This window comes from Pseudorasbora parva, chromosome 17, assembly GCF_024679245.1.
Source record: "Pseudorasbora parva isolate DD20220531a chromosome 17, ASM2467924v1, whole genome shotgun sequence".
In the NCBI taxonomy this organism is placed as follows: Eukaryota; Metazoa; Chordata; class Actinopteri; order Cypriniformes; family Gobionidae; genus Pseudorasbora; species Pseudorasbora parva.
This window is the reverse complement of record NC_090188.1, coordinates 24,076,930-24,294,644: the sequence shown is the minus strand read 5'-3', so window position 1 is coordinate 24,294,644 and position 217,715 is coordinate 24,076,930. Positions and strand designations below refer to the sequence as shown.

General features: G+C 38.9%; 7 protein-coding genes across 18 annotated transcripts; 5 read left to right on the top strand and 2 right to left on the bottom strand.

Annotated features, from left to right (window-relative positions):
- Positions 1 to 5,005: 5,005 nt before the first annotated feature.
- On the bottom strand, positions 5,006 to 53,706 carry sobpa (sine oculis binding protein homolog (Drosophila) a). Of its 6 annotated transcripts, XM_067420789.1 has the most exons (9): positions 52,672 to 53,705; positions 42,285 to 42,356; positions 40,897 to 41,032; positions 37,875 to 38,069; positions 27,743 to 27,894; positions 26,768 to 26,791; positions 17,435 to 17,518; positions 10,799 to 12,865; positions 5,006 to 9,544 (listed from the first exon to the last, which is right to left on the bottom strand). In XM_067420789.1, exons 1-8 carry the CDS (start codon positions 52,765 to 52,767, stop codon positions 10,811 to 10,813), a joined length of 2,814 nt encoding a protein of 937 aa, XP_067276890.1. In that variant the 5' UTR covers positions 52,768 to 53,705; the 3' UTR covers positions 5,006 to 9,544; positions 10,799 to 10,810. The 6 variants fall into 6 exon arrangements, with proteins under 6 accessions (XP_067276890.1, XP_067276892.1, XP_067276891.1 ...); XM_067420791.1 differs by lacking the exon at positions 42,285 to 42,356 and having other exon boundaries at positions 52,672 to 53,706; XM_067420790.1 differs by lacking the exon at positions 26,768 to 26,791.
- Positions 53,707 to 66,024: 12,318 nt separating this feature from the next.
- Positions 66,025 to 113,966, top strand: pdss2 (prenyl (decaprenyl) diphosphate synthase, subunit 2). The gene is made up of 8 exons (XM_067420981.1): positions 66,025 to 66,585; positions 84,362 to 84,496; positions 94,928 to 95,126; positions 105,487 to 105,561; positions 108,011 to 108,172; positions 108,319 to 108,447; positions 109,645 to 109,680; positions 113,548 to 113,966. Exons 1-8 carry the CDS (start codon positions 66,359 to 66,361, stop codon positions 113,701 to 113,703), a joined length of 1,119 nt encoding a protein of 372 aa, XP_067277082.1. The 5' UTR covers positions 66,025 to 66,358; the 3' UTR covers positions 113,704 to 113,966.
- Positions 113,967 to 120,266: 6,300 nt separating this feature from the next.
- bend3 (BEN domain containing 3) lies at positions 120,267 to 127,117 on the top strand. Of its 2 annotated transcripts, XM_067420803.1 has the most exons (4): positions 121,173 to 121,309; positions 122,061 to 122,115; positions 123,563 to 123,714; positions 124,486 to 127,116. In XM_067420803.1, the coding sequence occupies exons 2-4, from the start codon at positions 122,064 to 122,066 to the stop codon at positions 126,736 to 126,738; spliced, it is 2,457 nt and encodes an 818-aa protein (XP_067276904.1). In that variant the 5' UTR covers positions 121,173 to 121,309; positions 122,061 to 122,063; the 3' UTR covers positions 126,739 to 127,116. The 2 variants fall into 2 exon arrangements, with proteins under 2 accessions (XP_067276905.1, XP_067276904.1); XM_067420804.1 differs by lacking the exon at positions 122,061 to 122,115 and having other exon boundaries at positions 120,267 to 121,309; positions 124,486 to 127,117.
- Positions 127,118 to 127,214: 97 nt separating this feature from the next.
- Positions 127,215 to 130,955, bottom strand: mtres1 (mitochondrial transcription rescue factor 1). The gene is made up of 4 exons (XM_067420806.1): positions 130,863 to 130,955; positions 129,364 to 129,803; positions 129,061 to 129,133; positions 127,215 to 128,841 (listed from the first exon to the last, which is right to left on the bottom strand). The coding sequence occupies exons 2-4, from the start codon at positions 129,792 to 129,794 to the stop codon at positions 128,659 to 128,661; spliced, it is 687 nt and encodes a 228-aa protein (XP_067276907.1). The 5' UTR covers positions 129,795 to 129,803; positions 130,863 to 130,955; the 3' UTR covers positions 127,215 to 128,658.
- A 258-nt stretch (positions 130,956 to 131,213) lies between these two features.
- Positions 131,214 to 136,713, top strand: matn3b (matrilin 3b). Of its 4 annotated transcripts, XM_067421649.1 has the most exons (7): positions 131,214 to 131,257; positions 131,392 to 131,515; positions 132,843 to 133,217; positions 134,679 to 135,254; positions 135,506 to 135,637; positions 135,889 to 135,990; positions 136,189 to 136,713. In XM_067421649.1, exons 2-7 carry the CDS (start codon positions 131,482 to 131,484, stop codon positions 136,236 to 136,238), a joined length of 1,269 nt encoding a protein of 422 aa, XP_067277750.1. In that variant the 5' UTR covers positions 131,214 to 131,257; positions 131,392 to 131,481; the 3' UTR covers positions 136,239 to 136,713. The 4 variants fall into 4 exon arrangements, with proteins under 4 accessions (XP_067277750.1, XP_067277748.1, XP_067277751.1 ...); XM_067421647.1 differs by lacking the exon at positions 131,214 to 131,257 and having other exon boundaries at positions 131,300 to 131,515; XM_067421650.1 differs by lacking the exons at positions 131,214 to 131,257; positions 132,843 to 133,217 and having other exon boundaries at positions 131,300 to 131,515.
- A 458-nt stretch (positions 136,714 to 137,171) lies between these two features.
- wdr35 (WD repeat domain 35) lies at positions 137,172 to 166,581 on the top strand. Of its 2 annotated transcripts, XM_067421644.1 has the most exons (29): positions 137,172 to 137,412; positions 137,594 to 137,711; positions 137,852 to 137,923; positions 138,269 to 138,361; positions 138,652 to 138,780; positions 139,009 to 139,142; positions 140,284 to 140,449; positions 140,574 to 140,722; positions 142,746 to 142,871; positions 142,959 to 143,144; positions 143,281 to 143,313; positions 143,661 to 143,717; positions 143,824 to 143,884; positions 144,712 to 144,856; positions 146,791 to 146,860; positions 147,184 to 147,237; positions 147,319 to 147,428; positions 147,582 to 147,798; positions 148,580 to 148,660; positions 148,773 to 148,909; positions 150,779 to 150,982; positions 154,151 to 154,297; positions 155,617 to 155,749; positions 155,872 to 155,982; positions 156,997 to 157,161; positions 159,964 to 160,104; positions 160,390 to 160,546; positions 163,849 to 164,089; positions 165,962 to 166,581. In XM_067421644.1, the coding sequence occupies exons 1-29, from the start codon at positions 137,389 to 137,391 to the stop codon at positions 166,110 to 166,112; spliced, it is 3,612 nt and encodes a 1,203-aa protein (XP_067277745.1). In that variant the 5' UTR covers positions 137,172 to 137,388; the 3' UTR covers positions 166,113 to 166,581. The 2 variants fall into 2 exon arrangements, with proteins under 2 accessions (XP_067277745.1, XP_067277746.1); XM_067421645.1 differs by lacking the exon at positions 143,661 to 143,717.
- Positions 166,582 to 167,284: 703 nt separating this feature from the next.
- Positions 167,285 to 173,501, top strand: kcns3a (potassium voltage-gated channel, delayed-rectifier, subfamily S, member 3a). 2 transcript variants are annotated; one of them, XR_010898637.1, is made up of 4 exons: positions 167,285 to 167,699; positions 171,371 to 171,407; positions 172,994 to 173,105; positions 173,207 to 173,501. XR_010898637.1 is itself a non-coding variant. In XM_067421056.1 (2 exons), exon 2 carries the CDS (start codon positions 168,954 to 168,956, stop codon positions 170,484 to 170,486), a length of 1,533 nt encoding a protein of 510 aa, XP_067277157.1. In that variant the 5' UTR covers positions 167,285 to 167,699; positions 168,864 to 168,953; the 3' UTR covers positions 170,487 to 171,112. The 2 variants fall into 2 exon arrangements, 1 of the variants encoding a protein (XP_067277157.1); XM_067421056.1 differs by lacking the exons at positions 171,371 to 171,407; positions 172,994 to 173,105; positions 173,207 to 173,501 and adding an exon at positions 168,864 to 171,112.
- The last annotated feature ends 44,214 nt before the right edge of the window (positions 173,502 to 217,715 follow it).

Sequence of the window (217,715 nt, the reverse complement as noted above, 5' to 3'; positions counted from 1 at the left end):
AGAGAGAGAGAGAGAGAGAGAGAGAGAGAGAGAGAGAGAGAGAGAGAGAGAGAGAGAGAGAGAGATTTAATGTTTTTTCAACATTTTTGATGTGTGTCTGTCATTCATTCTGTAGCTGAATCCCAGATTCAATTTCTGTAGTCTAATCTTTTGCTTTTGACTACGGGTGAATCTATAGTTGTCACTGACGATTGTCATTTGAACCTTTCTGGATTACAATCCGCCATCAAAATGATACATTTAATCAACTTAAAGATGCTGTGAGAATAAAGGCTATAAAAGATCTGCCACCTGCAGCTCACATGCAATATAATTAACCTACTAGGACTCATATGCAGACGAGCAATGTGATATAAAAAGACATGCTCAAATTTCCCGCAGAAATCCACTCAAATTAGCCTATAACACATTATTACAAGCTTACCGTTGTGAAGAATCGGGCTAAGGTACGGAGATAGTTTTGAACACATCTGTTGTACTTGCTCAAAAATTCAATTATGGACTGCAGCTTTACATTTATCTAGCTACTCACTTTATTTTCTTAGGTTAAGAAGTGCACGTAGCATTTCTGTAATTTTTGTTACAGTTGTCTTTTTGGTGTTAGTGTTTTAGCTACACTGTGTGATATTTTCCCCCTTCTAACAGTGAAAAGGTATATGACCATCCAGTGAATTATTGTTTGTGTTCCTCTCAATTCTGATTTCGTTTTAACTCCTACGGTGGCCGATTTAGTCCAAGATTAACATGGCAATCCCCCTCTTCACATTCGACACGGTGCCATCGAGTGTTAAAACACGAAAGGCGAAGCTTGAATTACTTTGGCTAATGTACTTTCAAGATGGAGGGGCAACATGGCGACCGGCATTTGAACCCCTCACCCGTATGCATTTTCAATGGCATATTATAAACTTACGAGAATACTTTATTACTTGAAAGAAGTAAATATACATTAATGAGCACATATTTTTGAAAGAACTAAGTGTTTTTAGCTAAGAATAAACAAAACAAAAAGTTACACAGTGTAGCTTTTAAGAAAATATTTCTTGACATAAACCTCCTAAATACTTACTCATGTACATACGCATGCATAACCAATGAGAACGTTTGTCGCTAACCCAAATATTACTTCTCCCCCCAGCCCCCCACCCACCAGGTAAAGTATGTCAATTTTTTTACAAATTAAAACATGCGTTCATTACACTGCTGTGAACATCATAAACATAAAACAATATGCAAACTAATCTTTCCACATAAAGTCTCTGTGATGCACTAGTCAAACAACAACAAGAAAAAACAAATCTGTGTATTTCTGATTTATAATCTGTATTATGACTGGTAGTGCAAGCCTTTCTTATCATGCGCCCACAACAATTTGTCTTGGGCTACACTATGTTGTGGAGTATGAGGCACAACAGCAGTAGGGTCTAAGGAAGGAACAGATGTTCCCTGATTCGCCTCAGGTAATTACTCACTTGGAACCGAGGGCAGGTCACCATCCTCACCATCTGTTGTGCAGTCGGGTAGATCTTGTTGAGTTGCAGTACTCATTGGAATGGCTTGGAGATGTTTGCAATTCCTGCAAAGTTCTCCATGGTCAGATGACAGTGACACATATGACCTCAGCTGTTCAGCGTGACGACTTGCAATCCCTTTTGTCTTACACTTTTTTTTTTACCTTCTAACTCTAGGAGCATGGAGTCCCCAGGACGTAGCAGTGTTAAGTATAGCATCATGTCATCGACTGTAGAAGTATGTGAGATTCCTTCGCTCTGTGTTCCTTAGCTTTCGCTCTTCATTCAAGCCAGGTCAGTGGTCCCGAGGTGCCTACCCATGAGAAGTTGTGAAGGACTGCACCCTGGTAGCTGCTATTGAGTTTCCCTATATGCAAGAAGGGCCAAGAAAGGGTCGTCCTGCTTCATTTAATCTTCTTTGCTGGAATTGTGGGAAGGAAAAAAAAGCTACTGTTCTGCAAATATCGTGAACTTAACTGATGAGCATTAGGCAGAGCACTGCCTTCCAGGGATCCCAAAACGTGCAAACATACTCTTTAATTTGCCAATCACTCTCCTGCTTGTCATGTCTACCAAGTGTGCTATTTCAATAAATCTCAATAGTCCACTACCACATTGCAGAGATCTACCCCGAGGTGTCTCATTGGGACTTGGGGGTAACTTTGTCACCAGCAGTAGAGTGGTGCAGTTATGACGTCACTTTGTAGGCCAACCGCAGTTAGCATCACACTCTGGTTCCCTCAATTAAAAACCCAATAGGATTTTCCCATAGGCTTTTGGATTATCGCCGTGATCAACAATGCTTACAAGTTCTGTTCATCAATATAATTATCACAGATTATTAATTTTGAAGCATTAATGCAGCACCAGAAATAAAAAGCTAAAAGTAGCCTAAAAATGGACTACACCCAGCTCCACGACTTCGTCACATCAACTCTTTCTCAGAATATTTCAGTTAGGATATTACTTCATAAGGGCATAGTTATGAGCATAATGAGGCAGTAAAAGCGCACTGAGCTTACCTTTTTGGCACGATGGTGTTTATGTCCGCAAAATTGCCTCTGTAGTCCCATTTAGCCACTTGCAACTACTTTTTTCAAGACGCATAAAAGCTTGAAAATCATGAGTGGGGTAACACTGATGTATTTTATGTTGTAGAATAAAACGTGAAAAGTTTTGAGCTTGTGTTCACCACAAACCTTAAACCGCACCTTACACCACTCTGTTTCCTTGCGGTGAGTTGGCCTATCAATCCGATGCTAACTACATGCACTGATTCACTTCACATTTTAGATCAGTGCTGATGCCCAGCCAATATACCGATAGGCGAGCTGTTCGCGACACTTGCTAAGTCCTTGGTGGATTTTGTGAATAAGTACTTTATTTCTCATCTTAATTGGGATCACAATTCTCGGCCCGTGCGAGAAAAAAACTGCCGACTCGATCAAAAAACGCTGTTGGCTAAAGTAGACTTGAAAATGGACAGGCAGTGCTTTTACATGTTAAGGTCACCCTTGTTGGACATAATTAAGCACACGCTTTGCAGTTCCTTATCTGCTTTCGTAGAATCAGCTATCTTCTGTAGCTTCTGAAATGAAGCCGGCAAGTGCTCCTCAACTCCAACTATGTAGCCCTTGACTTCCTCTTCGAGGTCTGACTGTTGAGTTCGCCAAGGGGTGACTAGACAACGTGTCCGCTCGCAGAGATTTCCCAAATACTATTTATCACATTTCTGGTACATTTCTCACATATCAGTTCATGTTTGTGTTATTGGATCAGAATGAATGGGACACTGTATTTGATTTCAGTCTGCTCACCGGTGTTTTGAGATGCTGTTGTTGCCATCAATAAGTCAAGCATTTAGAAAGTTAGAAAGTCAACATTGTTTGAGAATAACCCAACAAATGAATGAAAAAAGTATTCAGATTACAAATGAAGAGCATTCTTGGAGAAATGAGAATTGGAGTGTGCCTCTATTTATTTGTTTTTAATAAGCAATTCACTGGGTTAAACAAATACTGTTACAACACAAAAATGATACATTTTAAAGCAACAAGTTTTATAACAACTTCATAATCAAAAGACAAGTTTATCTTTTATCTTTTCTTTTGCCATTTCCTTCCTTAATTTAAAAAAAGAAACAAACAAACAAACAGAATCAAACAGACATACTTTTCATTGAGCAGCTTTGCTGCCTCTTGCTACCCTGTTCAAAGAACCATCTCTCTTGCTTTTTAGTATTTGCAAATGCAAAGGCTTGCCAGTAATAAATAATACTATAAAATGTTCTGCAAGTACACAAAAAAAGATTGAGAAACAACAACAAGGGTAAATGTACAAGGTTTCAGGGTGATGGGGTGGGACTGGTGAGGGTGGGCAAATTTAGCAAAATCTCAGATTCATACAGGACAGACAAAGCCTCTATACATCCATACTAGCCAGTTAACAAAGTTGATTTTATTATTCATGTGTGTGTGTGTGTGTGTGTGTGTGTGTGTGTGTGTGTGAGTGTGTTTACAAAGATTGTTTTTTTCTTCTTCTTTTAAACAAGCAGGCGTTGTTAATTACAGAGCACAAAGAATTAAGGCAGCTCAAATGTTCGCCTCAAAAAAGTTTAAACATTAGATCCTTAGAAACTGCAGTTTGCTCTTGTTATTTTACACAGACATAGTGCCTCTCACATAGAGTGCAGAAATAAGAATTTGTTGTTGCATAATTCTGGCTGTTGATAAAGCCATCCTCTTAATACCACCAACAGGAATGATGGGAAACAGCTTTTTTGTATATATATGGCTACAGGAGTTGTGATATTACTGACCCCATTGTCATATACGGTATAAGATGAAAACTCACATCTAAGCTGCCTCTCGGTTTTTCCAGTTTTCTTGATTTTTACCGACATTGCTGTGATTGTTGTTTTGTTTGAGTTGTTTAACACTGCTTGATGAGGGATGCACTGATTGATTGGTTTTGCTGGTATTTGATTTGGGGTGCATGAGTTTCTGTGTCTCCATCTTGTTTCTGTGCATGTGGCTGATCTTTCACCACAGCAGTGCTCATGTTCCCGTCTGATTAAACAGAAGCCCTTCAAACATTTCAAACGGACTAATTTTGGTGAATGAAAAAGCCAAATGCTCTTTCTGTACCCAGCCTCAGGGCTGAAAGACAGTTTGGCCACTAAAACAGGCGCCTCTATAGTAAATCCTTTGAAACGCTCTTGGATTACAGTATTGAACTTGAGCTCTATGGTTTGTTATTTCAGTTCATTTTAACTCATTGGGTCTCTCATCTGTCCCGCTTTTGCGCTTGTTGAAAGAGCACACACTTCACTTCCCTCTAGTGGACCAATGTTGCCATGTCCTTTTTTTTTTTTTTTTTAAGTCACTTACAACTATAGCAAATTTGTTGGGTTCATTTCCCGAATAAAGTCTCATATTTATTTTGATGAATGTGTGACCTGACCACTAGTAGCAGTTAAATATCTCCATCAGCTTTTCCTCCCATGTTTCGGTATAAAAACTGCTCATTTTTATACTTGCACCACCATTTAAAAGTTATTAACATTTTCATTCAGCAAGGATTAAATTAATAGCAAAGTGTCAATTAAGATGTGTATAATGTTACAAAATAATAAAAAAAATCCTGAAAAATGTAGCATGCAAATATTAAGCCACACAACATTTTCAACATTGATGATAATAAGAAATGTTTCTTAAGCAAATAGCATATTATATTGTGATGTTCCTTTACATCACAGGAACAAATTACATTTTAAACTCATCCCAAACTTTTGAACCGTAGTGTATTTTGGTGATATGTTGCTTATTTTAGGCTTGTTTTATCAGACCAGGTTAAGTTACTATCTGGCAACCCTGTAACTGACACACTGGATATTTCTCACTCTGGAAACTCAGAATCACCATCATGCCATTTAGAAAGCGCAGGACAGCAAATCAAAACAACTGTTTTGTGGCCATTTATAATAGTTGACACAGTTTTACAGTATTTACCATAAGTGCAGTGACTATCTCTTCCATACAATGTACACATACACACACAGTGTCTCCATGCTGTTGTCAAGGACAGCTTCATCTGCTATGTCTCACACACATACACACACGCACGTTTTTGCTGGTGTCATTGTCTTGTCTGCGTGGGACCGCAGACACTACAACAGTGTTGGGTTTCAGGGCTATATCTGTCCCAGCCCAGTCTGTGCTGCTCTGGTTTCAATAGCAAGGTCACACACACACACACACAGGAAAGTGATAAAAAAAATCATATTTCATGTCTGTGAGAAGCAGTAATGTGTGTTTGGGTGGTGTGTGCAGCTATAAGAGCGATTTCTTTAGGATATGACCTCAAATTGTCCTTCATACATCAATCAACATCTGTTCCGCTTCTTTTCAGAGCTTATCAATACAGAAGTAAGTTTGAAAAGGGGAAGTGAATCAGAGTGAATCATTTAATCAGCTTTATTTTTCAGGACATTTGGATATCAGAGTAAAAAAATAAGAAGGTAAATGTGACTTTCTGTCATTTTAAATCTCACAATGTGACTATATATCTTGCTAAATTGCTACTGTGTATCTTACAGCAGAGACTGTATGTCTTGCAATTGCGACACGACAACGATGTATCTACTAAAAACGGAAACGTTTTTCAAAACATTTCCCGTTGACAGATCCGTGAAAATGACTAAAAACGCTGTATTATACTGCCAGGCCAGTAGTGGGCGATGTCACTTTGTAAAGAAAAACAATAGACTGAACACGATACGCATGCGCATGACGTTTTCGCCAATTCACGTTTTCAGGCCTCCAAAACGCTGTTGTCGTGTAAAACGATTGGCCAAAATGCCAAAAAAGTTCTTTTTTTGTTGTTGTTTAAAATAGTGTTGTGTAAACGGCCCCTCAATCCTGCAATTGTGACAATTTCTCATAGTTGCGACTTTATATCTCACTTAAACAAGATTAAGCTCATTTAACTCAGTTTAATGTACTTTAAGTTGAAATTACTTAAACATTCAAGTTGACTGGACTTAAAAATTTAAGGCAGCAACTTTTTTTTTTTTTTTTTACAGTGCACTATGGAATATTTGAAATACTAGCATATTAAATAATTACTTAGAGAAGCAAAATAAATAAAATAAGAAGGGAGAAGTAAAAGGGCCGAGTTTGAAAGAGGAGAAGGAGAGAGAGGGGGAAAAAGCGAGGTAATTTGAGTCAATAATGAGAGCGACATATGATTCTGTTGCTGGCTCCTCACGACCAATCCAGACATGTAAAGTACGTTTGGTTTCACCGCACACACAGTATCAAAACTCTCAGATCAACACTGAGATTCACTGTTTCTCCCTTTCACTCACATAAACACAACAAACACAGTGACTGACCGTGCACTTTGGGCGTATGTGTTTGCGCTTTGCTGACATTTTGCGCTTTTTATCAATCTGTTCTCTGTAACACCTCAATCCAGACGGAGGGTCAGCCAGCCGTATCAGGACTGACAAAATAAATCTGACACAGGAATGTGTGTGTGTTTAAATCTGACACTGGAATGAGACTCCGCCACATACAAACCCCAGAGAGAAATCAAGTCCTTACTCTAACCAGTCACAATTAGACCTCTGAGCCTACTCTTAAAAAAAAAATACCACTGTGAAACTGAATCCTGCAGCAAAAAGTACAGAGGGATAGGGTAGGATCGCAATACTCTTTGTACATCGTCCAAGAGCAGAGAGGAAAAAAGAGGGGGAAAGAGGGAGAGAGAAGTGGTAAAGGTTGAAGGCAAGAGAGGGGAGATTTGGGTCAGTGTTGCCCAGTGGAAATAAAAAACAAACACAAAGAAAGACAAAAGACACACAAAATCAGCTTTGTCAAATGACCAGAGAGTGTATGTTTGTTTTTGCTCCTCATTGTGATTTCTATGAGCTTGCATGACAAGTTTTTGACTTAAATTTTCAACCTTCTCCCGAAATAAATTGGCAAAATTGTATGTTTTGTCAAACTAAACTCAAACTGTTTTGGCCAGAAACTTGATTCACCTTCTCTCGCTCTCACACACAAACACACACGGTTTACGGGGACTCTCCATAGGTGCAATGGTTTCCATACTGTATATTCTATCCCCTTGCTATAACACTACCCATCAAAACACTTTTGGCATTTTTTGAATTTCAAAAAAACTCAGTTTAGTATGTTTTTTAGCCATTTGGTTTACGTTTTGTGTCCTCATAAACCACACACACACAGACACACACTTGGCTTTACCTTTCACTCCTCAACTTAAGTAAAAACCTGTTCACTCAGGTGCTAACCCTGCTTTCAGATCTTATAGTACTCAATGTAACTAAAATGATTTTGGCTCTATGTCCACCTAGCCAACTCATTCTACCTTTAAGCAAAATGTTCTTGGCATCTGGTGTAAGTGAACTCTACACTGAGGCACATTGGAACTAACTGAAACTGTTCCTGTAACCATAGCTGGAAAGGAAGTGATGAACATAATTTAGCACTGATTGGGATTTGGCAAAAAATAAAGCATAAAAAACACACAAATGAACCTCAGGAATGCACCCTTGACACCAGCTCAATGCTGCCCAAAACACTTACTGACCTCTCCACTGGTTTTGATTGTACTCTGATAGGAAACCCAAAGGGGATTTTTCTTAAATAAAAGCACCGCAATATGATGAAAAATTATATAAATAATGAGAAATCCAACCCAAATGCCCCGTGGACACTGATTTCAATCCAGCCATCTGATACATCAGGACAGTGTACACAACCCACCAGCAGTGTTAGACAGACTCTTGGTTGAGCCATGCGGCATGGCAATGAGCATGTGTGATGGAACAGACTGGGTGGGACAGTCTCCAAGCCAATGGCCACAAAGCCAGCAGCCATTTTAACAGTTCGCCAAAATGCTTGGTGATGTCTGTACCCTGTAATCCTCAAGTCAAATCAGTGAGTAAATGAATTTTCATTGCACAATAAACCAGCAAACAATCCGCAAACACGTTTCTTCAGTAGTGCGGACTACTTATCTTCTAGGTTTCTTCTCCAACGATGGTTTCCACCATCTTCCTAGGGATAAAATGAAAGTTCACTTCATCCTTCTGTTTTTGTGCTCCCGCTGTGATTTTTGTACTCCCTCCAGGTTGTGTACATTTCTCTCTTCCTGTCTTTTTTTTGGTGTCCAGTTCCAGAACACCTCTCCCTCAGAAAGGACAGAAAGGAAAAAGGTTAAGAAAGACTACAGAGTGTTTTGCTGGTGTTGCAGATACTGATACACATAGTCAGAGGAAGTGAGGGGGAGAGCGAGAGAAGGATTTGAGTGGAGAGACTATTCAGAGAGTTTTCTGTCCATTTTTTAAAGCGGCTCTGCATCTGTATTAGCGCCTCTTTCCAACTGATCAGACCACAAACGTACGGATAGATTAAACTGAGCTTCTTTGAATGCACATACAAAGCAGAAAACTGGTCCATCCATCTGTGGCAGGATTTGATTGGCCATGTTCCAATTTCAGTTATTCATGAGCTTGTTTGATTGGCAGTCTGGCAGACCTATTGTGTTTGTCTTAAGCTCCGCCCTCTTGGAGATCTGGATATGTACACCATAGACTTGCACTGCAATACCGCCTCCAACCAGTAGGGGGACGTCCTCTTAACAGCAAGCCATGAATGGAGGGGTCGAGTGAAGAGGATAGGAAATATCTCTTTCATCAACCAGTAGACTGAGAACAGACTATGCTTGAAGACATTGCAAGTTAGGTAAAACATCACAGCCGATCTTCTTAGATTAACACACTGTGTCAGTCTTAGTTTAGCCGAAAGGGGTGAAGACGGTGCTGACTTCTGCCCAATCCGGATGATCTGTGAGTATATTAAATCAGAACGTGTATGTGAGGATTTGGAAAGGTGGAGGAAACAAGGCTGACATCTTGATTGGCTGAATTGTGGAGTCTGTGGACAGCTGATGGTCTCCGCTGTAGTGCAGTCCTCTTTATCCCTTTGGTGAGATGTTCATATCTATGAAAGAGAGGTGGGGGGTGAATTAAAAAGATAAGAAGAGGAAGTGATGGGTAAATTATTGCATTAAGCCTGGTTGGTCTTTTTGGATCAGTTTGAATGGCTCATGGGGCTAAAGGAATAAATCAGAGATACATTTAAGAGTTAGAGTATAGAGGGATAGAGGATTGAACAATGAATGAGTTAATCTGGTTAAAAAAGCAGATTAAATACCTAATGAACCACATGAGGGTGAGTAATTAATGACTGAATTTTCTTTTTTGTCCCGGTTAACTATCCCTTTAAAATAAATGCTCTTCTTTTGGACCTTCTATTCATCAAAAAAAAAAATTATATATATATATATATATATATATATATATATATATATATATATATATATAATTTTTTTTTTTGATGAATATATATATATATGTATATATTTAATTATATATAATTAAATAAAACTTTTCAACATCTGTGTACTGTATAAATTCAATTTTAGAATACATTAAAACAGAAAATGGTTATTTTAAATTGTAATAATATTTTACAATATTAGCTACTGGTGGGCTGCGTCCAAAATCTTATACTCTCTTTAGTAGGTACTTATTTTGAATAAGTACCAGTAATTACTTTGCACCCATCAAAAAAAAGTATATTCTATATGAATGTAATCTGTATGTATATTCGCTATGTCACCCTTATCACGTGACTATCAGCATCAGTTGCATCAGTGTCACTGTCATTCATAAATTCTCTCCAGTGGCCTCATGGGATAGTAAAGTGTTCATCATATGTGCACTTCACAATCTCTGGATAATCTGGATACTTTTTGCATACTCTTGCGTACCGTAAATTCTACTTGTGACATGCTGTCTTTCGCCTTCTATATAGTCAAGAAGTATGCGATTTTGGATGCAGTCATGAACTCTTTTGTGATGCTATTATGGTACTTATGCTTCCTGTTTGCATCCATTTGAAAGCTCCAGTTCCCTGTTTAATTGCATGGAATAAGTGATAAACTACATTATTCAAATTCATGCTTTTGTCTTTCACAGAAGAAAGTCATACAGTTTTGGTGCAACATGGGTGATGTATAAATTAAAATATTTTTTATTTTTGTATTAACTATTCCTTTAATGCAAATTTGTAACCTAGCACAGAAATATTTGACAGCATTTGTAGTTGTAAAGTAATTGTAAAGTATTGTAAAGTAATCATAGTGTGAAAATCTTATGACTAATAACAAAGTTGACAAAATCTGATTCTCACCTGTCCTCTATTTCACTTGTTCTGATTGCGGATACGCAGACACCTTCTCTTCAGGGGAGGCTCCATTTCCATTGGAACAGTTCCCGTTAATGGGGCTGTCAAGCCACAGGGCAAGATGGCAGCAGTTTTGTCAGCAGGTTTGGGCACGGGCTGAATGACACAGCCAGGTTTGGGCATTAGGGGCAGGGCGTAAGCGTGGTCCTCTCCAGATGGGGCATCTTCAGGGCTCTGAGGTTTTTCCTCCCCTGTACCTGCTGTAATGACAGACTGGTCATTTGAGCTTCTCTTACCTGCCAAGTCTCTTTCTGTTGCCAAACAGCTGTTCTCTTTCAGGTCCTCTCCTTCTAGATCTGCCCCTGCAGGCTTGTCGCACACAGCGGCAGCCCTGCGGCAGGGGTCCACCAGAGGGCGTTGCTCTAAAGGAGGCGTTCTGATCGAACTCTCTGCTGGAGGCACATTACAGCTCCCGTTAACGATCACATTGCAGGGAGTAGCAGAGCCGGGCTCGGTTTTAGCTGTGGTGGTGTTACTAGAAACGGTGGAGGTGCTGCACGTGATTGGCTGAGAAAGTGGCGGCGTGCCGCTGCAGTAGGACGGGTCAGCACAAGGCAGAGCCACAGTAGCCAATGGGCTTTCAGCACTTCTGTCTCTGTTTTTATCTTCCATCATACCTATGCTAGTATCCGCTGACCCATCCATCTCAGTTTCACTTAAAAGTGCAGGTGGTGGGCTCAACCCGGGCTCTGCTTTTACCTGCACACAGGATACAGCTCTCTGGATCACTAGCTGTTGCCGGGAACGACGGCTAGTCGTTAGATCAATAACTCCATCTGCTGGTGTGTCTTTATGAGAGTGCCCAGAGCTTTTGTTACCAGAGTTTTCTGTTTTAACCAACAGATCCGCCATGTTTGTCCTGCCCTGGTCCATCTGTTTGAAAAATCCCGGTGAGAGTGTATCTGAGGTGGGAGGGTCATGGTGAAAGTCCCTCTCTTCCCCTCTGGAGGAGCCAGGAGAAAATGACGGCGGTGGTTTTGAATTGCTCCGCTCGCTCGCAGCTTTCGGAAGTGTTCCGTCATTTCCCGTTCGGTCACCTGATGCCTGTGGACTGAAAGGTATGGGCACCGGAATGGGTATTGGGACTGGTAATGGCACAATCACTGGATAGGGCACTAATAATGTTGGTGGTGGCACTAAGGGGGCCAAAGAAGGCATGCCAATGTTCATAATGGGTGGCATTGGCATGGGTCCAGCTGGCATCATATTAATTGGGGGGAAAGGCAAGGCTGGCATGTGGCCGCCGGGGTGAGGGGGCATCATACCCGGAGGGTTCCCAGAAAGGGTTGGGGCGGAGGATGGGTGCATGTGGGGGGAAAGGAGTGGGCGGTGCATAGGGCTTGATGGAGGACCCAAAGTCCGAGGAGGTGGTGGTGGCCCAATGCCAGGAATCATGGGATTGGAATGAGGGCTGTTGGGGCCTGGGGGACGTAGGAATGGAGGCCGAATCTGCTGCATCATCTGGTGCTCCATAAAAAGAGGGAGAGGGACCGGGCCACGGGGTGTCATGACCATTGGCGGGCTGCCAGGCGGCATACCCAGACCTGGATGTAAACCTGCTATAGGTGGTGGAGGATGTGGCGGTAACGCAGGGCTTTCATGTGGCCGTGGTGTGGGGATTTTCGTAGATGATGATGTGGAGGATGACGAGGACGAGGAAGAACACACAGTTCCGGTTTCAGATGGTGACCCTGATGTTGATCCAGAAGGTCCAGCTACAGAGGTGGCACACCCTGGTGAAGGTACCTTGCGACTGCGGAGCTCATTTAGCGGTGCACTCCAGGACTCAGGTGTAAGAAGCTGTACACCTGCTCCACTCTCTGATTTCATTTCACTGGTGGGGTGAGGAGGGTTACACAGACCCCCAGGCAGTGCGGCCTGAGTCTCTTTATAGAATATGTCCATCTTATATTGGTTCAGACACTTTGCACTGCAGAATTGAAGCCGCCTCTCACCCGCTCCAAAATCCAGGTATTCCTTAGTGTGGCGGATGTGTTTGCACCAATCACAGACCTGTAACATGAACAATGTAAAATAAAGCTTAATTCTTCACAATGTCTATTTTAAAGTATACAAATTCTAATACAAACACACTCCATGGACTAACACATCTTTAAAAGAGTATGGCTGTCTTTCTTTATGACTTATAACACACAGTATGTGAAGAGAGTATGTGTGTGTGTATGTTTTGTAAAGTGTCAGATCTATAAGATTATAGGTTTTCGGGGATGAAAGAGTTAGCATTAATTATAACAACTTAAGTGTAAAAGAGAAATGTTATTTATGTCATGAAATATTAAACTCAAGCTTTTAGATGATCATCTTTTACAGATTACAAAAGTCATATTTTATAATTAAAATACAATAATTAAAATGAAAATAAATGAATATAAATCATAATCATATTGAAATTACTAATATTGCAATTAAATATTGAATTAAAAAGTATGAAAAATGCTAAAAGGAGTATGTAAAATTATTTCTTCTATTTTTCTCTATATTATCACTGTATTTTTAACACATGCATCCTCACACACACACATAGACACTCATTACAAGATGTCAGGAGTCAGCTGCCCAAGGCAAGCTGCAGGGTCAAACTGACAGCCACGACTAAAAGGTTTTCCCTTCAAGGGACAATTATGCTCGTAGATTCTGAGTGTGTGTATGTGTGAGTGAGTGAGTCGGTGAGTGTGTATCTGTGACACAGCAGGTGACACTAACTGAGAAAGACAGTAACAACAGCCTAAGATAGACAGGAACAAGGGTCTTAAACCTGGTTTACGTGCGCATGTATGAGTGCGAAAGAATAGAAAGCGAGAGGGATCTCTGGGTAATTAATGGATATGATGTGTTCTGCTAAGACAAAGAATAGAGTCATTTAACATGGGGATAGACAGACCAAAACATAGAAAGATGAACAAAGCCATGAATATCCTATAAGAAATAAATACTCCTAAATTATTAAATACTTTTTCTATCTCTCTTTATAGGATAGTTTTTTCTGTCTAACCACTCAACAAAAGTGTCTTGGAGTCGATAAGGCTGTCAATCTCCAGAGAGGAGGTCAGTTAAAGTAGTTGAGTGCAGATAGAGAAAAATCTGCCTCAGGCCTGGCGAGTAGAGAACATAGAAAGAGATTTGCAAACATTGGCTTGTCAAAAAGACAGACAAGTAGACTCAGACAGACCTGGCAACACAACTAACTGCAGACACAAGAGGGAATTCACAGAGAATGAATTATGTCGTTTATTTGCAGGCACTTTTTAAGTTGTTTTAGCTCCCGATTCACTGCAAATTAAGTAATGGCGCAAACACACCCAAATACTTCATGTTCTCTCTTCTGCTGCTAGATTGTGGCATCTATGATAAGTATTTTTATAGCTATACATTATAAGCCTAATTATTAAAGAAAAAAAGATGTTGGCCACTGCATGCTAAAGTGCTGCAGTGGCCAATCTGCCTCAAAATCAGGTAGAAACTAAATTACACTAACTACACACACGCTGAACACAATGTACATTGAATAGCTGCCTGCTTATTTGTTGTCCAAAAGTTTGTCCTGTTTACTAATGAATTGGCAACCTTAAACTTTTGATTTTAAAACTAGCAGTGCTTTTTTGAATCTGAATAAGATTTGCCTCAGGCCTGCCTGAGCGGACTGCATAGACAGAGCTTTCTCTTAAGACTAGTGAATTGACTGCAGAAGCCAGAGTTCCACTGAAGATAATGAAGGCATTTATCATATGCCACTACTGTCAATGATGGACATTCATCACACGGACAAAGAGAGCGTGAGCGAGGAAGGAAGGAGGGAGGGAGGAAGGAAGGAAGGAAGGAAGGAAGGAAGGAAGGAAGGAAGGAAGGAAGGAAGGAAGGGAGGAAGGGAGGAAGGGAGGGAGGGAGGAAGGGAGGAAGGGAGGGAGGGAGGAAGGGAGGAAGGGAGGGAGGGAGGAAGGGAGGGAGGGAGGGAGGGAGGGAGGGAGGGAGGGAGGAAGGAAGGAAGGAAGGAAGGAAGGAAGGAAGGAGGGAGGGAAGGAAGGAAGGAAGGAAGGAAGGAAGGAAGGAAGGAAGGAAGGAAGGAAGGAAGGAAGGAAGGAAGGAAGGAAGGAAGGAAGGAAGGAAGGAAGGAAGGAAGGAAGGAAGGAAGGAAGGAGAAAGCTGGATCATGTGAAATCATATTCTCACATATTTACACAGCTACAAACACAGGCACATATTCATACATTCAAACACAGGTCTACATCCATTTCCTACATTATTTTCGTGAGAGTCCTTAAAAACTTACTTCAAAATAAGTTGGGTCACTTCAAGATATTTTCTCTGAAATGTCTTATTATATTACTTTGCTTCATGACAACATTTATGTCATAATGTTTGTATCTTAATGTAAAATACAGATAATAAAATGTGTTAATTGTGACCCTGTACCACAAAACGAGTCAAGTCGAATGTGTATATTTGTCGCCATAGCCAACAATACACTGTATGGGTCAAAATTGTAGATTTTTCTTTTATGCCAAAAATCATTAGGATATAAAGTAAAGATCATGGTCCATGAAGATATTTAGTAAATGTCCTACAGTAAATATATAAAAAAGTATAAATAGTAGTAATATGCATTGCTAAGGACTTAATTTGGACAACTTTAAAGGCAATTTTCTTAATACTTAATGCTGTCAAATATTCCACTATCGTGGAGAAATATTGTAATATCCTAACATATTGTCCTAATCATACATTAATGGAAAGCTTATTTATTCAGCTGTCAAATTATGTATACATCTCAATAAAAAATAAATAAAAAAACTTATAACTGGTTTTGTGGTCCAGGCTCCAGGGTCATTTTTTAGAATAAGAATCCATTTAGAACAAATACATTTTGACACGATGTACAGCAACGGAGGAGATCAAATCTATATGATAGACAATCTACATAAAAATGTAGATCTGGTTTAAATCAGTAATCCAATCTTACTTGAATTAGCTCGATATGAAAGAAGCTTTCTGCCGCAGGGTGATGTGGATGGAAATATGGCTGACAGATGCCACTCATTCAGGAATCTACGTAATGAAGTTTTAAGTTTTAAATATGGAAGCTCTAACAATGCCAGTTAACAAGCACAAACCAGCTTGAGGCGAGCCTGGATATTCTCAATTATAAATGATTTTCATATTTCCTGAGTTTAAAAAGCGAGACAGATGGAGACCACTTAACGAGTCACGGCTCTCTAAGAGAAATTTTACTGCACATTACCCTAATGGACTTCTTTTCTCTCTCTCTCTTTCTCCCAATCCACTCTCTCTCCCTTTCTCTTAATCTTTCACTCACTCTTATTTTGCTTTTCTCTCTCTCTCTCTAACATGGTTGAGAGGTAATTACTGTCATTTACTTCTGCTGTAGCTGTAAAGCCGATGTCCGTGACCATGCTGCGAGTAGCTGTGCGCTCTTTTACTGTAATTACCTGCTAACGTACGGCTGCCAACTCAGTGTTAGAAAGGAAGTTTCTGTGCTAATGCTTTTCTTTCCCCATCACACACACCCTCTGTCCCCAGAATGCGTCTTTTCTCAACCAGCCATATGCTGATTTTATACACACACACATGCATATATCCCACTTGTCCATTCATGTGTCAAACAGTAACATTCAATGCAGATTGACAATGTTTAAATAAAAACATGAAAAAATGAAATGTCAGAGATGTATAACAAACTGTTTTACAGCTAATAAAATAGATAAGCAGAACACCTCATGATCTAGTCTTGAGTTAGTGATTTGACCAGTCGTGTGTCTTAATCAACAGAAGTTAAACTTTTGCAATGCTGTTTTCACACTATAAAATAATAGCAAGAAATATCTGGGTCGTATTTCCCTACAAAATAAAATTAAAAAAACACAGTAAAAAGTTATTTTAAAGGTATCATGTTTTTAATTGTGACATTATTCTTATTACTGTAATGCAAAACTTTTTTTTTTATTAATACTGATAATTGGCATAAAAGTTAAGGATATATGGGTATGATATATACCAATATTGACTAACAAATGATACCATACCTATAGTACCTATTATTATAGGTATTGCTATTAAAGTTAATATTTATTATATTATTATAGGTATAGATATTAAAGATTATCTTTTAAAAAAACACTGCTGGGTGTTAAGTAAGTTTTAAGAATACTGTATATTATATATTTCTTTGTAATATCATCTGTAGCAATTAAAATGAAATTTTAGTTTTTATTGCTTTAAAAAATATATATATTTATGGAATTGTAATATCGACCAAATTAGCATAAAATTATTTATTGGTTTATTAGTATCAGCTAGGATTTTAATATTACTGCATACCTAATAAAATAATGTCACAATACAAAAAAAGTGCTTCCAAAACATTTTTTGGAAACATCACAAGAAAACACTTTTTCTTGTTCTCTCACAGCATTTCAGAATTAAGATTTAAGACTTTCAGACATGGTCACAATCACACCATTTTTCTAAAATCTAAATCATTTAATCAATATGCATATGTTGTTTCTACATCTCTAATTTTGGGGTGTTAAATGGTTTATATCTTACAAGCACATCGCTGTTTGTCTTGAGGACAAGTCTGGGCGTGTCTTTGGACAAGCTGTGGTGCGGAACGCCCTCCTCCTCTCTGGCCTAAAGGAAAAACATAATGTCCCTTTTTATGCATGGCCAAAACAAAAATAAACACATACATAACAGATGTAGAAAAGAAAGAAAGAATGATGTGAATGAGGGAATTGAGTGAGAGAATAAAAACAACATGTGCTGACCTGAATAGACATATAGAGACAAAAGAGACATTCTGTGTGTGAGTGTGTGCCTGACTGTGTATGTTCAGAATTTGTCTGTACTACAAGGTTATACTTTATAATAGTAAGGTAGATTGAAACAAGAAATGTATACTTGAAAACCTTGAAATATCTCAAAAGCAGAACAAAATTAATTAATAAATACTCTAGAAAATTGGGGGGAAGTAGTGCTAAAACACTCACATATAATAAAAAAGAATACAAAAATTAAATTAAAACAAATCATAAAATAAAACTGAAAAACTGATCTTAAAAGAAAACAATGTGGTTTACTGTGTATCCTTCATATTCACAAAGATTTATTATCTCTGAGCTGATAGCTAAGCATCTCAATGCCACTGCCGACAAACCCCTTACACACAAATATACTGAGGAGCATCAGTCTGCGGATACACACACTTGTGCCATCTTCAGTCTTTATTTTGTGTAGTGTCTGTGACCCCTCTGGACTTGAGCCAACTCATTTACATATAGCACTAATGAGGCTGCATAAACACACAGTCACACACACACACATGCACAAAAGTCATTTCCGCAGTCTTAATGACTTGAGGCATGATGGTGCTCCAAGAAATAACCACACACATCAAGACTCTTTCATACACACCATCACACAGATAAAGCCACATGCAGACACACAAAACTCGATGTACCTGACGGCTTATTAAGTAACCAAAAACTGCAGAGATGCTGAGACGGATAGTATATGAAGACAACTCTGTTCCTCCACATTGTAAATCATGCCCCAGTTTGTGCATGTTACCTGGGCTTTAGCATTTCAACCACATCTCTGCCAGCCACCATCTGGGCATCACACAACCCAGCCCAGGTGTGTGTGAGTGTGAGTGAGTGTGAGTGTGTGTGTGTGAGAGAGAGAGAGAGAGAGAGAGAGAGAGAGAGAGAGAGAGAGAGAGAGAGAGAGAGAGAGAGAGAGAGAGAGAGAGACACAGAGAGAGAGACATTGTTAATTGAGAGACATTTCACATTGCCAGGTACAATGTACTTCTCCAAGGACATCGTCTGTCTATCATTTTCTGCCTGTCTATATCATCGTCTGTCTGTGTGTCCATCTGCTTGGCTGTTTAAAAAGGGTTGTTTTGTCTGTCTGTCTGTCTGTCTGTCTGTCTGTCTATCATCGTCTGTCTGTCTGTCATCGTCTGTGTCATCATATGTCTTTTTGTCTATCATTGTCTGTCTGTCTGTCTATCATCGTATGTCTGTCTGTCTGTCTGTCTGTCTGTCTGTCTATTGTTCTCTCTATCTGTCTGTCTATCATCGTCTGTCTGCCTATCAATCTGTCTGTCTGTCTATCATCGTCTGTTTGTCTATATCATCTGTCTGTCTATCATTCATCATCTGTCTTTCTATCGTGTGTCTGCCTATCAATCTGTCTATTGATTTGTCTGTCCGTATATCTGTCTGTCTGTCTGTACGTCTATATCATATGTCTGTCTGTCTATCGTTCTATCTATCTGTCTGTCTATCATCGTCTGTCTGTCTGTCTGTCATCGTCTGTCATCATATGTCTTTCTGTCTATCATTGTCTGTCTGTCTGTCTATCATCGTATGTCTGTCTGTCTGTCTGTCTGTCTGTCTGTCTGTCTATTGTTCTCTCTGTCTGCCTATCAATCTGTCTGTCTGTCTATCATCGTCTGTTTGTCTATATCATCATCTGTCTGTCTATCATTCATCATCTGTCTTTCTATCATCGTCTGTCTGCCTATCAATCTGTCTATTGATTTGTCTGTCCGTCTATCTGTCTGTCTGTCTGTACGTCTATATCATATGTCTGTCTGTCTATCGTTCTATCTATCTGTCTGTCTATCATCGTCTGTCTGTCTGTCCGTTTATCGTTCTATCTATCTGTCTGTCTATCATCGTCTGTCTGTCTGTCTATCGTTCTATCTATCTGTCTGTTTATCATAGTCTGTCTGCCTATCAATCTGTCTGTCTGTCTGTCTGTCTGTCTATCTATCACGATAATACAATATTGCCAAAGCGAGAAATATATGAACATAAATAATAATACATATGAACATAAATAATAATAATGGTAATAATAAAGATAATCGAAGAAAATATTACAACATAACATAAACTTAAATAAACTGTGTAAGAAATTAGAACATTTGATACCACAGTGTTTTAACATGTCTGTCTATCATCATCTGTCTGTCTGTCTGTCATTGTCTGTCTATCATTTTCTGCCTGTCTATATCATAGTCTGTCTGTGTGACCATCTGCTTGGCTGTTTAAAAAGGGTTGTTTTGTCTGTCTGTCTGTCTGTCTATCATCCTGTCTGTCTGTCATCATCTGTGTCATCATCTGTCTGTCTGTCATCGTTTGTCTGTCTGTCATCGTCAGTCTGTCATCATCTGTCTGTCTGTCTATCATCGTCTGTCTGTCTGTCTAACATTGTCTGTCTATCATTCCCTGTCTGTCTGTGTGTATCATCATCGTCTGTCTATCATTGTCGTCCTGTCTATATCATCGTCTGTCTGTCCGTCATCATCTGTCTTTCTATCATCGTCTATCTGTCTGTGTGTCTATCTATCAATCAATCTATCTATCTATCTATCTATCTATCTATCTATCTATCTATCTATCTATCTATCTATCTATCTATCTATCTATCTATCTATCTATCTATCTATCTATCTATCTATCTATCTATCGATTTGTCTGTCTGTCTATCAATGTCTGTCTATCATCGTCTTTCTGTCTATCGTTCTATCTGTCTGTCTATCATCGTCTGTCTGCCTATCAATCTGTCTGTCTGTCTATCATCGTCTGTCTATCATTGTCTGTTTATCTATATCATCATCTGTCTGTCTATCATCGTCTGTCTATATGTCTGTCTGTCTGTCTATCGTTCTATCTATTATCTGTCTGTCTATCATCGGCTGTCATTCTGTCTGTCTGTCTGTCTATCATTCTATCTATCTGTCTGTTTGTCTGTCTATCATCATAATCTTCTGTCTATCATTGTTTGCCTTTAATATCATCATCTGTCTGTCTGTCATTATCTGTCTTTCTATCATTGTCTGTCTGTCTGTCTATCGTTCTATCTATCTGTTTCTTTGTCTGTCTATCGTTCTATCTATCTGTCTTTCTCTCATCGTCTGTCTCAATTAATCTGTCTGTCTGTCTATCATCGTCTGTCTATCATTGTCTGTTTGTCTGTATCATCATCAGTCTGTCATCATCTGTCTGTCTATCATCATTTGCATATCTGTCTGTCTGTCTATCGTTCTATCTATCCGTTTGTCTGTCTGTCTATCATTGGCTGTCATTCTGTCTGTCTATCATTCTATCTATCTGTCTGTTTGTCTGTCTATCATCATAATCGTCTGTCTATAATTGTCTGCCTTCAATATCATCATTTGTCTGTCTGTCATCATCTGTCTTTCTATCATTGTCTGTCTATCTATCTATCTGGTCACCATGAGTTTGGCAAGTAAGAAGTGTTCCAGGATCAACATCTTTTGTTGATCCTGGAACAACATTCCTGTCCAAAAATATAGTCCTAACTCTATCCCTATACCTCTAACCGTACTTATGCCTTTTACTATGTTATATTGGTAAAGAAATGCATTTGACAGTTGACATTAACTCCTTAACTCTATATAAGCATTTCTCCAATGCTCTGACTAGTTGCCCAGGGTGCGTCCACTAATATGTGTAAGTCTATATGTGTAAGAGTGATTTCAGAGTGTGTATGATTGTTCTCTTGGCTAGCAGCTATGAAATAATCACCCTGCACCATGAGTCACAACACCATGGCAACAAGACCTCAGGAAGCAAAGGCCCAATACCTTCCAACACACACACACACACACACACACACACACACACACACACACACACACACACACACACACACACACACACACACACACACACACACACAAATTGTAAAAGAGTTTTGTTTCAGAGACTGAGAAATTGTACTCCAACTTTCAAAATAGTTTAACATTTGTGAGTCCTGCAGTATCTAAGTTACTGGTTATAGGTCTATGTATGCATGTTCGCATTTGTTGAGTGTATTAATGAGGTGTGTGTATATAAATCAACATCACCGTTTACGCTCCGTCAGATTTTAAACACTGTAATCAAATTTAACATTTAAAAAAGTTACAATTTCTCCAACACTTGACACACTCACAAGGCTCACACCGCAGGATAATTAAAAAAAAAAATCTAAACAAAAAACAGGCAAAATGAAGCATGAATGGATCAGATGATAAACAAAATGAGAAACTCAAGAAAGGAATGTTATGCATTTAGAAAAGAACTGGTTCAAATTCAGCACACAAACACAATGAATTGTTTTTATACTGACCTAATGATATTTTCTGTCCCATAAATAAAAGACCTAAACCTCACACAAAATTTTGCCACACTTCGCTGAAGTAGTGTGAAGAAAACACACACAGCATATGGCCATTCAATCCAAATCTTTTCTCTTGGTCTTATTGGCAGAGCTGCGTTTAATTCTGTTTTATGGCATGAAACACAGACTTGGTGTGCCTGTCTGTCTGTCTGTCTGTCTGTCTGTGTCCATCTGCTTGGCTGTTTAAAATGGGTTGTTTTGGCCAGATGTTTGAGTTCATTGTGTACATGTTTTCTTTAAAGACTCTTTCACACTAACATTTTATTATTATTATTATAATTATTATTATTATTATTATTATTATTCGACAGTTTTAAAGACATTATGTATTTTGAAACCATGGTACTCAGTGATTCCCATTATCATTTACTTAAGCATTAAGCAACTCAAGGCCATGCATTAAAGTGATTGCAGGGTTAAATTGTTCCTAAATGGGAAAGTCACTGTAATGCAGCATGTTTTTATAAAATGGTGCCAACAGCTTTATGATAAAATACACCAATGTTCAATAAATTGTTTATTAATATAAACTATACTATACTATACTATTACTAAAATTGTCTATTTAATACAATGCTGTTTTTTAATACTTTCTATTTATCAAAGAATCCTGTATTACGATTTCCATAAAATAAAATTCTGCAGCACTTTCCTCAAAAGCGTTTTCAAAAAGTTTTAACATTCTCTAAACTGTAAGTGCAACTGTTCTATGGGACATTACAACTATTGCATAGTCTGCAAAATGTAGTAACTGTGTCTTAATTAAACTAAGGCCTAATATAGGCTTAATCTAAACCCTGTCTGTGAAATCAGGCCTTAATCGGACTGAGTAAACCCAGCCCGATCTGCCGGCGATTTGATTTCTTGATTTTAGAAACCTCTAAATATTTCTATCCTGCTTATGTAACAAATTTGTGGGGACCAATTACAAACCGGCTTATCCTCCTTGCACGCTATTGGTGGGTTTAACACATTGAGGAATAGAGAAGTGATGGATCATTGGTCTGATTGGTTGAAGGACTATCCAATTGAGTCATTTGAACTATGCCCATTACGCCTCTTGTGCAGTAGAAATACAGAGCAGAGTCCCCAGACCAGCTTGGTCTGGTGATAGCCATACAAAATAAAAATTTGGCACTCAATGTCATTGTGTGAGCCAAACAGTACTCACTAAGGCAATTAGTCCTTGAAATACTATAACTTTGAAAAACTTAGTCAAACGGCCATGAATCAGTGAATCGATCAATGATTCCAATCGCCAATGTCACGTGATTTCAGCAGTTTGGATCACTCATGAACGGAGGTCTTACGGGTGTGGAACGACATTAGGGTGAGTCATTAATGACATCAATTTAATTTTTGGGTGAACTAACCCTTTAAGGCCACCTAATATAAATTGAGTCCCTGAATTTATTGTTTTGAAGACTGGAGTAATGATGCTGAAAGTTCATCTTTTCAAATTCCATCCAATTCATGAATTCTGTTTACTTCCACCAAATTAATCAATTAAATTTCAAAATGCATTAAAATAATAAATAAATTGTAATCATATTTAATAACATTACTGTTTGTTTGGTCAAATAAGTGCAGCCTTGGTGAGACATCTTTCAAAAACATTTAAAAATATACATTTATTTTTAAACATATACAGCATGGCCTTGCTTTTACAAAAAGGCTCCACCAATAAAATATAAAGGACATTCAAATGTAATGTTGATAAGTAAATTTGTAAAATCTGACCTATCTGTTTTATAAACAGTATTTTACTTTGTACTACAAGGTCCTCTACTGACAAATTCTATGTCCAGAAGTGTATATATCTGAAAAACATCATGAAACTTATTTCTGCTCCTTTGATAATGATGGCTAACATCGAGACTTTCCGACATCGTCTGATATATTCTGACTATAATAGTTTTCCTATGCCTGTTGCCACTCAAGACTCACAATAAACTCTCACTGTACCCGAGTTAAAGCGACCAAAGGTCTTTCTACTTATTCAGCCTTATTCATCCCAAACACACATTTCAGTCCAGAACAGATCACCATATATGGACACACGTCTCTGTATTCAAAATATTCAGTTACTCTAAGGTTTCATGAGGCTAAAAATATCTTGTCAAAATTTATTAGCTCAGCACCTTCACACACACACACACACATAATACACGCAAATCTGAGGATTTGGACACTGTAAAATGAGCACACCGCCTGACACAATAAACACAATACAGTAACAATACTGTTTTTGTGTATGTCTGACAGAGGTTTACCACATTTCCTCTGAGGAAGACACTCCTTATTCACACACAAAACAAACACACACAAACACCTTTGATGGGGAGGAATTCTAATCACCTGAAGCAGCTGGTGTGAGGATGTTTCACTTCCTAAGGTGGGCTGGTGCTTGAAACTAAAGATACGTATACACGTGTTGCTTTCTCTCTTTGCGTTTTGAGTGTTGCAGATGTAGCAGCTGCAGGTATTTACCGCAGTAACATCAGACCAACCGCCCCTCCCAGTGTCTTATTTCACACATACTCAACACTGCTTATCTTTGCAGCTGACCTTGTGGTGTACATTACAAAATAGAAAGAACATTTTTTTAATAATAATCTTAGAGCGTACTAATGTTCCCCGTCCTAATTAATTATAGAAATAAAGGTGGAGTAGCAGTGGCGGCAGAACGCCAGGAGAATCGTCAAAGGAGCGACGTAAACAGCTCTATGATTGGTGGGATGAAATGAACATGCTCCTGCCAGACGTTCGTTTGGCATTCCACAGACGTGTCTCTTCAGAGAACCAGATACAGCATCCAAACATCTACAGACGTGCCAAAAACGACCTCACAGTTTACACTTTAATAATCACAGACTACACTGACCCTACCCCATATCAGATGATGTCATTCAGCATGCACTGTTCTCTTCATTATTTACACAAATGAGGACTCTAATGACATTTAATAACTGGACTTTATGAAATCTACTACATTTTGTATGATAAAAAAACAAAAACAGGCAGAAGACACACATCAACCCGTTGTGCTCTGCTGTGATTAATGTTCAGGTGAATATCACAAAAACATATCCAAGCCACCGATGACTTCATCTACAGAAGCTGAAACAGTTTGCACAAACTAACGTTGCACAAAATGACTTACAAATGTATAAAAGGGTGAATATATGTCCGGGTCACATTATCAAAAACAAAATAAATAAACAAAAAGTCATACTGATATTTTTTTTCATTGCATGTTAGCACATTTCCCCCACACATTTTTTTTTTTTTTTTTTTAAATGTTATTAGATCATCATTATTGTAGTGCAATGAGCTTTTTTTAATCAGCAAATTCAGACAGATATAATAAATACTACCATGACATAAATATTTTACAATTTCAATGCACCATTTTTTTCTTTTCAGTACAGTAATGAGAATTCAATTTTTTTCACAATTGTAATAATCAAAATTTGAATATGTAATTAATGCGTAATTAAAACGGTTAAGATGCGAAATTAATGGTTAATTAAAATAGGCTTCATTTTTAGGACAATTCATACAAAAAAAAAATGTTTTATTTAGAGTTGAAATATAACCTAAGACTATTAAAATGGCTTGATAGTTGTGAATTTATGAATTAAATATCCGTCTGAGTTTGTGTACATTTGTCTGCACATTTAAATCTGTCTATCTCTCTGTCATTTGACTGATTCTTTTTTTTTTTTTTTAAAGAAAGGTGGTGGTTTCAGTGACATAACATCACTGTACATATGTTCCTGGACCAACATCTTTTATTGATCCTGGAATAATAATCCTGTCCAAAAATGTAGTCCTAATCATATGCTTAACCCTACCCATAAGTTTTCCCTAAAAAAGGGGAATGATAGGGGAATAACACTGATGTTGAAGGTACTCCCTCAAATCTGATTGGTGGATTAGGATGTAGTTCCAGGATCATCATGTACAACATGTACTTGGTGAAATCACATTTACCAGTTTTACAGACATATAGATGTACATTTATATTCCGTCACTGAAAACCATCACCTTTCTTTAAAAAATAAAAAATAAATGAATCAGTCACAAAGAACATGTAAATTTGAATTCAGCTATGTGAATTTTTTTTTAGAAATCTTCTAATGTCAAGAAAAATAAAATATGTTCTCTTTGAGTCTCTATGTCCCTGGGCTTCTACACTGCTCAACAATTCATGAAATGTAGACACTTGTTTTTGTCTTTTTTTGTGTATCCACATGTTTGTGTGAGACAGGGCCAGTACTGTATACATTTTGGTTTGTGTGTAGTGGCGTCAGTGAAGCTCTGGTCATGTTTGCATGTTTGTTGGTCTCTTCATGCCGTCCAATCTATCCTCAAACACACCACACACTAAGCGAGGGGTGGCTGTGAACAAACATGCATGCATGTGGGAGTGTGTACGCATGCATGCGAGACTCTTGTGTGTGTACGTATGCATGTTATAGTTTATTTGTGTGCTTTTGTATACATGTGCACAAGCCTGTGCTTTTGTATGCATGTGTATCTGCATAATATATGTATATCTGGGAGTGTTTTTGCATGCGTCCATGATATTATGATTTCCAACAGTGTGTGATTAAGTGTACAAGAGAGTCTCTAACACACACGAGGAGAGGAGAAATCCAAACACAGTATACTTACACTGCAATTCCTCACATATCCAAGCTTAGATAGAAAAGAAAACACACAATCAATATCCGTCTCACTCCGATGGCATGAGGTCTAAATCTAAATGAGGTTCATTGCTGTTATGCTGTACTTTGCTATACTATAAAATATATTTAAAAAAATATTCCTGTGTTGTACTTTAAGGAAATATTTTAAGTAAATCAGACTTATACTCTGTAGCCACATACACATTAGTAAGTCATAAATTAATTGCTATCATAATTGCAACAAAATTCACAGGATGAAAAAAAAATATAGCAATTGCTCTGTGAGGGATTGAGAGTTATCTTATAATTTCTTTAAATGTTTTAAACAGGGTGAAATGAGACAAACCAGCTAATACCACAAAACATCACATATATGCTAATAATCATTGTTGCTTTTGGTGTTTTCCCACTACAATTAAAGCACTTTCTTAGTTAAAAGTAACATATTCTATAAATAATGTAAATAATAGTAAAAAGTATTATGTAAAGTGATTTATAACCAATATGATAAATTATACAGTTATGTTTGATGGGAACATTAAAATGTACCACAAAGACCCATGCCATCAGCTTGTCTTTGTGAACCAACCATGTTCAAAAGTATCAGTATAGTACAAATAGACCTACCAACAAATTAAAATGAAACTTATACCTAACTCTAGACATTAGGGCTCTAGACATAGACTAATGGTTGTGTAAAAATGACTGGAACTGTTATGAGTGAATCACTATATGTGATAACTGCTTACTCTTCTCTGTCTGATTACTAAAGATATGTGCTTAAAGGCTACAGAAAAAAAGCAATGCTTATGTCTCTTTTAACAGAGTAAGAGTTATTTAAAGTTGAGCCAAAGAATTTAGTAACACTGAACAAAGTTAAGGCAGAACAGAAAAAGTGACATCAGACAGAAGGAGCCTGATTGGCTGAGAGGACAGGAAGAGGTGGAGACTGGGCATTTACCTTGTTGCGTTTGAAGTAGGCACGTCGACAAGCAGCAAAGCATTTCTCACTACAGAAACTCTTCAGTTCAGAGCCCATGCTGAGAGAATACCTCTTCACTCCCACCTTCTGACACCACGCACACATTATCTGAACATTAGAGGTGTCCTCCTCTAGAGAGAGAAAAAGAAATAAAGGATATTAAGGACCTATTCAGTCAAGTACTTGAAACACTGTCAAATTTTAGATAGCCTACATACATCGATGTTGACTGAAACACAGAATTTGTTTTTATGCAACTAAATACCATGAATTTGAGTACATCAATGTATGTGAAATACATTTTGAACCCCTTTTATGAATCCAATTCATGATAAAACAAAGCCAACGCATTATGTTATATATAGAGAGGCCTACACATGATTAATATCAGCAACAATAATAATGTAAATACTTATATTAGTAGTAGGGATGTCATAAGTACCGGTACTAATGCACCAAGTCGGTACTGAAATGTAATAAAAATGTTTAGAACGATACCATCATTTCTGTAGTTACCGGTAGGCTACGACTTCCGAGTAGTACGTTAGGCCTATTCGGTATCCGCAGCTGTCGCTTTCCGTGTTTATCTACGCGCAGGGCTCCAGACTTTAGCCGAATATACACTAGTGTCTATGAATATTAAAATGCAAAATACAATATTATTTACTTCTGCATGATCTGTGAGACTCCATGTCTCTGTGTGAATGATGCGCGGTTTCGGTTACAGCTCACGCGCGCGCGCGCACGACACTCGCTGTCTTTCTTTTTTAGCCTCTTCTGTGTCACTTTATGATTAGGGTATGAATACATAAACCGCCACTTCATGAGAATTTACATTTTCATTTGAGAAAACATAATAATGTCATTTCATGAACACAGACACAAGGTCTACACGGCAACCCGTCAAAATAAAAGTTCGGTTTAATTTAAATAAATTGACAGAAATATATTAATTCTGTTGGAGAGTACATTTAGCTATGTCTCTGTACTGATAATACAAATAATTATGCCTAGCTTATTTTTCACTAGATTTTTTAATGAAAAATGTTTACTTTTAAACAGCATGTATAGCCTTTAAATTCTTATGTATTATTTACTTATAATGATTATCATTATAAATCTTTTTTTTTTTCAATAGTAAAAAAACAACAAAAAACATTTAGCTGTGGTACCGAGATTGGTACAGAGAACTGTACATTTTTTTATGGTATCGGTACCAACTACTGGAATTTTGGTACTGTGACATCCTTAATTAAATATTAGTGATATAATTATTTTCTTTTATTATTATTATTATTATTATTATTATTGATAGAATTATTTCCTATATTATTATTAATATTATAGCAAGAAGTGCGATAGACAGTAGTGCCTTTGCAATTCATACTCATATACCAGTTAATCCCCTCAAGAAGAATTAAATTCTTTCACCCAGACACATTTAGACTGATTCATCCACAGTTTCTCAAAACCTTTTATTTTTTATTTTTTATTACATATTACATAAAGGCATGATATACTGCAGATGCACATATATATTCAGTAGGGCTTTTCACATTGTGCTAAACCCCAGGTTATCGTCGTTCTAAACCACGCTTTTAACCCCGGGTAAAGTATGTTTAATGACCAAAGGGAATCTTTCCCTCACCAATCCACAAGGGTTTAAGAGAAACCTGTCATCAAGCATCACCCCACACACATCAAGAATATATACACATGTTTCTTGGTGTGTGTGTGTGTGTGTGTCAGTCAATCTGCCTACATCACATGCCACAAGATATTAGATCTTTCCCATTGTGCTCCACTTACAACCAGAGGCTTGCGGGCACGAATGTTCTGGTTTGAATGTTTGAAGTGTGTTGCTTGCGTGTGTGTGTGTGTTTGGGACTAGGGATGAGCCAGCTTCTAGGGACCACAAAGATACACACGCACACAAATTGATTCAAATATAACTGACATTGCCACAACAGAAAACTGTTCATTTTTTTGTCGTTTTCAATCTTCTGAGATGTGACTCCCGACCTCAGATTCAGTATGTGTTCATTTTAATGCATCTGCCCATGTCAAATGATTTCTCCTCAGAGCCCTCACCCTCCAGCAGCTGCTTAATGATCAGATAAATCTAAGTGTGTGGAGAGAAAATGTCTGCCCATTAGACTTAACCTTTTTTTTCACCTCTCTCTCTTTTTCTCCTCTGTCTTTTGTAATGAGTGTGTAGAGCAAATTCTATTTTAAGATAGATATCAATTCAGAATTATGTTAAACATTTCTCCAAAGGCTAAACTCTGAACATAAAGTGTACGTCAGTAATCAGATTTACTTCTGACCAAACAAATCAAACTCTGAGAAAGGGGAGGAGAGAAGAGTCAGACCACAAATGCAAATCAAGTACATTTTTCTTAGTAATTTCTGCATCCCTAGTGGCAAAACAAATTATTGCAATCTGTTTAAGCATCCCAGGTTAAAAGTACAACATTCGCTCAACCAATGGCTTGAGCTATACTGGAGACAGGGATACTGGACTAAATTACTGTTTTAAACAAGAAATCCATGATTTAAAAGGATAACCAGGGCCTTAAACTAAGTTTTTGACAGACCTGCCAATGGCCGTAAATACCGGCCATAAATATTTTTTTTACCTGAAAGTGTTTTTGAAAAAAAAACAGGCAGTAATAACGCCAACATTATAGAAACCAGTGAAAATTCACAATTTTCAAGTAAAGAAATATAATAAAGTAATCAAATGTAAAATTACACTGGCTGCTCACTGTATGAATTAAACAGATGAATCCTTATTAAAGTTAAAAAGACGAGCAGTAAGTGATTTTCTCTTTGTCTATTCATGTTTGATTAACATTAACACCACAGACAGAAACAGGATTATTAGGCTGCTGTCACTTTAAGACCTGCACTGATCCAACATACTCTATAATAATAATCTGCACATGCGTAAGACATAACATCTATGTTTACTAGGCTACTTTGTGTAACTTCGTCATTTCAAGCGCAAGATTATGTGAAAGAGAGCTCAATTCAGTATTCGAGTACTGTCTGAAATGTGGCTTTCTGCTTTCTGGACACACGCTTTGGATGTTTGCGCGTAGAAAACTTCCTCTATTGCGCGAGTTATTAATTAAGTTCTCCTTCGCATCTTCTTGCACTTGAATATTTAAACTTGCAAGGCTTAAACTTTCGTGACAATGCACTGGTCCATTAATTTAAGGCCCTGGATAGAACACTCAAAAATGAAAATTCGGTAATCCTTTACCTACCCTTGTGTCATTCCAAACTAATTGTTATTCTTCTATGGAATACAAAAGGAGATGTTTTGCAATGTGGAAGAAATTCTCTGAATTCACTCACTGTTATAGTGCATTTTTGGCATGTTTAGAGCATCTAAAGTTCACACAAAAACGAAAAGTGTCATAATTGACTCACCCTCAAGCTGTATGAATTTCTTTCTTCTACTGAACACAAAATAAGATATTTTAAAGAATGTCTGTAACTAAACAGCCCCATTGACCTACATAGCATTTGTACCCGTACTATGGAAGTTGGGCCCATAAACTGTTTGGTTACTCATATTTTTCAAAATATCTTCTTTTGTGTGCAGCAGATGAAAGGAATTCATACAGATTTGGAATAACATGAGGGAGGGTGGGCATACGTCCGGATTTTGGCCGGACAGTCCGGATTTTAAGACCCCTGTCCAACGTACGGGCACAGCCTCAAGCCGGACGCATTTGTCCTCCTTTTTGGGGTGACGCAGCAGAATAGTGTCTAATGCCGTGATCTCTAGTCAATCAAATGATTGGCTGAAAGCCGTGTCAAATAAATATCTGATATATCACTGGTTAAAAACGTAAACAAGCACGACGTGCTGGCTAATATCATAAAGTAACATGCCAAAATGTCAGACCTCATTTAATCTGGAATGGACAAAAGAGCACGAATTTATATCAAAAAGCACACTGTGTCATTGTGAAGTGGACGTTAGTAGTCAAGAGAAAGCTGCTACTGACCGACATGCCAGCATGGAAAAACATAAAAGTAACCGAGGAGTTGCAGGTACGTCCCTCTGGTCAAGTTCGTAGAATAAGGAAGTAGACAGGTTCGGCGTGACTGGGACTGGTGTTTATTCAGAACTGTCGTTGTACAAACAATATAAGGTCACTCAACAACTCAGTTCAATATAACTTGTTCACAGCAATCTTTCTCCAACTCCGTTTTCGTGCAGACCTCGTTAAACCACGCCCCCTCCACCCCAGTCATGTTTTACTGCACTGACTGCAGAGCTTTGTAAATTCATGCAGTCAAGCTGCAGCATCACCAGCCATGCTGTATAACAGAAATATATAAACAAATAATGAAAGCGAAAAATAAATAAATACACATTTCAGTTCTTAACAAAGAGCTGCCTGAGCAGCTGCAGAAGGTGTAGCCTCTTTGTTAAAGGTAGTTCACCCAAAAATGAAAATTCTGTCATCATTTACTCATCCCTAAGCTGTTCCAAACCTGTATGAATTTCTTTCTTCTGCTGAACACAAAAGAAGATATTTTGAAGAATGTTTGTAACAAAGCAGACTTCACTAGTATTGATTTCACTAGTTTTTCCAGAAGTCCAAAAATGTTAGGTCTGTTTTCAGGCACTGTGCACTTTGCAAGACAGGTTCATCTCAGGGGTCAGCTTTTGAAACAGACATCGCAATGTCTTAAAATTAAAAACAAATGGCCTCTTACACATAGGTCTACACCAAGGTATTGTAGATACCTTTGTGGCATCGAATAGAGTAGGCTGTTTCAGAATCACTGTGTAATGATATCATTGATATGATGGACAAAATTAGCCTAGAAATCTAGACGCACCCTACCGGCAGCAAATCTAATCTGCCGCGCGTGTCGTCTATTAACTCTCAATACACTTCTGAGCTGTAAAAACCAAACTCTGGTCAGGCCAATCATATTGTGTATAGAGTCGGTGGGCGGGGCTTAACATAATGACGGCCGAGTTGCGCTTGCGTGCTACTAGTAAACACAGAAGATGTATAATAGCGGTCTTTCGAATCAGCTTTGACCGCGACTCTGGAAGACTTTGAGTCAAGCTTTTCTCTGAGAACAAAGAACGGCACTGAAGTCCTTCTTAAGAAGGGAAGATGTGTTTAGAGTTTTGCCGACCGGATATGGTGAAAGCTTAATCTACTAGCTCTGCTTCACGTTGCTCTGGTTGGTTGTAGTGCTTTTTGCGTGCAGAGGGAGTTTGGATTGAGCTCGGATTGAGCCCTGTTAATGGGGAGTTTCCAGACCAAACATCTTAATGTGGGTCTGGCTTGTCAGGCTAGGACAAAATTGTATTGTAGTTATGAGTAACCTACACCATGTCCTATGCAATTATTCTTGCCTTACTAAAGGCCGCAAAGTTTCCTCCTTTTTGGTGTTATGGAAATGGCCACCATTTCCATATTTCCAGAGTAAATCATGACAGAATTTAATTTTTGGGGTGAACTATTCCTTTAATGATCTTCCCCACCTCATTTAGAATAGCTGCAGATCCACAAGGGAACGTTCTGCACACACACAAAAAAATATCACCTTTTTGTTCCACAGGAAAAAAAAGAAACTAATTATAAATGATAAAACAGACAAAATATATTTTTTGCAAGAACTATTCCTGTATGATTTTGTAAGACTGAAAAAACTAGTAGATGCCGAAATGTCTGAATGAGGAACAAGGACTCTGAGAAAATAAAGGAAATTAACATCTGAACTGTCCCTCACATACCACTGGAGGTGGTGCTGAGATCACTGAAAATACACCCAGAATCTCTATATTGCAATGTCAATCCACACAATACAATATTATATGTGTTTGATATCATTTGAAATGTCTCAGTGCGACTGGTACAAAAATCTCATCCCCACAGAAGTTAACCAAAAGATAATCAATGTTTTAAGAGTTTAGAGATATCTTGTCTTAGTTTGGTGGGTGTGGATTTCAGCCATTTGGCCTTTGATTCAATACAAGTCTTGATTAAAGGTGCACTATGCAGCTTTTGTCCACTGGAGGGCGCCTATGCAAAACAAATGCGTAGTTTGATGACGCAAAGTGTGAGCGCAGCATCTTGGGAGATGTGGTCTTCTCATCACAGCCGGTGAAAAATAGGACTCGGGCAGAAATCCCGTTCATGCATGCGGTTATTAACGTTACTGTAGTCTAAAGCAGAGCAGGACCGAGTGTTATGGACCTGAGCAAAGCTGCTGGAGCGATTGTTAAACAAATACCCGCCTTGCGAATACCGGGACTTTTATTATGACGGGACGGGACTCGTTTGCCGGGCGCCTGCACAGATCCGCTCTTCCGGTTATGATTTTGAGGTAATGGAGCTCTGTTTATCATATTAGATACATTTAAGTGTGTTCAAAACGATGTTATGACGTTACTCCGTGCGTTCAGTTGTTCACACTGCTAAGAATAAAGCGCTCCTGCCAAATAAAAGCCGAAACCGAGGGTAACGCAGATATGACGCAATTGACAGGCGACTCTCTCAAATGCAATGCTGCAACGTCCCTGTCCTTAGTTAAAATAGCAATTTTCTCACAATTTACAAATAGTTGGAAACATCTGGGATATTGTAGGTACTCAACTGAACAAAATATATAACACTGGCCTAGTGGTTTTTGGATATTTTACTGCAAAAATACTACATAGTTCACCTTTAAGGCAAATTCTCATTGTGAACTCGTGTTTACACTTGAAAGAGTTTGTGCATTTGTTTCTGGGTATTTAAAGGAATGTTGCAAAGAGAACACTTTAAACAGGTCAGCCCGTAATGCTGGATGTCTCAAGATAGCCAGCATCATGTAATTTTCACAAGTCAGGTATATATTTTATTCTTTACTTCAGAGTATTTGATGTTATATGGATTACCTTTGAATTGACTATGTAATTGGCTTTATACATTCACCTAACTGTTAATAAATTGTTAGACTTTGATTGATTCTGACTTGCTCTGGAATTATTCAGGTTGGGTGTAATTTCAACAAAGGGTTAAACGTATTAATTAAATGCGTAGTTAAACTATTAAATATAAATGACTAAATAACCAATTGGCATCCTAACCTAAATTCTAAATTATGATTAAATGGAGTCAGATAAAGAGAAATTTGAATAAAATCCCTTTGCCCCGCTGAAAAGACCGAACGCGCAGCGACCTTCACCCGCCGATCGTTCACCTACATTGGGACGATTTGGGCGGCCTTACAATTTCAAAACTTGGATTATGCTGTAAAATATACAACCTTAAAAAAACTTTACAAATATTACTGAAGATTTATTAATCTTCTCTACACCTATACAAATTCTTATGTCTTAAAGCTATATTTTTATTACTTTAAAGAAAAGGCAATAGAAGCTTTGATTCAGCAGGCTGGAAAAAGTATATAAAGTTAGAAAGAGCTCACCTAATGAACAGCATCATACAGAGCAACAAAGACTCAGAGTGTTCCTCTACAACCCTCAAAATACAAACATCCTAATATAAAACGGTTGTCATGGCACTTCTGTTTGTTTTTCCTCGGCACAGCCTCATTGCTCCATCTGAATCCTGAATTTAAGAGAGATTGTACAAATGTGTGTGTGTTTGTGGAACATCCAGTGGTAGAGCAGCACATACCTGCACTTCAAAAGCCCTCTGTCACTATGCGCATGCTCATGAATTATTCAAGAGGGCCACAGGCAAGGGGTGGGGATGGGGAGGGGGGAGTTGGCTTCTGTTGCCGTGGTAGTTAGCGAGTCTACACCATCTGTTTCTCACCACATCACACACATTAACGCACACATTAAATACAAGCGCACATACATAGGCGCACACACTAGACACCATGACTTTGGTTTGCTGTGCTACTACACGAAATCGAAACACACGAAACACACACTCACACACACACACACACTTAGCAAACAGTGAAAGTGGACTTTCAGTGTCAAAATGCCACCCCACTGCTTTATATTTACTTTTATGCTGAAGGACATTTTTAAATAAACAATACTAAAAATAGTAAATAATAAAAACTCTGACTGAAAATGTTGAAAGAGCAACCCGGCAGTAATTACATACATTCATCATTCACAAACCTCATATGCACAAAACATGCTTCATTTCGAGACAAACATCACTGAAAATACATCACTGATATAACTTGCGGTTGAGTGAGTCAGAGTTCAGCTCCAAGTCCAGTTAAGCACACCTGATCCAGCTAACCAAGCATACTAGAAACATCCAGGCAGGTGTTGGAGCTAAACTCTACTGGACAGCGGCCCTCCAGGACTGAGCTTGGACGCTCCTGTACATATGCTGTCTTCACATGCTATCGGAATTATCGTAAATGGGAGTTTACTAGGTAAACATTGGACATGAACGTCATCTCAAGTCGCATTTACCACTGGGAAGCTCAGGGATATTTTTGATACCCATGGTGGGCGTGCCGAACACTTGAATGAATGATTGCTGCTGTGACTGGTATTCTTAGTTTTTTTCCACAACAGCTACATCTTGTCTTGTGGTTAAAGTAGTGCATATTTACATATATGAATAATTAATTGTACGATATTGTATGTTTTAAACACAGCGAAAATAGCATATACTTGACCGAAATTCCAGAATTGTCAGCAAGCTGACTATCGCAGTGAATGGTTTTCAATGAATGGGAGCACAAGGAAACAAAAGAGGAGAATATGGATGCGGTCATATAGGGAATAGAGGCCAACTTGGCATGCCAATTTTGTAGAATGTAGATTTTCTGAAGAAAATGTCAGTGGTGCTTGCTGTAGCAAAACTCAGGACCCGGTTGCTACTGTGATGCAAAAAGGCCAAGCAACATGTCTGTACAATGTTGTGGAGCGGAGATATGGCTTCTTTATGTTCTAAATGGTAGGGTGCTAGGGTGTGGCTATACAGTTTAAAGGGTGATATTTAAAGACTATTTGCCAGTTTGAGTCAAAAGAGCCCAACTCTGTATTTGTACAATGCTCTGGTGCTGAGATATGGCTTGTTAATGTTGATATACTGTTGCTAGGGTGCTGTAACTGGTTGCTAGGGCGTGGCTATGAAGTTGATGTCACTACTTATTGTCTGCTTGATAGGTTGAGTCAAAAGAGCCCAGCCTCAAGTCTGTATGACCTTCTGATCCGAATATATGATCTCACAGATTTTTGCCAATGTTAAGTCTATGGGACATTTTTCGGACATTTTCCCTACACTGTCAGAAAATTATCACAGGCTATTGTTGGTCGCAAGACCATGACAACGGCCATCTTTGAAACTCTCTCTTACTGTACAACATAGGAGAAATAGACCACAGAAATCCTCACGATTGGTCATCTTTCAACTGGGACAGCCCAAAATCGCACAGTGTGTACCGGGCATTAAGAAGTGGGAAGTGAAGCAAGCATTACTAGGTCCTCTGAATAGGTACTTTTTGCCTATACTGTTTTTATTTATGTTATTCATTCGGACATACTGCTTTTTCACATACAGTTTTTCATCTTCTTTACAATAGAGAAGTGTTTATATTATAATGTAGAACAAGTCTTTTTGAACTATTTATTAAAAGACTCATAAAAGTCACCTGTTTATGAATCATAATGCATTGGTTCCATTGTTTGTTTTTGATTCACTAAAAAAGAACCAGTTCATTAGCGTCATTTGTTTCTGAAACAAACTACACTGTCTGAGCTGTATAGGTTTGTTTTTGTGTTCAGCCAGTGGACAAATCAATACATGTTTTCTTGCCATTGATTCAATTGGGATTCAATTCGGACTGCAAACTCACATTCACTGCTCGGGTAGAGGCTGCGTAGATGCAAGGGGTATTATAAAATCAAAGTTGTTAGCCTCATAAATATGCAATTAAGAATGTAACACACAGTTCACAAATGTACAGTGTGAATTCTTGACACCTGACAGATAAAGTATTATCCAAGGATTACATTTACCCAGCATTAAAAAGAAAGTATGAAATGCCAATATGCCATAAACATGTTTTGTACAGTTGTATGTGTGTGTATTATTTCGATACTCAACTCACATACTGTCTGTGCATTTGTGTTTCTTACCTGCTGGTGCTTTGATCAGAGGGGGCGGGATTAAGGGCACTATGATTGGCAGGCCTCCGTGCTCTTTAGAGGAGGAGGGGTTTACAGACGCTTCGCCTGTCACTCCATTCCGTGATGTCGGAGTAGAGCTAGAGCTGTTGGCGTGTGGAGGTGAACTGCTGTTCTCCACTGTGGATGCTTTTGGCAAAGAGTTCTCTACAGAGGAGAGAGTGGTAATGGCGAGTCATTTATCTCTCACAAACCAGTCACAGTGCGAAATACACGAGGTTAGAGGAATCTATGCTATTTGCTGTGTGAAATGTCATTGTTAGGGTTGACTGTCATCAAATTCAAATGGCCATGATCGTTTCATTGTAAGAAATCATAATGGATTCTATTTACATTCTAAAAAATATCCTGAGAACAAACCATGGTCGATGTTTTTCCAAATTTTTCAAAAAGATGTGGCTTAATCAAGATCAAATAACTTGCTCTTCCTCTAAAATTGCTTTTCTTTTCCGCTGACATTAGTTAGTGTGTGTGTGTGTGTGTGTGTGTGTGTGTGTGTGTGTGTGTGTGTGTGTGTGTGTGTGTGTGTGTGTGTGTGTGTGTTTGTGTATGCGTGTGCTGTGTACATATACATACACATATATATGTATATATGTATACACACACACATACATGAATATATATATATATATATATATATATATATATATATACATATATATATATATATATATATATATATATATATATATATATATATATATATATATATATATATATATATATATATGTATATGTATATATATATATATATATATATATATATATATATATATATATATATATATATACACACACATATGATGTAAACTTTTATGCTGATTAACTGATTTGACAGCACAATTTTTCTTCTTCTGTTGAATATGCTGTTTTACTGGGAAGTAAAGCAAAACAGAAGTAAAACAAAAAATATTTAAACCGTTATATACAGACTAAAGGCGTGGCATGTACAGTATGTTCAATTTACTGTGTATGAAGATGTTAAAACACAACTAACTTTCTTCATCATTAGCGTTTCATTTTTAAATTCACATGCCATTCACAACTCTGGAGCCTGAGACAAGCCATATCTCAAACGCACACCTCATATTACTGTTTTGACCTGTTACATTACAGAAAAATGATTGAATAGCTCTTGCGTCCCGAGAAGAAATCCCCATACTACACCTGAAGCAAATAAGGCAAGATTCAACAAGAGCACCCAAACAGATTACTGCTAGATAGCAGAAAAGCTCATTTGTTACTCTAACGGCTCGTTTAGAGACGATCACAGCTAAACGAGTTAATTAAGTCTGATTGTCCTTCACCTAATCTCTCCACTTCCAGCAACGTCAACTAACAATAGTGAAATATCGTAATCTGTGGCTGCGGATTTGTCTGACTGAAGGAAAGTAATTACGCCGAGCGTCACATGGCAGGCATGGTAGGTTGGAGAAATGTGGCGGAGTGCACGCTAGCTGGGAACCGTCTCACGCCTAAATCACCATTTTCCTTAATGGAAGCTGGAGTATGGACTTAGCAAGGAATTAGCCAGCTCATTGTTTCCGCATCTCTTTCTCTGTCCCCACAGGGCCGCAGAAAAAAAATGGCTGACAGTTTAAGACTCTCTAATGCTCTGGCACGGAGGCCAGCCAGGAGACAGCATGGACGGTGCAAAGATAAAGCTGTGGGTTAATCGGAGTGCTCTCAGGGGAACGACAGAGGAAGTTCAGGAATTTAACAGTGCATTCTCTATTTAACAACATTTAAAATCTGACAGTCCTTGTTTTGGGTCCTGTCCTTGTCAGGATTTTGTGTCTTATTACATCCCAGAATTCCCTCTAGGCTCTTTCCGGTGGCAAACAGGTTTGTGAAATTAACCTGCTACAAAGAACCTATGGGGAATTAAGGGATGATAATAAGATAAAGAAAAATCTGCATATTAGTGTCAAGTGTTCAGAGGGTCTAGAAGTTATAGTTAGATACTGAAATTTTCTCTGAATGTATAAGTTTGTAGAGTACTCGGTTGCAGAGCAAGAAAAGGAATTGTCTAGACAACTAATCAAAATGACACTACCATTCAGAAGTTTAGTTTTTTTGTAAGAATCTTGTGCTCACCCAGGCTCACAATGCAGTACATATATTAATACTCTAAAGTACAATTACAATTTAAAGCTACACTGTGTGATATTTTCCCCCATCTAGCGGTGAAAAGGTATATGACCATCCAGTGAATAATAGTTTGTGTTCCTCTCAATTCTGATTTCGTTTTAACTTCTAGGGTGGCCGATTTAGTCCAAGATTAACATGGCAATCCCCCTCTTCACATTCAACACGGTGCCATCGAGTGTTAAAACGCGAAAGGCGAAGCTTGAATTTACGGGTATGTCGCTCTTTGGCTAATGTACTTTCAAGATGGAGGGGCAACATGGCGACCGGCATTTGAACCCCTGACCCGTATGTATTTTCAATGGCATATTATAAACTTACGAGAATACTTTATTACTTGAAAGAAGTAAATATACATTAATGAGCACATATATTTTTGAATATATGAATAAACTAAAAAAGTTGCACAGTGTAGCTTTAAAATTACTTTTCTATTTGAATGTATTTTAAAATTAATTTTAAATTAAAATGTATACTATTTAAATATAAAATGTAAAATTCCTGTGATAGCAAAGCTGAAATGAAAACAGATATTTGTGGAAACTGTGATACATTTCTGTCAGGATTCTTTGACTAATTGATAATAGAAATCATTTGCAGCAGTACGAAAATCTTTACTGTGACTTTGGACTATGACTTTGGATCGATTTAATGCGTCTTTGCTGAATAAAAGTATTAGTTTCTTTCCAGAAAAAAATCTTACTGACCCTAACTTGTGAATGTGTACTTTGTGGTTTTTCATCCATGTGTGCTAGCATTCGATTTCATCTATTTGCTATGTGTAAATCTCATTTTGCCTGCTTGGTCTATCTGTGTCAGATCTCACCTTTCAGGACAGAGATGTGTTGCCGCATTTCTCCGTCAGGGTAGTTGCGGATCTCTATGTCGTCTGAGTCTCGTAACTCCACTTTGTCATATCCGTACCATCCAAGCAACTCATTCATGGTGTTTTCAGCAAAACTCTGCAGAGAGTAAGAGAACAATTTTCAACATTTTTAATTTATCTATTATTTATCTGTAAGGATTCAACTAATTTATGACATTCCAGATACTGCTTATGTATCATAGGTTAAATCTACTAAAATAAAATGATATTAGAGAATTATTGATTTGATAATCTATTCTTACAGAACATGCCTACACACACACACACACAGAGAGAGAGAGGGGCAATCTGAAAGAGTAAATAATTGCAGTCTGTTTGGGAGGTGCACTGCACTGAGACAATCGATGTAAAAAAGACAAAACTCTGAGTGGCAGATTTTGCAATGCGGATAAACAAAAATCTCCACAGGGAATCTTATGTTTGCATGGCTACTGTGAACCAGCCAAAAGTAGTTCCATCCAAGAAATCCTCTACAGTAGCTCAACGACAAAATCTGACTGAAAATAGCTTCAAATGTTTCAGCTCCATATCCCTTTAAGAACTAATTCTGGAGAGCCTATAGACTGACCAGGGCATCAAACAAACATATTGCAGACAACACTTAAGCCAAACAACCAGAGATAAGCATTATTAACAAATCAGAGCTGACTGGAGCAGAGCACAATGTAGCATCAACATACTAGACAAAAAACATGGGTCATACTTTGAGTTCAGATTTTAATACCCAGTCGCCCTATTCAAATCTTCAAAATTGACTAATTTTAAGGCATCACCTCCAAAAAAGTAGCTATACATGCCAAATATGTAAATGTTTGCTTATAGAGAGCACATGGTGTTAGTTTTTCAGTGTAAATCAAAGGTTACACCTTATTTCGATGGTCCACATTCTACTAACTACAGGTAACTTTGTAACATGTCAATTGACTCTCATTAGAGTATTACTAGAGTGTTAGTAGACTGTTAAGTTAGGAGGTGTTAGGTTCAGGTCAGTAGATTCATTTACATGTTGTTGTAGTTACTACAGTTAGAATGTCTGTTAGGGGACCATCAAAATAAAGTGTTAGATATTAACCAGACAGTCTACTAATACTCTAATGACTGGTAGTTAAGACACATTAAAAATATAAAATCACATTAAATATATGCTATATTCAATTAGTATAATTTTATTTTTTTACCATCTGTTTTAAAATCTCAATTTCTAAGACACACAGCATGAGCATTTAAACATTCAAATTCATATATTTATTTATTTCCATATATGTATTATTTATTTTTAATATATTATTTAATTTTTCTGTTTTAGTCAATCTAAGGGAGGCTCTCACCATCAAGTAGGGCGAGTTGCCATGGAGATTGCCTGCCTGCCCCGCCCCTGGGTGGGGCCGATTGGACGGGACCTGATGAGACACGAGTCAACAACTGTCAATCAAACATAGAAACTGTCAATCAATCGCATTCACTTTCAAGCAGCATACTATTGTTTTGTGGTATATATATACATACATAGTTAATGTGGTTTGGATGGGACTTAACATTTATTATAGTAAATAACATAGTATAATAACAAATTTACTCTCCAGCGTAAACTACAGCGCTATAGCCTAATAAACATACACAGACATAGCTATAATCTAAAAGAAAGCAGGCCAAATGAGGGATTAATACTTATTGAGGCATAACAAACAAACAAATAATGTTTTATAACTTTGGAATCGTTATACAGCATATTTAAAAATGAGCACATGTTTGTTTCGAGGACAAACTGTTGAACAGCCCTTCTCCACTCCTTCCCTGCACTTCCTCTGAATGGCCACCAGGTGTCTGTCCTGCCCCTGCCTCTGGTCTGTAAGGTGAGGCTTCTGTTTTAGGATCGAGTTCACAAGGTCAGTCACAATGCAGTAATCACACCCTGTCCACAGGAAAACCTACTAGACTGTATCAGCACAGCACGGATCAATCTAGAATCACCTGAGCTCTGCTCTGAAGTTTTTAGGCACTTCAGGAGTCCTGATTGTCTGGGAACACCAGCTGAGCTGAGTTTAGAGGTGCCCAGAATTTCCTTAAGAGGGCTGACCAGAGTGACAGTGTGTACACACACACACACGTCTGGTCCACTATCTTTGTGGGGACTCTCCATAAACGTAATGGATTTTACACTTTTACACCGTACAAACTGTACATTACATCCCCCTACACTGCCTCTGCCCCTAAACCTACCCAATACAGGAAACATTCTGCATTTTTACTTTCTCGAATAAACTCATCCTGTATTATTTATAAGCCTTTTGAAAAGTGGGGACCCACTGGTTCTCACCATACGGTTCTCACAATGTAGGTGATCTCAGGTTTTACTATCCTTATGGGGACATTTGGTCCCCAAAATGTAATATAAGCAAGGGCACACAAACACGTTAAAAATGTATAAAATTTTGATTTATTAGAAAGGGAGTTGAAGGGATAGTTCACTCAAAATTGAAAATTCTGTCTTTAATTACTCACCCTCATGTCGTTCAGAACCCGTGAGATCTTTGTTCATTGTCGGAACACATATGAAGATAATATTGATTAAATCTGAGTTTTCCCCATAGACAGCTACACAACTGACGCTTCAAAAAGTCAATAAAGATACCATAAAACTATAAATTGATTGGTTTAGTCCAAGTTTTCCGAAGAGACTTGATCGTTTTATATGATAAACCGTTTGAATTTAGGCTTTTATTTACATTTAAACATTGATCTGCGAGCATAAACAGAAGCTCAACCGAACCTGGGGGGTATTCCAGAAAGCAGATTATGTGACATACCCGGGTATGTTTAAGAGTAAATTAGCGGATAATCTCAACTTTCGGTTCCAAAAACGGAGGTAACTTTAAGGGTATGTAGTAACCATGGCTCTTCATGCTCTGGAGCAGGTTATGTGCCAGGATTAGTTTGCTTAAGAGGTATTTAGATGTGTTTTATATTATTAGTTATTAATATAACCAAACCAATGTTATATATTAAAGGTCCCGTTCTTCGCGTGTTTTCGGAGCTTTGATTATGTTTACAGTGTGTAATATAACATGAGTTCATGTTTCGCGTGTAAAAAAACAGTATTTTTCACACAATTGACTTATCTGTACACCACTGTTTTCTCTGTCCTAAAAACGGCCTGATGATTTCCTTGTTCTATGAAGTCCCTCCTTCAGAATTACGTAACGAGTTCTGATTGGGCCAGCGCTTCCCGTGTTGTGATTGGACAGAAGCTTAGCGCACTTTGCCCGGAAAAGTCCCGCTGTCATGACAAATCCTGTCCCCCTGTGAAATCGTGTCCGCTGGTAGCGGTTTTAAATGCCTGATCAAAAGTTGTTATACATGGTTCTGGACAATTAATTGTTTGAAAATAACTAAATAATAAACTAATAAACTATGAATTCATTGCCATAATAAGTACACACGTAAAATATTTATTTAAAATATTTAATTGATTGCTATAATGGGAGCAAAAACATGTTCTGAATTATATACTTATATAAGCAGTTATAGCTTCAGTTATATACTACTAATACATGAAACATATGCTTTGTAAGACATTAAAGACTATTTTAACACAATTTAAACAGCAAAAATCAAAACGCGATTGTGTAAGAATTGTAATCAGGCTCTGAACAGATTACCTATTAAAATTTCTTTCAGCCAATAGAATCGCTCTTGGGGTCCTTGCGGACACGATTTCACAGGGGGACAGGATTTTTCATGACACCGCCTCTTACCATAATGGGGAGATGCAAGCTGAATGGGCGCTCTTCTCCACATGGGAGAGCAACAAGACCACGCCCCTATTTTGCGGGACGTCATTCCTGAAGGAAGTGCAGGGCTGTAGTCCAAACCGGCCGTTCGCTGTAGGCTTTGAAAGGGAACTTCTGTTAAATAAAATATCTCGCTTGGCATTGAACTTTGAGCTTTATAATTTTACAGGTATTATTTATGTATAATTTAACTAAATTTTGAAAGATGGAATCGCCAAGAACGGAACCTTTAATTCTAAAGAATTATAATAAAAAAGAAATAAAAATAAGTTTAAATGTAAATGCAATTCAAATATATTTATTTTACTGTCATCTCACCCATAGATCTGAATTTAATTAATTAGCATCAAACAAACAATATAACCCTTATTCTCAGTGAATAAAGATGACTTATTAAATGAAGACATTGAAAAAAATGATTGCATAACCACCAAATTGGTGGCTCTGTGCACTAAATAGGTTATGTAAATCATCATTTAAACAAAAGAAGAAGAAGGAAGTAGAATGGAGCACTCTTTCTTAGGCCCTGTCCCAAATAGCACACTTCATGTGCACTTTCGGTCTTGTGGACTTACAATGGCTATTGCGTGCTCATGTCCGTTAAGTCCACAAAACCGTAGGTCAGGGCTGTCCAAACTCGGTCCTGGAGGGCCGCTGTCCTGCAGAGTTTAGCTCCAACTTGCCGCAAAACACACCTGTTAGAAGTATGCCTAGAAAGACCATGATTAGCTGTTTCAGGTGTGTTTAATTGGGGTTGGAGCTAAACTCTGCAGGACAGTGGCCGTCCAAGAGCAGGATTGGACATCCCTGCCGGAGGGTGTCCCATTCTTCCTTTAAGTTTAAAGAAGTGTGCTTGTGAGTGCCTCCTTTGCGGCTGCTATGCGCCCTCGATGCGCACTTCAGCTGAGCCCGCAAGTTTGCGAGCTACGCAGAGGACCAGCAGTCAAAGCAGCATTACGTTGTGAAAGTGCGGACTCAGAGAAAGACCATGAGGGTTTAGGGTACCATTTAGGACAGGGCCTTAGCATCTGTTTCCATGGTGAATCATCGATTTGTCGCTCTGTTGAGAATGTCTTGTAAGTTTACCAGGAACATAATCTGAGTTGCCTGAACTTCCTTCCGGACGCATTTTTGGAACCAGCATACCTCAAGTAAGCAAGGTTTGGGTTAATCAACCGAGAGTTCAAGGTGTACTTGACGGTAAGTTAACCTTGCTTTCTGGAATACACCCCTGCTTGGCATGGAGAACACACCTCCGTAACATGAGAATTAACTTCACTGGTTCTTGAGGAAGCTCAAACATGCGTGCAGCGTAACACATGAGAATGAACCTCATTGGTTCTTGCACGTCAAGCGAACATGCTTGAGCTCACGTTTGAGGTAAGTTGAATAAAAGCCTAAATTAAATCTGTCCATCAAATAAAGCGACCGTGTCTCTTCAGAAAATGTTTGACAAAATCGCTCAACTTAGATTAGTTCAGGACTGCAACAACTAATCAATGAAATCGATAAAAATCATCGACAATTATTCTCATTTTTGGTTAGTCGGGTCTGCCCTCTGTGCAAGGAAAACTTCCACCAGTCACGTCAAATTACAGCACTGAATAACGCGTTTCTATGGACAAAATGTGCATCTTAAAATAGTGGAGTGAAAACCGAGTGAGCTGCTGCTGGAAAGGTACATGATCCAAGCGCCCAAAACATGACAATTCTTTATTTTAAACTTCAAGCTAAAACATTAAATGCAATGTGCTTTGACTTATCTGTAAATGTAATTCACACAAGTATTTGCATTTTGCATGATAGCGTGTCCTGAAGCTTCAAACTTCACTTAAAGAGTCAAACAGATAGAAAGCCGTAGAGAGGCAGACAATTAATATTCAGCGCAAAAACACATTTAGCTGAAATATCTGCTGTTGAATGCCAAATTTAGTTTTAAAAGTCAAAATGTAATTCAAGAGTATAGTACTGTAAAGTGATACCAGCCTGTAATTGAATACAAATGAAAGACATTCCTTATAGCATATTTACAGGATAAGGAAATTACAGTAACAGGTTACTGTGTGTGTGTGTGTGTGTGTGTGTGTGTGTGTGTGTGTGTGTGTGTGTGTGTGTGTGTGTGTGTGTGTGTGTGTGTGTGTGTGTGTGTGTGTGTGTGTGTGTTGTGGTGTGTTGTTTTTATTTAATATCATTTGTATGTAGGGATTTAAACTCTCCTTTTGCTTAGTAACTTTTTGGCACATATAGCACAGATATATACCCTATGGCCTATACCCTTACGAAAATTAACCATGGTTTTATTATAGTAAAACTATGGTTAATTTTTGGATACATTCACTATGTATATTTTCATTGCATTTGGCTGACATGTTTGTCTGAAGGGCAGTATAAGGCAGGATGTGGAATAGTGTGTTTTGTCAAAAAAAAGTTTTAATCCGATTAATCTGAAAAATAATCGGGCCAACTAATCGATTATCAAAATAATCTTTATCTATAGCCCCACATCAAAGTGTCAGTGGAGGAACAGAACTCTCTCAGATTTAATCAAAAAGATCTTCATTTGTGTTCTGAAGATGAACGGGTCTTATGGGTTTGACGGTGAAATTTAATTTTTGGGTGAACTATCCTTTTAAAAGAATAGAGAGAGAGAGAGAGAGAGAGAGAGAAATACATTTCTAGACAAACCAAACATTTAAACACTCTTAAAAATTGAGAAAAAGCTATTAAAGTGACACAATAAAAAGGTTAATGCTAAGCTATTCTATCCTTTGAATCTGGAATGTGTTTTCAATCATCCAATCCAATTGCATAGACAAATCTATGCGTGCACATGTGACCAATACAAAACGAATGTTTCGAAAATGTTGTTACAAAGCACAGAGGAAAACTGACAGTTTAAAACGTCCTTATGTGCAGCATTGCTGTGTGTTTGTCTTTTTTTGTAAAGTGCTGCAGATCAGCATGAATTCTGTCAAATGTTCTGGGTTCTGCACTAAACGTCACTCATACACATAATTGCAATCTGAAATCCCCTGCGCTCCTCCCCTCTGAAGGCCGCCCAGTAATTACACACGCTCTGATAAAACCAAAAAATCTCTATGAAAAAGAAAAAAGAGATAAGAGAGAGAAAAACAGACCACTGTATTTGCTCCCCTATTGAGACAAAATCAAATCGGACATGTTTGGAGAGAACTCTTTTCACGGCAGACTGAAACATCAGCGAGAAAAGTTACAAGATACGAAGCAGCAAATCTCATTCCCTCTCTGCCGCCTTCCCTCTCTGTTTGCCGTGATTGTGACGGCGGGGGGAATCGGACACCCTGCGCGCAGTAACGAGAGTAGGTCACTGTACACCATGATAAAATTCCCTCCTCCCTTCACCAACTTTCCTTCTGACCAACCTCTCTTTCCCAGTCTTACTCTCTCTCTCTCTCCTCTCCTCCCAACCCACACTTTTCCATTCCCTTCTTGCTTTTTTCTCTTGTCCCTCTCTCATACTGAATATCACTTTCTTTCTCTCCCTCTCTCTCTCTCTCTCTCTCTCTCTCTCTCTCTCTCTCTCTCTCTCTCTCTCTCTCTCTCTCTCTCTCTCTCTCTCTCTCTCTCTCTCTCTCTCTCTCTCTCTCTCTCTCTCTCTCTCTCTCTCTCTCTCTCTCTCTCTCTCTCTCTCTCTCTCGTTCTCCCCCACCACTATGCTCTGCTTTCATTTCCATCTACCTTCCTTGATATTCGATCCGGCCTGTATTCTCAGCTTTCAGTTTTTACAGCTTAGGCTGCCTATTGCTGTGTACATTCCTTTCTCTTCTCCCTCTCTCTCTCTCTCTCTCTCTCTCTTTCTCTCATCCCCCTCTCCATCGGGGCAATCACCAGCACGGGGCTTATTTTACCATGCTGCACATGAAAGCAGACGGAGATGAAGGCAACCCTGTCAGACGCCTCTTCTCTGTATCTCTCTCGGAGGTATAATCCTCCACAAGGCCACAGTCTTCCGTATCTCTCTTGTTCTTTCCGTTTGCCATTTTTCTTTTGTCTCATTTCTTGGAAGTAAGAGAAATTAAACAAAGAATTGTTTTAAACAGCACCAAAGCGAGGGACTCCTCATAGGCAGGGTGTGTGTGTGTGTGTGTGTGTGTGTGTGTGTGTGTGTTGGTGGAAATCTGATACGTGAGAGGGAGAAATTCATAATGCTCAGGTCTCAAGTTCTCACTGAGGCAATAAGAGAGAAGTGCAGAGTAAAACGCAGATTATATTTGTACACACACGCTCTTTAACTGTTACAGTATGCTTTCTTTGTGCATGTCACGAGTTATTGACATAGGCCGTCAAATAGGAAGTGGCTTTGAGAAAACAGAGGAGTGAACACTTTTCCTCCACCTTTAAAGAACAAGCAACCAGACTTCCTAGAGCTCAAAGTGGAACTCAATGAGTTTTGGGAAAGGAAAAGGACAAAAAAGTGCATTTTGATAATACAGATGGGATGGAATTATTCAGCCTCGCTGCGATTTCCGCCACCTGTTCGCGCATGTATCTCAAACCCCTCGAACAGACCCTTGCTCTAAACCCTCCTCTGGTTACTCTACACCGCATATCGAATTTAGCTTTGATTCCACAGAACCTGATCTGTGTGTCTGTTGACGCAAATGTTTGGGGAAAAGTTTTGTTTTGTCTCCATGGCTTTGCTGTTTCCTGTTTTTCATGTTACACGGGGCGTGACACACGCACATTGTTCATCTGTGCTGTTTGCATATGCATGGGACCACCGGCCTCAGCTTTGGCGGTGTCTCTGTGGTCTATCTGCAGTAAATATATGGGGTATCTGCATGGGGTATCTAGGGCACCTGCATGTGTCTGGTGAAGATGAATAGGATGTTGCTCCACGGATGAAACCACGTACTCTGAATGACGGAATACCAAAAGTAGGCCTAATTATTTAAGAAATAAGAAAAATCTATATGGGAAATATATCCCATGTCTGAGTAGTTGATACATGTAGAGCATTTTTATAAGGTACCGAAAAAAGGTACAAAAGCTTTAAGAGCGCAACCCGTTTCAAAATGTACAACTTTGTACCTTATTTACCCCCTAAATAGTGCCTAAATAGTACATATTAGTAAGGGTACCACCACAGTAACAACTTTTGTACCATTTTTTTCTGTGAGTGTATGATCTTATAAGTTATCTTTAAGGCAAAAATATGTACATTTTTTAACTAAAACTCTAACAGAACAGAAAAAGAGAATGTTTAAATGATGCAAGTGGCCTGACATCACAAGCACTAGTTTATGACATCATCATTACGTACTCTTCATTTTGCGGAGTCCTTTCAGAGAGATCACAGGGTGAGAAGTGTGTTTCAGGATAGCTGAGGGAATCATGGGTAAAAAAAAAGTCTGTCAATTATTTGAGAACTTCCTATGTTGATGACGCATACACTAATGACAGAACTGATAGGCTCTCAGACTTTATTTGTTTTAAATGTGAGTATATACAGAAACACAAAGATCAGACTCAGCTGGTTTGCTGTAAAATGTGCATGTTTGTGTATTACTAAAGAAGGTAGTACTTGATCACCGGCTATGTTTTATCCATGTTATATTATGGCTATATTCATCCCAGGTGAATTGCTGACAACTGTTGTATGCTGAATATCCTCAGAAACTATTTGTCAACTCTCTGTCTAAATCAAGGCAGAGATCAGCTTTATCCACAGCCCTGTGGTCAAAATGACAACTCTACGGATGAAATGACAGATTTGTGCCTGACTTGTACACACAACACCGCTGACAATGGCCAACACTCACCACAGACCTTTGGAGATGCGCATAGAACACAAAATAAAGACTAAACACCGTGTTACCGTGTTATTTGAAGAAACTGTGAATTGTGCACTATGATTGCAGACAAGGGCAGCGCATAAGATAACAAAATCAGTCTTTGAGTTCTAAATGAAAGAAAGTCGCTTTTCTTACAGCATCTGTCCATCTGCTGAACTCTTACCCAAAGGGGTATATTACAGCTTGAGTTGAGTTTCATCCTCAAGCTCTAAGCTGACAGAATGCTAAATCAGTGTATATATAGTCACTTTTAATACAATATCATGGAATGTAAAGGACATAATGGAAGAAAAGCAAAACAATATTTCAATGGAAGATTTGAGCAGCAAGATATTTGTTCCAATTCCTTGCTGTCAAAAACAGATTTTACAAAAATTGATTCCTTATTAAAGCAAAGGTCAGCATTGTGAAAGACAATTCAAACTCGTTACATATTATTTATGTAACATCAAATTTACACAGATCAAATATGTGACTATTTTCCCCCCAAAATTAATTACAAATGCAATTTATGCAGATAAAACACACTTTTATGATGAGCAGTTTTCGATTTCTGAATCTAAATTAATTTTGACAATCATAAACCTTAAGTGGTGTAATTGTCAGAAGAAAAAGGAAAAATGTGTTAATAAAAGTTTGAAAAAAAATATATTTCAATCTTTTTAATTATTAGTATTAAAGCAGTAAGTGCAGCATGTATGCAGCGGTTTTGTTTTCATTTGACATAACCGAAATTATATCAGGGGTTCAAGACCCTCAAGCCCCCAATAATTTACACCTCACAGCTCGAGAATAAGTCCGTTTCTGCAAGGGCAGCATTGCTGTGTGTGTATGTGTATGTGTATGTGTATGTGTATGTGAGAGAGAGAGAGAGAGAGAGAGAGAGAGAGAGAGAGAGAGAGAGAGAGAGAGAGAGAGAGAGAGAGAGAGAGAGAGAGAGAGAGAGAGAGAGAGAGAGTAAACGCACGCGGGGAGATGCACGCTTATATCTCCGCTATAGGTCGATCAATATCTGTCAAATTTAGAGCCCCGGCGGACCGGTGAGCCTCGCGCAGGTTCCGTCAAATAATCACTGACAAGAAAGAAAGCGAACGGAGCCAAATTACTAAAGCCACACACGCGTTTACAGTGGCCTACACATGATCAGATTAATAATAATAATGAAATGCGTCCCACGATGCTATCAGAATGAAGCTGGATCTGATAAAGCGCACGGATAAATTCTGGCGTTTCCAAAACATAGGCTGCATGGCAGCTGATGCAAACGCTTCAGACAATGAGCACCACACAACCAGGAGACAAAGCGCCTGTGTGCGCCTTCAAAACATACACACGGCTCTTCTCAGACAGAACAAAAAAAGTAAACGAGTCTCCTTGACCATGAATACACGAAACCATAATTGCATATAGCAAATTACCTCCAAAAAGCCGTTCGAAATGTGCATTTGTCACGAGCAGACAGCGCTCAGTCAGTGTTGATGCACAGATGCACATCTGGAGTGACCGGCGCTTCCCATCAGAACAGCTGGACAGATGCACCCTTCCAACATGCTTTCCGTTTTATTATTGAGTTTTCTGTTCTGGTGTTTCTGTGTTGTTTAGCAGAGTGATAGTAACACGCTAGTAGTAGTAGTAACGCAGCAGTTTGACGCGGAGACTGACGCACTGGATTTTCCGTCAACTACAGTGGAGCCAACAAGGGGATTTCACTCATGGCATCTCGTGATGTGACTGGGAACATTTTATTTTTGACGTGCAAATGATTTAGAAACTCATACAAATGCGTGTTAAAATAAAACCCACAATTCAATAAAAACAAAATAGATCTCAAGCAGTGGAAAGCGAGTAGTCTGGAAGGTGCGTGAATTAAGCTCAAATAGAAACGGGAGGAAAATAATGCCGACCTGTTCTGCAACCCCAAAAAAAAAAAAAAAATCAAAGTTAGCTGATTAACCCCAAACACACAGCGCTTGAATGAATCGGTTCTCTATATTCAGTCCGAGGGCGGAGCGGCGGTGCGCTCAACGCATCCAAAAATGACATGCCTTTATGGGCGCCAGTGAGAGAGAGAGCGCGCACGCACAACCTACCTTCATCTCTGCGTTAATTTCCCTCTTCACGGGGTGAGCTGGCTTTCTGCTCCTCTTGTTTTCCGGAGGTCTTCCCTCTTTCTCCATCTCAGCCATGTTTTCTTTAAATCTCTGTCAATATTTGGGGGTAAAACCCCGCGGGCGCACGGCACGGAGCGAGGCGGGGCCGTTTCAGAGTTGCGGAGTGGCAGCGAATGGCAGGCGCGCGAGAAGCCCTAGTGAAGTTGATGCTGCTGCTGCTGCTGGTACTGCTGCTGCTGCTGCTGTTGCGGGCTCACCGTGCCCGGTCGAGTCAGCCATCTTCTGCCTGCTATTTCTCAGCGGTCTGAGCGCGAGCAGGATCGAGCCCTCTCAGAAAGCCAACCAAGAGGTTGAGAAAAAAAGAGCGAGCCAGACAGGGGGAGGGGCCTCCACCGTAACTCTATACGGCCACGCTGATCCCGGGAAGGCTATTTCCTCCCCAATTTTCCACAGATCGGTTTTCACTCAGGACTCCACGCGTGGCGGAGGTTGTCGCGCGATAGGAGTGAATAGGTGCCGTTGTCTGATGTGTTATCATTCACCCCGCGCGCGTTATCAGCGCTCCGCAGGGGGTGCTTGATATTGTCGTGCGAGACAATTAATGGAAATGAAACAGTCAAGGGGTCCTAATCATTTCCTTTTAATTAAACATCCTTGCACGGGAGGAATTGTCATATAATGGGTGTTGGTGTTTATTAGACAGATATCTGCAGGTAATTAAAACCCACACTGGAGGTGCGTGTGATAAGAAAAATATATTTTACAAGGGCCAAACAAATGTGTTACAAGGAAAAGAGTGAGATATATGCCCGTGATATATGACACTGTGACACAACATTTTAAAATTTCACTCACACAAGTATCAGATCTTTACTGAAGCTTGGAATAAGTGAACAAAAGTTCTAAGAATCAGACATTTTAATTTTTTCATGAATTCCTGAATTCCAAAGGTAAAAAAATGAGCAAACATGGCACAAAAATATGAATTTGCAAAAAGTAGAAACATGGAACAAACATGTTTTAGTATTAATCAGTAGGCCTATTAAACTGTTAATAATACTGTTATATTTAGTATAAGTATTAAACAGGTGAATTTGCAGCAATATATATATATATATATATATATATATATATATATATATAGACAAAACTTTTAATGCTAATAAAAAATATATGTGAAGTGTTTTATTTTTATTTTGCTATTCTGCATGATCGCATGTGAGTTGCATTTTATTGTGTGTTTGACCTTATTTTTCACCTGTTGTCATGCAACCTTATCAGAACTGACCTGTGACCCTTTTTGGCAGGCGTCTTAAAGTGCACACAGGTCCACCTGATGTAACAAACAAATCACACACTCTTCTCCGATTCCGTGAGGAACATGCCTAAAACTTTGGACAGAAAGAGTTAATGGACTGTAAAGATGGAGATGAAAGTCAGAATTGATATTTTTTTGTTTGTGTTTATCTAAAAATACACCACTCCCTGTTTCCCTCCTTCTGGATTTATGTACCTCCAGCCAACTGATGAATTCGCTCTCATGCATGGCACACATATCGGTGGCACGAGACCTCCTCTCTCTTCTGGATCGGACCAGAGGCCGTCGTCCTTGAGAGCGTATCGACGTCCCGTCCCAGATCACTAGCAGATGCGCTAGGGCCTGAATGAGTGCATTGTTTAGCACACACAGCTCTGGCAGCCCCTGCCGAACACTAGCCCATGATAAACAGTTACATTCTAGCAGGGATACTGTTACCCCTCTTGATACTAGAGGAGGTGCTTCAGCCCGTTTCTCTAACAGGCCAAACTGTGTTTTCTCCAGCGTAGATTGGCTTTCACTCCGATTCGATTCCATAGCTCTTAGCCTTGTGTATCAAGTGCAGAGGAATATGGTTTGTAAACACAAGCAAGGCCCTAATATGCAATGACAAATAAGATTAGAGGATGGAATTCACGTCTCTTGGGAAACGCCTGGTGGAAAAAGTGTGGTCATGAGACAACATCAGCCTTTTTTGTTCTCATTGTAATCCCTGCTTGTTTATATTGTGTGTGCATTGTGTCCACTCAAGTGTGTGTGAGAGAATGCGTGTGTTAGTGTGTCTCCATTTCAAAAAGATACTTATGGGATTTCTACAAGAGGGAAGTATTACAAAAGGAATTAAAAGTAGATGTAAAACAGCTGGATAACGAATCCGTCACTGGTTTGTGAAAAATAAACATTCGGTTTACAATCACTGGGACAGATGAAGCTTTGAAAAATGCAACATTCTCTTCGAGATGCCTGTGTATAACAGTCTCATCTGCCATAGCATCATATCTTTTTTTCACTACACAGCACAGCTGAATTCCTCCCTTCGGCACCTTATATTATCTTTAAATGGGACTCAGAACACCCACGGGGTCTATGCAAAATACAGTTCTCCATTGAAACACACTTCGGCCATCAGATGAGGGTCAACTAATTCTAAAAAAACGTCTCTTTGAAAAGCCTGCAAGTGGGTTTGCAGTGCATATTGCTTTCAGTTGTTTAATAACGAGACAATTTTCATTTTACCTGGGATTTTATGCTTCTTTAAATTAGTCACTCTTATAAATGTAAGAAATTCTGTTGTCCATGTTAAGCATGCACCTTGCATTAACATTTTTTTCCCACAAATCCCTCTTGACAACAGCTTGCTGTCTTGGTTAAGCCAACCGCAGTTGCTTTGTGAAGTTTCGGTTTGATTAAATTACTTCATGGAGCACAACAGACCTCTTAATTATGTGATGATTACAGTGTTAATTTGTTAATTAATCATAAGTGACATCAAATGAAAGAATGACTAAGATGAGATCGAAGAGACAAATGAAACCGTGAGAAAACACTGTACTGCAGCAAATAAAGAACGACAGGTGAATTGAATGTGGATACCCAAAAAGCAGAGCTCTACTGCAGGAATCATGAAGCAGATGTTTGGTTATTTAGGTGTTAGTGTAAGTGCCATAAGAAAGACTGAGTGGAGGGTTTTTAGATCCACCAGGTTGCTTCAGCCTATAGATATCGAAAACTCAGAGACATCATAGAGTGGGTGTGGTGTGGAATGATCGGGAAACTCTATAGAAGCCTGAAAAGAAGGACAGATTCATTGATCCACTGTTAAGAAATTCAAAATGTTTATAAGTGCCATTATATCAGTAATGATCTACCAGAGTTACCAGAGTCTTAACTTCTGGGACAGTTTTCTGTAAAATAGCCTAGTGGGGAATCTGAGATTCATGTGCCATGTGTTGTTGATTAAAGTAATGCAACCTAGTCTTAAACAGAAGGTCGAATTTATTGAATTTCAAAGCAAGAGGAGTGCAGAGAGACCCTTAATTTCTTTTCTTTCTGTCAGTCTCTCTCTATGCCCAAAGCAGTATGTGCAAATGCTCCTGCTTTTAAAAGTGTCTCTCTAAATATTCTCAATGTTCTTTTTTCATGTCTACAACATTAGGGGGTGTGTGATTGTAGTTAATATTTTCAGAAAATTGCCCGTTTGATCCCTGCAATAAGCAATTTGCATTACACTCTTAATCTCAGGTTACTCAGGGGGTCCAAATACAGTATACACCAATAAATATTTATATATAGTTATGCTAAATGGCACTTAATGTAAAAATATAGAAAAATTGGCATAAATACACCGCAAAAACAAATAAATAAAGGGAACACTTAATCATCACAAAATAACACCAAGTCAATTAAACTGGTAGGGAGGAGAGCTGGACAGGGACGTAGAAGGGCAACAACCCAGCAGCAGGACCAGTATCTGCTCTTTTGTGCGAGGACCAACAGTAGAAGCACTGCCAGAGCCCTACAAAATTACCTCCAGCAGTCTGGTGTGGATGTTTCTGACCAAACTGTCAGAAACAGACTTCATGAGCATGGTATAAGGGCCCGACGTCCTCATCTGGGACCTGTGCTAACAGCTCAGGACTGTGCAGCTCGATTGGCATTTGCCAGAGAACACCAGAATTCAAGTCCATCATTGCCACCCCGTTCACTTCACAGGCAAAAGCAGGTTCACACTGAGCACATGTGTGACAGATGTAAAAGACTCTGGAGATGCTGTTAGGAACGTTATGCTGTGTGCAACATCATCCAGCATGACCAGTTTGGTGGTGGGTCAGTAATGGTTTGAGGAGGAAAATCCTTGGAGGGTCATACAGATCTCCACATGCTAACTAATGTTTCCCTTACTGCTGTTAGGTATAAACATGAACTCCTCAGAACCATTGTCAGACCATATGCTGGTGCAGTGAGCCCTGGGTTCCTCCCTGTGCATGATAAAGCCCATCCTCATGTGGCTAGAGCAGTGGATTTCAAACCTGCCCTGGAGGCACCCCAGCCCTGCACATTTTGTGTGTCTCCCTCATTTATCACACCTGATTCAACTCATCAACTTCTAAGTAGAGACTGCAAGAACAAAATTTGGTGTGTCTGATAAGGGAGACAAAATTGGGTGTGTCTGATAAGGGAGAAAATGTGCAGGGCTGGGGTGCCTCCATGACAGGTTTGAAAACCACTGGGCGAGAGTGTGTATTTAGTTTTTAGATGATGAAGGCACTGATGCCATTGACTGGCCCTCATAGTTACAAACAGAGGTGACACAGAGAACTGGAGACGGTGGTAAACAGAGTTTATTGAACACAACCAGTAACCAGCAGAAGAGGTGAGTAATTGCAGGTTGAATCTAAGGGAAATGGCACACTGGTAATACTGTACATCTTGTTGCAGGAGTTCAGGAGATCGGGACACTGAAGCGATGGGGCGATGGAGACAGGGAGCCAGGAGACGAAGAGACACTCGGGAGACAAAGAGATCAGGTAAGTAACTCAGGTGAGTCCGTAGAAGCAAGCAGTAGTGTGAGCATGTGCAACCAAGACCGCACAGTGACTGAGTGAATGCGTGGAGGCGGTGATTGCAGTGCTGATGATGTGCAGGTGCATGCAATCAGTATCCTGATGATTGTGATCGTTGTGTCTAGGAGAAGGTAGAGCCTGGCGTGCTTGTAACATTAACCACCACCCCCACCACCCTCCACGGCCATCTCCTGAGGCCCGAAGACCCAGACGCCGTGGTGGTCTACCTCTACCATGAGGCACCGGTCAATCTAGACGAGAGAAGTGGAAGGTCTTAAGTAGGTTCGGATCTAGGATGTCGTGTCTGGGTACCCATGATCGCTCTTCAGGGCTGTATCCTTCCCAGTCCACAAGATATTGGAGCTGATCACCACAACGGCGGGAGTCTAAGATCTCCTGGACCTGGTATGCTGTGCTGTCTTCTAGCAGAAGCGGAGGAGGGGGTTCCAGGATAATGCCAGGCTCTGGGGAAACAGAAACAGACGGGTGATGAGGTTTTAACAGTGATACATGGAAAGTGGGATGAATCCGTTACTGTGGTGGAAGTTGAAGCTTGTATGTGACCGGCGTGATCTGCTGCAGGATGGTGAAGGGGCCAACAAATCTGGGACTTAACTTCCTGCACTGCAGACGCAGTCTGATGTCCCGAGTTAACAGCCAGACCTTCTGCCCAACTTGTAACATGGGGGCCTCTGAGCGGCGAAGGTTGGCTGTCATCCTGAATCTGTGAAGAGCACTTTGAAGTTGGTGGTGTGCAGAGTCCCAGACCCTCTCACTATCCCGGAACCAGTAATCGACAGCAGGGACATCGGATCCACCATGGGAAGGGGCGGTTGATAGCCGAGTATGCACTGAAACGGGGTGGGACCGGTGGCAGGCTGGCAGAGAGTGTTCTGTGCGTACTTGAGCCATCCTAAGAACTGGTTCCAGGAGTCCTGGTGGCCATGACAGAAGGTACTGAGGAACCAATCTCCTGGATATTGCGTTCCGTCTGCCTATTCATTTGGGGATTGTATCCTGATGACAGGCTGATGGTCACACCTAGAAGGGAGAAGAAGGCTTTCCAAACCTTGGAGATGAACTGTGGACCCCTGTCCAATATGATGTCTTCAGGGATGTCATAATATTGGAAGATGTGATTGAACATTAACTCAGCCGTTTCCAGGGCAGTGGGTAGCCCTCATAGAGGGATAAGGTGGCAGGACATGGAGAAACGGTCTACCACTATGAGGACACAGGTACAGTTTTCAGAGACTAGGAGATCCGTGATGAAATCCACTCCTAGGTGTAACCAAGGGCGGTTGGGAATGGGTAGAGGATGGAGTTTTCCAGCAGGTAGGTGGCGTGGACTCTTGGACATGGCACATTCCCTACATCCCTAGACGTACCTTCTGACATCTGATGACATCTGGGGCCACCAGAAGCATTGGCTTAGCAGTGAGAGGGTTTCATTGACCCCGGGGTGACCAGTGCCCAGTGACGTGTGTGAGGAGTGGATGAGAGGAATGTGACGTGGTCTGGTGACGAACTGCAAGTCTGCAGGACAACCCGGTGGAACGTGGGTGGAGCCATTGGCAGAGGGCAGAGTTTCTTCTGACCAGGTGATAGGGGTGACAAATAGTTAAGAAGGGATGATGGGCTCCGTCTCCTCAGGGTTCTCTTCGGGACTATGGATGCGGGAAAGGCCGTCCGCCTTGATGTTCTTGGTGCCAGGTCGATAGGAGATGTTGAAGTGGAACTGTGTGAAGAAGAGTGCCCATCTGGCCTGGCGGGGATTTAGGCGTTTGGCTTCTTGGAGAAAACTCAGGTTCTTGTGGTCGGTGTCGGTGAGAGCTAAGAAGGGATGTTTGGAGCCCTCTAACCAGTGCCTCCGCTCCTCCAATGCCAGCTTGATGGCGAAGAGTTCACGATTTCCGATGTCATAGTTGACCTCCACCGGGTTGAACTTGTGGGAGAAGAAGGCACATGGATGGAGATGACTGGGGTTCCCCTGCTGCTGAGATAGAACTGCTCCCACTCCTGTGGTTGAGGCATCCACCTCCACGACGAAGGGGAGTTCCGGATCGGGATGGACGAGGAGGGGAGCGGCAGTGAATGTGGTTTTCAGGGTCTGGAAAACTTCAGTGGCAGCTGGAGTCCAGGACAGAGACTTGGGTTTGTTATGGAGGAGACTGGTAAGTGGACTGGAGATGGTACTGTACTGGTGGTTGAAACGACGATAGAATTTGGCAAAGCCAAGGAATCTTTGGAGCTCTTTGACTGTGGATGAAGTTGGCCAGGACCGGATGGCTTCCGCCTTCCCCTCGTCCATCTGGATGCTACTGTGGTCGATGTTATACCTGAGGAACTCCACTGATGAGCACTTCTAGGCTTTGAGGTAGCGTTGGAAGCTCCTCAGGCGTTTGAGGACCTCCGCAACATGTTGGCGATGTTTGGCCAGGCTCCGTGAGTAAATCAGGTTATTGTCAATGTATACCAGAACGAACTTGTGGAGATACTCCCGGAGCAACTCATGGATGAAATCCTGGAATACGGAGCCATTGGTGAGTCCGTTGGCGAGTCCATACAGCATGACCAGGTATTCATAGTGGCCGGTCGGTGTGACAAAGGTGGTCTTCCACTCGTCCCCCTCACGTATCCGGATGAGGTTGTACGCGATGCGGAAGTCCAGCTTCGTAAACACAGTGGCACCACGGAGATGTTCCAGGGCAGCTGGGACGAGAGGAAGGGGGTACCTGAATTTGACTGTTGTTGAGTGCCCGATAATCGATGCAAGGCCGCAAGCCTCCGTCCTTCTTAGCCATGAAGAAGAAACTTGAAGCAGCAGGGGAAGTGGATGGTACGGATGTAACCTTGAAGAAGATGTCGCTGAAGGGGGTGTAAACGGAAGGGACATCCACCGAACGTCGCTCTACCAGACTCTCAATGGACGTGGCACAGACAGGAAGATCTTGAGAAGGAGGAGAGGGACGTACCGATGGAGATGGAAAGCCGTCCGGGAAACTGGTCACCCCACTTCAGGACTTTTGCCGTCTTTCAGCAGATGACAGGGCAATGCTGCTCTAACCATGGGTGCCCTAAGATGATGTCAGCGGTGGATTCCTCCAGAACCAGTAGATGTTAGCGCTCCATATGGAGGATTTCAGAGCTTGAATGCCGATTGGGCCCACAGAGCAACTGACCTGCCTCCTACTGAGGGGGTTTTCTGGTTATCGATTGGATCTGGTAGATAGTCGGAGTGGTAGTCGTGCGGAGCTTGAGCTTCATTTTATGAAGGGAAGGAATGATTGCACTCACCATTGGACGGGGAGGACGGACGAGGCATTTGGAGATGTAATGCCCATGGAGACCATAGTACAAACAGAGACCCTGGGTCAGCCGCCTCTGCCGTTCAGCTGCTGTCAGTCGTGAATTTTCCAGTTGCATTGCCACGTGGGCTGGTTCTGAAGGGCTGACATTATCTGGTCGGTGGAGGAAATGAGAGAATGATGGCTGGCCCTGGTGTTCTTCGATACATGACAGCATATGAGTAGCGAAGCGGATGGAGAGTTGAATGAACCGTTCTAGCCCAATGGTATCCTCATATGTAGCGAGATGCAGCCACACTCGAGGATCCAGACTTTGTCGGTAAGTCATTATCAGTGATTGTTCATTCCAGTCACTGGCAGCCGTAAGGGTTTGAAACCGTAGAGCAAATTCATTTACAGACTGAGAACCTTGCTTTAGGTGATAAAGCTGCACACTGATCAACGAATCCCAAGACGGTTTCCCAAAGATCTCCTTGAAATGTGTGATGAAACCAGAGAGGGTCTGGATCACAGGGCTGTCGTTGGACCAGAGAGATTCCGCCCATCGGAGCGCTCTACCAGCTAGCTGTGAAGTGATGAACTTGGTGCGATCATGAGAGTATAAGTGTGGCTGCATCTTCAGGACCAGCGTTTGAAGCAAAACACATTGCAATCCTCCGCCAAACCAGAGTAGGGCGCCGGTCTGGCCATGGGACTGGCGCACTCCGTAGGCGAAGAAGAAGTGGTGTTTTTTCCGGTAGTGCTCACTGGTGAAGGTGCAGGTGCGCTGGTGTGGAGAGCTCACCGAACAGCGTCGACAAAATCTTGGAAAGGATCCGGGGTGCTCATCCTGGTGCTGTGCGGTGTTGGTCCGGTCTTCTGTTACAATCAGAGGTGACACGGAGAACTGGATACAATGGTAAACAGAGTTTATTGAACACAACCAGGATATGAGCAGAAGAGGTGAGCAATGGCAGTTTGAATCCAAGGGGAATGGCACAATGGTAATACTGTACGTCTTGTTGCTGGAGTTCAGGTGACCGTGACACTGAAGCGATGAAGCGATGGAGCGATGGAGACAGAGAGCCAGGAGACAGGATGAAAAAAACACTCGGGAGACAAGGAGAACAGGTAAGTAACTCAGGTGAGTCCGTAGAAGCAAGCAGTAGAATGAGCATGCGCAAACGAGACCGGACAGTGACTAAAGCCTAGTTCAGACTGCACGATTTTCAAACTCGTCGGGTCACTGCTCTTTTCACACTACATGACTATCTGGGGTATCATTCAGTCACTGCTGTGTTCACACTGCACGATGGTTTGACGCCAGAGGAGTTCACACTGCATGACTGAACAAGTGGAAGAATCGCCGACAACGCTCTCTCTCCGGTGCGTAAACTACGTTTCCCAACTACATGTGCGATGTGACAAGTAAACAACGCAAGATCACACGTGCGTCAGACCGGAGTTCTCGTGCGAGACTTGGAATTGTTATTAAAAATGATAAACTGCAAAAAGTTTGCTTCAAATTGTACGTGCGCAGATTTGTGGAGAAAAAGAAAAAAGATTATGGCGACAAGAAATTGTTGGAGAGACAGAGGGAGCCATGATTGTGTTCTGGAAAGACAGTTTCAGGTAAATAAATCATTTTGTAGTGCTGCTGCTGTGGCTGGATGTGCAAATATTTGGCCTTTGTTTTTGTTTGATAGAATTGTAAATATAGCTTTTAAAAATGCTGATATTCTGCTCTATAACTCCTCCCTGAACCTCCTGCTGCCCTGTATCTCACTTTCATTGGCTGTCGGTCATCGCCGATGTAATTTTCAGTCAGAACGCAGTTCACACAGCAGGAGTTTGAATCGCCGACAGGTCCAGATATTTAGCATGCCAAATATCTCACCGGCGTCGGCGATTCTCTCTGATCGCATGCCAGTGTTTTTTTCATCCTGTCTCCTGGCTTTGTGATTGTCACTTGCGTGCACGAGCACCGATTTGCCTATGATCTCGGGCATTTGTCAGCGATTTCACAAAAGCTGTCGGCGACTCAAAATCGGGGCAAAAATCGGGCAGTGTGAACTAGGCTTTATGAGACAATGGCTTGTAAGGCAGCGTTTTGTGAATGAAGGCACCTCACGAAACGATTTCGGACAGACTTCTGAGGCAGTGTATCAGTTTAATGATCTACAGCAAAACAGAGAGAGCTTTGGTGAGAACTAAACACATATTTAATTACTACATTAGTCATTTCTCGCTAGAAATGACATCAGAAGAGAAAAATATTTGTACAAAACATACATTTACACACAAACTGACCAGCAAGCACAACTTTTGGACGCCATATTTTTCCCCCCAGCTCAACTGTCACTGAATGGAAAGCACACAGGATTGTGGGATATCAAAGGCAGCTAAGGATACATGTATGCTGCCTTCAAAAATCGATCCGATGAAGGTATCTCAGGATACAGGAAGTGAAGCTAACATTAGATTCGGACATTGCTTGATGCCTTCCTGCCTTCAAGTGTCCTGCGAAGGTAGCATTTTCCAGGTTTCGGACACAGCCTAGGGTGGAGCCTGGCATGCTTGTAACACTCAGATTCCCAGACCTGAATCCAATTGAGAACATATATATCGGACCATATGAAATCGCCAAGTAGCACCAGAGAATGCACTGATGCCCTGATCCACGTCTAGGAGGATATCCCCTAAACCATCCACCATCTCATCAGGAACATGCCCAGACGTTGTTGTGAGTGCATACAGGCATGTGCAGGGGCCATACACACTAATTTAGTAGTGTATATTACTAATAAAAATATATATACATACATGTATAATGAGTTTTAGTTACTAATATTTATTTTTATTGGTCATTTTTATATTTATTTTTAATCAAATTAATAATATTTTAAAATTGAAAATGTACTTTCTTGTACCTTAAAGAACATTTTGTAATATATTTTGATATTTGAATGTTTAAATAAAATATATTTTCCATTTAAATATACATATATACAGTATATAAGCAGTAATGTTTAGAAATATACAACATTGTTTTTTGGTTATTTTTGCCATGCGTGCTTACAGATTCCTAATCAGTTTCAAAAGACTAAATAAAAGATGCCCTGCAATAGAATCAAATATATATGCAGAATTTTACCATATCACTAATTAATTTGACATATAAGGCATTAGTTTACCAAACTGAACTGGACTAATAAAGATTAATCTTTTAACTTTTTTTTTTAACTTTTAACTGTCTATCTTATAGCATGAAACATTGTATGCAAGGTCACAGTTTAGTTCAATTAATGTAAATTATGGATTTTCTCTTTCCTTTATGGCTGATAAGGCATACTAGGGATTATATGGTTAGTCATATATTTTATTATTTCATTTTCTCATTGTTTCTAATCTACATGACCCTATTAGAATACACTTGCGACCCACTTTTGAGTTATGACCCACCCGATTGAGAAACACCACTCTGTATTGCATGTCGTAGAGTGATTATTCTGGATTTGTGATAATCCCCATATTGACATCATGCCAGTCAAATGAATCCCATGGGATAACAATCAGCTGTATCAACTGATAAAATCCAGAAGGGAATTTCACTTAAGTGCAAGAACATTAATGATGTCAAAAGTTACTTTTTACGCAACCTGGATTGTGTAATTGAAGGACAATGTATTTATTTGGACACTGCAGCCTTTGTTGGGAAATTCACGTTTTTGCTCAATCCTATCACAGATGCTGACACTTTTGTATGGCCACAATGTTACCATAACAAGTTAGTTTTCAGGGTTACTGTGTTTGAAGGAGAAAAGAGTTGACGAAGTAATCTAAACTACATTAAACAGTGTACTCTGGTGGGTTGCACCTTAAAGCCCCAATGAAGTGCCTTAATGCACAGTATTTTTCTATAGCTGTGTCTCATTTCGTAAAATTTCGAAGGCTGCGTCCTCCGGAGGACACATTCTGTGTAGGATGCAGCATACGGAGTGTCCTCAATCAGAATTAAACGAGACGTTTTTTGTAGGACACACAGGCAGGAAGTATCACGTTGCTATGCCAACACGTTCAGCCTCGTTGTGCTCTCACGCCAGTTATGTGAATTAAACTTATTCATAATTTGAAAATTCCTATGAAACGTATTCTGGTCTCTGCCGACTCACTCATATGATCCACTCTGGACTATTGTGTCTCAGGACAGGAGTGGACTGTGTGCTCACTGCAACGGTTCACATGGCTCTAACACAAAACCAGACTTCATTCACCCCATGGAAAACAGATTTACACTGTCTATGTGCCATTCACCATGTAGAAAATAGTAAATGTTTGAAAAAGTGACTGATTTTAGCTGCAGCTTTAGTATCTATTTATTGTGTAGGGGGCGGGATGCTTTAGATTCTAGAGAGCGTTTGATTGCACAGAAGATCTGGTGAGAAGCTCAAGTGCATATGTTATCAAAATCATTGTTTGGGAAGTGAGACTGTAAGTTTTGAATGCTTATATATTCTAAATGTGAATTTTGTCATTGATTTGGAGCACACTAGCTCTTATAGATAACAGTAAGTCTAACATATTCATGCTAAAAGCCAAAAAAATTATATTTTGATTTCATGAGGACTTTAATGTCCAATGTAAAATAAGAAAAACGGATAAAAAACGTGCAAAGATTGCGGTTTCCAACCGATTGGAAAAAATATATATATTTAAGAAATTAACTTTGTTTTGATTTTAGCTGCAGCTTTAGTATCTATTTATTATGTAGGGGACAGGATGCTTCAGATTCTAGAGAGTGTTTGATTGGACAGAAAATCTGGTGAGGAGCTCAAGTGCATATGTCATCAAAATCATTGTTTGGGAAGTGAGACTGTAAGTTTTTAATGCTTATATATTCTTAATGTGAATGTTGTCATTGATTTGGAGCACACTAGATTGCAGTAGGCCTAAGTCTAACATATTCATTCTAAAAGCCAAAATACTTATATTTTGATCTCCTGGGGATTTTAATGTCCAATGTAAAATAAGAAAAACGGATAAAAAAACTTTTGTTTACTTTAGTAAGATAATATAAAAATCGTGGTGTCAAGGTTTTGTTGAAGAGGGTTTTGGTGACGAAGGGGTTAACCGCGCAGTCTTTACGACAGACCGTAAACTGATTCGTAGAAGATGGCGACCCGGTGCAGCTGTCAAAACGTGAGAGTTTAGTTTCGTAGAACCGGACACTCGATAACCAGAACAGACTATCAGTTTGGACAAATGTACTTGTATTAACCAGAAACTATCGCTCGAGCAGAGGAGGACTTCTGTGTTGAAGAAGATGTTTTCTTCCATAAGGAGGTGACATTGGGGAGAACAGACAGAGGCTGCTGACACTCAATGAGTGAAAGACAGTTTCAGATTCCTGATGTGAACCTATCTGAAAGTACCAATGAACATTTATGCCTTTAAATAACTGACCTAACGGTAATAGTTTTTTTTTGGTTGTTTTTAAAATGGCTTGGAGGTCACGGCTGTCATACATTGGACGGAGGCATCTGAGTATTTTCTCCAACCCGTCTGCCTCTAATTGGACTAAAGTGGTGTCCGATGCGGAAAAGATCGTAGGATATCCAACTTCATTCATGAGTTTACGTTGTTTACTTAGTGACGAGCTCAGCAACGTGGCCATGCATGTTAGGAAGCTGGTGGGAACGAAACATCCTCTGCTAAACACCGCCAGGTAAGTTAACGTTACTGTGTTTTTATTTATGACTGTCTTCTGGCCGCCTGCCAGACAATGCTTTAATAACTTTGACACTTTTGTCAACATTTATATGAAACAGAGTTAGTTGTAATGAGTAGCATTCATTACCACGCGCAATAACATTGTCTTGAGCACTTAATCAGCATATCAAAAATATTTCTGAAGGATCATATGTGAAGACTATTTTACTGAAAATGCAGCTTCGCCATCACAAGAATAAACGACACTTTAAAATATATATTTATTTTGTTAAATATATTTATAATTCAAGTAAAAAAAAAATATTACCAAATTCAACAGTAAAGGATATCCACAACTTGGTTATTAATTTTATTCAAATATTGTTTATTCAAACATATTGTTCCAAAAATCTGGGAAAAGGCTGTAATTAGGGAAGGAGGGTACAGGCCTTTATTAACCCCCCGGAGCTGTGGAGCAGTTATTTGAGGGTTAGATGCACTTTTATGGATTTTAATTCACTGCTGTTTATAAAGTTCTGAAGAGCCAGACTTTTTTAAGTATAACTCAGATTTTATTCATCTGAAAGATGTCATACACCTAGGATTGTGTTCTAATGAAACTGATCCTTATTCAAGTTTTGATAAAAAATTATGTATAAAGCTAGAATAAAACAGGGTGTGTTCTTTCTTTTGATATATTGCATGTTCAGTTATTCTGTGGGCCATGACAATTGTGAAAATGACCAAAAACGCTGGTGGCGAGTGGCCAATTTCATGTTTATTTTTACTTAAGAAGACATAACTGACTTTGTTTACATTACTCTTCAAGACAGGCCTTTTGACATTATTTTGTGTGAATATTCGTGCGTTATGAGACGTGGGCGCGCGTTTATATCATTAGGATGCTAATATTGGCCGATTTAAAAAAAATAAATTGAAAACAGCAATAATAAAACAGATCACCTCGAACATTTCTGTAGATTTAACATTACACAAAGTAATACATTACATCAGTTTCTAGAGCGCAGATTAAGGTTTATTAAAATGTAAGTTGACTTTAACAGTCATGTGGATGTGAAGCTATTCATTGTGAAAGGGATGTAGTGAAATAAAAAACTTACCAAAGAAAAAACTTTTACCTATATCTTTTTTACCTATAATTTTTACCTGTATCTTCGGACTGGAGATGCGAATGTACTTCAAATGTCCTGCAATCGAAAAGGGTGCTTATATGCATGCTAAGCAAATACCACAGATCAGACCTGTTGTGCACACCTCTTTTATATGAGGTTTTTAAATGTACCCCTATACCATCTGTACCCGGCCTACCCTACAACAGTAGCAGAGCAATTAATAAACTGTTGACAGAGTAGTAACCTCCTCCACTAACATCAGTTTGGTTTTAGACCTCAACATTCCACAAACAGCATTGTATTTTTGGGAAAAATTTAGGCAGTCGTTTTGGATTAGGGATATACTAGGAAGCAGTGTTCATTGACCTAAAAAAGGTATTTGATACAGTTAACCTTAAAGGGATAGTTCACCCAAAAATTAAAATTTGATGTTTATCTGCTTACCCCCAGGGCATCCAAGATGTAGGTGTGTTTGATCTTCACTAGAACACAAATTAAGATTTTTAACTCCAACCGTTGCTCGTATAATGCATGTCAATGGGGTCTAAATATAATAATATATAAGGTGCATTACATTTAAGTAACGTACAATTGAGTGATTTGCCTTAGATCTAAATCTAAGAGAGAAATGTGTGAAAATTGAGGATGTAAAGTCATTATTTATGAACAACAAAATGGGCATACCTCAAGATTCAGTATTAGACCAGTTGCTTTTTAGTTAGTTTATAAATGATTCTTGCCTTGGATGTCAACTTTACGCTGATTATATGTCTGCCAAAGTTGCCGCTATCTTAAATGCTGAAATGGAATGGAGATCCATGTGGCTCCAGGAGAATCGCCTTACTTTAAAAGAAAGGGGTTTATGCGTTTTTCTAATATGTATCAAAATGAAAGGAAAAAAGGAAGAATTGGGCTGGTAGATAAAGTTTTTAGGTGTTGTTTGAGATTCACAGCCCAAATGTGCTAAATTTGACATAAAAAACTTTCAAATTTTTTAAGGATTAATATAAATTGATTTAAACTTGTTAGACAGTATATTAAAGAAGCTCATCTTTTTATGCATGCAACGACCTTGACCCGTATATCTTACAATCAAACAAATTACTTCGTAATCAAAAACCTTAAAGACACCCCCCCCCCACCCCCCACCCTCGTGGTGGAAATCAAGTTTGTAATGCGGTTTTTAATATGACAAGACAAGAGATAAGATAAGACTAACCATGTGAAAAGTCACATTGATGACTTTGCTGAATATTTGCTGAATATTTGCTGAATATTTGCTTAATATTTTCTCCTTAAAAGTGCATTGAACCGAGAAATCGGCTGTTTTTCAACTACTTGGAACCAATAACATTAATGTGTGGGCGGGCTTTAGCATATCATTAACTGTGCTGTAAAGCAGGGGAGTCTCAAGAGAAGCAGCTTACCCCGGTATATTTTCTGTTGATATGAAGAATCGGGTACATTTAGCAATATAGCGTGTGAATTATGATGCTATGATGAACTATATGCGTACACTGATGTTCTAAGTTGTTCAAAGCGTTTCTGAGGGTGCTGATTTTTAGAAGGCAGCTGTCTAGTTTATGTAGTCAAGCAAATTAATAATTTTAACTACTGTTATGTGTCTGATGTTGTAATGGAATGAAAAATTAACTTTTTTGTCCACCGGCCACTGTTGCTGGTGAATCAAAATCTAACAGCCTCTCAATGTTTTTACCAGCCACTTTCTTGTTTTTAACTAACAATGTGTGACTGTATGTGAAAATTAATACTACAAGCTCTACAATACTTAAGCAGTTTATTTAATCTCAAGTCTCAATGAAATACTGACATTTTCTCTTTCTCTCTTATACACACACAAACCATGAAATGATATACATTTCATTAAATGAGTAGGGCTCTGTGTGCTCTTTTTTTTTTGTTACCTGGATGTGGCATTTAGATGATGCGTGGTCTTTTATGGCTTTCAGTTTTAGGTTTTTAGTCCCAACAATAAAACCTTTAGATTTGGCATCTTCTGAAGCATTTTGATGACATACCGAGCAAAACATTGTCAGTAGGGATGCACCAAAATCAAAATTCTTGGCCGAAACCGAAAAAGAGGAAACCAAGGCTGAAAACCAAAACACCAAAAGAAATTATGGCAATTATTAGTACCATTGCATTTATGGCTAATGCTATGACTGTGTAATTTTACTAAAAATCAAGGCATTGCAAATGCATAAATTAATATTAAAGTTTCAAATAATAAATCAATTACAAATTATGCAAATATTTATTTAACAACAATCCACAGCATAAAATAAAATTCAAACTACAATGTTTAACTTGACCTCACTTGTGTACATTAAATAATAATAATAAAGGTACAGAAATTGAATAAAGTAATCAAATGTCAAATAACTGCATATTTAACTGTTTAAATTAAAGATTAATCCTTATTAAACGTACAAAAGCTATTCAATCAAGAGCAGTGAGTGATGACTTATCTTTTGTTTGACATTAAACAGACAGCAGTAAAGGCTACTGCCCCTTTAAGACCTAATGCAGGGCTATGCTCGTCTTTCTCGACTGTATACAGCTCACTGAAGGCGTATTATATAGACTATGTCTGCTAGGATACTTATCAAGATGGACATGTTATACTATTTGAGTGAGTTTGTCCGTTTAAGCAAAGACTTGAAAGAGAACTCAATATTTATGCGCTGTTAGACAACAAGTGCGTGCTTTTGGATGAGTGCACAGAGACAGATCTTCTCTCAGCGCGCGAGTGATCTTATTCGCGTCTCTTGGAACTACATCCGGGTGACTGGTCATATTCTAACATACGGCCGCACTCGCATGCATTGAAGAAAGATTACAAAGAGGTGAAACAGTATACTATTTTTATTTACCCACCACGGTGGCCGGTAGGTGAAGAGAGTTTACCCGCCACAACTCAAAATCAACTGCATTTGGCTGATGGCTGGTGCTAATTTCCATCCCTGCATAAAACGCATTCCCATTATGATACATCGACTTGTAGATGAGTGCAGGTGGGGCTCATTTGCATATCATGGATCACGCATACTAAATGAAACAAGAGTTTAGAGTTAAATTTAAGCTATTTTAAGGAATGATAAAAAAAATGGAAATATTTTTTGGAAATTGCATTTTGGTGAAAACTAATTGATGGTATCATTGTCATATAAAATAAATGGGAATATGCTTATTTTTATGATCATCTTATATCAAATATAAATCTCATATATAATAGATTTTCAAATGTTTGCACAATAAGGCACCACTGGTTCCATGCAAACTGGTAAAGAGACAGGATGATAATAGTAGAACCACCAGGAGTACAGCAGTGCAAATATGATTGACAACCGCATGACCAAACAAGGATAAAATAAACTTTTTCTATAAAGGGCTCCCAACTCTGGAACATGTTGCTAGCTGTAATTAATTAACTGAAAATTAACTGAAATTAATTTTATTTATGCATTTATACACTCACCTAAAGGATTATTAGGAACACCATACTAATACTGTGTTTGACCCCCTTCTCCTTCAGAACTGCCTTAATTCTACGTGGCATTGATTCAACAAGGTGCTTTCTAAAGCATTCTTTAGAAATGTTGGCCTATATTGATAGGATAGCATCTTGCAGTTGATGGAGATTTGTGGGATGCACATCCAGGGCACGAAGCTCCCGTTCCACCACATCCCAAAGATGCTCTATTGGGTTGAGATCTGGTGACTGTGGGATAGGCTTGGGCGGTATCCAAATTTTGATACCGTCAAACCTCCTCCCTATTTTACCTCGGTATACGGTATTACCGTGAATAATTAAAACATTATGATGTAAGGCTCAGACAGCGTCAACAAACTGTTGGCTTGGCTTATATATATATATATATATATAGGCCTATATTTTTATTTTATTTTTTACATTTGAGCCCCTGCCCCTGAGAAACTCTCTGCACGTTTTATGCTTACCGTTATGAGACAATTGTCAGACAATTGACATTTTTTTTTGTGAGTCCCATGTCCACTTGATTTTTGTGGAGTTCATGCTTATTGCTTACATTGCCAGCTGTGTGACAAAAGGCTTCGGCAATATTACAGCATAGTCCGAGGGTGCGCTCGGTTTTTCATCCACGCAGCAGTGAGTGGATGGTGGTTTCGGATATGCGCCCTTAGGTTCAAGGTATTTCCATCTCTCGCCGTCATCTTTTTGTTGCACAATTTGCAAATTGCCTCGTCTGTATTTACCGTCAAAACCCAAAATACTTCCAAACTGCAGAAGTTGTGTTCTTTTTCGAGACCGAATAACTCAGTGCCCGACTCGCCGTCTTTTCCTCTCTCTCTCTCTCTCTCTCTCTCTCTCTCTCTCTCTCTCTCTCTCTCTCTCTCTCTCTCTCTCTCTCTCTCTCTCTCTCTCTCTCTCTCTCTCTCTCTCTCTCTCATCCACGCTGTCACAACAACGCATACACATATTTAGGCATTTAATAAATAAATAGTATTTAATATGTAAATAGTTTAATTAGTTCAACTTATTAAATATTTAATAATTAATTGTTGTAATCCAGTCTTCAACTGTCCAATTTTGGTGAGCTCGTGCAAATTGTAGCCTCTTTTTCCTATTTGTAGTGGAGATGAGTGGTAGCCGGTGGGGTCTTCTGCTGTTGTAGCCCATTAGCCTCAATGCATGCTTTGCTGCATACCTCGGTTGTAACGAGTGGTTATTTCAGTCGAAGTTGCTCTTCTATCAGCTTGAATCAGTCGGCCCATTCTCCTCTGACCCCTAGCATCAACAAGGCATTTTCAACCCACAGGACTGCTGCATACTGGATGTTTTCCCCTTTTCACACCATTCTTTGTAAACCCTAGAAATGGTTGTGCGTGAAAACCCCAGTAACTGAGCAGATTGTGACATACTCAGACCGGCCCACCTGGCACCAACAACCATGCCACGCTCAAAATTGTTTAAATCACCTTTCTTTGCCATTCTGAAAACAAGTTTAGAGTTCAGGAGATTGTCTTGACCAGGACCACACCCCTAATTGAAGCAATTCCCATGTGATTGGTTGATTAGATAATTGCATTAATGAGAAATTGAATAATCCTAATAAACCTTCAGGTGAGTGTACATTGCCACTTGCCAGCCCTGCCAGGGTTGGAAGTATACTTAAAATAGGTATCTAGTCTTATTTTAGGTGTGTATGTATATACTACATTATCTCAAATATTTAACTTGAGGTAAGCAGGGTTGGTAGTTTTATTTTCTTCTTAGAAAAGCCTCTCTAGTACAGACACGAGATGCAAATTAGCATATGCTCTTTATATGCAACGCATGTTTTTCAGCTTTTGGCTGTAATCAATAAAATTGATTAAAAAAATAATAATAAGTGATAAATAATCCTAATGACCCCAAATTTTTGAACAGTAGTCAGGATATGGCCTTTGACAGTTTTATCAACATGGATATGAAACAGTTGGTTGTAATAGCATTTTATTACAATGTGCAAAACCTTTTCATATTAATTGTTAGTGTTGGTTACTGTGTAAACGCTCAAAACACTTTGAAATGGGACACACAAATTATTAATTTTATTGCAAAGTTGTCAGAGCTTGTATATATGCCACAGTGTTGCCAGTACTGTGTAAAGATGTAATTGTGCTCAACATAAATTTTTTTTTTTTTTTTTTTTTGAATGATCAGATCCATACTTTCTTTCTGCAGCCAACATGCATACATCTTCTAGCCATCATGGGACCAATTATATGGATAAGAGTTAGTTCATGAATATTGATGATGTCATCCTGACATTGCATGGTTACCTTATTGGAATGACCTGCTATGTCTATGTGACACAATTAATGTTAATGAATCAGTAGAAGCGTTGCTCAACTTAATTACTTACCAGTGTCACTTTGCAATCGTCTGCTCTTCAGCCAGTCAGTTATGAGTATAACATAACCTGGTAAATATACATGAGCCAAGCCTCCAGTTTAGCAGAATTCGTAATTTCTCTACTCGGCACAATGAACTGCCACTCATGTCATGACAGATCATAGTGTGTAAAAAAGCCCCTGAAGTGCATTTAAAGCCTAGTTCAGACTGCACGATTTTCAAACTCGTCGGGTCACTGCTCTATTCACACTGCATGACTATCTGGGTTGTTATTCAGTCACTGCTGTGTTCACACTGCACGATGGTTTGACGACAGAGGAGTTCACACTGCATGACTGATCAAGAGGAACAATCCCCGACAACTCTCTCTCTCTCCGGTGCTCAAACTACGTTTCCCAAACACACGTGCGATGTGACAAGTAAACAACGCGAGATCACACGTGCGTCAGACCGGAGTTCTCGCGCGAGACATGGAATTGTTATTAAAAATGATAAACTGCACAAAGTTTGCTTCTAATTGTATGTGCGCTGATTTGTGGAGAAAAAGAAAAAAGATAATGGCGGGAGAAATTGTTGGAGAGACAGAGGGAGCCAGGATTTTGTTCTGCAAAGACAGTTTGGGGTAAATAAATAATTATTTAATGTGCTGCTGCTGTGGCTGGATGTGCAAATGTTTGGCGTTTGTTTCTGTTTGATAGAATTGTAAATATATCTATTAAAATACTGAAATTCTGCTTTAGAACTCCTCCCTGAACCTCCTGCTGCCCTGTATCTCACTCTCTCATTGGCTGTCGGTGTAATTTTCAGTCAGAACGCTGTTCACACAGCAGGAGTTTGAATCGCCGACAGGTCCAGATATTTAGCATGCCAAATATCTCACCGGCGTCGGCGACTCGTCGGCGATTCTCTCTGATCGCGTCTTTGATCATTCATACTGCGTGATTGTCACTCGCGTGCACGAGCACCGATTTGCCTGTGATCTCGGGCATTTGTCGGCGATTTCACAAAACCTGTCGGCGACTCAAAATCGGGGCAAAAATCGGGCAGTGTGAACTAGGCTTTAGTGACAAACTGATTTACACACTTGAGTATCACCTGAATATAGTGGTTAAAGATGCAGGTCATTAGCACAAGTGGCTCTTGGCTCTCAGAGGACAAATTAAAAGGCGTCATAAGAGTTTTACACCTTCTGGGTGCTGACCTGTATAGTTTTTTAATTGAGAATCAATGAAAGTCTAGTAATTTCTATAAATCAATATGCTGGTTGATGTTTTCTTCTAATTCCTCACTACAGTATTGGGCTATTGAATTATTTAGCACACATAAAGATGTTTTGTTGGTAAAAGAATGTAACTGTAACCACAAATCATATATCAAATAATGTGTATGAATTGATTTTTTCAGTCTAGTCTAGTTAAAGCACGTTCATTGAGTGTGGAAGGCTCAATAAATGAAACTTCTGTCCTCTTCTAGGCCTACAGGTGAACTTTACCTAATGGTTTTGCACCGGTTTAGTTCCGTTAGGGGCGAATTAGAAATGGGAGAGTTATTGAATTCACTTGAGCGAGGGAAGGCACTTAACCTCTAGGTTACTTCAAGGAGATAGACCCTGGAAGTAGAGTACTTATTTGGCCAAATTAAAGCTGGCTCCCCCCAGTGGCTGCCATTTGCAGGTCCAGTCTGATTTTGTGCAACTTTGAGACAGACAGCCCCCTCTGTTCATTTCTTGACTTTTCTTTATTATAGCACTCTGTCAGCTTTAGCTATTATTTTTTTTTTTAACACTGCTGTGAGCTTCACTTTGTCTCTATAGACCAAGGATGAGCAACGCCGGTTGAGTGCCGCTGTCCTGCAGAGTTTTGCTTCAACGTTAATCAAACAAACCTGAAAAAGCGAATCAATGTCTTCAGGATTACCAAAGCCACAGGGAGGTGAGTTTTTTTTATAATCAGGGTTGGAGCTAAACTCTGCAGGACTACAGCACAGCAGCACGTCGACCTTGCCCATCATTAAATTAGCCTGTGATGTGACGTGAATATTAGCTGTAAGTGTTTTGTGTAATAATTTGGCTGAGTCAAATCATATTCTGATTGGTTGTTTTGTTTACCATTGGCTTCCATTGTGTGAATGGAAAGCATATATGCATCTTTTTTATGTTTCACAGAAAAGAGAAAGTCATATAGGTTTGGAATAAAATGAGGCTAAGTGATGACAGAATGTATTTTCTTTGTTGAACTATCCTTTGAACTTGTGTTGTCGAACTGAATGACATACAGAAAGTTTTCAAATGAAATAAAGACTCAGTGTTTGTGTGTGCGCGCTTGGTTTTAGAAGGAGAGAGAATTCGGGAACTCAATCCGGCCCATCCAGACGACAGTCCTGGAAACAGTAGCCCAAGGGTGTAATAACCTATACACCTAAATCTGATATGACAATCCATTTGGGAGGGGACCCTGTCTTCTCCCCTCAGCATCAGTGCAGATTCAGCCGTCTCCTAAGACGCGCCAAAGATATTTATACGCACAATTGCAGGCTGGCGAGTCGGGCAATGCCAGCTCATGTTCCGCTTCGCCTTTCGGTTCATTCTTAAAAAAAAACACAGACCTCAGCAAAGTTCCGAGCAGTTTGCGGTTGCGGCGGGAGCTTGCGGAGTTGTCTGTGACACGTCAGGGGAAGACCTTCACAGTTCCAGTTTACAGTTTTTTTTTTCCATACACAGGTCCTCGCTTGAGGTCCTCTTTGGCAGGGCTTTTCAGTCTTTTACGACCGCCTAAAATATGATCATCCTCATAAGAGGGACCCCATCCTAAAATTTAAGGAGCTCCTATAGGTTTTTGTATAAAGACTTAATTTATACTGTGAGAAATGTATAGAATATTATATGGGAAATATTTCAGTCACATTATTACATATTTTTCCACTCCTTATAGTAACTGTACTTTTATTTATTTATTTAAATTTGTATTGTAATTTATTTTATTATTCTTATTTTTAATTCTTTATTTTTTACAGTTTTTCTCTAAACTTTTTCATGGACCTCAGTTCGTAATCCCCTGTTCTATGGTACTTGTGTCTCAGTCTCCATGTATTAAAGCAACGGTCCTGCTGCATACACACTATTCCAGACGAACAGTTCAATGATGTAATGTCACATTTTCCCAATGACATCATTCGCTGTAACGTTTTGATTGATATTTACAGCCGTTTTCTTTTTTAACTGTTAGGGGTCGTTCACACAGTAATGTGGTAAAAGCAGCTAGATGAAGCACAGTATGTTTAACACACATTATTGTCTATTCTATAGCAATGCATCTCAATATTTTTTACTTTTAGGCCCCGCTGATGTTCACAGCAATATATGAAAGCTCCTCGATTTCCTTCAATTTCTACCCAATAAAGTATTTTAGAGCTTGACATAACTAGAAAAACATATTCGTTATAAAAATAACAAAATACTAAGAAATATCTTTATTTTTAGTGTTTTGTTTAAAATCATTAGACTTCATCTTGAGGCCCCCTTGGAAGTTTGTTAAAGGTTTAGTTCACCCAGAAATGTAAATTCTGACAACCATTACTCGCCCTCATGCCATTCCAGACCCGTAAAACCGTTGTTCATCTTCGGAACACAAATGAAGATATTTTTGAAATCCGATGGCTCAGAAAGGCCTCCAATGACACCAATGTCATTACCTCTCCCAAGACCCATAAAAGGCACTAAAGACGTTCTTAAAAAGTCAATCTTACTACAGTGGTTCTACAATAATTTTATGATGTGACGAGAATAGTTTTTGTGCGCAAAAAAACAACTAAATAATGACTTGTATAATGATGGCTGATTTCAAAACACTGAAGCTTCAGAGCTTAATGAATCAGCGTATCGTGTAACTGTATTTAGATGGGAGAAACATGGAGGTGTTTGGCCGCTTCTACTTGATCTCTGTTTGGTACCATAGTGAATGAACTGGGCTTAGTGGGCTAAGCTAAATGCTATCAGATCATCACCGCGCGTCAGAGAGATTAAGTGCACACACTGAGACGAGAGAGGTTTGTATCAACTCGTTTTAGTTAAGGGAATAACATAGTTTAATATGAAAAAGTGGCGACGTATCCCTTTGGGTGATCTAACCCTTTAAAAACCCCTAATTGGCCCTGGACCCTGGTTGAGAACCACTGGTTTATAGGTTTCTAAATATGCTTCTATATATGTAAATATGCTCCTCTTGCCCCCAGATTAATCTGATTGGTCCGTTGTTTTATGACTGACTTTTATCTGCTGTTACAGAGTTTTGTCTTGTCAGCATCATTACAATGCACTGCTGATGGTGCAAGATGTGGAAAAAAACTGAAAGATTCAGTATAGGGGCCACAGAATAGCTTCCTGTGTGAACAGCCCCTTTAAAATGTTTCACACACATTAAATTTACTTCACTGCACACTCCTTGTTCGTGAGAGTCATAAACACTTTCCAGCTAGTCTGTAACGTTCCATCACTCTTTCATTCCCTCTTTCCAATCATTTCTTATCACCACTTGTCGTGTTTTAATGACTCCCTGCTCCTCACTTTGCAGTGAGTTTGTGATTTAATGATGTGTGTGTGTTTGTGTGCATGTTTTGAGATGCAGTTTCCGTCTGATTGAATGATGGTGTGTGTGTTTCTGGGTGGTGGATGTGACAAGATTATTTCAGACTGCTCTAGTCTGACCTTTGTGTCAGTATGTTTATAAAATGTTAGCTAAAGGCAACACGGCTGGTGGACAGGACAGAAGGATTTTAAAAACTGATTGTTCAATGGGATGGTCTTTCACATCTTTGGATGTGACCTGGCTGTTGTAAATGAGAGCAGCTTGGTTAAGAGCGTTTACATGAACAACACGAAAGAGAGAGCTATTCAAATAAACTACCAAACAACACTGGGAAAAAAATGTATACATGGTATTTTTTATGTTTAGACATCATACCTTAAGCATGCACAAAGTGAATGAGCCACCATCAGTGCTATTGTTAACTAAAACTTTAACTAGAAATGTTAACTAAATATTTATTAAATTAAAACATTCATGAAAAATATTGTTTGTGAATTTAAATAAAACATTGAATTGAAAAATATAAAATAAAAAATTGAAATAAAATAATACAATGTAATTGATCAGTGTAAAAAGTTTGAGTGGACAAAGACTCTCCAAGGATGGAGAATTGCAGAGATTAATTTATTCTTGGGGCCAGAAAGCCTTTACAATCTAACAACCCATAAATCACCACAATTTGTATGGAAGGGTTTCAAGAAAACTTCCTCACTCATCCAAAAACAAAATCCAGGATATTCAGTTGTCAGACACAACTGTACCTTCAAAAGGGACCGGTTCTGTGTTCAGATGAAAAAGAGAAAAAAAAAGAAAAGCTTTTTGGCAGAAAACCCACCAGATGTGCCCAGTGTTAAATCTCTAATGTTGTGGGCCTATTTTTTTTGCTGGATGTCCTAGTCCAGGTTCTGACCTGATCCCTATAGAAAATGAGTGATGTTACACTAAAGAGAAGAAGAACCAACATGAATCTGTGTTACTTGAATGAAAGGTTAGATTTGTGTGCATTTTTAAATAAAATATCAAAAGGATAAACATTGCTGATTATTTTTTACAGCCATCTTTGATCATATTTACCAGGGGTGCCAATAATTCTGACCACAACTAATATATATATATATATATATATATATATATATATATACACACAATGAAAATGTATATTTTAATAATAAATTCTATAATAGTTTGTTAATACAAAAACAACAACAACAACAACAACAACAAAAAAAAAAAAAAAAAAAAAAAAACTGGCCACTCAAAACGCTAAAGTCAGAGTAATGGGTGTGTGCTGAATCTGATCGGATTTCATTTAAACCATTTATGACCTTTACCTTATAAAAGAATACAATTTAAGATGATTACATGACCTACACAGTATTGGGTTATTATTAAGCATAATCTATGTAAGATGATATATGTAACCGCACTCATTGATTCTCCTGCCATAAGCCACTTTTCTGTATTTCTATTCCTCGTTTGTACCTTAAATGTCTCCAGTCTCTCCTTTATTCATTCATTCGGTCATGATATATCCTGCACCCCCCCCCCCCCCCCCCCTCTGCTTTTTGGTAGTGGGCGTGTCTGGGTGTCATCTCATCTCGATTACCACAGTTGTGATTCATGACAAGTGACTCTCTGCCTGGAGACGGTATTACAGCCCTTGTCGTCACGGGAACTGCATTATGCCTCACTGCCCGGCAACCATAGACGATTGTAGCGCTGGAACGCTTGTGATATGGACTTCCACATGACCATATGCACACTAGATCAGATTAATAACAGTCTGGAACTTAAACTTAATAACTACACACAAAAACAAACATACTGCACAAAATTCAGACAATTTTGTCATTGAAACACACAGCATGGACTGATGGACTAAATAGCTCAGACAGTTCACTTCCTCATTTATCCGGCTCAGATGCCTCGTTCACTCACTAAACATCAGGTTCATAGAACTATTATGAGCAGTTCACACAGAACACGTTTGCATTGCATTGCCCTGCACTGCTTTTCTTTTGTTTTTCTACACTCACTGGCTACTTTATTAGACACCTTACTAATACCGGGTAGAACTGCCTTGATTCTTTGTGGCATAGATTCAACAAGATGATGAAAACATTCCTCAGAGATTTTGGTCTATATATACATGATGGCATCATGAGCTGCACATCGGCTGTTCCACCACATCCCAAAGGTTGCTCTGTTGGCCTGAGCTTTGGTGACTGTAGAGGCCATTTGAGTATTTGAAGGCATCAGAAGAAGATACACTGTGTTATAAAGGGATGGACATGGTCAGCAACAATACTCAGGTAGGTTGTTGCATTTTAACAATGCTTAATTGGTACTAATGGGCCCAAAGTGTGCCAAGAAAAATATCCCCAACACCATTACACCAGCAGGAGCCTGAACCTTTGATACAAGGCAGGATGGATCCATGCTTTCATGTTGTTTAACAAATTCTGACCCTGTCTGAATTTTGCAGCAGAAATGACAAGGCAACGTTTTTCCAATCTTCTAATGTCCAGGTTTGTTGAGCCTGTTTGAATTGTAGCCTCAGTTCTGTGTTCAGAGTTGCTCTTCTGCAGACCTCAATTGTAACGTGTGGTTATTTGAGTTACTGTTGCCTTTCTATCAGCTCAAACCAGTATTTCCATTCTCCTCTGACCTCTGGCATCAGCAAGGCATTTTCACCCACATAACTGCCGCTCACTGGATATTTTCCATATGGATATTTCGCTTATTCGGACCATTCTCTATAAACCTTAGAGATAGTTGAGTGTGAAAATCCCAGTAGATCACCAGTTTCTTAAATACTCGGACCAGCCTGTCTGGCACCAACAACAATGCCATGATCATTCGATCATTCTGATGCTCAGTTTGAACTTCAGCAGATCTAATTGATCATGTCTACATGCAAAAATGCATGAGTTGCTGCCGTGCGATTGGCTGATTAGCAGGGACGGATTAAAATGTGTATCTACAACAAGTGGTGGGTTGGGTTCATAAAATGATAGTTTTATAGGGTGCTCATTTAGGAGAAAATATGTAGAATATAAAATTAATGTTTTATATTGTGGATAGATTACATGTCTCAGCTTTTTTCTAACATTTTTCCTTTAGAAAGGGAACTGGAATTGAAAACGAGCAGTTTTTTATGTGACGTTGAAGTGTCGGTTGAAATTGAAAGATTTATCAAGTGTCTCAACTGATCAAAATGCACAATCTTTGTCTCGAAGGAAAAAGGCCTTTTGTGCCTCTGTGTCCTTATGAGGCAATTATAAGAAAGTTATTTGTATTATGTATATTTGAAACGGATAATAGAGCCGAGTAAAGGGTCGGTGGGCTTGGATGCCTTTGCACAGAACCAGCCGCCAACCGTCATACAGATGCAGATTAATCATGATGTTGAAAGGCAGACCAGCTCATAACAGTGATGACCTCTGCCTTCAAGACCCCCTCGTGGAGCTGTGATTAACAAGCCTGAGAGTGCCTTTGTGTGTCTGTTTCCTCCTCCACAGAGAGACAGACAGTGAAAGATGGAGGGATGGGAGGTGAAAAGAGGGCGAGTGTGTATTGGAACGACATGCTGGCTCGTTAGTTTGACACCGTGCATTTCATTTAAACACAATTAGGATATGCTGAGACCCCACTTCACTCACTGGATCACGCACTCACATACTAGAAACTTATATTTTCATAATGCATCCAGTCCCAGATGACAGTATAAGTGCGATGTTTAAGGCTGATTTATACTTCTGCGTCCTTTTCCGTGTTGACATGCATTTACACGTGCAGAGAGAGCATGTGTACCCCTGAGGGAGGGGTTCTGGCAGACCAATCACAGTGCTTACAGTCCGCGTGAAATCGACGTGCTGTTACATTTTTGGAGAGGTGCACATCAGGGTACGTCGTAGGCTACGCGTGCAACACACAGCCTATGACGTGGCTACGGCATACACTTGACGCAGAAGTATTAATTGGGCTTTAGTCTCACACAAAACACATTTTTACATTCCACACTGCACTCATTTTCAGTTTTTTCCTCAATGTAAACATGCTCTAAATGTATTTGTTTGACTGTCACACTTGCATCATTACATTTTGTAAGGAAAATGTAAGTGGTTTGTGGTTCTTGCTAGGTTGTTGTGAGTGCTTAAGGTTGTCATGTGGTTGCTAAGGAGTGTTTTTTGCTATTTAAAACCTTATATTAATTGGTCCATGTTTCAATACAGTTTTAGGTGATTTATGGTTCACACAGTAGTTATGATATTCTATATGCTAACAGAATTGAGTGAGGATTTCATGGCCAAATTTTCATGGAATTTGGTGAGCCCTTTTATGTTTCATATTTACGTTAGTCACTGTCACTATGGTTATAGGTGGTATTTACAGCTATGATGAGAATAGAAATGGGGATTCACTTTATTGACTCATTCAGACAGTACTCAAACTGTTCCTGGCTGCTGTTGTAGGAATAGGATATTTTGAGAGTCACACCTGCTAGTAAATATGGTTGTCAATTCCAAACACTGTGTGAATACTGTGGTCCCAATATACATCTTGGGACCCTCCAGAGACCCATGTTGACCTCCTAAAAGAAATGTGACGTTCAGTGGAGTTTTCGTGATTTTTTTTTTTTTTTTACACGGTTGTAGATATTTGATGAGGTATATGGCATAGTTTGATTCCTATAACAACATATAAATAAAAAAATAATTACTATTTTCTTTATCATGGCTGTTGTTCCTACTTGCCTTGAGTTCAAGTATCGTTTCAGTGATTCAGTGTGTCTCATCAGGAGTGAGCAGAACACTGATTCAGAGCAGAACCTGGCGAAATCAGCAATATTGGCTGCTTTTGATCATTATAACTCTTTAATTTGTTGACATATTTCAACTCATTTCTAAAAACTAATAACACATTTCTGCTCTTCATAGCACTAATAAGTTGTTCTGAACGGTTTGATGTGGAGCCACGACATTCAGCACAATTAGCTGGCAACAGTTGGCCTGACTTATTAATGCTTCTCGCATCACCGATGAAGTACAGGTCACGCTATTGTCTTGGAACACAAGTAGTTTTTGTTTTGTTCTTTTTTTGTAAATATTGCATTTGCACTTTTAAAAAAGTACCATGATGTAACACCAAAGGGTTAGTTCACCCAAAAATGAAATTGATGTCATTAATGATTCCCCCTAATGTCGTTCCACACCCGTGAGACCTCCGTTCATCTTCGGAACACAGTTTAAGATATCTTATATTTAGTCCGAGAGCTTTTCTGTTCCTTTAATGAAAGTGTATGCACACTATACTGTCCACGTCCAGAAAGGTAATACAAACAAAATCAAAGTAGTCCGTCTGTGACATAAATTAGTTAATTAGAATCTCTTGAAGCATCGAAAATACATTTTGGTCCAAAAATAACAAAAACAAAGACTTTATTCAGCATTGTCTTCTCTTCCGGGTTTGTTTTCAATCCTCAAATAAAGATTAGAACTGTTGTGAATCAGTGTATTGATTCAAGATTCAAACCGCGTGTCAAACTGCTGAAATCATGTGACATTGGCGATCCGAATCATGAATCAATACGCTGATTCATAACTATTCTAATCTTTTTCCGAAATGTTTCGAAGATGAACGGTGGAGGTCTTACAGGTGTGCATCGTCATTAGGGTGAGTCATTAATGACATAAATTTCATTTTTGGGGGAACTAACCCTTTAAATTGATCAAAAGTGGCAATAAAGACATTTATAATGTTCATATTAATGGTGTTCTTTTGAATTTTGCATTCATCAAGCAAAGCATCCTGAAGAAAAATCATGGTTTTCCCCAACACAAAAAAACCCCATTACAACTGTTTTGAACAATTTGATGTGCATAGAAGGATTTCTGAAGGATCATGTGACACTGAAGACTGGAATAATGATGCTAAATTCAGCATTACCATCACAGGAATACATTTTATTTTAAAATATATTAAAATAGAAAACACACTTTTACTGGTCAAACTTGGGTCGGCTAGCGTACCTCTGTTAAGGATGAGTCTGTTTCATTCACTCTGTGTCAGTTTCATTGGGTTTCTGAACGAGATTGATCATAAAAAATATTATTATATATATTTTTTATGTTATGTGATATATAATCTTATGTTTTGTTTTGTTTTTTCACACAGAGGATTTGTGTTCGACAGCCGGAATAATCTACAGATGCGAGGACTTGTGGTGCTGCTAATGTCCAAAGCTGCCGGTCCAAGTCCCAGTACCAGCGACCCGATTCATGACAGTATGATCAGCGGCATCTACCCCAGGTAAAGTTACCTTTCTCCCTCAGGGCCATGGGGATCATAACTGCTTCTAGCTTTGGCCGTTAGTGAGAGATGATTGCTATTATGCACACAGACACATGCACAGAAAGTGAGACCATTGATTCACATTTCAAGCTATTAGAATTTAATTTTTATTTTCGGCCCTGTAAATAACAACATCTGCATCAATTTGCATAGTTTTGCTTTGTTTGGGCCTAGGAATTGGAATAATGTTATGGTATTTTTTGTCCTTCTTGAGTGCAAGCTCCATATTCTCACTATATCATATAATCATATAAAAGCCAGATGTCTCAAATATGATATACAATATAAAACTAATTAAACTGTTGACTTCGATGACTTTTATTTCATGTCAGGCTTTGTCTGGTGTTGTGACAAATGCATTTTAAAAAGTACAAATATTCCATGCAGCCTTTCAAAGTCAAAAAAGGTCATTGAAAAGAATAAGAAAATGTTGTATAAAACATCAAAAAATATGTAGTTATCAACTTTGCTATACTGTGGAGAAGCTTTTGCAGCGCTGGAACAAATCTAACACACTTGTGGGTATTATATTACAGTGGACACTGTTTGTTAAAGTTGTCTTCAACTCTTTAAATAAAGTTTGTCTGCTGAAATCCACACCCTGATGAAGGATCTTCAAGCCGCAATGCAAGGGTTGTGGTTTTCAATGTTGTAGCTCTATAGACGTTTTAATATCATACCCCAATTATTTAGTCTTACAGACTGCCGTCTACAGCAGTTTTAGATATGCTATAGCATGTCAGTTTTAGGAGTGTAGAATGTCACCCTGCAGGACATGTCAACTTCCTAAAAGTATTTGATGTCAGTGTATAAGTGGTCGCTTGTGTGTGTTCGTTGGTGTGAAAGGTGGAGAGGTTAATAATAATTTAAAAAAACACAATGTATTCGTGACTGGTATCTGGGCATCAGAGAAGTTTTTCTTTTGGACATCTAGAAAGCTACAGGCTTCTGAAGATTTAATTTCTGAGACGAGGATGAGGTTCGCATTTCACCTGAGGCCAATTAGAAATGTAGCCGTTTTCTCTTTCCAGAAGTGAAAGAGAAAAAAAGATGACATTTGTTTTAAAAACAGAGGATTGAATTCAGAGAGAACAAGGTTTATTGGAAAATGGTAACCACGTTGTTGCATGTGTGTGTGTAATAGACAGATCATCGGAAACAGGATATGAAAGTGTGCAGGGTAAATTATGTCCAGTTGAGGACACGAAATTAACACACATACAGCGCACACACTCGTGCAACCACTTCCACCGCTGCGCCTCTGAAGGACTCTTGCTCTAAACAGGCTGGTGTGTGTGTGCGAGTCCTTTGGCTGCAGTGCCAGGGAGTTACCAGAAACGGCTGTTGTATTTGGCAGCATGTGTGTATGTGTATGTGTGTGTAAGCTGCCTGAATGAACTCTTTCTCTCTCACCGAGCGGGGAAAGAGAGTGTCAAATAAGTGAGAGGAGGGATAGGCACTAATCGCTACACTCTTAAAAAATGTTCCCCTCTCGTTCTCAAGCTTCTACAACCCCATGTTTTCCTCCAAACAGGAAGTGACCTCATAGTTCCACAGCTGGTAGGTGGGTGTCATGGAAACAAGATGATGTAGCTGCCCTGAGACTTGTAAGACTATGGGCTGACCCGTTGAGTGTGTGTCTGTGTTAAAAAAGGGTCAAGTGACTTTGGTGAACCCACAAATACACAAATTAAAAGAGAACGTTCACCCAACAAAAATGGCATTATTTACTTCTGTGTAGCTTCATTCCTCCGTGGAGCACAAGAATTTTGTGCACAAAAACTTTCCTTGTCGCTTCATACATTTATTGCAGAACCACTGTAGTGAGATGGGCTTTTTAATGACGTCTTTAGTACCTTTTATGGGTCTTGAGAGAGGAAATGTCATTGCTGCCAATGAAGGCCTTTCTGAGCCATCAGATTTCAACAAAAATATCTTAATTTGTGTTCTGAAGATGAATGGAGGTCTTATGGGTGTTGAACGACATGAGGGTAAGTAATTAATGACAAAATTTTCATTTTTGTGTGAACTTACCCTTTAACAAAGATTATTAAATGCAGTTCGTTATTAGTGCATGTTAAATCTACACTAGGTAACTTTCCGTCCGCTAGAGGGCGCCTATTCAAAACAAAGGCGTAGTTTGACTACGGCAGGTTTGAGCCAAGTGGCAACCTTACGCGGTCTCTCTTGAAGCCAATACGGAAGTAATGTAAACAGCAATTAATCGACTGGCCACTAGGGACAGGCTCCAGAAGGGAGCAGAATCTTATTGAGCCCCATGTTCAAGTTCCCAACTTTGCAGCAGAAAAAAAACATGTTTACAGCCTGGAACAAATTGTGGTTTTGGCCTATACGGCTAATTTTGACCTTCATGACAACTCATTCATTTACGCTACATAAAGCCTGCATAATTAAGGGCGTGGTTACTTTGAGTGACAGGTGGATAGCCATTTATCCTCCGTCTATAGTCATTGCGTCACCTAAGCTCCGCCCACATCCCGCCTTTTTGCCCAATTTCTTTTATCTGGGAGTGACACGCGATGACTCGCTTGCAAGATGGCGACGCCCAGCTCACCCCACTTTAAGCATCAGAACGGCTTATCGGAATCCTATGGGTGATGTCACGGACACTACGTCCATATTTTTTTACAGTCTATGGTTTGAGCGCAGAATCTTGGGACATGTGGTGTTCACCCCACAGCCGGTAGAAAAGAATCGGGATAGGACTCATCATTGGCAGAAATCATGTTCATTAATGTGATTATTAACATTACTGTAGTGTGAAGCAGAGCAGGACTGACGTTATGATGATGTTATGACGTTACTCTGTGCGTTTGCTCGGCGGCTGCTGTGATATTTGCTGCACACTTCTAAGAGTAAAGCGTTTCTGACTAATAAGACCGGAAACCAGGGGTAATGCAGATATGACCCAATTTACAGACAACTCCCTCAGATGTCCTGGCTCCTTGGTTAAAAGAACAATTTTCTCACAATTTACAAATAGTTGGAAACATTTGGGATATTGTAAGAACTCAACTGAACAAAATGTATAACACAGGCCTGGTGTTTTTTTTTTTTTTTTTTTTTTTTTTTTTTTTTTTTTGATATTTTACTCAAAAATACTACATAGTGCACCTTTAACTAATGTAGTTATGAACCTTATTGTAAAGTGTTACCAAATTCTCCTTTTGCGTTTAGCAGAAAAATTGAAGATACATGGTTTGAAATGAAATGAGGGTGAGTAAAGAATAAACATGGCTGTGCTAGTTACCTCTTTCTCTCACACATGTACTTAGAGCTTTTTCTCTTCCCTCTTTCTGCTTTGTTCTTTTTCTTTGTCGGTCATCTCTCTTTCCTTTCAACTTCTCCCCCTTCTCTCCCTCCTCCGATGACACCTTTCGCTCTCTCGTTCCTGGTTAGAGGTGTGTTTGATGGTGGTGATGGATGAATTGCTGTGCTGCTCTCCTCCTCCTTGACATGCAGCATTTGTAAAATGTCCCTTCAAGTCACTTTCTCTCTCACACACACAGTGTTGTGTGGTTGTGTGTGCGTGTCAGGTGGATGGTAAGTGTGCGTGTTGTCTTTTGACACAAATGCTCATGGTTAGTGGGTGTGTGTGTGATCGCATACGTGCACTAGTGCATCTAGCTGAGAGAGACATCTGTGTGAATGATTGCCCGGCATTTCTTTTAAAGTTATGTTGTGGAACTAGAATGTGACATTCAGCAGACTTTGGCTTTGCCCGAAAACTGCATATAAGCACTGTAGTCACTAAATGTTTGCTTGGACATTAGACATTATGGCTTCCCGGAAGCTCGTTTCTTGTTCTGTCGTATGCAAAACACTACTTGTTTAGTCACTAGCTGGGTTTCCATTAACATGCAAATTTTGGGATTCCAAATAAAAATGCTTGATGGAAAGATCAAGATATAAACTGGAAATTAAATTTCCAAAACGTAAGGATCTTTAAAGGATCATGGGAGTAATGACTGCTGCAAATTCAGGAATTCATTTTTAAAATATATTCAAATATTTTAAATGTTCATAATGTTTCTAAATATTTCTGTTTTTACAGTATTTTTGATCAAATAAATGCGGCTAGCATAAAATATTTCTTTCAAAAATGTTTAAAAATCTTACAGACCCCAAACATTTGAATAGGCCTTTATACTCATATATAAAGGGTTATTTCACCCCAAAATTAAATTTCTGTCATGAATTACTCATGTCCCTCATGTCGTTACAAACCCGCAAGACGTTCGTTCATCTTCTAAACACAAATGTAGATATTTTTGTTGAAATACAATCTGAGAGCTTTCTGTCCATCTATAGACAGCTACGCGACTGAGACTTTGACGCTTCAAAAAGTTCATAAAGATATCGTACAATCACTAATATCATACACATGCCATTTTATGTGTTGTGTCAAGAGGTGAACTCGAATCATAACGAGTTTAGAAGCAAAATGGTCTTTCATTAAAACATCATCTGCTGAGATACTGTGTGACGGGTTTACTGATGCTTTTGGTCAACTGACATCCTGACCTCTAAGGTGATCTGCTGTTAGCTTGCAGGCACACGCTTGACTGTGCTTCAGGGTTAAATTGGCAGAGAAAATAGAGCAAGCAGAGAAAGGGGGCGTGTTAGGGGGCGGAACCCCTCTGCGCCATGGCATCGGTTGCTATGCAACTGAGTTCTGAGGCTATTTATACTCCCTGTGCTGCCCCTCCCACTGACTTCAAAAAAACGTAGACGGCATAGCTGCAGATTTGGGGGAAAATTAGATTTCGATTCAACTCCGTCTGTCTGCACACAGCCAAAACACCGCAGCCAGCCCAAGGATGAAGGAGACAAAGACTATGTATATATAAAAAAAAAACATTTCAGGAAGGAAAACTGTTCATTCAAAAAATGCTGTTTACAAATATCATCACTATTACCAATTGGTATCAAATCAGCAACTCAATACTGGCAGACAGAGGGGACTATGATTTTTTTAAATGTGGCATTAAAATAGTCCAACTTGGCATGTTAATCTGAATTAAATAAATGGAGTCAATCATTATGAACCTGATGTTCCGTGGAGGCTGCGGTGAAATTACACATCAATTAAGAACGGGGGCAAGGAGGCGGAAAAGGGCCGAAATTTTATTATTGCCATTCTGTGGACTCATTGTCTTCCACCCTAATAGAAATGAAGCATGCCAATGATGGTGAGCGGATTATGGATGATAATGTGGATAAAACACATTAATTCAGACTGTTCACACTGTATTTTGAATTTATTTATTTTGAATGTAATATCATTTTTGCATTTGTAGTTTTTTATATTTTTTACAGTGACAAATCAGAATTAAAATGTCCCATTTATTGAGTTCGGGCTGTCTACATTATACTAATAATTATTTTATAATTTTATTGCTTTTTTAAATGTTATTTATTTTTTATTTGAATTAAAAATTACTCATTTAATGCTTTTTGTGCTGTTCACACTGGGTTTTCAGTCTTCATTTTTCATTTAATGTAATTTTGTCATTTTAATAAAAATGTAAATTTTAATACAATCTGTCCTGTTCAGTGTCATCTAAAGAACAGACCCGTATCATGTGTGAGTGTAGCCCTAGAAACCTAGAACACACCTTCTAACTTGAAATCCCATTCACTGCACATTTGACTTCCATAATCACAGGCATTTCAGAGGTGAACGGGATATTCTTTGAAAAAAAAGTAGGGCTAATTGTATGAATCCGAATTGATAAAAAAAGACAAGCAAAACTCTATAATTCTTGACCTGAGATGTTGGATGCATACAATTACGCTTGTTTGAAGGGCACCTATTATGCAAAATTAACGTTGACATGGTGTTTGAACATACATGTATGTCTACACAACCACCCTATATTGGTAAAAATCCACCCACTCCTTTTTTTGAATCCCTATAAATCATAAGCAGTGTCTCAGAACAAGTCGTTTGCAGATTCCTGGCAAAGTGACGTCACATGAGTGTTGATGGACACTGCTGTATTAGCTAGGAATGCACGATATTAGATTTGTGCAGATATCCAATATGCCGATATTTTTTTAATTCACTCTTGCCGATGCCAATATCGATACTAATATAGGTTTATTTTTTCCCTTTGTTTGGAAACAACACCATTTTGAGCAAAAAAAAAAAAAAAAAAAATCACTCTGGTTTCAGATTTCTGAGGTCTCCTTACTAAAAGGATACTTGCTTAAGATAAATTAATGTTAATACATTTCTTTTTATAATAAGAGTATTAAAAAATCCTAAAATAACACTAATAAAATCAGTGATTTTTCACCCTAAATATTTCATTTTTGGATTTAACGTTTGTGCACATGGAGAGGGGGTGGCATGACATCATTTGATGCTGTCTTTAGCTTAAAAAAATTAATAAATCTACAAATATTTTAGAGCCCCTTAGATTATTTTTCATCATCCATTTTATAAAACTTTATTACAGATTAGTAAACCGTATATAAAAAGTATGTTCATGCTTGTGATCTATGACATTATTACTGATTTATTTATTCAGAAAAACTTTATTTGTGTAGTCTACTTTTCATTTTATTACTGTAGCAACAGTGCCCCCACTACACACACGTATATAAAACATTCTAGTGAGCGGGCACTCGGACATGGAGGAGCTTCTGCTGCTGTGGAGGCTGTATGCAGGATTGTGCTCGTTTTGGGCTAGTTTGTTGATAGTCTCGTCCTTCTGTACGTGTATTCACAAATTCAAGGCATCATTTAAAAACTGTCAATATAAATCACCATACAGTCAATGTATTTGCTTGTTTTAATAATAATAATAATAATAATTCATTACATTTATAGCGCTTTTCTAGGCACTCAAAGCACTTTACATAGAAGGGGGGAATCTCCTCAACCACCACCAGTGTGCAGCATCCACTTGGATGATGCGACGGCAGCCATATTGCGCCAGAACGCTCACCACACACCAGCTGATTGGTGGAGAGGAGACCGAGTGATGAAGCCAATCAGGATATGGGGAAGATTAGGAGGCCATGATGGACAGAGGCCAGTGGGCAAATTTGGCCAGGATGCCGGGGTTACACCCCTACTCTTTATCGAAGAACATCCTGGGATTTTTAACGACCACAGAGAGTCAGGACCTAGTTTTAACGTCTCATCCGAAGGAAGGTGCTCTTTGACAGTATAGTGTCCCCATCACTATACTGGGGCGTTAGGACCCACACAGACCACAGGGTGAGCACCCCCTGCTGGCCTCACTAACACCTCTACCAGCAGCTACCTGGTTTTCCCAGTTGGTCTCCCATCCAGGTACTGACCAGGCTCGGCCCTGCTTAGCTTCAGTGGGAAACCAGTCTTGGGCTACAGGGTGATATGGCTGCTAACTTCTAGCTGTGTTTTCACTTCAAGAATTACCTCACTGCTGACATGATCTTATTGCTATAGCACTCCTTGCACACGTGAGTTATTACAGGCGCATATATCAACACGTTATCATATTGGCATAATTTCTTCATATCTGCCGAATCCGATGGCGATTTGTATATTTTAAGTGTTTATCGACCGATTCGAATTTGGGCCGATAATATCGTGCATCCCTAGTATTAGCATAGACCAAGTCTTTTTTTGAGCAAAGAGTTTATCTCCTCGCTAGAGCATTTAACAGTAGCATTCAAGTAAGAAATGTGTTTTTATTAAAGCTAATTCAGTCAAGAGCATTGAGTGTGAGCAGTGACATGAAGGAGAACTAGTCATATTTCTCAACCCCCAAAATTGGCATTTTCAAAATGTTATATTAAAGGGGTGGTAAAACATTCTTTCAAAGGCTTGATTGTGTTTGTGGGGTGCACTGTAACGTGTTCATGCTTTGTTTTTAAAAAAACCCATTATTTTTCATATATGTTACCTTTATTCTCTGTTCCTCCTTGTAAAAACGGTCTGATGTTTTCCTGGTTCTATGAAGGCGGTCCCTCAAAAATACGGGCTCAGATTGGTTAGCTGGCCCAGCTGTGTTCTGATTCGCTAACCACCTAGTACATGTGTTAGTTGATCGGTAAGTTATCCTATACTTGGTTATCACGGGCTGTGGCTGGGGCGCCGCCATTAAATGATTTTAACACTGACAGGGAGTTGGAGCCTGCTGGATTTACAACACAAGATCATCCACTTCTCCTGATATAGGGTGAATTCAAGGTTATTGGGACACTTTTTGGCATTGAGATTACTTGGGAAAAGTGTCCCAATCACCCTGAATTCACCTTATGTGACATTACGTGAGGGAAATGATTGTGTTAGTTGACCGGTAAATTTATCCTAAGATCATCCACTTCTCCTGACATTTTTGTGATTTTGTAATATAGTTTGAAGTGTATGAAATCTAAAATAAACATTAAAAGACACTGTGCTCAGTCAGTCTCTCACTCAGTCTCTGGCTCAGTGCCAACGGCACTCCAGCCTACTGTTCCACAGCAATTAAAAATGGCGTCACCCCCTTATTTAATATTCTCGGAGGAGGGGTTTATGTAAATATTGGAGCTGGTGATGTCACCAACCCTGGAGGAAAAGCCTGTAGTTCCCTACCGGCTGTTTGCTGTAGTCCTTAGAAATTGATTTAAAAAAACCAAAACAAATATCTCCCTTTTCTTTAAAATTTGAACATTGTAACTTTGCAGATGTTGTTTATGCTCAAACAGTAGAGATGCAACAATACAATTAGTCCACAGTTCAATGCATGCCTTGGTTTTTAACCACATTTTTTGGTTCAGTTCGTTTTTTTTGCTTCTTTTTTTGCTTCTTTTCTTAGGCAGCAGGAACAGAAAGTTATTGGTAATACCATATTTATTTTACTTAAAAGACTAGAAAAACCTTACTTAAACTTACTTAAAAAACATTATACACATTCCTAGTATATCGTATAATATAAAATAAATAAATATAAAGATTTACAGTGGCAGCTCAGAGCTGTACAGCATAATTTAAGTATGAAATTGAATAAATCAATGTAGGCTAAAATTAAAACTAGTCTTCAATATACATTGATTAAAAGCTACTGTATTATTACTTTATTCAAGAGCAGTGAGTGATTTTCTCTTTGTCTTTTGTTGTTTTATTAACATAATTTTAGAGGTGAACTGTCCCTTTGTGTTCACAATCACTAGGCTGCACTGCTAAGACCTGCTCACATGTGATATATAGACATGCGATTTTACTTTAACTTTAGACATAACCAACTGCGTTAAATTTGTGTGTATTTGACAGTATTCGCGCAATAAGACTACTTAGTCCAGTAATCACATGTTTTTGACAGGTGCGCACTCAGCGCATCTAAAAAGCAAATGAAATGTTTAACCGGCAAGGCTTTAAAACGAGGCTAAACACCCCCTAACTTTAGTGCATATGATTGGATATTTGCACATATCAGCGTGTAGACTCACCAGCACACTCAAACAGAGAGAGAGAAATAGAAATAATTAATTTATGGGTGTTTTACCACCCCTTTAAAGGATGTTAGGAATTTTGATCAGAAACTTCACAGACACTCTGGGGACACCTGAGACTTAAAAAAGGTGTATAATAGGTGCCCTTTAAAGTATGTTTGAGTTTCCACAGTCATCCTTATCTATTGTAAATCACATCAACATCTTAGATCAGCATTTACTCATGCGCTCGTGTCAGCTGAAGTGAAACTAACCGGGATCGGCGGACGCCTGGACGAGAGAGCTCTGCACAATAGGGATGATTGAGCTCAGGAGATGGTCCATTAATGATCAGCATTTAATGACAACAAGAATTATTGCAGTGCATTGTAATTACCCAAGCAATAGCGTGTGTGTGTGTTTGAGCAGAAACGGCCACGGTGCTCCTCTCATACTGCCAAACTGAAGAGAATCCCTTCATCAAAGACGCTTTTCCTTCATTTTCTCACCCTCTTTTCTTTCCATGTCTCCAGCTCTGAAGGAGGGGTAAGTGGTCATCAGCGCTAACGTCTCTCACTCTCTCTCATGTCTGGAAGGTGGTTATCGCTGAGACCTCAATGGCTCAAACTGATTATGGTCCTGAACCCAAATCAACATTTGATTATAATGTCTGTGTGATAATCTGGCTCGTTTGATAATCAGTGGAAGTTGGTAGTTTGTGAAGTTCATTATGGTCACCAGGACTCTCTCTTGGTTATTTGTTCTGCAGAATAAAATCACCTCTCTGTATAAAGTGTGCTATAGAATCTCAAATGTTTATAGATCTAATTCCCTCTCTGAATCTTAATATCTCTCTCTCTCTCTCTCTCTCTCTCTCTCTCTCTCTCTCTCTCTCTCTCTCTCTCTCTCTCTCTCTCTCTCTCTCTCTCTCTCTCTCTCTCTCTCTCTGTTTGTCAGTCAGCGGAACTTGGCTGAAATCACAGAGCTGATTCACACGGCCTTCCTGGTGCATCGTGGGATTGTTAATCTGAAGGAGTGGACTAACTCGGACGGCCCCCTCAAAGACATGCATTTTGGGAACAAGATGGCCGTTCTGAGCGGTGATTTCCTGTTGGCGAACGCCTGCACTGGATTGGCCCAGCTCAATGACACCAAGGTACTAAATGCATTCTGCAAACAGTCCACTCCAGGCTTTTTCCATTGCTTATGCCATAATCAGTAATGAAAGAAACCATGCTCCGAGTTTGCTCCATCGAAAATAAACAGTACAAACACAGTTTCTTAGCAATCTACACTTCCATTAAAAAGTTTGGGGTCAGTATTTTAAAATAAATAAAGTAATACTTTTATTTAACAAGGATACATAAAATGTATGAGCAGCAGCATATTTCTTGAGCAGCAAATCAGAATGATTTCTGAAGGATCATGAGACACTGAAGACTGTCTCTGGATTAATGATGCTGAAAATTGCTTCAATTGTAGCTTTGACATCATAGGAATAAATTACATGCAAATATGTTAAATTGTAATAATATAAATAAAATTTTCACTGTTGTATGTTGATCAAATAAATGCAGCTTTTTGAGCATATTAGTGTATATGATAGTGTATAGTGTAAATGAGGGCAGGGCATAGATTTTAACAATTTTTTAACAATATAAAAATAACAAATAATTATAAATAGTACAAAAATCAATGTTAAGTGGTCTCTTAATTTATTTCTCTCTATCTATCTATCTATCTATCTATCTATATATCTATCTATCTATCTATCTATCTATCTATCTATCTATCTATCTATCTATCTATCTATCTATCTATCTATCTATCTATCTATCTATCTATCTATCTATCCACACACACACACACACACACACACACACACACACACACACACACACACACACACACACACACACACACACACACACACACACACTTGCCTAAAGGATTATTAGGAACAACATACTAATACTGTTTTTGACCTCCTTTTGTCTTCAGAACTGCCTTAAGTCTTCGTGGCATTGATTCAACAAGGTGCTGAAAGCATTCTTTAGAAATGTTGGCCCATATTGACAGGATAGCATCTTGCTGTTGATGGAGACTATTAACATACTGGGTTATTTCCTTGTAGTGACGTCAAAAATAATAATGTTTGTATCTGACTGTTTGAGAGTTTTTTAAATGTTAATGCAGTTACAGAAGCAGCGTTTTGACTGAACCTCTTCTACTTCTGCTGCATGAGAAGAGAACATATCTTTGCAATTTTCTTAAAAGAGTCTGCGTTTGTGATATATGTCCATATGTCGCTCTGTCTGGATGCATTTAAATCTGCTCAAGTTTGCGTTTTTGTCGCCTATCACACATCCACACTTAAATAAGACGAAAGAAAGCAGGTTAATGCGTTTACATGCCGCGCAAAATCAGGGTATGGGGCAAAAAACTACCTGTCCCGACCGGTTTATGCTTACGCCGTTTATGACCATACTCCGACAAAAAGAAAACAGGTTACCGCGTTTACATGACCATGCTCATTGTCGGCTTATTAGGCATAATCGGCTTAAGAACGTGCATGTAAACGTGCCACTGATGTTAAAATTACATTATCAGATTTCTGATTTTTTTATGATAATTTTTTTTCAAAAGGGTCTCTTTCAGAAGTTGTAGCGATGCTTTCTTTTACCAGAAGAATGTGAAACACATAAATGGTGTCATTCTAAGTTTTTTAAAGATTTAAATAAAATATATAATTTAAATACATTTTACACTAATAGGAATATCGTATAGTATTATTTAACAAGGTATTGTTGTGTAAATGATTGCATATCGCATTTTTCAATATCCCACAGCCCTAACTTACTTTAAATGTATACAGGTATTCTCAAAAAATTAGCATATGTGATTATTTTCCATAATGTTATGATAAAAATTAAACTTTCATATATTTTAGATTCATTGCACACCAACTGAAATATTTCAGGTCTTTTATTGTTTTAATACTGATGATTTTGGCATACAGCTCATGGAAACCCAAAATTCCAAAAATCTCAAAAAATGTGCATATCATGAAAAGGTTCTCTAAACGAGCTATTAACCTAATCATCTGAATCAACTAATTAACTCTAAACACCTGCAAAAGATTCCTGAGGCTTTTAAAAACTCCCAGCCTGGTTCATTACTCAAAACTACAATCATGGGTAAGACTGCCGACCTGACTGCTGTCCAGAAGGCCATCATTGACACCCTCAAGCGAGAGGGTAAGACACAGAAAGAAATGTCTGAACGAATAGGCTGTTCCCAGAGTGCTGTATCAAGGCACCTCAGTGGGAAGTCTGTGGGAAGGAAAAAGTGTGGAAAAAAAAACTGCACAACGAGAAGAGGTGAGCGGACCCTGAGGAAGATTGTGGAGAAGGACCGATTCCAGACCTTGGGGGACCTGCGGAAGCAGTGGACTGAGTCTGGAGTAGAAACATCCAGAGCCACCGTGCACAGGCGTGTGCAGGAAATGGGCTACAGGTGCCGCATTCCCCAGGTCAAGCCACTTTTGGGCTACAGAGAATCAGCACTGGACTGTTGCTCAGGGGTCAAAAATACTTTTTTCGGATGAAAGCAAATTCTGCATGCCATTTGGAAATCAAGGTGCCAGAGTCTGGAGGAAGACTGGGGAGAAGGAAATGCCAAAATGCCTGAAGTCCAGTGTCAAGTACCCACAGTCAGTGATGGTCTGGGGTGCCATGTCAGCTGCTGGTGTTGGTCCACTGTGTTTTATCAAGGGCAGGGTCAATGCAGCTAGCTATCAGGAGATTTTGGAGCACTTTATGCTTCCATCTGCTGAAAAGCTTTATGGAGATGAAGATTTCGTTTTTCAGCATGATCTGGCACTTGCTCACAGTGCCAAAACCACTGGTAAATGGTTTACTGACCATGGTATTACTGTGCTCAATTGGCCTGCCAACTCTCCTGACCTGAACCCCATAGAGAATCTGTGGGATATTGTGAAGAGAAAGTTGAGATACATACATACATACATACATACATACATACATACATACATATATATATATATATATATATATATATATATATATATATATATATATATATATATATATATATATATATATATATATATATATATATATATATATATATATATATATATATATATATATATGTATATATATATATATTATATATATGTGTATATAAATATATGAATAGCCTCCTCAATATCCCTAAATTGAGGTTTTGTCAGATTTTGCCAGATATTATTTTGTCAGATTTTTTACTTCTGTTACTGTTGTACCAACAATATAACAAAATAATCACATCTCTTCATGTTGGAGATGTATACTACTTTTTCCATCACATTTGTGTTTTTATGCACAGCACAAAGAAAAAAAGAATGATTTCACCGGCTTCTGATTTCAGTTCAGAAAGATTTTGTATGTTGTGTGTCCTCTCTTGCTAATTTCCATATACTTGCATATTCTCTTACATTCTCTTGCGCTCTTTATGTGTGTGTGTGTGTGTGTGTGTGTGTGAGCATATGTCTCCTACACCCCTCATTAAGTGTCAGTGTTCTCCTCCAGCTCTAATTAGAGTCGCAGTCAAAGCACTGTCTAACTGCATGCGGCCAGCAGCCTCACTGCCTCTCTCCACTAAGGGTTACAGCGTCTCACTAGAACATCTTTCTGAGTATCATGCAGCTTTATAAATGACCAGTTTAGATGTAAAGTGATGGTAGAATAGATCAGGACATTTTACTGGGTTGCTTCCCAACCTATTTTTTCTTATGCACTCTATTGAAATGGCTCAAATAACCCTGAAGTGTGTTACTTTTAACTCAAAGGCTGTGTTCTAGCAGCTCAAACTGAAATCAACCCTTATAAGTTACTGACTTGAAAGTATCTACATAGGCAACAACTACATGCATTATACAAATAACACTTTGTATCTGAAGTGCACAGGAGCCTCAACTCAATTATTTCAATTAATATATAGCATACACGTTTTGGGTACATATGGGGTACTATACATTTTTTACATTTACAAGTTTAGTAACTACATTTTTCTAATTCTTTTCAGTATTAAATGGAAAAATATAAAAAGTTTTGTGTTGGCAAGATTTTATGTATTTGAAAGTAGTCTGTTATGCTCACAAAGGCTCCATTTATTTGATCAAAAATACAGTTAAAATAGTAATATTGTGAAATATTATTAAAAATTTAAATAACTGTTTTTTTATTTGAATATGTTTTAAAATGTAATTTATTCCTGTAATGTCAAAGCTGAATTTTCAGCATCATTACTCCAGTCGTTATGTCACATGATCCTTCAGAGATCATTGTAATATGGTAATTTGCTGCTCAAGAAACATTTATTATTATTATTATTATCAATATCAATTTTGATACAGTATAATATGTGCAATATCTCCATACCAGTTTGAAATCTATTTGAAATAATACCACATTCTTTGTCAAATCTGATAAATAGATTGCATAAAAAAGACCTACTGACCCCAAACTTTTGAACAGTAGTGTATTTATAATCAATATTCTCTTATCATTTTTGGCATCTTGGGTTTTGTTTAGTGCATTATGGGATTGCATTCTCTGTGGAGGATATGAGGGATGTTGCTATGTGCGATGCTGCTTTAGAATTTGTTCAGAAGTAGTTATATTAGAAAGCAACATAATTGTTTTATCTTTATGCAGAAATCTCACTATAGGGTTTTGGTTTACTCAAATGTTATACAGGGCCATAGTATTTAATTAATTATTTAATTTGTATTTCCCTCCCCTGTTTTATAGATATTTTAAAAAGCAAAAAAAAAAAAAACAAGTTCTGCTTAAGTAGGTTGGGATTCACTGTTTTCGAGGATATCGCTTGATATCATAATATTAACAGACTAAGTAAAAAGGGATTTGCACTTAGAAACCCTAACATTTCATCTCTCTCTGTGTCTCTAATACACACAGACACACTCAGATGCACTAAGCGGCAGTACGCTGACAGGATCTGTCACCAAGTGCGGCTCTAGAATGCAGCTCTCCCCGTGGAGGAAAACAAACTCTTTTCCTTCTGCGTAGCCTTAGACACACGCACGCACGCTCGAGCTCACTTTAATGTGTGCATGAGCGGACATGGAAATGACTGCAGGGGATTGAGATGATCAGCAGATTGTGGTGACTAATACAAAAAACAGATTCTGTTTTTTTCTTTCTTTTTCTCAAGAGGAGCATGCAGCATGCAGACAGCCAGTCATCTTATAATCAGAACTCACACCTGATTATGTGTCTGCATGTTATTTACACATTCTCTTTAGGTAGATAATGTGGAGTAATACAGTGAGTTTAGGAGTTTGTATTGTGTTCTGTAGCATCTCCTGGTGGACGAAATTGGAAATTCCTCCTGTTTAGAGGTCAAGTGTGTTTCAATTCTAGTCCAAGGATTTAATTTAGATAATTAGAGAATTCGAATTATAAAGTGTATTGTTAAACTCTGTAATAATTTGGTTTATTTTGTTTAATTTTAAATAAACATTTAATATTTTCTTAGGTTTATGTTATTGCTATTGGTAAATGACAGTTGAAGTTATACAGACAAATGGCAACATGTACACTAAAGTTTCAAAAGTTTTACATGTAAGAATTTAAGACTACAAAAGGGATTGCATTTTATAATACTATAACATATTTCGGTCACACTTTAGTTTAGGGTCCAATTCTTTCTATTAACTAACTATTAACTACAACTTTTGCCTCAAACTCCTAATTACTGCTTATTAATAGTAGTTTAGGTTTTACATTTTTACCCAAATTTAGGTATTGGGTATGTTCAAGGGATGTTGAATATGGTCATGCAGAATAAGGCATTAATATGTGCTTTATAAGTACTAATAAACAGCCAATTTTCTAGTTATATGCTTGCTAATAAGCAACTAGTTCATACTGAGAATTGGACACTAAACTAAAGTGTTACCAATATTCCCATTTCAAATAAATGCAGTTCTTTTGAACTTTGTATTCATCAGAGAATCTTGAAAATGTATTGTGGTTTCCACAACAATATTAATCAGCACAACTAGTTTCAACATTAACATTTATTGCCAATAAAATACAAAGTAAATATAGAAAAAATATTTTCAATGAGTGTATTTTACATCAAATAAAATGTAGCCTTGGAGATGCTCTGCAGCATATTTTAAATAATTATGATAAATGCAATACTGGACCACGGGTGGGGCGAAGAGTTGAATTGGTTAAAACATTAAAATATATTACCAACCCCAAACTTTTAAACAGTACTGTATTTGCACTAATATGGAAAAAAAACAGCTAAATCTTATTGTCACAAGAATAAAATGTCTTTAAAAAAAGAAGCAAAATGTTCTTTCATTGTGGGTAAGAAATATATATGCCAATTTTTTTACTTCATTTGCTATTGGCAGCTGTGTACAGAAGGTCATTTTAAGCCCTCATTTTTAGTGAACACACACACACACACACACACACACACACACACACACACACACACACACACACACACACACCAGAGAGTGTGAGTAGAATCCTTTTTTGTGTGAAACTGAACCTGTTGTGCAGCGAACCGTGATTAAAGTCACACACGCTCTGTTCTGACTCACTGAAGTAGTGACTGACTGACAGGATGTCCAGCCAATCAGAGATCAGACTCTTTAAACGTCCATACATGTATTTACACAATTAGTGAAAGAAATTCAAATATTAAGTGTTTCTCCTTGTCCCTTGATGTAACTGACATTCACCAGCTAGAACCATCCGAGCGCATCTCCCTCTTCAAACCGCCATCCATGTAAATGAGGGCGAGGCCCCATTGCATTAGCGGTTCAGTTAGCGTGAGAGCATTAGCGGTGGAAATCAGACGTTCTCTCTCCGCAGCAAAGCGCTTTTCCCCCCCTGATTGATCTGTATTATGTATCGTGGCCTTGAGTGGGATCCTGACTTAGTAGACTGTGTGTGTGTGTGTGTGTGTGTGTGAGAGAGAGAGAGAGAGAGTGAGTGAGAGAGTGGGATTCTGGCTCGACACTAGTATAAACGGTAAAGGGATCCGCAAGCGGCTGTCTCCTCTTTCTTCTCCTCACAGACCTGTCGGCGAAACACGACTCCGGCTGGATTTGGGAATGAGACGAGACGGAGGGAGGGCAGTTTATCTGATACTTTCCAAAAAAAGCCCCCCCACTTCTCTCACACACACACAACACACACACACACAAAAGACACAGACGTACACAAACACACTGTTCAAACACACATTTACTCTCTTACACACAAAGCCACGCACACTCACACACGCTTTATTTCTCCATGTGGAGTACGTGTGTGAAGCCGCACATCTGGCTGCGCTATAGGGGCTCTCTGTCTTCTCTGGGCTCTGGGTAGAGGAGTCAAGTTCCTCACTGTTTCCTCAAAGATCTGGTTACTCAGAGGGCAAAGAGAGAGAGAGAGAGAGAGCGAGCGAGAGAGGGAGAAGGAAAGAGTGAGAAAAACAAAGTTTGAGAGAGAAAGTTTGGGGAATGGAGAGGAGTAACATGATATTAAATTTGAGGAATAGCTGAGGAACAGCAGTGTCTGGATGGAAGGCCTCTGCTATTCTAGTTCTCCAGAGATTTAGCCTGTGGTCTTATGATTCAGCAGGCAGGTCTTTCGGGAAAAGAGGAAAAAGAATGACGGAGGGTGAAAATAAGGTGGGAATGTAGCCCAGGGCGACGGATAGAAGGGATAGCAAAGCATGTGATTTAGATGAAAGACTGAGCTGTCAGTGACTTACTCCAGCTGACTGTTGTGGAGTTGCTGTAACTTAGTAGCGCCCCCCTCAGGAGTACTGTAGGCACTGCACAACCAAGAGTAGGGTTTTTTTTGTAAATATTCACCCAAAAATGAAAATTCAGACACTTTTTATTCAACTTTGACTTTGAAGTCCATAAAAATACATCTGTCCATCAAATAACCTGCTTCACACGGCGCCGGGGGTGTTAATAAATGCCTTTAGAAGTGAATTGATGCGTTTGTGTAAGAAAAATATCCATATTTAAAACTTTATTAAGTACATTTTCGAGCCAATCACCTGCCGTATTCAGTTTATGGAAAAAGTGTTGAAAGTACCTCAGTTTAAAGGCTTACGCTACCAGGTACGCTCGTCCGAGGTCGCATACGCATCTTGAACTCCGAGAAGGCACTTTTAACACTTCAGAAGGCCTTTATTAACCCCCCGGGGCTGTGTGAAGCATGTTATTTAATGATAGATGCATTTTATGGACTTGAAAAACAGGGCAACAATCAATGCCATTACAAAACTTGGATTAGCCAGGACTTTTTTTTAAAGGTGCCCTAGAATGAAAAACTGAATTAACCTTGCCATGGTGAAATAATAAGAGTTCAGTACAATGGCATCACATACTGTGAGTCTCAAACATCATTGCCTCTTAATTCTTATGTAAATCGGAAAAAAACCCCGCTACTCAACATAACGCCAACCGTGACGCAAGCTTTGGGAATCATTTATATGCACGCCCACAACATTTGCATCTGTCCAAACATGTGCATTGTCAGGCAGAAATGGAGCGAATCATCAGGTACAAGATGCTCGCATATGGACACACTTCATGTTCCAGGCTGTTCAGGAGACATGAGGACTTTACATATCCTTCCCACAGATAAAAAATGTCAACAGTCATGGTTGATGTTTATAATCCGATACCACAGCAAGTTAATTCAAGATCGTTCGTTTGTTCAGCCCATTTCAAGTAAGCTTCGCTCAGCGAAGAGACCGTAGAGAGACAGCATTGTTTAGATAACGCAAGATGCTAGTACAGTAACAATAGGAAAACACCAAGTACCATACCAAACTAAATAGTGTGTCTAATGGCAAAGGGTTATGTTGTATTACAAAATACAGATACTTTGCTTAGATCGTTCACTTGATCCTTCTAGCAAACGTCACCTTTTCCACCATATAAGTTAAAACGATAGTCATTTGACAAGGCTATACATTTTGTAAAAATATAAGTTATATATTTATATTTTTGAGAACTGAAGTGTTTCCTATGATGTTTTTGCCTGATTGTATTTCAGATTAGGCTACATCACAGTCACTGCGTAACGTTAGCCTACATTGTGACTATAACGTTATATAAACATGCAATATCGTTGACGAAAAAAGACAAGTCTAAAATGTAGTCTGAATGACACACTTTAAGCAGAACATCTCAAATGGAGATTGATAAAATGCAGCTAACTTGTTTATTGGTGTTTTCAGATCGTCCGTGCGCGAGAGAGAGCTTGCGTGCATATGGTTGCCAGATTGGACATGTTTAGGTAAAATCCAGAGTGTATACAGGTTTCTTTTTTAACAGAAAAGCTCCGTTTGGGGGATTTAATAACTGAACTCTGGCAACCGCACGAACGCGAGCTCTTTCTCGCGTGCGGATGATCTGAAAACACCAAATAAACAAGCAAGCTGCATTTTATCAATCTCCACTTGAGATGTTTTGCTTAAAGTTTAATTTAGTCGGTCTGTGTTCTGTCAGGATGGTCAGGACTCACGAGCCGCTTCACTGAACTGCTGTGAGCTGCTGAAATAAGCCAATCAGAGCAGAGCTCAATATTAATATTCATGACTTTTCCAAATAAGGCAAAAACAGAGCATTACATCTTAGGGAAAATGTATAGGGTTGTTGTAAATGGACCTGTAAAACTGTATCTGGAATTTTTTTTTCCCTTAAATAAGCCACATACTCTCTATGTAGATACGTATCAGAGAACAATGTAACATATTGTTTCAAATCACTCTAGGCACCTTTAAATATAACTTAACTATATATATATATATATATATATATATATATATATATATATATATATATATATATATATATATGTATGTATGTATGTATGTATGTCTCTGTGTGTGTGTATATGTGTAAGCAAAATATACATAACATAATGTCTTATTGCATTTCTTTAGATTTTTGTAAATTTTGTAAATATTTTTGTGTATTTTTGCATGTTTTTTTTTCCAAGAGAACAGCCCAATCAAAACTCAAATATCAGATGATTTTCATTTGGTATTGAGTTTGTGTGTGTGTGTGTGTGTGCGTGTGTGCGTGTGTGTGTGTGTGTGTGTGTGATATGATCAGCTTTGTGCTAGTGCGTTTTAAAGAGTAAAAAACTGAATCAAAAAGCTTGTGCAGTCAGAGTCCTCATTAAGCTCTGTATCCTCTGGACATTGCACTGTTTTGACTGGCCATCTGTTTAATAACTGAAGTGCTGGTTATTCTATCTGTCCCTCAGATGCTCTTTTAGACTGAGTGGACTGGAAAAAGTCTTCCCATATTCCCAAACAGCTCATGTCCTAATAAATACTCATTTCAGAACAGATGGGGCTGATATCGACACTCTTATTCTGAGAGTCTTAGTTTATGCGGAAAATATTTTACTGCCTAAGTGTTTCCAATGTTATGTTTGTTATAGGTGGTGGAGCTGATCTCCAGTGCTATCGGAGATGTGGTGCAGGGAATCTATCACGAAAGCTCCAGTTCTGCAGAGGTACGACATTCATCCCACTTCACTTAACATATATAACCACCAGGAGCACGCTAACTAACTGCTTTGTACGATCTTTGTTTAAGGGTTAGTTCACCTAAAAATTAAACTTTTCTCATTAATTACTTGCCCTAATGTCGTTCGACACCAGTAAGACCTCCGTTCATCTTCGGAACACAAATGAAGATATTTTTGTTGAAATCCGATGACTCAGACAGGCCTTCATTAATGCCAATCTTATTTCCTCTCTCATGACCCATGAAAGGTAGCCTGATGTGGTCATACTCAATTCTAGTCAGAATATGAGTCTGAAACTGCTCCATTGGGCTGTGATAATGGGGCATGTTACAACCGAAACAGGAAAGACCCCAATTGGATAGACCTACAACCAATCAGAGCAACGAAGCGACACAATACGTTAGTTGTCAAATGGCAACAGAGCTCAACTGCACTGTGTTGCCAAGTCCGCGTTTTTTTCCGCGGGTTGTTTTCTATTTCCGCGGGTTGAAGCGACTATTATGTGATATATACACCCATGAGTGTAAATTTTAGCAGGCAACCATGCCAAAATAACAAACAAAATAACGCACCCCCCAAACACATTTTTTTTTCCCGGAGATAATTTTTTATTCATAATGTTCGAAGCTTTCGAAAACAAATATATATATTATTTTTCAAAAATAATATTTCAGAATATTACTATTTTACTGTATTTTTAATCAAGTAAATGCAACCTTGGTGAGCATAAACGACTTTATTCAAAAGCATTAAAAAATCTTACAGACCCCTAAACTTTTTAATGGTAATATGCCTATGTGTTTATGAAACATTGTCTTTTATTATATTCCTGCTGAGTCGCCTTTTTTATAAAAGCAACCACTCAAAGCCATATGCAAATCACTGTAAGGCACAGCTTCTGTAGTTTATTGCTTTAATATACATGTACCATCTATGAGATGAGCTTTACTTTCCTCATAAATCAATTATAATTGAGTAGCAGAGGAATCTTTTTAGTGTTTAATGTTTCATATTCAAAGCTTTCAAAACAGAGCTAACGACTAGACAAGAAAAACATTTCCAAACAGAGCGAAACACAGGCTGACTTGAAACATCTGCAAACCACAAGTAAATAATGAATGACAAAGTTTCCTGTGTGAGGCGAGAAAGAGGAAAAGTGATGGAGAGGACCACGCTTATGTGAGAGAAATGCAACAAGGGCGGGAGAGAAGAGCGAGAGAGAGAGAGATTCAAGTTTCTTTTACCCTTTTTAGAGGAGAGGTTTCCGAGCAGATGTTTGCATCAACTTTCCTTCCTTTGGTTACACCTCCCCCCACCCTCATACCATCAGTTTTTGTTTACTCTCTCTTATTTTTTTTCTGTTTGTTTGGGAATTGAAATTAATTTGACTAAAAGTTTCCTTTTGATCATTGTCTTGGATGGCTTGTTTTATGATATATTCTAGCTCCCCATCTCGATAACCAATACCGTTCAAGAGTTTGAGGTTGGTACGATTAAAAAATATATATATATTGATGTTGCTTATGTTGACCAATGCTGCATTTATTTGATCAAAAATAAAGAAAATAATTTTGTGAAGTATTACAATTTAAAGTGCCCATATTTTTTTTCTTCTAATATTCCTTTTTATGCAGTGTGTTCTGCAAAGTTGTGAAGTCAAAAGTGCAATAAAGGTGTCTCCCAAAAGAAAGAATCTACTCTGAACCGCCTAAACGAGTTGTTTTGTAATTTGAATCCGTCACTAGATAAGACATTTGCATAATACTATGTTGTACATTTTCCGACCGCGAACAACTTGACCCGTCCACAAAGACGTGAACGCGGAGTTCAACACAGGATCCGCAAAACGCTTGCTCTGGAAAGATGGGTCAGTACCCAGTTTATTTGGACCAGCTTGCTGTTTAGAATCACAAGCTGTAAGTATGAATAACATGTATATCTTTTTATAGCTTCTGACAAGCGTTGTAAGTGGTAGACCAATCAAAACATACTGGTTCATCTGACCAATCAGGGTAGAGCAGGCTCACGGAAAGGAGGGATTTAGAGAAACTGAATAATCCGACCAGTCGTTTGAAAATTATTGAAAAATGTGGTGATGGTTAATGTATATTATGAGAAAATGAAACTGTACGGGCACTTTAACAGAACTGTTTTCTATTTAAAAGGTAATCTATTCCTGTGATTTCAGCATCATTACTCCAGTCTTAAGTGTCACATGATCCTCTAAAATAATACTTATATGATGATTTGGTGCTCAAGAGACATTTCTTAAGAAGATCATCATTGAAAGCAGTTGTGCTACTTATTTTAAAATATTAAAAGTTCAAAAGCATTCATTTGAAATAAAAATATTTTGTAAAATGTTTAATGTAGTTTACATTACAGTAACTATAAAATATTAATGCTTATTTGATTGTTTTCCTGTATTCCGAAGGAAGACAGTCTAACAGTTGCTTCCTGGGAAGACCAGACATTCCTGTCCCATGGTGCTTTGCTTGCCAAGAGTTGTCAAGCAGCAATGAAGCTGGCCAAACACGGTACCGAGGCTCAGAATTTGGCTTTTCAGTACGGAAAACACCTCACTCTCGGACACAAGGTGTGTATGCACAGTCACACACATGCATTGTGGGCACAAGCTGTTTCTCTACCTCCGGTCTACTTGAGTTTCGCTCTTATGTTTTCTCTTTAGAATGTACATTTAGTGTTTTATGACAATCATGGATATATGTGTGTGTTTTGTAGCTAAACTCTGATCTACAGCCGTTCGTGAAGAGCGGGTCAGAGCCAGCTTTGTTTAGTTTGGATTCGGCTCCTGTTGTCTTCCACAGACAGATCATAGGACCTGAGAGATGGCAGCACCAGCTAGAACAGGTACAAGAACACCACATCAAAATGGTAGAAGCCGACGCGCTAACACACTGGTAGCAAAGCAAAATCTGTGAAATCATATTGAAGCAAGTGTAATACTTCAAATACTGTCTATGAAATATAATACACATACACTGATCAGGCATAACATTATTATGACAGGTGAAGTGAACAACACTGATTATCTCTTCATTACGGCACCTGTTTGTGAGTGGGATATATTGGGCAGCAAGTGAACATTTTGTCTTCAAAGTTGATGCGTTAGAAGCAGGAAAAATAGACAAGCATAAGGATTTGAGCGAGTTTGTCAAGGGCCAAACTGTGATGGCTAGACGACTGGGTCAGAGCATCTTCAAACCTGCAGCTTTTATAGGGTGTTACTGGTCTGCAGTGGTAAGTATCTATCAAAAGCGGTCCAAGGAAGGAACAGTGGTGAACCGGCAACATGGTTGATGGGCGGCTAAGGCTCAATGATGCACACGGGAAGCCAAGGCTGACCCGTGTGGTCCGATCAAACAGACAAGCTACTGTAGCTCAAATTGCTTAAGAAGTAAAAACTATTTCTGAAAGAAAGATGTCAGAATACACAGTGAACAGTTTGTTGTGTATAGGCTGCATAGCCGCAGAGATGTCAGGGTGCCCATGCTGACCCCTGAACACCAGCAAAAACAATTTATTTTACATCATGTGGATGGCCGGGTGTCTGTGCGTCCCTCACCTGGTGAACACACGGCATCAGGATGCACTATGGGAAGGATGGACAGCCAGCAGAGGCAGTGTGATGCTTTGAGCAATGTTCTGCTGGGAAACATTGGGTCCTGCCATTCATGTAGATGTTACTTTGACAGATACTACAGCACACCTTTAGGAGTCTATCGGAGTCCATGTCTCAATGGGTCAGGGCTTTTTAGGTAGCAAAAGGGGGACCAACACAATATTAGTTATGTTATGCCTGATCGGTGTATATTCTAATTTTAATAAATGTATTCACAATGGTGGAAAAAGTCTCAATGCAGCCAGTAGACAGTCAAGCCAATTTTACTGGAGTATAATTGATATTGTAATCGAGGAGACTTGTCATTAATATAAGTGATTCGATAAGATTTTAGCCTTTAGACTGGTGACAAATCACCATTACGGATCAGATTTCATTGTGTCAGCTTGACGTTCTCTGGATTCATTTTTCTCTCTTCATTTCAGGTCCAGAATATGGCTAGACAGATTGATTACACAAAGGTGAGCGACTCCTATTTGTATGTTTTTGATTAAGGAAGAGAGAAAACAAAGTAACGACAGCCTAATTCTAGTGCCTTCTTCTTCAGAGAACTTGCGTTCACGTGTTTTACTTTATAAATCACTAAATCATTTGATTATTTTTATTCAGCCAATGAATAAGTGAGATTGTCTATCGAATTCAAGAGAAATCAATCCTCCTGGTCAAACCACTGATCAATGAATCCAGCCACAATACTTCTGATGAAACATTCATACAGTTATGATACAGATCGATTTCCCAGGATTCAGTCATGAAATCATTCCCAGGCTCCCAGCGTGTCAGTGTTTACAAACAAACAAAAAGAGAAGTTAATCAATATTTTTTTTTTAAGATAGTGAAACCTGAAATTACCTATTATTGTGACAACCAACTGTCCCCATGAGGAAAAGAGTTTGATAAACATACTAAATAATATCTTGATGAAAGTTTAAAATGCAAAAGAAATACAAGTACAAGGGTTTAAGAAGATTTAGAGTTAGGGGGTTTAAAATATTAGCGCAGCATAAAAATAATAAAAGTAAATGGAAAAGATGCATCAGGATATCAAAACCAATAATGAGGCCAAATATTTAAATTGGAGGGGTATTAAAGTAAAAGTTTAAGAATCGGTTATTTAAACTGCATATTAATAGACCAATGCAGTGAATATTGGTGGCTACTGTCCTGAGTGAGCTGATAGGAGGTGTTTGTTCTCTGTAACTGATAGCAAGTTCAGAAATTTGATTTCCAAAGTCAGAAGGAGAAGACAGACAGAAAGAAAGACTGGGAGAAAGATAGAGGCAGAGATGAGGTGGGGAGGGGGCAGGAAGAGGAGGAGGGCACAAGCAGCTCGGGTCACCGTAGAAACAGGATATTAGGAGATAGAGTGGCAGGTTTATTTGTAGAGGAGACAGAGAGACGGTTTGACAGCAACATCACACAAGATTCTCCTTCAACAGGACACAGACAGACACATCAGCCCCCATACACACACATCACATATCTCTGTTATCAGCACATAAATGTGACAATAATCTCTCCCAGTATTTACTGTCTTTGTTTTTTTGTGTGTAAAAAGTGTCTTGAGTTTGTCATGACTCGAGGTCATATCGCTGTGAGTCAAACTGAAAATATTAAAGGTTTTTTTTTTTTTGACATTGTAGTCAAAGAAAACTTTAGCCATGCAAAGAACAGTAAGAAATCAGTCTGCAGTTGATGTCATCATCTATGTCTCTCTCCGTCTCCCTCTCGCTCACATTAGTGAAAGCAGGTCTCCTCTGCTGTTTTTAACTCTAGGCCCCCAAGGGCTTCTTAGCACAACACATCCCAGAATTCATTTGGTAAAATGGCCTCCAGCTAAACATGTTTGTGGAGAACAGTGGAGGCCTACAAGACCATTTGTGTGAGGGAGAATGTGGAGTATTCTGGCTTTAAATTGAATTTTTGTTTATATGTTTATACACGCAGTGCATAGTATTCACAGCGTTTCCCTTTTTCTACATTTTGCTACGTTACAGCCTTATTCCAAAATGGATTCAATTTATTATTTTCCTCAAAATTTTACAAACAACACTCCATAATGACAACATGAAAGAAGCTTGCTTGAAATCTTTGCAAATGTATTAAAAATAAAAACAAACAAGTCACATGAACATAAGTATTCACAGCCTTTGCCATGACACTCAAAATTGAGCTCAGGCGCATCCTGTTTCCACTAATCATTCTTGAGATGTTTCTGGGTCTGCGTCCCAAACCTGGAAAATGCTGCCTTTGGAGGACACATTTGAAGGCAGGAAGGCATTAAGCAACGTCCTAATCTATTGTTTGCTTCACTTCCTGTCTCCTGAGAGACCTTCATCTGATCAAATTTTGAAGGCATCATACATGTCCTTCGCTGCCTTTGATATCCCACAATCCTGTGCTTTCCATTCAGTGACAGTTGAGCTGGGGGAAAAAAGATGGCGTCCGAAAGTTGCGTTTGCGTGTAAATGTATGTTTTTGACCAATATTTTCCACTTCTGATGTCATTCCTAGTGAGAAATTACTAATGTAGTAACTAGTTTAGTTCTCACCAAAGCTTGCTCTATTTTGCTGTAGATCATTAAATTGTTACACTGCATTAGGAGTCTGTCCGAAACTAGTTTCGTGAGGTGCCTTCATGCACAAAACACTACCTTACAAGTCATGATAAGACAGCGAGGCAACGAGTCAGTTGCCTAGGTTTTTGAATGCAGCCTTCAACTTGATTGGAGTCCATCTGCGGTAAATCCATTTGACAGGGAGGTGACCTAGAACCCGACGGTCACTCTGACAGAGCTCCAGCGTTTCTCTGTGGAGAGAGGAGAACCTTCCAGAAGAACAACCATCTCTGCAGCACTCCACCAATCACGCCTGTATGGTAGAGTGGCCAGACGGAAGCCACTCCTCAGTAAAAGGCACATGACAGCCTGCCTTGAGTTTGCCAAAAGGCACCTGAAGGACTCTCAGACCATGAGAAACAAAAATCTCTTCTCTGATGAAACAAAAACTGAACTCTTTAGCCTGAATGGCAAGCGACATGTCTGAGGAAACCAGGATCAAGGGAAAGATGAATGCAGCAATGTAAAGAGACATCCTTGATGAAAACCTTCTCCAAAGCATGCTGGACCTCAGACTGGGGTGAAGGTTCATCTTCCAACAGGACAATGACCCTAAGCACACGGCCAAGATAATGAAGGCGTGGCTACGGGGCAACTCCGTAAATGTCTTTGAGTGGCCCAGCCAGAGCCCAGACTTGAACCCGATTAAACATCTCTGGAGAGATCTGAAAATTACCGTGCACCGACACTCCCCATCCAACCTGATGGAGCATGAGAGGTCCTGCAAAGAAGAATGGGAGAAAGTGACCAAAAATAGGTGCCACGCTTTGAGCCAAAAAGACTTGAGCCTGTAATTGGTAAAAAAAAAAAAAAAGGTGCTTCAACAAAGTATTGAAGAAAGGCTGTGAATACTTGTGTATATATAATTTAAAAATATATTTTTTTATAAATTAGCTGAGATTTCAAACAAACTTCTTTCACGTTGTCATTATGGGATATTGTTTGTAGAATTTTGAGGAAAATAATGACTTTAATCCATTTTGGAATAAGGCTGTAACAAGAAAATGTGGAAAAAGTGAAGCGCTGCGAATACTTTCCGGATTATCTAATAACATTGAATATACACTACTGTTCAAAAGTTTGTGGTCATCAAAAGCACCATTTAAAACAACAACTGTTGACCAGTGTGCTGTACATAATATAGCATAAAACACAATAAGACCATAACAACTAACAAACAATAGAACAAATAATGACACTGCATTGATTTATTAAACAAATATGCATTAAATGCAATATTACTGTATTTTTGATCAGCCTTGGTGAGCATAATAGTTTTGGAATGTTTCAAAAATATTAAAATATCTTACCGACCCCAAACTTTTGAACATTAGTGTAATTTTTTTTAATGTATTATATTTATTAACATTAGTTTATGCATTATGATCGAACATGATGATTGAACAAATAAATATACCATTGCGTAGTTAATTTATGTTCATATTTCTACATTAATGTTAATTCATACCATTTAAAATGTATAATGTAGAAGAGTAATGAAAGCTTTAAAAGAATTGTTCATTTTTATTTCATGATACCAAACACAAATTGGCCCTTTATTATAAAGTCTTACTTTCATTTGTTTCGCAAGTAAATCCAGTTGATCTGTAGAAATTGTCTTGAATTGATATTACTTTTACTGTTTCAGTTTCATTAGTTTGATGGAGTGAGTGATATTAAAATGTCTCCTCATTGTTGCGTGTTCTGCAGCTCCGGAGCCTGATAAAGATGGAAAGAGGCGTGAGCCAGGCGCTTGACCTCTGCAGTTACCATGGCAACAAGGCCTTAGAGGCCATGAAGTGCTTCCCACCCTCAGAGGCTCGGTCGGCGCTGGAAAACATGGCCTGTGCGGTCACCAAGTTCTAAAGATGGTTTCAATCTGGATGCATATAAATCCAATACAGTTTGATGCCAAAATTGAGCCCACCTGTAGTTTTTTTTCTTCTTCTTTTTTGGTGCTTTTTAAAAAGGACTTTCTTTGAAATGTTTGCGGTTCTGACCTACTCTACAGAGGATGATTATGATGAGTATGTGGAAATGATGATTACTGTGTTGATTACTGGACTCATACATGGTCACTAAATCAGCTTTATCTTTTAAAATAAAATGAGATGGCTTTTTGAGAAAAACAACAACAACGTTTTGTCTTTTTATTGTAAAATGTCTGATTCCCTGATACTTACCGGAGGTCAATATTTCTATAAAACTCTTATATTTTTTTAAATAAATAAACATTCTTATTATAACTGTAAGATAACCATAGAGAAACTTATTGGTATGATAGGGGGCGGCATTAACCAAAATGTTGGTCCGAAAACCGATGACTGCTGTGTGTGTGTGTTGTGGGTGCCCGGGGTGCTCCAGCAGCAGTGTTGGCAGTAATAATTAATGAGGTGAGTGTGTGACCTGAGTGAATGGGCAGGAAATGCTGCAGTATTGATCAGCTCAGCGAGAGGGCTGGCGCCAGCTTGGGCAGCCTGCGGTTTCCCGGGTGACCACGGGGGGGACGACATGGGTGTGAAGTGGGGCGTAGGGGAGTGGCGGTCACTGCTGGTAGCCGCTGTACCACACACACTCACACTCACACACTCTTGAATTGCTTGAAGGACAGAGAGGGAAGGGATGCAGGAACATAGAGTTCCTTCCATGTCTCTCTGGCTTCAGATTTGTTGGCAGGATGTTAAACTAAGTTTGCACGGTAGGAGCAGGACAGCCCTCTGGTCATATATGAAAAATTCATTTTGGCCTCAAGCAGACCTGAGAAAACCCACAGTGAAAAACTACGAGGACAGAAAGAAAGAACAAGCAGCTTTTCCTGACAACAGCATCCTGTCAGAGGGAAACTCTTGTGCTGTCTCGTCCTCATCAGTTCCTTCAGACTTCATTATTAGAAATACTGTGATCGGAATTCCTTATCACAGGTCCAAATATCAAACTAAGTGTCAAAGAACGTTATAAAGGGAATTTCAAGGGAGTTGTAGGTTTTAGGCCTCTATACTACCTTAATGCAAACTTAACTTTTTGTTTTTACATTGGAAATTAACATTAAGATTAATAAATGCTGTAAAAGTATAGTTCTTTTACAGTTCATGTTAACTTATGTAGTAAACAAATGAAACCTTGTTGTAAAGTGTAACCTACATAAATGTATGGATTGAGTTGTCTGATACTACTGCATGTTCATTGGAAAGGCCGATATCGATACTCGAAACCACGATCAGCATTGTTGGCTGGAGTCAAATAGCAACGTAATGACATCATATAAATAAAAAAAGGAAACAGATAAGCAGGCAAAATGACGGCCTAAAAGTTCATGAAATGTTTGTTACTAGTATTTTGACAGACTTTACTTTTTTTGTCCAGTTTTCCAGTCCAAGAGTGGCCTATTGTTAGCCTGACAAGCCAGACCCACATCAAGATGTTTGGTCTGGAAACTCACCATAGACAGGGCTCAATCCGAGGGGCGGGATAAACGGTTGTCTTTCAAACTCCCTCTGCACGCGATAGGATATCGCTACACCAACCAGAGCAACGAAGGTGAAACAGAGCTTGTTGATAGATTAAACATTCGCCGTATCCGGTCAGCAAAACTCCGAACACATCTTTTTAAGAATGACTCCAATGCCGTTCTTTGTTCTTTTCTCAGAGAAAAGCTTAACTCCAAGTCTTCCAGAATCGCATTTAAAGCTGATTCGAAAGACCGCCGCCGTTCGCCAGTTTCTGTGTTTACTAGAAGCACGCAAAAGCAACTCGGCCGTCATCATTATGGCCCCGCCCGCCAACTCTATACACGATGTGATTGGCCCGTCCAGAGTTAGGGGAATACAGCTCAGAAGGGTATTCAGAGTTGCTAGACGACACTTGCGGGCAGATTAAATTTGCTGCCGCTAGGGTGCGTCTACTCTCAGAAAAAAAGTTACAAAAACTGTCACTGTGGCTGTACCTTTTCAAAAGGTACACTTCTGTTCCTTTTAGGTACAAATATGTACATTTAAGGTACCAATATGCACTCTTTAGGTAAAACAGTATACATTTTAAAAAGGTACCACTCCAGTGACAATTGTAACTTTTTGGTACAAAACCGACTCTGAGAGTGTAGCAATTAATTTAATTTCACACATTAAGCGGACACTTTTTAAGGGTCAGTATATATGGCACAGCAGACTAATTTTTTTAATGTTGTGTTATTTTTAAGTTATCTTCATCTCCTGCACTGCATCAAGCAACTGTATAATAGTTGTCACCAACTTATGAAATGTGTGTAAGACTCCAATAAAATTGAGAGAATTATTCCCTCACAAATAAATCTCTCAATGAGAAAATTGATTGTCTTGACTTCACAACATTATAATTATTTTCAGTTAATTTAAAAATGTTTAATATGTATGTAAAAGCAGGGTAACACTTTAGTTTAGGGTCCAATTTTCACTATTCATTAGTTGCTTAGTAGCATGCATATGACTAGGATATTGGCTGTTTATTACTTATAAAGCACATATTAATGCCTTATTCTGCATGGCCATATTCTACATCCCTTAATCATACCAAAACCTAAACTTAACACCTTACAGCCATACTCGAAAAAAATCTCAGAAACTTGTGAGAAACCGAGTATTTTTGACAGAAATACTCCATCAAACGCCCAACATTATAGTTTTTGAAACTTTGTCTATGTTTAGGATGGGAATCCAAGTCTTTAACAGTGTAAAAAGCTCAGTATGCATAAAACAGCATTTCACCCCCCCCCCCTTAATAAGCTGTAATTATGAGTTCAAGGCAAAAGTCTAGTTTATAGTGAAAATTGGAGCCTGAAGTGTGATCAAAAACGATTTCCATTTATGTTTTCAGTTATTAATTTCCATGGTTCAATAGAGTCCTCTTGTAAGACTCTTTAAAAGCCTTGAAATCTTGTTTATGTGAAATGCAAAGTTCTGTCATTGATGTCTAGATGACAAGGGTCTTAACACAGTCTGCTTGCAAGCACGTCATTCTCTATTGGGCACAGCTGATTGGTTCTTGCTGTATCAGTAGCCAATGAGCTCGCTGCTCAACCTTCAAATACTTGGTCAGCATTTGCAGCATGCTTCAGAAACACTCGACCTTCCGCAACTCCACCTGTATAGATCTGCTACTGGTAATTCAATATTCAAGACCATTTTTCAGCAGCAGCATGTCTCACTTGCTCACGGCAGTGTGTCGTGTATGTATTGGCTGTAGCAAGGTTGCTTATAAGCAGGCTTGGCAACACCGCTGTCCTTGTTTTGTAAAACTGGTAGACACTTCTCAGATTCCTCAGGTGGTTGTTTTTTTTTTAAAGCTGAAGTGAAATTTCTTGCAGGGTTGAAAAAGGCCTACATATTACAGTTACCGATATGCATTACACACAAGTTTAAACTTCAATCACTGTATCCTAAAGTTTTAAGATCTTGTTCTTGGATTTTCACATATTACTGCACGTGTGCTCCCGCCTTTGGGCACAGTTTTATTATTGGTTGAAAATTAGTAAAATATTTCTAAACAAGTATTTCAGTCAAATATAATTCATGAAATATGTCTTTGGTTTAGAGAATCAACGAGATGGAGTGTGTTTAGGCTAGTTCTTTCTCTAGTTCTTTATTTAGTTCATTGTTTGGTTATTTTATGTTTTAAAGAAAATGTATCCTACAACCAGTTTGTATTTTTAACTTTTTTTTTTTTAAAGAAAAAAAAAGAAGAAAAAAAACAAACAAACAAACAAAGGTGTGAGTCAGACGGCGGCATAACGAAAGTCAGACATACACAGACTTGCAGTATCATCACCCTGGTAACATGATACTGTCTCTGTTTTTGCGCATGGAAATGATTTTTGCGGTTTGGCGATTTGTGGCAACCCGAGCCCATGATGACATGGTGGCTGGATTCGCACAGGTAGAGAGGGAGAGGGAGAGCGAGAGCATAGGATACCAGCTCAACTTCAGCAAGGCTCCAATATTACAACACTAATTTATTCCATATCACACTCTGCCTTCTTTATGTGTTTGGGTCAGAGATGGGACAGGAGGGGCCTCTAAATTATACTTAACTTTTTTAAGTATAATTTTACTTAAAAAGTAAAATTATACTTTTAAATTATATTTAAAAGTATAATTAAGTATTAAAAGTATACTTTTTTCTTACATAATTTGTAATGAATGAAATGTCAAACACATGAAGAGGAAACTAGCCTACTGTGAAGCTTTGGGGGTGCTGATGGACTCAATCTACTCCATCTGTGTTTTGATCATCGTACTGAATCTGATCAAGCTGGTGTAGTCTTCTTTAAAATGTTGCCTTTCTTTATGAAGTTTATCCACATTCAAGTGCTGCTAAAAAGAGGACGCATGAAGCTATTAATGTTTAAAAAAATGTTAAAGGTATATTTTTAAGGAGGCATATATAAAAAACATCTACATACTGAAAGTCCAAAAAATTATAAAAAGTAACTTAAAGAAAATTTGCAGCATTTGAATAGCCTATAAAACAATACACTGACTTTATTTTCTTAATAATACATAAATATTATGCATTATACTGTTAGTTTGAAAGATAAAATGCATGATTTAAGATTAAGAGTATTTTATGCCTAGCCTACTGCAGGTTTGAAATGCGTTCTTATTGTAGTAGCCTACTCTACTTTATTCTGGCACTAAAGTAATAAAATATTCTCTCTCGGTTTGACGGATGAGATTCATTCTCTCATTAGACAAAAAAAAAAAAGAGATGAGCGCATGCTGAAACGAGTCTTTAATGTGCAGCGCGGGACTCTCGTCTCGACACACTTCGCGCGCGCGCGCGTCCGAGGCGTGAGCGTCATCGCATGAGCGCGTGATGGATCAAACAGCCCACATTACCTGAATAATGGCCGGCGTCTCATCACACCCACATCTCAAAGATCCACGGCTCCATGACTTAATGCAGACATCACTAATGCAGACATTACTAATGTGCTTTACGGGACATTGGCCACATTGGGTACAACTGATGACAGCCTGAGAACACTGCTCAGACAGCAGTGCACTTATTTCACCTCTATAGCATAGTGCGAAAATGCTGTTTTGGGTTTGTAACAGACAATAACAGATGCTTACATCATCCATAAATATATTATCACATAGGCTATGTACGATCAGGCATAATGAAGTGAATAACACTGCTTATCTCTTCATCATGGCACCGGTTAGTGGCTGGGATATATTAGGCAGCAAGTGGACAGTTTGTCCTCAAAGTTCAAGGAAAAATGAGCAAGCTTAAGGATTTGAGCAAGTATGACAAGGGCCATATTGTGATGGCTAGACGACTGGGTCAGAGCAAGGAATGAACAGTGGTGAACTGGTGACAGGGTCATGGATAGCCACGGTTGCATCGGGGGAGCCAAGGCTGGCCTGTGTAGTCTGATTAAACAGACAAGCTATAGCTCAAATTGCTCAAGCAGTTAATGCTGGTTCTGACCAGTCAGGGTGCCCATGACGACCCCTGTCCACTGCCGAAAGCAACAACAGTGGACATGTGAGCATTAGTCGCTTACCTGGGGAACACATGGCACCAGGACACACTATGGGAAGAAGGAAAACCGGCGGTGGCAGTGATGCTATGGGCAATGTTTTGCTGGGAAACCTTGGGTTCTGCCATCCATGTAGATGTTACTTTGACACGTACCTACCTAAGCATTGTTGGGAGACATTGTACACCCTTTCATGGAAACGGTATTCCCTGGTGGCTGTGGCCTCTTTAAGCAGGATAATGGGCCCTGACACAAAGCAAAATTTGTTTAGGAATGTTTTGAGGAGCACAACAATGAGCTTGAGGTGTTGACTTGGCCTCCAAAATCCCCAGATCTCAATCCAATCGAGCATCTGTGCAATGTGCTGAACAAACAAGTACAATCCATGAAGGCCCCACTTCCCAACTTACAGGACTTAAAGGATCTGCTGGTAACATCTTGGTGCCAGATACCACAGCACACCTTCAGGGGTCTAGAACAGTACATGCCTCGGTCGTAATGTTATGCATGTATACAATTTAATTAAATTTCCTAAATGCTTGAATGGGCATGGATTCTTTTTTTCTCTCAATTTGGTTTGGCATGATTGTTTTGCTTCCAATGGAATATATAAAATAAATAATTAAATGCTATATATATATATATATATATATATATATATATATATATATATATATATATAATCGAATTAACTTTTGATCAAATATATATATATATATATATATATATATATATATATATATATATATATATATATATATATATATATATATAATCGAATTAACTTTTGATCAAATATATTTAAAATAAAATATAAAATAAAACTTCGAATAAAAAAATATTTAATTCTTGACAGCAAAAATAGATTTTATTATACAAAGCAAATTTGCCCTGCAGTACTTGTCATATCCACTAGACGGCGGTTTATTGTAACTGGCAGTAAACAACAAAAAGGCGCCGATTCTGGGACAGTTTATTAATATGTAATCCGCTAGTTGTAGGATATCATGGACAAAACTGAAATTCACAAAACGTCTTTATGTGCTGATATAAAGTTAAATATGTGCTAACCCTTATTCAGAATCTGGTGAAATACACCGTTGTGTTTTAGTCCGTTCAAACTCAAAAGAAAATGTCCTGAATGTTACAGATATGACTACTTTTTGACAGCATTTGAATTCAAATATTTCCTAGTAAATAAATAATTATTAGCCTTTAGGGAATTGAAAACTAAATATTAAATGCAAAACTTTCTGTGAGGACAAAGTACACCCAAACAATTCGTGGTAGCCTATCGTTTGGTTTTCTTGGTGTTGCTTACATTTCCAATCACATTACTCAGAATTTGCAGAACGTCATTTATTTAATCGCACCACCTTCAAATCAATGTTTTAGAATTAAACAACAATGCACTAGGCTATGTGCACAAAATAAAAGCAGTATTTTGCGTAATAGAGAATGTATTCACGTGCATTATTAATTATGAAGTCATATGGTGTAGTGCAAAATGAACATAAATAGATATTAAAAGTTATCTAAAACAAATTCCAACCATATACTGTGTGTACCTACATTTGTGTGGTCACGCGCGTCTATGACGCAGATTTTATACTCGTGGAACTTATGCGCGCGACTCGTGGGGTCTCTTGAAATGACTGCGAGTCACGAGAAGTCCCACGCCAGTCACGGGCCGCGCATTTCACGGCCACGGCACCGCAGCTCAAGGATTCACGTGGGGTGGGCTGGCAAAAACCCACAGCAAACCCACAGCTGTGCGGAAATGACACAGTACCGTCACGTCACGCGAGAGGGCACTGACTAGAGAAAAAAACAAAAAAGCAGCGGAGAGAAACACGGACAACAGTTACCCGTGGAAAAACCCACTGGTTTTAAAGACGCGACCATGGCTGATGCCTCCTAACCTACTGCACACGGCTGCCCGGCGTCGCAAAGGTGAGTTTGATTTCAGCCGCGCAGGTAGTTTAAGCGCGCCGTGTCGCGGGAGACGGAGCGAAAACTCATCGGTGGATGTTTTTCTTGCCGCGTCACGCAAGAGGGAGAGTTGCGCACGGGGAAGGGAGGGGAATCACGAGAGAGAACGGCAGGTCTCCGTGTTAATGCAAAAAAACACAAAGTGTACATTATTTCCTTGAGGCATATGCAGTCCACAGAAGGACCGCAGCAGGGAGCCGCTTGTCCGTCTGTCTCCCCGCTTGTACCGATCCGTGGGGTTTCCACTGGAAGAATGAGGAAGTGGAGCCGGTGGACGGGGGTCGGTACGGTGAAGCAGCGCCTCTCCGGTGCTCTGGCGAGACCTCACGGTGCAAGACATGAAAAACAAATAGGAAAACAATCTCACAGAACTTCACCGTGGAGAAAATACACTCCTGTAAAGTGTAAAGGATGTAAAGTTTTACACGCATCATAATTTTCTCACGCTTGCCATGATGACATTTATGATCAGTAGTGTGTAATAATCACAGCCCTGTCTTTCAGCAGGCCAAACGCTTCCTCTTTTTAAAACAAACCATTATGCACAAAGATTTTGTCAATGTTTAGTGAGAGGCTATTTCTAAACCTTCTTTCCCTGAACATCTGCTATGACTGACAAGTGTAAAGGAAAAATGCAATGTTTGTGGTCCGATCATGTGATTTATCAGATCATATCAGTAATCAGTCATGGGTCTTGTGTGTTTCTTCCCAGGATATGAGCTCTTCTGTGTGCATGGTTAATGCAGACGGACAAGTGACTGATAAAAGTATGTAAATATTACGATTCACACTAAATGCCCCTTGAGAACTTTTACTGAACAATACAACTTTGGCTGTGTACTAACATGCATCACATCAAAATAAACAAATCAAATGATCCAGTGAAATTTACCTTAGCATCAAATGGAGATGTTGCGTTGAAAGTGCACTTGGCATTAGGATCACTGGGGATTGCAACACCTGAAATTGAAATGAATTATGAAAGTAGACAATACTAAATACAGTAATCAGAAACTTTTAGACATGTCATGACATTGCATTTAGTGTAAATGCTCACCTGTAAAATCAACCACTGTCCTAAAACTTGCAACTTGAAAAACTGATTTTTTTTTAAAAACATTTTGTATAATTTTTTGTGTTTATTATAAAAGTATCTGTGCACATCATTTTTTTTTTTGGTCAATTCAAGTGACCGTTAAAGATAAAAATGTAAACGGTCACAGGAGATGCATGTTACTACCAGCTGTAAATGTTCATCTGTCTCAGCTGATGATCTGTGATCAGTGGCCTGTTGCACAAAGCTGGTTTCAGTTGTTACCCAGGTAAGTTTGAGATTAGTTTGAGCAAACTCAAGAAATTCAAGAAGGTGGATTGGTAACTTACGGCTAACCTGCTCTGGAGCAAGTTTTATTTTAGTTTAGAGATTTTAAACCCAGACTGGACCAATCAGCTGCAAGCAAAGATGTAATAATGCCACACACCCTGTATCTGTCTTTCCAAACTAAAGCAGTTTATAATTCATTTTTATTTTTAATAAAATTGTGCATCTTTTGGTGCTAATTATTTATTATTATATTAATATAATATGAATTATAATCACTTTGAATTAATATATGTTCATATAAATATTCTATTAATTGAAAAGTAGCCAAATAGTAATATAAATACAATACATGCATTCCTAATCCGTGTATTCATTTGAGCTCTTTGTGAACCTATAATTATTAGGCATATTTCTTTGATTCACATAATGCATTGATATAGTCAGATATTCTTTCATCTGCCTTCTCAAACTGTCGCTGCAGCAGCAGTGTTTATTCCTGCTTTGTAAATGCATTTAATTTCATAATAGTTTTCAAAACGATCTCTAACTCTTTAGAAGAGAAGTGAATCAAACAGAAACCGTGATTGGCTGTTTGCAGCGCGTGTCTCACTTTCAGGTGCATGCGCTTGAGAGTTGATCGCAAACTCAGGATTAAACCTGAGTTGACAGTGAACGTTTATACCGAGCTTTTGAGAAACGGTTGAACTTGATCTAAACCAGGTTGGATTTATCTGGATTTGTCAAATCTAAACCTACTCTGAAACTCAGAGTTTGTTCAGCTAGCTTCATGCAACAGGCCTCAGATCTCAACCAGGTGTAAACAAGGCAAGTTTTCTGTAAACAAGTGTCCTGTCACCTCATTAAAGTTGACCGCTTGGGTTTTTCTTCAGAAGTTAAAGTTGAGAAAGATGCAGAGGACATATTTGAAAACTCAGAGGGAAAGATGGAAAGCTTCATTGAGCGCATTAAAAAACGTTCAGCAACACATGCAGGCCCTGAGGTGGAACATTCCAGTGGGAAGAGGGTCAAGGTGACAACACAGGTAAGATGAAATGGCTGTAATTAAAAGGAACATTTGTTATAAGCATGTTTACTCGCCCTCATGTCGATCCATACATGTAAGACCTTCATTCATCTTCAGGACACAAATTAAGATATTTTTGATGAAATCAGTTTTCTGACCCTACGTAGACTGCAAAGTTATTAACACTTTCAAGGCCCAGAAAGGTAGACATTGTTAAAATAGTCAATGTGAATACAGTGGTTCAACCTCAATATTATGAAGCAACAAGAATACTTTGTTCAACACGAAAAAATGATATTCATGTGAGTGTGTGTTTGTGTTGCTGCTGCAGGAGTAGGCCAATACTGAGCCGGTGTTCTGATGTAGAACCCGGAAGTGCTGCACTGTGTTTATAACATGAACATCTTCAGAGACTGACACCGAAGAGAAGAAATTGTTGAATAGTCGTTTTTTTTGTTTGTTTTCTTTGCACAAAAGAAAGTTTTTTTCTAGTCGCTTCATAACATCACATGGACTATTTTAACAATGTCTTTTCTACCTTTCTGGGCCTTGAAAGTGGCAATAACATTGCAGTCTTAGTGGGATCAGGAAGCTCTCGGATTTCATCAAAAAATATCTTAATTTGTGTTCCAAAGATGAACAAAGATCTTATGGGTTTGGAACAACATTAGGTTAATAAGTAATTAATGAAATCATTTTTATTTTTGGGTGAACTAACTAACATGCAATGTCTGGTCTTTTCTTTTGGTGCAAACTATAAAACAGCAAACTTTCACACTTACTTTCCAGGCAGGAGAACATCTTGACGGCAGTTCCGATGATGGAAGCAGGTCATGCTCTCACAGCCACAGATTATCTCCTCAGGAGCAGATTTCCATCTCTTCATACAAGAAACCACTCTACAGCATCACGCATCGTATTTCTGAGCGTAAAGTTGCATCCAGTCTGGACCAGCAGGGAGCTCAAAATGGAGTCAGGGCGAGCCACAATGGTGTCCACTTCCAAAAACTGGGCAATTCTAAAAAGCATCACATGTTTAAGGCCTCCCCTACTTTGGGGGTCACGGGTTCTCCTGCTGCCTTGGATTCTCACCTCTACCCGCTAATCGAGAAGATGTTTTTCCTCCTCAACACACTGAATTCCAGTATGACCCAGTTACACAGTAAGGTGGACTTGCTCTCGTTGGAAGTGACACGCATCAAAAAGCAGATGAAGCCCTCTGAGATGGTCATGGAGTTTCAACCTCCTCCTGAATACCAGTTGACTACTGATGAGCTCACCCAGCTGATGGAGCAAACGTCCACTGCGGGAGAGCTTGGCTGCAGACTACTCGTTCAACTTTTCCCAGAACTTTTCACAGCAAAGGACGGCTGCAGCACATGCAGCCTTACAACTAAAAGGACATTAGATTCCTTGCACCTTCAGTTAATACGTAACTATGTGGAAGTCTGTTACCCGCTGGTGAAAAATGAAAATGTCTGGCAGACGGAGTGCTTGCTGCAGATCAATGATTTCTTGAATCGTTTCTGGGCTCAGAAGGACATGGAGAGCGGTCAGATGTGTGACAAACAGACTCCGATGGTTGGCGCGTTTGACATGGAATCGAATCACACTTTTCATTTCATTAGTGAAGATGCCCAAGACGAGAGTCTTTCCCTCAACTCTGGAGAGAACAGTGATGTTCATCCCAATAATGTCAGCTCAGATATAGTGTTTGAACCCCATGAGGCTGCTGGTGACGACTCTGAAGACTTAACTTCCCCAGAGGAGCTTGTAGTTTTTTTGTTGAACAGACTCTTCCCAGAGGTGTTTGAGGAGGGCAAGTTGCCAGAGGGCCACAACAGCATTGGGCAGTTGATCATTGACTCGGATAGACTGGAAATTATAAGAAAATACATGGAGGCCAATTTCCCTGATATCCCAGAGGAAACCTGGCTGCAGTTATGCGTACAACGAATGGAGGAAGCACTGGAGAACTCTTCTGTAAATGGCAGTGGTCGTGACAACCGAGAGATTTATGACACCACCCATCTTCCTGATAACATCTCCATTGTAAAGATCAGTGACCTGAGTGATTACGAGAAACCAAATCGCAGGTCTAAAAAATCATGGCTCGAGCCTGTGGATTTCGATAAACTACAGATCCCTCCTCCAGACTTTGATGTTCCACAGGAGTATTTACTTACTAAGGAACAGCTAAAAAGCAACTACGAGTGCAGTTTATCAATTGGGAACTTTGCATCTCGTCTCCTGGTTCACATGTTCCCTGAGCTCTTCACTTACGAGAATGCACGAAAATACTACAACTGCAGCGGATCTCTAGGAAAGAAACAGCTGGATCCTATGCGAATCAATCTCATTCGACATTACGTCCAGCTACTCTACCCACAAGCTAAGAACGACCGTGTGTGGACCCTTGAGTTTGTCGGCAAACTTGATGAGCGCTGCAGGCGACGGGATACTGACCAACGACGTTCATACCAGCAACAACGGAAGGCCTGTTCGCCTGACCAAGAGCCTGACCCAAAGGTGTCTCTGCTAACTGTGGGCCAAGTCAATGTTCTCACTTCAGATTGTGTGAAAGAGGACTCCGAAGTCCTGTCTTCACCCCTGGAGAAAAGCAGCAAAGACTTCTGCAAGATTCCACTGGAGGACCTCTCGGTGTCCAGTCCAGACTTTCCAGTGCCTTCCGATTACCTGCTTACGGATGCTGAAGTGAGGGAGATTGTCCAACAGAGTCTGTCTGTGGGTAATTTTGCCGCCCGCCTTCTCGTTCGTCTCTTTCCGGAGCTTTTCACGCAGGAAAATTTACGGCTGCAGTACAACCACTCTGGGGCCTGCAACAAGAAACAGCTGGACCCTGTGCGCCTTCGACTTATTCGTCATTACGTGGAGGCCGTCTACCCTGTTGACAAAATGGAGGAGGTGTGGCACTATGAATGCGTGCCAAGCATTGATGAGCGCTGCAGGCGCCCCAATCGCAAGAAATGTGACATTCTAAAGAGGGCAAAGAGATCGAACAACACTGTGACTTATTCTTAAAACAATGTTCCTGCAAAGCGCAGACCTGTTTCCTATATTTTACACAACATACCTGTTATTTGCACAAGTCCATAAGCTGAAGCATATTGAAACTTGTCCTTGTTTAAGGTCCAGTTTGGCTGGTCGACTTCACGTCCATGGCCTTTAAACAGGATGGGATAGTAGGTGACAGAAAAGTTTGTAATTGAAGCCACTATCACGTGACAGATATTAGTGTTACTATTTATAAGCCAAAATATTATTGATGTTATTCTAATGATTAATAGATAAGCTAAGTTAGCCTTAAATCAAATTAAATGTAAACATTTAGTTCTTTAAAAATAATAGATCACTTGTTTGGGGTGAGGGCAAAGAATATATATATATATAGAGAGAGAGAGAGAGAGAGAGAGAGAGAGAGAGAGAGAGAGAGAGAGAGAGAGAGAGAGAGAGAGAGAGAGAGAGAGAGAGAGAGAGAGAGAGAGATTGTTTTAAACTGTAGCAATGTTGCAGCACTGGCTTTTTCTAATTCTCAGCATATTGAAGTATGTCCTGCCTTACAGCAAGTCAATCTTACTCATCTGTACTAAACTATAGCACCAGGCTATATGTTATATATTTTTAAATAAAAATTCACTTCCTAGCCGAGATGGGTTTCATGATCCTTTTTATTATATTTCATATACACAAGTAAGGGACAGAGGGACATAGCTTGTTTTTATAGAGAAATCTTAAGGTTTTATCCTACACACAGAGAAAAAGGGTGCAACAGCTTGTCGCTGAGGCAGTACCCTTAAAGGGACACATATTCATACCTTTTTTTTCATAGGCTCCGTCACAAATGGCACCCTAAACCCTTACAGTCTTCCTCTTAGTCTGCACTTTCATGACGTAATGCCGCTTTGACTGCTGATAAGAAGTGCGTTGCGTAACCCGCACCAGTGCGGACTCAGCTTAAGTGGGCATCGGGGGTGCATATCGACCTCAAAGGGGGCCCTCGCAAGCACCCTTCTGAGACCTAAAACAACAAATAGGACATCCCCGCAGTCTCGTGGACTTAATGGACACGAGCACGCAGCTGCCATTGTATGTCCACAAGACCGAAAGTGCACATGAAGTGTGCCATTTGGGACAGGGCCATAGTACCTTAAGGTACTAGTATTCACCTTTTAGGAGTAAAAAAAAATGTACAAATGTGTCCTTTTAAGGGTACCGCCTCAGTGACAAGCTGTTGCCCCCCCCTAAAGGTACAATTTTGACAGCTTTTTTCTCTGTGTGTAGGACAGATAATTGTATCTTTGATGTTTATCAAGACTGATCAAATGTGTGTTCTTTGCATCACAATGAAGAAAAAAAAAACACTTTTGGAACCTGTTTTTGTTAGGGTTTGGACTCAATTTTGAATCATTTGCAAACATGCTGTGCAAAATTTTTTTATTGAGCCTGGTTTGGTTAGTGCAGTTGTATGCAGAGGCACTCTGTACCGTACCCGGAAATCTATAGTATAAGCAGAATAAGCTATAAACGGTATCAGAAATCCTGAAAACATTTGATATCTCAAACTATATGATCTATCTCCAGAAATCATTTGATATCTCAAACTATATGATCTATCTCCAGAAATCATTTGATATCTCAAACTATATGATCTTTCTCACAGTGGTATTTTTGTGAATTTAGTAAATACCAAATAATAATAAAAAATACCTAAACCACCTCTAAACAATATATGTTTGTGTTTCATTTGTGACCTGTAAAGTTAATAAAATCCATCTTCAAGTAGTATGAAACAGTTATGAGATCTACTCTCGAATGAAAAGATGTGAGACCTTCAGTTTTTGTTGTGAAAACATCAATCTGCAGTTTCTGAATTTAACGGCTGGAGAGTAGAATCATTTTTGTCCCAGTTTCTGATCTTTCACCTATTAAAGACATTGGTCTTCACTGCTTGTACACATCCTTTTTGGGAAGTTGTAGGTGTTTCCAGCTTCTTAGAACGACTCTCAACTTTTCTGTATCTTTAGTCTCTCCAACCACCTTTTTTAAGATCACTCTTTTCAGCAAGACTGTGTCCATTTCTTTGTCCTCATTAAGAATCAGATCCAGTGTATCCCCAACTTTAACCTGTAGGAGGCAGCAGACCATGGCCTGTTATATTAATGTCCCATTTCTGCTTAAACTACTCAATCACAACTCAGATCAATTTATTTAAGAGAGTAACAGGAAGCCTACCACATGCAGGGTAAGTTATTTTAATGCGTCAATAATTTGTTAAGCTGGTGTTGCATAAAGTATTTATGAGGAAATTTCTTCTGATTAGACCACAAGGGGGTGCTGACTCACCATTTTGCTCTTTTTTGAGAGCTTTTGACCGTTCAGTCTCAATTTGAGACTATAAAAAGCATCCTCCACACCACTGTAAAAGAGATACATGATGTATGTTAGTCACTGCCACTGGCCAAAACACCACACACTAAAAGTACAGAAAAATAATACATTTACAAAAAATATACAAAATTCATCCATTCTCTGACGGAGTTCTATGAGTTGACCTAACAACAGTGATCTGTTCCAAAGCTTAATATAGATTAAATTACATAATCACAGCTGCAACTGTGAACATGATGAGCAGTTTTTCTGACTTACTGTCGTGCGATGTCCAATCCAACCTTCAAAACCAGATCGAAACGTAGAGACTGGACAGTTTTCTCATGGTCTTTGTAGTCTTTTGGCAGGCCTGGGTCATCTTGAAGCTCGTCCTCATAATCACTCGCCTCTTCAGCCTCCTGTTCCTCCTCCTCCTCTTCCTCCTGCTGCACTGCTTTCTGCTTCCCTTTCCTTCTTGTGCTCTTGAGCCGTGTTTGATGGAGCAACCAGCTTTGCCGAGCATCCCACGATTTCGGCCACATAGCTGTCCGGTGCGTCTGGGGAGTGGTTGAACCCCACAGCTGACGAGCATGTAACGACCGTGGGCACCACATGCTGAGGCCAGAGCCATGGCATGGAGAGAGCAGCTGCAGGGAATTCAGTCTGCCCAGCTGCCGCAGAGTCAGTGCCTGCACTGACAGACTCTGCATACTGTTACTCTGAACACAGACACAACGGGAAGAGATCATGGAAATAGGACAACATTAGAGATTCATCGTTAAAAGATCAGCTGACAAAATCACTCTGGACCACTCACATCCATGCCACTTTCTCTTTTAACTGTTGCCAGGAATAGGAAAAATTTCTTTCCTCAGGCCATCTGCCACAAAGACATTTAAATTCCCCAATGGGCGATAAACATAACTAAACTAAAGTTTATTTAGCATTTCATACCTCTTATTCACAATACCTTGCATTGTATATAACACACCTGTACATAATACTGAATTTTCATTTAGATCATTCACAGTTTATATATATATAATTGATTCTATCACATACTAATTTAATTTTAAACATATCAAATGTCAAATCGATTAATCACATCCAAAATAAAAGTTAATTTACACAAAATGTGTACAAACAAACAATGTATAATTATTATGTATATAAATACACACACACACACACACACACACACACACACACAGACACAGATGTTTATGTTTAAGAAAATGTGTTATATTTATATACAATATATGTATACACATATAATACAAATGTTAAAATATACAGTGACAGTATGCACATTTTCTTAAATATATACATGTATGTGTGTATTCATTTATATACATTACATACATGTATTATGTAAAAACAAACTTTTATTTAGGATGCGATTATTTGATTTGACAGCATGCACTAAAATCAGGGCGAACTAAGTAAGTTAGTTTCCAAGTTGAAAATTTGGACATGTCAATACTTGAATGCAATGAGCTCGTAATCACGACTTTAGAAGTCGGAAGTATGAAATTTCCCATAGCACGTGAAGGCAGCAATGCAGCCATAAGGAATAGCGTAATATAATAATTAATAAAAATCGGACACATTTCCATGACAACGTACTTAGAATTTGCACTGACAGCAACTATAATGTGTCTCCACGGTCTCCACCCAACCCCACCCCACTGCTCAGGCCGATATTAAGGATACGTTCCCATCAACAAATACAAAAACAACACTTTGGTGTAAAAAGACAACATAAAGGCGAATTTTACCTATGAGTTGAGCGATCTCCCCTTGACTCTCTAATCTCGAACTGACTGACCAACGAGCACTGTAAAAACAAACCAACAGCCGTTGCTGCTGTGGTAGTGCACTTATTACAGCGCCATCTAGAGGTGGGATGAATTATTACTCACAAGGCAGAATAATAGTTATTAATGCACTTGGTGATATCATAAAGTTATATGCCTTTAGGCTACATTATCAAATAATTATTTATTTATTTATTTCCAGAATTCGCTGTGCACTATTTGTACTATCTATGCCGTTCTAGTGTATCCTTGCGTTACATTTGTAGAAGACTAAACGCCCGCCCAGTCAAACACTTGTTTCTCTGGATTGGTGGCTGGCGCTGGACGTCTGGGGGCCAGCGGCTTTAAAACATCATGTGAGCGCCTCCTCCTGTCAAAACTCTCACCGTGAGGCGGAATAAACACAATAACGGACACTTCTGCATCCATCTTCATCAACATGACATTCTTTATTTGTACTTTTGTCTTTTGTCTGTCTGCATTTTTAAAGGAAGTGGAGGGCACGTATGGCCCTTATGCACGGAACCAGAACCACCACCAGCTGTACGCGGACCGGCAGAGAGCTCACCTCTTCCCCAATATGCCTGGACACGGCAACTCCATCAACTTTGGAGGTAGCCTTATCATTTTCTTACTGTTATTTGTCAGTTTTATAATAAGCTTTTTTATTTAAGTGAAATGCACTTGTAATTATTTTAAAGCCTTGAGTTAAATAAATTTAAATATATATAAAACTGAAAAGTTATTGCATGTATGTCTTTTATTTTGGATGCAATTAATTGATTTGCACTATATATATATATATATATATATATATATATATATATATATATATATATATATATATATATATATATACTTTATTTGTTTATATATACACACACACACACACACACACACACACACACACACACACACACACACACACACACACACACACACACACACACACACACACACACACACACACACACACACACACACACAAATAAAGTGAGTGAAATTCTTTAGGTATTTGAGTAACCTTCCCTTGAAATTATGTAATCTTCACATTGGACATTCCATTTTACAGTAGGCCTGTTATTAGCACATTAAAGTGCTTAATGACTGATCAGGGACCTTTAGACTTCTGAAACTGTGAGCAGTGGTTCTAAAAAAAAAGAAGTATCAAAACAAATTTTCCTTATTCTTCTCACAATTCTTGTGTTATCAATGTGTGTATATATATATATATATATATATATATATATATATATATATATATATATATATATATATATATATATATATATATATATATATATATATATATATATATATATATATATATAAATTCCATATTAATTCATATTCTCAAAATGATAAGTTCTGTTTTACAAACTATGATTTGTATATATTTCTAGGCCACACATATAATGTCAAAGTTGTACTACAATTACCTTTCATTCCCCCTTAAATTTCTGAAAAAATGAAATCATTAATCTAGTAGTATTATCTATTTCTGTCCCCTAACTAAAAAAATATTTTAAGTGAATCTGGTTCTACAGCATATTTGCCCTTCAGGTTTACAGAATATAGACAGTCATTAACAGAGATCTTCTGAACAGGCCACTGATTTTGCTCATGCTTTTACTAACAATCAATAATTGTTTTTTTGAAAATCAGCATCATATTTAGCTTTAAACCAACTTTAATACATTTCCTTCTCTCTCTCCTTGTGATACTCCTTTTAATCCACCTATTTTTCTTTCTCCTCTATTATCCTTTTCATCTGTGGATTCATTTTCTCTCTTTCTTTCTCTCTCCTCCTATGTATTTCAATATATCTGTTCACCCCCCCTCTCTCTCTCTCTCCCTCTCTCTCTCTCTCTCTCTCTCTCTCTCTCTCTCTCTCTCTCTCTCTCTCTCTCTCTCTCTCTCTCTCTCTCTAACCAAACAAAGCTCATGGCTTTAATCACAGGTTTTACAGCTATCATCATCGCAACCCTCATCAGCATCACCACCAGCGGCCGCCCTGGAAGGGACCTCCCTTTATCTACCATCGTCCTGTCTTACCTGTCCGGCCCATCTCACCTGTCCAACCTGTCCGGACAGTTGCGCCCACACTGCCCAGAATGCCAGTGGTTTCACCTGCCCCTACAGTAACCATGCCACTCACCACGGTAGCCACCCATCCCCCGCCACCTCCAACACAGACTGCAACCACTACAACCACTACAACCACTGTAACCACTACAACCCCTACAACCACTCCACAGCTGGTCAGTACCCCTCGTGACACAACTGCTGTCCCTGCCGAACCTCCCACTGACCCAGGTAGACCAATCCCACTCCACCGGGCACAGACGACCTGTCTGGTCCTCTTCAGTCCTTCTTAATCATTTTCTCCCATCTCTCTCTCTCTCTCTCTCTCTCTCTCTCTCTCTCTCTCTCTCTCTCTCTCTCTCTCTCTCTCTCTCTCAAAGCTCATGGCTTTAATCACAGGTTTTACAGCTATCATCATCGCAACCCTCATCAGCATCATCACCAGCGGCCGCCCTGGATGGGACCTCCCTTTATCATTAATGAAAAAAAAGAATGGTCATTTATCTTTAAAGGGTTAGTTCACCCAGTTATGTCATTAATGACTCACCCTAATTTTGTTCCACACCAGTAAGACCTCCATTCATCTTCAGAACACAGTTTAAAATTTTGTCCGAGAGCGCAAGTGTTCTCGGACAAATGTTCCAGGTTTGTTTTCAATCCTCAAATAAAGATTAGAACAGTTATGATCAGCGTATTGATTCAGGATTCGGATCACCAATGTCACGTGATTTTAGCAGATTCAGCAGTCATCCGAATCCTGAATCAATACGCTGATTCATAACCGTTTGAATCTTTATTCGAGGATTGAAAACAAACCCGGAAGAGAAGACATGGCTGAATAAAGTCGTAGTTTTTGTTATTTTTGGACCAAAATGTATTTTTGATGCTTCAAGAGATTCTAATTAAGTAGTCTAGTCACTATGGACTACTGTGATGATGTTTTTATTCCCTTTCTGGACATGGACAGAATAGTGTGCCGATATGGGTACGCTCTGGGACTAAATATAAATAAACTGTTCTGAAGATGAACGGAGGTTTTACGGGTGTGGAACAACATTAGGGTGAGTCATTAATGACATCAATTTCATTTTTTGGGGGTAAACTAACCCTTTAAACAAGCAGGATTGCAAAATATTTCTATAAACAAATAGAATTAATTAGGCCTCTCTTTAAAAAAGAAGAAGTAATTTAGCATTAGTAAAACTAATGGCCTCATTAAAGGTCTGTTCATACTAAGAAGGATAATTATAGCAATAACCATTAGTGCCCACAATAACGCTTTTGTAAGTACTCGTTGTCAATTATGTTGTCTGCCGCTTTAAATGCTGAAGCTCTTTAGAGCAGGATGGATTCTGATTGGATGTGAATGTTTTTATCATTAATCAACAATATTGTTTTTCTGTGTTATTATCGTTATGGTTGTCGCTGTCGTTATCGCCCTAATGCTATTTGTGTATATTGTCCTAATGTTCTACTTTTCGTTTAGAACAAATTAAATTAACGGAATCAGTTTCTTTCCATTTTTTCAGTCACAGTGCTGCGTTGCTAACCGAGGAGCTTCTCTTTTACATACAATTTACATTTTTACATATTAATCCCTTTCAGCATCTTTGCACTTTAAAAAAAAATCCTTTTTAATGATAATAATGGGACACTAGTTTTCAGCATTAATGAATTATTTCTCTTTCACAGCTCCAGCAGAGCTTTGCAAGAGTCGTCCTCTAGACCTGGTTTTTATCATCGACAGTTCTCGTAGCGTCCGTCCTGCAGAGTTCGAGAAGGTCAAGATCTTCCTCTCTGAAATGGTCGACTCTCTAGATATCGGAGCCGATGCCACACGAGTCGCCCTGGTCAACTATGCCAGCACCGTCACCATCGAGTTCCTTCTGAAAAAGTACTTTAGCAAGGCTGAGGTCAAGCAGGCCTTCTCCCGTATCGATCCGCTCTCAACGGGAACCATGACTGGCATGGCCATCAAAACCGCCATGGAGCTGGTTTTCACAGAGACTGCTGGGGCCCGGCCACTAAAAAAGAACATCGGTAAGGTGGCCATTATTGTGACCGACGGAAGGCCGCAAGATAAAGTTGAAGAGGTGGCGGCAGCAGCTAGGGCTTCTGGGATTGAAATATACGCCATTGGAGTGGACAGAGCAGATATGGGGTCTCTTAAACTGATGGCCAGTCAGCCTCTCGATGACCATGTGTTCTATGTGGAAACATACGGCGTGATTGAGAAACTCACATCCAAGTTCAGGGAGACGCTCTGTGGTAAGAGAATCAAGGGATTTGGATCACATTTTAATTCAATACCGAATCATAAATAAAAAGATATATATTATAAAATATATTCAAATAATCATTATGAATAACATTTATATTTGTACCTTCATTTACAATAAATATGAAATGAATGCATCACTGACTCATCAGGAAATAGTTCATGTTTTCAAACATAATATTATTTGTATAATGTATCATATTTTTATTGAAGATTTTTGCTCATTCAGCTGATTTTGCAGGTTTCGACGCTTGTGCACTTGGGCACAACTGCGAACATATTTGTGTCAACAACAATGCTTCTTATTTCTGCAAGTGCAGAGAGGGATATGTTATCAACTCTGACAAGAAAACATGCTCTAAGCAGGCCAACGGTTTGTCATAAAAATATGCATCGAATTATTTGAAAAATTTGATGCATGATGGAAAGAATTCGATGCATTTTAAAGGAATGCATCCGGATCATTTTTGCGCATAAAAATGATTCTTGACTCAAAATAAATACCATATTAATATCAAATGTATCAAAATCAGATCCATTAAAATAATTGACATAAGTATGTTTAATGTGCTCTATAAATCGAGGAGTGATGTATACAGTAAAACATGTCTGTTTCTCTTTCAGAAGAGGCAAGAGGAGATCTGACTGAGAATGCCTGCATGTGTGAGGCTCAAATAGCATTTCAGAGGAAGGTTCACATCAGCATACAGACGCTCACCAGCAGACATATCCTTTCACATTAATGCAGCATTTGTTTTATCACCTATCCTAATTCAACCACTCAGCATTATACACTCATGTGCATTCAATTCTATGCCATTTTTCACTTTTATTCGTCATATATTTTTATATAGTTTTCTGTCCAAAGAAAAAACAAACCCTGATGATCATGATGTGTGACGTGTTTTTCTTAACTGTTCTTACTGGATGACATCACAAACCGAGTGCAGCAGTTTGATCTCCGTCATGCCTAGTGTGGAACAGATTGTTCAAACAACACAGATAATATTTTTTTTTTTAATGTCTCATTTTAGCATTTCTCACTTTGTTCATTTTTTGAATATGTTAAATGTCTTAATTCATATTGCGCTTAATATTTTAGATATTAGTTTGTTCTGAGTATGATTTTTGAGTTATCAACATATATCATATTGACTTTTTTGACACAAAATGTTAAATGTTTTGCTGAAAAAGTTTCCTTTTACTTTGGGAACAAATAGTAAAAGTACATTTGTAAGTGATGGTAATATGTAAAGTATATGCACATTGTTTTATATTGTTCTTTATTTTGGATACTTTTACAAATATACATAATATGTAATTTTCAGTCATATCTTTATATTAAATGATTGGTTTGTGTAATTGTAATTGTTTGTATGTATATTCAAATATTGCAATTGCAATTGTTTGTATATTCAAATACACTTGAGTGCATGGGGATATACATGATGTGATGCATAACAGTTTAAATAAACCTTTAAATCTAAATCTATTTTTTATTTATAAAGGTAAGCATATGTTTTAGATTCTTACTGGTGTTGCAGTAACTATAAAAACTGTATATATTTTTAGATTCAATTTTACCTTTCCTAGTCCATGGAGTTCATATAATAACTAGACAAATGCTGTTTAAATATAAATACTTTGAGATGGAGTTGCAGGTCACACCAGTAACACTGCAGGAAATGTCCTTTAAAATATGTACGTTTTCCAAAAACCCATAATTATTACTATGCTTAGAATGTATTTAGATAATTGTGTGATTAATTTGACAATAATTTACAATAATATTATCACAAGCGATAAATGTAAAAAGAATGTACCGGTATGCCATGAGTAGAGAACTAGAAGAGAACTACAAATACCATGAACGCTGTAATCAAACAACACCATTTCCGGGGTTTTGGTTACCTAGAAACCAAGCAAACCGCTTTACAGCAGCAAACACGCATGGAAAATACACAGTTGAATTCAATTGTCTTGAAGAACTGGTTTATTATGCAGTTCTTTTAAACGAAGAAAGCGCTGAAATCACCCACAATCATTGGGACCAAAACACCTAATAAGGGACCAAAAACGGTCCATAAACGCCGTGGCAGGCTAGCAAGCTAAGCTAAAGCAAATATGTTTATTTATCTCAGTAAAAAGGTAATTCTGTCTGATAAAACGCGGAATTATGTTGCAGATTAGTTGTCCGCATTTTTCGTTGCTTTTCTTAATAAAGGCGTTTTTTGCTAATAATGACAGTTGTTTCTGCATAACGTTACCGTTAACTTAACTTACATGCCTTGTTTATCAGTGCTGTTGGCTTTGCCGTTTGTGTCCTCAGATTGCGATTCCAAACAATACGATTTTAAAGTGTGTGTCTTGGAACAAAGATCAGGGTTTCATCGCCTGTGGAGGAGAGGATGGTCTTTTAAAAGTGCTCAAACTTGAGACTTACACAGGTGGGAACCTGGAACTGTCTACCAGTATACTACAACATAGACATTGTGAATAGTTTATTTCTACATTCAGCATGGAATGATTTAATAAAATCCATCAATCAACCAATAATTAATTATTACATTACGTTTATTTTTCCCAGACGATGCCAAACTGAAAGGCCTGGCTGCTCCCAGCAACCTATCGATGAATCAGACACTGGAGGGCCACAGTGGTAAGAAAGAGTAGATGTGTGACATCAGAACAGTGTTTGTATTTAGTGGGCATGTTTTTCTAGCTTGGTGGGGACTTCACACTGAATGCATACACTGACTTACGGGCACTTGTGTCACTTTGGGGACATAAATTGAGGTCCTCATGGGTACAAAAGCTTATAAATCATACAGAATGAGTTCTTTTAAAAATGCAGAAAGTTTTGTATGATGGATAGTGTAGGGGATAGAATATACAGTTTGTACAGTATAAAAACCATTACATCTATGGCGAGTCCCCAGACAGGTGTGTGTGTGTGTGTGTGTGTGCGTGTGTTGACTCTCTGAGCTTTGATTTGGTTGTGCAGGTGCAGTGCAGGTTGTGACGTGGAACGAACAGTATCAGAAACTGACCACCAGCGACCAGAACGGCCTCATCATTGTTTGGATGCTTTATAAAGGTACACAGTCCTATAACCAAACATTAAGAAAGTACTGTAATATTTAAATAATTTAAAACTCTATCTTATAGTTTATTCAAAAATGACAATTCTGTCACCATTCACTCAGGTTGACTTACTTTCTTTTCTGGAAAATAAAAGAAGATATCTTGAGAAATGTTTTGTTGTTGTTATTGTTGTTCATACAATGGAAGTCAATGGTCACCAAAACAACGTTCTTCAAATTGATGATACATTTTTGGTTTTCCTATTTCTTTAATTAATATGCAGCCTTTAACTGTGTCAAATAGGTTCATGGTATGAAGAAATGATTAATAACAGGAATAAATCTGTGGTGAGGAGCATGAGCTGGAATGCTGATGGTCTGAAGATCTGCATTGTGTATGAAGACGGTGCTGTGATCGTGGGCTCGGTGGATGGTGAGCACGGATAAACTCTTGCTAATGGGCTTTTTATTATGTTTATTTTTTATTTATTTACATGTTAAAAATGTATTATTATTTTTAAAAGGCAAAAGCCATTTAAGATGTAGATGTTTATTGCTTTATTATATAGTTTTGAATTTTCATGCGTTAACATTTGTTTGTATGATTATAAACGTATGTGTTTGCTTGGTTATGTGCTTGTATAACTGTGTGATCTCACAGGGAACAGGATCTGGGGTAAAGAACTGAAGGGGACCCAGTTGGCACACGTGGCCTGGTCTCCAGACAGTAAGATCTTGCTGTTTGGGATGGCCAATGGAGAGATCCACATTTACGACAACCAAGGAAACTTCATTGTGAGTGCTGAGAGCATGGAAATACACTTAGCTTGCTTCATGTTTCACACTGTTCAATATATTGCGATACAAAAATGCAATAATATATGTTGTGGATAGTGACAATATGTATTGGTTATAGTTATCCCAAAATAAAAAGATTTAAACTACTTTATATAATGTTGAATATAATATATAATAATGCAATGAGGGAATATTTGTGGGTCCTAATAATGCCAAATGTTTTATGTTACCAGTAAAAAGTGGCCTACATAATTTTAAATAAATCTAGTTAGTGACAGAATGCAAGCATATTTGTCTAAAACAATTCTGCATTTTCAGCTTCAGAATAATGAATATTTTTATTCTGCTGTCACCATTGTCCTGTGCATTGGGTTACCAGAGCCAAGTCCAAGGTTGTTAATTTTCACCCCCAAAGTAATACCAAATTTGGCATTTTAATAAGCAGTACATTTTTTTGTTAACCTTTTACCATATGTCTTGGAACATTGCAATAATGACATATTGTGAGTTCAGTATCGTGATGAGTATCGAATCGTGACATGAGTGTATCATTACACCTCTACTGCTCATAATTCACCCAGGGTTAACAGTTAATCCTGGTTAATCATAAATTGCTGTTTCTGATTGGACGAATGCCCAAAGGCTCTAGCATTGCGCATCCTCATTATACGCTGCTGACTGTAATAGCGAGTTTTCGGAATCGGACTACAAATGTAATAATGAAACTCTCTTCTTTGCTCCAATATATTTTTCGTCACAATTTGACATTTTCCCCTAAAAATGCATCTTTGGGGCCGTATCACGCTTGACACATTGTTCTAAAAACTCGGCGCTCAAGTTAAAAAATCAGTTAAACGCGTCCTTGTGTTCTTTCACCATTCCACTGCCTGCATCCCACGTTTTTCAAACCAAAAATGCGTTCTGTGTGAATGAGCCTTAACACTGTATCATGTTACACTGCACAAGTTCTAACCCTACTCTGGAGCAGGGTGTCATAATAATTTCCAGTAAAACATCCTCTAATTTTTAAGTGATGATAACCCCGGGTTAACTGCAGTGTGCAAAGTGCTTTAGTAAATCAATGTGTTCTGTCTCAAAATTCCTCTTTGTGTGTTCATGTATGTGTGTTTATGCCCAGATGAAGATGACCATGAGTAGTTTGGCAAATGTAACAGGTGCCCTCAGTATAGCAGGTATCCACTGGTACACAGGCACAGAGGGGTATCTGGAGCCAGACTGCCCCTGCCTTGCCGTTTGTTTCACTAATGGGCACTGCCAAGTGATGCGGCATGAGAGTGATGATAGTGAGTTTATGTATTTCTGTGACTCTTTATCGCTCTTTGTGCATGCTGGGGTCATACGTTCTAGTGTGAATGTGAAGGAGGAATACTATTTTAAATGATTGATTGTGTGTGCTAATGTGTGAAGGTCCTGTGATCATTGAGACGGGCATGTGGCATGTGGCCAGTATCCAATGGAACCACTGTGGCAGTGTTCTAGCTATAGGAGGATCACTCAGAAACAGTGGAGCAGAGAAAGACTTAAATGTTGTTCAGTTCTACGCGCCATTTGGAGAAGTGAGTACAAATCTTACACATGTATTGTACAGACAAACATTATGAAAGTTCCACAAGTAAAAGGTTACTCACCAGTGCATCCATTTGTTGTTATTGATTGTTTTAAATCTGTAGCACTTTGAGATTTTGTTTAATATAAAGTGCTTACAAATAAAATGTATTATTATTATGATTATTATTAAATATAATACAACTTGTCATGCATTCACTACTGTTCAAAAGTTTGGGGTTGGTAATATTTTTGTAATGTTTTTGAAAGCAACATATGTCTTTTTTCCTGTGATGGCAAAAGTGAGTTTTCAGCAGCCATTGCTCCAGTCTTCAGTGTCACATGATCCAAAATCATTCTAATATGCTGATATATCTAACATTTCTCATTATTAAAGGGTTAGTTCACCCAAAAATGAAAATTATTTCATTAATTACTCACTCTCATGTCTTTGGACACCCGTAAGACCTTCATTCATCTTCGGAACACAAATGAAGATATTTTTGTTGAAAGCCGATGGCTGAGAAAGGCTTCAGAAAGGCCTCCATTGGCATTCAGTACATTTACACTCACAAGACCCATAAAGGCACTAAAAACATCAATACAAAGTCCATCTCACGACAGTGGCTGTACAATAATTTTACAAAGCAACGAGAATAGTTTTTGTGCGCAAAAAAAAAAATCAAAATAATGACTTTATCCCCCAAGTTATTGTCTTCCGTGTAGGTTTCGAACATGAACTCACGCGATAGCGGCACTCCTCCTCTTCCGGGTCATGTATTGAACGGCGGATCTGCGTCATATTCTCGCGCATGCGTCGAGATCACATCAATAACTTGGCGGATAAAGTCGTTATTTTGATTTTTGTGCACACAATAACTACTTTCGTCGCATTGTAAAATTATTGTACAGCCACTGTAGTGAGATAGACTTTGTATTGATGTGTTTAGTGCCTTTATGAGTCTTGTGAGTGGGTCAGTGTAAATGTACTGAATGCCAATGGAGGCCTTTCTGAAGCCTTTCTCAGCCATCAGCTTTCAACAAAAATATCTTAATTTGTGTTCTGAAGATGAACGAAGGTGTTACGAGTGTCCAACAACATAGAGGTGAGTAATTAATGAAAATTTTTTCATTTTTGGGTGAACTAACCCTTTAACAGTATTATGTATATTAGTGTCAGTATTTTTTTCAGGATTATTTGATGACTAGGAAGTTTTAAAGAATAATTTATTTGACATAGTAATATTTTATAACATTATAAAGGCATTTACTGTAATTTTTTTTATCAATTTGATCCATCCTTGCTGAATAAAAGTATAATATATATATATATATATATATATATATATATATATATATATATATATATATATATATATATATATATACACACACACACATACCGATCAGGCATAACATTATGACCTGGTATTATGGATGATATTATGCTGGTTGTGATAGAAAGGTGTCAGAATACACAGTTTGTTGCGTATGGGGTTGTACAGGCACCCCGACACACCCGGCCATCCACCTTCTTCGATTGTTAAGGTGGTCCAGTTCTGATGCTCACATGGCCAGTGTTGGTGCTTTTAGTGGTAGACAGGGGTCAGCATGGGTACCCTAACCAGTCTGCGGCTATGCAGCCCCATACGAAACAAAATGCTATGCATTGTGTATTCTGTCACCTTTCAATCAGAACCAGCATTAACTTAATTTGAGCAATCTATTTGATTGGACCAGCCAACGTACATCAATGAGCCTTGGCAGGTTCACCACTGTTTCTTCCTTGGACCACTTTTGATAGATACTGACCACTGCAGACTGGGGAACACCCCACAAGATCTGCTGTTTCGGAGATGCCCAATCATCTAGCCATTAAATTTTGGTCCTTGTCAAATTCGCCTTTTTCCTGCTTCTAACACTTCAACTCTGAGGACAAAATGTTCACTTGCTGACTAATATATCCCAACCCCCAAACTTTTTAATGGCACTGTTCCTGTTGATGTACTCATATATAATGTCACGTGTGTCTAGCACTTACGGACTCTGAAGGTTCCGGGCAAGCAGATGACTGCTGTATCATGGGAAGGTGGAGGACTCCGAATTGGCCTGGCTGTAGATTCCTACATTTACTTTGCCAATATTCGGCCGGATTACAAAGTAATTTAGCTGTAAATAATAGCTATAAGACACAATTTTGTAAAAAATGGTTAGGTCTCTAACTAACACTCTGCTCTGTCTCTGTAGTGGGGTTACTGCTGTAACACGGTGGTTTATGCATACACACGGCCTGATAGGCTGGAGTACAGTGTGGTGTTCTGGGACACTAAGAATAATGAAAAGTTTGTCAAATATGTCAAGAGTCTCATGTCAATCACCACCTGTGGAGATTATTGCATCTTAGCAACCAAAGCAGATGACACACATCCACAGGTATGAAAAAAAGTTCACTTAAGTTTAACAAAAGTGATATTTTAATTTACAATATTGTTTTTGATTTAGTGTATTAACGGGTCATATGATTTGTGTTGCATCAAGGGCTATAATGATTTTATCATTTCACAAACAGGAAGACCCTGAGGCTGAGGCTGGATCATCTATGGTAAAGACACCTATCAAATTCCAGTGTATTAAAAAGCTGTGAAAATTATATCATATGCACTCTGATCACGGACAACAGAGAGTTACAGTCAGGAGAGAGTTACCAGTATTACATGACTGTAGACATTTTCAAAGACAATACGAAACCTGATCAGACATACAGATGTCCACTGTATCATAATGTATTGTTAAGTAAACAACAAATAGCAGCTCTAAACTAGGGCTTCATTCAGTAGGACAGAGGGCAGAGTCTACAGTAGAAAGACATAATATTTTAATATAGAATTTCATAAAATTAAACTTTGAGAAAGCTGTTCTTAAGCATCAGATTCAACCGCTTTACCACAGGCATTTAATGAGCTGTCCAATCAAAACACCTCAAAGGATCGGTCTAGGAGGAAAAAGGTATTATGAACATTTGCAAAAGAAGCCTCTTAGATATTTTTCTTGATACTGTTTAGTGAAGAGTATCCATACAGTAAAGAAATGCCTGTCTGTCCTCTGTCCACAGTATGTTCTGGTGTTGTGTAACTCCATTGGAACCCCACAGGACTCCAAATATATTGACATCGGTGAGTTAATACAGCACACTCACTGATTCTATACGTGAGAGATCATGAATAGTCATCCAGTCTTTTCTCCAAAATGTACTCCAGCCCAAGGTCATCAGGACTTTCAAGAAAATAAATATATAAATACATATATAAATATTTAAAGACTTTTATTTTGTGACATGTAAGAGAACACAATGTGGTATAAGAGAAACAGCTACAGTTTCACTTTTCGTGGCCATTGACGAATCGGAAAGTATTCCAGAGAGATGTGTAGATGGAATGGTCTTATTAGGCTTAGGTTTGAGGTATATTTTACATATTTCATTCAGAACGGTTTCTTTGATGATATGCAAGCTGACGGCTTGAGGATGTAATGATATAACACCAACATACACAGTGTGAAAGCTGCGGTGGGAATCCCGGCTCCTTTCCTCTCACTCTCGCAGGCATCCTGCTAAATTCCTCCCCTGGTTGGGAGAGGAGATCTGTGGCAGAGACCGATGTTCACCCTGATCTCTTTATGGACAGATTCCAGAAGCTGAACAGCAGCACAGAACCGAATATGTAGTTACTCATCTTTTTTTTTTTTTAGGTGAAACCTAATTGATCTAATTGAACCTAATTAAAAAGTCTTTAGAGGTTTTGTGATTTTCCACAGCCTTCGAAATCGCACAAACCTTCAACAGTCAGCTTTGATCTATAGATGCGATGGTGTCACCTGATTTTGATAATGATGTAACTTTTAAAGTAATTTTTCTTTTTTCTCATTCCCTAAAATGTTTGAAATGAAATGCATTCTAGATGTTCTTTCCCAAATGTTTTTGTTCACTTTTCCTCTGTCACAGAGCCTCTGTTCGTTACCGTGACGAAGACTCACGTGATCACCGCGTCTAAGGAGGCGTTTTATATTTGGCAGTATCGTGTGGCGAAGAAACTCACTGCTCTTGAGATCAACCAGGTCGCTAAAACAAGAAAGGAAGGTCGGGAGAGGTGAGGGTCAAAGGTCACCTGTGATAAAAAAAATCAAAACACACTACCTTTCAAAAAGGTTTTGCATTTATTTAATTAAAACATAACTAATGTTTAATGTAATAGTTCTTTAGTAAAACAGTACTATTGTGAAATTATTACAATTTAAGTTACTGCTTTATATTTGATAGTGATTCCAAAGCAGAATTTTCTGCAGCCATTACTCCAGTCTTCAGTGTCACATGATCCTTCAGAAATATTCACATTCTATAAATATTCAATATTCATATTCTGATATGATGATTTGGTGCTTAAGAAACATTCTTATTATTAATGTTTAAAACATGTTTTTTATGATTCTTTGATGAATAGAAAGTTCAAAAGAACAGCATGTATTTGAAATAGAAATACTTTGTAATGCTTTTACTGTCACTTTTGATTAAACATGTCCTTGATTAATATAAGTATTAATTTATAAAAAAAAAAAAAAACTTACTGCACAGATTCTTTTTAATGGTGGTGTATATATCAGGCAATTGTTTTAGATCAATCTGCTGCTGCTTTTATCTTACAAAATGTGTGCTTTTCCTTGCCTGCCACTCAGCATTATCAGACACAAAAATAATGTGGCAAATATTAATCATAATATTGACAAATCTACCATTCAGATAAATTAATGAATAAAGTGAGGAAACGGGATAGTTTAAAACTGCTTTCCAGCTCCGCCTATCGAAGTGTTACCAGCAGTCAGATAGGAAATATTTAGCACTGTAAAAATATCCTATTTTGCCTAACACGTGTAATTAAATATGGTAGCCATTTCATTTTCTGGTCAGTTTAAACTAAGGGTACAGTGCCAATGTCATAATTTTAATAAAAAGAGAAATTTAATAAAATTGTACATCTGTGATAAGAATGTACAGAGCCCCTAAAGGGACATGGTGGTGGGAAAAATATTGGATGGGAGGAAAAAATATTTTAAAGCTTCCCCTTAGAAACTTTGCATTGTAAGTAGTATTACTTGCAGAAGAACATTGATGTAAACTGAATTTGGTGGCAGTACAGTGTGTAACAGTGAAATTATTTATTTTATTTCATAATAAAAAATTATATAAATTATGCAAAAGCACATTTTACCTTACAAAGTGTTGTAGCATGAACAGTAGGAGACCATTGATGTGGTAACTGAATTTGGTGACACTACAATGTGTTGCCTATTTTTGTAGTAACATTTTTCGTGTTTTACACGTTGCCAACTTTACTGAACTTTGAATTAAGCGCCAACTGTATCTCTCTAAACTTAAGTAGTCCAAGTTCAAAACAAAACTCCATGAACCACTCCATTGTTAACATATGGAACTGTCTGAAACGGTGTTAGCGGGACATTAAACAGGAAGTGTTTGTCTGAACTCAGCAAGATTTGCGAGAGAACGCAATTTTTTTGCGAAATAATATTTTTCCTCCCATCCCATATTTTTTTCTACCACCATGTCCCTTTAGGGGCTCCGTAAGAATGTTCTAGTAATCTTCTTAGATTCATTTCAAAGTGGGAATCTAGCTACTTCAAAAGCTAACTGCAGTTGCAGTTGTAGGACACGCTTTGTCCCATGTCTCAGACTCAGTGGCTGAATGAAAGTAACAGATCTGTGTAATATGTAAGCTTTCATCAGAGGAAGCGGCGTTCCTTATTAATGCATACAGTCTGTGGGCAGGCCCGCCTGCCTGTCTGTCTGTCTATCAGTGCGGTGTGATGGTGTGCTCGCTGACGGCAGCAGTTTAGAAAGGTTCAGTTCGTGGCTGTGTGATGAAATCCTGCGACCCACACAGACCAGGAGTGGACTCAGTGTTCTGTTTCCCTTCCACATGAGAGAAATACACTGAGGCAATACCTCTCTTGCTCCACTTGACTCGCACACTGTCTCTTTTCACTCTGTCTTGCTGACTCTCTTCTCTAGGGTTTATCACATTGATGACAGTCCAAGCGGAACATCGGATGGGACACTGAACTTTGCCAAAGCTTTCACAGTGAGTACACTCATCACATACACTCACCTGTGGCTCTCTCAACCTCTCGTGAGAGGAGAGAGGATTAGTGGGAAAAGTGTCAAAAGTCACTGCTCAGTTCAGTTAGTTTATGAATTATTGGTATTTTTGCTGTATTTTCCTTGATCTGCTTAATTTATATATTTCAAAAACTCTTCTAAAGGACCCAAATGTCAGAAAATGCATCATTGCACTATGTATATAGACTGCAGCCCACCTTTTTAATATCACCCTGGCAAACATTCAAGCAACTGCCCTGAAAAGGGTCGTGAGAGTGAGACATGTTTATGTTTCATTTGTTTTAGGCCACCAGAGATCCAATCTGCTGCATCACAGCATCAGACAGGATGCTTCTAGTGGTACGTCTGATTTATTCAAAAACACACGCTTTCTCAACCCAAAGCTTCTGTGCGTTTGACGTGTGGTTGTGATGCCCGCAGGGTCGTGAGTCTGGTACCTTACAGAAATACAGCCTGCCCAATATCAACCTCCTGCAGAAATTTTCTCTTGCGTCCAGACCATATCAGCTGTCTCTGAATTGTAACTCCAGGTCTGATTCCTCCCTCTGTTTTCTTTTTTTCCTCTCTTGCCATCCCATTGTAACCCTAGACCAAACTGCACCATCATTGTTAGACTAATCGTTCTGTTTGCCTGCTTGTATAGTGAGATTTTGTTTTAACTTGCTTGTATTTTATGTTTCCAGCCGACTGGCTATAATCGACATGACGGGTGTGTTGACGTTTTTGGATGTAGAGACGCGGGCTTCAACAGGGGATGTGGAAGGCGGGTCCACAGCCGGAGATCCATCTAAATTTGAGCGCAAGGATGTCTGGGATATGAAATGGGCTAATGATAACCCAGATCTGTTTTCAATGATGGAGAAAACCAGAATGTATGTCTTCAGAAACCTGGACCCTGAGGTGAGATATAGAGAAATGAGTTACACGTCCATACCCGCATATACTGTATTGTGGCATGAGAAAAGAGGATGACTGAAAAAAACACATAAATGGAAGGGAAGGACTGAAAGGGTGAGAGTTTTGTCAAAGCTACTGTACTCTTACGTATGCTGGGTTCAGGAAGTGCTGCCATTTTTAAATAAACACACATTTTGGGTTTCCATGTTTTATGAGGATATTCCATAAACATAATGATTTTTTATACTGTAAAAACAATATATATTCTATCTTCTAACCCTTAACCTACCTCTTAACATTACAGAAAACCTTCAGCATTTTCAAAAAAGTCACTTGGCATGATTTATAAGCTGTTTTTCTTATCGGGACCAAAAAATGTCCCCACAAAGACAAGGATTACAGATAATGCCATCTTTGTGTGGGCATTTTGTCCCCATAATTTTGTGTGGACATTTTGTCCCCACAATGTATTTACCTGAACCACACAGGCACACACACCAGCCTCAGTAATTCACAGCGCACATGGCTTGTAGATCAGACCACCCACTGAAGACATTTAACTGAGCTTTTTTGTTCCCACACAGAAAAATAGCTGGGAGTGTGATTTACAGGTTCATTCTACACATTCTACACAATATTCACAGTCACACTAATAATAAACGTATATTCTCATAAATAATCAGCCTGAAATTAGATTTTTTTAAATAATGTTTTAATTTATAGCAATATTAGTGTAAGTATTCTCTGCTGACAAGCTCAAATTTGTGATGTGTTTTGAACACAGGAACCAATTCAAACATCTGGCTTCATCTGCCACTTTGAGGATCTAGAGATCAAATCTGTTCTTTTGGATGAGATTATGAGGGTTGGTTGGAATATGATTAATTTCATAATTTTTAAATTATGATAAAAAAATTAGAAAATCCTCTTAATTTGTCAAAAGTTGCGTAAACCATGAATGTGATTTTATCCTTCAGGTTCCAGACATTCCAAATAAAGATTATTTAATAAACTTCGAGATCCGCTCACTGAGGGACAGCAGGGCGCTGATTGAGAAAGTTGGAATTGAAGATGCTTCTCAGTTTATTGAGGACAATCCCCATCCGCGCCTCTGGTGAGAGACAGACACGCATTCCACACAATATATGAGGCGATTTGGTTATTTATTCAAGCAAACCTGCACGCACAAAGAGGAACACGTTAATAAAAGCGTAGTTAGGCAGTGCAGAAGAGTGCGCTAAAACAAGCTGCGCGAGTTTTTGAGATTTGTGCGTGCGCTATATGACGTGTATGTGTGTGTCCAGGAAGTGGAAAGTATGGGGTCCAGTCTTACAGTCTGAATGAAGTGTGAGGTGCAGTTCTATGATGTGAATGATGATCCTGTCACTGGCAGGACAAGATAAACAAATAAGGCAGCGCCGTTCTGGAGAGCTTTTTCCTAGTGTACCTGCCTGACCATTGAGAAATTGGAATAAAATAAACTGTAATATTTGTGTGCAGTTAGTTATGGTTATGTTCATTTAAAAAAAACATAAAAAAATACTCCCAAGACAGAGATGAGAACGAGAGAGATGTTACCTGTAGCCATAAAGTTTTGCAGCAGCTCTATTGATTTAGGAACCCACTGAAGTTTTAGTGGCACTGTCAGTTCTCACAGCACAAGGAGGAATTTCAGATTGGACTCTTGCTACAGAAGCGGGTAGGCAAACCCTAGTGTCATGTTAGCTTATGTTTAATGCTCTTTAACAGTGCTTCAAAGCACTGTACCTTCATCTAACATACACTTTTGACAGGACACACACTGGAATGAATAATTCACTGAAAACACAACGCGAGTCTCTATTCTCTCTGCCATCTCTGATGTGATCAGCCTGGTTTTCTATACATTAGCGCTGTTTCGCTTACTGGATCATTGGATTGAAGCCCTTCCCAAAGTTTAGCCTTTCTTAGATTTTCAGGGTGAAATGTAGGCAGTAAATTAGTACTAGGTAGCACATTTTTGGTACATTATTAAGTAAGAAAAGTTGCTTTTAATACTGTCAGACAGGAACTGGAGAAGGAATCCTAATGGAATAGGGTGTAAAGAAAGAAAGAGCCATGTGTCGGCTCTCTTTCAGTCTGTGTGTGTTTGCTTGGATACAAGTGTGAGAGCTCAGAGGCTCTGTTGTTTGATTGTGCTCATCCTTAACATGCCAACGTGTCAGAGGTCAAAGGTTTTCTTAGCTTTCCATGAGCACATGAAAAGATTCCAGAGGGACTCGCTTCGCCCCCTTTGTCCACTTTATGTCAATAGCCCAGGGGTTTTCAAAATATATGATGCCAAGGACCCCCACATATGATGAACATTTTATTAGGGACCCCCTTTCTAAAATCCATGTTTTTATGACAAAAATAAATAAATAATTAAACCGTTAGATAAATAGTATGTGTGACATTATAAATACAAAATATTTCCAAATGTAATTTGGCTATACTTAATGTTGGCAATATAAACCTGAAGAAGAACATTTTCAGTTAAAATTTATTTGTATAAGCAACTTTCACAATTATTTATGTAAGCATGATCTTACGTACTGCGTTAAGAATACTCGTACTAGATGGATACAAAGCAAACATACAGTTCTGTGAAGTATGTATACGGCAATAAAGGAGAGAACATTTTAGAAATGATACTAAATGTTCAGTAGGCTTTATCCATTTTTGCTTTGTCTTTTTATTCTCTGAAATTTTCTGGGGACCCCTTAGAACCTTCTGGAGGACCCCTGAGGGTCCCCGAACCCCAGTTTGAATACCCCTGCTCTAGACAACTAAAAGTGTCATTGTCCACATTTTGATGCAGTTTAAGCATGCCATTTTTAGTATGAGAAAAATCTTTGTTGAGATCAAATACTGAAAGTATATGTATTTATACTGTATAAATACATATACTTTAAATTAATTCTGTACTTGACAGTTGAAGATTCGTCTATGTATGCACTTGCAGGCGTCTCTTGGCAGAAGCGGCGCTGCAGAAGCTGGATTTGAAGATGGCTGAACAGGCGTTTGTGCGCTGTAGGGACTACCAGGGCATTGAATTTGTCAAGAGACTGAGCAACCTGCAGAGTGAAGCCATGAAACAGGCCGAGGTAGCTGCTTACTTCAGCAGGTTCGAGGAGGCAGAGAGGATGTACCTGGATATGGACCGCAGGTACACACAGGAGATGATGAATGTCTTTATGCTGTGTGAAATCTCTATGGACAAGCATGCTTCGCTCGCATGTAAAAAAAAAAAAAAAAGTAATGTTAAATTAATTAAATTAAAGACCCATTCGCACGGGACTAGTATTATCTGGGGACCTCTGGTGATTTGTAATAATTGCAGAGAATGTCTGTGATCTTAATCCCGTGCGAATCGGCCATGTCTGTAATTTGTAAAGTAAAAATTCCCCCGCAAATTACCTACCATATTTCGCCGAACACCGAGGTCCTGTAATAATAGTAGTCCCGTGCAAATCGACATCTCTGTGATTTGGCCAGGATTAGCGGATCGTATATCATTTTTGCAAGCTTTTTTTCTTCCTGTGAGCATTTCTATCTTTATCTTTCACGAAGAATAAAGTCTGCATTCATAATGCGCACCGTTATGAATTCCCGTGCAGTCGCGCCCGCACGGATTATACTTTCACTTTAGAATGAGTATGAATTTGGGAGTAATCTGATTGAATGGTGTGTTTAATATTAACATCAATACTGTTCTTAATGAAAAACAGAACAGAACAGTATAGTACAATCAATGACAAGCTTGTTTAAATAGGCGCTTTTAGTTTTGAAACTGAATCTTCCGCCGTATATTGTCAGCTTCTCACTTGTGATAAATGAAATCTGACTCCTGCCGCTGGTCTGAGCTCAGTTCATGGCGTCTGTTCGCTAACTGAACGAAATTATGTTTATTTATTAGGCTACTGTAAAATAATCAAAATGAAATCGATGCCTGTTTATGATATCATACAGCTATATATCTATAACAAAGTCTTGACATCATATATGGGAGAAGTCAGTAAATTCGAGTACAATCACAGGCTTGCTTATCCCGTGCGAATGCGCCACGCAAAACTCAGATGTGGGGGAGTCATTTCTAAATCACAGAGGTCCCTAGATAATACTAACTCCTTGCGAATAGTGCTTAAGTCAAACTTTACACAATTTAGGTGAAGCATTTTTTAACAAAATCAATTTATGCTGATTGTGGTTATTTGGGTTATATATATTTGTATATACACACACACACACACACACACACACACACACACACACACACACACACACAAGTTAATTTTAAGACTAATATACAGGTCCTTCTCAAAAAATTTGCATATTGTGATAAAGTTCATTATTTTCCGTAATGTAATGATAAAAATTCAACATTCATATATTTTAGATTCATTGCAGACCAACTGAAATATTTCAGGTCTTTTATTGTTTTAATACTGATGATTTTGGCATACAGCTCATATCTTACAGCTTATATCTAAAAAAATTAACATATTTCATCCGACCAATAAAAGAAAAGTGTTTTTAATACAAAAAAATGTCAACCTTCAAATAATTATGTTCAGTTATGCACTCAATACTTGGTCGGGAATCCTTTTGTAGAAATGACTGCTTCAATGCGGCGTGGCATGGAGGCGATCAGCCTGTGGCACTGCTGAGGTGTTCTGGAGGCCCAGGATGCTTCGATAGCGGCCTTAAGCTCATCCAGAGTGTTGGGTCTTGCGTCTTTCAACTTTCTCTTCACAATATCCCACAGATTCTCTATGGGGTTCAGGTCAGGAGAGTTGGCAGGCCAATTGATCACAGTAATACCATGGTCAGTAAACCATTTACCAGTGGTTTTAGCACTGTGGGCAGGTACCAGGTCGCGCTGAAAAACGAAATCTTCATCTCAATAAAGCTTTTCAGCAGATGGAAGCATGAAGTGCTCCAAAATCTCCTGATAGCTAGCTGACCCTGCCCTTGATAAAACACAGTGGACCAACACCAGCAGCTGACATGGCACCCCAGACCATCACTGACTGTGGGTACTTGACACTGGACTTCAGGCATTTTGGCATTTCCTTCTCCCCAGTCTTCCTCCAGACTTCTGGAACCTTGATTTCCGACTGACATGCAAAATTTGCTTTCATCCGAAAAAAGTACTTTGGACCCCTGAGCAACAGTCCAGTGCTTCTTCTCTGTAGCCCAAAAGTGGCTTGACCTGGGGAATGCGGCACCTGTAGCCCATTTCCTGTACACGCCTGTTCACGGTGGCTCTGGATGTTTCTACTCCAGACTCAGTCCACTGCTTCCGCAGGTCCCCCAAGGTCTGGAATCGGTCCTTCTCCACAATCTTCCTCAGGGTCCGGTCACCTCTTCTCGTTGTACAGTGTTTTTTTCCACACTTTTTCCTTTCCACAGACTTCCCACTGAGGTGCCTTGATACAGCACTCTGGGAACAGCCTATTCGTTCAGACATTTCTCTCTGTCTTACCCTCTCGCTTGAGGGTGTCAGTGATGGCCTTCTGGACAGGGTCGGGTCAGCAGTCTTACCCATGATTGCGGTTTTGAGTAATGAACCAGGCTGGGAGTTTTTAAAAGCCTCTGGAATCTTTTGCAGGTGTTTAGAGTTAATTAGTTGATTCAGATGATTAGGTTAATAGCTCGTTTAGAGAACCTTTGCATTATATGCTAATTTTTTGAGAGGTTTTCATGAACTGTATTCAAATTCATCAGTATTAAAACAATAAAAGATCTGAAATATTTCAGTTGGTGTGCAATGAATCTAAAATATATGAAAGTTAAATTTTTATCATTACATTATGGAAAATAAAGAACTTTATCACAATATGCTAATTTTTTTAGAAGGACCTTTATATTATATGATATATATATATATATATATATATATATATATATATATATATATATGGTATTATATGCACCACCATGCAACATATACACTGTGTACTTCCTATGCTTTGCTGATTAAGTCTCTTTTTGAACACTAACAAATGTTACTAATTCTACATTACATCCTTTTTTATCACATTTATTGGCTTTTTACCAAACAATAGCTATTTATATATTTTTTCCCCTGGCATACAAGAAATTACCATATCTTAATTTAATGGAGTACTAAATTAAATATACTACATAGATAGATGTTTTTTAGATTAAAAAAACCACTCAAATCAGTTTCCAAATGTGTCTCTGTTGGCTTGGATCTGGTTTTTTGTTTATGCGTTTATGGCCAACATTTTAATTAACTAATTGAAAAAGCAACAAAAATCAATTATTTTTGAATATTCATTATTCTTATTTCTCACTCTGGTCTCTTTAGGGATTTGGCGATCAGTTTGCGTATAAAGCTCGGTGATTGGTTCAGGGTTCTGCAGTTGCTGAAGACGGGATCAGGTGACTCTGATGATGCTCTTCTGGAGCAAGCCTACAACGCTATTGGAGACTACTTTGCAGACAGACAGAAATGGTAGGTTGTTAAAGTGTAGGCGTAGGGCTGGGTATTGACACATTTCACTATTCAGTTGGATTTCGATTCACAAGCTTGCAATTTTATTCCAATTCAATTAGATTCAATATTGATTATTTTTATATATGTAGGTTTCATCAAGGAAAATAAATCTCTTAACTAATGCTGTAAACTATGGGAGTTATAGCCTACTATAATACTCAAGGTAAAATGAACTGATTTGTAAACAAACACTTAAGTTACACTCAATTATGTTTTTTTTAATAATAAAAAATTATACGAAATATAAACATTTAAATGGTGGCTGTCATAAAAACTTGCCTTATTTATTCAAACATGCATTCAATATTGTAGAACATTACAAATTATAATGAATATGTAATATGGTGCATATATTTAGCTAAATGTTCCTCCTTAAAGTTTTTTTTCTGGTTGACTAATGAGTTTATGGTCACTATATGGATTTTCTGAGGTATATTTGACGTTAATTTACATTGTTTACAAACTGTTTTACTCACGTCTTTCCGCAGTTGAAGATTGAGCATTAACTTGATACCCATTTTGATAAGCTTTACTATCTTTTAACACACTTTCATGTATTAATTCATGTTTATTTTGCGCTGTAACTGGTAGGAAGACAAGATCAGATTGTCAAAATGCCAAAACGTTATTTATGATTTTGAATTTCGTAATAAAATGGACGTAATTTGAAATCTGACACGTTGTTTCATATGAATAGTAACAAAGCACAAAGATTATTGCGATTTATCAGATGGGAGGTGCGCTACAATGTTCCGTCCGTTCATTCATGAACTTAAAACAGGTGTCCTTAAATCCTTGTAATTTAAGAATCGTTTAAAATCGAGAAATCAATATTTTTTACTCAGGCCCTATTATGCATACCGGTATGTATGTGCTTTGTGTGTTTATCCAGACAAAGGCAAATTTTCAGTCAAAATAGTGAAGCGAGACCGTTAAACATGGCTTATTTTAAAACGTGTGATTGCTCATTTAGGTATTAATAGCAGACCACACAATATGCACAAGGATATGGAATAACAGAATATACGCTTATCATAGATGTTGATTTCAGATGCTTTCTGAAAGTGTACTAAAAGCAAACAATGGCAAGTATTTGAATGTTTAGCAGCAAGCTCATAGTAACCGAAGAGATTAATTCAGAATTCATTCAGGCAGGTAACAGAATGAAAAGAGAACACAGACCTGAAAAAAGTGTATCCAAATGTTTGACTGATTGTGTACTTGATTGTGTTTTATATGACTGTTGACTAGAACCTTGAAGTATGTATTTTCCACAGGTTGAATGCAGTGCAGTATTACCTGCAGGGTCGTAATCAGGAGCGTCTGGCTGAATGTTATTATATGCTGGAGGACTATGATGGTCTGGAGAAACTTGCAAACTCCCTACCAGAAAACCATAAACTGCTACCAGTGGGTGCCCCCCCTCTCTCTGACCCTTTTTATTGTGGTTTGGCAGCAGACCAATCAGCAATCTTTGGTTCAGATTGTCTTAAAATGTCTTGAACCTTGCTTTATTGTTTGTGTGTGTGTAGGACATTGGTCAGATGTTTGTTACCGTGGGAATGTGTGAGCAAGCCGTCAGTGCATTTCTGAAATGTAACCAGCCCAAAGCAGCTGTGGATGCCTGTGTACATCTAAACCAGGTGAGAGTTCATGCACAAACCTACACACACCTTTAGCTTGTTGTATGGTTTTGATATGTTATGTATGTTAAAGGTTTAGAATGTATTAATATTATATTAACTGCATTAATTATATTGATATTACAGTATATTATTGCTACCAATATTGAAATCTGATTAATCAGGTGTTTTATTTATTTGAATTCTTTTTAAAGACAGAACAAAAATGTCTCATTTTCACAGAAAACAGATTATATATTTCTCACAACCAAACTCAAAATAATTATATAATAATAAACAAAATTGGACATGTATATTTAGTCCACTTATGGATTTATTCATGCTCATTCACACTTGTACAAATCTGTTAGATATACATATTTAATAATTGAATCTACTCAAGAGCCAAAGTCTGCATAAAACGTTAATTAAAGAAGGTATTTTCTCTATCATGATTTGATAAAACACACACACACACACACACACACACACACACACACACACACACACACACACACACACACACACACACACACACACACACACACACACACACACACACACACACACACACACACACACACACACACACAAACACACACACACATGCTACTTCTTTTGCAACGGTTCTAATGAATCTTTAGAAATCACACAGAAAATATTTTAATTATAATGTTGAACTGAATGTAAATGTGTTATCTGTTTAAAAAAAATTGAGACTTTGACAGCCCTATTTAATATGCATTTCTCAAAAGACATCTTTTTCTTTCTCTCTTCACTGAATAAATTCTGACTCACTGGCTTTTTTCCAGCTTTCTGAGCATCGAGAGATAGTGGCGCTTCTGTCATTAGTTTAAATGAGAGGTTCAGAGAGATCACAGTGCTCATCATCAGTTCTACTGAAAGAACCAGTTGCAGCTGTAACGTCATCACACTCATCTTCTCATGAAACCTGTCTGTGATGAATGTTAAGCTGCTTGATAAAAACAAAGGAGCAACAGTAACAATACATTTTAATTGTGTGCTTTTTTACAGTGGAACAAAGCTGTGGAACTTGCCAAAAACCACAGTATGAAGGAAATTGGGCCTCTTCTGTCCAAATACGCCTCACATCTGCTGGAGAAAAACAAAACTCTAGAGGCTGTAGAGCTCTACAGAAAAGCCCATCACTTCCTGGATGCTGCCAAACTCATGTTCAAGGTATGTCTGTATCAGATCATGTTAGAAAATGTTTTACATTTGTAGCAGCAACTCTTTTACCAGTCTGTCTGGAACGCTTTAGCTGTTTAGTTCCTAACTCTATTAACCCATAAATGCATGAATGTTTTGTCAATCATTATTACATATTACTAAGGGTGACCCCGAATAGTCGAAGATTCGATGCATCGTTATGCGGAGCTGGATTCGACCACCAATCTCACAGTCGAATCTTTGCGGGTGTTATGAAACGAGGATCATACCATTTTGGCAACATCGCTGAGCTTTGCGTCCGGTGTGCACCCCCTTTAAGCCGTGCCGCGTCTTTAAAATTCGAACACATAATTTTAAATGAGTGTACACACACCGGCGGTGGCATTCGGCACCTGTCCGTGGCAACTCAGGAAGTTGTTTAAAATCCTGCCGCGCCACAGAGTGCCATTTCAAGGTTTTATATTAAATTTGTTATATTTCTCTCAAATCATCAATGTGCATACTGATTTCACCCTGTGCTACAAGATACACCCATCGTCCCTCTCTTTTGTCAGAAGTCGATTCAAAATTGAGCTTGCACATATATAATGTGCGCGTCCGCCCGGTGTGAGATACCTGAGACGCGGCACTGAGCTTCACGTCCAGTGTGCGACCCCCTTTAGGCACAATCGGCTTAAGAACGTGCATGTAAACGCACTCAAAGTGTTCTTTTCCTTTCTAGGTGGTTTTATTTTTATTTTTATTTTATTTATCAAAATTTTATTTTATATATTTGTGGTGTTTTCTGTATTTCGATCGCAGCTTTAAAATGTTATGAGATAACGTTTTAAGAATGTTTATCCACCACATTACCTTTTATTTAAACAGTTCATCTGTCAGTTGGCAGGCAGTTTTGGTCGCTTTATTAAAAGTTGTTGCTGCATGCAGGGTTTAAAGGAAAATAAAAATAGTTTTACCCTCCTGCTGACTAGTGTTCGAGCCCCTCCCAATAATACATTTACATACACAGATGATTCGACTATCAATTGACCATAGAAAGATTCGGCAATTCTGATTTGTGTATTCACAATTCACATTCTATAAATCCTTAGTCGGGGACACCCCTACATATTACATATTTGGGTCTTTAGCGACCCGGATCCACTTGTCGCGATAACATAAAACTCTCCTGATATTAGAGTAACAATTACAGAAAAATAAAATAAAACATATTTTGTTACCTTTTGGAGCTTGGAGAGCTCCACCATCAAGTGACAGTAAGTCTAATATTCGATTGCGTTCAGTACTTGCTCTGCAGTAAATCGCGGAGCCTTTTTAAGTTTTGCTGATGATACTGCCTATTCTTTTGCCTTCAGTCTGCAGTAATTATGAGTGAAACCTCACTTTATCATTGTCTATCAGACATTGCCATGTTGTGGAATAAAGGTGTGTTGCAATTTTTTGCTGTGCAAACATTTTTTTACTTGCACTGTTATACACCTTGGATGAATGGGAAAACAAGCATTCATTTATAATTTTTTTCCCCCTTGTCATATTGTTTATAATGAATGGATTAGGGATACTGGGTTGATACTAGGTTGATGTCTAGCTTTAGGGTAGTGAATGACTTACCAGGTCACTAAAGATCTGATGTATGCGTTTAAGGGTTAAGCCCTTCCTTCCTTAAAGCGCAATGTTGGCTCGATTGGTCAACCACTTTATGTTTTTATGCCTTGAAAGGGGAATATTGTGACGTGTTCATTCCCGGAAGAAAAGTCAAGACTGCAAATTGAGTTTGATTTCTGGACGTTCTGAAACATTGTTATTCTCTTACTGATATAGAGAATAACTAAGTGGACTTTTTCAATTTGCTTTGTAAATTTGCAGACCTTGTTGGTGCTCAAACAGACACATTATACACTAAAGAAAACATGTATAATGTTTTTTTTATCTAAAAAAAGTATAATAGATCCTTTTTAAAGGTAATGTTACATTTTTGCTCCACTAGACAAAATTGCAAAAAATTATGATGATATAATGAAGGAAAAAAAAAATTGTTTTGTGTCTATTTAAACCAATTTTGGGTAACACTTTAGAATAATGGTCATTAGTTAACATTAGTTATTGTATTAACTAACATGAATGAACTAACCATGAGCAGTACATTTGTTACTGTATTAGTTCATCTTTGTTAGTTCATAAAAATCCAGCTGTTCAAGGTTTGTTCATGTTAGTTCACGGTGCATTAAAGCTACACTGTGTGATATTTTCCCCCATCTAGTGGTGTAAATGTATATGACAATCCATTGAATATTAGTTTCTGTTCCTCTCAATTCCGATTTCATCTTAATTTCTACGGTGGCTGATTTAGTCCAAGATTAACATGGCTTCCAGTTAGACCTCGTTCATGACTGCCATCGAGTGTTAAAAAACGAAAAGCGAAGCTTGAATTTACGGGTATGTCCCTCTTTTGCTAATGTACTTTTAAGATGGAGGGGCAACATGGCGACCGGCATTCGAACCCCTCACCCGTATGTATTTTCAATGGCATATTATAAACTTACGAGAATACTTTATTACTTCAAAGAAGTAAATATACATTAATGAGCACATATATTTTTAAAAGAACTAAGTGTTTTTAGCTAAGAATAAACTAAAAAAGTTACACAGTGTAGCTTTAACTAATGTTAACAAGATTTTACTAATGAATTAGTAAATGTTGAAATTAACATTAACAAAGATAAATGCTTTATAAGTGCAGTTCAAGTGTTATTTCACTTACATTTTTGTAACTGTAAAATATTTTTTAGATGACACTCTGTTTCACCTTAGATCGCTGAAGACGAGGCAAAAAAGAGAACGAGACCATTGCGAGTGAAGAAGCTGTATGTGCTCGCTGCCTTGCTGGTGGAGAACTTCCACACCCAGATCAAGAGCTCACAGCAAAGCAAAACCAAGGGCAAGAAATCAGAGGTAATGTTCAAACATCCTCATACAGCACATGCATAAAACGTTTCCTGTTTCCAAATGCTCTACTTGCTGGATGTAGTTTAGATTTGGTACAGATTTAGTTCACTTGTGATTTTTCTATTTTCTATCCTGCAAAAAGCTGGGGTAGTTAAGTTACTCTCGGTGCTGTGGTCTGCAGCTGCAGCCTGACTCAGAGTCCGACAGCATCAGAGGGGCAGGAAATCAGTTGTGATGAAGGGCTCATTTACAGCCTGGTGGTGGGTAATTTGTGTGTGTGATTTATTTCAGGCTACCAGTGCATTAGCGGGGCTGTTAGAGGAAGATGAGACGTCTTCAGACAGCCGTATCCTGGATGACGCCTGGCGTGGGGCAGAGGCCTATCATTTCTTCCTGCTTGCACAGAGACAGCTGTATGATGGCAAGGTGGACGCAGCCATGAGGACAGGTGACCAACATAAAACCCCAATGAATTGTGATAGCTTATCCACATTTGTTTTATCCTCATGCTATATATTTATTTATATAAAGAGCTTATCCACATGTTTACATTATTCATTAATCTGTTGAGGTTTGTCAACTGGTAACCTAATGTTAACGATCTTTAAAGCACTAAGGCTGTGTCTGAAACTGGGGCACTATTTGAGGGCACAGCCATTTGTGGTGATGTCTGAAACCACAATGGACATTCAGTGCACTCATTAAATTCTATAATGCACCGCAAACCTGAGTGTGCAACTAATGTACCCTCAACGGCTAGAGAATACACAATGCTCTGTGAGGGTCATGCCAAATGAATTCCAGCTTCTTGCCCGAAGATGGTGCCCGCAGCTGATTCATCCATCCATCCATTTTTCAAACTGTTGGTCCAATGTGGGTACAGCGTAATATCATACAGGTATAAATTCCTTTTTAATAGTTTATTAAATAGTTTATAGATGCTCGTTTTAATCTTTACATTTCTACTGGAGCAGCCAGTTTGCTAAGTTTCAAATGATTATTAAACAGCAAGCACAAACTATGCAAAATCCTTTCCAGTGTCAATATTCACTTGTTTTTATTCAATCCTTCAACTTATTATTAGTGGAGTAATGTATAGAACAGTGAATGAGGGCAATTCTAAACACAGCATAAGGCTCTGTCATGGAAACTAGCATGTATAAACCTTAACTATACAATTTAATAATCAGTTAAATAAATCAAAATTAAACCTGTATGATATTATGCTCTAGCCACTTTGACCCAGCAGTTTGGAAAATGGATAGATGGATGTATGATGATTCTTCTGGATTTTTCTGGTTAGATGTGATAATTCATTCAGCACGCACTCTTGCAGTGCATTATGGCTATTCTCTAGTATACTTCGGTTGTACACTCTTTATTGCAGTGCATTATGGCTATTCTCTAGTATACTTCGGTTGTACACTCTTTATTGCAGTGCATTATGGCTATTCTCTAGTATACTTCGGTTGTACACTCTTTATTGCAGTGCATTATGGCTATTCTCTAGTATACTTCGGTTGTACACTCTTTATTGCAGTGCATTATGGCATTGAATGAGTCACTCAATAATGTCCACTCTGGTTTTCAGACACCACTACATATGGTGCCCTATTTAAGGGTATAGCCCTTAAAGGGATACTTCACTGCCTTTTCATATTAAACTATGTTATTCCCTTAACTAAAACGAGTTGATACAAACCTCTCTCGTCTGAGTGCGTGTACTTAATCTCTCTGACGCGCGGTGACAATCTGATAGCATTTAGCTTGGCCCACATAGTTCATTCACTATGGTACCAAACAGAGATCAAGTTAGAAGCGACCAAACACATTTCCCCATCCTTCTCTCATTTCTGTCAATAGGGGGAGGGGGAGGATGTTTCAGGCAGGACTTTTTACTGCGCAGAGTCGAAGAACTCTCAGAAGTGCTATTCCGCCATACATAATAGTTCTCCTTTTTAATCCGCTTAGAAAAGCGCCACGTTTTAATTTATGTCATCATACTTGATCGTTCGACTATTCGTGTAACTTTATTTAAATAGGGAAAACGTGGAGGTGTTTTGTCACTTCTAACTTGATCTCTGTTTGGTACCATAGTGAATGAACTGGGCTTAGTGGGCTAAGCTAAATGCTAACAGACTGTCACCATGTGCCAAAAAGATTAAGTGCACGCACTCAGACGAGAGAGGTATGTATCAACTCGTTTTAGTTAAAGGAATAACATAGTTTAATATGAAAAAGCGGTGAAGTATCCTTTTAAAAGGGTAAGTGGGAGTTCTGTGGGCAGAGAATGGCCAGAATGGTTTGAGCTGATAGAACAGTAACAACCAAGGAATGTAGAAGAGCATCTCTGAACACACAACATGGTGAACCTTGAAGCAGATTCAGGGCTACAGTTGCAGAAGACTCACCAGTGCCACTTCTGTGAGCTAAGAACAGGAAACTGAGGCTATAATTCTCACATGCTCACCAAAAATTGTATTGATTGGTTTGAGTGTCGATTTCTGCTGCAGCATTCAGATGGTAGCAATTCCGAATTTGGCATAAACAACATAAACGCATGGATCCATTCTGCCTTGTATCAACGTTTCAGGCTGCTGGTGGTGTAATGGTGTTGGGGATATTTTTCTTGGCACACTTTGGGCCCCTTAGTACCAATTAAGCATAGTTTAAATAGCACAGCCTACCTGAGTATTGGTATGGATATGAATTAAAACCAAAATCTCCAAAATATTTACAGCACCTTGTTGAATCTGTGCCACAAAGAATTTAGGCAGTTCTGAAGGCAAAAGGGGGTCCAACGCACACAGTATTCGCAAGGTGTACCTAATAAAGTGGCCGTCGAGTGTGTATTTGTTATATGTAAATCACTCACTTCTCATATTTTGCACTCCAATTAGAATATAAAACAAACAAATAGCTGTGAAACAAAGTCATTAGTCCTATGTGGTGTATATGAACAACTTCATTATCACCTCCTACACTTTCTCAGTTTGCATCAGACCACAGTAATGATGTGCATATGAATTATAATATGAAAATATTCTGAGGATTGTAAATCTTTGTCTGAAAATGTGTGTATTAATGCATGCATGGTACGTCTGGCTTTGTCTGCGCACATAAAGTGTTAAATCGCTCACCTGAACAGAGAAAACAAACTCAAAGTGAAGCCTTTACAGCGTTCCGTCCACACGTACAGTCTTACTAAAAGTTGTTTGCTTACACGAAAGTCTAGACAAAATGTGTAAACCTCAAATTACATCATATCCAGGACCACCTGGAAAAGAGGTGTGTATGCTTGTATGTGTGTGTTGATGTTTTTGTCTTTCAGTTAGCTGTGCTTTCATTGCATAATTCTATTAAAGTCTTTAAAATGAGCTATTAAAAATTATTTAAGTTAGGGATTCACTAATATGAAATTCTGATAATAAATATAATAATATTAAGCTGGTAATTATTTTAATGTTATTACAGAGAACCTATAAATGGCCAATTTAAAAATTATATAACATTTTGCCTAAATAAAATAAAAAATTGCGAAAAGTGAATTTAGACATCACAGTATTATAATGTACAGTATGAAAAATGTCTATCCATTTTGAGATTGAATAAAAAACATATTTGAAAGTGTTATTAAATTATTCTCCTTTTAGTAAGCTTTAGATGACTGCGGCAGCAACACCTCTCATTAAAATCTTTTGTTCCTCAAGTGTACAGCAATCCAATCATTACTTTATTCTTCCTTTTTAGCTCTCCATCTCCGTGATTATGAGGATATTATTCCTGCTGTGGAGATTTACTCTCTGCTAGCCATCTGCTCATCTGCTAATTGTGCATTTGGTACATGCTCACGTGCCTTTATTAAGCTGGAATCTCTGGAAACACTGACTCCAGAGCAGAGGCAGCTTTATGAAGACCTGGCCCTGGAGATCTTCACCAAACACAGCCCCCGAGACACCCGGCAAAGCCAGCGAGACAGCCTTACTGACGGGTAAGCCAGAAACGTAATGGCCAGATGTGCTATTTAACCTCACTGAACATACAACCGCTGGAAACTCAGGCCCCGTTTAACCCATAATTGAGGCGGATCCTTTGTTAGGGCTTGTAGACGCAGCTGTGAGGTCACAACGCAAGTGTTAAATAGTGTGAGATCAGGCGTAAGGGTCAGTGTCTTAGGCTTGTGTCACTGCAGTGTGCTGGATAACTGGAATTTTTCAGACCATTCAGATTATTACATAAGCACAGTTCTGTAAGCTCTAGAAAAACAGTGGGATTTGTTCACTTTAAAATGAAAATAACCCCGTGATTTACTCACCCGACAGCCACCCTAGGTGTATATGACTTATTTTTGATGAACACAATCGGAGTTATATTAATAAATATCCTGACGCTTCCAAGTTGATAAAGGCAGTGAACGGGCCCACGAGTTTGAAGCTCAAAAAAGTGCATCCATCCATCATAAACATAATCCACACGGCTCCGGGGGTTATTAAAGGCCTTCTGAAGCGAAGGGATGATTTATGTAAGAACAATATCCATATTTAACATGTTATAAAGGAAAATATCTAGCTTCTTCCAGACTGCCTTCCATGTTCAACTTACGAAAACAAAGTATGACTTATGAAAAAAGGTTTCACATGCTCATCATGGCTGCATTTGATTTTTTCTACTTAACTATGTGGGCTAAGTAGTTAAAACAGTTATATTTGAGACATTGCAATTAAAAAAAAAATGTTTTTTTAAATATATATTATAAAATGTAATTTATTCCTATGATGGCAAAGCTAAACTTGTCGGCAGTAAATCATTCTAATATGCTGATCAGGTGCTAAAGTGGCAATCAAAATTATAAATGTAGTTTTTAAAAATATTTTGTGGAAACTTAGATGAATAGGAATTTTAGATGAATAGAAAGTTCAGAAGTCAACCTAAAATATATATTTTTTTGTACCAATGTAAAAGTCTTTACTGTCACTTTTGATGATTTAATGGATCCTTGCTTTTTAAACACACACACACACACACACACACACACACACACACACACACACACACACACACACACACACACACACACACACACACACACACACACACACACACACACACACACACACACACACACACACACACACACACACACAAACAAAATCGACTGACTCCAAACTTTAGTAGTCTCATTTTCCTCACTAAAACTCTCCATTAGCTTCTTTGCAAAGCCCCTAAGTGACAAATACACATTACACACATTTACAGGGTAAAATTATTTCATGAATTGACTAAATTCAATGCATTAGATTTGTTTCTGCTAGCAAAGTTCTCCTGTTTTGGTATACTTTGCCATAATGTGATGAGAATACAAGTAAAAAAGCCCATACCTATAATGATACTGACAAAGGGGTAGTTGTAAAATCATTCTAAATATAAAACAATAGCAGAGTTCACACCACAACTATAACGATAATGGCACAGTGAAACAATATTGTTGGAATCGCTTTCTGAACTTTTTTCCCCCAGATGATGAACGATAAAAGCATTGGCAGTCAGAATCCTTTCTGCTTTAAAGAGCTCAAGCATTTAAAGCTTCATAAAAAAACCTGCAGTGCGTGCTTGTAATAAACAGAACAATATCGTCTGCTGGTGTGGATGCTAATACTGTTATTGTTTATAGTTACCGTTCTTGGTGTGAAAGGGCGTTTAATCCGCACAAAACGTGTGAAGCAGCAAATTAACGGTTCCAATTATGTTAATAAAACTGTTAAATTGGTAAAACAGGTTAGCATGTGTGATGATGCATTCTGACTTAATGAATACCCCCCACCCCTCTCTCTCTTTTTGTCTTTTATTTTCTCTCTTTTCTCAGGCCCGAGGGCAAGTTGCCCACCTGTATAGTGACAGGAAGAATTATATCTGAGTACCAGTTCTGGATGTGCAGTGTGTGTAAGCACTGTGCTTTGGAGCAGGAGGTCACACAACACAGCTTCTGTCCTCTCTGTCATTCCCCAGTGGGATAAATTGTTCCCATCGCCTTCCTAAGCTCAGCTCTAGCTCAATCAAATGTCTTTTTAAAGTACTGTAGGATATAAACTCTGTCATAGGGTCAGAAAGCTTAAAATATATGTCGTTTGTATGCTCAAACTAATTAACCTTTATATATTTGTACATTCAATCTCTTTTATATGAAATTTTCAAATATTTATGTACATAATTACATTATTTTCACTTTAAATATGCATAACGTTCTCTATAAAACATATTGCAAATCATAACTCAATTTGGCAATTAATGAAAGTGTGAGTTTTAATTTTTTGAAACGTTATGAATAAGTCGGTCTAATGTTATACTGCATGTGTGTAGACATTTTATAGTTAAGAAAGGACAACATTTGAACTGATTCAGTGTCTCCTGTTATTTTAGCACTAACTGGCAAATTGTTGTTCTAATGTTTGATCTTAAATAAAATCTACTTTATTTATGAAAAGACATCTTATCTCAAACTTTCCTGTTCACTTGTGTCCATTCTGATTTGAACTGATTTGAACAATTTACATATTTAATTTTAGGCACCTGCCCATTGAACCTTTTAAAGAATATATTTTAAAATATCTTTCTTTGGCAGAAGTAACGCTAGCATGAGGTTTAGAATATAGCAGTCTCGCAATGCTGCCCTCTACAGTCGGTGCCGAGTTAAGACCCTTCTGAGATTTTGTCGCTGAGCATAAGTGACGACGTTATGCACTATTGGACAATAATAGTTTGTTTTTCTTTTTGACTCAAGTAACTTACTTGGTGGTAACAATGAATGTAAAAATACATGTTTTATATAGCAATATTGAAGAGGTGTCTGCATTAACTCGTGACAGCCTCTAGAGGGCATTATCTGTCAATTCTTCTCGGCACGTGCGACAGGTGCTGCTGTGAGAGGAAGAAAACCACCTGCTTCTGGGGAAAGAGAACGTCTTGACAAGCACTTGCTTTTTACATGTTATAATGACTTGACACTCTTTAAACTACTTGCAATACGTCTATGCTCTTATCCATTTGTGTTCAAAATATTTCTAAATCTCAAAACGCTAATGCTTCTTTCCCCTCAAACTTTTCAGTATAGCTGTCCTTTTCCTCTGACGGTTTTCTTTCTCATTAAACTCGAGGGATATTTAATCTCAGTCTTTTATTAGTTTTCTAATCCTTTAGCTGCCCTTCACGGGTGGCCGAAGTATTCCCTCCAGCCTCGCTTTCATCCCTCTGTTCTCCCTGCTTATTTTTCACTCTATCATTTGTCCCTCCCGTTTCACCTCTAATGCTTAAGGGGAAAAGCCGCACCGTGGAGCTTGAGAGGCGCGTCCTCAAACGCAAAGCGCAAGCGCGCACTAGTTGCCACGGGCCAGTGACGCACGGACGCGCAGCTGCCCCGAGGCACCACGAGTGCATTAGCGGCACACTATGTGCCAACTGTCCCACCCGACACAGTCCGCCGCGGGACATGGGGCAAATACTGCGTACGAGCACACACCGGGCAAGGATTGACCAAGAAAGGCGCTGGAGGATGGCAATATCCACACCAAACGTCTTTGCAGTCCACTGATGCCATCAGAAAAGAGGTAAAATGTGATCTTTGCTAATGTGTAGTTTGGGTTTCGTAATGTTGTTTTTTAAACTTGGTGCTGGAGTTCGACCAACAGAGCGCGCGCACTTCTACCCCGTGCTTTCTTCAAGAAACTTCTTAACAATTATCTATGTTATTCAATTTTTGTTGTTGTACACAAATGTAAGACTTAAATGTTTTAGGTGTGTAAATGCTGTTTTTCTGTTGCAGTCAAATATTCTGTGACGTTTTATGTGGTACAAGTTGAAATTATTAGTGAGGTCTAAAAGTCTGAACCATTTTCAAAAATCAAACTTTAAAAAACACCTATGGATAAACTGAAAAAATGCAATGTGACTTTTAAATAAACAAGAAATATTAAGGCTTCTGCACCACATGTCATCAAATAAGTAGATTGTCACCTATATTTGTGACAATCATGCTTCTATTTTTTGGATGGTTCTCGAATTATGCTGGTGAACATGATCATACACAAAACTTGTGGAGCTCATGCAGCTGTGCTGATGTCAATAGAGCAGAAGAGTGACAAACCAAATGCTTTTTGAAAACCAAAAAGTATTCATGTCACTTGTCGCTAATATTTGTATGCTGATGTTTTTCTAAAATGTAAATTCAACTTCGATCATGTTGGCTTGGCATTATAAAATACAAGCATTTTCATTAGTGGTCTTTGACTTTAGACCATACTGTAAATGTCTCATAATTTCATGATAAGAATGTCTATTTTCCAAACCCCACTAAAGCTCTGCGCGTCACAACTGTCAAGTGTTCACTAAATGTCCTGAAATTCTGATGTGATTTTGCTGAAGTGCCCAGCGGTTCTGCTGGGAGAAAAAGTCAGTGTTAGTGTTAAAATGCTCATAATGATCACTGAGGATTTGTTTACGACACTGTACAGAATCAATATCCATTAGCAGCTATAAAGGCAGATTTGGGCTCCAGAATGCTTTTATCCCATCACAGTTGTTACAGTTAGAAGCAGTATATAATAGATTAGCTATCTGTCTGTCTCTGTATTTAAATCTGATTAAGTTTTTGTCATGTCATACAGTTGGGAACAGTACAGCAGACTATGGCAAGAGTACGGAAAAAATACTTTTTCGATAGCAACTTTTTCTTCTTAAAGTGCTAATCAGACTTTTCTTTTCCTCCGTCATAGGAATGAAGCCATAGCTGACCACTATTAGTCTTTCACCAATCCTGCTAAGCCCAACAGTCCCACTTACTCCTTCATGTTCTGGCATCCATCATGCTGTATGGGCAGGTCCTGCACCGTCGAGGGCCAGAGGAGAGCTTCATCAACCTCAACGTTGGCGGCTTTAAGCAGCAAGTGGAACGGGTGGTCCTCCAACGCTTCCCCCACACGCGGCTGGCCCGACTGCTCTACTGCAGCTCAGAGGCCGCTATTCTCCAACTTTGCGACGACTACGCCGAGGCCGAACGAGAGTATTATTTTGATCGCAATCCATGTTTTTTCCGCTACGTTCTGAACTTCTATCGTACTGGAAAGATCCACCTGATGGAACAATTGTGTGTGTTTAGTTTTAGCCAGGAGCTGGAATACTGGGGAATCAAGGAGCTTCACCTGGATACTTGCTGTAGCAATCGATTTCAAGAACAGAAAGAATGCGCAGGAGATCGCGACTCTGGAAACGATGATGACCCGCAGAACCAGCTGCAGGACAGCTTAGACTCATCCATGGAGGAGCTATCAGCATTTGACAAAGACATGGAAAAGTTCGAGGGCACCTGGTGCTCCGAGATGCGCAAGGAACTCTGGCTGCGACTAGAAAACCCTGGATACTCGTGCTCTGCTAAAATAATGGCGGTGTTTTCGCTGAGTGTGGTACTGATGAGTATCGCCGCCATGTGCGTTCACAGCATGCCTGAGTTCAACGGGGTGCGTCCTAATGAGAAGAAGGTGGAGAACCCAGTGTTGGCTGCGTTCGAGACCTTTTGTGTCCTCTGGTTCTCCATCGAGTTCATCCTACGGTTAGCTGTCACACCATGCCTGTGCAAATTCCTGTGCAATGCGCTAAACATCATCGACTTCGCCTCTATTGTTCCGTTTTACGCCACTTTGGCCTTCGAAACTGTCGACGCTGAGGAAAGCGAGGAGCTTGAGAACATGGGGAGGGTTGTGCAGATCCTGCGCCTCATGCGAATCTTTCGCATCCTCAAACTGGCGCGGCATTCGGTCGGGCTTCGTTCGCTCGGGGCGACTCTCCGTCACAGCTACCACGAGGTCGGACTCCTCATCCTCTTCCTCTCTGTGGGAATCTCTATTTTCTCAGTGCTAATCTATTTTGTGGAGAAAGAAGATGAGGAGTCGGAAATACAGACCATACCGGTGGGCTGGTGGTGGGCGACAATCAGCATGACCACGGTGGGATATGGCGACACGTATCCTGTCACGCTGGCTGGGAAACTTGTCGCCACCTTATGCATCATCTGCGGCCTGCTTGTAGTCGCCCTTCCGATCTCCATCATCTTCAACAAGTTCTCCAAGTATTATCAGAGACAGAAAGCCCTGGTGGAGTCCGACCAGCTCCAGCAAGAGGATGAGAAACAGTTACATCCCAGCATGCCTTTTCTTCATATAGGAGACCTCTACAGCCATAAAATGAATTCTCTGGTGCATAGCGCATCCTCCAAGAGTAGCGAAGGGAGCGAAGAAGACGACACTGATGCTTCCAGCATTCAAGATGTTGCAATTGTCTGCCCTTCTGTTATGCCACAGGAAGACAAAGCAACAAACACTAATATGCACAACCTCAAATGAATGGAGCGAGAAGAACCTTACTCTGACAGATCTGCAGCACACGTAGAGGAAACACTAGCGAACTCTAAGACTCAAGGCTCTCGTTTCTTTCTGGGATAACTCCTGGACCTTCTATCAACAGCACTTTTTCTCTTTAGTTCTCAGGGTGAAAATGTCACAAGCTTTCCATTATTTATGGATCATATGGAAATCTTAACAGCCCAGCACTAACAGTAACATTGCTCTATAACCAATTAATAGCACTGATTGACTGGTGTGTTTTTTATCCTTTGGGCAAGCTGCTCATTTAATTACAAGTCTTTTTGCAGTGCCTGTGGGAAAAGAACTATGCTTAAATGTTTTATAGACAGGGACAGCATCTAAAATGCTGGACTTCAGATGGCATGTTGGTGTACACCATCCTCCCTAATGTGTCCATCAGAGAGGGAAGGACGGAAAGATTGCATGCATATTTTAAACAAGCAAGAGGAGAGGCCACAAGAGAAAGGAGGAGAGAAGAAAGCAGGGAAGAGATGTTACAGTTGAATAAAGTGTTGATGTAAAGCATATTTGAGTCCCTACGATTCATTTTGAAATAACTGCATGGATCCATAGAGAGCTGAAGGATCTTAAAGGGATAGTGCACCGGAAAAGGAAAATACGTTTTATTTACGCAGCCTCATGTCGTAGTGCACTATTCTCTGAACACTGAAATCAAATGGTGACATTTTTTTTCATTATCATACTTTGAATTTTTGTCCCTCCAGTGAACGTTTAATTTGTCAGCGTGTTGAACCCTGATTTGTGAATGAATGTGTAGAAATCAGTCTTACAAATTCTCGACTCAACTCGCTGACCTGCATGAATTTTTCAATAGATTTCTTTGTTTTGCTTTTTTTTCACAGAGGAACGAAAGGCATGTGGCTTTGGAATGATATGAGGGTGAGTAAATGATCAAAATTAAACATTTTGGGTAGATTTTCCTTTAATATTTATCAAGTGTTTCTTCACAGTCTTTTTTTCTCGCTTTCTCTTATGTCTATTTAGTAATGCATTATGCATTATTGCATTGTTAATAATCCCTTATGAGCATCAAGTTCACATATCCTCTGTCCTCTGCATGGGGGGAACGCTCACTCTCCATCTAGCTGCCTCTCTCATTTTTTAGGTGACTTATGTCGATAGGCTGTATTAGCAGCAGGAAAAGAGGTCGAAATGTTAGGGCTGTCTGCCATGGGTGGATGTATTACTGCTGAAACGGCATCCGTTTGGCAAGTGGCTTTAACTTGGATAGATCGGCCTCTGTTTGAGACGTGCCCATTGATCAATGTGTCACGCTTGTGTGCTCAAGTGTTTAAGGGCAGATCTGAATGCCTCATGACTTACACCAATGGTACAGCTGACCCTTTTCACTTCAACACACTCTTGAATTTTGGAGAATTTCAAGGAATATAAAAATGTTCCTTTATTTCACTTCTCATACAAATACTTACATTGTTTGGTATATTTAGGGATTGTTCAATCAGAGTTGTTAAAAAAACCTTAAGGCAAAGGTAGTTATTTGTTAGTATAGAAGATTTTCCTTTCAGAGATTGATTATATGACATGTATTGTGGTAGGGTGGCTTCTTTCCCCTCCTCTTTGCTAGAAATATGAGGCCACCGCGAAGAGTCAAATTTCTTGTTCAAGCTTTGGTTTGGACAACTTGCACAAATCTGAGCATGTTGTTTTGCAAAAATATATGCAATCAAAGCACTGTCCTAATATGTGCTGGTGGTTTAGGATGTGGGGTTTAACCCAGGGGAAAGAAAAATCTACAAACCAGCGAGTTCCCACATCTCTACAGCACTTAATCCTGAAGTACTTAAGAAGTGCTCAATTTCTGCATCACTACTGACATCAAACAGAATTGCAACACATTTCCAACACTCCCCATCTTTTCTGTTATTTGGAGAATGATTATTATTATTTTAAGTAATAGTTTTTGTCTTGTGCTCCATTTCAAAATAACACATTTCCAGTTAAACTACTTTTTAACAGCAGATTAGGCATGACTGCTGCATAAATCACCAGCCAAATGACTGTAACTATGTAAGCATAACATCTTCAGTACTGAATAAAGTCCTGTCTCAAACAATTTGCCACCTCCTCTACATGGGTCACTGCACATCCTACTCACCATCATACAGTCTTTCTCTCCATTACCCCATTGTTTCTTTCTGTCTCTGTCTCTCGCTTTCCTTTTTTCTTTTACCTCACACATATAAATTGGTTGAAATCATCTGTCAGGGGTTCAAAATAGAGTAAAAAAGTCTGTGAGTCTGTGACTGAAGCGTTGGATTAAACACAGAAGTTCTGATGTATATCAGCTAATCACTAACCATTTGGAACAGTGATGTTTTTTTAAAAAGTTGAGACACTGGTATGATGGTAATAATCAAAACTCATATATAATTGATTATAATTAATAAACTCTAACAGATTCATTTTATTTGTGTTGCCCGGATAAACGAAACTGGACGAATCAGTAAATCTGTGACATGACAAAATCAATACAGCTACCCTGAAAGCGACATTCCCAATCTTCTTGTTGATCAATGAAGCTGGTACGACGACTCTATTCCAGCCCTCACGGAAGCTGTAAGTACTTCCAGCTCACAATAGTCCTGTTTCTCACAATCTGAAGATTGCCTGTCAGCTGTCAAACCACTTTACTAAACCCAAACCCATCTGTTCTGCAGGGCTCATATGGATGTTATGGATCTCTGGCTGGGTTAGTATGATGTCGTGTTCAGTCACCTGGAGTTCTGGAATTAAATTTCACATTTTGAAGAGGTCACATGCTCCATCTCCCCTTTTGGCCTTCAGCTGGGCGGTTCAACACTTCACACCATTCTCATACTGGAGGTCACCCTCTTAAAATGTATGTATACAGATATTGATTTTTATTTCCTTGTTTGAATACCTCATTACAAAAGGATTCATCAGTCACTCATCCTAGCATAATTCTGACCCTGTATCATTCTCTTTATATTGTGGAACACAACAGATTTTCATACAGCAAAGTTGAATGGTTATATATATTCCATGCTTATTTGATGTGGAATTATTTCTTCTTCTTCTTCTTTACATTAATACATAAATAAACACAATAAAAATGAATGACAAATGTTCAAATTAATTATGAATATATTGCAAAAATCCATAATAGTGAGTGAAATGAAATATGAAATTAAAATACTTTATTGTCCCTGACAGGGACATTTGGAGTGGACTCAAAGCAATATTCCATCATTACCTGATATACCTAAACTTATTAAAAGTACCATACACACAATAAGCATAAACATTCATACACACCATCAAAGGTATCCCCAAAAAAGAGGCATCACTGATCCCTATTCAGCAGTCTGATGGATACTGGCACAAATTAATTCTTGAACCTGTTTAGTTTACAGTGAGGAATTTTGTATCTTCTCCCCAAGGGTAACAGATCATAGCAGAAATTTACTATGTCAGACAGGCAGTACATTGTTCAAAAAGAGACTGGATACTGGGATAGTTTTTCTGTCCTGTTAATTTCACAGAATTCTTTTGTACTATGCATTGCAAGGGTTCCGTACCAGGTGGACAAACTAGGGGTGGAATGATTCAAATTACTCACGGTTTTTGGTTTGGATCACGCTTTTAGGGTCACAGTTTCAGTACGATTAGGTATGTACTATGTTCAGGTTAATTAAAAATAAAAATAAACAAAATGAGAACAAATAATCAAATTACAAGCAAAAGCACAAATGGATACAAAAGAGCAAAGATTATAACTACATTACAATTTAAAGTGGTTTGTTAGCAGAGGAGACTATGTCCAAGTTTTGTATTTAAGAAATGTATACAAAGCACACAGTTAGCTAACAATGTATGATCAATCAATGTAAAAATAAATTAAGGCACAGCACTTTGCCTTTAAGACACTTTCAACTTCTTTAACTTTAAGACATAATGCATAGATCCAGAATATACTGTCTTGCTCTTGAATGTTTAAGTTGGCATGGCTTAAATTAGTTTAGTTAAACAAATAGTCTGTGCTCGTGCGCTATCAGCATAAAAAGCGACTGTTTTGTCCACACTTTTTGATCATCGCTTTTGTGATGTATTGGGAAGCCATAATGTGTATCCGTCGACAAAAACATACATTAACCAAACTCTGTCTGTCTGTTTAGCACATTGTTATTTTCAACAAACTGTATTATAGATGCATCATCAGATTTGAGAAGAACCGTGATGCAAGTGCGTGCAGAGGGTGGAGATCTGTACGGTAAAAACCGTTTCACCCCTAGGACAAACCATACCTAATGACACTTTCTAATCCAGACTGGTAAAAGAACGACATATTTGTTTTATCAACACCGTAAAACCACAGTCTTCGTAAAAAATAGCCTTTGTGAAAGTAGAGTTTGGAAGACAGATCTGTAGGTCATTAAGTAGGAGTTTAATGCTCATACTGTGCTTTTGCTGCTGTTTTGGTGAAGGTGAGGAAGATGATGGTGTCAGAATCCAATATTTGCTTTATCAGCAGCTTGTGTTTGTTTATCTGAGTTAAAGATCAGAGAACGGCCGATCACAGCCAAACATTACAATGTCAGCCAATATCTGATAAGAAGAACATGGCAGAGGACACAGCAAAGAGCTTACCGACACAAACACAGAAAGCAGCTGTAGATGTGTGTATCAAAGCAACGGTGTGCAGAACAGTTCCTAAAGAGATTCGCACTCTGAAAAGTGAGACCTGAGCTAACTGCACATTGTTTTACAAAGTGAGAATTAGGAAACGTGTGTCTGTGAGGCACCAGGCTGACACGTTCACACTTTAACTTTCTCCTTCAAAGAAATATCCTGGAGTTTCCTTCATAACCTTCAGAGAAAGATTGTACGATAAGGAAAGATGTTGAGGTCTGGTCAGGAGAAAGAGAGAGAGGGAAAACAGGGCTACCCTAGCAGATGGAGGTTAGGGCTCTCCAGTTTATTTCATTTCAAACAGCTAATGGGCTGTGAAATGAATACACAGTAAGCATTTTTCTTCAGTGTGAAGGCGTTTTCATTCAACATATGCACACGGAAATGTGTGTACGGTTTCTCTTGCATCTGTCAGCATGTGTGTGAAAGCCACATTATTAATCACCTTTAGTCTTTCACACACTCGCAGCACGGCCTGAAAATGACATATTGTTTTAAAGGTGCACATTAAATGTCATGAGTTTGATATAATTATGCTAGTATATGAGTATGTGAGTTAGGACAAAAGGTCATTGGTTCTCACAAATTTTACTGTAATATTCCCTTTCATGCAGTGTGTAATATAGCTGTTTGTGAATATATTAGGGCTGCCGATTGCTTAAAATATTTAATCGCGATTAATTGCATGATTGTCACGAGTTAACTCGCGATTGATCACAACTTAATCGTACATTTTCATCAGTTGTAAATGCATCTTAAATTTATATGTTTCAAGTTTTTAATACTCTAATAAATATGGGTATGGACAAATATGCATGCTTTATGCAAATGTATGTTTATTATTAGTGCAACCATACTGAACAGAGCATGAAGACTAGACAGTGTGAGAAACAGACTCGGGAGCGCTCTTGCTCAGAAAAGTAACCTGCGTATTCGTTTTGACCGATTGTAATGTATTTTGTTAAAAAAAAACATGTACTGTTAGTGATGATGGTGTTAATGATTTACCTCGGATATGAGCGAGAGTGAGCTTGCAGTGTATTTGCGCATCTCGCTCGGACTGCAGAGAATGTGCTCAGTGTAAAAACGCACTTTTCTTTCGACCTGGAGTCTAATAAAAGTTAAACAGAAAATATTGTAGCTTATTTAGGCTACAACTGCACTTGTTTCAGAATAGTAATGTTAATTTTAACCCCTTTCTTCCCCTATTTCTATTTGCTGCTGCATCCTTTACGTCTATGGCTCATCTCGATTTCTCCAACTACGGGCTATATACACCACGGATCAAACAGAAAATGTGCGCTATGTTAATCGGCCAATAATAAAATTTGTGCCGTTAAAATGAATTTGTGTTAATTTTGACAGCCCTAGAATATATACGTTCTGCGTAATATATTGTAAAGTCAAAAGTGTATAATAAAGGTATACTTGATTCACCCTTAAACATCATTTAACTGAGGACTTCTTCTCAAATCTTGGAATTCAATTAGGGAGTATAAATAATTATTCATGTATATAATTTCTACTTGGTGTTCAAAATATGCAGTTTTGGGTTTTGTGTACGTTTCCAGCTATGGCTAACTCGCATTATTACTGTCTTACTGAAATATTTCTGCAAATCAGTTGTGGGCCACCAGTTCCTATAACTGTGTCTATTAATGTGTATTGTCTGTCGTTCTTACTACTTTGAGTAAATATAAAGGATGGAGCAAGATTAGTTCCCTTTCAAGATGTGTCTCATATTGTGTATTCATTATCAGACTCACACTCTCGCTACTGTCTTTAAAGGGCTGATAAAACACATTCTTTCGAAGGCTTGATTGTGTTTGTGGGGTGCGCTGTAACTTTGTTTGAAAAAATATATATATGTGTTTCATATATTTTACCTTTATTGTACACTGCTCTGTCCCTTCTTACAAAAAATGGTCTGATGGCAGAGGTGGACAGTAACTAAGTACATTTACTTGAGTACTGTACTTAAGTACACTTTTTGAGTATCTGTACTTTACTGGAGTATAATTTTTTCAGGCTACTTTTACTTTTACTTCACTACATTTGAAAGACAAATATCGTACTTTTTACTCCACTACATTTCTATCATGGTCGAAAGTCGTTTCTGCAGCAGCTCTGAAAGTCAGTGGATGATTTTTTCCATCTTTAAAAGTTTTTTTGGTCTTGTTGTTTCAGACAGTCTATCAGGAATCACTCTTATAGGGTCATATACATTTTCCCAACTTTTTTTGAACACTGATCTGTCCATAGAAAAGTGGAAGAAGACGGTTCTTAGGCACAAGTGTGTGCACCCATAGCCATACTTTGAAAGTATGTTTCAGTTAAAAAAAAATCAAGATTAGTTTAGTTGGCATACACTTGGTGCATGTCTTATAAAATATTAAAAATATAAACGTCTGGGAGAAAGAGAAGAGTAAAGTTGGGAGAATATCAGATGTGTATCAGTGTATTGGATCCGTGCATTCGGCCTTAAAGTGACAGCAGCTTTGTAAAGAGCTTTGTAACTTTTATACAAGTATTTAAATTAGTTTAAGTTAGTTGTATGGTAGTATGTCAGATGGAGCATCACTGACTGGCTTAAACCATGATGACAGTGTGCATTTATACAACAATAATAAAATAATGCATTGGCATAAAAAAGGAAATTTACTTTTATACTTAAGTACTTTTGAAAACAAATACTTCTGTACTTTTACTTGAGTAAAAATCTGTTTTTACAACTTTCACTTGTAACGGAGTAATATTTGACCAGTAGTACTTTTCCTTTTACTCAAGTAATAGAGTTGTGTACTTTGTCCACCTCTGTCTGATGGTTTCCGGGTTCTATGAAGCCGGTCCCTCAAAAATATGCAATGGGCTCAGATTGTTTAGCTGGCCCAGTGTGTTCTGATTTGCTAACCGCCTAGTGCACCGGTATGAATGGCACCTTTTGTATTTTTAGAACGATTATAGCCAAATATCTGTTGCAAGAACTAATAACCCAAAACAAACACTAAACATTGGCTTTACTATAGCAGCCAAATCAAACAGTTGGAACTGCTCCATCTTTCAGGACAAGCCGTTGTGCGAATCCTGCATTGAACTTGCAACGATTGTGAGCTTTCCTCCGTAAAATGTGCAGCACAGAGTGCAAGATTTGGGTAATAATTATGAAGTACAGAGTTAAAAATAAATTTTAATCATTGATCCCTAACTCCCCTGTCCCTAGGAAGGCGGAACAATGTGGACCTGCAATCCTGATGAAAATAACAGCGTTTCGTCGGCATTGCACAACCAACAGCACTTCAGCTACACAGCAATAAAAAATGGCCTTGCCCCCTTATTTAATATTCCTGAAGGAGGGATTTATGGAAATATTGGAGCTGGTGATGTCAGTTCTGTAGTTCCTACCTTAGAAATTCATTTCTTTAAAAGCAAATATCTCCCTTTGCTTTAAAGGTCCCTGTGGCAAGGGGGGCGTGGTTCAGCGAGGTCTGCAGCGGGAGAGAGGGCCGCGGGACGAGCGGTAAGTGAGTGGGTTGGACGCAGATTAATAACACCGGTCTCTTGTTCCAGTAATGAGCGCGGAGACGGGATAAAACACCAGCGGAACCGGAGACCAAGGAGAGAGAGAGTCGGACTGTTGGTGCGAGCACACAGAGACTGAGTTTACCCGGAAGCCGGAAGTGCCGCGAACCGGAAGTTATTGTTGCTTATGAGTTTGACTGAGAACACACGAAGAAGTGTGTTATTGACATTGAGAAAGAGAAAATAAAGATACGCATCAACAGTCCAGCCGACCCCTGTGTCCTCTTCCTTCCTTACTATATCGAACTTGTTACACTGGTGCCGAAACCCGGGAAGGAAGTAGGACCGCGCCGCCGCCATGACAACACCAACGCCCTCCGCCTCGCCGTTTGCGGACATCATCACCTCTCTCGCGGCCCTCCATCAGGAACAACACCAGGCCATGCTGGACCTGCGGGCGGACCAGGAGCGCCGCTTCGAGGCCATCGTCCGCGGCCAGCAAGAGGACCGCGAGAGGTTCCGGAGCTGGATCGACCGGGAGGTTCGCGCCGAAGCCGCCGGGCTCGCCAGCGCACCGGTCCACGTGCCCCTACACAAGATGGGGCCACAGGACGATCCCGAGGCCTTCATAGACCTATTTCAGAAGGCCGCAGAGGCCTGCGGGTGGCCCCGGGCACAGTGGCCGGTGCACCTCATTCCTCTGCTGACCGGAGAAGCCCAGGCGGCCGCCCAACAACTGCCGGTGGCGAACCTCCTGGAATATGAAGACCTGAAGAGGGCCATCATCCAGCGGGTCGGCCGGACCCCAGAGCAGCACCGCCAGAGGTTCCGCTCGCTGGAGTGGGGCGAGGCCGGCCGACCCTTCGCGATGGCCCAACAGCTCCGGGACGCGTGCCGCAAATGGCTATTGGCCGGTGGAAGCGACGTGGACCACATCGTCGATCTGGTGGTACTGGAGCAGTTTATCGCTCGGCTACCCAAGAAGACCGCCGAGTGGGTCCAGTGCCACCGGCCCACGTCGCTGGAGACGGCCATCCACCTGGCGGAGGACCATCTGGTGGCGTGCCCGGGGGTCGGCGCACCCCTTTTAACCTCTCGCTCTCTCTCTCCCCCCTCTGTGTCTCCCTCTCCTCCTATCCCTCTCCCCAGGTCCCGTCCTCCAGGCCCTCCTCGCGTTCCCCCCAGAGGCCGGGGTGGGATGGGCCCAGGACCGTCCGGGAGTTCGCGGGCTCCGCCCAGGGGGGCGGGGCCGCTGGGGGCGGGTGGCGACAATGGCTCCGGTTTCTCACCCTCCCCGCGCTCATTTTCCAACCCACTCCCCGCTGCAGGGGTGGCGGGTAAGCCTGGGCTGGCCGGCTGGCGGTGCGGTGATCCGGATCATTTTGTGGACCGATGTCCGAGGATGGACATCGGGACAATGATCCGGATCCCGGACGTCCAGCGGACCACCCCCGATCAAGCAGGAGAGTACCAAATTCCTGTAAGTATCAAGGGGGGTACATATCAGGCCTTGGTGGATTCAGGATGTAACCAAACCTCGATCCATCAAAGCCTGATGCAGCCTGGGGCATTGGATACAAGCCGTATGGTTAAGGTGCGGTGTGTGCACGGGGATGTGGTGGAATATCCGGTTGTCCCAGTCACGATACAGTTTAGGGGGAAAAAGCATAGTGTAGAGGTGGCGGTTAGTCCACACCTCCGGCATCCGCTAATTCTGGGGATAAATTGGCCCGCCTTTTCGGCGTTATTGGGGTCGTTATGCGCGGATGCCGCTTGGGAGAAGAAGGCGCGGAGGGGGGCGGCGCGAGTGCAGCTTGGGGAGACTGAGACGGGACCCTTGAGGACAGCTTCAGCGGAACCGAGCGGGGTCGAGAGACAGATTCTCTCGGACCGCGATGACTTTCCGCTGGAGCAGTCACAAGATGAGACCCTCAAAAATGCCTTCCAACAGGTCCGATCGATTGACGGTCAGTCTCTCCAACCTGCCTTGCCTGTCTCGTATCCATATTTTGCCATAATTAAGGATCGGTTGTATCGAGTGACCCAAGACACTCAGACAAAGCTAGATACAACCCAGCTGTTAGTACCAAAGAGCCGCCGGGAAATGCTTTTCCAGGCGGCTCATTCTAACCCAATGGCGGGCCACCTGGGACAGGCGGCCACGCTGAATCGTTTAATGACCCGATTTTTTTGGCCAGGCATTCATGACAATGTGCGCAGGTGGTGCGCGTCTTGTCCGGAATGTCAGTTGGTGAATCCACTGGCCGCCCCAAAAGCGCCATTGCGCCCCCTTCCATTAATGCAGGTCCCCTTCGAGAGAATTGCGATGGACCTCATCGGGCCATTAGAGCGATCCGCACGCGGACATCGTTTTGCGCTAGTTATCGTGGACTACGCAACACGATATCCGGAAGCAGTGGCTCTCCGCAACATCTCGGCGAAGAGTGTTGCGGACGCACTGTTTCGTTTAATCTCCCGGGTGGGGATTCCGAAAGAAATCCTCACTGATCAAGGCACGGCGTTTATGTCACGCACGTTAAGCGAATTGTACGGATTATTGGGCATTAAATCCATTCGAACCAGCGTCTATCACCCACAAACAGACGGCTTGGTCGAACGATTTAATCGCACTCTTAAATCCATGATCCGTAAATTCGTACAGGAAGACGCCAAAAATTGGGATCGGTGGTTAGAACCCCTCTTATTTGCGGTGCGCGAGGTCCCGCAAGCCTCCACGGGGTTTTCCCCCTTCGAGCTTCTCTACGGTCGACAGCCACGGGGGGTGCTGGACGTCCTACGAGAAACTTGGGAGGAGGGGCCTTCGTTGGCCAAAAACGAAATTCAGTACGTCATGGACTTGCGAACAAAACTCCACACATTGGGGCGGCTATCTAGGGAGAATTTGTTGCAAGCCCAGGACCGCCAGAGCCGGTCATATAACAGGGGTAATAAACTACGCAAATTCACACCGGGAGAGAAAGTGCTCGTTCTACTCCCAACGTCGAGCTCAAAATTAATGTCAAAGTGGCAGGGGCCGTTTGAGGTCGCACGGCAGATAGGAGAGCTCGATTATGAAGTGATACGATCCGATAGGAACGGGGCACGTCAAATATACCACCTCAATCTGCTAAAAAAATGGAATGAGGTGGAATCGGTGTTGTTGGCAACGGTGATCGGGGGAGAGGATGATCTCGGGCCAGAGGCGAGCAGTAAAGCGCAATCAGTCGCGTTGGCCCCTGGGGGAGATCACCTCTCACCGTTACAACTCGCTGATTTATCGAAATTGCAGGCGGAATTCGCTGACGTGTTCTCGCCCCTACCGGGACGTACCGACTTGATTCAGCACCATATCGAGACCGAGCCGGGCGTGGTCGTTCGCAGCCGGCCGTATCGCTTGCCTGAACACAAGAAAAAAGTAGTTCAGGACGAATTAGGCGCAATGCTCGACATGGGAGTAATCGAGGAGTCCAACAGTGACTGGGCGAGCCCGATAGTTTTGGTCCCCAAAACAGACGGCTCGGTCAGGTTCTGTGTGGACTACCGCAAGGTGAACGCTGTGTCGAAATTCGACGCGTATCCAATGCCGCGGGTTGACGAGTTGCTTGATCGGTTAGGCACGGCTCGATTTTATTCGACACTGGACTTAACAAAGGGCTATTGGCAGATCCCCTTGTCTCCATTGTCCAAAGAAAAAACAGCTTTCACCACGCCGTTTGGATTACACCAATTTGTCACGCTTCCTTTCGGCTTGTTCGGGGCGCCCGCAACCTTCCAGCGACTCATGGATAGGATTTTGCGTCCCCATGCTGCATATGCTGCTGCGTACCTGGATGACATAGTGATTTATAGTCACGATTGGCAGCGGCATATGCAGCATGTGTGGGCGGGGCTCACGGCCAATCCGAAGAAGTGTGCGATTGGGCGGGTGGAAGTAAGGTATCTGGGCTTCCACTTGGGTCATGGGCAGGTGCGTCCCCAAATTGATAAGACTGCCGCAATTGCAACCTGTCCGAGGCCCAAGACCAAAAAGGAGGTAAGACAGTTCTTGGGGCTGGCGGGATATTATAGACGGTTTATACCAAATTATTCGGACCTCACCAGCCCTTTGACTGATCTTACTAGAAAGGGGCTACCAGATACGGTCCAGTGGACGGAGCCGTGTCAACAGGCTTTTACCCAAGTAAAGGCTGCTCTAGGTGGCGGGCCGCTCTTACACTCCCCTGACTTTTCTCTCCCTTTCTTGTTGCAGACTGACGCGTCGGACAGGGGGCTGGGCGCAGTCCTGGCCCAGGAGGTGGAGGGGGGAGAGCGGCCGGTGCTGTACATTAGCCGTAAGCTCTCCAAGAGGGAAGCTAAGTACAGCACCATAGAAAAGGAGTGTTTGGCCATCAGATGGGCTGTTCTCACTCTCCGCTATTACCTCCTGGGGCGGGAGTTCACTCTCTGTTCGGACCACGCTCCTCTCCAATGGCTCCACCGCATGAAGGATACCAACGCGCGGATCACCCGTTGGTATCTGGCTCTTCAGCCGTTTAAGTTCAAGGTGGTCCACAGGCCGGGTGCTCAGATGGCTGTGGCCGATTTCCTCTCCAGAAATGGGGGGGGGGGGGGGGGCTGCAGGCCGGACGGCTCCCCGGCCTGAGTCGGGCGGTGGGGGTATGTGGCAAGGGGGGCGTGGTTCAGCGAGGTCTGCAGCGGGAGAGAGGGCCGCGGGACGAGCGGTAAGTGAGTGGGTTGGACGCAGATTAATAACACCTGTCTCTTGTTCCAGTAATGAGCGCGGAGACGGGATAAAACACCAGCGGAACCGGAGACCAAGGAGAGAGAGAGTCGGACTGTTGGTGCGAGCACACAGAGACTGAGTTTACCCGGAAGCCGGAAGTGCCGCGAACCGGAAGTTATTGTTGCTTATGAGTTTGACTGAGAACACACGAAGAAGTGTGTTATTGACATTGAGAAAGAGAAAATAAAGATACGCATCAACAGTCCAGCCGACCCCTGTGTCCTCTTCCTTCCTTACTATATCGAACTTGTTACAGTCCCTTTCTTCGCGATTCCATCTTTCAAACTTTAGTTAGTGTGTAATATTGCTGTTAGAGCATAAATAATACCTGTAAAATTATAAAGCTCAAAATTCAATGCCAAGCGAGATATTTTATTTAACAGAAGTTCCCTTTCAAAGCCTACAGCGAAAGTGCGCTAAGCTGCTGTCCAATTACAACACGGGAAGCGCTGGCCTAATCATAACTCGTTACGTATTTCTGAAGGAGGGACTTCATAGAACAAGGAAATCATCAGGCCGTTTTTAGGACAGAGAAAACAGCGCTGTACAGATAAGTAAATTGTGTGAAAAATACTGTTTTTTTACACGCGAAACATGAACTCATGCTATATTGCACACTGTAAATATAATCAAAGCTTCGAAAACACGCGAAGAACAGGACCTTTAAACTTTACTTTGCAGATGTTGTTTATGCTCAAACAGCAACGTTACACAATAGCTTAAGTTAGAAAAGTGAAATCATGTTTTACCACCCCTTTAAAGTGTGTACAATTGCTGAGGACTGAAGTTAAGAATGGCCGTTTAGCTTCAGACAAACACTGTAAGCGGTAGACCAATCACAACAGACTGGTTCATCTGACCAATCAGAGCAGAGCAGGCTCACGGAAAGGAGGGATTTAGAGAAACTGATTCATCCGACGAGTCGTTTGAGAATCATTGAAAAATATGGTGATGTGCAGTGTATATAATGGGAAAATTAGAGTGTTTTTTGACCTTTGATACATGTAAACCAGTTGTAGGAGACCTCCAAAACCAAATTATGAACCTTTAAAATGGCATAAGGAGGCACACACACTCACACACACTTTCCCTTTGGACTATACGCATACACAACACAACATATGCATCTCACAACTCCCATTCTCTCTTTCCCTTGCCCTCCTCAGATCAATTCTCATTTAATTAAGGTCTGAAAGTTGTTAACACTCACTGTGAAGTGCACACACATGTGAAATGGTTACTGATGACTAACTCTTTCTCTTTCTTTATGGCCGCGTCACTTCTGCAGCTGCTGGCATTATTGCAGCCCGCCCGATCTGCAGCGTGTGCGAGATGTTTCATAATGCCATGTTACTCGGATGACTTGATTCTAATTAAGAGCACAAATCATGTCTCTAGAGATGAATCGCTCCATGAATCTTTGCCTGTGTTGCTTTTTACACATGTGGATGCTTTAGGAAAATCGATTTTCCTTCTGTAACAAATGTAAATTTTCCTTCCTGTTTGAAGCGAAAAACCAAAACATAAGGAACATTAGAAGAACTCTCACAAGAATGGTATATTCTTTGGTAACACTTTATTGTGATGGTCCTGACTCGCTTTACAACTATCAACTAACTCTCATTAGAGTATCAGTAGACTGTCTGCTTAATATCTGCTTGCATTTTATTTTGATGATCCCTCAACAGACACTCTACTGACTAAAAGTACCTTTGTATCTTTGTCGACTTGTTCCGAAGCATAACACCTAACCCAGACATATCAGTCTTCTACAGTCTAAAAATACTTGAATGAGAGTTAATTGACATGTTGCAAAGTTACAGTACTTGTAGTTAGAAGGATGTCTAAAGTGGACTATTAAAATAAAGAGGCATCTGGAGGTATACAATCATTTTGAGTGAGCTTATTCACTGGAAATCTTCCCTTCCGCTGTAGCTCCCAAATCTCATTCCCCATTCCTCGTTTAAACTGTTGTGTTGTTGGGCTTCACCAGCATTTGGCTATGATTTCAAATGTGGTCTGATGCTTAAAACTGCCATTTTTGAATCTGAACATGGACATCAGAGGTACACAACTATATAACTTGAGTAAAAGTAAAAGTACTGCTGGTCAAATATTACTCTGTTACAAGTGAAAGTTGTAAAAACAGATTTTTACTTAAATAAAAGTACAGAAGTATTTGTTTTCAAAAGTACTTAAGTATCAAAAGTTATTATTGTTGTATAAATGCACACTATGCCATCATGATGGTTTAAGCCAGTCAGTGATGCTCCATCCGCATATGACCAACTTAAACTCATTTAAATATAAATATATAATAAACTCATATAAATATAAAAGTTACAAAGCCCTTTACAAAGCTGCTGTCACTTTTAGGCCGAATGCACAGATCCAATACACTGATACACATCTGATATTCTCCCAACTGTTTACGTTGTCTTAAGACATAATCAACTTTGTTTATGTGAATACTTGACAAAATTTACATTTTGACATCCGCCTTCTTCCATTTTGCTATAAACTATAAATCAGTGTTTAAAAAATGCTGGGAAATCATTGAACTTCATGTGACCCTACAAGAGTGATTCCTGATAAGCTTTCTGCAAAAACCCAAAGAAGAAAAAAAATCACCCACTGACTTTGAAAGCTGCTACAGAAACGACTTTCGTCTTTGAGGACCTTGATAGAAATGTAGTGGCGTAAAAAGTACAATATTTGTCTTTCAAATGTAGTGAAGTTAAAGTCAAAAGTTTCCAGAGAAAATAATACTCAAGTAAAGCACAGATACTCAAATGTGTACTTAAGTACAGTACTCAATTAAATGTACTTAGTTACTGTCCACCTCTGAGGGACATGAATGGCAGTTTAGCGTTTCAGCTGAGTTAGATTATAATGGAAAAAAAAATACTTTTTTTGTTTTGTTCAAAATTTATTTTTGTTCTATGAAGGGGGACAAGCAGCAAACAATTTTAAAACAGAGTATCTCCATTTTTAGTCTAAGCAGTATGGGATTGTTTGTTGGAAATTTCTAAGCATTGAATCCAATAACATTTTCAGTATTAGTCTTTTCCTTGACGGACGCCTGACAGTGGTTCTAACTCTGGCTTCTAATTTTCTAAATGCCACAAACATTTTTAAATGTTTCTTTTGGTCTTTCTGCGTGCTTTGTCTATTTAAATACATTCTTTCTAAAGGTGATGCATTAATGGAATTTGTGCTTAATATAGATAATAGGGTAGTCCTTTTGGTTGTTTTAGGGTAGTCCTTTTGGCATTTGTGTATTTAGAACCGAACCCATCTAATGAAATTGTAACAATCGTTGTGGGTAAATGATTGTAGTACGCATAGCTCTCATTGAGTCTTTCATTCTACGCTGAATGAATCGAAGGCTGTGCCACTTCAATCTCACATAAGCGCAACATCACTTTGTCAGCGTGTTTTGTCTCTGTCTTTCCTGGTAGCCAGGATGAGTCACGGGCTAGTAATGGCTAGGTCAATCCAGACGCAGAGAGTTTTGTGACTCTGCACATGTCGACACAAACTCTGGCTTACGCATGCAAACAAACACCCAAGCTAAGTGGTTAACTGTACGTCTCTAACTAAATTGGACATGAGGCTAAATGACCCCCTGCTTGAGTGATGCTGTACTGGGGGTCCTGCAGCTCTATAAATCAGACGTTCACCTTCGGGAGAAAATAAACGCTGACTGCACACAAACCAGCTGCTTTGCTCTTGCTTTAGGCATGTTATCTGCATAGAGTGTGTACTTCACAACATATTCTATTTAGCTTCATTTAGACATGCTGGAGCTATATGTTTGTTTTGCTGCTCTATAGATCACTACTCTTTATCAGTTTGCATTCCTTTAGATTTGATTTATTCTGATCAATAATGCTAAATATTGGAGGCTGATGAAGCTGTTGGTTGCAGTCATATCCACAGTTTAGAATCGATGCACGCATTCATAAAAATACACTGAGATTTGTGTTTAAGTTTATGATTAATGATGCATTGAATTTGCATTTAAGTTTATGCTTTAAGATGCATTTAAGTTTATGATTTATGATGTATTTAACTGCATTTACATTTTAATTTTAAGTTTTATGATGCATTCAACTGCATTTATTTGATTTATGATGCATTCAGTTTACATTTAAGTTTATGTTTTAAGATGCATTTATATTTAAGTTTATGATTTATGATGCATTCAGTTTACATTTAAGTTTATGTTTAAGATGCATTTATATTTAAGTTTATGATTTATGATTTATAAATGCATTTGCATTTTAATTTTATGTTTTATGATGCATTCAACTGTTTATATTTGAGTTTACATTTTATGAAGCACTCTGGAAAAGCTAACTTCATTGCTATTTATTATTGCTATTTATAATAATAATAATAATAATAATAATAATAATAATAATAATAATAATAATAATTATAATAGCGGTATTGTAATTGTAAGGCATGGCTGGTAACCTTAGAATATATAAACTGCCCCCACTGTACTCAGCTCAGTCAAATCATATTTCATTCATTAATTTTTTTTTGTACAATATTTTTGATGAAAAAAAAAAATGTGAATGTGACTTAAAATTGAAGTTTACTTAATATGTTGAGTGTATGGGAAGAGAAGGTTTGGAATTATGGTGTATTTGGAGGTTAGGGTGTTTATTGCAAATAACTGTCTGTCAAGAAAATAATGTTTAGATTGAATATTACAGCAGGATTCATTTCAAGCCAAGGACCTGCGTACGAATCTCTCTCATGCTTTCTTATTCGAGGGTGACTGATCTAATTACTTGCTGTTCTGTTGTGTTTGTTCTGAAAAGCACGGGTAAGATGGACATCAGGAATTCAATTCTAAACCCTCAAGAGATCCGAAAACACGCTCTGAAATTAGCATTTTCTGTCTTATACAATAACACAGGACTCACTCAACGCCATTAGGATTCTGTCACTGAAACACTCACCGTCAAGCTGTCAACCTCATTACCACACACTGCATGGCAATTTGCGTCCTGACAAATAGACCTGTCTGAGTATACCATCTAAAACATGACTGGACTTTAAGGGACTGGATTAACACTGGATACAATCCGAGTGAACCAAAAACAGGAAGGGATCAGGCTCCTCTGTGTAAATAGCTACTTCGTAGGTTTCAGATTAAGGCCTCAATAGAGCGAACACCGGGGAAGACGAATTGGCAGGATTATTATGAACACGCCTATCAAAGGCAGCAAAAGATTTCTTGTCTAAGATTTGAGAAGGAATTTGAGATGTTTTTTTTCAAGATATACGAATGTTTGTTTATCAAAATGGAGTTGTTTGATAGTTAGCCAGTAAGCGATGTCAAAGATGTACCGAGAGGACAGACTAATCGATTTCTGCTTTATCAGCTGAATCAGTCCTGCCAAATCTTTGGACCGCAAATGTCAGTTCCCTATGAATCTTCCTCAAGGGGTGCAATTTTTCTTTTGGCTGCAAGTGACATTTTCCACACACAAAGTATGCTTGTTTACTGTAGATGTATTAATTCAAATTAATAAAACTTGAGATACTAATGGCAGTTCATCCATGCAAAATTATTAAATAAAATGCTGTATCCTGTAAGTGATTGCTTCATCCGTTCTAAACCTACCTATGGTATTATACTGCTGAAAGGGAAAAGTCCCACTTCACTCTCTCTCTCTCTCTCTCTCTCTCTCTCTCTCTCTCTCTCTCTCTCTCTCTCTCTCTGTAAGCATACAGTATTTTGTTATGATCCCACTGGACAGAAGCCAGTGTCTCCTCAGCACTTCATACACGCATTAGTGTCACTTCCTCTCACTGCTGTAGGTCTATCAGAGTCATAAATCTACTGCAGCATGTGTGTGTATGTGGATATTATATTCCAATTTTGTTTTAAATCCATTTCATACTTGTAGCATTGTTTGCTCAAAAACGCAGGGCATAGAACTAATTAGTTTTAATAGGGACCAATTAATACACTAGTGCTCAAAGGGGTTTGGGGTTGGTAGGATTTAAAAAAAATAGTAAATTGAAATTTTTAGTCTTCAGTGTCACATGATCCTTCAGAAATCTGGTGCTCAAGAAACATTTATTATCATCAGTGACCAAAAACAGGCATGTTTATTTCTAATCTGCCATTACAAGTAGATTTTTAAATGGAATCTTGATCTATCATTTCTGACCAGTCAAGTAAGTTGAAATTGTTTATTTGGATTTGGACTGGGTGTTACTTTGGATATCTTGCTTGACTCCCAGTTCTGTGCAGGCTTGCGATTGGATAGTGAATTTAGTTAATTGAGGCACAATTTCTGCACCATTTAGACTGAAATGCGATGCAAAGGACATCGTCACTCAAAGAAATCATTTAAGCTTATCAAGTGTAAAGCATTGCACAGTAGAATGCAATATAGTTGAGTGCTTTACGTTTGAAGATGCATTGCATTTCAATCTGGCTTGAGTTCAACATTGGATTGGATAAAAGCAAGTCCCGCACATTGTTTTTTACTGACGAGATAAACGGTATTTAAAAATATTTATGACCGCTTTGCTTTTCATTGTGACCAGATTTGCAGAGATAATGGTGATAATTTTTAATGTCCCAAAATCTGTTCTATATACTGCCCAGTGCCCAGTTTCTGCCCAGAATCGTGCAGATTGTAAATGTTGACGTAGTCTTTTAAATATTTAATTGATAGTTTAAGCAGAAAATGTTTTGCTGAATAAACTGATCTCGGATCAGCAATCAGCGCTGAAATACGGTTATTTGCCCAGTGGGGAATGAGCTTGTTTCTGAGTCAGCGAGGCAGAAGAGAGAGACACTGCCCAGTGTAATTAGCAGCTACTCATGTAATGTACTCCCATGAAGTTTAATGATGTTACTCAGCGTTTCAGCTGTACTGATGGGCAATACGCTTTCGCAGTAATAGCTTTCCATTCTGATTGGTCATTCGGATTCAAAGACTGCTGCAATGCAGTAGTGGTAAGAGCAAACGCGCACGCACACACACACACGCATGCGCTCACTATTCCCTCAGAGTGATCACTTTTATGTTCATAGATGCCTCTGAGCCTCTGGCTGCTCTGTAATGATGAAAGAATCCATTCTGAAGCCACAGATAACTTTTAGATGTGGTTTAGTGGTTTCGTCATAGATTATTGGATTTTTCCGTAATGTATTGTCCTAAGAGTTGCTGCATTCAATCAGGGGCAATGTTATTGCATTTTGGCAACGTAGAAATGTTAGCTATCATAATACAGCTCTAAAAGAACTGTTTATGTTCATGTCTTTAAAGAATTGCAATCCCAAATTTATTCCCATTTCTTCTTCATTTGACCTTTGCCGGCCAAGTTAATTCATAACCACGAAGCACTAGCCACACAATTGAACATCATTAAGCTTCTACTTGATTTAGAGTGCTTACATTAAGACTATGGATTTTAAATTAGGATCATTCAGTGAAAACACATTCATAAATTGGTCTTTGCTTTAATCTGACCTGCATTTTCTTATAATTGTGTTTTCATTCATTCATGTAATGATCTGAGAACAGGAGGATGCATAAAGCTGATGTAAAAACGAGGGCCATGTTTTGTACCTGTATTTTTCACGCCATAGTAATTACTATAGTCTAGAGATGACAACCCATGACATTCTGCTCGGCGACTTTATAAAAAATCAAATTTAATTTATAACTGAGACCCTTCCTAGAACGTTTTTAACATTCCGGGTGCGTTCTGCAAATCTAAAAAAAAAAAAAAAGAAAAAAAAGTTAAATGTATTGTAACAAACTTTTCTGGCAAAAACATGTCACAATTAAAACATTTTGGAACCAAAAAATTGTTAGCAGGGATGGTTACAGATTCAAACGCACATTGAATCTGCAGCGGTCAGGTGGTAAAGCCATCACGTGGTACAGGAAGGAGCTCTCCGAAAATGTCCATCTTACAAGCTGTAATTACTAGCAATATAAAGAAGGGAAAATGTTAGTATTCAACGTGCACTGCAAACCTTAACACAAAATAATTAATTGGTTTGAGTAGGACAAACTTAAATTAAAGAAATTAGTTCAGTCAAATGAACTTTTATGAGTATTTGGCACTTTATAGTTCATAGTTCAAGTTCACAGAACAAATACATTTTAACTAAACTGAACTGTTCATTGTTTTAAATTTTATGGAATTATTTATTTTAATTTAGACAAACTTAAATTTAACTGAAACTGGGTTGGGATTTCTATTTCCCAGCATGCTTTCACCATGGCATTCGAAAGGGAAAGTAAATACTAAAATGATGTTATATAATGTTTTCTTATGATAATATAGAAGACTTTTGTTAATGTGGGTTTTGGAGAGTTACCATAATGGTGATTAAGTGGTGCATGCGGCTTGGATTGAGAGGAAGTACGTTAAATGCTTTATATTGCTGCACTCATTCAGCAAGTGCTATAACCATGCTATTGTTAACATCTTAGTGCATTTTCTGAATTAGTTTGTTATAGCTATTCGTTGAGGTTACATTTTAAGTTTAATAAATTAGTGTACTCAAACATTTCAAGTTAAAAACAATTCAAATGTATAAGTACAAACTAAAAATCTGCCAATTCTGCTTAAACTTTGAATTTTAAACTTAATTATTATCATTTATTACAATTTATTTATTCAGGTTAACAGTGTCATTTTACTCATTTTACTTAAAAAAAAAAAAGCAGCACTCCAGCTGCATGAACTACATCAGTTTGTGTAAATCTAATGTTCATATTCACCAGCATGATTTATGATCAGCATCTTGTGCTTAAAGGTGCCCTGTGTAAAAATTGAGGTAAAAATATCCAAAAAATGACCTACACGCATCAAAAGAATGAGAAGAAATAAGGCAGATGATGTCATTAAAAAATGTCAAATTATAGTGCTACAGAGATATCAACCTTAATTAGCAGGAGCATTACTAGCCCCGGCCCGACAGGTGTCGTAATACCAGTCTCGGCCATGGGAGGCGGTATGCGGGCAACATAACCACCAGCCAACCTGGTGTACTTGAACCTGATGTCAATCGTGTGGAAAGTACAGCCCACTACTTCATTTCAGTTCAGGGAAGAGAGTGGACGGATGGCCGAAGCCCATGGCCCCTTAAATGTATCTGATATGATAAAAATAGCTGTTTTTACCTGACCGGAAAAAGCGGAAGTGCGGGCGCCCGGCGACTTTCCCCGTCCCGTCATAATAAAAGTCCCGGTACTCGCAAGCCGTTTAGAATAAGTGCCCTCCAGTGGATGAAAAGTTGCATAGTGCACCTTCAAGTGAAATCTGACTTTTCTGTAAAAGTTTCTATATGCCAATTATTTGATTAGTAACCTTACTTACATATTGAAGAATGTCATATTTCTTTGTTTCAAGAAAATTTTAAATCCTAAAACAGTTTTCAGGTTTTAAATGGAAAAATCCCAGAATTGTGAATTGCCATTGTGTATGTTTACATATAAAAACTTTGCTTCTTTTGGAGATCAATCTAGGCCTCTGACAAATGTGGCCTGTGACATGGTTTCTGTTAAAACACTGATGCCTGAGGTGTGTCTGGTGTGAATTTAAAGTGATTGTCTTTCTGCTGTACTACAGGACAGTAGGACCGTATAAATAAAATGAGAGCATGGGGCAGTGGGAATGGTCAGATACTGAATGGTCTGGTTTGCATAAAAGGGTCCATAATATTGAAACAATGCACTGTAAATAAAACTAGAGTCATCGCAGTGCAGTGAATCCAACATCACATTTTAATATATAAAAAACAAGTTTCAAATTTGCTTTTAGGGGCTCAGAGTAGCTTTAATTCAAGATGTGGAAATACAAGACACTTTAATTCTCTCCCTGAGGGCTGATAATAAGGCTTGTTTGATCAGAGTTATGGATCTGATTTATGAGCAAAATCTGTGAATCACCAAAACAAACACTAATTAGTTAGATTAATTGGCTGTTATGGTTGAGTCTGTCGAATTTATACTGATGAGATATTTACGTTTCAGCTTTATTTGCACAGTGTCTTAAAACATTTTTATAGCACATGAATGATAATGTATGCAGAAGTATCACACAGAATATTTGATATCTTGCTAATATCAGGGTTGAATGATTCCATACAGATAAAAGCATAAAAATAAAGCAAAATATTGGTTCAAAACATTGGTTCACTCACTGTTGCTGCCTTGGGTCAAGGTTTTGGCTGATTCATTTGACATTGAAATAATTACACGTCAGCTTAAACACTTCTTGGCTGAATATGTTAATTTAGGACAGGGCCAACAAATTAGATTGCATTCCTTTTTTCAGGAAATATATATCATATATTCTGTCAGTAAGTGAAGTAGAAATGCAGCCCAGCAATCATGTCTCCTGCTTCCCTCATTACTCAGATAATAAACAGCACCATGGAAAGAGAATGTAAATCATTATTCAGAAGAAGCTTCTTTTTGTAAGTGATGCTGATGAATATCAGCATCAGCATAATTCATCACATTCAGTATTAAATTACTCCAACTAAGTGCAACTTGTAAAGATTTAAAATGTTAGAATTGTTCTTGAAAAGGGCAGTGTGGTCCAACATAGATATTAGGGATAGTTCACAAGGAATTCACTCTATTGTCAAAAGTTTTGGGATGTATGCCTTTACATGTACACAAACTTTAATGACTTCCCATTCTTAATCCGTGGGGTTTAATATGGAGTTGGCCAACCATTTCTAGAAGCACATTTGAGAGGTCAGGTATAGATGTTGGACAAGAAGGCCTGGCTCGCAGTCTCTGCTCTATTTCATCACAAAGGTGTTCTATCGGGTTAAGGTCAGGACTCTGCAGGCCAGTCAAGTTCTTCCTCTCCAAACTTGCTCATCCATGTCTTAGACATTGCTTTGTGCACTGGAGCACAGTCATGTTGGAAAAGGAAGGGGCCATCCCCAAAATGTTCCCACAAAGTTGGGATCATGAAATTGTCCAAAATGTCTTGGTAGGCTAAAGCATTAAGCATCCTTTCACTGAAAGTAATGGGCCAAGCCCAACCCCTGAAAAACAACCCCACTCCATAATCCCCCAAACTCCCCCCCACCACCACCATTAAAATTTACACTTGGCACAATGCTGTCAGACAAGTACCATTCTTCAAGCCACCAAAACCCAGACTTGTCCATCAGATTTCCAGACAGAGAATTGTGATTTGTCACTCCAGAGAACACGTCTCCACTGCTCTAGAGTCCAGTGGTGGTATGCTTTACAGCACTGCATCTGACACTTTGCATTGCATTTGGTGATATAAGGCTTGGATCCAGCTAATCGGCCATGGAAACCCAATCCATGAAGCTCTCTATACGCATTGTTCTTGAGCTTATCTGAAGGCCAATCTGAGGTCTGTAGCTATTGACTCTGCAGAAAGTTGCCGACTTCTGCACATTGTGCGCCTCAGCATGTGCTGACCCTCTGTGATTTTATCACTTTGTAGCTGAGTTGCTGTTGTTCCCAATTGCCTCCACTTTGTTATAATACCACTACCAGTTGACTGTGGAATATTTAGTAGTGAGGACATTTCACGAATGGATTTGCGCATATGGCAACCTATCTATGCTTGAATTTACTGAGCTCCTGAGATTGACCCATTCTTTCACAATTGTTAGTAGAAGCAGTCTACATGCCAAGGTGCTTGATTTTATACACCTATGGCCATGGAAGTTATTAGAACAGCTGAATTCAGTGATTTGTAGGGGTTTCCCAATAGAGGGAATGCATCGACGTCACTTTCCCGCCGTAGTATGCCCCCTCAGACGGGGCTGAGTGGCAGAAGAGCTGCTGCGTGACTGGAGTTAATGGAGTAGAGCAAACAATCCTAACAACTTACCAAAGATTCAGTGATTAATGGATAATGATATGCAGCCAGGACACGTGATTTCCTGACATTTTTTAGGAGCCTGATTTCGACATGAATGTTTGTAACTGTCATTCATCACATTTTTCGAGTGAATCCCGCATGTATATGTGGATGGGTCAGTGTTTTGAAGCGTGTGGTAATATACTTTATATTCACTAAAAGCTGACATTCAATAAACGCAATCTCACAAAGTTCCGCAGTGATGTTGGTATACAATGAATCTCTTATTTTCACAATGTCTGCACAAGGAGGATTGGCGCGCATGTTATCTGAACTCAGCACCTGGACAAACAAACACTCAAGCGCTTAGTGATTCCAAATTCAACACTTGTGATTGGCCAACTGCGTTGTAGAAGTCTACAAACATGTCTGTGATTGGCTACATTACTCACCGAGGCAAAAACACGTTGGAAATGTAATCATTTGACAAGTGCACATACAGATACACACGGGATCTTTTACTAGCTCCTTTTCACTGATAATATGCAATTATTACGAATTCATACAGAGGATTACAGATCACAGACAAGCAGTTATGTGCAGCGTTTCACTCTAAAAGCTGAAGCAGGTGGCAGTGGTTTGAGTGGGAAAATTACACGCTATTATCAAGTCCATCGCTAGTCCGGAACAGCGATGTCCATGCGGTCCGTGGACAAGCCTCCCCCTACCCTCCTTCTGGCACCGGGTCTGGTTTTGTGTGTTTTCGCTGCATTCGCGCTGTAAACCATTGCTGCCTCTGTCTTTTTGCCACTCAGTGGGGCGTAATCACAGTCGCTCCAGCTGACGATGACGTCACGTGCATTCCCTCTTGGTAATATAGTATATCTAGTTCATTCATGAAAACAGGGCGCAGCATTACATGCACTCTGCCAGCAATCACATCAAATACACATTGCTATATTCAAGAACATGCTAAAACTATTCACAGAGGTTTCATGATTAAAATGAACGTTCTTAGCCTGACAAGCCAGACCCACATCAAGATGTTTGGTCTGGAAACTAACCATTGACAGAGCTCAATCCGAGGGGCGGGATAAACGATTGTCTTTCAAACTCCCTCTGCACGCGATAGGATAGCGCTACACCAACCAGAGCAACGAAGGTGAAGCAGAGCTCGCTGATAGTTTAAACATTCGCTGTATCCGGTCAGCAAAACTCCAAACACATCTTCCCTTTTTAAGAATGACTTCAGTGCCGTTCTTTGTTCTTTTCTCAGAGAAAAGCTGAACTCCAAGTCTTCCAGAATCGCAGTCAGAGCCGATTCGAAAGACCGCCGTTCGCCAGTTTCCGTGTTTACTAGAAGCACGCAAACGCAACTCGGCCGTCGTCATTATGGCCCCGCCCACCGATTCTATACAAGATGTGATTGGCCCGGCAAGAGTTTGGCGAATACAGCTCAGAAGGTATTGAGAGTTGCTAGACGACACTCACGGGCAGATTAGATTTGCTGCCGCTAGGGTGTCTAGATTTCTAGGTTAGAAAGTTCTGTCTTCAACCCTTTAAATCCTTCAAACCTTTAAACAGACTTCCTTCTGTGGAAGAATTTAGCTATTAACTTTTTTCAATTTATTTACAACTAATGCTTTCAAGCTTAATAAAGGAAGCTGATTACATTTTGTGTTGGAGACTATTACACCACTCATTGTAACTATCTTTGTCCTCTACCTTTGCTAATATGGATAATTAGGGCAAAGCAGCAGAAATTTTAAAAGCCCCTTTCCAGCAAGCTGATCTTAATGTGAGAGAAAGAGAGATTGGTCTGTTAATCTTACACAGTGTGCACTGATGAAGAGCTACACTGAATGATTGCTTGAAATAATTGAGATAAAGCTTTTACTCCAGTTGTTAAATGTGCGAGAGAGACTGAAAGAGAGGAACGAGTAGTCATCTACTGCTGTATTCTAAAAAGTTTAGCTTTTTTTCCACCTCTGCTAAATGAGTTCATAAGTATACTGTACTGTAATAGCTTTTGTTTTATGCGTCTAAATGTGTGCTCGGGCCTGTTTCACATTATGTGTATAAATTGGGCATATATATTTTTTTATTTTATTTTTTTGTTGCAAGATTAATGTGCATAATACCAGAGTAGTCTTAGAGAGCAGGTGTAAATTGTGATGCACATTATAGTGTATTTTGTTGACCTGGACATTTATGGCAGGTAAATGTGAAATTGATGATACATATCAAATATCTGTGCGCAAGAAATTGATAGTTCATTCACATAATGAATGCAGCAATCCCAGTGAAATTAAGCGAATATGTACAGTCTTTTACTCTTTAAAACTGCCTAAGCAAAATATTAGTAAGATCACCAGCCACTGTTGCTAGCGGTTTTCCAAAGTTACTAGCCACCCAGGATTTTTACTGGCCAAAATTTTGACATTGATACTATGGAGAAAAACTGCTACATGCAATCAAACCACATATTATTCAGAAACCAGATATATCTTAGAATTATCTCATAATTTAGAAGCAGGTATATTAGGCTGCTGTCGCTTCAAGATCTGGCACATGGATTCATTTTACTGTTACAAATGCGTGCTTGCGTGAATAATCGCCAAGACCGACAATTTTACATTATTTTGTGTGTATTTGAGGTTTATTATTTTGGAGTGAGTGAGTGAGTGAGTGAAGGGAGGCGGGTTTGTCTGTCAAATCGCTAGAAAAAAACGCATCTGGTAACGTGTATCTGTTCTGCGGAAAAAGAAGCATTTCAGATATTGCAGTATCGATATGTAGATTTTTTTTTTTGGCAACACTACAGTGCCCATTTTTTAGTGTTCATTATTTCAGATGCCTTTTTAAATTGAAAAAAAAAAATTATATATAAAATTCTACCTGCCAAAACGTCTAAAAGGAATGACTGCGTCACCCACCACTGTTGAAATCCACCTGCATTTGTCGGGTGTTAATTTCAAGGGTACAATATTAAAACCTGCTGTGTTTTAAAAACGCTTATTTAATAAGGCCAGTGTTGTAGCAGTTTGTATATATAACCAGCATCAGATTTATACACCTCTGCAGTTTAATGACACTTGATCCGGAGGCCAACATTTAAAGCAGAGCTCACAGAAACATCACCCTATTCTGAAAACCTGAAATTGAAAACTGTAACCTGAGTGTGCTGTTTGGATGAGGCTGCTTTTTTACTGGAAGTGATGGTGAGGAAAAGAAAAAGGAATTCATACACATTTGCAAAGGTTTTAAATGTGTCAGTCAAGTAAGTCTGTCAGAACCAGCAAATCTTAGATTATTTTTCAATTACACATTATTTTGAAGGTCCGCTGCATACATTCTTCTATCTAAGTAACTTTACAACTTTCTGCCAACTTTCATTAGAGTATTAGTAGACTGTTTGGGTTAAGAGATAATGGTTCGGGTTGGTAGAATAAGTTGATTTGTAGTTACAAAGTTACTAATAGTCAGGAGAGTGCCTGTTGGGGGAAAATAATTTGTTAGCAGATATTAAGCAGACAATAATAAGAGTTAATTGACATAGTTGCAAAGTTACTTACAGTTAGTATCTAAAATGGACTATCAAAATAAAGTGTTCATCGTTTCTTTTTTTTTTTTGTTAATGGAATGTTAAGGGAACATTCCATTCCCATTTTATCGTTTGGCAAACATTATGGGAACAGTACTTTTGAATGTTCTCTGAATGTTGTTTAAAAAAATGTTAGAAACGAACATTTCATAAACGATGTACAAGTAACAATTTTGTTGGTACTACTTGGTTACATTAAAGTCTAGATCATTTTGAATGAATATTCTATTAACATTAATAGAAGAAAGTTTTTTTCATTACTCTGAAAGTACTCTGTTTTGTTGTGGGAGTATCATGATTTCTTGCAGTAATGTGTGCTTTGTTACAGTATGGTTATTGTTCTAGTTAACTGATGTTTTTTTTTGTTTTTTGTCTAGATGCCATTGACATCATTATGGTACTTGATGTGGGTTTATTTAATTAAATTAATTAAATTGTTTTTGTAATGTGATGGTCTTGTGGTCGATCATGTGATGCATTTCTCTATTGTAGGACCTATACTTGAAAATGTATTTATTGTCTAATGAAGAGCCACATAACTCAAAATGTAACCTGGCTGAGAACATGTAATACATCATTTTTCTACTTATGATGCTGTGGTGTGCCAACCATTTCTTTTTTTTGTCCTAACTCCGAAAGAACCTTGCCAGAGTATTAGCCAAAGTTCTGAGAAAGCGGCAAGAAACTCTCTCTGTCTCTCTCTGTCTCTCTCTCTCTCTCTCTCAGCTGTTTGATCGGTTCATCCTAAGTCTCAGCGGCTGTGCTGCTCTGTATTGCAGTGCATCTCAGGTCAGGTCCCTAGCAGGGAATGTATCGGCAGTCAAACAGCCCTGTCAGAGCTTTGAGGGTAACCTCATCTGACCTCTAATGGCTAAATATTGTGATTCCAGCCTCAGTGTCATATCATAAAAATGGTGCAATGTAACTTCTCTGTTCCCTGGATATAAACTTTCTAAAGTGTGTTAGAGAGAGCACGCATGGGCCTTCTGGATACTTGCCTGAGGCACTAGACTAGAAGGGGGCTCTAGCAAATTTACAGTGTTTTTTAAAGAATATATTTAGGGCCCGAGCACAGCCCAATACCTACAAAAACGTCCCCTCTGAGCAAAATACGAAAACTCAGGGTTTCGGTAAACGACAGTAAAGGACTGTCGCCATTAAATTATGAAGATCTCGAGTTTTCCCTGAAGGGCGTGTCCGTGGCGGCCTGACAAAATTTGATGTTTTGCCATGAAACGGAGAGCTTTCCCCTCAGGACACCTGTTGCACCAGCTGTGCGCAAGTTACAACTAGCCTAGTTTTGCCGTTTTTAAGTTACAATGTTGATATTTTTGCATTGCACTTAAAACTACACTGTGTAACTTTTTTAGTTTATTCTTAGCTAAAAACACTTAGTTCTTTTTAAAAAATATATGTGCTCATTAATGTATATTTACTTCTTTCAAGTAATAAAGTATTCTCGTAAGTTTATAATATGCCATTGAAAATACATACGGGTGAGGGGGTCGAATGCCGGTCGCCATGTTGCCCCTCCATCTTGAAAGTACATTAGCAAAAGAGGGACATACCCATAAATTCAAGCTTCACTTATCGCGTTTTAACAGTCGATGGCAGTCATGAACGAGGTCGAACTGGAAGCCATGTTAATCTTGGACTAAATCGGGCCACAGTAGGAGTTAAAACAAAATCAGAATTGAGAGGAACAGAAACTAATATTCGCTGGATTGTCATATACCTTTATACCGCTAGATGAGGGGAAATATCACACAGTGTATCTTTAAACTTAGTTGAAGCTTAAATCTATGTTCAAACAAAATATTCACAGAAGCCTGCGATCAGGAGTAACATTAACAGATAGAATAGCAGGCATACTGAACTGCATCACGCTCTTGTTTTACACGATATAGAAATGTGAATAGATTAACGTTATGTTAGGTTAACACGCACGGCTGCATCCATAGGTCCGTGTTCTGTATGTAAAATAAAATCTGTCATAATCAATCAATGCAATTTCTATTTTCTTTAGTATTTATTTATTGATCCTTAATTTAGTTTCAAATAGCCTTTCTTGATGTTATACATAAAAACACGTATGTTATTCATGATTAAGTATTAGGATATGTTTTATCATTATTTACGTGAGGCAAAAGTAACTTTAGTTAAAGGTAGGGTAAGAGTTATTTCAAAACCGTTTTAGAAAAAGGACTCTGGCCGAGTTGAATAACAAACTTGTAACCAATCAGCAGGTAAGGGGCGTGTCTATGGTGAGAAGAGAGGCCCAGTGCACGTCATTTTTCAAAACACACGAGTCACACAGGACGGACATTAGCCAAGAGAAAGAACTAATATATGCTGGCTTGTGCTTGAATATGCTTGTGTGTCATGTTCGCTTGTTTGTCCATTTGCGATTGTATTGTGGCTCACTTCAGCGTTGATAAAGACCCGTTCAATTCCACACCGTATGGAGCATCTAAATCCCCTCAGTGTTTCAAGGTTTCAAGCGTCAGCTTACAAAATGTGTTCGTCAGGTAAGATACTATACTCCTAATATACCGGTTTGTTTGTTTCCTCTTAACATCTATATTACCCATCTGGTCATAATTGTAATATATGTCATTAGCTGGACTATCAAGCTTGTATAGCCTACAAACTTCATGAGAACGGTTTGTGTTTTGTGATCGCTATAACTCTAATCGTGTCATAATTGTAATATGTCGTTAGCTGGACTGTCGGCTCGTGTACTATCGAGTTGTTCATGAGAACGGTTTGTGTTTTTGTGATGGAAGGGGTGACTTTTTTATTGAATATTCGACCTGGATTAGGAACACACAAAATCTGCCATAGTCGTTGCCTGGGTTACGGATGTGTGGGGCGGAACTATCAATATAGGGCCGAGACCCTTTTTGGGGGTAGGGGCGTGTTTGTTTTGGTGATTTGAAATAACAACAACGGTTACCAGATATCACTTCTCCCACCTTTAAGAATGAAGAATAAACTGAAATTCACGGCATTCAACAACTTGCTACGATAAAATTATTTCCCATTTGCTTTCTCCCCCACTTGTTCTGGCATCCTGGTGCATATAAGCTGTCCATCATGTTGAAATAGTAAGGTTTAAATAGTCTGGTTTTAAACTATGTTAAAGATACCAATGCAACAGCCACTCTAGCACTCCCCTGACTGCCTGCCAAAATGGTGGCACTTAGGCTGCGTGACGTCAACCTCCGGAGCTCTATAAGTTCTAATGCATGCCATTAACACCATGATAAATGAAAGGAAAACTAAACAAACAGACAAAGAAACAGAAGCTCAATTGCTACAGAAGCTAAATTGCTACAACAGCTTTTTTAAAAACATTGAAAATGCCTGATAATAACAAGAACATTCTTTCTGCTGCTTTAAATGAAGATGGCGCTAGCACAAGTTACCGGGATAGCAGTGCGTATAGTTCAGAGTAGAGTCAAGTTCTGTGAGTAATATAATTTGGAGAGGTCAGAAGCTTTTTAAGATGTTGATGGATAATGGGAGGTATAAATTAATAAATTTATAGTTGTAACGGAATCGAGAGAGAGAGAAGGTATAGTTACTTTTTTATTGAGCGATATACAGGGGATGCAGATGCAAAGACAGTGGAATGAGATATTCCTGCATCCCAATTTGCCTACTCATACTACGTCCTAAAAATATGTACTCTTTTTGTGAACAAAAAGTATATACTTTTGAGTGTGTGGCAGAAGAGTATGCAACTTTTGGGACATACTACTTCTTTATCTTTAACGGACTCTGCCGCTTAGTTACGTGCATCTCATCAGTTTAAACTGCCCTGTCAATAGACCTTCTTGTTATGTGCATCTCGTCACAGTTCAAATCCTCCACGTTCAGTTTAATTTCCTACCATATCAGAGAGAAATGTAGACGCACGTTGATCTGCCATGTGTGGGTCTTTAATTCAAAGACTCCCCTTGTGTGTTTGCAGTTTAAATGCTTGTAAAAATGAATGGCCAAAGATGTCATTACAAAAGTTCACAATGCTGCTGCAGTATATATATATATATGCACAATGCTGCTTAAGTATAATGTGGACAACACTGAATAAATATCTTTTGGTCAGGCTAAATACTGATTATTGATCACTCAGACCCCTTTATCTAAACCTCTCTTCTTAACCATCAGATTCGCACATCTGTCATGTTTGTAGTTTTTTAACACTTTTTTTTTCCATCTGCGTTTGTAGTTTCAATCAAAATCACATCCAACTCGCAATGGTTTGTGGGCAAAGTCAGCCGTTAGAGTGTGCGTCGATCTGTACTTCGAATTCTGACCAGAAATAGTAGACCATCCGGGTATCTTTGGCATACTCTTTTCAACATACTACGATTTGGGACATAGGATAGTATGCAAATTGGGACGCAGGGACTGTGTTGCCCGTTAGTTGCCGGTAAATATCAATCAATCAACTTTATTTATATAGTAATTATTATTCTATACTACACTATGTGTATGCCATAGAACATTTTTAACTTGCATTATTCAAATCAATTGACTGATTGTATAGTGAGATTTAGATGAGGGAAACCGTGACAGGACTGAAGAGGTGAGATTCTGGAATGGAGAGCTGGAGTAGAGACTTGAGGTCATCATGGAGGACGATGGGGTTGAAGAAGCTGGAGATAAGTAGCTCAGGTAAGCCATTCACAGAGAGTTGAGTCTTGTATCCGCGTTATAGACCAGACAATGAGTGTGACTGAGGTGTGTGCTTATGGTGATGAGCGTGCAGATGAGGACCAGGCGATGGAGACTAGAATTCTCTATATAGTGAGCATTGCGAGGGAGTGATGTGGAGCCTGGTGTCTTTGTGCGAAAGGGCAGAATATTCTGTAGCATTCTCCACGTATTGGTGTCATTGTAAATCCTGTATGATGGGACATACAGGTGTAAATGTGGTGTCAGGTGGCCATTTGAGACATCCGTGCCCAGGGCACATCAATGTCATAATCCATCCCTGTGTTAGGGTCGCAAAATAGTTCAAATGTGCTAGTATTTCCTAAGTGTAAAACGCTCCAGAGGCTGAGTTGGTGGACAGGTGTCCAGTGATGCATTTAATGGGATGGCACATTTCTTCACTCTCCAGCAGTTTTACTCTTGGTTGGGGAGCCATATAAAGAATTTATAGCTTTAATCTGATTTCTCAGGTTTTGTTCAGAGGATTGGTTTCATTTTTGATTTTTTTAATCATTCCTTTTAATCCAAATTTATCATATAATATAAACAATGATAAACTTAGCAGATATAAACAAATACATACATGTGTCAGGCTGACCTGCTTCAAAGGATTTTAAAACGTTCAAATCTACGTTGCTTTGAGACTTTCTCTCTTTTCGACACGTTCTCTTTTCCTTTTACATAACTTTCATTAGAGAAACTCCTGCCCTTTGTTTTGGAGTGCAAATGAACATTGTTTTTGTCCCCCGACCCCCCTTCTCTCACCCTAAAGGGGAAATGTGCTGACAGGTTATTACGTTCTTTTTTCACAGGAAACAAATGTTCATAACACTGTGTAGGTCACATTGTTTCAGAGGGCTCAAAGCATATAGTGAATTGTGTCTTTCAAGTTTTACAGAAAAGTGAACAACTAATGTAATCAATGACGGATAATTTGGCCTTAGTAAACCATCAAGTTCAGTTGGCCATTTGTCTTTGTTGACATGTATTTTTGTTCTATCATTTGCCTCGTTTGTTCAACACCATTTTCAGTATCTGCTTTGTAAATCTGCTAATAGTTCAGCCTCTGTCAATTTCACGAAGGAATTATGCGTTCTTTGCCACAACATACACTTTTATTACTTTATTTAAAAAAATGTTTTGTTGTAGCCTAAGCACACTCTATTTGTGTTATTGCTATGTGCTAGCAGAATAACAAATATGTTAATTTTACTTCTATTTGTACTTGTATCTCATTTGAATAAAATGTATTGGTATGCATAGGCCTATTGCTATTGGGGACACTACAATTATGATCCAAGTTAAACAAATAAAATTAACTAAATGGGTCTTATTTAATTCTATAAACTATAATACTGATCTGCCAACATTGTCACTATATGATAAATTAAAATAAGCTGAACCACACTGTTAATAAGCAAAACATCACTGTTTTCTCCAGAATGGCTATACAGCTGAATCAAATTTTGTTGCAATATTGTCCTGTTTGACACTGTGAAGCTGCTTTGAAACAATCGTTATTGTAAAAGCGCTATATAAAGTTGATTGATTGATTGCTATTATGTTATTTAGTGTGGTAAAAAACAACAGCTGCTGATGGAACGGCAATGCCCACCAGATGTAAATTGTGAACTGCCATAGCCAACGAATACAAAAAGCACTAAGCAGTAATAAGGAGGATAGCATAATGGATCATTTATTAATTTAACAAAATACAAAAAAATAAAAAATAAATAAAGTACAAAAAAAAAACAAAAAAACAAGAGAGGGTTGCTTATCACCCTGTAGCCCAAGACTGGTTTCCCACTGAAGCTATAAGCAGGGCTGTGGCTGGTCAGTACCTGGATGAGAGACCAACTGGGAAAACTAGGTTGCTGCTGGCAGAGGTGTAAGTGAGGCCCTCAGAGGGTGCTCACCCTGTGGTTTGTGTGGGTCCTAACACCCCAGTATAGTGATGGGGACACTATACTGTAAAAGAGCACCTTCCTTCGGATGAGACATTAGGTCCTGACTCTCTGTGGTCATTAAAAATCCCAGGTTGTCCTTTGGAAAAAGAGGGGTGTAACTCCGGCATCCTGGACAAATTTTCCCATTAGCCTCTGTCCATCATAGCCTCCTAATCATCCCCCTGTCCTGATTGGCTTATTCTCTCGGTCTCCTCTCCACCAATCAGCTGGTGAGCGTTCTGCCGCAATATGGCTGCCGTCGCATCATCCAGGTGGATACTGCACATTGGTGGTGGTTGAGGAGAATCGTCTCGTAAAGCGCTTTGAGGACCCAGAAAAAGCGCTATATAAATGTAACAAATTATTATTATTTAATTGTATACAGAATAGATCCAATTAAAATGCCACAAAACCATAAAATATAACATTTACTTATCTAATCTGTCATGTATTAATAACTACAGAAAATCAGCTGTTCTCCCGTGGTAGATAGTTACAGTGTAGACTGTCACAAAGTAGCAGTTAAAGTTGCGCATGTGCAATAAAACACAAATTCCAACACGATCACATGTGAATGCGTATCAGTAGTTCAAGTGTGCAGTCTCGTGAAATGATACGTTAAAATGAGTTTTGCCGTGCATGTGCTATGCAGTTTTTTGCATGCATATGATTGCATGCATATGATGTACATGCACTTTATGGAGTGTATATTACACGCTCTTGGGAAGGATGGCGATGGATGGGGTGGGTGCTTCGTGCGTATAATATGCCATAAAGTGCGTATCATATGCACGTGAAAAACTGGGATTACATTCCACGAGATTACACACTCTCACTATTTATACTCAACTCTTTGTCTTCAGACATCATGTAAGCAGGTTTATTAGGCTGCTGTCACTTTAATACCCGCCACACGGGTTTAAGTACGGTTTTTGTGTCTTATCGAACTTGAATGGTTTAAAAGCAGTTGAATTAATGATAGCTTGATATATCCTACTGTAGCACAGCCAAAGCATGAAAAAAGTATGCTACGTTATTACATTAAATATTGATTAAACCGAAAAAAGTATGATTGAAAAATAAGCTGTACATAAAGTCTACACACATTTCTGCTATTTCTGCATGGATTGACGCCCAAGACGTATTGGGTAAAAACATTTTTTTAAATTTGTACACATGCATGGATGAATTGGATGAACATATATTTAGAAAATAGATTTCATTTCATGCAGTCTTTAAGTATGTAAGTTTATTGTTCAATATGCATGCAGATGAGACTGGATTTGTCTGATATGGTGAATAATATAATACATCTGTGTTTATACTGAGGACCCACAAGCATACCATTTTATCCCCTCTTTTGTTGCCTTTCAGTTCTCTACTGAATATTAACTGATATTGTCAAATGTCTGGGGCTCTCTCTTTTTATCTCAATATCTCACCCCTTCTATATCTCCCCCGCTCTCTTTATCTGTCTCTCCCTGTGTGTGTGATGGAGTGTAAGCCGTAAGACTTATGAGGTGGAGATAATGGCAGGTGAATCAGATGTGTGAAGGTCTCTGGGTCGTTGCTTTGTGGAAGTGGAAGCTCTTGCATATTGATTTAAGTCAAGCTCTTCAACACGCGCACACAAGCATGCATTTCCTTAATACTGCTCTTTAGCTCTGTTCTAACACAGATTTTAATGTATTTACATGATATACCCATCCCTGCAATGATTGAGGCAATAACAGAAATGAGATGGACCCAACTGACCAGAATTAGACAGTGACGGCTGTTTGACTCCATGGCCTTTTCAGGTGTGAAAACAGAGTGAATAGTGTGCGATATTCCAGTGTGGGGAAAAGGGCATTAACATTCCGTGTACAACCTCTTCATCCTGTCGTTATTAGAAGGGGTGGTCCGGGGAAATTCTCTCTCAGCCTATTAAACTATACGTGTATATCACATAATAGTACTACTGGTACAGCACACAATGCCCAGCCTCTCCCCATGCACACATAACTGCTTAAAAATGGAATAAAATCACCTACGCGAGACCCTTAATTCACTTACGCTGGCTTTTGCGTCTCCAGTGTCTCTTTTCATTTCAGAAATTTTCAACAGAGAAAAAAGGAGCTGTTGTTTTCTATAAAATGCTTCACATTTCAAAAATATCCCCCATGGTTTCTAAGAAGCACTCTGGGAATGCCAATATACATGATTCTGTTTATGCACTGATTTTATTTTATTTATTTTTTTTGGCCAGAGATGATACTTTTTGTATAATGAGCTTCATCCTTGACTAAAGTTTTGCTCCTTACATTCTGCATTTAGTATACTTGTACATTCTAGGCTAGGCTTTGCATATGTATGTAGGATACATTTCAGATAGCCCTGCTCCTTAGTGGTCTCTTTAGTGAACAGTCAGGCAGAATCAGCTGCAATGAGGACCAGATGAAGATTCTAGTTAGCTGGATTTGTGCTATGCGCTAAACGGAACCCATTTTAACCCGAGTAAGTCTCAGGTCCCCAACAACATGTCCCAATTTTACATGTATTCCCATCCAAACATTATAGCTGCATTAGTCTTCACTGTAATTGTATGCAGTCTGAAAACACAACAAGGTGTCATTTGGATAGTCTTCTTTTAACAGGTGGGAAAAAAAGGTGTGGAAAGGTAATTTGGGACAAAAAAAGGTAATTTAGAGATGTAATTACACAACTTCTTTAAATCTTCTTTATTTGACTTCTATGGCCAAACATAACACAGATTGTTCTGGTCTAAGTAAAGTATTCTCTGTGAAAGTTAATCATTATGTTATGGATCTGATAAAATCAGTGGCGTTTTTCTTTTTCTTCTTATGTGTGTGTGTGTGTGTGTGTGTGTGTGTGTGTGTTTGTGTTGCTGGGTCTCTTCATTAGCTCTGAACAAAAACGTTTTTCTGTACAGTGCAAAGATACGAGGCTCTCAGTCATCCTGCATGAGTCTCGGTCAGCACGAGCCAAATCTCTATTCTCATTCAAGCTGAACAACCTCGCCGTTGGTGAAAACCTGATGTAGATTGATTCAATGTTAATTAAATGTGTGTTTGAGAAAGAATGCAATATAAATCTGAAAATAGTCACATTTAGGTATTACTTATTAACTGTAAAAATATTTTTTGAGCATTGTATAAAAGTGCATGTCCTTTCAGTACCGTCCTGCAACATAAGCAACCGCAGGCTTTCTGCAAGAGGTCATTTAATGGGACACCGCTGAGAAATTACCTGTGTGGATAAAAAGATATTGTGAAGGAAAAGCCATTTCCATTGAATCCAGGGTGGATAATGAAAAGCAGTTTGCACAATCTAATTACAAGAGTAAAACAATGTGCCCTAAAACCACATTACACAAAGAGTCTCTCTGAATCAAGCAAGTGATAAATCTGCTTGGCCCCACTCCTCTTGTTTAAAGTAAAGATTTGTTGATTTGCGTTTTTTCTTATTTTTTTTTCTTATTATTCTATTACTTTTTTCAAATTCACTGCCTCAAATTCATTTTGCTAAATAGTTATAAAAATTTCCAAGAAGAATTTCTTTCATTATCATACCTTTTTAGTATTCACCTCAATACAGAACATAAAATGCTGTTGCAGAGACAATGGCTCCGTTCAACATGATCAGATATAAAGTTAATTTTCCTCACAGAACATTTTGGATTTGAACAATCTCTGAAATTTGAACCGTGTTAAAAACAAACCAGATATTTTTTTTTTGTCCATAGAAATAAGCCATCATATAATACAGCAGGGTAAGTGAAACATCTCCTTAAAAGGCAGAATCTGTCCTGTCATGGATAAAGTATAAAGATGAGGAGAACATCCTGAGCTTGAGAAGTTATAATAATCGGCCAGCTATCCTCTGCCAATACATGTTCTTGAATAGAGGAAAAATGGAACTAGTCAAGGGCGGTTCTAGGATTTGATCACATGTAAATGCGTATAAATATTAAGAGTGTGCAATGTCGTGGAATGTATACGCCAAAACTCATTTTGCCGTTCATATGATATGCTGTTTTTCACGTGCATATGATACGCACTTTATGGCGTGCATATGACAGGCTCTTGGGTAGGATTAGGGTGGTGAGGTTTGGGGTTCGTAAGTATAATTCGCCATAAAGTGTGTATCATATGCACGCGAAAAACAGCGTAGCATATGCACGCCAAAATGAGTTTTGACGTATACATTCCACGACATTGCACACACGTACTATTTATACGCATTTTCGTGAGATCCGGCTGAGGATTTTATCGTCTGGGTTGCTTAACCTTCAGTTAGAATGTGTAGCAACAGAACATATATTAAGTCAAAAGTAGCCTGCTGACTTAAAGGGGTCATATAATGGTACATGCACTTTTACAGGTTGATTATGTAAATGTGTGTTGACAGTGCCTGTACACAACAATCCTATAATAAAAAAAAATCCATCCAGTGTTTTTATTTTTTTATTTATTTATTTTTTGTAAATCTCCTTATATGTTTCCCCCTGTCGCAAATCAAGTCGTGTGACGTCAAAATACTGGACGCCCCTCCCATGATTGTTAACTGACAGCATCTTTTCAACACAGACCCGCCCTGAGGGAGCTGTCATCACAGTCCGCCATTGTTGATACGCTGGAGCAGAATGGCGTCTAAGCGATTGCAGGGTTCTGTTCTTGGGTGTAAAAATGAACACAGCAGTCATTTTGATGTTCCCAAAGCCGAACCGCTGAAGATGCAGTGGCTGAGTTTAGTTTTCAAAGGGAATATTCCCCCTGATCAACGTCGATGATTTTATGTTTGTACGAACCTTGAATCATTTTTCACCAGACTGCTTTATAAACAAGGGTCAGTATAAAGCAGGTTTTGCTAAGAAGCTGCTCCTGAAAAAGGAACGGTACCAACTATTGATAAAATACTGGTGATAAAGTTAACGTGCTAACACTACACTATAATCTTACTTTTGTAGATGGTTTATAATGGTATCTGTTACTGTAAAAAAATATTGGTGTAACACTTATTACACTGCTAGATACTGTTAGGCATCACTGACAAGCCTACATTTACCAATAACAAGTTTTTTTTGGCATTAGCTGTACCAATCTGTAAATGAATTAACATATACATCAGTAAACACATAGCATTCCTATCTCATATGATAACGTTACCCTGCCAGTACATACAAAGATAGATCAGTGACATTATGCTAACCAACCATTCAGAAACATCCTGTTCGATTTTTATATCAGATTTACTTACCCTGATATTTCTGACGAAATTTTGTGTATATTTGCTCAAGAAGGTGCAAAAGAGTACATGCGTACCGTCTGAGAGGCAGCTTTCTGTGTGCGAAAACAATCATTACAGCACTCTGTGCTCTCTTCTTACCGTTCTTTTTCACAGTGTCCTGCACTTGAATGGCTTAAAAACTATTTGAATGTTTAAACTGACAAGACTTAAAACTTGTGAAAATGATAAACTTAGTCGAGGAAGCAGCACTGGCCCACGAACCAATCATATCCAACCATAACCAATGATATCCAATAATTGGAGGCATTGCCTCTTCTTCCGGGACTTTTGTGTGAGCAGCTCTGTTATATATACTAATTTTCACTTCTCCTATTGAATATATAATACATATTGTTTTTTTAATGCATAAACACATCCAGTCACAACAACAACAAAAACATTAAAGCTATACCATGACTTGTATATCACTTTTTACTTTTAACATTGGAATGGACTTTTTTGTTAATTTGTTAATTAAAACAAAATTGTTTTTACATAAACAAATAAGAGACACACTGTAACTGTAAAGATATAAAGAATGTTATAAAAAATAAACTATTAATAAAAAGGTTATTTATAATGTCATATATAGCACTTTCATAGCATGGTTCTTTATGGAACCTTATAAAAAGGGTTCTATTTAGCACCAAAAATAGTTCACCAAAAAAGTCGAATATTCCTCATTTGATACGGTTTCAAACAATTTTTCTTAAGAGCGTATGACTTTTCTCATCTGAGTTTCTGAGGATACATTGCCTTCCTTTCCTCCTCAAAGGAAACGCCAATGACAAATGCTGAGACGATAGACAGGTCTAGAAAGGCCTATAGAACTGCCTCTGGTGCTGGTGTTTTTTCATGTTTATGAAACGTAAAAGTTTGGAAAATAGGCAGTCTTGTCGAACAGGTACTAGACAGAACAAAACAGGATAAGAGTTGCTGATACATAGGAATAATTTCCAAAGAAAAATGTCCAGTTCTCCAATAAATTCCATTTGGTACCAACCGCCTTTTGAGGACTGATTTAACCTTTGGTCTGTTTAAAGAACAAATGTCACAGAAGAGCTTAGAAATCTCACCCTGCAAAACCGTGTGCCTGCAGAGTTTATTAAGCCTGATTAAGTCATTAACTTAAGTACAGATGTGTTCTGAGATAATTCCAGAGAAATTTTAATAGTTGTTATAAGGCCATTGGCCCACACAATGGGCGCCACGATTAGTAGATTAGATTTTACAGCATTTCTGAGCTCTTCAGTCATACAGGGTCAATTAGAACAGCTTTCAGTGGCGTGCATGAACACTGGAGGCAGTAAATGTGACACATATGGCACCTCTGTGCTACACAATTTTAGAGAGAGAAAGAGAAGGTGCAGTATTTGCTACCCTCATTAAGATTAGAGAGGTAATACTTGACCAGAGGAGATAAATCTATGGGAAGCAGGCTTACGCTCAGACCCATGAGCTTAATCACAGTCTACCTCATAATTTAACAATGAATTTTGTCAGCTAACCAACTATTAATAGTCATAGATTTCAGCTCTCCATACCAGTTTTGTGAAACACACTGGTGAATGTGATTGTAAAATATTCAATAACTGTGATGCAAGTTTTCCTAATCTATTTAACCATTATGCAGTGTAAATTCATTACCTTATTTGGTATTCCCAGTCAAAAATTAGCATTATCTTTTAAATGACCTTACCTTATATTATCACCACATATTGAATTCAGTCTTTTTCTCAACTTGTTTTCTTTCATTTGGCAGGTACTGATTGGGAATAATTGATTGTATACGTTATGCACCTCAGGTTTTGAGTGAAAAAAAGCCAACTCAAGCTTATTCACCTTAAAAGAACTTTAGTGCATAAGCTAAGATCAATGAGGCCTGATCAATCTGTTCCAAAATGAAATACAAACTATATGTTAATTGAAAGAAAAACCTTTAAGAATATATTTGTCAATAACATATCATAATAAGAGATTTCAACCCGATCACACATAAATGCGTATAAATAGTACGAGTGTGCAATGTCGTGGAATGTATACGGCAAAACTCATTTTGGCGTGCATATGATACGCACTTTATGGCGTATATATGACACGCGCTTGGGTAGGTTTAGGGTAGTGGGGCGTATATATGACACGCGCTTGGGTAGGTTTAGGGTGGTGGGGTGGGGGGTTTGTATGTATAATATGCCATAAAATGCGTATCATATGTACGCGAAAAAAACAGCGTGCCATAGACACGCCAAAATGAGTTTTGGCGTATACATTCCACGACATTGCACACTCTTACTATTTATACGCATTTTTGTGAGAATACCCTGGAGATTTATAAGCATATTTTCCAAAGCTGAATTATTTTATTTCTTCTGCTGGACATAAAAGAAGATATTTTGAAGAATGTCGGTCACCAAACATTTGATGGGCCCCATTGACTTCCATAGTACAAAGGCCCCATTAACTGTTTGGTTAACGACATTTTTCAAAATATCAAAATTCATACAGCTTGGGAACAACTTGTGAACACAATGTCTGGAACACAATGTGAGGGCTGGATACTTTTATCAGGATATTGATATTGCAGAACGTAGCCATCAGAACAAAATTGCAAATAAATTGCAAAGTGCAAATAGCATTAAATGCAGATTTTGTGGACACATTTGCACATTTTTCCTGATTAGCTTAATTCCTTTAGTGAATTGGCCATTAAAGCAATGCACACAGTGCATATAAATAAACGGTGCAGTTCATTCTCTGTGAATTTCCCCATGACTTTCCAGCTAAGGTTACCCAAATGTCAGCGTTCATTTTTTCCCCCTAGATTTAAATGGATGAATTTCTGTATACTAACAATCTGACCTGTTTGTGCAACAAGCTTGCATAAAGATTTGCTGTTTCAGAACAATCAGATGAGGCGTGATGAGCTTTCTGATATAGGGCTACTGTAGTTACAGAACTGTTTGGAAGAACTTTCGGATGCAGAGCAGCAGCGTGGATTGATTAGCTCTGCACTGCTGCTAATGAAACATTATAGATTTTCAATGGCCCGCTTGAAAAGCGCTCAAAGAACAATGTTCAGAACTACGATCAAGCCTCATTCTAGGTACCTTTTATGTCCTGAGCTCTGGTGGATATTTTACAGTCAGATAACCTTCCATCTTCTACAAAGTATATGCATTTGTATATTTTGTAATAAATATACATTTATCTTAATTATTATATATGGTTATGGATAAAATATGTAATTTTGCACATTACAGTACCTAATTTTAAATAGGCCTAGTTCTTACAACATTTGTTTACTTACCGTTTTGTTTTGTTCCTTATACAAGAGCATTGAAAAAAATAAAATGTACTTATTTTTTCTTGGGCACACATAAAAAAGAGTACATTTTACATATGAATTTAAATAAATTCCACTTAACTAGGCTACTATGTTAACTAACCAAAAAAAAAAAAAAAAAAAGTAATTTTAACTTGGCCAGTAAAAAGTTGAGCTATTTCTACTTCTATTTCTAACAGTACTGTTGCAATGAATATGATATTGCGTAATTGGGTTTATATTTCATAAAAGATGCTTTGAATTCATTTAGTGATTTATGACTTGCTTTATGAAACCTCAACAGACTGAGAAACGGAAGTCTAGTCTCTTTATCTGCTGAAAGCAGCTGTTTCCTCTTCGTCTTTGTTAGGTAACCAAGGTAACAGCAAGTGCAGATGCCCTCATTGTTTTTGTCTGCCAGAGCTTCAAGTGCTCAAAATAAGAATAAATATGATCCTCTATCCTTCCTGTAAACACTTAAACTTCCTTAAAGTTGACTAAAGTTTGAATTCTACTAAAAAATAATTGCATAAAGCTGGAACCAATGTAACAAAGTGTGTACTGGTCCGATGTGTGTCCTCTTGGTATAATCTAGCATATATCATGCTTCAAGCATCAGCTCGTTAACCTCTTATCATTTCTATTATTTGTGTAGTGTTATTTATTTATGCAGCTGCATGTGACTGGTAGTATTATAGAGAACATTGGAGAGAGATTTTGATTGACTAATGATGTTTGTGTTGTTTTTACATTCAAAAACATCATAGCCTGAAATAGGCTCTTTTTGTTTTAAGGCTTTCTCCTGAAAAGCTCAGTTTTTATGGGTGTGCCGCACTGAAGACTTGGAAATAAATGCCCACTGCTAGGATTGAATAAGATTTGCATATTTAATGAGCTTCAGTTCCCCTGTCAGTACATGAGGGAATTTTTAAAGCGTGTGGGAAAATGCCAACCGGAATGATTCGTCCCACAGGGCTTGCAAATTACAGCTCGGGACATTAAGAAATTGAGAACATTGAGAAATCCATGTTAAGTGATGTCTTAATTTTTTCCAGAGCTGTATCTTTATCAAATAAACCCAATGATTTATCTCTCATCCACCCAAGATTGATTGGAATGTTATTTTTTTATTACTTGGCCTGCCCGATCGGTGGATATAACCGCAAAACGTACCCACTTATGCAGTATGTTGGAAGTTCGATGAGGTTTCGCTCTATGTAGGCTGTCATGTTAGTGGCACGAGTTGGTGGGTGGGGCAACAGAATCCGGCAATGTTCTTCTTCTGTTGAGGCAGTGTTTCACCACAATCTGATGTAACAGCCTAGCACATTGACTAACAAGGACATTTCTTGTTTTGACTAACAAGGAATTTTTCAGCTCGGAAACTTAGAGGATATTCTTATATTACCATAACCTTTAATATTTCAAAAGCTCAAGAGAAAGTTGATTCAAGGTTTTGTTTAACGTTTGACTCCTTTTGCCCTTTTCCCTGAGCTTAAAATTTGTTACAGTTGCATTTGATTAGTTAAATTCACATTATTTAATTTTTATTTTAATGAAACAGCCGCAAGTGCTGAATTCGGCTACTACTCATACAGGTCACTTTATTGGACAAAATACAATTGTGGGGTAACGTGGCGCTGTTTTACTTGGTAAAATTTAACTATGATCAAATCCTGGCTTAATCTAAACCTTGTCTGTAAAACCAGGCCAAGATATATTAAAGCATCTTTGGTGTTTTCATGGTTTCTCTGGATCTAAACATTGTTGGAAACATTTGGGATAATGTCAACAAAATATATATATAACATCGTTCTAGATGGTGGTTTTTGGATATTTTTTTATTTTAAATATTAGTTTTCCATAAATAGCTCATAAATGCAATTGGGAAATTATCTCAAAGCTAATAGACATGAGCAAAAAGCTCCAAATCTACAATTCTTTCATATCAGGTAATCTTCTGGTATTAAGAACTAAAAATAGTTTAATACATGCTTTAGTCAACGTTTTGTCTTTCTTCTGTCCTCTTCCTTACCTTTTCCTTTCCTGTCACTTTATTCACTTCCTCTAGAAAGCAAATTCGTGTATATTCCCTGTACGAGTCATCAACTGTGACTTAATCGATTTTTCATGCACATCAAAGGACAGTTGGGTTGAGCTGCTAATGTACTCTATGGGCACAGTGCGACATTCACAAATTTAACTGGCACTCTGGCAAGTTTTGGAATACGAAGTTTATCAATCAATTTAGGTTTCCACAAACATATTCTCAGGCATAAAATGGATGGATCCACTTGTCGCTTATCAGGTGTAACATAAATAAATAAATAAAAACTTTCTGTGGGATCTATGATAAAAAATATCTAAAAAAGTCTGAATACCTGGAGAAAGCTTCTCATTCATATCATCTTTCCCGAAAGCATTATCTAGTTTGTAAAAATGTATGTGCACCACATACAATTTTAATGGAGTTTTATCCTTGCCTCCACAGTTCACCAGAGACAAGGGGAAAAGAAAGGATATTTGCATTGTGTTTCTTCACAATTTCTTCCAAAATGTTAATGGCTTGTTGTAACATTAAGGTGAGTAAATTACAGAATTATTGTTTTTGTGAACTATTCCTTTACACCTGCTCGTTTGGAAAGTTAAGTTAATCTTAAGAGTGTCTTTTTATGTGGACCCCCCTCCCATGTAGGCCTATGTGCTTTTACCGACCATTCAATGTATTTGCCCTGAGGAAAGAGATGACATGTAAAGTTACGTAAGAAATTTATGGCATGTCTTTTGAAGGTATTTTGCATGGTTGGGGGACATATTGGGGGAATGGCACTAATACACCTTAATGGTGTAATTTATTATGCTTTTGGCAAAATTAAGACATTTAAGCTGTAATAGGCTAAGGGGGAGGGGCAGGTTAGGACACTATGTCCCTGAGTTAGATAAATCGATAGATGGATCCAGAGTAGTGCTAGGATTTTTAGCAAAAGGGCACAGCAATCTTCATTTGTCTTTTATAATCCATGTGTCATCTCACAGCAAAATGTCTATCCCATCCATATCCAGGTCTTAGGATGCCTCAGGCTTTATTCGTGTCATAGTCTTGCATAGCCAGACCTTCAGACTGACAGCAGAAGGTCTGGATTCTATCGCAGCTTTCATCGGCTAAGTCCTCCCCAAGTGTACTTTTGACTGACATGTAACACAACCAATCAAGTTAGTTTTGTTCCCCGTCATGTTTAGGGGCGTGAAAATGTAAAGTTGATGTCCCTGCAATAACAGACTGGCGTGCATCTATAAATGATTCATTCAAGAACTTTGGGCAAGTTTACTACAACAATGGAGCCTAAAGTTTTGAAAATCCAGCATTTAGTTGATCCTGGAAAGCGCTCATTGTCAGTTGTAAACACGACAGCATTCTTCTTGAAAGAGTGGGTTTGGCATCACGGCATTTGTTTCCGGGTGAACTGTTAAT

Excerpts from the sequence above, each read along its gene's own strand:
- sobpa (XM_067420789.1), bottom strand. The coding sequence starts at position 52,767 with ATGGCTGAGATGGAGAAAGAGGGAAGACCTCCGGAAAACAAGAGGAGC. Across the intron at positions 27,895-37,874 it reads TCTGATCAAAGCACCAGCAG|AGGAGGACACCTCTAATGTT; the intron begins GTAAGAAACACA and ends TTCTCTCTCTAG. Across the intron at positions 12,866-17,434 it reads AGACAAACAGCGATGTGCTT|GTCTGTGATTGGTGCAAACA; the intron begins GTAAGATATAAA and ends TTCATGTTACAG.
- pdss2 (XM_067420981.1), top strand. The coding sequence starts at position 66,359 with ATGGCTTGGAGGTCACGGCTGTCATACATTGGACGGAGGCATCTGAGT. Across the intron at positions 84,497-94,927 it reads ATCAGCGGCATCTACCCCAG|TCAGCGGAACTTGGCTGAAA; the intron begins GTAAAGTTACCT and ends TCTGTTTGTCAG. Across the intron at positions 108,173-108,318 it reads ACCTCACTCTCGGACACAAG|CTAAACTCTGATCTACAGCC; the intron begins GTGTGTATGCAC and ends TGTGTTTTGTAG.
- bend3 (XM_067420803.1), top strand. The coding sequence starts at position 122,064 with ATGAGCTCTTCTGTGTGCATGGTTAATGCAGACGGACAAGTGACTGAT. Across the intron at positions 122,116-123,562 it reads CGGACAAGTGACTGATAAAA|AAGTTAAAGTTGAGAAAGAT; the intron begins GTATGTAAATAT and ends GTTTTTCTTCAG. Across the intron at positions 123,715-124,485 it reads GGGTCAAGGTGACAACACAG|GCAGGAGAACATCTTGACGG; the intron begins GTAAGATGAAAT and ends CTTACTTTCCAG.
- mtres1 (XM_067420806.1), bottom strand. The coding sequence starts at position 129,794 with ATGCAGAGTCTGTCAGTGCAGGCACTGACTCTGCGGCAGCTGGGCAGA. Across the intron at positions 129,134-129,363 it reads GGATTGGACATCGCACGACA|TGGTGTGGAGGATGCTTTTT; the intron begins GTAAGTCAGAAA and ends TCTCTTTTACAG. Across the intron at positions 128,842-129,060 it reads TCTCAAAAAAGAGCAAAATG|GTTAAAGTTGGGGATACACT; the intron begins GTGAGTCAGCAC and ends TGCCTCCTACAG.
- matn3b (XM_067421647.1), top strand. The coding sequence starts at position 131,341 with ATGACATTCTTTATTTGTACTTTTGTCTTTTGTCTGTCTGCATTTTTA. Across the intron at positions 133,218-134,678 it reads CGAACCTCCCACTGACCCAG|CTCCAGCAGAGCTTTGCAAG; the intron begins GTAGACCAATCC and ends TCTCTTTCACAG. Across the intron at positions 135,638-135,888 it reads ATGCTCTAAGCAGGCCAACG|AAGAGGCAAGAGGAGATCTG; the intron begins GTTTGTCATAAA and ends TTTCTCTTTCAG.
- wdr35 (XM_067421644.1), top strand. The coding sequence starts at position 137,389 with ATGTTTATTTATCTCAGTAAAAAG. Across the intron at positions 142,872-142,958 it reads ATATTCGGCCGGATTACAAA|TGGGGTTACTGCTGTAACAC; the intron begins GTAATTTAGCTG and ends CTGTCTCTGTAG. Across the intron at positions 157,162-159,963 it reads CTGCCAAACTCATGTTCAAG|ATCGCTGAAGACGAGGCAAA; the intron begins GTATGTCTGTAT and ends GTTTCACCTTAG.
- kcns3a (XM_067421056.1), top strand. The coding sequence starts at position 168,954 with ATGCTGTATGGGCAGGTCCTGCACCGTCGAGGGCCAGAGGAGAGCTTC.